The sequence below is a fragment of the Vanessa atalanta genome, chromosome 1 (genome assembly GCF_905147765.1).
Source record: "Vanessa atalanta chromosome 1, ilVanAtal1.2, whole genome shotgun sequence".
Classification (NCBI taxonomy): domain Eukaryota; kingdom Metazoa; phylum Arthropoda; class Insecta; order Lepidoptera; family Nymphalidae; genus Vanessa; species Vanessa atalanta.
In genome coordinates this window covers 11,491,487-11,779,844 of record NC_061871.1, presented here as the reverse complement: position 1 = coordinate 11,779,844, position 288,358 = coordinate 11,491,487, and the positions used below count along the sequence as shown (strand labels likewise).

The window sequence follows — 288,358 nt, the reverse complement described above, 5'->3', positions numbered from 1 at the left end:
TCATAAAACGCAATCTGTAACCAATATCTTGACTTTCAATTGTATTAGTTTTAGAAGTATAATAACGTTTTTCTGTATAAAAGGTTTTAGAGAAACATATTACATTGGATAAATCTATGAAGGGAACGGATCATGTTTGCTCGCTCACACCCGCAGAATTCAAGCAATTAGTAAGAGACGTACGTGTAATCGAAGCATCTCTTGGCACTCCTATCAAGAAAGTTGTAACTTCAGGTAATACTTTTATTGGTGGTAAAGGTTTATGCAAACCCGTTTGGGTAGGTACCACCCACTCATCAGATATTGTACCGCCAAACAGCAGTACTCAGTATTGTTGTGTTTCGATGTGAAGGGTGAGTGAGCCAGTGTTACTACAGGCACAAGGGATGTAACATCTTGGTTCCCGAGGTTGGTGGCGCATTGGTGATGTAAGGAATGGTTAATATTTCTTATTACGCCATTATCTATGGGCGGTGGTGACCACTTACCATCAGGTGGCCCATTTGCTCGTCCACCTACCGATATCATAAAAAAAATACTTACATTGAGAACATTTCGTTATTAATTTCTGTCATAATAAACTATAGCCCAAAAGACATACCATACCCTGAAAATAGCTAAATCTATTAATGAGTAAAATAATGGCAGCCGTTTTTCAAACATGTTTATAGTAAAGACAGCTAGTTTTCAAATATTTGTATTTCATTGTAACATACAAGTACCGAGTATTTATATTTTTGCTTATGGAACAAACACGTGCCTGAAAAGCTTAGTCGGGGAAATTGTAGCAGACTACAGAACTGAAGCTGTTTTGAAACCTCGTTTCACTTATTAAAAGTAAATATTGTGTTTAAAAAAAATAGTCGACTGTCAGATTCGGTCGCATCCTAATTACGATATATTACTTGTGACTCCGATGCTACCCAAGGAAAAATATATTATAATAATGAAGTGTTTACGCAATCACAGTTGATTTCTGCCCCTTAATTGACCAACGGAACGGCATTTAGGCAGAACTGGTTTTCAGGTGCAGAACAAATTTCTAATTTCCTCAACTCTTTTTAGGCTGACCCAGTATTGGAACCTTAAGAATAGCAGTCATAAAAGCACCTAACTGTTCATTATGTTTCCTATCTGGGGTGTATAGCCGGGCTATAACTCGCAATGTTCATTTAATACCCACGTCTTGTAAACTGGGCTATCTCAATTCTAATTTACAGCATAAACAATGTTAAATTTAAACATAATTAAATTTGTTACAGAAATTCCATGCATTGATAAATTACAAAAGTCTCTTGTGATGGGTTGCACAAAAAATAAAGGTGAAATTTTATATCCTGGTGACGTCAAAATTAAGGTTGCAGAACCCAAAGGGCTAAATGCGTTACATTTCGAGGAAGTTATCTATAAAACACTCGTTTATGATAAAAAGGAAGATGAGCCGCTCAATGAAGGGGATTTCTGTTGATGTTATCGAAAGATAAATCAAATTAATTATTTTTATAATACAATTACAGTTCTCGTTAGAAGTTTGAAGTTTCAAATCTGACATCAATATATAAAATAATGCGTTTTCTACTGAGAGCTAATTTCTTATAAAGTATCATTGTTATTGAAGAGATTGAGAAGAGCATACATGTACATTATTTATATATCCTTGGAAATAACACAACAGATAGTGACCGAATTTGAACTTTGTACGTCAGAAACGTTTCACAGTAACGTGACATATAGAACGTAGCTCTCAATTCGATGTTTACGTTTTAAATTAAATGCGTTTAAAGAAGTTTCGAAGATTTTTATATGATGGAAGTGTACTTTGCATATTTGCAGAAGGTGCGCGCCGTTTTTAATGATTCTGATAAATACTTTTTGTCTCATATTCAGCAAGGCATTATTAAAACGTATAACGCAACAAATAAATGTAATTATTATTATGAGCCATAGATATAGTGAACTGTTAATTAAATATAAAGATATATATGCATGACTAGTTTTACGAAGATAAGGACAAAATAAATATTGGAATTTAATATTAATTATGAAAATAAAAAAGCAACCAATACTAAGTTACTATTTTTATAAAATAATTGTTAAATATTAATAAAAAAAATTATAATACTCTTATGTTAAAAAGGAGTTTTATTCGATACCGATTTATGAGTTTATTTATTTCCTCTTCGAATTTACCAACTAATATCAAAAATACACGAATGCATGTATTGTATAAATAAATCAAATGAATGATAATCAATGTAGGTGTATTCTTGGCAACGATCGAATGTAAATATTATCACAAGAAGTCCCAGAAAATATGTTTGTAGGCGCTAGTACGAGTAAGTATTTAATAACGAAACTTTCCATGTCTCCCCTGTTCTTTTTAACGTCCACCAGTCATTCATGAAAGCGTGACGTCACTGTTGCATACTTAAAATATTTTCCTTCTGACGATAAATGAATATTTTTGGAAACGATATGTTTCTATTTTGGCGTAGGTAGTGCGTCGAAAGAACAGCTTAATTATTACAAGAAGTCGAATCTGGCTCTGGGATGCCGAGAGGGGTACTCCCTGACGTGTGCTACCGGTGAATTCGTTTTGTTAGGGTTCCGTCGTTTAAAGTTTTGTTGTATTCGGTTTTATCTCATGATTTTGAATTAAAATTAAATTAAAACCCAATTCGGTAATATTGGTTTTAAATTGCCGCTTCCTATGTTTTTTACGGATGAATTTATTGTTTTATTGATTGTATGTGTGGTAATGTTGTAGAGCAAAATACAGGCTTGAAATACTACCATTATAAAAATAAACAAGTTTGACGTATATGTTGCAACCGAAAAATTTTGTCTTTTATTATTCTCCCGCCTACGGGACCCTATCAAACGCGTAGCCCGGCACGATCATGTCGGAATTATTTTTATGTAGAGTGCGAGCGGGAGCGGCGCGGGCGCGCGTATGAGCGTGTGGTGTAATAGAGCGCAAGTGGCGCAGCGGGCGAGCATTGGCAAGGTGCCCGCGCCGCCGCCAGTCCCCGGAGTGCCGGCTCGACTGCCGCCTGCGCCGCGCCGCGCCCTAAACGTTCCCACCCCCAGTGAACCCACGAACCATAATCCCATTACGATTTTACGCATGCGACGCTCACGACTATATATCGCTTTTGCACCATAAAACCACTCCATTGAGATAACTAATTTTCCGCGCTACGAGACGTTTTCTGACGCCTAGTTCAGAGCTGCCGATTTAGGTCGCCCGGTTCGAACAGAGCAGCAAGATATTTTTATGGCCGATGTGCGGTGCAGACTTACGAGCGTCTTGATCACGTTGCTAGTTACATGAATTATTATTAATAGCGTAGAACCGTTAAACTCATTCCATAAACAATATCGAGTGATGTGCTTAACGCACACTATACGGCCTTCCTGGACTATATTTTGGATAGGAAGTTACTTGGCGAGAAACAGATAGGTTTAGATGTAATGATATTGGCATTTAGGGTTGAATCGTTGACATTTTTGAATTGCATTTGCTAGTAGTTTGATTGTGGTATTCCAAAAATGCATCATTTATATCCGTTGGCGAAGGGTGACCCGCTGTGTCCACTGGGTTTTCACCCGCAAGTGCGTTGGCCGACGCGTTGCAAGCGTTGCTTTCGCGACTACAAGGAGCACGGTGGTCGGAAAAAAGAGGAAGATTTTACTGCATCTACGCCGAGTCTCTCCAGTTGGAACTCACCATCATCACGGTACGTCACAAAATTTAGGTCACACAAATTGTCTCCTATTGTCATTATCCTTAAGACTATTCAATCAATTGAATAATTCTATTTCTGGAACAGCGACTACGACCGACAGTTGTGGTAGTTTTTCATATCGAAACAAACGCAACTCAAAATACATATTTAAAAGAGATGTAATGAGAGGGAAAATCACGATAAAAACGTCGTCACAAACATTTCAGTTAAAATCCTACCATTAACTCAATAAAAATCTTTTACCTAAATAAGCAAACTATGAATTCACTGTATGAATATAAAGTCATTCGTAGCTTAAAAACCTTTATCAGGGTAACTACCCGTTATATAAATGTTATAAATTAACTTATGGTAACTCCTCGTCCTTCCTACTCCTCATCTAGGGCTGGCCAAGGATTATTAACTCATTTTTTACTTCGTCTTGAATAATTTCGATATTAATAATTGTGAACATAATTTTTAGACTTTCCTTTGATATGATTTCAATCGACCTATATGTATTCATTGATTTATTAAAAATAGCATTCGATTTAAGCCATTTCAACTCGATTATAAGTCAATAATAATCTAATTTTATGATTATAAATGTAGATATACATATAAAGTAAATTAAAGGTTTATTTTATAGAAAACACATTAAGAAATGTATTATTAGATTGAGGTAACATTTCACAAGATCAACAAAAAAACCTACCTACCTATTACAATACAATTAACACATAATGAAATTCCAATAATGCACCTGAAAAAACAATAATTTCACGTGGAAACTACTGAACTTATCAGAATCGTCGAGAGGGTATTATATTTTTTAAATGCCATTGATCCTTCCCTATTTTTTATTTAGTGTCCTTTATATATTGTATAAATGTAATATACAGTAACAACCAGGAGTACTATTCTGTAAGAATTCTCTTCGTATCTCACTCGTAAAATGTTGAATGTTTTCAACAAAGATACGCTATTTTGATGCGTTTATCCTTTTGATGTTATTCTTACTATTGCACATACCTTTCACTCATTCTTCTCCTTAGTTCATACAGAATACATTCATTTGGGTTAAATCGCCTTTTATCGATCGATTTTCTTACATAAATCGTTGATCATCTGTTATTAAATGGTTTGTTACCTTTTTTCAGAAGTGACTTTTATACCTACAAGAAAAATACAAAAAAAAATCGACCTCAATACAGTTTCAAGTAGGTGTAATACGTGAAAACTCAAAACTATTAGGGAAAAATTGCGAAAAGCTAATTAAAAATTCGTAAAAGAGTCTAGAGGTCGATTTGATTAACTAAAACTGTGTGTATCGATAATATTTTTTATTAATATTTAATTATCCACGCAAGCCAGTGAATTCATGTATAAAGTAGGACTCAAAATAAATAGTAAGTATTCCAAAAATGACAATGTATAGACTACAAATTTATTTTAAAGATAACAAATCGTACATTAGTGCAACTTTTACCTTTAGTAGGTACCCCTTCATTAACATACGAACCTTACGAATTATTTACAAGACTCAGGTACAATGAACTTAAATGTCTTAATAATACATTAAATAAATGGTTAGTTAGGAGGGTCGACTAATCAAAGACAATGAGATATACCTAAACATTGACAGTTTCACTACTTTTTATTCCTAACGGACACCACGAGCAATGAAATGAAAAAAAGGAATACGAATCCAACTTCTAGTAAAGCCTGATTAAAAAACGATTATTTTCAAGACGAATGAAAATATGATTGATCACTTTTTAATATTAATTAATGTAAATAATTCACTAATTGTTATATCAATTTAAAATCTATCTGTACAATTCGGGGAATATTTTATGCTCAGTAGGTACTCATTTAATAAATAATTTCTAAATAATACTATTCTAATATTTGTTTTTACACGAGATGAAATATGAAGGATAATAAATATGCCAATATATTCGGCGGGAAAAATTACAGATAAAATATAAATGAATATTACAATAACACAGACTTTTAGGTAAATATTAGATTTAGTGTAAATTGTAGTTTAATTGATATATTTGAGGTGTAAATTCATAGAAGTAACTCAGTAATTTTTCATTACTGATAAAGCAATGCAAATAAAGTAATTATTTGTTTTTTTACTACAAAACACTCGCAGTTTTATGAACAAATTGATAACAAAGAAAATGTGACCGTGGTGTCTGGAACCATAAATGTTAAATCATGGCACTATTCCAAATCACTAAACATTTTCTCGGATTGTTTGCATTCCTCTAAGAAACGCTCACCGATTGACGTAATAATCTAACAAACAACGTTAATATTTCAGCACCTGAACATTTTTACAATGTGCTTAATTAGGTTAAAATTAACATTACTTGTAATTTAAATAATCTTTTGGTACCTGATTGTGAAACTTTGTACCGCCTAGATTGTCATCAGTTATTCCACCGGAAAACAGTTTTTTTTTAGTATTATCTGTTGCTGCTATCCGATTTTCGAGCGATTATGTGTTACAGGGACATTTCACAACTTTGGTTCCAAGGTTGGCGGGACTTGGATGTTATTATTTTTTATAGTATAAGTAGGCGGACGGACTTTTACAGGATTTCGTTGGCAAATGGGCCACCTAATGGTACGTGGTCGTAGTAAGTAGTTTAAGTAAGCAGTACTAGTCTACTGGTGACCACTTATCATATAGTAGCATGGAATATCCTTGACTATAAAATGAAAGGTTGATCATTCTGATTTAAAACAATAATGATTTTTGTTTATTGCTGAATACCATATCCAGGTACAAAAAAATCAAACCAAATGTACTAAAAGAGCAATGTTGTATCGTAGATTGAATATCATAAAAATAATTCAAGACGGGATATTTGATATTAATAATAAGATAATTACTCAATACATATGTGTATTATATTTAATTGTTACTGATAAGCACATGTGTTTAGATTTTCATAATAAGAATTGCATCTATTGTATAATTTGACAATATTTCTGGTACTATATCAACACATCGATTACTACTTACTACTTTAGTAATATATATATTTGAAAAATAATCCCCATCACTACACACGTTACTGGCTTGTATTACTATTAAATAATTGTATTAATAATTAAAAATTACATCATTCTATTTTACAAATGCGATATTATCTGTATTCAGCACCGAGATTTTCGAACTGGTGATAATAAATAAATAAATATTGGACAACGTCACATACATTACTCTGATCCCAATGTAAGTAGCTAAAGCACTTGTGTTATGGAAATCAGAAGTAACGACGGTACCACAAACACCCAGACCCAAGACAACATAGAAAACTAATGAACTTTTTCTACATCGACTCGGCCGGGAATCGGACCCGGGACCTCGGAGTGGCGTACCCATGAAAACCGGTGTACACACTACTTGACCACGGAGGTCGTCAGGAGTTTCAAAATAGTGAAAGTAATTTCTTTTAAATTTCCCACCACTGAAAATGGTTCACCTTACTTCTAAAAGGTACTGGTACTTATTCCCAATACTACTCCAGTGCGAGTATATAAACATGTAGCAGAATATCATTCGACACATGTTATTACGTCGTTTCCCTTGACCGCTGAGCACGAGATGAATTATAAACACAAAATACGCACATAAAACTCAGCGGTGCTTGCCCGGTTTTAGAACTCCGACGTTCTGTTAAAATAAACGAGTTCTATCCAAAGGGAGATGTAAGCTTTACTTGATGGTAGGTAGAGCATTGTGGAAACTATTCTGGGTAGGTACCACCCCGTCATCAATAATTCTACTGTAAAACTTAAACAACACTACTACTTAATTTCAAAGGTGGTGGCGCATTGTCGGTGTAAGAAATGTTTTTTTTTTGTGCAGCGTCACACTTTTCTCCAAATGGAGTTTTTGCCAGTCTGTCTATCTTTTAAATATAAAAAATCTGGTAGGTATATGTGAAATACAAAAATGTGAGGAGTTACAATATTACTCCAGTTCTAATTTATTATAGATGATTAATATATTCTGCCGTGCACGAATACATTAACTGGACTATTAGGTACTTACTTACGTAAACATTTAATCTACCACTTACATTAAGTATCAACATTAATTTTATTTATTAGACAAGGTTATATTATAATTAGAGTAGGAACTGCTTTTCAAGAAATTGCCTTATAATATTCAATTATATCCATTAAATTAATCGTAAAGCTTGTTAAAGCACGAGTAGTAAGTAGTAAGTAACTAAGTCGTACCAACTCCTCGAATGGGATCAGAAACGAACCTGTAAATTTCCGATCGTTAGACCGTCAAAAGACTTCTAAAAAGGTCAATAATACCAATGACTTAAAAAAGTTCGCGGCATTGGATGCGGTGATTTAAAAAGAGAACCGGAGGAGCTTTGAAGCAACTTATCTCTTATTTGATAGTCGTTATAATTAATGAATGCTAATATTATATGCTTCAAATACTATCGGAATTAAAGTCACACAATGACAAACGGATAGACATAAAGACATGCAAGCCCAGATTTAAACAACCACACAAAAAAACCTAGAAAATTGAATCCGAGCCTGTATTCAACACGTCGATGTCGATACAGCAGACGGTCCGAAATGCAGTTCATTTCGGACCGTCGAATCTTCCTGTAAAACTACGTCCAAGTAATAAATTAATATTATATTAGTATCTCAATTATTATAATAATCTAAATGATTATTCAAAACAGGAGCCGTGAAGATGAAAATGGTGCAGTAGGTGAGAAGGTGACACGTGGTTGGGCTTCCAGCTCGAACCTCAGTACTATTGATCCATCCAAGAAAGATGCCTTCTCCACTGGTAATTATAACAATATCTGCATTCTTTTAAAAGGTAATTTAAAATATTCCTAGTCCGTTTTATAATGGATTAATTAGTAACGGGTTAAAAAATCAAAACAGACTTTTGACTGTACATACATATAGTCATATAAACAGTATGTACCTATGTTAGGTCATTAATTATACGGAGACATTAATTATTAAATATAAGAAACGCTCCGGTACTTTATAAAAATCGGAATTAATCGAAAAAAAACGTTATCGTTCTACAGAACATCTTCTGTATAAAAATATTATTGAATATAAACAACTACCTATAATATAAAAAATTAACAGCTTATAACATATTCGTAATATAGATATACTACTATACAAAACTAAGAATTCAGGTGTATAATTAAAAATCTTTTTAGGGTTCAGTAAAACGAGCTCATCGTGGACGTCGACGCCAGACTTGGGGGCCAACGAAACTGAAACCAGTACTGCAGTTACAATCAGTCTTAAATTACCTAAACGAAGAAACACAGGTCCCTTACCTTCCATAGATACGGGTCAGAATAATACAGGTAAAAAAATACATGGTGTATAAATTTGCAAAAAAATATAGTCCTTGTTAAATTAAAGGCGGTATCATGAGTGTGAACAAAACAATTGACAGATAGATTTAAAAACAAATAGTAAAGATTAACCGATTCTAGTTTAAACAATTTTATGTACCTAATAGTAAATAATAATCACTAAGTTTGAGCTAGAACCATAACTTTACAATAATATTAAGGAAAAACCGCAATAAATATAAACAGAGATAATATATGCAGTACCTGATGTGTAACCATATTCACAGAAACAGTGACAGTGCGTCGACCGTCTCCATCTCCTCCTCCATCAACCACGGCTCAGTTCACTATAAACAAAAATGACTCACTCGCTGAACGAGTGCGAAAGGTATCAACGCCAATTTTTATTTATGTCAAATAAATTACACAATCAAACTATAAGTAAAAAATCTTTACACTATCTTATCACTAAACTATTTATCCCAACTAATGTGTCTAAGTAAGGCTCTTAATGGATATTTACCGAGACGATTTGTGACATTGTACTAATCGAAAGAATAACTGTGCTTGGATGTTACGCGTTTGTTACAAATACGTATATAAGACGATCAATTAAATTGATGAAAATAAATTGATTCAGTTAATCTGACTATGTCAGACGAAACGACTGAGAATTGAAACGAAACATTACAAATTCTACATTACCTACTACTAAAGTTGTAACATTATCGATGTGAGCACTCTAATATAGATGGACCTACTCGAGACATCATACTTCATAGTTATACTTTCAAAACAAGGTAAAATGTTTTCGCGACAGTCATCCCATGACTGTTCGGTATTTTTATCAAATTAACGAAAACTAATCGTTAATAAATGTATGGTACCAAACAGTTTTATTATTAAGATTTTATATTATGTGTAATATAAAAATACTAAAATAAAAAAAAAACGAATTGTCTAGCCATTAAGCATGCGGTTAACGCGTGTCCGACTTTAAAAACAGATATTTTAAAGAACAATGGGTAAAATTACACAATCTTCCAAATAATTATCATACTATGTACAAAAAATAAGAATATCTTACAGAAATTTTTTTTATCTTATAATGGCTTCTTAGAATTCAATACAAAATGTTCTGAAGTGAACCTAAGTGGGTCATCTCGATAGAAATGCTTGAACCGCTTTCAACTCAATCTGTTTCGTTGTGATGCCCAAAATAACTAAAAGGTCATCGTCAAAGTTTGTGCTTGGCAAAGAAGAAGGCAGTTAAATTTATTAAGGAAGTATTCCATTTATTAATTAAATTATGTAACGTATAATAAAATAAATTTATTATCATTATATATTCAGTATCTATTATTTAAATATTTTATAATTCTCTTTGAAGAAATTTTAGATTATAAAAGCATAGATTTTACTTGCATATAAGTAGGCTAAAGCCTTCCCGCGTACTGTCAAATATATAGACCTTATTATATATTATATATATAAAACCCACAGATAATTAATTTGTTTATTAACAATTTGGGATAATCCTTATAGTTTATTTTTAAAACCCTAATATAAACAAAGATATGAGTTAACATTTCATAAGTCCGAATCAGTATTATATTATGATTTTTGCAAATACTTTAGATGAACCTTATGAAAGCTCAAAGTAGTTTTGATAAAGAATCGAGCATTGAGAAAGAAAAGGAAAAACGAAGTACATCGCGAAGCAAAGAAGAAGAAAAGACGAGTCGACATAAAGAAGAACGAGTTGTAAAAGAAGACGTCAATTTCTTGATGCAGGTAACTAGCATCGTTGTACGACTTACATCAATTAATTTTATTTGTTACACTTATTACTTAATAGTCTCTTTGTTGTTGCAGGTAAAAAGTAGTCGTAACAGTACCAATTCCAAACCACCGATGCGTGGCGGTCCGTCGCGTGAAAAGGAAGACACATCTGATGATGAAGCAAGCACAGGTGGCACCGTCACCACTGACACAGAAACGACGCTTATTGATCCAAACATTAAGGATTATCAAGTAAATATTTCAGCTTTAAATACGTATTCAATATTTATTAAGTATATTGAACAGTAAAAGTTTTATAAAAATAATTATTTCATTTAGGACCAAATAGAAAGTCTCAATAAAGAAGTCGATCTTCTAAGAAAACGTTGCGAGCGAGTCGAAAAAGAAAAAAGTGATATTCTACTTCGAAGGTTGGCAAATATTGACACAACAAATAAATATTCCACTGGTCGTTCTTCGGAAGTCCTCAAACTACAACAGAAAGTTAATGAACTTACTACTCAAAATGAGGACTTGAGAGACGAAAAGAAACATCTTTCTTTAAGGATAAAAGAGATGGAAGCTGATATTGAAGTAAGTGTTACTGTTTCTATATGAAATTATTATTACTCTGACTTTAGTCATTACATATACATATTTTTTGCAGTCTCGACCATCTGTAGAAGCTCAAACTCGCCAAATAGAACAATTAAGATCAAAATTATTAGCAGCAGAAACTCTCTGCGAAGAATTAATGGATGAAAATGAAGATATGAAAAAAGAGTTAAGAGACCTCGAAGAAGAAATAGAAGAAATGCAAGACAATTTCAGGTATATATAATAGGTACACCAATTACGAATGTGGATTTGTAAAATGACGGTTTTTATATACAAAATAATACAATGCTTTATTTTAGAGAAGACCAAGCAGACGAATACTCCTCTTTAAGAAGAGAATTGGAGCAGACGATAAAAAACTGTAGAGTTTTATCATTCAAATTAAAAAAGACTGAACGCAGGGCCGAGCAGCTGGAACAGGAGAAAGCTGATCAAGAAAAAAAGTTATTAGAAGTAAGTATTGTATTGAAGTTAAAATGTTATATGACCACCAATCTATTTATTTACGTAGGGCAACGAAATTTCTCGGGCCAGTGTTGATTTTAGCTAAAGATTATTGACTATTAATGCCTTTTAAAATTTAAACCTGCTCTACGAAGATTGTGTTTAGATTTTTACACCCAAAACACTAAAAACAAATAATTTATGATTTGTCTCTTAAAAACTTTAACATATAGTAATTTATACTTTATTGTATAATATTCGAAATATTGTAGATAGTAGGAGGTGCAGAAGGTCTTCAGCGAGAGAATCGTATCAAGGAACTGGAAAAAGAGGTTGCGCGCTCCAATGAAGTGGCGTTGCGGCTACAACGAGATTTGGCCGACGCTAACGCAAAGCTGGCTGCCGCTTCCGGTGCACCACCAGCCAATGTTAAGAAACAGACTCTCCTTACAGATGGTGTAAGAATCATATTCATATTTGTCTATACATATTAGTATCTTATTTACGTATTTCTTCAGGTAAATGTATGTGATAGAATTTAATTTGTAACGAAAATAATTTTCGCAGTAATCGTGCCATTATTTCATGTGTTTACATCCTTTGTGTTCTTTAAATAACAATCAATCAATGTATCGAACGCGTGTGATTATTTTAGGAACTATTATAATATGTTAAAAATAAAGTTACTTAAAAATAATGGCAATTATTTTAACAAATTATTCTGTAGATTACATACAAATTTTTATTAAATTTACGGCAGAAAGTATCTCGTTCATCACTTACGCGAGGTGGCAGTCAAGAAGATCCTGCGCAGTTACTGCGTGATTTGCAAGATTCACTGGAACGTGAGGCCGACTTAAGGGAACAATTACGCAATGCTGAAGAAGAGGTACTGAAATTTATACTTAAAGACTTATTGCCAATGCTTACGAACCTTATGCCTAACGCCTTTAAAGATATAGTTTCTAACTAATGAGTGTATAAAAGCATTGCTATATTTTCTTCAGTTCATTTTAATAGATTATTTCTAAAGGAAACAAGGGATCGAAAAAGTTATTTTTTTATTCAAAAAACCTTTTTAATGATATTTAATATTTTATTATTAAAATGACAAACATAATAGAGTATAAACTATTAGCTTTGAAGGTAATCGTATAGTTTATTTATAAATTAAATGAGACTGGTTGATTTTTTCTTTCGATAAGTATACATTGTATAATTATATACATAGCTTAAAATTTGGTTTTTATCTTAATTAAAGAAAGCTAATGGACTACTTTGTTAATAGTAGTAGAAATGATTTGATTGCATTTAATAGAACTCAGCCAACTGGCCCTTTTCCAAGTTCTATCTGACTCAACAAGTTCGGCACAAATATACCATCCCTAAATAAGTCTTTCTACTTATTATTATCTTTGAGACGCAATATTTTTTTGATACCTTAAACAATTTGCAAGCTTAAATATTATCTTCAAACAGGCTAGTCGATATCGACAACGCTTCGGAGGCAAACAAATACCTCCACCACCGAAACTTCCATCGCCATCAACGCCTCATCTTACTTCTAACCTTGCTGCCAATGATAGTAGAAATAAATCTCTTCAACGAATCCTAGATATGCAATATACCCTAGAAAATAAATTATCTTCATTAGATATAAGCGACTTATCTATAGGCGTTAATCAAATTACTCAGTCACCTCAAGATGTTGCTACTTGCTATTCCGAAGGCTGTCAAACGGACCCTGTAATCTATCATGACGTGGCTAATGATACTAAAAAAATTACACTAGACTCGTGCTTACAAATACATATTCTGACGTCAGATATGTACAGTCAAACGAATAACGCATTTTTAAAACACAAACTTATTCAAACTGATTGTTTTAATATAAATGGTTATTCTCAAACAGATAAGACAAAAATCAAAGATACTTGTACTCAAACAATTGGAACATTATTAAATGATAAATGCTTTCAAATAAGCCACACAAAATTGGAACAAACACAAAGTGAAAATAAAACATATGATGATAAAAATACATTAACCGATATATTCGGTTTAACTGATTGTAATAAACAAGATGTTGACGATAAGTTAAATAAAAACATTAAAGATTTCAGAAAACGAAAAGACAAATCCGATAGTCCTCCACTTTCTTCTGATAAAGCTGAAACATCTTCCAAAAATAATATACAATTTCCTTTTGCATTGTTCAATCCGTTGGCAGCAAGGGTACCTATTGTAGGTATATATCTGAATTTTAATCAAAATTATGTATGTATAAATAACAGTATCCCTTCATGTTAGCATAGAATTGATATTTTCACCATTAGTTAATAATCAACTAACGAATATTTTCAGGCAAATAACTTGCGTAAAACTGCATCAAGAGTTGAGGACGACAATGAGTCCTTACTTCTACAGCTGAAGAAAATGGCTACCAAAGCCAGAAGTACGTCCAATTCTAATTGCCAATTCTCAGTTTGTGTATTCCCAAATCCCAATGAACCCACTTTATATCACCCTGCCTAACATTAAATCATCTCCATTATTTTGTTCCGTAACGTGCCTAAAGGTTGCCTACCTACCTGTTACCTTTTCTTTTGGACCTGCAACCCTTCAACGTTGTTGCTAACATGCTTTGCCTTTAGGGACTTTCTTAAAGTCTACGTAGAAAATTCAATCAATACCGCGTATCTTTCGGAGGTAGCCATTTTCTCCAGTTCAGCTTGAGACCTGACTATCAATAAAATGGAGTTTTGAGTGACTTACAACTATTAGTATGTAATAAACTAAAATTTCTAATGTATATGCTTACTTAACAGTAACATCGCCATCGCACTGTACTAAAATATGGTTTTTGTTATATTAGTTAGCGTCTTTGCAACTTTTTTATGTAATAATTATTTAATTTTACAGCAACTGGCCGCAAGCTTTCACCATCACCCCCTACAAATAGACTTGCTATTGAAGCCCCTAATGAAAAAGATGAAGGTATATCAGATGAAGAGGATCCAGCAGAATTAAGAATATTACTAGAACTTAACGAACAGGTATTATCAGTTGTCATTTACAACTCGAAATTAAAGTTTTGTATTAATGTACTTTTAAAAATTTTAATTAACGGTTTAATAAGTACGTGTGATGTGGTTTAACAGGAAGCTGCTGTTTTGCGAAAAAAAGTGGAAGATTTGGAACAGGACAGAGAATCTTTAAAAAAACAAGTGAAAGATCTCACTGACAAAATTTCTAAAACTAAACCAAATACTATTTCGTCTGTTACGTTACGCAGAACTACGCCAAAGAGTAATTTAGCCGAAGAAAAAGTGAAGGTAAATAAATCAATTACATATAAATTATTTTGCCTTTGACATGCATTTTAAGTTTTGTAAGTTCTATATAATATAGGTGATTTAAAAATGTGACATTTGTAAATCGGCATTTGAACCGATGATCAAACTTTAACAACAATAACCACTAATTAGAGTAATGGCGTATTATTATCCTAAATATAGGATCTTAAAAAGATCATTAATCAATGTTTTCAAATTTAAGCACTAAATAATCAATCAGTTTGGATGATTTTTATACAAAAAAAGAGATCGTCGTTCACTTGCAGGTGCTTGAAGACGAAATAGCTGAATTGAGAAAAAAACTTATAGGCAAGGAAAGAGATTGTGAGAGGTTGCACGCAGAACTTAGCCTCACTCAAAAGAAACCTAAAGCATCACTAATAAAGAGCAAGTAAGTAAGCTTACGAATCGATATTACCCAATAATCATATCGTTTACTCTATTAATTATATATCTACTCTACATATCTATATCTATACTTATGATACAGGCGTTTAATACTTCATAACTACAATTACTTATATAATTTTAGGTCTTTAGATGGACCCAGTGATCAACAAAATGTAGATTTAAAACGACAACTTCAAGTCATAGAGCAAGAAGCAAATGTTTTAAGAACTAAAACACAAACTCTAGAAGCTGACAATGAGAAATTGCAAGCTGAAAATAAGAAGCTACAAGTGATATATTTTTTTATTTTATATTTAATAGCTTTATTGTTAAATCTAAGAAGTTAATATTCGTAACTATTCACTGTTGTACCTATGTTATTTATATATTTAAATACGATATGAAAATTACCTTAAGCAAAATAAAACCTAACATACATTTCGTACAAAGTAAATTAGTGTGTTAGCATAATTGAAGAAATATTTTATAGAAGATAAAAAATCACTAAACTAATATTTGCATATTTTCAATATTATATTAATATTTGATTGTTTATGAAAACATTGCTTAACTAATATTTCAGTTACTAAAAAATACAAAAACGCTGAAGACAGACAAATCTCTTGATCAAAGTACAACCAAACTAAGTCAATTAGAAAATGAACTTAAGGAGGCCCTGGCGAAAATAAAAGAATTTGAAAGTAATAAAGAAGAAAAAACGGAAAAGAAAGTTCGTTTTGGCGAATCTAAAAAAGAAGCAGATGCTCTGAAAGTCAAACAAGACGAACTTGATAAATTAAAACTCAGCTTTAACAAGGTTTGTAATTGTAAAAGTAGAAGTTAATGCCTTTCAATGTGAACTGACTGACTGAAAATTAAACTAGAATAAACTATTTTTCATCATCAATGTTAAGAAAAGTTATCATTACTATATTTTTTCACAATAATTTTGTTTGAAACTCAAAGCCCTCTATTAAATAGTGATTATTGTTAAAATCCCATGGTCGTATTAAATTCACTATAATTCTTGAATCAATTATATACATTTGGTGGTTGATAATTATTTCAAACATTTAGGTTGAAAAAGAAAAAGCTAAGTTACAAGCTACATTAAAGGAATTAAGAGAAGACGCCCTAAAATCATTCAAACCAAGAACACCGAAAAAGATAACAGACATCACAACAAAATTACAAATGAAAAGAATGGTGGAAGATCTAGAAAATGAAATTGGTAAATATTACTGAATTCAATGGAGTGTAAAGTTTATTTAATAATAATTACGTTTCGATTTAATAAAATTTACATTTTTTAGGAGAAATGTACGTCATTATGAAAAATGCCGGACTCTCATCTAAAGATGTAGCCGTTAAAAGCCAAATAGAAAAAGATATAGAAAATGTGAAGACAAAATTTAATAAAAGTGAAACTGAATTTACAAACGAAAAAAATCGTTTGCAAACTGAAATTTCAAAACTTAAAGAGTTAAATACTAAATTAGAGTCTGAAAATAAATCCACGGCAAGCAAGTTTAAAGCTCTAGAAACAGAAAATAATAAAGCAGTTGCTGAATGTAATGCACTCAAGGAAGAGAAAAAAAATCTAGAAGCTCAAATTAGTAAACTTAATGCTGATATAAGTAAGTTAATCAATGAATATAATGTCACTTGAATTTTATATAAAAAATTAATGCGTCACATTGTTAACGACTAGAATAGTCATTTTATTATTGCATGTTACTTTTATACGTTTCAGAACACAATAGTTCACAACAGACGGCTATGTCAGACTGTATGAAAAAAATCGAAGAACTCAAAAAGGAAATGGATACAAAAGACAAGGAAATGGATAAATTGAAAAAACAAGTGGAAATTATCAACAAATTAGAACAAGACAAAAGTAAACTACTGAAGGAAGTATGTTTCTTAACTGATGACAAGTTACGAAATATTATTATAATATTAATAATATTATTATTTTTATTATATCTTACTTACAGGTTGGCGATAAAACTAAAAAGTTAAATGATCTAGAGAAAAAACTAAAAGAAGCTGAAGATAAATGTAAGAGAACGGAAAAACTGTTAGCTACACGAAAAGATCGCGTCACAAAATTAGAAAAAGAGGTAATTGGAGAGATTTTTGTTTTTCTGTAAAAAAAAATATTTTAATGTTAGTACTGTACTGGTATAAATACAAACAACGTTGCTTTTACATGTAGTTCACAAATATATTTTTATATTAGCTATCTGAAGAAAAAGAACAAACGGAAGCACTAACGAATTCAAAGAGACGTATTTCCATTGATCTTACAACTGAAAAGGATGAAATTCAAACTAAACTGTTTAAAACAGAGGGCAAACTAATAAATTTAGAAACAGATATGAAAGAAATGAAATCTGAATATGAAAACAAAATAACTAACTTGGAGTCTACCGTAGCTGCAAAAGATAACCATATAAAGCAACTGGTATTTAAACTTACCGTTTGGAGTCCATGGCATGAAAATATTCCCATACCCAAAGTCATGCATAATAGTTTTTTCTTATATTCTGAAAATTAAAATTTACGACTACCAATACCTATGCATGACCCCTTAGATCTTACGATACAGTGAAAATGTGACTTTAAAAGTGTTTCTTTTTTCTAGTTTTGTTTTTGTATAGAGCAGATACTAAATTAACATCATGATTGCCATATGTATGTTATCTTACACAATTGTGTTGCAGGAGGATGCATTACGGGAGACATCTACTCAAAAGTATGACGAGGCAATTTCATCTGTTGAAATGGCTCAACTGAAAGAGAAATATGAAAAGGTAAACAATGAAATTAAGGAAAAAGAAGAAGATTTGAAGAATTCTAAGAACAAACTACGTAATACTGAAGAGGAACTTTCGACATTGCAAACAGAAGTTACTTTACTTAAATCTAACCTCAATAAATTTGAAACTGAGAAGAACGATTTCGAAACTAAATTAAAAGCAGAGAAAAAAGAATCAACTTATTGGGAACATAAAGCGTCTGAACTTGATACAGATTTACAGGTGAGATTGCTTTTGTTTATTAATTTACATCAATTTATTTTGAGTATCGTTAACAATGAATATATATAATTTTCAGGCTGAAAGAAAAAAACTCGATCGTATGCGTAATAATCATGACAAAGATATTAAAAATAAAGAAGCTGAATTGGCAACACTTAAAGGAAAATTAAAAGTTTTAGAGCAATCTTCTGGAGCTGGTGCTAAAAGAATATCAGAATTAAAACAAGATTACGAGGAAAAACTTAAAAGTACGTAGCTACCACCACTACATACCACTACACAAAACGAAAGATTCGATTATTTAAAATTATTATTGATTTAAATTAACAATACTTTCAGAATTAGAACATTCACTAGCTGTTGAAAAAGCAGAATACGAAGAGTTAACGGGTAAATACGAATTATTAGAGGAAGAGCATGTTGTAACAAAAGCTCGGCTTACTGTTGACAAGGAAAAGGCGCAAAGGTATTATTAAATTTATTGAATGAAATAATTACATCCACCTCATCCAGCATCCAAATAAAAAAAATGTATTTTTATCAACAAAATTTTATAAATAATCGCTTCCTAATCCGTCATTATATTTTCTTCCAGTGAACTTATATTAGCACAAAAAGAATTAAATTCCACGATGGCTGAAATAAAATCATTACAAGATAACTACGACAGCCAGTTATCAAACTGGAATAAAGAAAAGTCCGAGATGCAGGTATAGTACAAAATATGAAAAACAAACATTTCTTTAAAATTTGTACTTAACTAAATTTTAAAGGTAAATATTTGCAGAAAGAAATATCATCACTTCAAGATCGGTTGTGTGGTGGAGGTTGGGAAGTGGAACGTGCAAGGCTCACAGCTCGCCTCGAGCAACATGAAAGAGATCTTCGCTCCGCCAAAGACTCACACGATGTGCTTACGCATCATCACGATTTAATCAAGAAAGAAGTAAGTCTAAAAAAATATTTTTATAACAATACATGTTATGTTTACTAGTTATGTTATATACAATCAGTGGCGTAGTTATCGTAGGGCCAGGTGCTGCAGTGCACCAGGGCCCCGGAGCTTAGAGGGCCCTCTAACCTAATCCTGTTAATAAAAATACTTTTTTTTCTATCTATATTTTTAAGGGCAATATTAAAGAGAAAGAAGGGGTGAGGGCCCGATACTTGTACTATGCACCGGGGCCCTTGCCCATCTAGATACGCTACTATATAAAATATAAACTATATCTTGGTTTTTATATTTGCAAATTGTGATACTAAAAGTACTTATAAATTAATGTTTTATAGTTGGAAGAAGCTCGGAAGAAACTTGAAGATTACGAGAGGGTTTCAAAGGTTCAGAGAACTTTGAAATCCGACAACGCTGAACTAGAAAGGGAATTATCATCGCTGAACACCCGTCTCGAACAAGCTGATAAGGCGCGGAAAAATGAAATTGCAGAAATCAAGACACGTTACGAAGCACAAATGAATACGATGAGAGATGAACTCAAATCATTACATAATCAAGTATCAAGATTTAGACGTGAACGCGACAACTACAAACAAATGTTAGAAACAGCCCAAAAATCAGTTAGTGAAATGAAAAATGGTGATAAAAGAGCCAAACGCAATTCAATTTCGAGCACCGATGAGGTAAATATTAATATAACAATTGTAAGTAGAATTTTATTAAGAATACCAACCAATGATCACCCATCAATTTCCCTTACAGGAAGAATACCGAAACAAGGTTGCGGTGTTGGAACAACAACTGACGTGCACAGAAGACGAGTTGTGCGAGGCGCGTTTATTAGCCTCAAAGCTCAACACCGAACTCATAAGCGAGCGCTCCTCCGCGGAAGTGCGTCTCTCTGAGATGCAATCTCGATTAAATGAAGTTAGTAAATTTTAAAAACCGTAACTGATAAAATATTTTTACTAAGCATCATCGCTCGTTCTTATGCAGATAAATTATGACAATTTTTTTTTATATTAAACAAGTCGAATATTTTTTTAGTATGAAGAAGAAAGACTGCTATCATCTGGGCGAGCACGTGTGGCGGGACTGGCGACGCGCATGGAGCTGGCGTGGCATAAGGAACGCGACGAGCAGCAACGGTTGCTGCACGAAACGTCCACATTGGCAAGGGACCTACGACAGACGCTATTCGAGGTACAATTCCACTCCGAACAAAAAATAGTAGTTGTTTTTTGTTAAATAAAGTTTTTACTTTTTTAAATTCAAATCATTGATTTTATTGATATTTAAAGCTGGAACGTGAAAGAGACAAAGAACGATTGGATATGAAGAGAAGAATAGAACAATTGAAGAGAACTACAGAGGAAGAGACAGAAGAAGCGAAGAAAAAGGTAGAACATACCACTGATTTATTAAATAATATGGAAATTTATATTTTTTTTAAAACGAAGCGCAAAAGTGTAAAATCATTAAGTAAATTTAAATTTATGGTTAAAATCAATTACATTATAACTATAAAAATTAGAATTGTGTCATGATTAGCACCAACAGCGTAATTATTGCAATGCGTATAAGAAGAAATATTTAAGTGCAATGAGAAAAAAACTCAGGATGGCATGGGTGGTCAGGAAGTTTCCGCCCAAATAAAATACATAATATCTCCATTGGTTTAACAATAAAAGCAGAAATTCAATCGATTAATTTAGTTTAATTCCTTAGAAACTGTAACGGTGTGGAAGTCATGGACCATAAGAAAAGATCGATTTCGATCGAAATAGTATTTTAACGCATGATCTTCTGTTCAGGTTACAGAGTTGCAATGCGACTTACTGGAGCTGCGGGACGCGCACGCAAAGTTGCGAACGGCCAACGAGAAACTTCGGCGCGATAAGGAGCGCCACGACCGCGATCGCGACCAGAACAAGCTACTAGTCGCTTCGCTTAAACGGACGCAGCAGGTAAACATATGCAGTAGGATAATTAATGGAAGAAATCGGATCATTACGAAAATCTTAGGAAGATTGCAAAGAACCGGACAATTGGAACCAAACGAAGGTTTATTAGAATCCTTCGAGCTATTTTTGGGTTTATTGATTTAAAAATATTTATGTAGCCCCATCATAAAAATCCGCGATATTAAATCTGAGTAGTCAATATCTTTCATTTATCTACTTTCATTAAAAATAAGTTATATTAAAATTTGCGAATAATGTGATGGAGATCGATTGTTAACATAAGATACATCTTGTAAAGATATCCAACAACAGCATAAGAACTGTTGTTTTACAAAACACCGGATTACGTCATGTCCACATGTTGATAATATAACTATTTTTTTAAAGATAAATCCATTTTATAGGAAGACGATCGAGTTATTACTCAACTACTGGAAACGATCGAAGACCTGATGAAGCAAAGCCCAGACTTATTCCGAAGTGAGCCTGCTGTTAAACCCGAGAAGAGCTTAATGACGCCAACGCCTCCGAGAAGAAACAGAGTGAGTAATATTTTTGACGATTATCTGTTTTTGTCAGATGGTAGGATATTTTAATAGTAGTATAAAAAAATAACGCTTTGTGTCAAATGTTGCAAGGTAGTCATGAGGTACCAAATATCAACAAGTATCTACCACATTTAGACTAATTGATTGTCTTTTAAATTTTGTATTACTATTACTAAAAACACAGTTTATGAACTTGTTTTACTATTCAAAACATGCTTATACGATAAGTTTTAAAAGAATAACGTGCATCTAAATAGACATCGTCACGAAAAGACCTGAGACGTTCATATGGCGACGAATATATTCACCTTTCTTTAGGTTTGTACAACTTTTTGTAACAAAAATGTTGAAATACGTAGGTTTGTACTTGCGGTTTAAGTTCTGTCTGTCCGTAGATAATGTTTCATTAAAAATTAAAAGACAAGTTTTAAAATACTAATTCATTATTTGTTATATTCAATATTAAAACGGTATATGGTAACGACTTTTATCAGGTAATCCATACTAATATTATAAATGCGAAAGTAACTCTGTCTGTCTGTCTGTCTCGCTTTCACGCTAAAACTACTGAACTGATTTAAATGAAATTTGGTACACAGATAGTCTAGAGCCTGAGAAAGGACATAGGCTACTTTTTAATTAGAAAAAAGGGTTGAAAAGGGAGATGAAATTCTGTATGAAAGTATTATCATTTTTTTATGTAAAATTCAAACGCGTACGAAGTCTCGGGCACAGCTAGTATTTTATAAAAATAAAATTAGCTAATTAAATCAATTGAAGGGATAAAATGTCGCATCTTTCAGTCTTCTAAGTCACGATCTCGATCCGGGACGCCGGAGAGCAGCGAGGCGCGCGCCGCGCACGAGGCCGCCTCCACGGCCGCGCGACTGCGCCGCCTCACGGACGAGCTGCGCGCCTCGCGCATCGCGGAGCGGCAACGCCGCCAGCAAGCTAGCGCTAGACGGTACGGTAGACGGCCTTACAAGTTCTTTTTTTTCCAACTATTAATATCGGACTCGGTCTATGCCTGCAACAGCTCAAATATTGTGCAGATAGTTTATGATATTCCGCGGGAATTCTTTTATTTCCCGAGATAAAATGTATTTTGTGTCCACCTCATCCTTTTCTGTTACTGCGACCATTCTCAAGGGCTAATGCAAATGCACTGTAAATATTATAGTGCACAAGTGTAAGCTCAAACGCCTAAGGCCTAGGAATACTAGTACTGCAAACTTCAAAACTCTAAGAATCTGTTGCTGGGAAATCCTTGATAGATTTGAGTCCAGGATTGCGGTCGTATAAGTTAGTCCAATATTAATATAATATATATATATATATATATATATATATATATATATATATATTAGCTCTATTTCTTATCCATGTTAATATTCTTCATTGTATGTTAAAACCCTCTTTTACGGAAATTTTAATTGCAAAAATTATAACAATAACTATAATGACTTTTCAAATATAACATTCTTATTATATATTATCTAAATTGATAATTATTATTTAAAAATGGATCAATCAGTGCGATGTCGACGGAACCACGTGACACACTATCGGTTACACCGGCCTCTCGGACGCCTTCCCGCGCACCTTCGCTGAAGAAACGATCCATATCGCTAGAACAAACTACTAAGGAACAGGTAACGAAATATTTATAAATGAAAAGCCAGCTGCCTCTTACATTTATTAACTTGATATTTTTCGTAAATCTATGAAGCAATATTGCCGTACGCAAAGTTACGGACTTTTTTCAGCCTAGCAACTTACGGCAAACTTTGTTTTAATTTATAGTTTATATTTATATCAAATTGTACAAGATAAACAGCTACAACAAACTGGATACTTAAGATGATCAAATTATACAATCACGTTATGATTTCAGAGTGCTATTTGGAAAACTGTAGACGACAACAGCGTATCGTCGTTGCAGTCTCTGGATGGTGATTCCGACATGCGAATGTTCACTATGCAACGTGATGCTAGTCTCGACAGGTAAGTTTTTTCTCCGAACAAACTGTGGTGATCGCACAATGGTGCACAAGAGAGTGAGCAAATTGGTGCAGTGTCTGTTCTACCAGTCATAATTTATAAATCACGTACAGGACCAATTGTTTTATGAGTGCAATATAAAACAAATTGTCGTTTTATACACAGCCGGTTATCAGGAGGATCGGTCCAAAGTGAAGTGTTGCCATCCGATAAAAAGAAGAAAAAGAAAGGCTTATTTGGTAAACTGAAAGAGTTCACTAAATCACGTTCCATCGATGACCACGTCGGCGGTGATGACTTCCGACCCATAGGAACTGTATCACAGGTATCAAATTAATCACTCTATCCCATAAATCGAAATGCTATCTTTTTTCTCTTAATTTTCAAACGCCTCTATCTAATGAGAAATTAGTAGAAGAAGTAGAGCGACATGGCTCTATAATTATTTTAATCTTTACATTATTATATAAAAAATCGAAAATTGTTCATTTATTTCTTTAGTAATTATAATAGAAGAATAAAACTCACATCTTTAGTACAGTCACAGTTGTAGTATGAAACAGACGTTCGCAAAAAAAACCATCGAAAACAATCTTTTCACAAACAATAATAGCAGAATCAATTCAAAGATATAATTGAATGTGAAAGTAATTTAACTGATTGTAGATCTCTGAGACCCATATGGGTTACAACCCACTTGCAAGTTATTATGCCGCTAATCATCTTAAAACTCAGGAATTGATGAGTTATAGAATTTATAAGATGACTTATAGTATAATTACAGACGAGAAACATTACACCTTCGACCCCTTTCTTGCCAACAAATTGACAATGCCAGTTAGTGACCAAACATCGGGTTACCCTTTTTCCTCTGCCTTCCTTATAATTAATAAAAAAAATACCTTAAAAAAAGCAAAACTACTAACACGAATAGGTAGTGTTATCAAGGAATATTATTTCAAACTCTTTAACGTCATCAGGGTTCAGACTCTGACATGAGCGCAACTGGCAGTAGACGAGATCTACGAGGAAGACTTTCTGATATGTTCAGTAGAAAAGGACAGCTAACCAAAGGAAACAGGTAATAAGTAATAACCAAATAGTTCAAGCTGTAAAACGTCTTATTATTTAAGCCTCAATATGTACAAAAAAAAGAAATACAATAGTTAAACATTTATGACTAAAATTATGTAATTTTAATGAAGCTTTACCTAACTAAACCACAGAGAGAAATGTTCGAGTGAAAGATGAATCCAAATAAATTTTATAAATATTATACTAAGGCCCGGTTTCTGGCGCACAATTATTAGCAGTTTACTTATTCATAATAAAACTGTTGAAGATACATTTCCGAGCAACGCAATGTCATATTCACCGTTTAAACTTCGACTTAACCGACGTTTGATTTTGCCTAAAATTACTAATGGGTTATTACGCGTTAAATTATTTACTTTAATTACAGAAAATAAACTGAATATTAATATAACTCAAAAGACAATACTAGTATGATTAGCATAATGAAACCGAGCAAACTAATTAGAGTCTAATTCGATGGTAGCAGAATTTAATTTACACATAAGCGCCCTAAGCTTGTAAAAGCAACCCAATCGAAATTTGTACGGATGATGAATTCAAATTGAAATATCGCATTGATTTCAATATTCTGATATTAATTATAAGTCAAAGTACCATCTGCAAAACAATAAAAGTTTTGCAGATGGTACTGTGATTGTCTTTAGTATTTTGACTTTTGTTTTTTAAATATTTCAATAGAAGAGAAATATTCATGCGACCACTAATAATTTACAAATCGTCGCAATTTATAGCTATTCTTAATTTTGATCAAATATTTACATTCGAAAAAATAGTAATATTTTAAAGCTATTTTAATTTAAAAATGTTGAAACCAATTTCTGAAGTGGCACATTAAGGAACTGGTTTCATTTATTGTTTAACTATTAGAATTCTTTATTGAACCAATGGCTACTGACAATTTAACTTTAAGCGTCGTCGTAAAAAACCGGGCATAAGTGACATTGTAATTATTCTACAGTAAAGACCAGAGTCCAGACCGACCAGGGAGCGCAACCGGTAGCACTACCGGCAGCACCACTGGCAGCACGACCGGTATCTCGACTGCTACGAAGCCAATTCTTCGCAACGCCAGCGCTAACACTTTGTCGCGTACCACTGTCAAGCCGGTACGTAGATAAGCTTTTTGTTTTATACCGATATTCATTATACCGAATTTTTGTTTCATTTTTATATAATATCGATATATTTAAATTTCATTTTTGTTCTATTTTTATTACAGAGTGAATCTCTCGCCGCTAGAGCTTCGAGTGCCACCCCCGGGGTGAAGAGGAAAGGAAAATAATTGAAGAATTAATTAATCGCTGTTTTATTGTATTTATCCAATCTCCTACGAATATTCCACGTAGCTTGTAATAATATCACAATACATATCAGATAGAACTATCGAAGAAAAACATCTAATAAAGACTATGTTCCTTCTAGTTTCCCCCTTAAATGCCTTCGTCCCCGTTCCTACCGATGCACGGACATGCGCCTAGCTTTACGTGCTAGTTAGCGATACTTATATTTGTAATTTTTATAATTATAACTGTTGAATAAAACCGCAATGTCTTATTCCATATCGGCTATAATTTTTACAATGTAGAGGGGTGTAGGTATAAAACTTAAGTTAAACGAAAAGAAAGACCTCGTGAGGTACCGCGGACGAGACGCAGGACTGCGAGGCGCACCGGCTAGCTCTGGTCCATGAGGTTGGAGTCCACGCCGCCGCCCGACGAGTCCTTCAGGATGGACTCGAAGATGGGCTGGAGGTCGGGGAACGACTTGATTTGTGTGACAAAGTCCATTAAATGAGGATTCTTATCTGTAAAAAAGTTTAATCGATGAAAATATATGATTAAGAACGAAGATCATTTATCTTAAGTATTATTTACTAATAATGTCTCATGACATGTATTTAAAATACTTATACGGCGAACAAAATCTTTGACTTAGCAAACTTGGAATGTTAGTCAACCTTTAACCGAAACAGTAATTGAAATAGGTGGTAAATAAGAAAAGATAAGATATTCGATGAATTTTGAATGGATGGTGGATTTTATATATTTTTTATTATTATTAGTAATATATTAATAATAAAATAAGGGACAGAACTCTTTAAATCTAATAGATATCATCAAGTATTTTTTTTTAGATCTCCTTATTCGTTTAAAGAACATCCTTGGCTTGAGATCTAATTAAAATGATTATTAAAAGGGTGTTCATAGATGTTTCGTTAATAGATGGCGTTTATCACCCTTGTTGTTAAAAGATCTTTGGATGTAAACTTAAAAGTGGATAGAACGCAGGTCAGGTTAGCAATTGATCCAACACCCGACGGTAATTTATAAAATAATTTTGTTGATTTCATATTATCATTTTACTGATTCGGGAATACGGTAAAAATGGCTACACTAGTGCCGAAAAGTCTGTACCCTACACGTCAATCTCTACCAAGGACTAAAGACGTACCGGCGTCGGGGATCTGCAGCAGCGCGGCGGCGGCCCGCAGCGCCGAGCGCTTGAGCTCGTCCTGCTTCTCGTACTCCTGCTTCACGGAGTTCGCCTTCACCTTCATCGTGCACGTCGCACGCAGCGGCTCCACCAGGCTCTCTAGTCCTACACATAGCATGCTATCGAGTAAACTTTCCGAATGCAATGGGAGCGCCGTTTGACGTCACTTGACGTCACCTGACGTCTACGAAGCACTATTAGCACCGGTATATAGAAGTTGATATTTTCATTGTATACTTTTAAACACGCTCTGCTTATGAGAGTAAAAAAGCGAACTGTTTGAAAAAAGGTACATTAATGGTAATGCATCGACTCACTCTGCAGGACGACGGTGGGACACAGTTGCGCGAGTCGGGCGCACATGAGGTAGGTGAGCATCTTAATGTCGTAGTGGTCGCGCAGGCCGTCCTCCACGTGCCGCAGGAACTCGAACACGTCGAGGCGGTCGAGACACGTGCCCAGCAGCGTGTACATGCATTCGAAGGCCGCCTTGCGCAGGTCGAGGCCGTCGTCCACCGAGTGCTTGAAGGGGCCCATCTCTACCTCCCTGATCAACTCTTTCTGTTAAAAAGGACGTGCTCTCTTTAGTCAGTCGAAGCGACGAAGGAACCGCGGAGCACGAGCCGACGCCCTCACCTTGACCTTGGTCTCGGCGTATATGGTGGGCAGCACCTCGGGCAGCAGGTCGCGCACGAGCGAGGGCTTGTTGTGCGCGGCCGAGTTGAAGGCCACGAGCGCCACGCGCCGCACGCCCAGCTCGGCGTCGCGCAGCGGCAGCAGCAGCTCCGACATGCAGGCGCGCAGCAGCCCGTCGATCGCCTGCGGCTGCGCACGACTCGCGGTTACTACTTACTACTACACATTTGCTAATGTCTACAGATTAAATTATTCTGACAATTGTAGACGTAGACGCCGTTTTGACAATAATATTCTCAACAGAACGACTAAAATTACCAAACACATTATGAGGTTCTGTTATAAAAGAAGGGAATGAAACTAAGATATTACATAGAAATGGTACCTTTACACAGATTGGATACAAAAAAATTGATCCACATTTATAAGTAAGAAAATATTTATTTGACCATGAAGATAGTAAGTGAAACATTCTTAACAAACCTGATCCGATATAGTAAATTTGACTGCAGTAACAGCGGTTGTTCTTGTTAGTGGTTCAGGAGATTTCAAAAATTCTTTTAAATGCGGTAATAAATCTTGAGGTTCCAGCAAGCACAATTTTCCTAAACATTCCGCTACCTAAAGAAACAAAACATTTGTTATTATAGACAGTAAATTTAAATACAACAAAAATTAAAATGATAAAACAACAATAGAGTACCTCTTCCAAAAAAGCCACACCAACCATTCTTTAAAACTGCATGAGATATTGCACAACTGTGCCTAAACACTAATACACTTTCTTAATCCGATGGGACGGAAAATCATACACTACCACTAGTTTTACACCAATAGGTGATCGTAAATAATCGCTTTATATGCACAGTACAATGTAATTTTCCAGGTTTTCTTGACAGAAAGTAATGTTTCATTGACTCAACCTGCGACTTAAGCCTATGACATCGTTATTTGATTATATTATATATAATTACTGGATAAACAAGGTAGTCAAACAGCAATGTATCGATGAAATAATAATTACTATACGAATAACTATCAATTTATTAATCAATATAATTTATACCCTATAGCACTCAAGAGTTATGTACCAATCTAACAGCGGATAAAAAATTAGAATTGGATCATTCTTTCCGATGATTACCTCTCTAAATACAAACAAACAAATGATATCTCTTCGTAATTAGTCAATACTAATTACGAAGTGATATCAATATATCACATAGAATAAGCAAAGGGTAACTTACTACATTCCGAGATCCTTCCTCAGCGCACTGGCAGTGCTTTGACAGCTGCACCCAAATTTCTGGTATGAACGGCCTCAATGCTTCCACTCCTTCTGGCGTACACGATTCGCAGGCTATTATCTAGGATACGAGACATAAATAACTTAGTTCGACAATAAAACTCACGTTGTTAAATTTAACAAAATCAGAAGTGCATATGCTGTTTATAACATATTCAGATAATTTCGTATAAAGGTACATCGATTACATTATATGAGATAGATTAAAAATACTTTTAAGATATGGCGTCAAAAACAAGATATAGAAAGGGTAAGAATGTCCAAACCTCTCTCAGTGAATGTAAGAGCAGGTACTGTCTTTTAGGCTGCGCCTCGATTTCGTTGAGTATGAAAGGCAGGAACTCCGGCAGGTTGCCGACCGCCACCGAGCCCAGCGCGTAGCTCGCCGCCGACTTCACCTCCTCCGACGAAGGCGCGAACGAACTCAACAGCACCTCTTTCAGATTCGGGATTGAGCTGAGGTCCCTGTTTAATATAAATCCTGTCGTAAGATATACATATTCGTGCAAGGTGTTTATTTATGTCTCATGTATGCGGGTACCATAAGTCACGTAAATTTACGTTGAAAATATTAAGATGATTCTGTAGAAATAATACAAGATCTATAGTGTTGAAATTTTGTATAGTCAGTAAAAACAATCGCTGGCATTTTAATACTTTATATTGTAATTTAAATTGACTTTAAATACAAATTTTCTTATCTTCAAAATAAAATAAAAATCATATTATGGACCACCTGTCCTTAAAATCAAGACTGCCCAAAATTCTTAGTTTATATAGATGGCTCAGCCATTTTACTAAACGGCGCGATTAGTTTATGTAAATTAGGTAATTACTTAGTTTGCTTACCCTAAAAGAGAATGTTTGGAAAATAAGTGAGATTTACAGATCTATTTTTTATGCGTAATAGAATGACGTGGGTCTTTTTTACAAGTCGGCAGTAATGTGATACACTTAAGACAAAATAATAAAATCCCTCATACAGATGCCTCCCGATCTCCGCGAGCGCCAGCAGGGCGAACATGTGCTGCGTGTCGGCGTGCGGGTGCGACGCGTCGCTCAGGAAGCCGCGCGTGATGTCCAGCGCGTCCGAGCCGCCCGACACCACCACCGCCGCCACGCACTTGGCCAGCGAGTGGTAGGCCTGGCGAGGAAGCGTCCGCTGTACTCCAGACTGATAATAATCTTCGCTTTTAATATGTCACCGGTCAAAGTTCACTTTGCTCACATTTTCTATTGATTTATGAATTCTTTTAACGATTAAAATATATCAAGATTTAGAGCCGATATCAAAGTCCGAAGATCAAAACATCGATCTATAGATAATATATGATAAAATTAAAGAGGAGTGAAGTATATTTCTGAAGCACGACACTCGTGCTTCCAATTAGGGTTCGGGTACCTGTTTGATGTGGTGCGGGGTCGCAGCATGATCCGCGTTGGCGTGCACGGGGGCCACCAGCAGCGCCAGCAGCTCCCGACGCGAACAGCCCGCCACGTCCGCCGCCACGAGCGCCGACAGCACCCCGACCATCGCCTTCAGCGCGCCACCTGAACGAACTCCGATATCAAGTACGAACGACATCTCGGCATCGAATGCGATGCCTCGCGAACGCAATCGTTAACTCTCGACGCAGAGGACGGAGGCGTACCCTGCAGCAGCGGCGAGCGCGCCAGCGCCAGGATGTTGGGCGTGAGCGCGGCGCGCGCGTCGGGCGTGAGCGCGGCGGGGCAGCGCACGCACGCGCCGCGCACCAGCGCCAGCGCCGTCTGCGCGCAGTGCAGGTCCGCCTCGCACACCAGCGCCGGCACCTCCATCAGCACCTGCCGCGAGACCAGACGGTCGGTCGTGTGAGGCTGCGCGTCGGGCGAGCGCTTCCGCGTCGCCGCTTACCTTGCTCAGCAGCTCTATGCTGATGGCGTTGCTGTAGTTCTGAACGAGGGTGTCGAGCAGGACCAGAGTCGATAGCTTCAGGGCCCGCTGGTTCTTTCTCAGGAAGGATCCGAGTATCGGCACGGCGTCCGGCTGAAAATGTGATTACTTCGTGTAGAAAATGACTCGATTCGGTTCCGGTTGTATGTTTATGAAAAAATGAAATTACCAGGATCGGTCGCAAGTCGATGCGCAGGGGAGAGGAAGCTATTTTAGTGAGAGCTTTCACAGTTGTCAAACGAGTGATTTCGTTTCGCAATCTTTCCAAAAATATCGGCAAACAAACGGGAAGCTCATTCTGTAAAAATAATAATAATAATCATACATTCAACTAGATATTGTGTTTTAATTGTTGTTAATGTGTTTTATGAATTCCTAATAGAACAAATCTATTAAAATAATATAAAACTATTAAGACATTAAAACTGTTCCAAAATATCTTTTAAATACAAATAAAAATATAAAAGTTTAACATCAAATACTTTTGAACAGGTATCATTTCTGCTGATCAAAACTGCCACCCCATTACTACTTTGACCTGAACGACCTTCGGATGTACCTCTAAGTAATCTCCGAAGTGACAGATGAGCTGCCCGCAGGCGGCGATGGCGCGCTCCTTGACCTCCTGGTCCATGTCGGTGGCGCGCAGGCGCACCAGCGTGCACTCGTACATGGCGGGCACGAAGCGCTGCAGCTCCTCCGCCGGCGCCGCGTCCGCGCCGCCCGCCTCCAGAGACTCTGCGGGGCAAGGAACAGCTTTAGCTAACCATCAACATAGCTTGCATATATTACACTGTGTAGTGAAAAAACTCGGCCCGTATTACCGTAAACTTCTAGACTGTGGGTGTGCGGATGAGTTTACTAGTTTCCAATTTTATATGTTTTTAAATATTCTCTTTTTATCTCAAATAACGTGTGATGTGATATAAAATAAATCCGTATTTTAGCTTATCGTTCATTTTACGAATGTCATGACAATATATTCTGATTAATAAAATAAAAAATATACATATTGTTATATGTACAAATGTATCAAAATTTTCAAGAGAATTTAAAGTTGATTTATTTTGTTAACACAAATTATAATAAGGGAATCGCAGCTAGACGGACTAGGAACAGAACGAGAGCACTAACCAAGTGGACGCATGACTTTGACGAGCGTCTGCAGAACACGCAGCGCCTCAGCGGTGACTTTGTAGAAGGGGTCGTGCACGCAAGCCAGCACAGCGGGCAGCAACGCCGCCACGTGCGGCCGCATCGCGGGAGCGTCATGCCCGCGCACCAGCCATACCACGAACACCAGCGTCTCTATCTTCATGGACGACGCCGTGCCCTTGTCACTGAGCAACGAGGTTTTGTGATCAATTTTAAAGTTCATTACTCATTTAGGTGAAATTCAATCATTTAAAAAGACTAATAGTTCAATCTAAAAGTAACAATGAAAGTGTTTCGATATGTAACGAGACATTCGACATACGTGAGTGGCGGCGTAAGGGCGCGGATGACACGTGAGGCGTGGTCGGAGAGGCAGCCCGGCGCCGCGGTCAGCAGCTCGCGCAGCAGCGCCAGCGCACACGAGCGCGCGCGCACGCTGCGCCCGCGGATCACGCGCAGCGCGCCGCGCACCACGCCCGGTACCTGCGGGAACAATTTATTTTTTTAGCATACCTTGGCGGCCTCTCAAGTGGGACGTGCAAGTGGGCCAATTTTAACCATCCCTTACATAGCTAATGCGTCACCAACCTTGGGAACTGAGATGTTATGACCCTTGTGCCTAGGCTAGACTGACTGACGCTCATCCTTCGAACCGAAATAAAACAACACAAGTATATTTATTGCCGCGTGGCGGAAGAATATATGTTTAGTGGGACTTACCCAAACCGGCTTACACAAAGACTTCCCACCAAGCATGGACGCTCGAGTATCAATTTAGATAAAAGATTCATTGTGTCGAAGCCTTCAGAGTAAATACCGTCCAGATAATTGCATACAGGCACAAAATCATAGCATGCAGTACGTCACGCACCCTGTGCAGCAGCAGCGCCTGCGGCGAGTCGTGCGCGTGCGCGAGGGCGTGCTGCAGCGCGGGCGGCGGGCGCGTGGCGCGCAGCAGCGCCGTGTACGCGCTCAGGATGTCGCACTTCACGTTCTCCTCGCGCTCTGCGACACGAAGACAAGCACGCTCACGACAATTCTATTCTCTCATAATTATACTATTATTAATTTATTCGTTAGAATACGAATTTCGTAAATGAAATAACTGACGCATATTAACAAAAAAATCGACCCTGATCCTAACCCATTACTGATCTAAAAAATATTATATAAAATTAAAAACTTACTAAAACACTACTTATCAGCATATTTACAAATTTCGAATTCATTACAATTAATTTTATTTCCATTCCATTTCAAGAAAAAATATTACCTTTGAATCTTGCTATTAAAGCTGGAGATACATTTTGATACATTTCAGCTAATAGTTCATGGCGCGTTGCTATAACTGACTCGAGACATTTAGCAGCCGCACGTCTGACCTAAGAACAACATAATATACAATTTATTAAAATATTACTCAACATAAGATAATATACCATTTTATCCTAAATCTTTTATAATCAAATGTATATAGATATTCCATTCCATAAGTTACATAATAATATTGCTGATACTACACAATATTTATAAAAAATTTGCTCAAAAGATTTGTTATCTTATTAAACCTCAATTATAAGAAATTAGTATCAATATTGTTAATGTCATTATTTATTACAAAAAAAACTTTCAAACTTATTAAAAATTTAAGAGAGTGTAAGTACCTTCCAGGACATATCGTCATCATCAGAGTATTCCTCAGAGTCCGACTCCGGTTCCGCATCAGGCTCGAAAGATTCATCCTCCATCTCCTCGTCTTCTCCTCCCCCGCCCTCTTCATCATCCTCATAGTTATAATTAGGATCATATGTAATCATCTTTAAGCACAGGTCAATAATCTATAAAAAGAAATGGATATGTTTAAATGTCAGTCTAATGACAAAAATGAAAAAATAACTTGTGCAAAGACATTGGGCAAAAACTTGATTGGCTTGTTGATTTAGTGTCTAGCTATAAGGGTGCAAATCCCGATCGCAAGTCGGGTCAAACTACTAAAAAGTTATAGTTTTTCAGGTGATAGATTTTCAATAACAACACCAAGTCCAAATGACTTACCTACTCATGCATCGGAAAGCAAATAAAGCCATTGTTATTGTGCCTGAACTCTCTAATATTGTGTCAGATTACTGTGCCAACCGTTTATAACAGAGAGGGAATAAAGCGCAATAAAGCGTAACAAGTGTGTGTGTGTGATTGAGCACATTAAAAGCGGACTTGACTATACTTAATAAATTAAGTAACAAAATTGAACATAAAATTAAAAGCTTTAACAAAAATCCTTTAGTCAGCTCGTGTGACAAGGACAAGTATAAATTCTAATGTGCCAGAATAACATCATACAGTTAATGTAATAATTGTGTTCCAGAGTTGTACAAGACATCTTCATGACCAACTCTTCAAAATTGATTTGTTGACATTAATAATTGCATTAACTTAGGCTTTTAGATACAATTGTACCTACATAATGCAATTATTTATACAAATATTTTTTTATGTCATTATAATATTAGTAATGTCTTGTAATAGAACAGCCTAGATTTATAATACATACTTAGGATTACGACATAAATACTTTAGATCACTATAATCTATATAAAATAAAAAAAAGTTAAGCACTAAATGGTAAAAAATACTAAAGTTACCTTAATAAGGCAAGACTTACTGTTGGAATATGAGGCTGGACTTCTTTTGGGCACTTAAGTACAAATGCCTCCAATGCCTGTAAACAGTGCTCACGTAATTCTTCATCTGTGTCTGTTGAATGGTTAAGGACTTGAGGTGCCACTCTCCACAACTGTTCACCGAATCTATGACCAGCTTGACGACTAAAACACAAAGAATTAATAGTATGACATTATTAAGGTAACTTTATAAAGGAAATAATGATAATATTTATGCCTTACCAAATAGATGCAATACATTGTATATGGGTACGACTAACACTGGAAGATGTTGATGAACTTAAACCTTCCAACAAATGATCTATGAGTTTGTTGTAGAGTGATGCATTGCATGACATGACCAAATGTGACAATGCCACAATTGTACGTTTGCGTACAGCCTAGAAAGAGATAGTACTTTAGTGTTCATCGATAAATGGTTTAAAAACATTACAACACACTTATTCAATTTTTACCAATATAGATCAATATGTTTTTATGATATTTACACATTGTTATTTAATAATATATTTCTTATTATGTATTTGGTTAACCTGACGTGGAGAGGCAAGCTGAGGAAGCAGAGAATTCAACAGCATTGGATGAAATGAAATCAACAACCCTCCGAATCTGCTAAGTAAATCCGCTAAAATATCCAAAGCCTCTAATTGCACAGACACATCTTCTTGCTGAAATTATTCATTACACATTATTATTGTTTTCAATCCAATAAAAATACATTACAAGCATTATTAGTAATGTGACTATATATTAATGCAAACGGTAGGTGCGAATTTACAAATATAACACAGAATTTTTGAATAAAGAAGAACTAAAAGTCTACAAAGATATTTAGTTTAAAACTGTTGTGTAATGGAACTATAAAATAATAACTAAGAAGTTTTACACACCTTCTCAATAGCACTGCTTAGCCTTCCAGTTATTTTTTTACACACATTCGCAGCCAGAGTATTCGAACCTAGGGGTAGTTCTGATATAACTGTTTTTAAACCAATGCTACTTATATCCCTCAATTGCTCTGTGTCTGAAAGCATGTTTGCACAAAGAGTTTCTACTATTCCTTCCACTTGATATTCTTTGACTTTATTTACCAAGGGACCAAGACTGAAAGTAACAGGATTATTGTGAATTGTAACATCAACACAAATTAATTAAATAAAGCAACTGATTAAAAAGAATACCATTTCACTGCTAGATTTTGAACCTCCCCATTTTTATCTTCAAGTAAACGTAGAAGCATTTTAACAACTTTTCTTTCTGAATCATCATCAAGTTTTATGCTATCTTTTTGTAATTCAGTCATCAGATCATTTGTAGCCATAAATCTGAAGTCTTTGTCGTTAGATGTCATCTACAAATAAAATTTTATTTTGTTCAAAATATAAGTCTTCCGTGTATTGTACAACTCAATTTGTATATATATATATATGTAATAAAATTGAATAATAGGTGCCGGGTACCTTTTCGAGAAGATTTGCGATTTGATAGGATACACTAGCCATTTTGATATAATTCAAGTTTTTACTACGATGACACTTGAACCCCAAAAAGTAAAAAACATGTGAAAAACTATTTTCTATAAATTAGAAAACAAATTAAAGACATTTGAGTATATCCAAAAAACAACCTATTCCTATTGCCAGCGAAATAATCGAAAAATAATGCTCCCAAATCTGTCCATAAGTTTTTTTTTTACATTAACTGGCTTTGGTATGCATTTCTACAGCCAAGACAAAAGCTATCAAAAAGTGTCAACAAATGAGCAACATTAAGCCTAATCATATAAAAAATTAAAGAAAGAAAGTTAAACATTCAACTTCATGTTATTCCGTTAGTCATATTTATAATTACCAATGATTTGAAATTATATTAAAGTAATACTATGCTTATCTCCTCCCACCGCTATACGCGTCACCAGGAATAGGATAGGAATAGGAAGCCTACGTCATAGGAATTCGCAGTACCCCGAGAACTCCTCTAGCTTGGAGGCCTGCAAAGGTGGGCCAACCATCAAGGAGTCACGGTAGAATGCGCTAGCGATCCCATTATGCCCCCTGAAAAGACGGAGTGGGTACCGCTGGTATTTTTAGTGGGTATTCCGGCGCCATTAGTGCCGGCGAGCTCCCCATACCCTCCCTGCCCCAGTTCACGCGGGAGGAGTTCAGTTAATTTATGGAACCCTTTTCATTCTTATTTCCTAAATCCTTCCATGTCGGTAATTTTTTTCCCCATTTTGTCCCATGATATATTTCTCCGTATTTATTTCCATAAAATATAAAAATTATGTCTCAGACTACGTGTTCTACCTCAAGTAACTCACACAATCTCAGATTACCAATTTGGATTTCAGAATTCAGATTTACTTTTACATTTTAGAAGAACGTAGATCTGGCAACTTTATGAACTTTAACAAGTGTTTTTTTTTAGGTTATAGAAGTATTTTGATTTGCCTTCATTTCAAAATTACAAAATCGAGTTATTTTTAATTTACTTTTCTGTAAATAATATTTTGAGTAAACGCTAAATGCTGGAATAAAAATGGATTTATTTATTATTAACAGGTGATAGATATTATATTAATTAGTTAATTTTTTAAAAAGGTTAAGCTCCGTTTAGTGTATTGGTTATGGGACATTAAAAAATCTTAAAGGTATATTAAACATTGATATTTGTTGTAATAAAAATCATTTCATTACATAGATATACAGGTGCTAATGAAGAATCGGATGTCTTGGATCAGGAAACATTACATTTAAAAAGGTTAAAGCAGAAAATTGAAGAAAGAAAAAAAAAACACATATTAAACAAAAAAATACCAGATATTATAACTTTAAAAGAACAAGATGTGTCAGTGAAATCAGAAAGTACTGAAATAATTAGCAGTCATAACGAAAAAGATGATCTAGAAACCATAAATGAAAATAAAGAAACATTGCCCACCCATGTACCATCAAAAATTAGCAAAACAGATAAGCAAAAAAATGAATTTCAAATTTTAGGAAATACTGACTTTGAAAAAAAAGCTAAGGTAAGATTAATTCTATAGTAAATTTTCCAGTTTATATAAGTCACATAATTTTAATAACATATATATTTATTTTGCAGATTGAAAGAGTTCTCCCATTCTGGCTCTCACATGCATATAGTGTATCTAAAGATTTACAAACCTTAACATGTTCTATAGAAACACAGAAGTGGCTTGATAGTACTCTTAAGACTACATTAATGAAAGAAGGTTTAAAGCATTTGTTTCCTGTTCAAGAACAAGTCATTCCTTTTATAATAAATGAACATAAATTACCAGAACCTTTCAGACCTCACGATATTTGTGTCTCTGCTCCAACGGGTAGTGGAAAAACCCTATCATTTGTTTTACCTATAATACAAGTAAGTTTTTAAAGAATTGTGTATATTATAATTATATTTTATAATGTTTAACAGGCAATAACATTTGAAAACGCTTAAATCAATAATCCATCATAAATGTACCTGATATAGTATAATTCCTTCATATTAGTTATAAAAAATACCTTACTGTATTTAACTTTTTATAATTATAGGTTTTAATGAATCAACTTGGTCATCATATAAGAGCTTTAGTTGTCTTACCTGTGCAAGAACTTGCAGCCCAAGTAGCGAAAGTCTTTAAAAAATATTGCACTAACACTGGACTGAGAGTGGCATTATTAAGTGGATCTACTCCTTTACATAAAGAGCAACAACAAATAATGAGATACAGTAAGAAATATTTTATTTTACAAATTATCTATTGTCTGAGTAATACAACAAAACTAATGATGTCCTGATTTTTGCAGCTGAAACATTAGGATGGATTAGTGAAACTGATATTATAGTATGCACAGCTGGCAGATTAGTTGAACATTTACAAAATACTGAAGGATTTTCATTAAAACATTTAAAGTTTCTTGTTATTGATGAAGCAGACAGAATAATGGATAATGTACAAAATGACTGGCTTTATCACATGGATAAACATATTAAAATAGAAAGTGATATTTCCAATAAAATCCCTCATTTAAATTGGAACAATATAACTTCTCCTAAATCATCAATACATAAACTTTTATTTTCTGCAACACTATCTCCAGATCCTGAATTATTAGAACAGTGGGGATTGTATCAGCCAAAACTTTTTTCATCTGCTCCAATAAATGATTTTACAGATGAAAATACCATTAAAAAATATACAACACCAGATGAATTGGAAGAACAGTATATCATCTGTACAGCTGAAGAGAAACCTCTAATTTTATATCATTTTCTTTCAAACCAAAAGTGGGACAAAACATTATGTTTTACAAATTCTTCTCAGTCAGCACATAGACTAGCTGTCCTTTTAGATATTTGGGGAAAAGGTAATCTAAAAGTGGCAGAGTTATCAGCAGCATTAGACAGGACGCATAGAGAACAAGTTTTAAAAAAATTTAAGCAATCTGAAATTGATGTGTATGTACCAAAATCTTGTATATTCTTGAGACATATTAATTGCATTTTATGTAAAAATTTCACAATGTATTTTTATTTTACAGGATTATCAGTACAGATGCTTTAGCCAGAGGGATAGACATTCCAGATTGCAATTATGTTATATCATATGACCCACCAAGAAATATTAAGACATATGTGCATAGAATAGGTCGTACAGGTCGAGCTGGACGTAAAGGGAATGCTTGTACTATTTTACTTCACAATCAGTTGCATATGTTCAAGGTAAATTGACTATTAAAAAGTCTATATATTATTATAGCAAAATGTGTAGTATGAAAATCGCACTTTAAACTAGGTAATGTGATTACAATACAAATAACAGCCTGCAAGACTAGACAATGCTAGACAAAGGTCTACTCTCCTCTTAAGGAGAATGTTTTAACTTTCTACCGTGCTATGTATCTCCTGTAGGTTTGAAGATGACAATGATATTCTTATTATTTTTCAGGAAATTTTACAATCTGGAGGTAAAACTGAAATCCCCAAATTGGAGGTAAATAAAGAAATTTTAAATCAACTTTTCGAAGGCTACGAAAATGCTATACAAGACACGAAAAATACAATTAACAATGAAATTTCAACTAAAGTAAAGAAATCCATTGAATTAAAAAGAGCAGCTAAAACTAAATCACGCAAAAGGAAACATAATGACAGTAAAATGACAAATGCTTAATTGGATATTTCTATAAATGTATTGATTCGTATAAAATTGTATTTTTTTTTACTTATAAATTGAATAAAAAAAGATTTATACGCGTTTTCAACGCATTTTTAATATTGAGAATTTAGGCCGTTTTGCTTTTACTCTAAAAAAAAAATATTTTTATCAATATATTCCAAAGAAGGCAATCTGTTAATCCAGAAATAACGTACAATTAATTTTATGAGTAAAACAATTCAAAGTTTAATTTACAATGAAATGTAGAATTTTTTAAAAGCATGTATTTTAAACAAATAAATTGTCAGATCTCAGTAAGGTTTATTGAGGATTTTTCCAATAGATTATATTTAAAGGAGACTAGACTTGTACAATTTTTTTCATTAAGTAACTGATATTTGGCTCAAAATCCCTTTAAAAGTCTCTAGTGCTTTAAAAGCTCTATTAAGGTGGATTTAAATAGAATAGGGTTGAGTTATAAATAAAGGTATATTAATCGAGTAATGTTTGTTATCGCATGAAACGTGATAACCTACGTTTTTGGATTACCTTTATTCTTCCTGCCATTGCCAATATAGTTTAGATAACAGACTCCATGAAAATGCAAAACTAATTTAATTGTTATCATTATAATGTAGGAATTTTAGAAATTTAAATCTTTTAGATACCCAAATAAGTTTTAATACTTTAAAATTGAGAGGAGCCTGGTAAAGAAAAAAATATTTGCAACATATAATATAAATCACAATAGTAATTTATAATATACAAGCAAACAAAAATAATAATATATATTTTACACGAAATTAGCAGATAATCAAATATTTAATTTAAAAAAATAAAGATTTAAAATAAAATATTTTACCAAAAACTACCACAATAATAAACCTATAATTATAAATGATATATTGTAGAAAATTGTTATGAGTTATTTTTAGTAATTATATTGAAATAAATAGGCTCATAGTATCAAAATAAAATTTTAAAAACACATTTTCCAATTCTGGTTTATATTTTTAATTTATACATAAATTGCAAATAGTTTTTATAGTATATACAGTGTAAATGGACGTCAAGATTTTGCGACCGAATTATTAACTTATTCTATATAGTTTCGAGTATACATACATAGGTACTCGAAACTGCGACGGCTTTAATACTCTAGTGATTTTTTTTTCCTAACAATATAAAGTTGATGAGTATTTTTAAATGTTCATGGGTTACAAGTGGAGTTTCCAGTGGAGAATATTACAGCTAGTCCATTTGAAGCTGTATATAGTACTTTTCATGAATTATTTTTGTGGAAATAAATGGAATAAGCATATTACGATGATAAATACGAGCTAAACAACTTAAACCAGTACCTATATTAAAAGCATTAACAATAAAACTATTGTTGACTAGATTAGGAAAAACCTGTCTAAGCAACTAAGTTTTTGCTTCAAGATAACCAGCACCACTGCTGGAAACTGTCTACAATATACATAAGCTATTTTTTTTGCTGATCCTACCGAACTATAATTCTGTGATCGCGATATAATATTATTAAAGTTACATCAATAATATTTTCATTTGCCAAATTAATTATTTTATTTTTTTGACAAGAGTTGGCGAGTGTTCTCATAGAACTAAATTGAACCAATTTAACATGTACCTACATAATAACCATTGGGAAGTGTAAAATAATTTTAAAACAAATAATTGTCTTGGTTAACAATTATTATAAATATTCCCTATATGATTTTTTTTATGGCCAGAACCATGTGCTGTAAACCTTTTTTATACATATATTGACATGTCAATGACTATAATTAAAACTGAATCATATTGAATGCAAGCACAATTTAAATAAAAATTTCACAGTCCTCACGGACATATAGTTCAGGACAGACAATTATACTAATACTGGTAAATGTACAATAATGGTGTTACCATCTTTTTACATACAATTATTTATGTATTAGGATGCTTAGGTCATTATTGTATTTCTACAAAAAATGTAAAATTCATCGCCAGTCTGTTGCCGCACATGCAAAACTTCAAATTGAACTGTAATAAACACACAACAGAACATATCTAAACATACCTGCTCTGTACATGACTTAAAATGTAATGTCTAAAATGTTGATCCACACTTTGCTAATTATTTTTAATTATAAAAATATAGTAGATATATTTCTTAATACAAGACACTACACAATAATTTTTCATATCACAATGTAAAAACATGAAATTCATTTATATAAAAATATAGAAATACTATGTATCTATCTCTTGTAGGAGGCAAGAGATTTCTAAAAAATACTTGGTGGGATTAATACAACTATTCCAGATACAGAAACAATTAAAATTTAATAAGGTCTTCACTAGCTTTATCTTGTAAAATATCTGTACTAGGATAAACATTGTTCTTATCTGCACTATTATTATCTACAGGTTTTGGTGACATTTTTCTTTTGGGTGGAACTGGTACATCCAAAATTCCTATTTGTCCGAAATTTTTACTTTTATCCGTGAACAATCTCACTTCTTTGTTTATTTCAATGTTTTTGCTTCCTGGTGAAATTTTCTTTCGCACTGGGGGACTTGGAGCAGCCCGAGAAAATGCAGGACGATTATCAAAAATTGAAATATCAATAGGATTTAAATTACCAGCTAAGATTGATGATGTTTTACTTTTTTCTAATGAATAACTTTGGTCCACTTTAGTATCTTCCTGTTTAGACTGGTCACTTATATAAAAAGTTGTTTTGTTCATATACTCTGCATGTAAATGTTTATGTGCTTGTACATCAGATTTACTCCGTTCAAGTGTGAAGGCACCATTGGTATGAAGATGACAACTAAATGAAGTAGTATTCAAGGTGCAAGCAGGAACTGTTGAAAATGGTTCAGCCGGAGCCCATAAACAAGCACCATCATTTCTAGGCACCAACAAGAGAGGATCCTGAAAATAATTTTACTTTTGACATTAACATAGCTAATATTTTATTCTTGGATGTAACTTAAAACTCCTACAAATAATTTGACTTTAAATTGAATTCATATGTTTTTTCAATTTAGTTGATGATTTCTTAAACTAGTAAACTGTACTAGTTTAGAAACTATAATCATTTCATTTGGCTTACTTGAACATCGATTAAACATTTATAATCTAGATTTACTGGGAAACTTTAACTGGGATGCATATTAAAATATAAAAAAAGGATACAAATGTAATTTACCTTGCCAGTAATTGAAAATATTTTGGACTGCAGGGTATGAAGTCGATTTCTTAGATACTCATAAGAACTTTGGCGTAGCTTCATAACCCATTGGACCACATTATCTTCACTACGGGCGGCAAATATATGTCTTTTTTCAGGCTCATCTCTGTAAAAGATTTGAATACATGTTTTCTATTATGGGCTAGAGAAATAAGACACCACTGTAACTTTTAATGGTCAATTAAAAAAGGTACTCAAAACACATTTCTGTACTTACATAAATGATATAGAAAACGAAAATGATATACTTTGTCCATGTTCCATTTGTATTGAAGAATTTTCTAAAACAAACATTCCGGCTGGATTTCTCGTGTCAAACTTTCCCATTTCACTTATTTTGAAATAAAACAAATAATTGTTAATAAGTCGAAACCATCTCTCCTTAAAAACTGAAATAAATATTTAACAATTTTCAGTTTTTATAACACATATATTAATCCTTCCTAGTCCACAAAGAATGCAATTGAGTAATAAGAATTGTAATTTATAATATGTATCATGAACATATGTTTATAGATAGCTGTTAATAAGATTAAAAACTGTTAAGAAAAGTATACATATCTCTAAAAAAGGTTTGAATTTACTATATTTTTTAATTTGTTAAAAACAAACGGCCTTAACGATGATCGTAATAACATCAATATTCTACTCAATTCTTTCTGATATTTCTTTGTCCTTACCTGCTTGATTGCGGTAACTTCCATTTGAAACCTTTTTATAGTTTAATCTCCCTTCTAAAACACAAGGTTTGTCGCTCAGAAGAGCAAGTTCACGTATATTGCATTTCATTGGTGCAAGATTCAAAACGCTATATCTCTACAAAAACAAGTTAAATCTTCAATAATATAAAGGGTTTAGGGCATATTTTCCTGACAATTATTTGAAATCGAGCGAGTCTGATGACTAAAAATTATAATTGCCAACATTGATGACACTGCAATATACGCATTTATAAAATTAAATTATAACTAAACTCATAATACAAGCCTCTAAATGTTCTATATATATTTTAACCTTGATTCTTGAATTCTTGATTAAACTTTGGATTTTGGTAGTTGGGCGATGCCAATTGTCAAATACTGTCAATTGTCAAATCAGTAATCACAAGTGAAGAGTAAATGTAGTATGTAGTATAGTAGTAAGTGAAGTATAAACTGAAACATTGAAAGATGCTATCGTAGTCGTACAAGAAACGTCACTTTACCATATACATAATTTAACTTGTCGTACAATTGATTATTGTCAGATTCGGATACTTCTTTTTACAATTATATATAGTTGATTGTATTGTTCTAATATCTTTATATATAACTTTAAACGAAATATTTTTATATATAATTATAATACATAGGTACTTTAGTATTACGCAATCGTACATTGACGTGAAACCATTATGGATATTTTGTTATGATAATTATTGCGATGCGATATGATTGCTAGATCGTAATAATTAACTCGATGGTTCGATTTCATTATTATCAAATCGAGCCTTTGTATTTTTACCGGATTACGGAAGGCATATTATGCTGTAATGCAGTATACAAATAAGTAGTATTCAAATTAGCATGACCTTTTTGACAGACAGATGAAAAACAGAAAATATAACATTTATAACATTCGATGGAACGATGGAATGCGTAATTCAAATTAGAATTCAATTTTTTTTTTAATTATTTTTTTTGATAAGAGTTATACCAGCTAAAGAGACCCTAGCCACTAGCCAAAGAAACCCCAACAAAAAGGACCCTCGCTCGTAACAATATCTTAACAATGATCTTTAATAAGGATTTTTGTAATCGATATTTGTAGTAGTTACTGCCTCTTATTCGGCTCCCTACCGTCCGACCGATATAACATTGTACAGCGTCTATTATTTTCAGTGTTTCTATTTAAATTTTACTTGAAGCAATAATATATAATAGAAAAAGTCTTAAAATTTTCGGATAACGCTCGAATCTTTAGAAATTTTTGTATTATATGTATTTTTTAAAAATATTTTTACAATTTTTAAAATCATTAAATTAAGAAAATATGTCGATCAGAAAAATTTACATCTGTCAAAAAGATCAAGCTATATTTACAGGTTATATAGCCTTAAAATTATATTTGAAACCTTGTTTATGTACTTTTGTATATTTTTCATATAATTGGTACTGTATAGAGATTAAATTAATAAAAAAATGAGATCCCAGCTGCGCTACTTATAATAGAATTCAATTTAATAACGTTTCGGGTGCGTCTCTGAATATTTATAGTATATATGTCTTGCCAATAAAATAAAATGTTAATAAAACGAATCACATATAATTACTCATTTATTTTAACCTTTTAGTACAAAATAAAACTAGTACACAGGGATACATCTCAAACCTAGCATTTGCAATGTTGAAAAGTCCGAGGCTTACGACAATAAGTCTTCTCATTTGTACTATTTTAGACACTAACGTCACACTGATTAGCTCATTTCCCCATTAAAAAAATAAAGGTTAGTCAAAACTGAATAATGTAATCACTCTTGGACTTAATCTCGAAACGCTTAATTGAATGCCAATATACACTACCTTACTACTGGTACTTTAGAACCGATTTAAAAGCTAACTTATTTTACAAATACACAATTTTGAGGTTTGGAGCGGCATTGGTGAATTTTACAGGCACAATCAAACCAGTGCACTCCAATGTTTATAATACACAAAACGACCTGTTATATAATATTATTATTGTTAGATTTTATCGTCTGTATAAAGATAAATTAAATTAGTGCATATTAAAAAGTAATATAATTTAGGCCACTATAGATTATGACAGTTTATAAAAAAAAAGTTTAATAAAATTAGAAGTCGTTTATGTATTATAATCATTATAATATCTTAAAAATCTCATTCACTGAACGCAATTTTTGTCGGTCTTAATTATAACCATTGCTCATGTTTTATATTACTTTACACTATCATATTAATATAATCTTGAAAATTCTTACTTACGTTTTAATAGTGCACCAAACGGATATGGACATTTATTAAAAAAATAATTACAACACGCAAGAAAAGAACGAAATAAAGTTCACTTTCTCATAAAATGTCTCTAGCGTTTAATCTACAAATTTTCAGCGAAAGTGATAACTGATTAAAATACAATAGCAATGCCCATACCCAACTCTTTGAATCCCTTTACACAAATACATGCGTAAAGCTGCCAATTATTAAATATATAAAATCTTATTAGGTCAACCTTTAAAAATAAATTTAAAACTTTAAATGTTGTATTAATACAAAATAATTTTAATAAAACGGGCACTTAAAACGAGTAACTAACAAACATATTCATGAGAAAATCGTCTTCATTATTATAAGTAAGTACATTTTCACAATATTTTTAATAATACAGAAAAAAGTCAATAATTATTACATAAAAACATTTAGTATGAAGATTTTAATTTTAACTTTGTAAAGCCTTATTGCTAAAAGGCGGATAAATCTTCGTGAGCTTTTAATCGTGTAAAAATTACATACAGGAATATCGATATAGCGCCGGTGATTTTATAACTACGAAAACCTCGAAGTACATAGACCCTGTTCTAGCAATAACTACCTATAATTTCTGAATAGTGGCTTGCATGCATGTTATACTAATATCTTTTTACAGTGTTAATAAGGCATTTATTTCTTGGTTTGTTTTGTGGCTATTTATTTTAATACAAGTATGTTCTATATCGATAAATGAACACTTATAGGTAATTAATTATTGTTTTATCGCAATTATTTCACAGTATGTTGACACCAAATATATATTCTAAAATTGAACGATGAACGTTATGCATGCTAACCACGATTTAACACCGATCGTTTATTACCAGTAAAGCCCAAAGTAAGGATATGTATCTTGCTTACATTTTTATATAATAACATACAAATATAAATAATAATCATACACGACGGATATCATATTTGTAAAAAAGGCGTATATGTGGTACATAATATATAAAAACATTAAAAAACATAAAAACTTAAAACACATCTTTCAAAAACCTATTTTCGGGCTTTAGCTAGTTTGATTGCGTCACATGGCTAGTTAACCTTTGCATCAATGTAATGCTCTTTTGATGTTTTTATACCCCATTATGTTTTTTTATGTTTAGAGCAAAGTTGTCATTATTATCTTTCGATAACATATTTAAGCATAATATGCAAATATTAATTTTGGCACAACATAATTGTAAGTTTTATTAATTGTGTTAATTAATATCAAAACATTGGAAGTTTCTTCATGTAATTTTAATGATAGCCATTTCTGATCTGAGAAATGTTTTATAGATATTACAAAAGGCTGTGATTACTTATGTTCGACGGGATACGTCTTGTTATTAAATTTAAATTCCTGGAATCTTCTTTGAAAAGGTAAAATAAAAAATAAAACTTTTTAATATCTGTCTCATGTGTAATTGGTTTGAGAAATTGAAGACTCCCATAATTGAGTTAATTATTTTAGAGAAAAATTAAAAAAATATTATTATTTTTTGAACCAGATGATTCTATGTAAAGCCCTTTAATACAGTGTTATTGTTTATGCTTTTAGTATTTTAGACTTTATATAATAATTATTCTTTTTTACAAATTATAGTTGAAAGTAATGTATAGAAATAGTTTACACGAGAAACTGGTGTGATTTTACATAATGTAAAAGTTTGGCTTTATTTAATCACTAAGTAATAAATTAAGTACCTTCATTCATTCATTTTATACTCATCCAATAGTTACAACGAACGAAAAAAGATATCTAAAAATGTGATTTAATGCATGTAAAAATGCTAAATGACCACTAAACAATTTGTATATATTATAATTGTTTACATATCACATGTTTTACGTAAACTTTTGTATTGCATGTATCTCAGATAATCACCCATCAATTAATTCATGTATTGCTTAAGGCTTATTTTACAACTACAATTCTGTCACGTTAAGAATGTACCATTAAGGCAGCGGTTATGATGTCGATATTAGGAAGATTCTAATATTTATATCATTATTATAATTGAAAATTTTCAAATGTCGACCACAATTTTACTAGCGTTTTATTTAATTATTAATTTATATTTACAATTTATTTATTAACACACGTCATCGAGCTTTAAGATTTCTCAAAGAAATGATTCACATTATTCAGGCTGAGCTCTCCATAAAACATCAAAAACGAAACACAAAAACAATAAACGACCGATGCGAGAACGAATCGCACAGTTACCGAATCATGTATTTCGAACACTAACACCTAAATGAACACATGAAATACAAATCCGTCGCGGCGCGATAGACGTTCGGGCGTGCCGTATGAACGACGACATAAACCTAATATTGAATAATTACAATTCTTAAACATAAAATAAACTCATTAATATACATAATTACATTATATATTCGAAAAAAAAAAAAAAATTAACAAAATTGATAGTCAACATTCGAGAGGAGCACGATCGACAGCAACGTTGCGAACGCGATCGAAGCGCCTCTCGAGTGGCAGTGTTCGATTACGCTAGGCAGCGGCGAGACCCGCTAGGAGCAGCGCTGGTGCGAGAAGTGACACACGTCGCAGCGCTAGATGCGCGGGCGTCACATCGGCGGCCGCTCCCAGTCCACGGCGGCGGGCGGCGGCGCACCGCTCCACGCGCCCCACCGCTCGCGTCGGAAGAAGCGCTTCTTGAAGTGGTGCGGCGGCTGCGGGGAAGGCGAGCGCGCAGCGCTGGGCCCGCCCGCGCCCGTCGCGGCCACGGCGGCCACGCGCGCGTCCGTCGCCGGGCCCGCCGCGCGCGCGTCACCACCGTCGGCGGGCCCGCGGGCGGCCTCGCCGTGCCCTATGCCCGAGTCGGGCGACGTGTTGCACGCTTCGTCCGATCGTCGCCGTTTGTCCTCCATCGCCGTAGAAGCGAAAGATATTATCTGATCGAAGCGAAACGCTATTCGGTCCTGCCACTTGCTCTCTTCGACTTCCTCGCCGCCCTCGCCTTCTGAAACGGTCGAGACATTCATAAGTTCCGGTCGTCCCCCTTTATATGCGCGTGAGTTGTAAGGACCATAATGTCACCTGGAGGCCGCACGGCGTCCGGTAACTCGTCGACGAGAGGGGTGGAGGTGTTGGAGTGCGGGTCGGGCGGCGGGGTGCGACGACGGCCAGCGTCCTCGGGTTCCGGCGCGCCACTGGCTGCTCCTGCATTGGTGCCACGCCCACTCCAATATTCTGATGCTAAAACTCGAGCTTGCAGACAAGCGGCGAGACCTATTTGTAACAAATACGAAATATAATTTATTTTCCATATTATTTTCATGGGGATACAAATACAAGTACTTTAAAGAAGCGTTTCATAATAAATATTGGAAGTTTGTAGAAGTTGAAGAGTCATTTGGACTCTTACCTTCGAGCGGTTGATTTGTAGAGACGGGTTCGTGGTAGCGGGCGCTCATGTTAACGGTAGCGTTAATAATGCTCTGATTTGATATTTCTAGCGTGCGTTCAATCTCTCCGTTAACAAGGTCGCCGATGGTGCGAGCACCGGGCGCTGCAAGCCTTTCTTGTGACAAATGTCGGCGGAGGGCCAGTTTTGCCGGAGAAACCTAGACAGACAACCAACAGAATTATGTACATATAAATATATTCTCAACAATAAGTAACTAATAAATTTTATTTATATTATTATACTCAAATTAAGTAAAATTTTTGCAAGATAAAAAAACCATTTTTAATTTTATGTGTTAAATATGGCTCTTCAGCTGAACGACCGAAAAGCATAAAGCTATAAATAGTGCAATTGTGTTCCTGTTTAAAGAGTGAGTGAGCCAGTGTATAGGCACAAGAGACATAACATCTGAGCTCCCAAGGTTGGTAGCGCTCTGGCAGTGTAAGGAATGGTTTAAATTTTTACAGTGGTGACCACGTCCCACCAGGTGGCCCATTAGATCGTCCGACAACCCATGTAATAAATAAGGAAGATAATTGATGATTTCTTATTAATATAAACCAACCTGCGTATAGTCTGGTTGCGCGGCGTGGTGGTGGCGCAGGTCAGAAACACGCTGCTCGGGATGCACGTGTGGACGCCCGTCCCGCCGCTCGTAGCCGAATCGCTCGCGACGCACGTCGCGCATATCCCGCGAGTCCCGCACGTCGCGTACGTCCCGCAGTGCGCGTGAGTCCCGCACATCCCGCACGTCCCGCACGGCGCGCGCGTAGGGCGAGGTGGCGGGCGGCGCGGCGGTGAGGGCGGGGCGCGCCGCATACTGCGCGCCGCCATGCCCGACGCTCGCCGCCGCCGCCGGCCGCACGTATCCGTTAGCATACGCGTGGTTGGGAACCGGCTGTCGCGGCTGACACAAAAAAATCCGAAATTAAGAATGGGTATAGCCTGGTATAACGCAACAATACTAATTATTGATAACCATATAAGAATTAAAACACATTTAATTATTAATTGTTATTATTTTTTGGACATGCATTTTGTAATTTTAGGCTGAGTACCTTATTTTGGTATTTAGGCAAGTCAGACGTAGAGAAGAACGTCAAGAACATTGCAGAAACTCGAAACGAAATCAAACTGATCCCTCCTATTAATTATGGCCTACTCCTTAATATGAAGGGACATTAACCAAAAATTGTGATTGTCTGTATTTATTTTTTTAAATTAATTTGTATATAACATATTTAAATTAGTTAAAGCTGTTCAAGTTCAGTAGCCTCCCTATACTGGGATATACGCGTACTGAACATTTTTTTAATTATGAATACTAGCAATATGATACATTCTGCATATCAATCATAGTGATCATTAAAATAAAATTAAAATAGAAAAGTATATAAACCTCAAGTCGTGACGCTTTCCGCTGCTCTTGATCTTCATTAAGCACCGATGTAATTATACTTTTGAGCCTGTCCTCGAAATTAATCACTTTCGGTGACTCCTGAACTTTGCCCACAACATTGAGAGGTTTTTGTGATTTGACGGGCGACTGCCTCGCCAGCGGCGGCGGCTGGACGCTGCGTTGCGGTTGCAGTTGCGCGCGATGTACGTGGACCGTCTTTGATTGTCTAAAGATGATTTAGAAATATTTTACATTAAAATAAAATATTATTTCTATATAATCATAATATATATTTTTTTTTATGTCATTGGTTGGCGGACGAGCATATGGGCCACCTGATGGTAAGTGGTCACCACCGTCCATAGACAAAGGCGCTGTAAGAAATATTAACCATTCCTTACATCACCTATGCGCCACCAACCTTGGGAACTAAGATGTTATGTCCCTTGTGCCTGTGATTACACTGGCATAAGGGACATAACATCTTAGTTGGCACAATATACATCTTATTGAACTATTTCAGGGTTTAATTATTATATCAAATATTCAAAACATTTTAAAACACATAAAAACCAAGCAGAGGTAGATTAATATTAAAAACGAATTAAGTAACTCTAAGAATATATGCCTAAAAACAAAATTAAATTAAAGTTATGTAAAAAAACACAATGACAATTGATTATATGTAATTAAAATAAAATAAAACACAACAGTACCTTATTGTGTCTAATATAGTAGATCTAAGGTTTTATGTAAAATATAATAGTGTTTGAGTTACCTGTGATCCATATGTCGGTCTGGTTCCCTTGCATATCCGTTGACTATGACGTTCGGTTTTGATATCTTCGCAGCCTCTATCTGTCGACCAGTTTCTAGAATTTTCTGTGCAAGAATTTCGGGGTTCTGTTCTTCTATTTTACCCACATCTGGCACATCTGGCCAGTCTTGGGAACGTGATCTGTGCTCTCTTGACTTCCTAGGTTTTGAATTGACTGTGTGCGGCTTGACGGTGGCAACTGGAACCGTGGGAGTCATTACTTTTTGCTCGCTGGCCCTTTCCATCTGAATTATCTCATTCTGCAGATGGCCAACTTGTGCGTGAAGTCGTTTTCTATGTGCTAACGTGGCCGATATCTCTTTTAAAATACAATCGTGTGCTATACTTTGTGTTATTTCTACATCTGGAGGTATATGTCCTAGCTGTCTATACTTCTCCGTTATTTCATAAGTTCGTTGTTTCACTAACATAGCCTGTTCAGCCTCTATACTGTTTACCTGAAATATGTCATTTCATTAGAACAATACCCATCGGCGAATAATCATATTTAAATAGTCATAAACAAATTACCTGGGCCTGCAATTTACTAGCTTTACTCTGCAACTCCTTATGGCGCCCCACGATCTCCTTCGCCTTCGCCAGAAGATCGACAGTGTTGTTAGCGTGAATGCCAAGCTCGCTCATACGCGCTTTCAGTAGGGCAACGCTGTCGCTAATCAGCACATTGATCTGTTTATCCAACTGAGAAGCACGGGACTTCAATTTTTGATTTCTCTCCTACATAGCAAAATAAAGTCCAATTACTTTAAACATCGAAACATATGTTCGTTCAATAAACTCGAGACGAACAACGCGAAACGGGACGTACCTTTTCCTTATCGATCTGGTTGCGTATGTCGGCGGCGTACTCCGGCGTGTTCATGCGGCGGATGAAGGCGAGGTACTGGTCGCGGAACATGTCGAGCAGCAGCTGCAGCGAGTACGGCGCGTGCGGCGCCTGCGGGATGTCCAGCTCTGAGTGCAGGCGCTCCGCCGGCTGCAGCTGCACGCCCAGCGCCGACAGCCGCTGCTCCACGCAGCCCGGCGGCGGCGCCGTCACCTGCAACCACAACGTCTTCAATCTCCTCCCTACCACGCCGGGGACGATCGAGTTCAGGAGAGAAACACTAACGGCGCCATTGTGCAGCGTGGAGGCGAGCGTGGTGGAGTGCAGCAGGTCGAGGCCGGCGATGGCGGCGGGCGCGGCGCGGCGGCGCTTGGCGCGCGCCACGCGACGCCGCGCGCCGCCCGCACTCGCGCTGCGCTTGTTCGTCGCGCGCCGGTTGCGGTCTGCGGGCCGAATTATACAATCGTGTGACTTCTGTGAACCTTTAGCGTTGGTAAAATATATTGCCCACTTTCATTTGCATAATCATCCGATTGCCACGTTTTAAAATGAAAGGCAGATTCGTTTTAAAATATTGATAGCGGGAACTCTGATATAAGATTTTGCGATACTGACTGGAGTGCGGCGAGGAGGCCCAGGGCGCGCCCCACTCGCGCGGCGCGGGCTCCGGTCCGGGCGGCTCGTCCGTGCCGCTCGACTCCTCCTCGCTCTCGTCGCTGGAGCGCCGCACCACCCGCCGCTTGGCGGCTGCCGCGGCGCGCGCACGTGTGCGTCCCACCTCGCCCCTGGACACGCTCCCGGTTAATCAAAATATTTGAAAGCTGCTGAGAGAGCGAGATCGGGCGAGTTGCGCGGTGGGCGTACCTGATGGGGCGCGGGCGCGCCAGCTTGCGGCGGCGCTCGGGCAGCGAGCCGGTGCTGTGGTTGCTGTTCCCGTTGAGCAGGTCCGGCGTGGGCTGCCGCGTGGGCGGCGCGCTGGCGTTCCTCTTGTCGTCGTCGCCGGCCTGGCAGCCCTGTGCACAGCGGACATTCACACGTGCCGTAACTCTATATTATCTTTCGTTACGCGTTACACAAAATACCAATTACCTTTGACTCGTCGTCGAACGAAACGTTAGTTCCGATATTTAATGTTAGAATCTACATGAATTCAGTACTTAATTATATTTCGTTTTATAATGCGATAAACGCGAATGTACTATGACCGATATATACCGACCAGTTTTACACAATAGATTATATTGTTTTGTTTTTTACAAAATATATGAATGATAAGTATCTGCGATTATTCTCTACGACAAATAAATATATATTTGTACATAATTAGATTGTGACGAGTATGACCCGAATAAACACATATCTCTGATAAATATATCATAGAGCTACTTATAAATGACCGTGCAATATAATATTATTATACATTAAAGTGAACAATAAGAAAGATTATATGATTGGAAACAGACCCTTTTGCTGACCTTGAGTTTCGGATTTTTCAGTCTTTGAAAGTATCTCTCCAATTTGGTCCTATCTATTATGTGTAAATAGTAAGATACTGGTTTTCCCGTCCACGAGACAGAGCCCTTGAGCGGCGACATTTCGCTCACGTGCATGATGGTCCCTATGTCGCTCAGGTTTCTATCTGTTATCCTAAAGTTCAGCGGGCAGAAACTTTTCGAAGATACAATTTTGGCTCCATCTTTTAAATCTGCGAATCTCTCTTTCAATTGGTGATCGACATGTGGACCAAAAGCGAAATTGTTGACAAATACGATGGTGGCCGAATTTATTTTCTCTCTGTGCTCATCCATCAAAAAGTCTCCCTTTATTAATTTATATTCTCCATATTTTTTGCCATACCATCTCATCCACATTCTAAAGTGTAAATCCATGCTCTGTAAACAATCAGGAATATAATTTTAACAAATCTTAGGAAGTTATAAATAAGTGATATTAAATTTGACATAACATAATGAAGTTAACGTTATCATTGTGATAATCATCGAAGTAACTTCAATAACGAAAGTGTTCATTGACGATATAGTCAAAAAATTATGCTTTTTTTTTAAATAGGTAAACATTTTGTCGATAATTTAATAACTTTTGAATAATAAATTCACTATTAAAATGCCGGGTTAATGGACTAAAAAAGTAAAATTGAGACTTCTTAGAAGCCGACTAAGAGGTAGGTATTCTCCAAGTAAGCAGCCCGCCCAGCCATTCCCACATTGCGTCGCCGGCATATTAAATCGAATAAATTAAAACGTGTGATGATATAATAAACAAATGATACACACCTCAGCATATTTGCTAGGTACTTCCGCCTTCTCGACTCCGAAGCAGATGCGGCAGGGCGTGGCGGCGGCCATCTGCAGCACCACCTGCCCCACGCCCGAGCCGAGGTCCACGAACACATCCTCCGCTGTTATATCGATCTGATCTATCATCTGACACACCAATTCGTAGGATGTTTCACCGTAAACCTGGAATCAAAACACAAATGAAGAGGAACCTGTTCATATTTTACAAGTACATTATATATTCATTAAATTGGATTATATTGTTTTTGTTTTTTTTTTAATTTTTTGTGATGATATAGCTTATGTTTACGATTGTACGATAAGTTTAGTTAAAGGTTATATATTTGTTTATCAATATTTGTAATTTTAGACTCAAAAGCTTGTTATGAAATATTTAATGGGGAAAAGGTGACAAGGTTGTTTCATATTAAATTTGTAATTAGATAATTAGACATCAATTTTTGTTTTCTAAAACACATTATAAAATATACAATTAAAAAAAAATAGTGAAGAATTAGTACCTCGGGTGAAAAAGGTTCATATTGGTTTAGTTTGTCAGGATCCGACACAGCTTGGTTGTATGTCTGTTGAAGAATGTGCTTCAGTAAACCTCTCGAAGGATACTTGTTCAAACGCTGGGCAGGTAAGGAAGTACCCTTTTCCTATAAAAAAAATATTAAATTAAATTAAAAAAAGAATGGAGTTATTCCAGTGGTTCGAAGACGACTATCTTGATCGAAGATTGCGGGTTCGGTTGATGGTGCTTAACATGTAGTAACCAACCCGTATTGGAGCAACGTAGTGACATGAGCTTTGAATCATCTAAGAGAGAGAGGGAGAGAGAGAGAGAGATGCCTTAGCCTGGCAGTGAAATATCAGGCTGTTGCATTTTCACAATGAAGAAAATAAATACGACATAATATATTGTATTATAACGATTTCATATGATTTATTTGAAATTATTTTAAAATACTTCAATTTTGTTACTACCTTCTTTATATCAAACGTAATTCAGTACATTTTGACGAACAGACGTATATTCTTAACGAAAACGAATGTAAACAAATAAAGCTATATTTATAATTTAAAGTTTATCAATGAATAAAGAATTTCAATAAAAATATACTTTTCAGCCTTGACATTGACAACGTCAAAATGCTCGAACGATAAAAGCACTTGATCGCATATAGGAACAATGTAGTTAGCCTTGTGTTCGATTACGATTCGTGATTGATATACCTACACAACTATTTTAATGGACACGGTAACCTTTATATTTTTCGAGCATACTAATATATTTACGGATATAATTTTATTATTCATAAGTGCATTTATCATTTTAAACAAATAAAATGCGTGCACCTTTCTACCCAATTAAAATTCAACTATACAAAAGTTTACTCAATCAAATGGATGATATAGAAATGCATTATCTTTGTCACGACAATTTCATTTTTATTCATACTCGTATAATATTCGAGTTAATAAGTAACCGCTACTGCTGTTTTATTGCATCTGCGGTATTCATCACAATTGTCTATTGAGTCGAGTGCATTAACTCATGGAATATAGTACAATTATAAGTAAACATTTTTTTAATAAATGCAATGACCATTAACTTAAGGACAAAAACAAACAACTAAACACAAATCAGACTCATTCAGTGTGTGCACGAACTATTTTAACACTCAACTGTATTAAATATTGTTTTGAACGTTTGATTAATATCTGAACCCAGTGAAATGTAATGCAAGCGAATAAAAGCTCAACATAAACTATAACTAGGTCAAATACTTTCAGTTTTCTGGGGCACTCTTTTTACTTTCCACGTTATGACTTTTGTATTTTATATTTATAACATTTTACTATTATTTAGGACGATAAAAATAATGTCATGAAGTGTCATGAAGTCTACAAGTTTACGTTCCGCGGCTTTGTTCATGTGTATTTTGATTAAGAAGATTAATTGTATATCAGCTAAAATACCATCCGCCATAATTATTAGTTTATTTATTAATAACATTACTGTCGGATATATAAGTTCGGTAAAAATCGGCCCTTATTCTAAGTAACAATAATCAATTTTTCGTCACAAACACTGTTCACTCGAATCACGTAACATATCTTCAGGCCTAGACCTTATGCCATAAACTATTTTCTTAGAAGCAAAAAAAATAGACGAGAAAATATTGTATTTACAAAAATGACCTTTATACTTTTATTAATTACCTATCGAATTCCCGTGATTTCATGTTTACTAAATACTTTTTTGACGTATAAAACAAACAAGTTTATTTTTAAACTTTATCTATTAAAAATCAATACAATTACAGTGACTTATACAGTAAATATTTAGTAGCCATTATTGTCATACTCTGTAGGTCCACCATTCTTATTTTTGCATAACTCTACGGAATAGTTTTCATCCCAACGTTGACTATAAAATATAAAATATTACTAGATTTTTAGATATCTACTTAAATAAACACGAATCAATGTCCCATACTATTAGAGTCCGAATACTAAGCACTTATCATTTGTTATCAGTCATTAGCGCTATCAGAGTGAGAAACTGACTGGTTGTTTTGGCGGACTTTCTTTTAACGTAAGAATCGAAAGTGGTTTAAGCCATAAAAATACACTTCATGCAAAAACAAAATTTATATTGGTCTCGCAAATATGCCAATTGTTTAGTATTCTGCGTGTCTATTAAATTTACTGAAAGTAATAATTTAAAAAAAAATACATCATTATTATAAGTCTAATTTATGATATGATCGAATCGCTCATCAATAGTATTTCAATATTGAAATTGCAATATACTCTTACTTTTTAAAATGATTATTTAAATATGCAAAATAAAGCTATTAATATTGGTAAATGAATTAAATGCAGCTTTTCAATAGTTGGAGGTGTATATTTTAACGAAATGGAGCCAGTTCGCGGCAACTGCGGCGGTGGGCGCGTGGCCTCGCGCGTTCCTTGTTTACGTTCTGCAGGCATTTCATTCATGCATCCATCGTTTTAATATTAAATTGTACCTACACTTGTTTTAATGTCAGTAGCACACGCCACATTTAATCTTAAATATGTATCGGTTTAAAAATATATAATTACACATATAAAATGAGATTGACTGACTCCATTTATGAAACATAATTTGCTCCCTATTTTTATACTTGTTGATAAAAAAAAAATTAAAGGTATTACTTACCACTAAAATAAATTCGTATTATTATTTTTATTGAATACTGAGGTAATAATTAAAGCAATATAACAGTAAACGGTATCAATACAATAATACCAGAGGTCAAAAGTTAAATTTGAAAAAAAATATTTAAAATTTCTGGCAGATATGTAATATTTTTGGAATTTAATAATTGTTGTATATGAAAAATATTTTTAGTTAATATATATGTAAGTAGATATTTTTTTTTAATTAGTAATTTAACGTAACAATTTATTAAAAGAATAGAGAGATTTAAAATATACAGAATAATTTACTTATACGTAATAACCTAAGATTTATCTCTCGATATGTAAGTATTAAAATTCAATTTAATCAAATTCCAAGAGCACAGCGACGCTAGCGCAACCAAAAAAAGGTCATTAACACTACGTGAGACATTCGCGCTGGCTCAATATTGCGGTCAACGCCCCCAAATACGACCCGTCCTAACATCTATTAAATTATAATTCGCAGTTAAATCATAATTAATAAATTGTATTTTTCAAGGTATAAATCAAAAACAATTTTACGGCGAACTATGTTTGTTTTTTGATCATAATATCAAAACGAAAACGCGAATAATGCCTAATTCTCAAACAATGAACGAAGGCAATCAACTTTTAGTAGATGCCTGTCCGCCGCTAAGGTCACTCAACTCGAAGATCGACACTAATGTCGATGACTGAGAGTTTGTAATTCAAAGACTTTCACGGGCGATAAATACACGTACATTGCGCACTTTCTTGTTGAATATGATAACGCTATGATAAATTTCACAGAGTTTCCAACTTTTTTTCTATTTGCTCACCTTAGCCTTTGATGAAAACTATTCGGAGGAACATAAAAACAATTGGTTTTCGCTTGGTATACTCAAAATATCGTTCAACAAGAATTGGTCCGATTTCAAACTTGTGTTCCTGTATTTATTTATATATTGCATTTTATGCCAATTGATAAAATCTTAAAGTAGGGGCAAAGTAAAATAAGCTAAACATGAGGTGATCCGTATAATATTATGAAGCAGAAAAATATCTTGTTTTAATTCACTACTCGCGTTACAAAGGTCTATTAATTTTAAAATTGAACATGTATTAAATTAACCATGAGAACGGTTTTAATATTTTTTAATTCTGAGGTAATAATATATAGAAAAAAATTGTAGTTACAACATCTACGTTATATCTTGGTTTTATTTTTAATAAAAATAATATTGAATTTCCCTTAAACTTAAACATATTAAAGGTGCTTAAGACTATTTTATTTTAATCATTGCTTTTTTATTATCCCTAGTTGATGTTGAACATTTTAAATTTTATTTAAAAAATAATAATAGATATATATATATATTTATGTAACGTAATCCATGAAATATAGCAAACATATAGTGCACATACATATAGATCGTTGCAAAACATCTGCATTGTGAAAGGGCCGAGGTCAGGGCTAAGAGTGTATTCAAAAATAGTGGGGAGTGCAAGATATTTGCAAAGGGGCATTAAATTGTATAGTACCGAATGAATACGTACATACATGATACCATTTCATTGAACAGTAATGACAGCGATTTAAAAAAATCTTGGCAACACATTATACCTACTTCTTTAAATGGAAGTTTATATTAATATAGGTTATTTTCTATAATAACTAGCTAATCCCCGGCATCGCACCGGTATAACGGTCTACATAAAAAAATATTGATGGATACACCGAAAATGTTCTTTTTTTTGGCCAGGAAACATCGCAGGTGCACTCTGACAACTCACCTGACATAGTTTCATCACAATCGGAAGGATGGTTTAGAAACGCATAGAGGACAAACATATGAAAATACATTATCATTTATTAAACATATATACGATTACGATGTAATTATAAAATAGCACGTACGACTACCGCGTAAGGCACTTCCTAGATCGTAAGCACAAGGTTGCGGACAGTTTAAGTATGCGCATAGTAGTCATCGATCACTTGGTGACATCATGACCGAATCTTGTTTTGCAGTCAGCTAATATCGTTGTATTGGGTTTAGATTTGTTATCAATCATATTCTAATTTTTAACACAATACACTAAAGATAAATCAACGAGTACTTTAAACTCAACTATATAGTAATCTATTATGGTAAAATAGTATCTATTTATAAAAATATAATTGTATTTAAATACCAATTTAATATATTTTGTTCATGTATTCTACGTTTCTATTTCTATCGTCCATTGGCACTGCCCGGTAACAATTATTTTGAGCCGTCGTATGTATAAATAACCTAAAAGCATATCGCGGTAACAGGATAGCTTAGTTTGGTACCAGCTAAAGATCCACCTAGTCAACATAAGTATAAATTACTAAATATGTAACTGTAATCATTTCAGGAATTTTGTCAATAACAAAATATTTCGTCAATAAAAGCAATATTTAAAAATGGAAAAAAATACTAATTCAGTTAAATTTATTGCAATTAGTAATATATTGAAAACATCCTAAAAATAATTTGGAGGCATCCGAGTCGCGGTTAGAAATTGTATGCGAGTATAAATAGAGGTAGCCTCGTGCTATGTCTGCTTCGACCATCGATCGTTGCGTCCTCGCCGCCATCTTGGCCCTCGTATCTCCCTCCTGCAGTCCGCGCTCCACTCCCCTCTAATGCCCCTCACTGCCCCACATTCATGTTACGTTTTGCACATGCTACACCATATGATTTTTGTCTTAGAAACATTAAATCTGTATAAGTATATTAAAACTTTTTGACGTCAGTGAACAGAAGACTTCTGTAGTATATTTTATATGTCTAGTATTTTAAATTAAAAAATATATAAAAGAATGACACTCATAAAATCTTTTTAATAAATTATTGATAAAAAGTTACAATGTTGTTTAATTTCTATGTTAATGTAGGAAGTGTATAAATAAACGAAGGTGACATTGAAATATTTTTCCGCGGCCTGGAAACTATGCCAGTGTAGTGTTTGAATGTGAGAGAGGGAAGCAAATGTAAAATGAATCATGTTCACTCTCGAATGCATAATCTCTTAAAAATAGGACGCACAAAGTTTTTTTTTTTTATAATTATACTGTCATGGTATTTCAAATTATTCATAGTAAGTACCTTATACAGTTATATGCCCATTGTATATAATTGTTCAAAAATAGGACAAGTTCGTGTCAGACAGTCAGGTGTAGCCGGTGTAGGGTTCCGCAGTTATGCAAAGCATGAAACTATTTGTGTGGTGTTTCTCACGTTTTAGTCGCACGTAATATACGTATTGTATAACACGTGTATTAATTTTCGTTATAATTTACGTTGAAATAATCAAAGGATGCTTTATGTTAGTGAACCACAAAATATATTGTTATAATTATAGATATAGCTCTTGCTCTCTTTTCCTCCGTCTGCGACTCTGCGTAACTGTTCTTCTGTGTCACGAGTGATTACCTCAATAATTGTAATGTCTCTATATATAAATTAATTATTAAACATCATCATGTAGTACATCGTTAGGTGTTATATAACTTAAACGTGTATGCCGCTTCGGTTCATTCGACCGACACGTACTCAGTCGCTTTTGTTACTTCACTTCTTTTAATATTTGTTTCTTGTACCATATTAAGGGTATCATTTTAATGTTCACATGAGCTAAGCATCGGTGGTTTCATTAAAAATTTCAACATACAAATATTTTCTTCACATTTTGCATTTAGATATAACTTTTATAGTTTGACCTAGATGATTTTCGTTTCGAAGACGAAAATAATTCAAGGAAGCGCAATAAAACCGGGAATTAAGGAAGTTAGAGAATGCTTTTGAATTTGAAGGTTTCAAAATATAGGACATGTTGAAGTAAAACTGTGCTTGTTCAGACTTACGTAGCAATTATTGTGAAGGTGAACATCACTATACAATGACCTTCTCAGATAACAACGCTAATAGTCTAAGATAACAGGCCCTTTGAAAAGACAATTTTAATAAAAAAACGTGTCGTGTGTTAATCACTGTAAATCAAATAGATATATATTTTAAGGTTTGTGATATATATGTCGAAATTGATTACACAGTTATACTATAGCTTTACATAACGTGTTTATTGTTGCATTTTTGTGTATCATTGAAGACTCAACGAAGCCAAAAAGAAAAAATTGTATTTAATAAATTGTTATATATAAATCTCTGGTTAATTATTGATTTCTGAAAAGCCGAAATGCTGTGTTAATGAATCCTAAACGAAGATTGCGGATTAAAGCCTGTGCAAGCACAAGTGTGAGCTTTAGCATAGTCTGTGGCTATAATTCATACCGTGCGTGACCTTCTCCTCAAAACGAGATGACATCTTTGCCCAGCATTAAGATATTTACTTAATATTACTTATAAAAAATTCACCAGAAAAAAGTTATTTTATAAGATCAGATTTTTCATAAAATAAGAGATGTTATTCATTCAGTAGAATATTGATATATATTTTTGTTATAAAAAATTACTTACCAACCTTAACTTACCTTACTAACAAACTACTATAAATTGTAACTTTTAAGGCATAATTGCGCATACAAATTTATGTATAATTAAAAAGATTATAATGTATGAGGTATTGCTCTTGTTTATTATAATAAAGTGGAAAATCATCGGTCGACGATTATATAAATTGCAATGATAATGTGACGAGTACTGTTATTATTAATTAGATTACGTAAAGTGTCAATCAATAATAATCAAATTATATTATAAAACGTGCTATCAGTTAGTTATTAATATAATAATCAGGAAATTTAAGCATTATATAATACTGGATTATATAAAAAACGTGTGACTATATGCAGACAAAAACAACGGTCGGTGTTGTCGTCTAGTGTGGTTGCACCGGCCGTTAGCAACTATCCGGCTTGCTTTTAATAGTGCAGGATATCGATCGTACGAGGACGTAGAACCCTACAATATCAACTTTTAATACTCTCATGTGTATATCGACTTACAACTTTTGTAACAACAAACTTTCTATTCATGTAATTGTAATAGAAGTTTCGAATTATTTTACTATCTTTGTACTGATATCAAAATAATAAGTAAAGTTATTCAATGTTGTTGATTTATCGGTTTTTCATGAAAAACACGTGCCGATGTCTGTTTATGAGAGCGTAACCGGACTGCGCAAATTATAGTTATTCCACAGATATATTTTTTTATTCCGATCCAATACGTGGACAACGAGATTACAAATAAGCAATCATACAACATATTTATCGAAGAAACTACAGTTACTTTACCAAATCAAAGTGATTTTAAACGAGTTTTAAATAGTAATTTTAATATAAAAATATTCAATGTATAATTACCAAAGCGACAACAGAGTCTATGGCGCGGTTGAAGCGATCGCAGAGTGCTCTCATACTTTCGTATGAGTGGGTGTCGTAATCGCTTAGGATATTCTTTTCCAATGCACCTTTCATCTCTGGTAAGTCGTCGCAGACCCACCTAAACAAAAAAAATATGTATAAAAAATTAATCTATTATTTAAAGATACACTGCATGTTTTGACTTTTAAGCGAGTAGTTAGAAGTCTAAAATTAAAATGCACCAGCTGTTTTTATCACCTTACACAAATTACATATGTTTAACCTTTATGCAGTTCAATAGCATGGTGGACAGGTGTTTCCATGATAGCAAAACGTCAATCTACTTGCGTCCTGTTCCGACTACGTGTGAGTCAAGAACAGGCTTTTATCGACATTCATTTATTTACAATATATAAAACAAATATTTTAATCATTCGTATAAAACGCTATAAATTATCTCCTACCTATAAACCACTCATCTCATTCCATCTTTTAAATATGATGTTTTACTACGTTGATCTAAATTAGAAAGTTCAAGAAATGTAGTTCACATACTTAAAATAATTATGGTATATTGTCTATTAATTTTTTTAATTACGTGGACATTATACCAATTATCTCAAATTTTGTGAACGAAATATTAACATAACATAAGGGATATTAGTTGCTAAGCTAAAACATATAGTTAAACTACTACTAAAAGATTAGAATGAAGACACGATAATACATTTTTACGTCTATCTACTGCTATAAAGTGGTGTATAGTCTAGCCATATGTACATCCAACAATGTAAATAAACCAATTATATTCGACTTTGTCATTTTTTACTTCTAATAGACATTCCAAAATACTTTGCGTTGTCGTGGACGAGTAAACTTGCTAGAGGGCAAATGATCATTACCGACAATATAAGGTGTTGCTGTTGGCGTTAGATTAGAGTAACTATTTGATGAATGAGTCATATCTAACCTGGCACAATATTATATAAAATATACCAGGTGCACAAACATACACACTAATAATACTAATTAAATATTATGTAATAGTTTAGCTTCGAGATTATTTAATGTGCAGCTGTCAATATTTTTTACTCGTCGTAATCTTGCCCTTGAAAATTCAACGATTTGTGTTTAGTAACTCGACATTTTTTTAAATATCTAACTTTTACTATATTACAATTAATTGAACAAATTCGAAAATGAAAATAAAGACGGCATGAACTTAGAAGACTGCGTGGAATAAGAGAATATTCTAGATCCAACAAAGAAATATAAAAAATACACCTATCCTAATGTAATTATTTAATTGGGGTATACAAGCGTTTACTGATTTTATAATCAGTCGTCATTAAATTAAATTTTAAATCAATCAATCACTGATAACTTCAATCGATTCAAAGATCGTTAATTAAAATACATACTTTAAAGAAGTATATGGGTAAAGTAAATTAACACCTTTCTATTCCCGTAAAAAATATGAACTGACGAACGGCATCCCGCAATCGCATAAGGGATTTTTTTATTAACCCTGTTGTATGTATTGTTCCAGTGTTTATAATTTTCGTTTAAAATATAATTAAATCTTACAAATTGAAATATACAGAATCTTGACTAACTCTTTTCAAAATTGTTTAATAGATTTCATAAAAGCTTGTCGATTTCTGTCCAAAATTTTCATGTTATGAAATCTGATTGCGGTAAATAGTGCGGGTTTGATAGGCTGATTAGAATGTATTGTACTGTAATGGACTGACCGAACTGAGTACTGCAGTACTTTGTCTAAATTTATTGTTTAGGCATATATTTCTTTCCGATACCGATAGTTTTCTTGTACTTTATTTCTGCGTATAATTCATCTCGCGCTAGTGAAAATTGATTGAATATTTGTAGCAAGTATCCCAGCAATGGGACAAATAAAGTTAATTTACTTTATATAATGTTCACGCCACGCCAGGATAAGTAACTGTAAGTTCAGGTATTCAAATGATATTTTTAACTAAATATTAAATGGTCGCAATACTTATATTAGTAATTATAACAAAAAACGTGTTTGTAGCTTTGACTTAGTAGCTACAAAAGGGCATTCCTGATTCGCATTTCAAGGTCACAATGGAAGAGTGAACGCGTCCGGTCGAGAGGAGGTCGCGGTCGCCCTTACCACCCCGACCGCCCGGGACCGAACGGGTCAACTTGCCAAACTAGTTCTTTTATTTCCGACCTGCATAACAGGTGAGCAGTAAGCGTCATGTCTTCATAATTCCAATAACCCGTGTCACATGGTTATATACGAAACATTTAATATTGAACAATGTTAAAATAAATAAGTATGATTAAAATTGATTAACATATTATAATTTGTATTGTTAGCATTTATTGTACATTGTAATTAAAATTGTAAGCGCATTGTTTTTTATTCCAGGTCGGGCAATAGGGCTACGTAGCAAGTAGGTAACTCATCGGTGCACGCGAAATTGTTTCGGGCGGTCATCGCCCTAACGTCCTTCGTGTTATGCGAACACTCACGCAACGTTAATTATTAGAGCACATTGTCATTTCAACTACGAAACTTTGTTTGATTCTTTATAGTACCTACATAGTTACAATTACAATTATTCCTAATACATACTTTATTTGTGCATGAGCTATACCTTACTTGATTAATTATAAGTAATATATTCATTAATTTTCATACCTTATTGTTTCGACTATTTCTAAGGCTCCATCGTGTTTGTCCTGCAACAAAAAAAATATCTATATATTCACACTTTTAACAATTTTCTTTACCACCTACATTTTCTTATTTAATTTCTCAGTTAATGGTTCAAAAGTCTACTGTTATCTAATTTATTTTATTAATAATCTCTTGAAAATTAAAATCATTGTGCAAATTAATCACTAGAAAATCAAGATACCTCTATAACTAATGATAAATTAAGTTCTTTATGAAAATTTCTGATTTTAAGTGAATCAAGAGCATGAAATTCAATGTAATTACCTATTGATACTAAACTATTGGTAAGGTCATATGTGTTATTAACGGCTTTGGTCTTCTACCATAGTGAATGATCACATTCTCTATTCAGTCTAATGACAGCAGTCAATAAATGGATTAATTTAAGAAAAAATAAATACATCTGATGTAATTCTTGTATATTTTATAGGTTTAATAGTATGTAAATATGTATGATGGAAATGGAAATTTAATCAATTGTTAAATATGTTTTCACAAATATTAATGAGACATACTTGATAACAAACATGCAAGTAATTTAAACACTTTGGGGTAAATCTATTTTTGATATTGAGGTTTATGTATCTCTTCGAAGATATTAATACTTGTGAAAATTTAATTAATTTGTATATTGTATATACAAAAATTTAAATTATATATTTTAATATAAATTACCATTCTTTATACAGTAAAAGGTAAGGTATATTTTTCATATCATAGTTACATTTATAATTAATATCAAAAATATCAATTATTAATATTATTGTATGTTATTTTGTATGCATCTTCTCGAGTTGTTTAATAATTTATTTATAACAAATGATGATTTTAAAGGAAAAATTTATAAATTCATATTAATATGATTGTAAATTGTAACACAAGAAAGCTTGAAAAAAATTTTTTATATTAATATAATTTCTTTACAAAATGTAAATTATGCTTATAATGTAAACATATTATTATACTGTTCAATACTTTTCAAATAATATTAGATAAGAATAATAAAAAACTTTGTGAATATGTAACATTAACATTTATGTGGTGTCTGTACAGTTCCAACATATATACTGTCATTGCTCTACTGTTACTATTTACATTTTTAGGTAGTATTGATATTAAACCAAAAAAAATGTATGTCTCACAGCTGTGCAAATACCTCTACTACTCTTGAGAACAATTTTGGAGTTTTATTAACAAGCTATTTGAAATATGTTAATATAATATTATCACATCTAAATAAACAACAGTTCCTATTTAATTATCTAACAGACAGAATTTCACTTTCCAGTGGTCATTTTAGTTTTAAATTGTTTGAATGATATATTAATTATCATAATAACCTACAGGATGTAATCCTAAGCTACAATCTCAGTGTTTAAACCATTTGTTTAATATTTAACTATTTTTGTATTATAATTTATGATCTATTTTCAAATACGTAAATGTAAATAAAAGAGGACGGTTAAAGACTACGCAACAGTGTGTACATATCTAAAAAAAGCCGACACCTTGACAAAACACGAGGTCAATACACTCCACAATACAAGATCCATGTGATTAGACATTACAATAAGATATTTTGTTTTATTTATTCAATATAAAAACTTTAATATAAAGGACTAAATTTCATTATATACTTAGAAATTAGCTGTAATTTGTCTTAACGCAGCGTATCTACATATACGCACCTAGTTGTTTAAACTATTCATTATGACAGCATTTCATACTTTTTCATTTAGGTTTATTTACAGACATGAACATTATTTACTTTAACTTAATTTGTCTGATACGTATATCTACAGAACTATGTTTATGTTTTTCAGTATACAACAATTTTATTTCTTACCGAGCCATGACCCGATGTAAGGGGCCATGTATAAACAACAGGTTCTGCGCCTGCAGGAGAGTGCAAGCGTAAATCCAAAGCCATGATAAGATAACCGCTGCATTAATGCACACTCTTTTCACTTATACACTAAATTTATAACTATAAACAATTGATATTAACATAATTTCACTGCACTTTCACACACACACACTCTGAACTAGGCTGGGCGCCATGTTGAAAATAATATCAATCTAATCATGGCCGACAAATCGGTGTTGTCATCAATGTTTAATTATGGTAAAATAAATTATAGTCATAAATCTAATAAATATAAATTTAACAATAAAAATATTATATAAATTTGTGTATGCAATAGTTATGTATTTCTGTTATTAACAATGATATTGTAATTATTATGCTTCAACTACATACGATGACATACATGTGAAATGTACATATTATTGTACAGCATGTATATATTTGAGTCAAAGTTGCAAGATACTATCAGATTCAAATGATCAGCTCTATATTTGATTCGTTGGATTAAAAAAACTTTGCTTGAATTATAATATATATATTATTAATTTTATAAATATGCGTACTTCTAGACTGATTATTATTCGACAAAATGTTTCTGGCAGATTTGATTTACTATATTAAAATATTATTACTTCCTAAAAAAAATACCAGTACACATGTTTAACTTCGTTACATTAAAAAAAAAGATGTAATAAATTCAAATAATTAAAAAGTATTTCTAGTTAAATATGTAATAGATCTGTTTTTATTGAGATCATATTCAATTATATGTTGTATGTGTTATATGTATTAATCATTATCTGTGCACATCTCTTTGATTTAGAAGAAAAAAATCGATTATCTGGGTTTTCATTCTTAAAAATTGAAATTCACTCTTCGCTGTTTATAATTATTATTTTAAAATATAAAACACTAACATTTAAACCGTAAAATTTAATAATCGTCTGTGAGTATTGTTTGAATTTTAATCGACTAAATATAATAAAAAGTAAAAATAAAAAAATGTTTTAAATACATATTCAATTAATTTTAAAAACAACATCAGTAATACACTTCTAAAGTTTTACTTTTATAATTTGTACATGGAATATTACAGATACCACTAGTTACAATGTCTGATTCGGAAGACGAAGAACGTAAAGTTCGAGATTTCAAAGAAATTTCAGAAGAAATAGAACGATGTAAAAGAAATCCTGAAACTTCTGGAATGTTTGTGTCTGGTTGGGATGACGCAGATCAAGATGTAAATCTTGTAAAAAATCCCAAAGGTTAACTATGTTTTGAACTAAATATTGAATATTAGTCAATATAACATGTTTGAAAGTATAATTACAATCGAAGTGTTTAAATTATTATTTCAGAGAATCCAATCGATCACATTTTGTGGGCTGCTGAAAATGGGGAACTAGAAACCCTTCGAGAACTTGTAATCAAACAACCAGGTTTGGTTCATGCAAGGGATTCTGATGGTTATACACCACTACATAGAGCTGCATACAGCAACCATGTAAATGTGATATCATACCTACTTAGTGTAGGAGCTAATGTTGGGGCTAAAACTGAACTTGGCTGGACTCCATTACATTCTGCTTGTAATTGGAATAATTATGCTTCTGCCGCTAGATTGTTAGCTGCTGGTGCTAATCCAGGGGCTTTATCTGATGGAGGTAAAGAATTTTCACATATTGTTTAAACTTTATGTGTTCACTATAATTAACTAATTTGAATGTTTAAAGTTCCAAATCCAGCAACCAAATTACATTTAAATAATACCTATTAAAATAACACAGGTAAATTTTTTTTGCAGAACAAACACCTTTGCATTTAGCTGCAGCAATAAGTCACTGTAAATCAACATTGCTTGTCTTGTTCATAAGAGAAGATGTGGTAGAAATAGCTCGAAGACCTAACAATTCAAAAGAAACTCCAGAACAACTTGCTCGTGGCCATGGAATTTATGCACCTCTCTTTGAAATGGTTTTACCAGCAGCTTGTTTTATTCGTTCTTTATCCTTTACTTGCAATCCACATATAAGAAGTACTTAAATACTTGAAGCCATGGCACTAAAGACTCAGTCATTGATAAATAATTTTATTAATAATAACATCTATGGCTTAATATAAAATTAATATTTTTTTAGTATTGAATTATTTTACATTATATATATATGTATGGATACAAACATATTTCAATACAAATATAGCAAGTGCATCAATCTGTATAAAAAATCATATACAATGTTATTTATATTTATCAACATCAACATAATAATTATGGTAAAACCTATGTCATTGGAACATTAACATACTCATAATAAAAATAAATAAAAATAAATTCAAAGTACACTGTGACCATAGCTTACACCATTATTTGTTACATTTAACAGTGGAATGATATAATTTATAACACAAATGTAAGATACAAGACACAAAGGTGTTAATTGACAGTGTTACCACAACACAAAATGCTTTTTGTGTTCAGATCAAATTGTAATGAATATGTATCAAGCAGTAATTACAAAATTAAGAAGTAAAAGTGAAAATGTGCTGCTAAAACATAACATTTATTTAAATGAAATAATTTTTAAAACTATACATTTGCATGGCCAACTACAACACTTACTATTCAGAGTGTGTATTGTTAAAAAACAGCTTAGCTCTAGACGAGGGATTTGTTGAATGGTCCAAAGCACAGGCACAAACTATACTGCTTTGTTACAATTTTGTGGATTGAAAAATTTGATACCCTAGGTAAACAAGGTATTTGTTTCATACAAATGTATATCTTTATATATATATATATTCTGTACATGTGTATATAGCTGAACTCTTCCTAGATCATTGGACTGATTTAAATGAAATTATTTGAGTGGATCCCTGGATGGTTGAGTTTGGACCTAGTTCACTACTGGGATCCTATCATTGGGAGATTAATAAAATTATTTTTAACCTAGACCATCAGAGCTAGGGGTTCGAATGGACATATATATATTTCTGTTTTACTAAATTGCATTTCTAAGTAAATATATTTAAAAGTTTATATATGTTGAAGAATAGAAAGAAGCATGAATAACTTAAAAAATAAAGATAAGTTATATACAAAAATTAAAATCATTACAATATCACTGGAAACTGATCTGTACTATAGAGGCCCTCCAAAATAAGTTACTTAAATAATATTTTTCCTCTAACATTTCTTAGGATCTGTATAACTTTTCCATTGTAATCTGACAAATTGTAATATTTAGATACGATAATAAATCGAATCTTAAAAAAAAATATTTGTTTTTTTTAAATACACAATTTTTTTAAAACAAAACCAAGTCAATGTTTTATTTCTTTAAAATGTAAAATAAATTGCTAGAGAATATGTCTTGAGGCTAAAATTTTTATTTTTAATTGTTGGTAATTTTTACTTAGTCTACAATGAATAACCTTCAAAAAGAAGGTAAAATTTATTTAGAAACCTTTGATTTCTATTAAAAATTGTAAGTACTTTTAAGTATGAAGTTTGTATTACTCCACTACGGCGAAGCGATAAGGATGGTGTGATTTCACCCCTATATCTATGTATGTAGGATACTTTTTCTAAGCTGGGGATATTATTCAGTTTATTAGTAAATAAAACACAAAACCTAGATATATATATTTTTAATTATACAATGTTCATGTTTCTTTTAATTACATTTTTGTTTTATCTTTCTAAATAATTTGTCCTTATTTGATAAATATATTTACATGATTTAATATTTAGTTAGGCTTAGACCTTATTATAATAAAATAATACATGATTTCTTATTATCTCAATGAGAGTTCATCTGTATGTCTTTTTAGTTAAATTGTCTAAAACATACATGGCACCAGGCACGAGATAACTCTCAGAGTACAAATTTTTTAAACTTATTATTAGATTTCTTTTATCAATTTTTTGGAGTTCACTTAATGACTGCCTGGTTTTAGGAGTCATATATGGTAGTAATAGGCAGCCTAAGCCTAAACATTTACACCTAACACAGTTTTTCCATATTTCAATTAAATCTTCATCTTTAATTACTGGGCACACTGGTAATAAATTTAAGGATTTAAGGCATTGCGATTTTTGACGATCAGTGATGGGGTAATCTGCTCGTTGAAAAGGAGACAAAATGATAGCTCGCCATGCTGTATATATAATGTTATCGGGTGAATGTTGGATTTTCAACAACAAAGGAATCATATCTTCGATTAGAGAAGCTCGCAACAGCATAGGTATAGCTTGGCGTATAATTTGTACATTTCCAAATCTATGTGCTAATTCACCTACTATTTTTAAACTATCTACACTATTTCCCGAAACTTGCAATAGCTGGTTAAGAGCGAGTGTTTTATTTTGCATAAAAGTCGCAACAACCCAAGGCATATCAATTTTCTCTAGATATACAATATATAAAAGTTCTAATAAATATTTCCAAAGCACACCTCGTTCCCGATTACTGACTTTGATGGCAGTATCCGGTTCAACTACGCTCATCAAACATTGTAGAGCTCTCAATTGTTTGCATTTGTTATAGTCACTATCATCGTCGAATGCGATTCTAGATAAATAAATAGCCCCCATTTTTGAACAAGTTGCTTTCAAAATATATTTTGCCGTGATTAAATCTTTAGTATCTAACCCAGGTGAATTGTCCTTTTCTTTTTGTCTCTTATCAAGAATATTCTCTAATAGCTGGATTCTGATTGAGCTTATGTTAATATTATTTTTGTCAGCTATTTCATTGGCTGCGCGATTTATGTCGTATCGAGTTATTTTATCAATAAAATCAGGATGAAGATACAATGCGTGGATGAGTTGAACAGGCTCGGATGAAAGACGTAAAAGTTCTTCACGGGCCCAATTAATCTTGTACAATACATGTCTCGTAGAAAGTGTAGAATGAAGCCTCTCCATTTGTCTAACAGCACGATTACCAGGCTGAATTGTGGCCCAACGCTGTGAAAACTGGTAGCAAAGTTGAGCAGCTGCAACTTGATCAGCTCCTCTAGTGCATCCTTGAAGAACATAAAATAGACAAGCACCTGCCCATTCCATGTTAGCGATATATCTCACACAACGGTGTGCAGTCCGAAGCAGAGGCTCTTCTCGTGATGTTAATCGCCATGGCTCATTATCTTTGGAGTCAGTATCATTGCTTTCGTATCTTTTACGAGAAGTCATTGTTTGTTTTACTGCATTGCTGCATATCATATCCCTTGCTGTTTGTAAATCACCATCAAGGGAAAGCAAAGCAACAACTGGTAACCAGGCTTCATATGTTTCTAGTGTAATCTCAGATTTTAAATTTGACCACATATCATCTCGCATAAATAGATGAAAAGGTAGACGATAGTGACCGATTTCGGGAAACATGCCTTTAACGGAAAAAAGTTCGTATTCATATTGCTTTGGAGTACTTCTTCTTTTATATTCCTTTAAAAACTGTAGTAAATAATATTCTCTTATTACTTTTGATTCAGCAGGCGTCGAGAAAATTAATTGATATATGCATAGGTATATTTCATAATAATAAGGGTTAATAGATATAAGACATCCATGTATTATAACTTCACCATTTTTCCAAAAATCATTTAAAACATCCTTCAAAAATTCCTTATCTTCAATACTTTGCCAAAGTATAAAACATTTTGATGTTAAATATGATACATCATGTTCCGTGATTATTTCACGATTACCTAGATCATTTTCATATATCTTATACTTCAACTCCCAATTTACCAGTACAGATATTAGTAATAGAGAGAAGCCGTCGTTTTTAGGAATATTTAGTGTATGACATAGGTCAATGAGTCTATCGTATGGTGTCTGTGGATAATGTCTTAATATATAAAATAGTAGAACCTTTGCATCCCATGTTTCCTCAGTGTTTTCCGGTAATGCAATTTCTGATAAATTAATATTAAATTTAGATTTTAGTGTATATTGCGGTGGGTAGGATAAATTACTCCCCGGTAAAATATTTTCAAGCTCAAATGTGCGACGAATAATAGGCGAAGAAAGATAATGCATTGCAGCGGGGGGTATTGATTCTGATTGGCCTCTTAATAACTCTAAGATCCAAATTTTATCTTCAATTACATCAGTGTTTTTTAGGATAAGTAGTAAGCATGTGACTAAAATTTGATCTATATCTTGAGAGGCAACAACTTTTGTAACGAGTTTTTTAACGACCTTCTCTCTTACTTTATTAAACTCATCACATAGTGTTCTTTCTGAATTTAAAGTGTTGTGGATGATATTTGAAAATATTCTAAATGGTATAAAATCGCTCTTCGTTAATATATCAGAGACATCAGATTCTGAAAAGTCATTTGAAGCAATAGTGGTGTAGAAATTGATCAAATCATTCAGGCCGTTGATTGACGACATCGGTAAAAATATGTATTGAAACTTCCATGCCAAAGAAAGATTTTTCAAAATTACACTAGAATTTAATAACGCGTTTAACATTGACAGGCATTTTAACAAATGGTGCAGATATTCTTCATCACAACAAGACACTACCTCCGAAAGTATATTATAAGACTCTATCAAGTCAGCCGAGTTACGTTCATCTTTATATTGAGACAAATTAGTTTTATTAGTTCCAGATCTTGAATCTCCCAATAGTATTAAGCTTTCAACTAAAATTTTTGCGCTACGACTTGAAGAACTTCGACGCAGTAAGGATATAAGTTTCGATTGTTGATAGATTTCTCTGCTCATCAACTGGGATATACATCTTCCTCGCCCAGAACTTGATGTTATTTCTTCTCCATCATTAAACATTTTTAATTCGTTTTTGCGATTTTTATTACTAAATATGGTATTTATACTCAATTTAATATTATATGAATTTTTAAGATAGTATAGATTATCAATGCGATTTATCATTATTTTATCTAATAATAAAGATCCTTTAAGAAAGTCAATATAATTTCTTTCCAATTGCGGATTTGTAGTTACACCAGTAATAATTTGCTCATATTTGTTTTGCATTGTCTTAATTAAAATTTTTTGGCTTCTATTACAAAGACTTTTTAAATATTCCAATGCCAATTTTGTTTCACTATTTCGCAAACATTTATCGATGTATAAACTATTGGCATAAAGAGACAAATTAGTTAAGATGGTTGTAATTACTTTTAAATCATCCAAATCTACTATGGAATTATTGATTAATTTATGAATTACTAATGTGTAATCAGTACAAGTTAAAGGAAAATTGTATTTCTTCAAAATAACTTTGATTTTTGCATAATTTAACTCTTTGTATATTTCATTTGCGAGATTACGATCAGTATCAGTAATAGTAAAATCAGTATGAGTTAAGGCAGCTGCTGTGGTAGCTATGGTCAACACAATTGGATTCCATGGAACATCTAACAATTTTAGCACATTTAAAAGGCATTCAAGTCTGTTGTTAGGGTAATGAAAAGCACTTAACAATATCTTAAAACGCTGTCCATCCACACTGCCTCCACTACTAGCAGCTTCACTCTCTATAAATGAACGTAATGTGTCATCTATTTCTAGAAAATGTCGAGAAGCATATGTTGGTAAGCTTTCTTGCAGAAAAGCTTCAAGATCTTCTGTATAGCATCGCCTTAACATAATGAGTGCAATTTCAGAAGGACTTTGTGAACTAAATTCACTTAGTAACATGTTGATTTTATATTTTTCTTTTAGTTCTAACACATAGTTTATGTGATCCTTTATTACATCGAGATCATCAATGGAAATAGGTCTAATACATATAGTTTTAATCGATGTTTCTAAAACTTCTACTATTGCCGAAATGAATTTGAGACCAATTTTTGGCCAATAAGTCGACTGTTCTAACAAAAATACTCTCTCTGTAGTCCACTTAACAAAGAGATCAATATAAAATGGATTTTGATCTAAAAGAGGGGGAACAAAGTTTCGGAACCAAATTACAAGTGCACCCATTTTGATATTTAACGGTATAGCATTTAAAACAAGAGTTACTTCATCTGCTCTTGGTGTTGGTTTTATTTCAGAATATTTTATCCAACATATGGATGCTAAATCCAAATCAGACTTTGATATAAATGTTACACAAAGTTGAATAAAATCCATTTCAAATATATTTACATCATCATAATAACTCCCTCCTCTAAACTGGACATATTCTAATAAATCTGTCTTAATTATTACATCACAAATGTGTTCAATTAATATCTCATCTTCGGTAGAACAAATCCGTTTTTGTAGTTGATATAAAATTGCTTTGTACATTAGATTTTTGTGACAAAGCTTTGAAGCTGTGATTATGAGATGGCTGAAGTCTTCAATATCATTAAATAATACTTGTAACTGTGGAAGTACCTGGTTGGGTGCAGTATTGTGAATAATTGCATCCTCAACTAATGATTTCAATTGCAACTTGAGTGTTTCTTGAGATGATAAGTTCTTTTTCTGATTATTTGATAAATCATCTTTTTGATTGTCAGTGTACTCAGAAATTGAAGCATGGTATATTCCTATCTGAAATTTACAAATTTGTTTTAAAAGATATGTGAAAAATTATTACCAAATCCATCATTTAGATTCATTTTGTAGAGTATAAATATATTTATAGCATTATAGTAATTGGGTAGTTTATTATTAAAATAAAAATAAGTAAAAGTAAAACAAAAGATTGTAAAGTAATTACTTTGTACAGATTAGAAAAAATATAGTAAATATTGAATTACCTCATCTTTTGTCCATGTAATATAATAAAAAATATCATCATTAGCTGCCAGTGGATAAAAATGATCATTACTCTCGAATTTGTAAACTAAATCAAAATGTTGGTTTAGAATCCACATATTCACATCATCACATATAACATTCATATCATTCCACTGAGCGACATGCTGCAACTCGGCGTTGATATTCATTACATCCAACAGACCTGAAGCATTACATTTGACCACAAGTTTTCCTTCAGCTATGTACGTATTGGTTTCTTTTTCAAAGTTATTGACACAAATATTTGTATTAATCGACAAAGGAGATTTTTCAAAAGAGACAGTGATTTGGTTTGTACCCTTACAAAACTCTTCTTCCAAGGTTTGATCAATTAAAGGGGAACAAAGACGTTCACCGCTTTCACTGACGAAGATTAAATCGGAGTTCTGGATTATGAATCTTTGAATTTTATAGTTAGCTAAGCTGTTGCACTGCACTTCTATTATAGAATTATTTTTAATATTTATAACATAAATTTCGCCAGACAGTAGCACCAACCATAAATGGTGCCCATGTAAAATATAGTTCGTAAGTTCTATTTGAAATGAGTGTACATCATTTATATTTCCAGGTTTTGTAATATCACAAATACGAACAATTGTTTTTTCTTCAAATATCACAACTTTAGGAAAAGCTAATTCCGCTCTAATATTGCTTAATGTCTTTGTAGGTTCAATCTTCTGCAAACATTTTTGTATGATAGTCATAATTAGGACTAATATTAAACGTCTTATTAGTTTTAGTTTTAAAATCACTGCTCTTAATTATTTATTCTACCTAATATGAAACTTAGTTAACGGAAAGTAAAATTTAAATTTTAAACGTTTTGTTTTGACTGTACCAACCAACTGTATTCTTTGATTTATTTGTCAAATGAACATAGCCATTAGCCGAGTTGTGTTTGGTGTTACCACATTCAGTTTCCACCAAGTAAGTTGTTTCCTGTGACTTAAGCAAATATTTAATTTCTCCATATTTAAACTTTAAATATGGTGTAATATAAATTTTCAAAATAATCGAAATTATGAAATTTAATGATTTAATGTCATTTTGTAACTCTTTAGACGATTCTTTTGTCCTATTTTTTTTGTTATATTTTTCTGTTTTGGCCCTTGATTTTATTTACCTGTACCTACTTTTAAAATAATAATAAAGCTGTATTTGCCTTAAACAGTATTTTGCCCAGAATGTGATTTTTATGTTTTAATTTAAATTTTAATAGATACGCTATTAGCTAGTCCTAACAAATAAAAAAAAATACTGTATCTCGTAAAAAAAGAGGAAAAAAGCGATAATTGTCGTGGGACATCGGATTGGAACTAAATTGCATTTGCAATTTCGCGTATAATGTATTACATAACAGACACATATTAAGATTGGCGGACTAAGAGGGGCGTGGAAGGGGCGGCTCACCCCGGGCCTCCAGTCTTGGAGGGCCCCAAAACCTGCGTTTTCCTGATCAAGTCCTAAACAAGTATTTAAAAATAATTCACTCTTGTACGCCTACATTTACATTCACTACATTCTATTAACGTCGAAAAATAAACATTGGCTCATTTAAAATATATTAAAAAGGATTTAGTTTATGTTTAATAGTTTATTAGTGTGTACTTACTGATATTTTCGCAAACGGGTAAGACTCTTTTCAAATTAACATAAATACTCATTTATACACAAATGTAAACTAAATAAAAAAGCTTGTAAAAATACTTTTTTTTTAAAGCCTCATTCAGCTTTGCCCTCCCGGGCTTCTGACGGGCTTAGTCCGAAATTAACAACGCTTGAGCATAATTAAATGACAATGACAAACATCCAGAGTGAATGAAAGCAAAAAAAGTATAAATATTTTTTTTGTAAATACTATAAAAACTGTATACATGACGTCACGTGACGATTTCTACCAGGCTTTTACGCGGCATAAGTAATCCTAAAAAAATGTAAAAGAACTTCGTTCCAAAGTGAAAACGAATCAGTAGGGCCGTTATAAATCTTTAGAACAGCGGAGTAGGGGCGGCTGATAATACTAGAACCACTAGATCTAGATGTTTGCCGAGCGTGCATTGACTTTGATAATTATGTAATTATTTCAGTTATTTCATATGGCAAGCAAATTATAAAAGAAAAAATATATAGCATATTTAAATTGGTATTCTATAATCTTTCTCTATAAATAAATATTTATATATAATAACACGTAACCGTTACTTACAATAATACTAAAATTACAAATAATATTAATATACCTATCTAGTCATCGTCGGGATTTCAGGGCGCCTACTTTTTCAAAGATTTCAAAGCTGTTGTGTGCAGCGTAGGCAACTGCCTACACAGCCTAAAGATAACCTGGCCCTCAGCCCGAATTGGATCAGCGTGGTGGAATAAGGGAGCCTTTGCTCAGTATTTTTATTATTTTAGCCATTACCTGAATTACTGTGTTTCGGCCAATTGCTTTTTTATGTAAAACATATAGTAGCGAGCCTTGGGTGTAATACAACTCGTATGCAGTACGTTTGTGAATACATACCACGAATATTGTTTCTAATAAATAATACTTCGTTAATAATAAAAAATACATATTTATTTTATTGACTAAATTTATGATTAAACTTATGTAGCGTAGCGTTATATTAACAAATTATTTGAATAGTTATCAATTTGAGATTTCGTGACCACCATATTTTTTTAAAATCTTTATAAAAAGCTTTTGGATATGCCTTTTTAACTTGATAGGTATATGGTATGGTACCTACATAATAATAAATTGATATTATGATTCTGTTAAGTGGAGGATACCTTTTAATCGGCCATACATGTGTAATTTATTTCAAAAAGAAGTAAAACAAATAAATATACAAATTGAATAATATAATTTATTTTTTTACACATTTATATATAATGTCGCAGAATACTGCAAAAGCAACGTATGCAACACAACAAAATAATATTTAAGGTTATTGTCTTAATTATAAAATGATTATATCATAGGTGTTTTTGGGTGAGATCACAGTTAATATAACTGTGTCATTACTTATCTGAAACAACAAAACGCAAACAATACACATAATTAATTGTTCATGTACATTAACTACGTATATATTTATAAAAACACATGCCTTTAAATAATAAAGACAATAAATGCTACAGATTACTATTTATACGAGTACATATTCTATTTACCGCTTAGTTACTAACTTTATTATATAAATTGGACTGTAAATTTACCAAAACAGTATAGAATTTTCATATATCTTTGAGATATTATTGTACGATGTAGAAACTTGCCGTTCTTCGTTCAAGTTATATATTAAGATCAACCTTAAGGCACTGATTTCACTTTGATTTCTTTTTGCACATACTAGTTTACTAACAAAAGTTTTTTTTAAAAACAGAGTTGGTATATATTATAATATAGGTACAATGTGATTGTAAATAGCTTAAGAAAATATAAGAATATATATATGTCTATATATATAACTTGCCTTTATGAATGAACAAAAATATTGCGTAAATATTTTACGAACAATAAATATAATTCTTAATGCTAATAATAGTAATAACGTAAGTTCATAACTGAATCTATACTAGCTGCTAACACACTGTTGTGATTGACTATAATTATTTATAAGCAAAATATCATTAACTGTATAACATCTAGATGAAACAAATATTGTTTCAAAAATGTCTTTGCATTCCATAGGCGTACAGAGAATTAATTAAAGATGAAGACGGAATCAATGTAAGATCTGTATCTGTTTGTCTTTTATGATAACACGATATCCCGACCTTATGCAAATCTAACAACGTCTACGGATCTGTCACGGGCACTATGTGAAAGTTTTTACTTTGCGATAGTTAGTTGCCACCGTAATCGCGTAACTCTCGATTGCCGAGGGGGAGAGTGGGCCGATAGTTATGAAGCAGTTCCATTGCTTCAACTCCGCACGACGCTTCGCCACATCTTAATTTTCTCATTAACGCTAACTGAAATTAAAAACAAACCGATGTTAGAAATACAAAAAATATATCAAATTGTTCTTGTTCTCATGGCTTAAGTTCTTGATTAATATTTCATTATTGAAGTGATAACTTCTTTTCTCCTATAAGACCGAAGTAAACCGTTTCGTTACGTAGTACGTTACGGTGCCAATCTGTCTGGCTTTCTTTTCTCTAAGCACTAAGCAGCCGTAAGTAAGCTTGTCCTTTCTCACTCTAGCCCGCAGCGCTAGCCTCATTTCGGTCAGTTAAAGTTATCACCTCGGTCAGGCGTCCCGAGACGCACACGTATTTATTAATATATAACACTATTCCACAAAACGATTTATATCAACTTTTAATTAACCAAAGTTCCGATAGTAGCTTCATCGATGTTCAAATTGTCATTTTTTCGAAAATCCATGCTGAATATTAGAGATTATTATTTAAGCTGTCGACAATATTCCGTCTATATTGCCTCAATTAAATGTCAAATTTTGTTTATTTGGCTTTTGTCCTCTTGTGGTCGAAATAAACTATATATAGATAATACCTATATTAATTCATAGCGTGGTTCTTAGCGTTATATTATGCGGTCTATAATTTTAACTTATAGCTTTCAGGTATATAATTAGCTGGTACTTTATTAGTAAATCATAAGCAAAATATACCTCTTATAAAATCAGAATAGTTTTATTCTGAGATTAGCGCGTTCAAACAAGCACATGATTTCTACAGCGTTATTATAAGTTAGGAATATGATTATTAGTAAATAGTAGTAAAATTGTCTATGCCTAATTATCATTGTCTTTTATTAGTTAATAATAAACATAATAATAACTTTATAGTGATAATAACACAACATACTTTATTAGATAGTATATTTATTAGTCTGGTCTCCCCAGTGGGTTTTGCTCATGTCATTATGTTATTACAATTAATTGTTGAGGTGAAAAAATATTGGCATGTTTGGTTTTATATTTTATAGGATTCATTTATCAGTTTAGTGAAACCAAACGTTAACAAAAATGGGGTTTTGACAATTGACGTCTTTGTTAATATTCAAGAAAAGATTCCTTATTTCTGCAAGAAATCGTAATTTTATTTAATTCACATTTTCTTAGAACCACGATAATTATTCCTCCTAATGATATCGTTAATGACGCGGTAAAATATAATCTAAATTGTTTAAAGCGTAACGAATGAAATTTTAAATTTGTCAAGGTTATAACTTTTTATTTAAAAATGTGCGTTTTACCTATTGACGACGTCAACACTTGCTAACAAAACTGTTTTAATACAGTAAACTATACATGGCTAACTGTTTGAAGAAAAAGGCTAATGTTGTTAATTTATTCTTATCAATTTAATTTTAAAATTACCTGTTCAGCAGAAACTTGTACCGGTTCCTTAAACAGAATCCAAGTGACGGATTCTGTGCATGGCGGTGTCGTCAGCGAGCCGGGGTATGTCCAGTAAGCGACGCGCGGGGGAAGCAGGTTAGCGGGATTCAGGGGTTCAGAGAATGTTACTTTATCGCCTTTGTGTTGGATGTATGGCAGCAACTTCACCACCTTATCTAGCTCGTGATGCTTGGACCCAACCTGAAATTATAAATATTTATTTAAATATACATTTCTTTGTACATTATAATATAAAGATAAATTTTTAAAGTAACTAACTACCTTAATAACGCCTCTTTAACTCTTGTTTTTATTAGTTTATAGCGTTATATACTTTATTGATATGTAATTTTTTATTTGAATGCAGAACGCGTAGCAGTGAAAGTTACTTTAAAAGCAGTTTTTGCTGTTGCATAAAGAAGGTACTAACACTACCATTATTATTGTCAGTACACTCCCACCCTCTCTCTAGGACGGATAACAAATATACTCCTTATTTAATTAAACACATTGCGCTATTTAATTCAACACTTTATAAATGAATGCTACCCAGTTAATATCAATGAAACTAAAAAGTTCTTTACATTTTCATGTTATGCAAACTACAACAAAAGGCACAACTATTATATTAAGATAAAATAAAAGTGCGTTAGGCATACATTGTTGGTGATTAGATACACCTGGTAATCATGAATTAACGTTACTGTCTAAGTAACAGCGGAGGTTTAATCGATAAGTAAAGCAAATAACTGTTATATAATTTCGTTTTAGAAATAGTCTGCATGTCGTTAATGTCTTACTAGCCAGTGTAAAAGACTTAATATGCTTATCTATAATATACATGGTAAGACAAACTGCCTCCTCACAATTACATCTTGTTAGAATGCGTGTTGTGTATGGGTGACTCTACTACAATCCAATATAAACAAATACACAGTTATATCATCTTAAATACTTTTAAAAGGATTGCACCATAAGGCTTCTTAAATATATATTTCCTTTGTCTAACAATATGAGTTGGTATATTTGTTCCATATAATTGGTAATTTATTGCCATAAGACATATGAGTATTTCAAGAAACATTGTCTCATCAATCTTGGAGAAAAGATGTATATATTAAAATATGTACTAAAATAAATAATATTTTACAAAAGGCGGACTTAATTCCAACTATTCGGTATACGGTATACGTTATTCTCCGCTGGTCGACATTTGGGCTAGTCAGATTTCACACGTTGTTAGTATTACTAAACTATCGTTAAGGCAATAAATCGTAGAATATTATTATGTATGTTCGATATTTATGTTTGTAATTAATCCTTAATAATATTCTTGTAATTCTTAATTTCAAATAATCCTTTTGCTTCCTTTTTAAAAATGAATCCAAAAATATGACGCACGGCAACGTGGAGAAAGTAGTTCATGGAACGGAGAGAGCTGTATAAAAGTGGTACGATTATATCCGAACGATATTTATATGAGATGTAAAATGCGATTACATTGAATTGACTGCGTAAGTCGGATGTTCACAATCATCGTGACGATTCAGTAAGTTGGTTCAATGCACTAGTTCAAACGATGGCATTAAATAATCTATATATCGCCTCATATTCGAAACACAAAAAAGTTTTAAATAATTTCTAAAACGTAAAAAATATTTAGAACCATCGAGATTTGAGTAAATACAATTATTAACATTAATAATGAACTGATTTCCAAATGAAGTTTCTACTCGAAGAGCTGTGTTAATCTGTTAATATCATAAAACAAAGTTTTTAGCTCTTAACTCTGGGTTGTTGTAATGGGATGCCGTTTCCATAATTATTTAGAAATATTTACTGGGAAGGGATAAAAATTAATTTAATAATAGCAGAGAGTTCTGAAGTATAAAGTATTTTGCTTTATTCGACTTGTGTCATTATGGTTAAGCTATAAAAGATACACAAAACTAACGTACTACTGAATTTAGGTCTTAAAAACGTCTACACAAAAGACTTTGGCAATACCTATTATAGACATCATATTTTTATTTTAGGCAAACTTTACTATAGTTTAATTAATATCTCACAAATTCATAATGTTAGGTTAACCTTATACGCGTTTATCTTAAGTATAAATTGCCTTTTATAATTTGCAATTTGGACAAGTAGTTTGAGTGATATTACAAGACATTTGAATAAACGGATGAAACAAAGGCGTGGGCGTGACGATGAATGAATTACAGTACGGCGGATAGATTCACTTGGTCCAATACTGATGTATCGTAATATTTGTTTACATCTAATTAAAAAAAACACATTACGTATGCCTATAGTAATAAAGATTAAATTGTATTATAAAGAAATGTAATATAAAAATGTGATATATTTTATGTACCTACCTACTCGAAAAAAGAAAATTAATTTACAGCCGGCGCGTGACGTTCTCTTCACTTAATATACTACGACATGAAAATAAAATATATAGTGCTTAAGCTTAGTTCATTATAGCTCCTTAATAGTATATAAAAAGTTGTTAAGTTGTTCTATAAATATGTCTAAATCGCAAAATATCTTACCTACTCTATAATATAGTAAGTATTAAGTATTACTCGTATATTAATGCAATTGAGTTTTTATTAAAAAAAATATTGATTTATTTCCAGTAGCAGAAAATTGGAATACAATATTATAATTAATTGGATATTTTATTAATTACATTCGATATTTATGTTTGTGGCACTTCGTGATATACTTATTTAGTAATCAGCATATTGTGATTGACTGCTTATTTTTGCCCTTTAGTTTAACCTTTTGTAGCAAAAGCGATCAATACGAATGGTAACGTAGATACTGAGAAGGATAATAATAATTGTGTAAATGACAATCAAGTGTTAAGTTTAATATGAGTTTGTTACTAAATAGGACGAAAACATGAATTTAGAGAATCTAAACTTTTTATCGCTTAGAGAAACCAGAGGCACTTTGATTCACGTATTATAACGTGAATCAAAGTGCTTCGGGTGCACATACCATTAACAATACTCCAAGAACAGCGAGTCCATCCGTTTGTCCTGCCGCCTCAGCAAAACTATTGTATTTGCTAGTATTCCAATGAACAAGGTGTAGCTCGCCGGAGAAGGCACGACCGTCCACGGTGTGCTCCGAACCTTCACCATTGACAGCACCCCAGTGACAATGCCACTGTTGGAGCTTATACACGTCTGATCCGAGTGGACCACCGCGAAGTTCTGCAAAATAGATAAATGAGACATTAGCAAAATTGTAAAAACATATATGTATGATTAAGTTTTTTGGGCTACCCTTACATTTTACACGTTTTATAAATATGTTGACATAATACACGAAAAGAGGGTCGGATCTGAGTCACCGGTAGGGGAAGTCCGTCGCGCGTCGCGCGATAGATGGAATTGCAAATTGGCTTGCACCTATTAGGATGAATTTATATTTCCATTTACACCGCCTTCGTGTTTGATTATTATTTTCATATTAAATACGATACTCAAATTAATTTAAAATTTTTGTTGGACAAGTTCTGTTGAATTTATCACTTCTGAAACCAAATAGGTGCAAATATAACTGTTAGCTAAGTAATAAAACCTATCAACCAATTACCCAAGTGAAAATATTTTGGATATGCCAGATATATTTACGATCGTAACGATGTGTGTTGACGTCACAAATAATACCACGACTTCGTTGCAGTTGTTGCTAAATTTTTAAGAAATGAAATGATCTACTAGCACGTTTCGAGGCAATTTCGTTCAATGTTTACTATTGTTTATTATTCGTTGAAATAATCTCATCTCCATATGATAGAAGCCAGAGTTTCCCTGAAACATATCTAGCATACCTTTATAAATAAGTTATAATAATTAAATAAAATAAATACCTGAGTCATAGCCGTTTTCATCGACCCGCCAGCAGTAGCCCGGGTTAACGACAGATCTTGGGTGATTGACGGAGTAGCGCCATACAAGAGGCGGAGCGCTTCCACCGCTACTGGCACGAGATGTATCTATATCGACAGGACTTTGACGGGCACCTCTGGCTTCAGGAAACTTCTCTACCCAAGTCGCTGGGCCTGAATAGGCAAAGATAAATAATTCATTAATATTGTGTAGTTTGTGACCTCTGTTTGTCAACAGATTTTCTTTTTGGTTTTGTATCAAACTTTAATGTTATCAATATAAGAAAAAAATAATTGAAACATGCAAATTTATATATTCATGTTTTCCTCAACATTTTAATAATGATAACCGACGATTTTTACCACTGATCGCTCAGTGGTAAAAATACATACATTAGTATACAAATACTTACTATTTATTAAAAGAGGTGTAAATATAATTCACCAATAAGCTAATAACAGTAAAAAAAGTAGGAATAAAGAAAACCGGTGATTGATAAATCAATTCTCTAGAATCTTGATATTTATTGCTTATATGGGACCTATTTTTATCTCTGCTTAATTACATCAGAAACCTGAATTTCATTTAGTGTACAAGGCTACACAAACAAGTCTTCTTGGTAAGTGATTTGTGGTTGACAGTACTAATCCTTACCAATAACTTTAAACATCTTGGCGACCAACATGACAAGATATGATAAGAAAGTTTAAACGGCTTACGCGAAACAAATGTAAGAAGGCGTGTCTCAATGTAAACAAGTCGACATTTTTTGCAAATACCTTACCTAATTTTTAAAATGAATGTCAGGGCGGGAGATGAATCGGATAATGACTAACATAAGTGACAGCTTGATTTATTTTATTTTATCAGATAAGACCATCACACTCGTACTAGAACAAGAGCTAATAAATCTTTATGATGATAAATTACCGGAAAATTGGTTTAGTGAAAAATAGTTATAGGGGATATTTGAGAAAAACAGATTTTCTCTCCGGTTGACGATCTGACGACGGATGTCTCGTCGGTTGTGTTGGATTTAGCGTTTCATCAGATTATGAACACGAGGGAAAAGAGTATGAGCCTGCTTAGTGCTACACAAAGCAAATTTTGTTCTCAGTTAGTTGGTTATAGCTTGAGATTGATCGCTATAGCCGAAATTAGGCCAGTAGGAGTTTATGACACACAAGTGCCTGGGCATTATGTCAACGATTCTCTTATAGCTACTGTATTATAACTATATAAATAAATATTAAGGTAATTTTGAAGTGTAGTTGACTTAGTTTAACTTATTTGTACTTCTTATAACTTGATTTTTTGTCTGTAGGTCGCTAAAATAACTCTCAAGGAGTTAATTGACGATCTATTCCAAAATGTTTTTTGGAATAGTGTTCCATGTTTCATTTGACTCAATATTGAATTCTCACGCGATAGCCCTACTTTTCAATATTATTGATATAGAAAATGTTTATAATGCTATCCAAAGCAACATACCTTCATTTAAGCTTAGACTTCATTAAGGTTTTTCTAATTAAAAGTATTCATTTTATTTCACTTTTGCATGGAATATACAAAACACACGTCTTCATAATATTATAACGAATTTAGTTACGCGTAAAATTATTAAAATCTTTCAATTGCAATGTAATAAAAATTTGTTAAAACACAAAGTGTTTAAGCCATTTTTTTGTGGGGGTGACATTGCATTAGACAGGGTCACTCAACCTTGTCGCATGATACAAACAATTATTATTATGTATGAATAGAAGGTTACCGGAGAAAAAATACGTTTTTTTTTTCATAATTACTCAGGAAATAAACAATTTAACTTTTAATTGAAAATAGAAAATTTATTTTTGGATAAATCGAATTGTAGAGTTTTTAAATACTTTTATAATTAGAATATCTTTTGATTTAAGTTTGTTTTAATAGTATTTCAGTTTGATGAACGTTTGATGAATGATTTATTCAGTATAGTACAGATACAATATTTGCAATTTCTTTTATTCATAAGTATATCTCACGCAAGCGCCTATATGACTGTATTTATACCTTTATTTTTCAAGAATATTGCTAATTTATTAATTCAACTGAATTACGCCTATCAATTTATTATAAGTAATTCTGAATGGATCGTTTTCAAATAACAACGCATTCCTCACATTTACGATGCTAACAATAATAATATACATTTACCAAAATAAGTCCTTCATTATTGGGTGTGGTGAGTAATTCAACAAATTGGGATTCGGTTTCCGATATGTTTTAGCTAGAAACATTACCTCCTTATACTTTAGTTACAAATAGACTCCAATAGTATAATTATACGTATGAATTGTATTCAATTGATACGATTTGCTGCATCGTGCACAATAAGAACACGTATCTATGCATAAGAACGTATTATATTAAGCCGTTGCAACGAAGAGTTATTTCTATTCAAAATTTATTTTCTTCATGTTGCTAATTTACATAATATGAATTAAATTGAAAAACATTTATTGTTTTTCAAATCGTAAACTTATTCATTTAGGTATATCATTTTTTAAATTAACGTGTACGAATTATTCGAGTAATTTAATATTCGAATTTTTAAGTTCTAGTCTTACTAGAAACACCAATTATTGTATATTTTATGCTCTTTATATATTTTTTGTATGTATTAGTTACCGCGATAGTGATAAAACTAATTTGTATCTTAAGACTTGAAACATTTATTATATTAGTACAATTTTTATAACTTTTAAGGGTTTATTTGACTCAAATAAATATCAAAAATAAAGTAAATACTTAAAACAATTTATTATTTATAATATATCTATACAATTAAAGGAAAAAGTAATTATTATTATTGTATATACCATTTCAGGAGTTAATGTTAATAATTTTTATGTAAATAAAGATTTTGTTATTTTTTTTATATAACGTACAAAATATATACCGAATAAAGAGTTACTTTCTTGATACATTATTTTAATTGAATTCTATTATAACGAGTTAGTTTATATAAGTAATTACTTTTTATTATTTTATCGTAAGTTTAATTTCACATGTGGCCGACGACGTACCAATAATAGCACAATGTTTTTGATATTTATTCGCGAGCTTAGACACGGCCGATAGACAATTTTGTATGATAAACGTATTTTTTTTTTCATTTAAATCATGAACCGCTACTCGCTGCGATCAGATTCGACCTCGGCCTTGTTTGTCGTTTTTTTTATCTAATTTAAAGTACTTTTGCCGTCTCTATTCCCTTTTGCGACCACTATTGTAAACATATAATGAAGATTAATATATTATGTACGAAATACAATAGTTAATTATATATATTAATAGAACGATTTATCCTGTCATTTATATAGGTATGGCTGTCTTGGATAATATTAAGTATGTAAATTAAAAGAGCATTGTTGAATAATAACTTATGATTGAACTTCAAAAGATAGTACATTTCGCTTCAATATTATTTTACAATATATTGTGAAACTAAGACTAAAACCTTGATATATATGTTACGATTAAGTACATGTACACCTTCTAATATTAACTTATAAGAGTTTTTTTATTCCGTTCAAAATTAAATATGCATTTACAAACGAAAACCGATTACTGTCGATTTCCGCGTTGGAAGTTGAACGTTTACGTCGTCGAGGTCACTACGACTTAAACTCTTTCGATTAAAGATGCATGCGCTCCCACTCAACTATACAATCAGTTTTCATTTAAGAGATCCAGTGTTTTTAAAAGTTTTACGTAAATAATAATTAAATAATTTGTGAAAGTATTCATTCAATAATAAATGAGATTGGATATTTATGTATAAACTAGTTGTCGCCCGCGGCATCGCTCGCGTTTTAAGCGGTTTGTTGGTTGTTGAAAAAAAGTAGTCCTTCCTTGGAGTTCAAGTTTGTTTCATACCAAATTTCATAAAATTCGGTTCATTGGTTTGGTAGTGAAAGAGCGACAGACAGACAGACAGAGTTACTTTCACATTTATAATATTAGTATAGAAGTATAGATTTATCAAAATTTGTTGTATTCGATTTACATAACATTGTAATTGCAATAGTGGAAAACAGTAACTACTTAGTTCCTGCTGGTTCTATTTAGTAGCATCTACATTTCGAACCGATACTAGCTTAACATTTAATATAATGCTGTATAGAGGATGATTCAAAGTAACGTATACCTATACCTACCATTTTTGATTTTGGGTCAATGATTTATTATAAATTGCGTAAGCCGATAAAACTCTACATTTAAATTTTAAATTTGAATAACTGAATGTTGAGATATGGATATTCATGTACAAAAAATTATAAATTCGTAACAAGAAATGGTTGTCTCTTTTATAGAAAATATAGTATGATAAGATTGATAACACAAGAGTATATTAATTTTATATACAGTTTTAAGAATTAAATAAGTTATATACATACAAAAAAGATCATTAGGTGTTTATGTATGTTGTAACAATATGAGGTAGTTTTACAAAATTCTAAATATAAATGCCGTTTAGTGGAAAAATATCTTATTTTAATGTTTACATTTTGTCACATAAATATATGTCTTAATGTGAGTGAGTACATGTCTACGTAGTCTACAAATTATTAGTCACGGTTGATATTTAACATACAGATAAGAGTGGATGACTTCTCTGAATACTTAGAGCACTTTATGAAAAGGATAACCGCAAAGATTTCAAAGAATAAATTACTTTTGCTTAGTATCAATAAATATAAAATATATTGCCTAGATAAATTATCTCAGTCTGCAATAGCCGAGTAGGTACCTAAAACGAGCTGAATGAAAGGCATTGTTTATTTATATAAGTTTTCCTATTCATGTTCAATCACGAATGCAATGGCAAAATAGTTTATAAAATGTAGAAGTCTTTAATATAAACAGTCTAAATATGAAGCTGCTGGGTAAAAGTCTCCTCTACTCGTTAGGCTTGGAACTTTTTCAAGCATGGTTCTACAGTGCCTATATCAACCCGGTGAACCCGGTACACATCTGATGGAATATGACTCGAGATAAGCAGGTTTCCCTACGACGCGGCGTCTACAACGAGTCAAAAATCTAAAAACCCAAATTTCATGTGTGAAAATTCAGTGTTGTTTGTGATTTGGATTCGCAAACTTGATGTTAGATGTGCGCAATCTACGCTTAGCCCAATCAACGAGCTTTAAAAAAATTAAAAATAGGGACGCACTTTGAAACTTTAAATTAATGTCAACAAAATATCGCCAAACTTAAATTGATCATGTCTTGGAATCATAACATATTTTATTGCATCATTTTTAAACAAATAAAAAGTAAAATGTTTTATGTGCCAATAGTTATGTCTTTTTTTTAAATTAGCGTCATTTTATTTTTCATGTTCAAGAAATTTGTTAAAAAGGTTATGCAATATTAAAGATGATATTACTGTTTGTTTTTATTAATACGAGCCAGACATCATAGTTAGTGGTTAGTCTAGTAATACTAGATTCGAGGTAATCACTCAGATCGAAGACATCCATATATTAGAACTAGTTATAGTGTAGCTACTTATTTTCAAATAACAAGTTATTACCAACATGCAACGCAGAGTACAAGAACTAAGTTTCTTTTGTATCCATATAGGCGTATACCCTTATGGTAGAGCGATTAGTATACATTACAGTACAGCCTTCACGGTTGTTAACTCGTAAACAAAATGTTTTTGTCAACACTTCCAATAAATTAGAGGAAAATGTTCATCAATTTATTACGTGTCTAAATTGGTAGCTTAGATACAAAAAAAAAAAAAAACGATTATCATAATAACGAAAAATACTGAATATACGAATGTTTTATTCATAGTTTGTCAATCCATTACAAACACTCTGAGAGACATTCGTGAAAATAATCACGACATTATATGAATGGAGTTTAATTATTTTTAGTAACTGTTTATAAATTACGAGCAAATATTATTTGATAATTTATATTATAAAAACGTCAATTTCAATATGGCAAACACTAGTTCTTGCTTTTTTAATTTAGTTCATCGGAGAATATGAATAAACTTCAGAGATATTTCATATTGATGTTTATTGCACAAAAACGACTATAACCATTGTCACGAAAGCGTCTTATCTTTACTGATTGTATTACCCATTCATTTAATTCAGTTAACTGTTGTGACATAGTCATCAATTCTTTGGACAGCAAGGTCAGAAATAAAAAAAATGTATACTTGCGTTTGTAAATATGACGAATGAATGTTGGTTTTATTAAAAAGGCGTTAAAAAAATACACACTGTAAATGCAAGTACACCTGGTCAAAAGCCTCTTTTGCCTTGAGGCTAAGAATTTGGAACTAATTCCACTAAGCTATTCCTTTGTAATAAATTTGTCAGAATTTCAAGAGATTGATGCAGGGCGATAATTTTTCTAACAAACTATCATTTTATCGCAATCGAATCGAAACGTAAACACTGTCGTTCAGGCGTTTTCCTATTCTACTAGCACAACGATCCAGTTGCGATTCGATCGAATTCGATCAGAATCTAATCGTATCACAACCAATATAAATAAGTAGAATTAGCCATCACTTACGATTAAATTGAGCTTTATTTTTGTGAGGAATAGTCGAAAATGGATAGGAATAGAATAGAGAACGTATCATACGTAGCCTTTATATGATAGTAGAATTGTCCCCAGATTTTGTCACGATATTTTTTTAATAAGCAGGAGTTAATAAAATTTAATTCACAAATTGAAAGCGAATGAAAACTATGAATGAAATTTCCAATATTTGAACTCGAGGCTCGATTAAGATCCCTTACATTATCAGTTTTAAAGAAGAAGATGAACATTGCAGCCATCATAAAATGTGAGTATTATTATATTCAGTATCTTAATTTATTTTGAAAATACAACATTTTCAAGATGTTAAGTATAAGAATTGGAACTAACTTACATTTTTTTTCTTCATTTTATTGCTTTTATTAAAACCAATCAAAACTGTAGGTCTAAGTTTTGTCGGTTACCGACACAGTTACTCAACAATTTAAATAGGCCATTGCTCGCTGCACGCAACTGATATTTTCGGCACTACTTCTAGTATGAAGAAAACACTTGAAATTACTGTTGTAAATTCCTTTAAAACAGCCATGCAGGTATTTTAATATTTTTGTTTATATAATGCTAAAATTACCATACGTGTTTAATTTTCGTGGGAATTTAATATTTATCATTAGCCTACACACAATCGTAGTTGAATTGCGATTCAAATTAACATCTAAACTAATACATAAGCTCATTTTTATCTATTGAGGTAAAGGATCATTTACCTTGTCTCAAATAATTCAAAATTGCATAACTTAATAGGTATCAAGAATATTTTGATGTTAGTACCTAATTACAAAGTATTTTATATATTATATTGATCTTAAAATAAATTCTAATTATCTAATGGGTAATTATTAATTTAATGTGCGTCATTATTATGTTATGATATTTTTGTTAATGAAATGAATATTTATGTAAACAAACCCGTATTATAATGCAAAGCAACAGGTGCTCTGTAAATGATACAAATTTCGACATTCATGTAAAACCCTGACAATACGTCACAGTACATGTTTTATTGTTTCTGAGTCATTATAATAAAACTTAATTACGTTGTTGCATTTTCAACTTAAATTATTTATAGCCACTTTATCACTGTGAACTAGTTATTTATCTGGGAAGTTTAAAAAATCATCTTAATGTATTTACTATTTTATTGACATTTTTTATAAAAGTAGGTGCCGTCACGTGCTTCACTGTAAACAAACCGGTTTTACAAATGCACTACAGTTTATCTTCTTTCTACAAACGATTGGAACGGGTAAACTCACCGTTTTCAATTGAGTACCCCCATTCCTGAGTCGCCATCACCGAAACTGTTTAGTATCACTGATTATTTAGTAACTGATATCGTTTATCGCGAAAAAGCCGGGTGAATGTATAAGATCGTGGTTGGGTCGTGACTGCGTGCGAGTTCGCGCAGGTCTTCGCTTTATATGAGGGTCAAGCTCAGTGCTCGAGGCGGAGGCGAGTGCGGGCGCGGACGCTTACGATGACGCGGGTTGACGAACGAGCAGTGCTGTACGAGCGCGCTCCTCTCAGCCACTGCTGACTGCGTGGCGCGTGCGCCTGCGCCGGACGTCAGTCCGCCTCATCGTCGACGACACAGCGCACTCCGCCCATCTAACTACACTTTCTAATCGTCGTAATTGCTAATTATACATATATTTATACATTATTTACTGATTAAATAATTAATGCTGTGCCAATACCATAATAATAGTAATAGTATTTATTCAATTATAATTCGGTCGGGTTGTGTTTAAATATGCAAACTGAAATGAAGGTAAGTAAACCTTATTTTAGTCTTCCTAAGTTAATTTGATAAGAAATACGGTCATACAGTATAGGTAAACTGAGCGTTAGTATAAAATTAATTTCAATATTAAATACGCTACGCTTGTGTCAAGTGTTGAACCTCATCTAAAGCAACGCTTACATGAGCGTTTAAAATTTTACGGGTCGTCCTAAACTATTGGCACATTTGAATTAAGGCAATATAGGAGTAAAAGTCTACGTAGGTTTTGAAAACAAGAGAACAAGGACCTTTTTTAGGGATATTTTTCAGGTTCGGTATGTAAATAATAAGGCACATAGTTAGGTAATCGCACATACATTTAAATAATACTTTGTCCTACTCTATTTTTGTATGAAATAAATAGTATCTATTTATAGTCGTATATATTGTCCTCATGTGAACATGGCCCATATCGGCGTTTTATGTGCAACAGAAGCCCTATTTTCTTGTTATCTCTTCATTTTTATTGGATTAAATTACCTATATATACCTAACTCTTTATTCTTTTAAATTACTTTTGTTATATAAGTATTTTTACGATTGAGTACAACAATGATAGCACAAAAAATTTGTAACTAAAATTTAAGTAATGAGAAAATTTATAACAAAAGTCATTTTTATTTAAATACATAACTGTTTTCAAAAATAACATTTTAATGTCGAATAATTACTAATTACGAATGTCTTTGTTCTTATAATTAAATATATGATTTTATTAAAGTTTTCGAGATAATATGTAGTATCAAGTATTTATGAACTAGAACTAGCTTAATAATTGTTTTTATTTAAACCATTTATAACTGTAGCTATGTTTTGTTACCGTAATGATATAATTAAAGTCAATGACGTCACACTGACCCCTACTCATGTTGGAGAAACAGCGTTAAAGGGTTAAACTGCAGCGGAAAATGCTGAGCCGAGAAATTGGCAGCACTATATAATACAGCCCTAGTTTCACATTATATTATATACTTAAGTATTGTATATTTGTGCCGTTTGTAATTTAAAAACATAAATTAAAGAAAAAAAAAATGTATTTTTTGATTATTATTTTATAATATATAATTGATGATGTAAATTTTTTATTTCATTTTTATCCATTTAATTAAGTGACGCATTTAATTATTTTTTATGAATTCAAATAATTTAGTGATAGGGTTTTGCAATTTGTGTGTGTAACTCATTAGTTAATTTTCCGCTAAACAAAACATTGCTTTGATCGGGTCCGGTTTGTCACTGAATGATATAGAATAATCACAGGCAAAAAGAACGCAACATCTTAGAGTCTACGGTTGGCGTCGCATAGACTATGTAAGGAGTGGCTTGTATTTCTTGTAGTACCAGTATCTACTACTAATCTAACACTAACTAACAGTACTATCAACGAAGGTAACCATTTACAAAAAGCAGGCCATTTAATTGTCTTCATTCCTAAAATTGATACTAAAAAAAACGAAATCAAATATCTTCTACATACGTATATATTTACATTTATTCTTAAGTAACGATCAAATACCAAACGCAATATGAACATTATTAACGCAAAATATTCTAATTTTAATTACCTTAAAAATAATATAGTTGTCGATAAGGCAGATTAAGAGGCAACTAAAGGTCTTTGAATACGGAAGGTATAAGAATTAAGACGGAGGTTGCACTTTGTGGCTTACCTTGCTTGAGGGCAATGAGCTGTTGCAAATATGTGATTTATACGTACTTCTACATATCGTAAATCCTATACAGCCTTATTGTTCTAATTATTAAAAGTCTCCAAGATAAATATAGGTACTAACTAATTCAAAATATTATTCACTTTAAATATTCATTGCCTGCTTAATAATTTGATGGCATAATACTCCTTGAATTAAGTATGTGTTACATTATATTAGACCACAACGTATAGTGTTTATGTTATAAATGTCCATCGGTATTTAGATAATATACTTAGTGAATGAAAAAAAAAATGAACGAGAAAATTACTGACGATATGCAGCAATAAAAAAATTTAATTTATGTATCTATAACTATCGTCAGAATATTCTGCGCAGTAGGTACCTTTTATATTTATACAAATCACATTACACATTATAGCATTTCATCGGTGACAGCCTTTGTAATTGATCCTTCGTTTGCTTCATTATTAAATTATATGCAAACTTTTTTGATGAGTAAATTCTTAAACAAATACGTAGGTAATATTTATAAATACATAATATTTGTATGTACATTGTACCCTATAAATTTAACTAATTTAGCGATTATTTTATCTAATTTTAGTATTTTTTAAACTTAAATTTCAACAAATCTAACAGAATACAAAACTCGTGTAAATATTTTGGCAGTGTGAGTAATTTTTATGTTTCAGTTTAAGATAAAAACAGATCTATCGATAGAGAAAAGGAAATAATCATGTTCTGGTAAAAAGAACATAAAATATTTAATTCATTCGTATTTATTAATTTGTTTACCAAACAGTATATAAAACAGTTTAGTTTAAGCAACAGCGTTGCACGGCTTTATATAAATAAGTATACGATGTAGTACTTAGCTACCTCAAACCATAGAAACAACTAGACGATAGAGCTAAGTTGGTTATCAACACGAATTCGCTAACAATTACTAAAAATATAAATAAATAAAACAAACATTATAACCAAATAATCATGTTGTTCTTTTTGTTATATATTCTTACAAATATTTTCTTCCTATGCCATTGAAAATGTTAAAAGAGATTGAGACTTGCTGAAAAACATTTTAGTATCTGTAGGTCCTTTTTTGTAGTTACTGTAGGTACAATATTTATTGCAGTTTTACGCAACGTTCGTCATAAAATCGTTTGATAGGCGATAACTCTTCGATAGATTTTTAAATACGTTAAATATAATTAATGTAACCTAAACATTTCATATGTATATGATTTAACATCAATTGGATGAAATCGAAATAATAGTTATGGTTAATGTATTTTATTTTAACTTGTAAAATGATATGATTATGTAAATAATAACATATTTTTTTTAACCTATAAGACCAATGATATTCAGAACATCATTGTATGAGACCATCCATCCATCTTAAAAAAATATTTAGATTTTACTTTTCATATAAAACTGATTATTTTATACATGATATATAACTCTCGTTTGTATAATTTATACATGTTGTAAAATCATAAAAGAGAAATGGCACGCAGTACCTACTAATAAAATATAACAATATTTAATGGTGTTTTGATTAATGACTCCAATCCTTTTCCTATTCCTACTTTCTCCGTGAGATCTTTCAGTACAAACTGTTTTATTATTTTACATACCTATATATATGTAGTGTTATGACCTTTTCGATAACTCACATCTTTATCTTACTAAAGAGATTAATGAAAAAGACATCTAATTTAATATTGATGTGAAATATATTTCATATAATTTATAAACAGATGTTACGAATTACTGAAAAATTATCAAAATTAACAAAATTTTGATAGGTATGAGTTCTGTGAAATTTGTAAAATTGGCATTCGATTTTGCATTATTGGAAGTTGCTCAGGAATAAGTTAATTGTACTGATAGATTATGTAGATAGTTTCTTTTATAAATAACAAGAACATTAACTTTACGCTTGTTTCTTCAATAATCTAAAAAAGCGATTAAAGACCATATTACATACCTCGTCCAAAACGCGCTGCATTTTCTGGCATAAGTTTAGTGTATATTAGTTAAGTAGTTTTATTAGTTACGAATTACAATAAAACATTTATTTATTTATTAATACAGATATTTAAATACTACCCAGCTTTAAGATGTTAATACCTTTATGTTAGTCTTCATGTAATAAATATTCACTTTAACTAGAAGTAAATAATAGACTGCACTGAAAATATTAGTGATAAGCCACACATTGAGTAATAATAAAAGATTTAAAAGGAAAATGTAGTTATATCGCCTGATAACAAAAGACGAGAGTTTTTGAAAAAAAGTGACAGTGAATATGAAAATGAAAAACAAACTTATAAAAAAGCTAAGAAGATTCAAGGAGCAAGTAAAGAAAAGTTGTGTGAAATGTTTCTTTTCTTTAGTTCTTTATCTCCTAAATTCGTTACGAATTTTATTTGAGTTTCTTTTATTTCGTTTTTAAAACGAATAAAGTAAAGACGTAAGTAAAGACGATGAAAAGAAATACACCAAAAGGTAAGGGAAAGAAAACATTGAAGGCCAAACAAGATTCAAAGTAAAAAGGAAAATGGTGTAAAAATATGAACAATGACATAAAACCGAATAGATATTTCGTACACTGATAGTTCCATTGCTGATAATTTTAAAGAAAATTTTGTCGTCAATAATCATCAGTACCGCTTTGTTTGCCAAAATAAAGAAATTATGACCATGAAATTTGTCACGAATGCGATCATAATTCGTTTTTAGGCTGCCTTGTTCACTGAAGGTAACTTTTGAGATTGATTTATAATACCTACTTATTTAAATAAGTTATTAGTTTTTAACGCCACTAGCTCTTAATTATTAAAACATTTAGATTTATTAAGGGTAATTGTTTTCATATTTTATTTTATTTATCTAATGAATTGAAAAAAAATCGGATTGGTTGATGTTTTTGTAATACGTTACTTCTTTGAACTACACATTTGAAAAACATGAGAAAAATGATAAATGTTTATGTTTTCTAAATGCTTTGCGCTCGAAATTAGCGGGAAGTTGTAAGGATGGGCTGATTGTTTTTTTCATGATGTGCTCGAAATGAAAAAAAAACAAGCAGTTGATTGCATTAATTATCACATAAAATTATTCTTTACATTGTTTTGTATGAAATTACGATATGCGAAAAAGCTGTTGTAGTCTCCCGGAATTCCTCAACCCTACTAAAAGGCATAAAAAGTTTTATAAAAAAACTTAAACATCAAATAACTGACGCAAAGGTACTAACTGTCGTGCTAAATGGATACATGACTGAGAAGACAAATAAATTAACATAGACTAAACATTTCACTTAAAGGAGTTTTACACTTAGCGTTTACTTCATAATTACTTCACTGTAAGACGTCTTATGCCTATCTGTAATGTAAGCAAGTCTATACAAAGATTTTTATAAAACAATTTTTCTTTTTTTTTTTATATAGCACAGATTTTATAAAACTATATTATGCTTTTTGAGCAACTCCATTTAACCACAATTAATGTTTGAAACTAAATAAAATTTAAATCTTTTATGGTATTTATTTGGTTATTCTGAATCTGCAAAAGCAACTCTATTTAACATTTACAATTCAAAATGCATGTGAACCAAGGAGGCTGAATTTTGAATTTTTATAGAGACTTGGAAAAGAAACTCGAATTGTTGATCTGTGAACCTTCCCCCTCATCTTTAAAAGAGCGGTAAATTATTTTTTTTGGCTTGCAGTAAGACTACTTTGTCTTAATATGAAAACTGCGAATAAAGTCTTTTTCGTCATTTATATCACTTAATACTCTACAATTAACGTCATATGATATTTTTACCTACTGTTGATCGGCACTATATACCATTTTGCGACGTAATAACTGAACTATATATACGTTGCCTTTACAATATAATAGAATATTAGAGTAAATCAAATTAAAATAAAAGCTAAATGTAAAACTATTCCCCTACAAAAACAAAAACTATCACTATTTCTAAACCCAAAATTATTAACAACAACAGCCAGTAAAACTCGTACTGTCGGGCAAATCCTCCTCCTCTATTGAGAAAGAACCTTTTCTACCACGCTGCTCCAATGTAAATTTTTAAATGCAATTCAACATCTGAATATATAATAATTATTAGAAGGAAACAAAGGAATTATAGAATATGTTTCACCTAGGAACAATTTATTTCTGACATTTTCCTTATTACACAATAAGAAAACAATGACTTGGTTTTAGTAAGGATAAATATTTTCTACACATACAAATTTACCAATTTATTTTGTTATTTATCAAAATGATAACGAGACATTTATTAAACCATCCAAAGTTTTGACACAACGGAATAGTAATTAAATAAATAATTTATTTAAAATAGGCTTCAAAGATTTTTATGGGCAAATAATAACGTCAGATTTTTCTTTGTTTTATGAATGAAAACTCTTGTTTTTAATATCGCGTGTTTTAAATATAATATTAAAATTATTAGAATTATAAATATGCAATAAGCTATTGATTCTGATCCTATAATAGGAAACTCAATTGCAAATGTAGTAGAAGTAGGTGATTTGTCCGTCAGCTAAGAAGCCTCATTTTGATAGTTTTTGATTAGTTTCAAATAGCGTTAACACGCCACGGATATCGGGTGGAATTCAAATTATTGGATTTTTAAGCCTCAGAGTACATTAACTCGTTCGTTGTCTCTGTAAAAATAAATAATATATAATTGTTAAATCAAATTTAGCGGAAAGTTAATATAAATAATAGTTAGTATAAATAGTTAATAAAACTAGTTTTTAACGGATTTAATCGCGTATATTAATTATTTTAACATCCCGACGTTTCGAGCACTTTGCAGTGTTCGTGGTCACGGGCAGACTAAGGTGACATTTGTCTGTTTTTATCTATCAATGAAAATTTGTCTATATTAATGTAAAAATAATTACATAACAATTATTAATTTTAAAAATAATAAATAATTTTAATTCCAATTTCCACCCGATGGCGTATCCGTGGCGTGTTAACGCTATTTGAAACTAAACAAAAACTATCCAAATGAGGCTTTTTAGCTAAATGCAAAATAAAAATAAAAATAGTTACAGTACAAATTATGACCGCGTGTAATGCAAAAATGCCAGCAGCATTTCCCCGTTCAATCGCAAGAGCAAAAAAATTAACTAGCTCTCCTGTCAACAGTGGAAGCAAAAGCCGATATACTCTAAATGAAGATTTTTACAAACTCCACGTGTTTCAACTGCAAATGGGACAAAGACATCATTTAGAATAAGAGACGAATATTTGGATCGTTTGTTCGCTTCAGCTATTTTTGCGGCGGTTCCGGCTCTTAACTTTGTAATGCATAATTGTATGTAAGAATCAATACGATCCCAATCGATAACTAAGAAATATTACAACAATCTACTTTTCATATATCAGGTTGGGGAAAAAATAATTTAGTTTGTTTTCATGTTATTCAATAGTAATGTATACATTTTTAATTTTGTATGCCGATTTGATCGATGAAATTTTATCACTTTCCTGGTGAAAACTATCATTCTAGAATTTCTTTGATTTTTCTGCGAAAAACTGTTTTTCTTTTCAATCCAGCTTTATATCGTTGAGAGAGTTCTGCAGTGATTGGAACAAATTGTAATCAGATGGGGCAACGTCCGAGCCGTATGCTGGATGCATCAACACTTCCCAAACTCTCTCTATTATTCGCTCGTTACTAAAGATACGTGTGGTCTAGCGTTGTCTTGATCATTGATAATGTTGTTAGATTGTCTGTTAATCAGTTCCGACCGTTTTTAATGAAGCGCTTGTGCTTGCTTCTATAGAACTAGTGCTGTAGAGGTTAGAATTAATTTGACCAGGTTCGAGCAGCTCATGATGGACAATTAACCATTTCAGTCCCACCAAACATTCAGCATCAAATTTTTTGTCATCAATGTGGGTTTTGCACATTGTTATCGTGTATGTAATATGATGCACTTTTTGTCACTCGATTTCGTTTCTCTTTTTAAGAGCGATTCACAAATGGAAATTCGTTTGGAATTTATCAATTTTATGTAAATGGTTTAAAGCTATTTTGTGGTCAATGTCACGGCATAAAATACATGCATATATCGATCTATCTCGACTTTTGATTCAAATCGAGATTTGAGATTGGCCAACCAGAGCGAAGTTCATCTTTGAGATTAAAATTTTTGGAATATATAATAGCAAACCAATTCTGACACTGGCGTTGACTTCGTCAAGCATTCGTCACTATAAACAGCCCACAGTTTTTGAGGAGCCGGTGCATTTTTTCCTAACGGAAGTAAAATGTACCGAAAATTACCTTTTTGAATCTCCATTTACAAAGTACAGTAACTTTTAAGTAAGAGAATGAGGCTCAATTTATATTAAAATATAACCTTTCAACTACGCATATAGCATTGATTCGTTCGAACCTGTTACTTTATGTTAATTTATTAGGAAAAAACAATATTACTTTTTCCCTAATTTATTATTAACATAACTTTGTAATAAATAATCATCATTGATGATTTGTAATCAGTACCCGCAACTAACATACCTTATAATACAAATACTTGTAACATACTCGTAATACAATGGACTTTATAACGCAGAGAGAATAATAAAACCTTTACCACATTTGTTTTTAAATTTGAAGTAGATAGATAGATTTATTGCCAGCTATAAAAACGGCTAAGTCAGACTCGTACATTGATTATTGTTTATATTGTAATAATTTAAAAGTTATCAGTATCAGTTATGACAATTATTAATATTTATAGTCATAAATTAAATGCACAGGCTGTAAATATCCATAAAGATATTATCCTTACCTTCTCTTAGGTCCTTGCTCAATTGAGTGTTACCGATAAATACGCAGTGCGGATACCTCATACACCCTGTGTCCTGTAAGTCCGCATAAAAGTGACACAGGTTTATCTAGTACACCGTCTCGTCCCGAACTGATTTATAAGGCAAAAAAGAGGTAGCCCGCAGTTTTTCCGTATTGATTAATTACGTGAAAAATATAAAAAAAACATTCCGCAAAAATTAAGCCAATGAAAGTTCTCTTGGTAATGTGTTCCTAAATATTTCAATGTTAATAAAAAAATATTTTGCAAGAAATAAAAGCTAACAAATATGTAATTATTTTCGATATCCACGCCATAATATCTGCTTTACTGCAATCTGATGGATCATGGTAGAATTTAGAATTCATACGATATAATCAGTTTTCTCGCGATATATCCCTATACCATCGAGCACGAGACGAATTACAAACACATAAATACCCGTGATCTGCGATTAACATCCACGTGACCACTAAGCTATTACTTTTTACCTACAAATAAATTAATATATAACGTACGTATTAAATTTATAAGGAAAAAGTTGTATCACGAGGTGATAAATGAGTATAACGAGTTCTACAACTTTCATAAGCTAAGTTTGTATTACGCAGTCGCCTGATTAATATGTTCAAATAATATTTTAAACAATAACATGTATTGTAATATTTTTTGTAGCGGAAGTAAAATGTGTTTATATTTAATGATACAAAAGTTCCGGAACTAAAAACACCTTCATAAATTACTTCATAAATTCATTATATTTACAATAGACTGTTCCGAGTTCGCACGAGTAATAATAAGGTTTTACCACACGATATGTTTTTAATAAATAATAATACTACACGAATATAAACATTATTGAGTTGGGCGATATATAAATATATATATATCCACTGGTAGTGTATATATATTACCGGAGTTTTAATTTATTATTCTTATGATTTTTTCAAATATACAAATAAAATCTACTACTACTTATTAAAATAAAAGTTATATTTTGAAAAAAATAAAAAAATATATTGTGTAGATAATATAGTGAAATAAATAAGGTAAATAGTTTATATTCATAATATATGAAAACTCTCACGAGGCGGATCTATGGAGGATATATTATTGGGAATAAGAAAATTCTGCTGATGGTGCCTATACGAATTGCACGTGATGGTACTCTGTTTCAATGTATCATAGACTAGCGTCCCGCGCAGCTTCGCACGGGTGCAGTTTATTAATAAAGAAAATGATGATGCTATACCTACAATTCATATCCATAGCGCTTACGAATAATGTTAAGCTACCAGTGAAAAAACTAGAATAGGATCATCAGCTCCGAAGATTACATATACATAGATTAAATTAATTGCATGTTGGGAACACACAACAAACAAATTTTACATCTCTTTAAAATTATTACAGATTACAGTTTGTCTTGTCTCGGAAAATAAAATAATGAAGATTAATTAAAATATATCAATATCCGACGCTCAGCAACATTCAGTTATTATTTATCTTTTATTATGTAAATTTTCATGTCACCAACTTATATTGCGATCTCACGTTTTCTAAGTATAATAAATTTGCAAACTCAGTAAAATATTCTATTCCATATAATAATTTAATTCACAAAGAGTGACGTCAGAGCGCGCTAGGAATCAATTTGAGTGATGTTAGCACTAAGCTACAGTTACAGCTTTATACTTTAACATAATATTCTTTCGAAATGATCCAGAAAACAAAATAATATAATTTATTATTTATTTCTTGAGCTTTGTTTGGTTCAAGCAATAGGGTACTCAAATCCTGTATTAAGTGGACATTACATACGTTACTTCGCCGTTTTACTACACGGGCATAGCATATATTATTCCCAAGGACAATACAAAGCATTGTGTGTAAATATATGTATCCTGTAATTGGAAAGGTAACCTGACAGAAATATATTTTTCATTTTGTACATCATGAAGCGCCTTGTAGACTGTAGACGACTATTGAATGATTTGAAATTTCAAATCACTACTAAATAATGCTAGAGTAATTCACTTTATAACATTTGTTCTTAAAAAAAAAACATGGTAAAAGTATTAAAAATATTGACATAAATAAAAAAATGTTTCCAGTTAATATAAATGCTATAATTAGGTACTTTATATTTAGTAATTACACTAGTATCGTCGGTTTTCGAAATGTTTTTGTAATATTTCGACTTTTTTTTATAAAAAATTTATAGCACATTTACAAATGATGTTATATTGTTACTTGTGAGATGACGTCCGGCAGAGAAGTATGGAAGAAGAAGACATGCTGCGCCGACCCCAAGTAAAATTGGGATAAGGGCAGGAGGATGACGATGATGATGATTACAAATTATATGATTTCCATATTTATTCGTTTAAATACCAAATAATATACGAACGTTTGTATGTAGATATCAAAAGGTATGTGAGGCTATAAATTTGAAGAGACGCAGTATTTTTTAAGCATTTACTTTTCAACCCGAATACCTGCTATCGCTACCATATACAGTATACAAAAGTATTCGTTAACTAAATATGGAAACATAAATGTTTATCACAATTCGCAATAATACGGGGTCATTAGCATTAATATAAACGTCTCTTTGAGTTTAATAAGGTACGTAAAATGCATTTGAAATAAGGCTATAGTATAATACGTGTACCTTTACAATTAATTCATCATTCATTGACGTATATGTGTTAGAACGATAGTTAATAAGACCAATGATATCGACTTGATTCATTTGTCACTTAGTGCTATGTGTAGGTACATCGTTAAATATACAGACGTAAGCGTTTCTCTGTTTGACTACGAACGCTACAGCGGTTTTGATATTTATCTTGTATTGTAACTTAGAAGCAGAAAATCGAGCAAAAAAAATTAAAGTATATTCTAAGATCGATGTCCAACATTCGTAATAGTTTAGAATTCGGCGAACGATGCCAAATTCATAAGATTATTATCTATAAAAATATTGAAGTTACGAGAATGTTTTTAGAAAGTTCGCGATGAGTATTTATTTTCTATGGTAAGGTCACATAACTGATCTTGAGTATTGCAAGCTCAAATCCTCATAATATTTTTAACAGCATTATTTTTTAGTTAGATTAATAGGTTACTTATGGAGTAAAGAATTAAATTTAATTAAGTTATAATACACGATTGATAAAATTAGCAAATTTTATCACATTAGTTTTGTGAATTATATGTGAGTACACTCATAATCGTATATGGCGTTCAACGAAAAGCTTGCATATATTAGTATGGAATACGCAAATCTAAGGTTAGTTCTTCCTTCCTTCCTTCGAATAAAATAGGATATAGTTCCTATGAGTCCAAATAACCTTCGACAGCTAGACGAGTCCAATACATTTATTTGGTGGTAGGGCTTTGTGCAAGCCCGTCTGGGTAGATACCAACCACTCATCAGATATTCTACCGCCAAATAACAGTACTATGTATTGTTGTGTTCCGGTTGAAAGGGTAAGTGAGCCAGTGTAATCACAGGCACAAGGGACAAAACATCTTAGTTCCCAAGGTTAGTGGCGCATAGTCACCTATGCGCCACTAACCTTGGGAACTATAAGATATGGTTAATATTTCTTACAGCGCCTTTGTCTATGGGCGGCGGTGACCACTTACCATCAGGCCCATATGCTCGTCCGCCAACCAATGCCAAAAAAAAACCTTCATAAAAAACATGAACATTTAAAAAAAACGCTTTGATTTGGTTTCGGTACTACTGTGTTATTTCCCTAAAAAAAAGTTGTTCAGTCTATTTATAATCTTGGAGCTCGAGACTCTCTTTGGGATGTTTTCAATGAAGTGGGTATACTTACAGTTGCTTCATAATATGTTTACAAAAATGATATACACAAACATCTTAAAAAGATTTATATTTTTGTGCATAATCACAATAATATAAATCTTTTTAAGAGAAACGGTGACAATCATTGCATAGATACGACGGGGAAAGATTAGTTAGAACAAATAACACCTAGTTTCCGACTTCGCAAAGTTAATACATCCTTCTTTGGCGCGGTATTCGTCTCTAAATAACAAGATTCTGTTATTATTAATTTGGCCTTTTAAAAAAATTCAAGCTCATGACAAAAAAACTTTAATAAATAATGATATAACATATTACTCAATACAAGATTACATTAAAAATAAAAAAGCGTGGACTTAGTATTTGTTGATTTCTAGGCAGGATATTCCTATGTACCTATATAAATTTAATAGTACTTTATTGACATACTTTGTAATTAGAATGGTTGGAAAGAGTAACTACTGAGTTTCTTGCCGGTTCTTCTAGGTAGAGTCTACTTTCCGAACCGGTGGTAGCTTTATAGATATTTAATTAGACACTAACATGACGATTCAAAATATAGATTTATGAGCTTACTTGGATATAGAATATTTTGAGTTTGATTCATATCTATATCTTGGCCAACATACACAATCGACGTAATCTATAATTTTTCAATCTTCCTTTTGCCTTTCAGCTATTCAAATTCACATATAACTCACCGTTAAAATGATTCATCCGTCCGAATCAGTCATCACATTTCCATTTTCCTTTCAGCTCGTCACTCCACACATCCATTTCAGTTAAAGGCTAAAGTTATTGCCTTTCAACAATCTACTCACTGACTCAACACTTCGATCCACATGTGAAAACAGGTTTGACGACGGTTTTGTATACCTATGTACTTAATTTAAGTCGATCTGGAATTCTCAAGAGAATTGCCACCACTCTGTCCAAATTTTGCTAACTGTACGCGATGAAAGTTTTGTACATAATACAGCATCAGATCCAAAATCTCGGATTGGGGCAAATATGAGTAAATGGTTTTTTTTTTTAATTTTTAGTGGTGGTAGAGTCGTGGGCAACATATTATTATTATTATTTTAAATACTGCTACTATTCTTGTAATTACTTTGGTCATGATTTTTAATTGCTATTATTAAGCTATTTAGCTAAATCATCGATATAACAAATCCACGCCATTCTATTTGAATGTTGACCTTTTAAAAAGCAACAAAAGTCAGTATGAAGTAAATATAAATAATAAAGTTTGAAATGTTATATGCGTTTTAATAACAACGCTAAATTATATTCCAGAATTTCTTTAATATTGCGTATTTTATAACAAAACATCCTACAAATTTTCAAATTTAAATAATCCTAAAATTTGTAAATATCTATTTACACTTTAAAAGCCAATTCATATGATAATTTAAAAAAAAACACATCAATTATCAGTTACACAAGACATGTCGATCATTAAATTAAATTTGGCCGAAGTTGTTTTAAATGTCTTCGGCGTTCATGTGTAAATCACTTGAAATGCAAATCTATTAACAAAACACTCGAACAAAAAAAGGCTGTCAGAGTATGAAACTACTGTGCAGATTTACAAGTGACATGTGCTCTGAATGTATAATTAGATTTGTGTTACCATGAGGATCACGTTTGTAATGCCTTCTGTAAATTCATTTAAGGTATAAAATTACATAATTTATTACCGCTTCTTTCAAAGTTACAATTATTGTGTACCGCGACCTTTATAGATTCATAAACATTACCTCAAGTAACAAAAAACGTTCTTACAATAACCATTCGTAATTTAACCTTTTTTAGCCTTGAATATACGTATTTACACAATTTTATAAATCCTAATATAAATACAATGAAACACACGTTTTATTAAAACTGTGTAGGAATTAAAAACTGTAATCAAACTCAAGTGAAGCATTCATAAAAAAAAACAAACATTGTCATAATTAGAGCAGATATGTGGACGCTAATCAAAGAATATGTCAACAGACTGTAAATGAAAAGAAAATATAGCTTATGATAGTAATCTACTCCTGGCAATTGAGTAATTAATAAAAATACGTGATATTAAATCACTTACCGTCAGGTGACCCAGTTGCTCGTCCACCAAGCTATATCATAAAAAATGAAACAATCGATTAATAATAACTTGTGAAAATATGAAAGCATTTAAAATTGGACATGTCTAAGTATGAGATTGCAAAGATTTGAAAATTCAACCAATTTCAGTAGATTAAACACCTGAAGTTTTAAGCAAGGAACATTGAACAATTGTTTTTTTATAAATAATAAGTATATACTAAAACAAAATAAATTTATTTTTTTAGATTTTTAATGAAATTATTTCAAAAGTATTTCAAAATAAAATTTTATGAGACGCATCATTTGTTTAAAAAAAGTAATGGATGGAAAATAAGAAATAAGGTATAAAGAAATATTGTCTTAAATTCATTGATTAATTATAATGTTTTCTTATGAAAAATATGATATCATATGAAAAAATAAATAATAAAACTTGTCAGACATTGTACAAATTATTGAAATAACGCACATATTTTTAGGTCTACTATTATTGTGGCATTATTTCTAGATGGACCAATTTCTTCGAAAGGTCCTTTGGTAGTGTTAATAAATGTAGAAAGGAATAATGATTTTATGTATGATAATAATAAAATAAATTTATTCACTAAACATAAAGTAAGGAATAGACAACGCTTGAATAAGATAAGATAAATTTAAGATATATCAGCGAAGTTAAAAGACTTTTAGATATTTTTCAGTTCAAAAATTATAAATATTTTATAAATAAAAAAGACAAAACTATATATAGTTTGATGATTAATAATATTATAAAAGTTTTAAGAAACAAGCGATGACACAATACGAGACCTGCCTCAGGTAATCGTCAAGCTAGTACTTATAAAAGCAGGAAGTACTTATGTACTTTATGATTATAGATTATGTATAATTATTTATCTTAACTACTACTTCATGATAAGATTAACTTTAATAAACACTTACATTTTAATTGTTTACCATTTTCGTCTGCGACGTTACTGCACTAAGTGTATTAAGTAGACATTATTTAAATAGATATAAGATCTACTCTAATTACTCTGTTTTATTCTATCCGTTCATAAAATTATAATAGTCTTCCTAGGTTGTTCAACCATAGTGATAATTAATTATGTAATGTCTGAAATATTACTCATTGTTGTCTTTGTTGTTCTGCTCTGACATGGTTTTTATCCTTCGTCCTTATCTACTAGCTAACGACCGGCATACGTTGAAATATCTCTTTAAATTATTTTTGAAGCAATTGTGAGATTTTTTTTCTTCTTTCAGAAGAGGTATGAGAATGGAAACAGGGCAAATAATAAAACATTCATCACTACTACCGATTTCGGCAACAAGGAGGTCTCAAGGAGGTCTCATCACACGCAGGGCAGGGCGCAAACACAGATCGAGACGCCGGACTGTTACTGAAATGTTTTCGACAGAAAAACCCAATGACTTTGTATCCGCCCGATTTGGGGTTGTTCCTCGGGATCTTATGTTTGGCCTACCGGTCACTAGACCAGCAAAGCAGTACAGTATATTACAATTATATCCATCTGTAACAGATAACAGCACATAACGCGTAAAATGACAAATAAAATGTCATCTATCTCCGTTCTACAGCACAAATCATGGAGAAAATCTGAGAGTACTCAGCGTTCGCAGCACGTCATATTTTTTATAGAATATCCAAGTTTAGAAAGAAATTTTTATTTGAAAATTGTACAGTTTTATATCTGAAGCTTTACTCCAAAGAAATATACCGTAATACACGATACTAAGAAAATTACGAAACTATACCACATAAATACGGCTAACCGTATAAGCTTCTGAGCTGAGTCTACCTGTACCTAATCTTTTAAGCTTTGGCTGAGCAAGTCACAAAGGGTGCTGTCTAATTGCCCTGATGCAGCGTAGAAACGCTCACTATCTCTCTTCTGTATATACGCGCGTCGCCGTACGTATAGATTTCGACCAAATCCTATCTTGATCTTCCTGCATACTATCTTGATTAAGCCATCGTCAAAGGATTTATAATCTCGGATGTAATTGATATCTATGATTGCCAGTGATGATGCGCAGCTCAATAATAACCATAATTATGATACTTTGTAAATCGTTTATTTAAGATATCAATGAACTAAAGAGGTTATATATAAATTACAATAACTACACAATTTTTAACTTAACATATTACTCACTAAAAATACTATTTTGACGACTAGCACATTTGTAGTTTGGATAGAAGGTTATTAATTCCTACACCTTGAGTGAAAAACTATATTTTTTAAAAAATAATTTTTCAATATCATCGTAAAAGTTCCATGAGACAGGAACAATGGACTATTTCCATGACCTGACATGAACTTTACAATTATTCCTTCCATTCTAATTTGAATATAAAGTATTCCTATATACTTAAATATCTAGCGAACTATTCTAATAAATGCAATGATTTTAGTTTCAACAATCTTCAGGCATAAAAATATACATAACTTTATATTTTATGGATACTTACATTTTATCGTTTTGTTGCTATAACCCACTTAAGGTAACTTTTTTTATTCTTATATATTAATTTATATTTATTAAATTTAATTTACTTAAAAATAAATTTGGCAAGAAACATTTTTTCATCAAAATACAATTAACTGAATACAATTTTAGTTGGTTTTGTTTCTTGCGGGTATTTCCACGTAGTCGAGAACTTCCCAGTCGGTTTCAGGTTCTTCGGGAATATGTGGTGGTAGCACAGCTCGGGCCAATGGTGTACCAGCTTTATCCAGAGACAAGTAGGCCCGGAGAGCAGCCGACGCTGCGTCTTCGGGTGCCGCCCGCGCTCTTGCGTTGAACGCACCACTAATGTCTTCACTCGGCAACTCCCAGATATGAAATTGGGTAGTCATCTTGAAATTCTGTTACGTAAGAAAATCCACATTAAAACACTTTCAGGATGCTGCATAAGTTATATAACTTTAATACTAAAATATGATGAAAACCGACCCCTAAAGAAAAAAAAGCAGTGAGTGTCGTGTTTTTATATATATGTGGCGATAAACTGCTGATATAGAATTACGAATAATAATTTTAAAAACTGTCAATTTGCCTGTTTTTCATGATAACTATAATATTGGTTCAATGAAGTAAATATTTAATATAAATTAGGTATCGTTATCAATACTCAAATTTTAAAAGCTATCGGAAAGTATTTCTTACGTAAGATTAATAAAATTATGTGATTGTGACGTAAACTATTTATCCAAAATCTTAAGTTTTCCATGCTCGTTGCTGTTTAGCTACTAGTTGCTAATAAAATAAATTACTGTATCACTAGGATTTGTCGTGGCTTTTAAATTAAATTAAATTTATAATAATACTTATTGTAGCCACACTTTTTAAATATTGTTGATTTTGACAATTTCGTGATTTATTTATTATTTAAACATCGCGTATTGACCAAAGATGGTGAAAACCTGTTATACAATTTCGGTTTGAAAGTCGTCTTAACGTTTGAAACATATTTCTTATTTATATAGGGATTGAGTGTGCTATGAAATATAATTAGATTAAAATAAAAACGACTAACATTAAAAGAAGCTCCAGACGAACAGAAAAGTTGAAAGAAATGGAAATATTTCTTATATTTATCCTCTTACTGCAAGTTTGTCTGGGAAGGTTACGTTAGAATACGTAGAATATTTTACTTGGTTGCGCATTGCCGATGTTAGTGATGGTTATTTTTTCTTACAATAACAATTTATATGAGCGGTCGTGACCACTAATTATCAGCGGACCCATTTCCCAGATTGCCTATCTTTTATACGTACATATATTCTAACAGCGACTTATTAATTTGCTCAACTTTTCGACAGTGTAACGCCCAGACCATAAAATATTAAATGTATGATGTTTCATGTAAATCGTAAAAATGTCGTAAGTTACAAATATGTAATTATACACATAAGGTATTAACAACACACCAGTAAACTGATATGCGTCACAGATAAATTGTGAATATTCTGAATCATATACAGCCTTATTGAACGTGAAAAGCCATGGAAGTAGAAACAGAACTGAACACGGCTCTGCTACGGAAAGCCAGTGTCCTATCCACTTTTATCGATCAATTTTATTATTTTTTTTTGCTAAAATAAGTTAAATATCCTACTCATAATTTTATTTTGATTAACACCGATGAATTAAAAGATGATAAGTTACTCATTGAAGTATGATAAGTCATTAGTTATTTGACATAAGAAACAATACGATAATACTCTAAACAAATGCTACAATATTTATTAAAAAGGGGACATAAATTATGATATTATATACCTATTACATGTACTTTAAATCGATAAGGTACCTATTCGAACAATTCATACAATACAATGCGCAATTACATAGTACTTATGTTTTAAGTAGGTACATGGAAATGCATTTATCCCACAAGCTAATAAAGCAACAATACAAAAAAACATTACATTACATTTTACATCACATTAACAGCCTGTAAATTTCAGCGTGGTGAAATATGCTCCATACCTTCTCCTCTCCCTTCGAGGAGAAGGTATGGAGCATATTCCACCACGCTGCTGCAATACGGGTTGGTGGATTACACATGTGGCAGAATTTCCTTGCAATTAGACACATGCAGGTTTCCTCACGGTGTTTTCCTTCATCGCCAAGTACGAGATAAATTATAAGCAGAAATTAAGCACATGAAAATTCAGTGGTGCTTGCCTGGGTTTGAGCCCGAAATAATAATCGGTTAAGATGCACGTGTTCTAAACACTGGGCTCATTGTTTTCAAGGAATTTATATATATAGATACTATGAATTTTATGCAAATTATTTAGTGTTCAAAAATAAATCAGTTATTCATGTAGGTATATTTTGCCTTTGTATTAGGGGTTTTAATCAATGTCCGAACGTGCTCCGTATGTTAATATAATATTTAACGTCCAAATGTTGGAACTTGCTGAAAATAGCTTATACGATTCGATATTATCTTATTTATCAAGCCCATTAGAGAGGCATCGAGTGTTAGGTACTTGATTTAAGTGAGGCGTGACTGTCATTATAAGTGTTTCGTACAGATAAATGTCTCCACCTTATAATATATGATATCCGTTTATCCGTGGGCACCATAAATCAGTCGTAACGTTTTTCTTATATTTAACGACACATTGAATTTTTTACGAGCACATTATTTTAAATCCATAATATTAATATGGACGAATCTTTTTTTATGTATTAGATAGGCGGACCAGAAAATGGACCAACTGATGATAAGTGGTCACCACCGCCCATAGATTTAGCATTAGCATTAGCAGCCTGTAAATTTTCCCACTGCTGGGCTAAAGGCCTCCTCTCCCTTTGAGGAGAAGGTTTGGAGCATATTCCACCACGCTGCTCCAATGCGGGTTGGCGGAATACACACGTGGCAGAATTTCGTTGAAATTAGACACATGCAGGTTTGTTCACGATGTTTTCCTTCACCGCCGAGCACGAGATGAATTATAAACACAAATTAAGCACATGAAAATTCAGTGGTGCCTGCCTGGGTTTGAACACGAAATCATCGGTTAAGATGCACGCGTTCTAACCACTGGGCCATCTCGGCCCATAGATATTGGCCCATAAATATTAACCATCCCTTACGTCGCCAATGCGCCAACAAACTTGGGAACTAAGATGTTATGTCCATTGTGCCTGTAGTTACACTGGCTCACTCACCCTTCAAACCGGAACAGAACAATACCAAGTTTTGCTGCTTGGCAGAATATCTGATGACTGGGTGGTACCTATCCGGGCTTGCAGAAAGTCCTACCACCAAGAAAATTATTATTAAGAGTTAATATTTAGAGCACACGAACGACTCGAATTACGCCGATCTATATTTTTCTCTTTATTAATTTTATTATAAATGTTTGATATGAATCTTACATATAGCACTGATTGTCTCTGTCTGTCATGATTGTTTTAACATTCGAAAGAAAAAGACAACATTCTTAAATGTATCACTCACTAAACATTATTTATTTATAGATATTAGGTTTGTACACATATGATATGTATTTAAAAATATTATATTTTAACGGTTATCTATATAACCGTTAAAAATATAATGATTCATTACGGTTGAAATTAAGCATCTTGACAAAATTTAACTAATTAGCTAATTAAGTCGTATATTGGCAAATATCCCATAGACTCTGACGCACGAAGAAAGTCATAAAGTGTTGTTTGTTATCGAAACAACTTAAGCTAATATGCTCTATATGTATCGTGCGTCTCTCGTCTCAGTAAAGACTCGTTTAAATGAAAATTATTTTTAAATTTTAAAATGCAATAAATTCGACCAGTAATAAAATATGTTTATTTTAAAATTATGATGAGGTATTTTCTATTATTATATATTGTCTGTTTGTATCCCTTTTTGGAGATAAGTTGCATTACAATGATTCACTTATTTGATTTGAATGTTGAAAAAAGTTGGATACTTAACTTAACTTCAATCTGTTAACAAAGACGTTTTAAAGTATTAATAATTAGTTTACGTAGACTTGTTAAAAATGTTGTGACTTATAATTTCTTGTAAGCCATATTAAAAGTTCATCTACTCGTAATGTCAGTAACGAATCTATGTTTTTTGTCTTGTTACTCAAATCTTGTCACGTGTAAGTCTAGCAATTCTGTCACATGTGTATCCCGCATTGGAGCAGCGTGGTGGAATAAACTCCAAAACTTTATTTTCAAAGGGAGAGGAAAAAGTTTTGGACCATAGTTCAATGACTTTACAGGCTATTAAAAGTAACAGCCTGTAAGTCAGTAGGTAAAGTAAAGTACTTTACTTTATGTAAAACTTGACACGAAATATTCGTTTATATATCTTTATCAACATATATCATTAAGTACCTATACAATTTTATTATCTTCGTTACATAGGTATAAGAATGAAATCATATTTCAGGATAAGTTAGGCTAAAGTTAATTTAAATAATATGATGTTCACAAAATAATGTGCATGCAGTTTATAAAATCGCTTGATGTCATTGTATGTCGTTAGTTTTTTTCTGATTTAACCGTCAGAAACATAATAATTATCTATCAATGCGCGCTGACTATGGACGGATACAATTAATATTTTATATTGAATTTTTATATACATTGATACAATACGTACTCACAATATTATGTCACCGCGCCAGTTTTATAAATTCTTTCGACATCATGTTTTAACTGATGGATCTGATGGTACCAAATGTTTGGTTTGACGTACTATTATATATTTATGATGTTTTGTATTTTTTCGCGAACAATTTTGATATCTACCTAATTTCCTAATGTAGTTTATAAACAGTCTTGACAACTTCATAAAATAATCAAAACCGAATTAATATATCTCAATAATACACACGAAGTAAAATTATGATTTATAGTATATAAGTAACAAAATTAGCTATATCAAACAAAACAAATGATATGCACCTTTAAACTATAAAACGAGCATAATGCAATTCACACTTAATATATGTTTACAATATTAATATGATTATAACTTTAAACCAACATGACAATATCTTTCAATTTGTATTTAAATCAAAAATAAATAAAGTAACTAAAGTAAAACTAAACATAATTTAATTTTACACAAAGGTACTCTTATGTAAAGTCAAAGGAATTATCTTTAATATTGTTTTATGGCGCTATTTTGATTGAGCGGAGCACGTGAGATGACGCACCGTGTTGACAAACAATAAGATTAGGAGTATTAGACAGCGCTATGGAGACTTCTCACTTATCAGCTACAAATAAACCAACGTAGCCTTTAAACAAGCCTTAAGAATGTCTTTATGGCGAGTTATGAATTAACAACACATGGCTGGAACGTGCATTTGATAAAGATTATTTTTAGCTCGACAAGAGGAAAATGCTGGTTACTTAAAATGTTATGAAAACTCGTGAATAAAAATGTACCAGCGGCACGTTTTCCTGTGTAACCGTAAAGTGAACTATAACGTACATCCGGCGATGGGTAATAGTATTTATATTGTTAAAGTACTTATAAAATGTTATAATAAACATTGTAAAGGTTTATTTTAGTTAAATAATGTCTGTATATACGATTAAAGAAACTTAAATAAATATTCGTATTGATTGATGCTACTTTTAAATGTTTTATATCTAAACATTTATAAATGGAAATTAGAAATATGTATGAGTACTTAGGGCCTGTAGATATAATTTGTCCTACCGATAGAAAAAGATCTTGTTCCTTGTTAAGGTGGTTTGAATTGAATTTTTTTTCAAAGTGAATTGATTTTATTGGAGAAAATTATCCGAAAAACTGAAGTCACCACACTACTCTATGACTTTTTTTTATGAAGCATTTTTTTAATTATATGCAAATATACGAATAAAGAACAGTCCGTAAAAAATAAAGCAGTTTTAAACAATTTTGGAAAAAAAATTTAACTTACTAAAGTAGAAATATTAATTTTTAATTTATAAAAACTCTTACCTCCGGTAAACAGTGGTGCTGTAAGCAATAGTAATTATGAGAACCATCGTGATGACACCACGTGCCATCAGGAAAGTAAGGATCCAGGCCCGCATCGTTGAGCTCCACCCGCGGTGCGTAGAACCCTCCACCCTCCGCACGCCGACAGAATATTGCGCAGCCCATCCACATCCGAGCTAAAATGTTTTTGAAAATTTCAGCTCATTATTAACTTATGATTTTAGTCCGCCATATTAGGAGTACTGTATGTATTACTGTATACTATATGTATAGTTAATTTGAAGACCTTGAGTTAATTTAAAGAAACGTCACTTATTTCTTTTATAATTGCCATATGAATAATTATGTATGTATGTTAATTATATGATATTGGAGGCTTAGTGAAGGTATGTAATTAGAATAAAATTTATAGTAGAGCTCTAGAATTCATATATGTTCAATATCTTTGAAAACTCCCACCAAACTAACTCTTAATATAAGACTTATATAAATTGTAATAACTCATTACAAAGTAAGATTTCAAAACATCTAAGTTTTATAGCTGATTATTCTGTTAACAAAGACATTTTTAAGTGTCAATAATTAATTTACGAAGACATCTAAGATCATATACTTTTATACAAAATTGTTAACAATTTAGTGACTCATCATTTCTTGTAAGCCACATTAAAAGTACATGTCCTCGTAATGTTAGAAACGAATTTATATTTTTTGTCGTGTTATTCATATCTTTTTTAGCCACGTGTAAGTCTAGTTTGACTTGAAATACAACTAACCTTTACCCTTTTCATGGAAGAAAAAATTGAAATATGTAGGTATTGGATAATACAGACGGGCAAGCTCTTCGAGAATATTCTTGTTGCTCGTCTTAATAACCACCTCGAGAAATTGGAGTCGAGTCTCACAAAGGTTGGAATATTGGACTTGAAGGTCTCCATCTCAAAAACAGTTCTGTTTTTGAGATGGGGATCACTTCACATTCTTATTCCACGGACCACGTCAACGCCTCTCGTGGAGGGTTTATCACCTTTATTATTATTGCTGTATGGTGCACCTATTTGGGTTGACGATCTCACTGTTCAGAACAAGGCCCTTCTGCGGAGACAGCAGAGGATCATAGTGGTGAGAGTGTTACGTGATTACCCTGCGAAGTCATGGATGGTGACGATAGTGAGAGAACATCGGTGACGATCCATTTGAATCACCATTTAAGTCTGGGCAGCGAGAAGAGAGGCACACTCAAGTACAATTGCTTAATGCAGCTGGCCGAACGTGGCAGTTTCAAGGTGGGAAGCATAACGTTTACGCAACGATTGTGTTTTATCATGACGCACCATACCCTATTGTATTGTGCCAAGTGGAGCTCACAAGGCATCCCTCGACATCCACAGTCAGTGGTGATCCGTCACTGCCAAGCATGGCGTTAATCACGTTTCGCACCGACGTGCTAGTTGGGAATGTACTCTTTCTGCAAAAACTCCATATCTCAGAAAGAGGCCATGGAGTGAATGGATGAGGAAACCGCCTCCACGGAGACGCTCCAGTAAAGAAGACTTCTTCTTCACCAGTACCGGGAGTAAGATGGTTACCCGGGATTCGCATAAGTGGATTATCGTCGGAATGTCATGGTAGCATATGCCCGTGAAGCCCCCGAAGAGGAGACATAGGATACGCTAGATTTTTAGTAGATATTTCGCCGAACTCAAAGCTGGCGCGTCCAACATACTCCTCCATTTCATGTGAGGGAAACACGTTACTGCGTATTATATATAATAAAAAAAGTATAAGATACTTTGTTTTTTAAGTAAATTAATAAATTATATCTTTGCAGAATAATTTATCGCCCGATTCCACAAATCAGAAAGGAAACGAATGGAAAAGCTATTGAAGCCAATGAAAATAAATATCTTCTAATAATAGGTCTCGCTCAACTCAAGAACACAAATCATCAAAGAGCAATTCTGACTAAATTACGCATTAGCGTAAACATTGATATGATTAAATGGTGTTAAAACTAAGACTCTTGTCGCATGCGGTTTAACGCGTCTCGGAATGTATTTCTTACTAAAGAGGCGTGTTTCTTCGTTGCTTCATTGCACTTTTCAAAACTTATTTGTTATACTATGTTTTCTGTCGCCACATAACGATACACATAAGAATTATTTGCCTGTGTTTATTAATGGTATGTGTGATTATATGTAGTTACACGTGTGTGGATTAGCTAGTCAATTTTAAAAATAATCGCTGCCATAAAATGCTAAATCCATGACATCACACAATACTTTTTCATAGGGTAAAACCCTATGACAAATTTAACTGAGAGATAGTAGCCGAGTCGATATTAACTAAATAACAATATTTGGAACCAGTCTCTCACCGCTATATTTCTATTTTTAATATCATCACAACATATTTCATATGCAATCATAAATTTATGAAGTTTACTTACTAAAATAATTGTTTCTTCTTTTTCTATTTTATGAAAGTTTTTAACATTTTCAACGTACAACAGGTTCTCTATATACATTTTTTTTATCTCGTACGACATTGTTTATAAGAATCGTACAACATACTTTTGTTATCATTTTTCTGTTAATATTTTTGTACAGTAAGACATAATTAGTAATGAATTATTGTTTTGCTTTTGTTGTAACACTTAATTACTAATGTAAAGTGTTATTGTTACGATAAAAAAATAAGAAAAATAAAGATGAAAAAAATATATTACAAATTCATTTAGCCAGTAAATAAATTATGTAGTAATTTAATTTATCTTTTTTTCATTTTTGATAGTATATTCTTCATTTAATTGATTGGGTTAGCATAGAATTATATTTTTTTAGAATATGATACAATAGATATTTTTTTGAATTTAGCACTCGCGACACAAGATTAAAATGAAATCTTATTATCATGGTTTGGGATGATGGGAAATGTGATATGTCCAAGAAAGGAGACACAGAGAATAATGACTTATAAAACTACGTATTAGATACTCAACAATTGTATCGATTATGTAAGTCAATTACATACAGTACTAAATATTATATTATTAAGAATAAATAAATATTGTATTTATTTAATACCTGTTAAAGAAACTAGTAGAGCGGCTATTTAAAAGTGTAACAACTAGGTAACAATAGATTACTTGACATGAATATGCTTTTATTTAATTTATGAACTAATTACTATTCTCCTATTTCGTAGGTTAAGGTCAATAGTTCAGACTGTATGCAGATTTCACAAACGAAAATATTTCCGAAACATTCCGTTTTGAATGGCACCATCGCGCTTTCCGAGTTCCCGCAGCTATATGTCACACTATCAAAAGCCAAGCGTAAATCAAAACAGCATTTGCTTTTCTAAAAATTTTAGAAACACAGTGCATTATAGTGTCGGAAGAACATTGCGAACTTAATTACTTATTCAAATAAAATTGTACAATTTTTTTTTCTTTTTAAAACTTTTCCAACGGAAACAAAATGAATGATCAGGTTATAGAAGAATACGAAGTAGAGGCTCGCTAGCCACAGAGTATTAAAACGTCCATGCCCTCGGGATACGTGCGTGCAGTATTTCGCTTATCGATAAATATACTATACTATATGTTCTCCGAAAGATGATTTTTCGGGTAATTTCTTTTCTAAGGACGTTCTCATTTTAAAATTTGAAAATCGTAAAAGTACGTCATATACTGCATCCTGCTCCTAGTTTTTACTACGCGGGCGTGGAGTCTGTAAAACTACTGATACAATATTTATCATAATTTCTAATGAGTAAGGTATAGGCAGGGCTCTCACTGGGATCGTGCGGCGCCTGCAGCCCGCCGCCGCGCGGGTCGAGGTCGGCAAGGCGCGCCGCGTACTCGCCGCACTTGCGCGCCGCCAGCTCGCTCGCACTCACGCGCTTCTTCTTGCCGCAAACCTTTGTCGACGATAAACATTGCCTTTATTTTATTATCAGGCGTAACTATTTTTTTTTGGATGATGCTATATGTTGGTGAATGGGCAAATGGGCCATCAGGTGGACACTTCATCATCATGGTTACCACTACCCATAGACATTAGTGCTGTAAGACATATTAGCCATTCCTTACATCATCAATGCGCCAACAACCTTGGTACCTAAGATTTTATAAGTTACACTGGCTCACTCACCCTTCAAACCGGAACACAGCAATACTAAGTACTGCTGCTTGGCGGTAGAATATATGATAAATGGGTGGTACCTGCCCAGACGAAACGGTGGTAGTCTTTAAATATTGACGATTCAAAAACGCTTCATTATAAAGTTAACTTGAATTATTTGATTTGAAGGGCTTGCACAAAACCCTACCCTACCACCAAGAAAATGATAGAGTAAAATTTTATCTTGCTAATAACTACTTATTAGATCAATATCTACGAGCAGAGATTGGCATTGAGCCAGGCGAGTGTTTTAACATCAATAAAGAACTACTCAACACTAGGTCGGTCTTTATACGTTACATTTGAATATCTTATTTCATTTCACAAAAAAAACTTCTGTGCATATTGTTTACGTTTTTTGCTATTATTAACATTGTAGGAAAAGGTTCATGTTTAATGACGAGGCATTCAAATGTTGCCAATAAGTTAATTAGCTACCTTAGAATCATCGCAAAGCGCTACATCATACGAGGAGCCCTCGCAGACGGCATTGTCCGGACACGAGCGGCGCCGCTCGCGAGCGCCGCGGCCGCGCAGCGTGCAGCCCGAGCGGCACGCGCCCGCGCGCCACTCGCCCCACGTGTCGCCCGCCCCCCCGCGCGGCGGAGCCACGCTCGACACGACCACGGGGTCCGCAGCTACGCATTCCCCACCTTGGCACCACTACGAGTATTGTTTTTGATTCATTAATTCGGTTCCCATGTGTTTCTTAATGATATTAATAATAAAACATTTCAAATTCGAATAAAACACACGTCGCATTAGTTGCAAAGGTGTGACTTGCCCTTCAATTAATTTTTTTTATAATTGATTGTTCTCAGTCAGTCAATATGAAACATTTTCAAGTGAAACGATTTAATGGACGACTAAATCGAATCAAATTTCAATCCTCCAATCGATAACAATGAATCGAGCCGAAATTTAGATGAATTTATTACTTATATTCCCTGCCGGCAATCGAATCCAATAAAAAAACACAGATGGCAATCTATCAGCAAATCATTCATGTACGTGAGGATTGTTAAGGTACCTTTCCAGGTCCACAGGCCGTGCCGGGCAGGGCCGGGCCCGCGTAGTAGTAGCCGGCTCGGTGCGGGGAGCGACACGCGAGCTGCGCGCACAGCGAGCCCGCGCCGCCCGCGCCCGCGCCCGCCTCCGCCGCCGCCGCGTCCTTGTCGCGGAGCAGCACCTGGCGGACCGCACCCACATATAGCCGTGTAGTAGCAATATATCTCAACAATTATGTTACAATATATTTTATACTATTTATTTCGAATCCATACAACTCTTTATATTTTATAAAACTGCAAGAAAAATATAAGCTTTTTTTTGCCACCACGTTTCTTGTTACATGGTTACGTTGTTGACATGCTAAATTCTCTATTCTATTTCTAATCTGCGTGGTGGAATATGCTCCAAACCTTCTCCTCAAAGGGAGAGGAGGCCTTTAGCCAAGCAGTGGGAAAATTTACAGGCTGCTAATGCTAAAAAATGCTAATGCTAAAAACTTGTATTATACAATAAACACAATTGGATAAAGCTCTGATTTTATTTGTGCGACGCTTACAAAAATGTGAACGTGTAAATCTCAATCTATTCCTGTTCAACGGATAATAGGATTTATAAACTGTCGTTTACATTTAAATAAAAATATATTTTGAATCCGATTTTTTATTTTAAATTCGGCAATATTTTTTTCAAAATAAATATCGGTAAACTAATAATTAGGCACCCAGATCACGTTGTGACCCATTTTATCTCTAAACTTGTGTTCACATATTTTAGGAATCGGTCTATTGAAACTCCAAATTAGATAACACGTGTGAAAAAGAAAAATTTGCGCAACTTTCGTTTACGTAAAGAACCGCCAAGGTGACAGTTACATATAATATAAAAATTTTGTTAAAGCTCTAAATTTATCTGATTTATTAACAGTTAAAAGTAAATAATTATTATAATATATATGTAAGTAAGCAGTAAAGTAAGTAAATGAGCCACTACTGAGTAAAAGTTTTCTCTCTACTTAAGGAGAAGGCTTACAGCACATGTCATCACGCTCATGCTGTACTAATATTTCCTATACGCGGCCAACCGACGCACCTTTTTAATTCTATATGAAAAATGCAAATACAGATAGACAGACAAAATCTTCAAAAACTAACTGAAATTCTACAGATTATTAATTAGTTATATTTTTATGTATAGAAACGCCAATTTATTAATTTTATTTAATGTATAGATTTACCTCGCACTGTTTCTTGGCTCCCCACATAACTCCCGGAGCGTCTCCGAATCTTTCATGTTGAAGTTCCTGCGGCACATCCAATTCATCTCCTCCGTCAAAAAGACATGTAGCCCATCTGGAAGTGAAATTAGTTCCTTATTTGGGATAAAGTAGAATTAATTTGTCATATTTGCGAAGTGATTTTCGACAATACGCCAATTTTAAAATAAGTAGAAAATATTTCATAGTCTGCCATCTTAATGTTCTTTGCGCTTGTAAATATAAACAGTGCGATGTGAGATCAAGAAAATCTCTAGAATTTCTTCCTCGGAAATATGTTCAAAAACATCAGTCATTAATAAAATTTTGTAATAGCGTCTGCATTTTGCATTCTACATTAGTAATAAAATTGCATTCTCCAAGACAATTTCACGTCTTATTTGTAAACCTCTTAGCTGGAGGTGCGCCGTCTTTAAGATTTATGCTCTCCTTCTGAACATTTTTCTTTTTTGCTTGTCGATAGAATTTTGAGCCCACAGTCACTAAAGACCAAGAGCGACTGCTTTTTTCTCTCTATGTCATTCCAGGGTTGTTCAGTTTCACTTACTGTAGATCAGCGACGACTCGAGCGCTACAGTGCGACCACGTCGCCTCGCCGTTGGTTCCGCGCGAAGGCGACATAATGTAGCCGTCGCGAGCGCATGAGTTGCCCGTACCGTCGTGGTGCATGCCCAAACTGGAACACAGAAATATTTTCAACTCGTTCTTAAAAACTTAAAATTCTAAGTCAAGTCAGTATTAGATGATAACTTATCTAAAATAAATATAAATTTTACTGAGAATGGATAATTTTGCCATAAAACATGCAGAGTGTTATGAATAAGTAACTTATGCGTTGTACTAGGCAAAGATTTATCTCTGTGTTAAATTTCATTCTGACGTGATCGATCCATGTATTCAAACATTTGCATTTATAATATTATTGAAATTTGTTCGCGGTCATCGTGGAGCAGTGAACTAAGAAGCTGAGTCGACGGACTTGTGACCGATCTCGTGTGCGAGGATGTAGACGGAGGTGAAGCCGGCGGAGGGGTAGGGGCGGCCGAGCGCGTCCGCGGCGCCGAACTCCGACACGACGCACGCGTGCGCGGGCAGGCACACGCCGCCCACGGGCGCCAGGCCCATCGTCACGCCGTTCCGGTGCCCACCTTCTTCTGAGTAGAAGTCCAGCCTGAAACATAACGCGAATCATTCATCATTCGCTTGCCTTTATTCCATTCATTTGGTGTTGGTAAAGTATTTTTAAAAGCAGATTATTTCTCCGCTACCAATTGATGGTTGAGGTTCTTAAGTGTAAAACTATAATGTACGCGCTTAACAAATGTAGTCGCTCTAATTAATATATTTTGCTGTCTTTATTCTTGTCATCTCACGCTGAGACAAGCACGTAAGTAACGTAAGCACGAGCGTGACACACTCATACAAATCCGCAAATAATTTTACGTGAAGGTAGACTCATGATTAAATAGATTAAAAACGAATTTGATTAAAGAAACAACAAATATTATGAATTATCAAATTACGAAAATCCAGCGCGGGATCCACGCAGGATATCTTTTATTTTGTTTGATAAAATTATCTAAAAAGTCTTTTCTAGAGTAATTTCTCTCTAAAATTTCCCAAAAACACGTATTTTGTTGAAATTACCAGATATATGTACTTCAGATATCAGATATAACATTTTTTTTCAGAATAACGACGTATAAGTTATTTAATATTTTTAATAAAACGAACCCAGAAAGTAACAAAGCCATATCCCAATGTTGAGGATCGTCGTCGTCATCAACATTAAGGGAGCGCTGGTAGTCACAGAAGGAGTCGAGCAAGCGTCCGCGCTCGGCGTGCGCGGTCAGGGAGGACGGCTGCGTGCGCAATAGAGTCAGTCGCACGAGCGACAGTTGTACACTAGTTCCGAGCGAAGAGTGGTGGTACAATGCTTGCACCTGAAAAATATTTATAATCGAATCAATGGTAGCTTTTCGTTATATAGTTTTGTAAAATTACGATGCAAAAGTGCTTCTAAAAGCCTACTTGAATAAAGCGAAATAGATTTTGATATAAGTAGTATAAAATTCTGGATTTGATTAATTTATTAATTAAATATTTGAATCTCACGCCATTGATATAAGCGAGTAGCATATCTCGCAAGTCCGCTTCATTGTAATTGAGATGAGGATAGAAGAGCTTGTACGCCGCCTCATCCAGAAACAGAGCTATTTCAATAGTATACGATGACGGTGCGGGTTTGTTTGGACGGTATCGTGGTCTTCGGGCGGTATGACGCAGCGGTCTGGCGTCGTCTAGAGGGGACGGTGGTGGAGGAGCTCGTCGAATAACATGCGCCATACGTTCCCGTCTACCGCCACTTGATTTAGCGCGTCCAGAAGGAAGTGGGCGAACCTCATACGTTGAATTTTCAGTCATAATTAGACCATGCTGTAATAAATTATGTCTCGTCATAACACCATTACTTCGCAATAATATACCCCATTACAAACTATTTATACGCTAAACATAAACAAATGCATTAAAAGAATTTTTAACTTATCTAATCGAGAAGGTTACTATGTATCATGACATTGAAAGATGGCCTAGGGCCAGTTACATTTCATTAGTATAATTTCAAACTCATATTTCATTATCTGTTTTATTATTAACTTACAAGAGTGTGGTCTTTACAAGCCGAAAAAGCGGCGACAGCTCCTGGACCAGAGTGCAAGAAGTGACAGGAGGAGTCCACGCTGGATAGCGGTTCATCCGGTCCATCTTCCGACCAAACTCGAAATTGAGGCGATACAAGCCTCCTATTTGGTAAAAGTTGTAAGTCGAAATTTCTGAAATGTTTTTAAAGGTGCTATTTAAAATAACCTTCTAGATAAAAAAATAAACATAACTTTATTACATTTAAATATGGTATAGTTTTTTTTATTCTTACATAATAGTTTATTATAAGCCAGTAATTTATAATTAGGAATAAAATTATAGCTGAGTAATCTCAATTTGGACTCAATACGGACTATACATTATTACAAAATACTATACTTACATTCAGAATTACCATAAAACTTTATTTCTGACGCATTGTAACACTATTTATAAAAATATATAATAAGGTAAATTCATCAAACCTACCTGCCGAAGGCATCAAAACTGTAGGGCAGTGGGACGTCACTTTTCGGCGAGAACTCAGTCGACTGTGCTTCACGTGGAACCAATGCGGGTAAATAAACAACTTGCACATCTTTACTTGATTCATCTGGCGTCTCGTCTGAGTTAAGTCCGGTCGACCACCACCCATAGGATGGCAGTATATCCTATAGTCATAGCCAGATCATGACCATAAGCAATAAAACAAATTAACAATAAATAAATGTTTAAAAATACGTTTTTATAAAATACAAACAGTGAATTTTATGATAAGCTCCTAGGAACTACCGTAACTCGATGGCCTTGTACAAATTTGAAACCTCATTGTTTTTTTTTATATTTTTTAAAATTCTAAGAAATCGTGTCAATATTTACTTTCAAACAAAACACATATTATATATATTAAAAATCTACGAAAAAACATAGTTTTTTTTGTCCAATAATTTATAATAAAGTATAAAAACCTTTAGATTTTGTATAAACAAATATATTTTCGTAGTTTTACGTAAATAAACTAAATTTACGAGTACCTAAATAAAACAATCGACGTTAGTGTCAAGAACATGTCGAGTGAACTCGACAAGACCGTGATAAATACTGCTCATATGAATTGAACGGGGTCGCCTGTCGACGACGAGACGGATAGCGAGGCACGGATGCGTGTTTTGGAATTAATCATACAAACCCGCTGACTTATTTAAGTTTAACGCTTACGCCTTTGTTGATAATACTTCCAATGAAATAATTAGCGCCTCAAATAAAATGATCGCCAAATCCATTACATTAATTGGCCTAAATTAAAAATTCTCAGACGATGATGAATTTAATATGACAATAGGTTTCTCTCAACAAACAAATTTAAAATCCTTTCTTCTTTTCATATATTAAACTTAAATGGAGACCTCAATTTTAGTTTAATATATTAAAGTTAAATTAAAACGAATGGTATAGTGTGTCTAATCTTTATTGTGTATAAGAACATAATGTTCATTAATACTTTCACATTTATGCTTTCGGCACATATAACAATGTATATTATCGCGGATTTATAAATAATAATTCATCATCGATATTCTCGTAGATAAGTGTTACGGTGCTATTAAATTGACAAACTTTAGAGGTTAGTGAAACCGAAATGAACGTATGTGAGTCAACCAAGTATAGACTTGACATTAGCGGCCACAAGTAAATTAAGTAAAGGGGAAAGTCAAATTTTATTTGTTTTCCATTACAACTTCACCACTAGACAATATGATTCTATTATAATATCGATTCACAAGAACCTAGGATTGTGTTAACTTGAAAAGTCATTAAGTTTGGAATTCAATTGTCCGTGTTACGTTACGTTCCGGATGATGAAAGTTATTCACATCGATCTCAATTACGTAGAGTTCGCCATCACGTTGCAACACCGGGGACAATAGAGCCCGCGCCGTGAATCACCGGAATACGATCGAAAAAAATCTACTACGTGAGGTTTATGCTTGTGTAACTCTACTACGTGATCCAGTGCGGGAAAGACCTAAGACTCGATTATGTTATGCAATATAATTGCCAAAATAAAATTATACAATTTAGAACGCAAAGAAATAAGTAGGTAGTGAAAGTTATCGTAACCGAACGCTCCGATTAGACAACACATTTTTTCTAAAGGATTGTTGAATTAATTTGTCTCATCTCGCTATTAGCATGATTGATCGAGGTTACCGAGCCTCAAAGCTACACTAAGAATAGATTATGGTATTGATTAAATCAGCTTAGGCGAACTGGCTAAGGACATTATCCAGTAGTAGTTGTTCCCCGTGAATATTTTTTATTCTTATATTCAAATCCAGGTCTCAAAATACCATTATGTCAAATTTAACTACGATCGATTCAATTTCGCATTTACTTGACTAAAACAAGGAAAACACAGTAACGTTATTATTTTAAAAATCAATAAGTTAAACAACCTCGACCTTAATACCGTCATAATAACAAGACGGTGAAAGAGAAGTCAAGAAATCTTTGTCTTATTTTCTTACATCCCGAACAAATGATGTATTTATGTAGTCATCAGAAAGTGCCCGTTAGGAATATGAATGACACATGTATTGACATTTCACTTGCGGTATGAATGTTTAAGTAAGAAAACACTAAAGCATTCAATTAGTTTTATTCCTATATTAGGCAGTTCCATGTCAACCGCGATCTTCTATATTAAATATAGAAATAAATGGGACACTAAAGTTTACATGTTAACTTTAAGGTTGAGGTTTTATATGATAAAATGTAACATAATTAAAATAAATTTAGATTTTTGTTTAAAATTACTCCTCGATAAGTGAAAAAAAAAACAATTTATCACTAAAATGTAAAATATTCTGGAATAGGTATATACTTGATTGGTATTATAATATTTATGCTGTATAATATTCCAATGGTGAAAAATTAATAAGTTACAGCGCCTTCGTGTCGGAATCCATCAGTTACGATCGAAGAAATATTTTTTTCGTTAAGGCTATTTGCATCACAACTTTACGGTACGACCCTATGAATCTAGCAGAATTGAGTCCAAGCTAATTGTAGTGGGTATTTAGTTTTAGACAAGTGGATATAAAATGTATAAAAAACGCCCATATAAATCAAATTGTTATAATCAATACCAGTAAAACCGCGCTGCACATCTAATCACATATAAAACAGATGAATATTAAAGATAATATTTCAAATCAAATTATATAAATAGTCATATAAAATAATAAGATTATTAGTAAAAATTATAACTTTAATATCGAAAATGAATTATATTTCAATAACCAAGTATCTGAAATTCTTTATATGTCTAAATTAACTTTACTAAAGACCCAATTTATATTTATTAATATAAAATTAAATTATTTTTACCTACATGTCATATTATTTTTGAGTACATTTTGTAGTTTATACACTGCTAAAATCCCCAAAAAGTAGGATAAGTTCTATTTATTTGTTAGGGAATTTTAGATAAACTAGATAACCCTGCATAAATATTATGTGTGACTCTTAAAAACACGTGCAAAACAATAGTACGATAGTATTATTAACGACGATCGTAAAGTTTACAAGAAAAACAATTTTATATTAAAAATATAATTAATCTTATCCTGAAAACTATATGGCTTTTAAGTAATTATAAAAGTATCGATATTTCGGTATCCCCTACTTTTTTTTACGTTGTTACTTGTATGTTACATTTCGGTTACCTTATCATCATTTAAACTTAAAATATTTTATATTACATTTTAAATTAAATTACAAGCCCATGTCGCACAAATATTGAATCAAACAGAATTAAACACTCATAATTATAAGAATAATAACATAGCAAATGTATTAAAATAAAATGGGAATACATGAACGAGCCGCCGCCCGCCCATGCATACATGCTACTTACGGGAAAACGCGCAGGCGTGCTGCCTCGTAGCGCGAAAAACAGAGCTACAAACACTATTTGAACTGTGCGCGCCATAACCTACGTCAGTATCTCATCTCACTTCACGACTTTTGAAACTACCTTTAACTGAGCTGATCTTTATAAATACGCGAATATCATGCAGGTGTTTTGAATATCGATAAAGAGAGCGATGCACCATGTGTTAACAAGCGCGTCGACTGATTTGCGATTAGAGCGCGTACACTTATGCTGTGCCGGCTACCGAATAACCATTGCGTGCCCTCGGTGAACACCTTTCGCACCTCCGAGAGAAAGTCAAAGGAAAGTGCAGATTTTGGCTGTCAAGACGCCGCCCACACTCGTCCCCGTAGGAGCATTGTCGCGAGTCATCCATCATTCAAGGCAGCCGCTTACTGGCGCTTCCGCTAATTAATACAAATGAATAATATCAACTAATCAAGTTGGTCTACTTACAGAAAAAACAATATTTGTTTTTTTTTTATGATATTATTGCATAGAAATCGAAATAATTAACGTCTAAGTGTTAAATTCCTTGTCCTAATAATAAGGGATGAACGACGAGAAACTCAAAGTGTGTTACATATGTGCTATAAGCATTACAATAAAAATAAACAACAGTGTATGTGTACTGTAGGGTTAATGTTATTTTAATGTCTTCTTACAGATAACTAAGACACCCGCACAGTCATTAAGTAATCAATTTTATTTGAAAGCGGGCCGAATGAGTCACTTTAATGTGAATACTTAAAATTATTATAATATTAAGCATACTAAATATTTCTAAAAGAAAGATCTTATTTATTACGTCAAGTTTTAATAACAATGGTCACAATAAGTACGTTTATTATTTATTTGCACACACGCGACTTTGGCAGTGTCTTTGAAAGCTCTTTTACATAACCCGAGAAAACTTTAAATATCTATGGAAATAGATTATATAGCTAATAAAAAAAAACAAACTTTATTTTAAAAATATACCTAAAGATTGAGTCACACTCTGTTTAACTATAAAATATGAAGTTTAAGTCTAAACGTACGAATATAGATTTACAGTACGTAACGAATAACTTAATTAATCAGTTAGAGTCAATGGACATCCTAAGTTGTAACACAACATCCTCTTCTTTTTGAAGATCTTGATAATGTTTATTTCCTTAATTTATTAAGTATCTAAATTAATCGACAAGGATTTTTACTTATTATTTACTATTGTAATCGTGTAACGAATTACAGTAAAATATATTTAGGACAACAAATTACTTAAAGTTTTTAGATTCAAATGGGTTTTTAATTCAATAAAACGAATTTACGGCGTCTTCCCTGCACATAGGTACCTACTTTTATTAGAATTATCACTATCACCCGTCTAGACACGCTGGAAATTATTTTACCCCTTTGTATTTTGGGATAGCGTTTCACGGGTTTTCTCAGTTCACAAAAGTTAAGTAGGGGTAAGTTTATTGATTTTATACTTCTTTTAAGTAAGGTTACTACTTTGAATACGACTTTTTGTATCGGGTTCATAAGTTTAATATAATTAAACTTAAGATGAGCGAGAATAATTTAAAAAAATGTTCTACTGTCATACGAAATATCACAAAACAGTCTACAGGTTTTTTTTCAGGACTGCCACCTGATGGTAAGGCACTATTGCTCTCACCTTGTCTTTTACAAATACAAAACAAGAGATATTTAACATCATCCTTGTCACGTGTCTTGTGTTATAAAATTGTTAGTAAACACCAAGTTATGGTGGTAGGGCTTTTTGCCAGCCCGTCTGGGAAGTTACGTTATACCGCCGAACAGCAATGCTTAGTAAGTGAACCGTTGTAACTACAGGCACAGATATACATATTTAATAATAAAAATATAAAAAAAAATTGGTTATCTACCTGTCATAAATTAATACATTCACCGTCCCCGTATAAGAATTTAGAACAAGTTTTCCGGACTCGTGTAAAATTTCTATATTTATTTTTCTGATCTAAAAACTAATAAAAACTGCGAATATTTGTTTGACTCTATAATAACTTCTGAGTCAACTCAGAATATATATAAGTACATTCAAATGTATGACGTACGTTTATTGCCTAGATACGTATTCAATTATTTACGTACAAGTCCACTCTTCTAATAATTTGAACCCGTAGACTAAATCCGAATAAATAATTGAAATGATGTATCGGTAATATATACGTAGTTAATTCACTATACGGAATCTCGTCCGAGTGCTCGCTCAGGATGAGTAAAGATCAATAATAATTTGACATTGAATTTACGCGATATTATTGGTCGAGATCTTGAATACTCTATTGCAATCATTATGGTAATAAATTGAGTTTTAATGTCGGCTAAATTTTTATAAGAATTTTGGAAGATAGGTATAATAAAGTGGATTGGTACTTACAAGTTGTTAATTGAAATTGTATTGAATAAAGAAACATATAAAAGTCAAATCAAATCATATATAATATGTAAATTTAAGGCTCTTCGATTGGAATAAGATTACATTAATAAGTACATTCATGTCGTTAATGTGGTTAATGTGAACTTAAAACTAAGTTACGGTAAATTTATTTCATATTGCAATCAAATAAATAATAAACCAAAGAAACCATTCTACAATACGTAAGTGATTGCTGAATGAAAAGAAGCGTCGCAGAAAGTCTGGCACGACAATGGAATTCCTAAACTCCTTTTTTATTGATTATTTCACCAGTTCTAACAAAACATTTAATTGTATCGCCAACCATATTAATGTTATAGCCAACGCTTTAATACAACTTCTACCACAAGTTGTATTAAAAACCGGCTATGCAGAATCGGGTTTCACAACAAGTACAAACATCTACGAGAATTATTCTTTTTATTTCTTTCCCCTGCCCAAGCCCAAATCTATCTGGAGTCGGTACAGCATGTCTATTCCTTCCATCTTCTCTAACATTCGTCATTGATCGTTAACATCCCTCATCTCTCTCATATCCCTCCTCACACACTCCATCCATGTCTTCTTAGGTCATCTTCTTCCCCTGCCTTCCTCTACGCTCATGCATCACATCTACGAGTACAGAACATAAACGTAGTGAGACTAATAAAGACAGATTAGTTGTTTAATATTTTATTTATATGAAGATTGCTAATTCACTAATTATTACTACTTTTACATATTTAGTACAAGGAATCTGAAAAAATATATATTATTTTACTTATCATTATGTGAACGTGATAAATGTATAAGAATTATAAATTTACTTGGCCGAACTTATAACACCTAGTTTGCGACTTCGCAAAGTTAATATGTACATCCTTCCTAGGCTACGCTATTCGTTTCTTTAATCTGATTTCAGTTATTTTAAATTGGGTTATTAAAAAATTTAAAGCCCGTGTCAATAAAACATTGAAAAAAAAGGGACTATACTAAATACCAGATTATATTAAAGACTAAAAAAAGTGTGACGTGGTAGTATTCATTGATTTCTAGGCGAATATATTACACTTACTTATATAAATGTATTAATTATGTTATGTATAATAATAATATTAATATTATGAATATTTACATTTTGTTCGTTTAAAATTTGTTATGAATATAGCCTCATAAAACGAATCCTAAGGGCAAAGGTGTCTGTTACACGTTAGTAAATTTGAATATATTTTATAACATCGATTCCGAATTTTAAATTGATGTTACCTTATCATTAGCATCTAACGTTTTAATATTGACAACAAAAAAGTTAATTTTAATTATTTTTGTATTAATTTAATTGTTTTGTATAGACTTTACAACAACTTCAAGTATAGTCTCTAACAAGAAGCATAGCGGACCAGCCTCATACATTGTGTCTTGTGTGTCACCGACAGGAAGAACTTAACGACTACTGAATAATAATTACTATTAGTTTCAAAGCCCTAGTCAATATTCGCTTACACTCTTGTCAACATTACTAACTCATCTACGTATGTGATCGAACAAATAGATTATTTAATTAATATTATAACTTAAACCAGCGAAATTAGTATGAATATTTGATATCCACACACTAACTTTACTATAGTAAGAAGAAAATAAGGATTCCGCTGTGGCCGATATAGTGAACCGTGCACATGTTCTTGGTGATTCACTGGCAAAAAAAACAGTGAGGGACGGCGGAGAACGCAAGTGACGCAGCGTAAAGTCATTGATCCCGGTGCGTTCCCCGACTGCCGACGCCATGTCGGAGCTCGCACCCGCGACCGAACCGCTATTCCCGCCACTTGTCCTCGCGATTTATATTGCATGCGTCGCCGGCGCCGGAGCCCTCGCCAACTGTGCTGTCTTAGCTGCACTTCTCAAACGGTCAAGAAACGGTAAATTTTAACATAAATATTGCATGTAATAATATCGGCTGTACGCTGAATATGTCTTATTTATTTTTTTCGTTGTAGCTTGGATGACAAGGACAAATTCATAATTAATAATGTTAACTACTACAAACCGGTATTAGAGCTGTGAATTATTATTAATCTACTAAAATATTCTACATCAAAAAATATTTCATACAATAATCTAATTATTAAACGAACACCGACAATATGAGCCTTAACTTTGTTCCCTTAGCCATGTTCGTTATTATATTTAAAAATTAAATGAATATGAACTAAAATAATATTTCTTAAACAATTAGTATAAATAATACAATAAACACTACTAATTAATTCGTTATTAAAAATAAATACAAATAACATCCTTCGTGGATGCAACTGTATGAATATATTGTGTTATATTTTTTTCTTTAACTTCAAATTCCTTTAACTATTGTTTTTTTTTCATTTCAGGCTTGTTTTCAATCATCATTCAATTGGCAGTAACTGATTTTATGTTACTAGGATTTTCTATTGGTCCCGAATTATGGTCCTACAATATTAGAACATGGGTCTTTGGAAGAAGCAGTTGCATAGCGTATCGAGGGCTCAGTATATTTGCAACAACAGCATCTTTGTACTTAACTGTTACAATGGCTTTGCATACTTTATCAACAGCAAATATAGAAAAAAATGCAATGATACTTAAAAATAAACGAAGTGGAGGCGACGAAGATGAAGAAATAAGGTCTTCGCGTCACAGTCTTGTTGCTTGCAGTGATACTTCTACCCCACCTCGAACTATGAATCTTGATTATCGTCTCACTGACGCTAGAGTACCAGTTGCACCACCATCGATTTTCGTATGGATTCTGGCAGCATCACTTAGTATTCCAGAATTTGCTTTAGCTACAACTGTTCGTCATGATAACGATGTCATCGCATGTACTTTAATAGACAACAGTCATAGGATAAACATGCATTCTTTGGTTGCGCTGTTTACTTTATTTTTACCATCACTGATATTAACCAGTGCAGGAATTCTTATTATATGTCAATTAAAATCAAATAAATTATCTAAAATAGAGGGAACTGATATAATACCAGCACTTAAATTATCAATATGTTTAATATTTTTATATATTATTTTCTGTGCACCGCGATCTGTTTTTTATATTTATAGATTATATACGATTTCTGAGGAAAATAAAATAAATGTAGGATATGAAAATGATACGACTTTACTTATAAATTTAATACTAAGTGCAATGTATCTTGCTGCAACATTGGTACGTCCTTTATTATGCATAACTTTATTGCCCAGGATAAGGATTTTCTTGTCATTTGGTTTTAGGAATATAGATGATGTTTAATATTTAATCATGATGAAAAATTTATCTTAAAGACTTTATAAAGATCTCGATGTCAATTTAATGATAATATTGCATAAAGTATTTTTGTACATGTATACCCCACTACTTAAAATATTATATTGATATAATAACAAAAGTATTTGATTTAAAGCATAATTGTGTTTATAAGTTGCAAGAAGAAACAGAGAATTATTAGCTTTCACTATTTTGTGTAGGTAGGATCTGATGTTCCAAGTTACATAAATATTTAACAAAACCCAGGTCTACTCATTTCTATTTAGAAAACTTTGTCCAGACTTAATTGTTTTTATTACTTAAGTACCTACTCGTAGTGCTATGCAATAACAAGCTAATTTAAATCAATTTATATAACTATTACAATTACTAAACTTGACATTTTGGACATGGGAGGTGTTTTTAGTGATTTTAGTAACATAACTATTGTTTTTGCAGATGAACGTAGGGTTTAGCAAGCTAAAACGCAAGGCTTATTTTAATTTTTATTGAAAATGTGATGATTTTTTTCACAATTTTTTTTATTTGTTTTGTGTTAAGTTAAACATTTATATAAGGGTAAATGCCATATTGAAAATGTCTTATTACATAGAACCATAGATAATATACGCATGTAGTAACAGGATGAGATATTAAAGCAGCTTTAAACTTATCCGCAAGCTTTTGCTCAATTTTTTGTAGTGTGAACAGGTATTTTTTTTGATAATTCCTACTTATTTTTGCACACAAACTGCGAAAATCGTTTACATTTAGAAATTGAAATTTACCATAAAAGAGGTTTTGTATGACATATTATGCCTTTAAGATTTATAGCTATGGTAAAGACAAACTTCATAGATACAATTTACTCTTTTTTAAGCTGGTATTTCGTATATTCTGGCAAAAATATTCATTGATATTATAGATTATAAAAATAAATAACTACTTAAAGTGCTACAATAACAAGAAAATATCTGTAATTTCAAAATATTGATCACGCATACCTCTTAAATATACTGTATGTGCATTCAGTATTAGGAAACCACTGAACGAACTAAATTTGATAATGCAAGCAGTTACGATTCGAATACCCAGAAATGGATTCTGACGTCTTTTATACGACGTCCACGCGAACGAAGTCATCGGCACAGCAGCTCGTTACTGATGTTTTATTACTTACGATTTTATTAATTACAATCGATAACCTTGCCATATATTACTTTTTATAATTTAGTTTACTTTCAGAAGAACTAAACTACATACCAAATAATAAAAATATATAATGAAAGTGAATGTATGAAAAGTTTCAAGTTATCTTTATATAAACAGGGTGACGCCCTCGTTTGTACACATTTTCAAATTTGAAGATAATGCGTATCAGCAGTTTAATATTCAAATTTTTAAAGATTAAAGATTAGTCTGTCAACCGTACTCGGATAAGGAAAAAACTACGTCGAATATTACATAGTTTAGACAAACATCTTTTTGGGGTTAATAGGTGGCGGTTTATTTAAATATTGGTTCTAAAACTAAAAATTGTATTTAATACAAAAGTTTATTGGTGAAAACATGAAAAATATAATAGATTAATGGCTGATAAAATGCAGCAGAAATGTTACAATATTTGTCCATCACAAAACTATTTTGCTAATAAATGCCTGAAAAAATCCAAAATGCTATATGTTAAAATCAGTGATGGGCACAACAAAATGGTTAATGTCAAAGATAAGATTTGCTTTGGTAATAAGTATTTATATGTTGAGGACATCACAAAACCACATAAAGACACTAACAAGTTTTTTGTGCCCTAATTTAATACAGCCATTACATTTATTTGCAAATTTATTAAATATGAAAGTCGAAGTCCATTGGGTTATTGGGCGAAAATTTAACAATTTTAATGACTAATTTCATTATTTTCAAAAAATTCACCATCATGATCTCCATTTCACTGCGGACATGCGGCGAAAGGAATGTTAATTGGGGGCCGACCGGGCTGTAGTCGTATCTAATCAATAAAGGAAAACACTTTTAACTTAAGAAACCGTAATTTTAATAACTTAAGTTATAAATATTTATATTCATCAGGTCAGCTCGATATCTGTAATCCAGTGTAAATACAGAAATACAAAACCGTCAAAGATGACACATAACATTTAATTTTAGACGGAACGTGAAGGTCCGCTGCGAACGACATTTTTAACATTTTTTTTACAAGCGACGGCTCGCAACGGCCGCGGAGACCCGCGCCGCGCGACGTTCTCGAATGTTACTCGTTTTCTTATAAAACACCGATGAGAACAAATGCGTGTGGGCGCGGCGCCGCATTAGTTGTCGCCGCCCTCGGCCGGCTCGTCGCCGTCGCCCTGCGTGTCCGACGTCCACAGCGTCAGGTTGTCCCGCAGAAGCTGCATGATCAGCGTCGAGTCTTTGTACGAGTCTTCATTCAGGGTGTCTAATTCCGCGATCGCATCATCGAATGCCTGGAATATTGTCTTTCATTATTTTACCGCTATTCGAATTTAAATTCGACTAATATTTATGAGCAAATTGATTATTCATCAACAACAATTAAGATTGTGTTGTTGTTTCTTAACAAAGTTAAAACACTCCGATGCTGGCTGGGTCGAGGATTAAGAGGTTAATTGCATTGCAACATTGCCATGCAGAGTCAATATTAGTCCATTTGTTCTTTGAGAAATAAAATAATGACAAAAAATGTAATCATGCAATGTAGAAACTAAGAGACTATGGATGTCAAAGTTTAGTTAGTAAGGAGTTACACTATCGAAAATTCACACTGCAGATTTCTAGGCAATTCAATAAACCTGTTTGGCTAAGTGACACGCCCTCGCAGGGGAGTTGATAATCTCGTAATAAAATACAGAAAAGTTGAGCGCGAGACCGAGCCTGATGGGATGGGTGGGTTGCATTTTGGCCTTAGCAATGTCAAACGCCTCCTGGTAGGCCTTCTGTGAGTCCTCCACGACGGCTGGGGACAAGCAAGTACTTTAGAACACCGAACCTACATTGGACTCTCATACCTCGTGCCAGCCAGCACAGAACCTATGCATAACTGACACAAATATTGACCTGTTTGGCGAGCTGACACGCCTTATCTGGTGAATTTAATATCTCATAATAAAAGACGGAGAAATTTAACGCCAGCCCAAGCCTTATTGGGTGTGTAGGCTGCATTTTCGCCTTGCTGATTTCAAAAGCATCCTGGTATGCTTTCTGTGAATCCTCTACAACAGCTGCAATATAAATGTAAATTAAAGGACATCATTTTTACATTGTTTCCTTACAATATCCTTGAAATATTGAATTATGGGAAATCTCTAAAGAATTATACAAACATTAATTATACATACAATATAGTTCTCTTTATAATTGATAATAATAAAAACTTACAATTTCTGGTTTCTCCTGTGGCCACTTCTGCAAGGTACCTGTAGTAATCACCCTTCATTTTGAGGTAAAATACTTTACTTTCTGGATTACTAGCTTTAGGGATTAGGTGTTTGTCGAGTAAACCCTGAAACAATAGAAAAAAAGTTTAAAATATATAAAATAATTTCTATAATATAAGCAGTCAAAAAATTGTATATTGTAAATAAATTCTAGAATTTAATTAATCGCTATTCAGAAATTTCAATTCAGGCACTTCGTGATCACGGCAACTCTGTTGAAAGGTCGGGGAAATTTATGGAAAATGATACGATGGCCGTCGAAACGCGAACATACAAAAGGGGTATTGATTGCTATGAAAAAGCTAAAAAGGCAGTTTAAAAAAAAATTGATATTGATGATTCATCATATTAGACCTTAATATAAAAAGAGAATTTGTTAAAATTTTCTATACTCAAAATTTAATTACGAAATAAGTAGAGTTAGGGCAACGAACGAAGATGGATAGCAGCGCGCGCAGTGACGCGGCGCAATACGTCACCCCGCCCGCCCCCTCCGCGGAAAAGCCGCACCGCGCCCTGCATGCTCTCGCATGGCTACCTCGTATTATTGAGCCAATGATTAATAAGAACTACTGGATACGTATGAAACGATCGTGACAACTAAACGCTTGCATCATCCCTCAAATTGGCAATGTGCAAATAAAATGTTGTTATATGCGTAGGAAGTTATCCCTCGTATCGCTGTAATTTATTTGGAAATAATTACATAAAAAAATAAAATATTACGGAGCTTAAAAATATATTTTAAAAGATATAGAAAAAAAAATACTAATAATATTTTTTACTTACCAGGACGTCGTAACAGATTTCTCTGAGCTCTTTTTCTACTTTAACCCTATATTCTTTTGCCATCTGTTGTTTTCTTTCCGAACCTTCGGTTTTCTGTTCGATGGAGGATATGACTCGCCATGATGACCGTCGAGCGCCGACAACATTCTTGTAGGCGACGGAAAGAAGGTTCCTTTCCTCATTGCTGAGCTCGACTCCGGTTTCGGTGACTTCCTTCATCGCGGCCGCCATGTCGTCGTATCGCTCAGCCTGCTCCGCAAGCTTGGCGCGTTGCACCAATTCCTCCTTGTCGACGGACATTTTTGATGATTTGAGATGACTATATTACTGATGCCCCTGCAATAAATATTAAAAGAGGTCAACTAAATGAAAAAAAAAGAATAGCTGAACCGAATGAGAATATTTTCTCAGAAAGACTAATCGTTTGGGCGTCACTTTCACCAAAGTGAATCCAATTGGGTATGAGTCATCATGAATGAGGCGCACCTTGGCTAGAGGCTCACGAGCGCACAAGCGCAATGTAAAAACTCGATGTAGCTCAGAGAGCGACCCTCACGCCAAACGCGACATCGACGCGGCGTCCGTTCGGTTTGACAGCATCTCACAGACTCGACTGACTAACAAGGTACGCGCCGTCGCCTAGCCGCTGTCGAGCCACCGACACTGCGCCAACAGTATTGATCCAGCGACACGGGATAAACACTCCAGACGAAATACGACTAGCGCGACGCTTGCACACACCCCTCTCCCACCGCCCACCACCCACCCCCATGTGCACCGCACCGCCCTCGCACCCTACCCTCACCCCTACTCGCGCCAACGATCACCAACCCGGCGCCCACCTCGTTTTACCCACCCTTATCTAGCTATCTATTAATCTATCTTCAATTATTTTCTGTTGCTAGGCTTTTCTTTACCCGATATTTAGAATTATCTAGGATCTAATGCAATAAATTATGACATTTTACAAATTATAAAACAAGTAATATAACAATTTTCAAAGAAACATAAAATATATAATTATGTATGTTATGCAGTTTAAGGGTGTGGTTGATAGTCTGTTGTGTGAAAAAGAGAAATTCTTTTATTAGTTTAGTATCCTTAGTACTGTATAACAATGTCGACATTTCTTTTAAAGAAAATGAATATTATATCAAATACACATTGTTTAGCAGTATTTTCCTATTGATTTTTAGTATTCTGTTTAAGTAACAACTATAAAATTGCTGCCATGATCAAATCAGATTTTTTTTTTAAAACACATTTAAAGCCTTGTTTCTAAATTTAGTAGGTATGCCAAAACTATACTCAGAAAATATAATTCATATATTACATCAAAAATAAATAACATAAGGAATTATCACCTCATTACTTTCTTTCCTCAACCGAACTTGATTATTAAATGAATATGTATTATTTAGGATCTAAAAATATGAGCATAAGATGAAAGGTTTTCCTTCTTAAAAAAAAATATCTACTCATTCGTATAAGTTTGCAACATTATAATTCCTTGCACAATTATTTCATTTTCTAAAATCCAATATAGCCTTTAAATAGATGCTAAATTTTCTTGATTTAGAGATCTCAAGAAGTTCATCAATTATAATTGAAAAAATAAAGAATAATTCAGTGCAATGTAGAGATATTTATATTTTTTCTCGGCTTGACTAGCTTTTTAAATCTTATTTAAATACATAAGTTTTGTTTAACTAATTACTGAATTTTATATGTAGAGTTACTTTATTTGATCAGGTTTTATGTTATCAGTAAAATTTTAAAAATCATATAATAATTAGAAATAACGATAATTGTGTAGAAGTATTGTTCCTGTTTGTACTTTTTATATTTGTTTTTCATTACTAGCATTTGTAATTACAAATGCTAAGACTAAAAATGACTCATGAAAAACAAGAGTTTAATTGCATCAGTGAATATAGTAAGACACCTACAATGAAAATTAATAAATGTGGGCAATACTGTATCCCATTAGCGACCTGTGCCTGCAATAGAGCAATCTAGTTTTAGCCTAAGTTATGCACGTGCCCGTATCGTGGAGGAGTTAAGTCTACGCCATGAGATAAAATTTATGCAATGTGTTCAAGATATAATTATTACACGTTTATGACTATTTAAATGTAAAATTAAGAAAATAATACCTTATTGTAACCCTCAAAACGGAGAGGAACTTCAATGACATAAATCGTTATCGACAAAGATAACGGCGTGACTGAATACGCACGACAAAATTAAGACGCACTATGTGATAGGCCGTTCTTAGAAAGTCAAAAGTAGCGAACATATTATTTCATAGAAATAGAATGAGATTAATATTTCACTAGAGTGAATTAAATCCTAAAATCTCATAAAATTAAAAACTTACTCAAATCCGAACTCTAATTACACAAAGTGTTACGAGCAAAAAAAGTACTTACTGTAAAAATTTAACGTCAGGTTGCGAAGTAATATTTATGATATTAACCGGTCAAAATTAGAAATAGATAATCATTGAAACTAGCAACCGAATTCTATAGCAAAGTTAAGAAAATCTCTAACCACACCGCAATACCGTGTCGCCGGTTCGGGCAAAATGGCTGCTGCAAGGGACACTCCTTTTATGCGTCACAGTCACAAATATATGTTGGTACAATATTTGAACGAAAACACTCAAATATATCACAATTTTTTTCGCACTCAATATTATCTTAATACACTTACTTGTTTGAAGGGATATAAAGTAATTAAGCCAGCAAATTGCAACACAATATCAATTTTTCTCTTGCGGTGAACGATACACTACACTGACGGCAGCGGGGCCAGAGGGGAAACAAAAAACGGAACAGGGTTCTCATAAAAGGTCGGCCATCTTAAAATGCTCAAAGAGGAAGTAAAACGATTCAACGTAGATTGAAGTTACCTCTTGTATATCTGTCTCTCATTTATGTATTAAAAAGAAAAGAGATAAAAGATTAACGTAAAAATTTTCACCGCTCTATTACAACAAGTACAGGAAGTCAAACGAAACGCGCGCTTTTTCAAATAAATGATTAATTGTAATTTTAGCTTTTAAAATTAAATTTATTACTATAATTTTTATTTTTTATTTTAATACAGATTAAAACTAAAATGTAAATTGATATTGCTTATAAATGTAGTAATCGCAAACACCGGTTGATAACTATACCTATATCTACCAGGCTACCAATGTATGGTATAGATAATAAATAAACTAATAAAAATATTATTACCTATATAACTTTAAAACACAATGACATGTTTCCCTTTTATGTTTAAAATATTAAAATTAAACATGTACATTTATTTAAAATTTAATTTATTGAGCTTTATGTATTGTCATGTCTTACGATAGAAAACTGTCGTTAACAACGACTACTATAGTTCTATTGTGCAAGGGCTTATAATTACATGTTTGATATGGTTCATCGAAATCTATTAAATAAGGTTTCTAAAAATGGCCAGAAAACGATACTATAGGCACTATAGTATTAACTAAAATTTATGCCATTATTAATTTGATTAACAAAATAATTTTGAAATTATGCTATTTTAAAGTCAATGCCTCACTTTGACTCCTACGTTAAATAAATATTACGACACATTACAAAGCACTTTTTAATCTTCAATATTTCAACTCGCTAAATCTATTTTATTCTACAACGTATTAATTTTAAATTAATTTATTCCTAACTCCAGTTCCTAAGTTCCAGCAGCGTCATTTAAATTTTATATATTTTGAGGGACACATTTTATAAATAAAGATATTTCTCCTACCTCTACACTGTTTAATTTTTTTTTTTTCTGGAACTTATATTTAAGGCTTGAGGGGTCGTAGCGGTCAGATAGCTGTCAGCTCCAGGACTGCCAGGTTAGATAATTGGATAAAAATGTGATTAATTTAATCATTTTTTGCACTGTTTTAGTTTGTATAATAAGTTTCATTCTATATAATTTCAATGACTCAGGCGTATAAAAATACTTAGCTGTACTGGCAACCCAGGTCTGATTGTCAAATCACAAATGTCACTTGATTTTGACACATGCACCAGCGCATTTATTTTGGATTTGGTCAATATTGTAAACACGTGAGGCGTGAATATTTAATGTTTTAATTGTAAAGATTTGTAAGTTAATTACACATTCTTGTTTGTTAAAAACCGATTTTTTTTAATCTAATATTGATAATTAAATATTAAAAATGCCTAAATCAAAACGAGACAAGAAAGGTAAGTTTATCGACATAACCTGTATATTTAACCGCACTTACTAACGAATAGTCAGTAGATCTTTTATTCTAAAATCATGCACCGTAAAAAATATAAATGTAAAAGTGAATATTGATAATTACGTACAAAGCGCATTTAACTAATGTTTAGGTAATTTTGAACGTTTAAATTTCTCTATTCTTATTTCCTTATTCGTGTTAAATTAAGTCCTATGTTAGTAAGGTCTAAAATACCTCGATTTAGTATTTGGAACACGAGAACAATTACCGAAAATTGCGAGTTTTAACTGGGCACCAGAAAGTTTTCATATGCATTATTTGTGTTTATAATACATCAATAATTTCATTCCTTCATCACTGCTTAGGAGAACAGCGTGGGGAAACCTTCATCTTTTAGATAAAATTCTGTCATGTCATATTTACCAACCCACCAACCTTTAAATAAGTTTTGCTAGTATGTAATAGAAATCATCAATAACATTCTTTTTAGTTTATATGACGATAGGATGTCTTTTGTCATATCAACTGTTGTAAATAAATACACTTTAAATAATTTTTTTATTACAGTATCATTAACCAAAACCAACAAAAAAGGACTTCTTCTCAAACAGAAAACTATTGAAGAAATAAGAAATACACTTTCCAAATATGAACACATATTTCTCTTTACTGTCGACAATATGCGTAATACAACATTGAAAGACTTGCGTAATGATTGGAAAGATTCTAGATTTTTCTTTGGCAAAAACAAAGTCATGGCCGTAGCTCTTGGAAGAACAAAAAGCGATGAAGTGGAAGATCAGCTCAATTTGGTAAGTCATTTTTTTTTTATATATTACTAATCTAAAGCTTTTTATTTGAGTTATATTTCATGCTCTATGAATATACTGTTGATGTTTCTATAAATAGTGGTATTGTAAATTAGGTTTTTATTCATTATTTTCTTTTACCAGCTCTCAAAAAAGTTAAAAGGTCAATGTGGTTTATTAATGACAAATAGAGATGTTAGTGAGGTGTTGGAATGGTTTAAAACATTTCGTGAAACAGAATATGCAAGGGCTGGATTTATTGCAAATCGTGATGTAATCTTACCACAAGGGCCACTAGAAGATTTTTCACATACTATAGAACCTCATCTGAGAAGACTTGGACTACCCACAACTCTAGAAAGGGGTGTTATTAATTTAATTAAAGAATATCAGGTAAAAATAAACAATTATTATAATTATTGAAAGAATACAAAAAAAACATATCAAAAATATACTTTGACTTAACATAAGAATGAATTAGTTCCAATTTGGGAACATTTTCCCATAGACAATGGGTAATATAAGAACATATAGGGCATTGTAGGAATTTCCACCATAAACAGTCCACAAATTATGGAACAAAAGATGTCCTATGTGTATGTGTACTTACGCAGCTCTCAACCTTCAAATCAGAACATAGAAATATTGTTAGGATGAATAGTTCATTTTACTTACTCCCCACTGAGGGTACACCCACCTAAGCAGATATGCAAGCATATACATTCATCTACCCATATTTATTAGTGAATAATCAGTGACTTAAATTTCTGTAGCATTATTTTTTTATTGGTATTTAAATTTTAAATTTTTTGTTATTTAGGTTTGTAAAAAAGATGCACCATTAACACCAGAACAAGCAAGTATACTGAAACTCCTTGGTATTCAGATGGCTAAATTTAAAGTGGTTATTAAATGTCATTGGACTAAAGGGAAAGGATTTCACAAAGACCTTGATATGCCTAGTGATGATGAAGCCAGTGATGACGAAAAAGTTGTTGAAGATGAAAAAATGGAAGATGATGAAACATAGTTTTTAATACTTGAATTATACTGTTCAATTACCATATTATATAATAATATAAAAATATTTACTGTTTTTCATTTCCCGAAAAATACTTAACGTCATAGGTTTTTAATTTACCAAGAACCTGGTCTACATAAAATATTTATACCGCCTTACATTTGACTATTGATTTATGCAGCGCACGTCAGTAAAACTCTCAATCGGCACGATTTTTTGCTGACACATTCAATATATACAAATCTACTTCTACTAATATTATAAATGTGAAAGTAACTCTGTCTGTCGCTCTTTCACAGCCAACCCAATGAACTAAATTTAACGAAATTTGGTATGAAGCAAACTTAAACTTTAAGGAAGGACATAGACTACTTTTTTGCCTAACACATGACAACTAACCCCTAAAACGCGAGCGAAACCGCGGGCAATAACTAGTTTAAATTAAGCCTTGGTGAATTAAACACGTAAACTTTCCTCGTAAATAACTTCGTCTATTGATAAAAACCATATAACAATCCGTTTAGTAATGTTTGGGTTTATTGCGTTTATACATAGAACCGAGACGTAGGTGCTCTGATTTTTATTTAATTATATAGTTATAGTGATTTTACCTGAAATAATATTTTTATTTTATATTATACGCGAATCAGTTGAGCTTACGGATTGTAGCGGTATACCTATGATCATGAATACGACTAGATTTAAAGCAAAAATGGAGTCTTATCATTAGAACGCCTCACTAAATCCAAGACTTTTAAATGGAAGTGTGATGTTAATCTTCGAAATACTAAGAAGAAAATTAAGTGGCGAGTACTAGGTGGTAGGTAGGGAATGCAAAACTCGGGAGATTGGGGCTCAAACGAGATCCCGCGAGTTTATTGAATAACAATACTGCGAGATCTCGCCTTTTGTTGTTGAGGTGTGTTTTTTTTGCTATATTATAATTTTTTCAATAGACTTATGCATCAAACATTGTTTGACGTATCTGTGTATAATTTTTTAACAAACTTATAAGTATGTAGTAAACTTTGACGATCTATTAAATAATAAATGAAAGAAAAAGTCTTCTCTTTTAAAATCACATTTTTTTATGAAACTTATCATATAAGTTAAGTTGACTATTAATCTGAGATATTATTACTTATCAATTAAATGAAACTATATCTACTTAGTAGAACCATTAGAAAATACAGATCAATTAACAAAATATACCAATAAAATGAAAGATATGTTCAGTTTCAAATATAAATCATAAGTCATTATTACAAATTATTTTGAAAGTAGTAGAGTTAAGTACTTAAGAAGCACAAAATGTCCAGAGACGTTTGCTAAACGGCTTTCTTCTATTTTGTTGGCCAGATAACCAGCCGCTGAAAAGGCCCTTTCGGGTTCAATGCTAGTTGGTTAGTTATACAAGAAATGTATCGTTAAACTCGCGAGATCTCCTCGTTTTTTTGTCTGAGAGCAATCCTGTTGTTCCGGTTTGATGGGAATGTGAGCCAGTGGAACTACAGGTACAAGGGACATAACATCTTAGATACCAAGGTTGGTGGCGCATTGGCAATGTCAGGGATGGTTAATATTTCTTATTGTCAATGTCAATGGGCGGCGGTAGAGAAAAATAAAGTGACAAGTTAGCATCAAGGAACTGGGAAACTAAATAAAAAATATATGTCATTTTCAAACAAATATGTTTAATAATCACAGTGGTAATAAATTATTTTCATAAAATTACATTCTAAATTATTCAGATTACACCTGCGATCCTGTTGTGTGATCAATAATTAATAACTAATTTAAATAATACATTACAAAGCAAATATAATAAGCATTCTAATAATATTTATACAAAAATAAACTACTCATATTTTAATAAAAGGCTTTGCCTTAATGGGAAAGTTATAATTATGTTTGTGTTTATCATAACACAAAGTAACTTACATACAAACATATAATCACAGTACAAAAGTAAAGCATTGCTCCTTCAATCAGCATCACAGACTATAACTATATTTAGCAAAATAATCTTTTAACGTCTTGCCTTTAATAAAATAAGAATGCAATTCATATGATCAATATTAACCATTTAAAATTTTGTAATAAATATGCTGATAACAAAGTAATTATAGCTATTTCCATGTTCGAGAGTAATTCAGTAAAAGTAACGTAGTTAACTGGTAAGGAACTCAGGGTAAGATTACAATTTCACTAGTGTAGTAAAAAAAAATATTAATATTATCATAGCGCAAAGTGACGAAACCTCTTTAGTGATATAGGTGTGAGCTTGAGATCACTGTATATCACAGCAAGTTTAATGTGTGTCCCATAGGTATAATAATTGAATAAAATGTAATAATAAATTGTCATGCCCAACTTATGTATACCATACATATTTAAATACAACGGTAACTAATTATTCAACATAATATTGCAAATTATTTGCGGTAAGGATGCTGTTTTCAGTGACCTTAATATAAATATGGAATAACTACCAAACTTATCTCTAATGAGCCGTGCATTACACATTCCTTTAAAGCATATCTTGTCCACTACGGAATTACCTAATCTACCTTTTAACGTGCACACCGACAATGCTACAGAATGAAGCCAACAAACACCCATACACCTATCGTAAGCTAGTCCTCGTCTTGAATTGGCGCTCATCGATCACCAGAATCAATAAAATGCAATCGTATTCAAAAGTTTTAAATCCATCTCCTTCAATTAGGAAATAGCATATCTGACAATCTACAATGCACAGTTATGTAGAACAGTCCCCGACCGAAGCTGGCTGGCAGCTGGCGGGCAGCTGGCGGGCGGCTGGCGGGCGGCTAGTGCTTGGCGGGCGGCGGCGCGGCGGGCGGCAGCGCCAGCGTCGGCAGCGGCTCGCGCCAGTACACGCTCTGCGAGAACTCGTCGCTGGGCTCGCACAGGGCCGGCGGGAACACCTGGTCCACCAGCACCGACATGTGGGAGTACCTGCGATAGCAACGGCGTCTTTACTGTATCTATTTATACCACGCGAATATTGTTAAAAGATTTTTAGAAATATAGAAAGAAATATCTCGCTCTATTAGACAGTTGCAAGTAAAATCGGGATTTTTTTTTTTCTTAAAATAGTTTATTACTATATTTTTGTTACTATTAAGTCGTGTAATATAGAATATTTCTATGGCAATTTCCAAATCGTGTTAGTCGTATTAATTTAATAATAATTAGAAGCCCGAATGTGACCAACACCAAAATTACAATATAGTATTAAGATATGACACGGTTGCACCGTAAACGAAAACTTAAGTTATTTACTCTCACACCTAGAATAAGCTGTTTGAAATCATTAAATTTAAGAAAAACAGAAAAAAGAATAAGCTTTTAATATGACATGTCGATGATTACTGTGTTACTTGTCAGTTTTGATAGGGAGCGTGAAGTTATCGCAGAGAGATGTAACTGAGAGATGATAGCGCGTCAAACCCAATGTCATGCCGTACGGCTTACCGGAAACGATGTACGCTTCATAAATCCTTTCAATTCAATACTACATTAAAGATCTACAAATCGCGCTAGCTAATAATTTTATCACGTTTCATTGGCGGGAAGAAATCATCGACCATGTCACTTTGCACGTGGTAACTGAAATAAAAAAACATAAGACTTAGTGCATTTCCACGAGAGGCTAATTTACTGAACGATATTCGTTTAATGGAATCAACAATGCACAGTACTAACCCTGTCTATTCTAATATAATGTTACTTAGAAATAAATCGATAAAAAATAGTGACTTGTCATAAAGTGTATTGTTGATGGATGTTTTAAAAGCTGATAACAAAACGATTCAGTACAAGTATCCTCTCCCCTCCACCTTTGGCCAAGAGTATGTACAAACACACGGTGTTAGTTGACAATGACAATGATACAGATGGCGCTGAACGCTGTGGACGTGTAACACAGTAAGCCGATCCGTTACTCACGTCGATTGGAATGTCTGAGTCAGTTCGTGCTTGAGTTCACCCTTGTAGTTGATAGTGAATATTCTCACTATTGGGATGCCGACAGCTTGATATGCGCAAACATCCTGTGAAAATGACGTCATTGAAAATATTAAATTATATTATATTTACCAGTTAACAAAATAATATAGAATAATAGAAAAATATTTGTTGTAAATCAATAACATAAAAAGTGTATCCTTTGATTATTATGTCCTCTTGACCGATTTTGGTCCGGGAGGCAATTCTCAACGAAGAATAGGCAACGGCACAGAACATATTATAGTACGAGTGTGTAAAACACAAGTGCAGTCCCTGTTCCCTCGGTATCATGAGCTGATGGGACGAAAATCCGACTGACTGAAAACGACTAGTGCGAGTTTAGGCGAAGGATAACTTTTAAATAATCTATTGTCAAACAGCTATATACTTTGTTTAATAGCCGTTGTTTGCTTGAAAGTAAGCTACTGCAAACTACAACTGCAAGGATAACATTTTAGTTATCATGTGGGTAGTTCCATTATTGAAATAAAGGAATACGTACGTTGACCCTGTTGCCATAACCGGCATAGAAGGGATTTGAGCCAGACGGGAACAACGCTTTAATGTCAGCTAAACATTGTATCTTAAACTCTTCCGGCTTTTTCTCAATGACCTCTCTGTGGAATGCGCGTAGTAGCGACGTGGGGTTCAACAACAGTGGTCCGTCCGGTAGACAAAGCTCACCTTGCCTGATAGACCTTAGATATTCTCTGGTTACCTTTAAGTAAAAAATAAATAATCATATAACATATATTATTTAACCTTAAAAAAACAAGTGGTTATTCTTTGAAAAAAAAATACTCATACATTGAGGTTAAAAAAAAATCGTTTTTATTTGTCACACCGAATACGAAGTACAAATTTACCTCTTGTGGTCTGTGAATTGTTTTGATAAATATTTCCAGAAACATAAATATGACCTTGCATGCTGATAAAGAGGTCAATTGAATGCAACGTAAACAAGTTTCATTAGTAATTAAAAAGGTTAATATTAGAATCTAACGATTATCTAAGACCTCACTAACCCTGGCTTGGCCGATAGCTCGCGCGGACAGGTAGAGCAGCTGGTAACCGTTGTTCTTGATCTTGGTAAAGAGCTGCGCCACGCCCGATTGCGCCCAGTCTTTGCCCACCAGTGGGAATATATGACCCAGCACGTCTGATCTGTGAACCACATCTGATATAAGCCTTTGGTGATGGTACATTTTCAGTGGAATCGTAGCAAAGAGATTTTATTAAGTAGAATTTACAAGGTTGAAGGTTATTATAGGGTCAAATACATGAGAACATTCAAAATTAAGACATTTTTAACTTTGCCGTTGCATAGATTCAAGACAATTCAATAAAAAATACCTTGGTAAAGAAGGCATATTATTCGATACAAGATTACATTGATGATAAAAAAGCGTGGAGTTAATGATTGTTGACTTCCAGGCAGGAGACATAACTGACATATATAAATGTATTTAACTAACATGACTGTATTTTTGTATGTTGAAAAAGAGTAACTACTGAGTTTCTTGGCGGTTCTTCTCGGTAGAATCTACATTCCGAACCGGTGGTAGCTTTACTTTAAATAGTGTTAAATGACGATTCAAAAGTGCTTGTAAAAACCTACTTGAATAAAGTATATTTTGATTTGATTTGATTTGATTTGTTGTATATAGACCTGATTAGGTTTCTTAGCCTTAAGTAAATTAGAATGAAGTTCATGTAAATTATATAAACGACAAAAATATATTATGCAGTAAAAATTGTTTTATATTTGATGATTATATAAACACCATAAATTGAGTGTTATACACTCGGAAACATCTTATTAACTTAATGCCTATAATCTTTCCTAACAAACTGTCTACCTAATGTATAAGTTTGATTCAAGTCAATAGAAAGTTTTAAGATTAGCTCGCTCAAACATAAAAAGTCAAAAACAATTATAGAGCTTATAATATAAACCGTACAAACAAACATTACATTACATACATTTACATTTACTTTAATTTTACTTCCGTTCCAACATAGCGTCACCGTCATTAAAAAACGCCATTAATTCAAGGCTAAAGATTAATGATTGCGAAGACATATCTACTACGTCGTTACCCCTCCTTCGATTCGAATGGGTTATAACCCCGCGGCTGCTGCGGGCCGACATACTTGGTAATGGTGCCGTCGATGTCGGAGATGACGATCTTGTCGTCGTACCGCCAGCGGAACACGTTGCACTTGCAGCGCGTGGTGCCCTGGTACGCCGTCGTCACGCTGAACACCATCTCGTTCATGCCCTCCCGCAGGTTCAGCTCCTTCTGCGACACGAGGTTACCGCGTGCGTTTAGAGCCATCGCGGGACATTACATTCACGTTGTCGTAAAAGGTGCTCAGTACATACTTCATTGAAATAGTACATAACAAAGGTACCCTGAGTGCGCGCTAATGACTTTAAATGCTAAGCCGGTTGATTTCGCGGCTGCACGTTGCTGTCAGTGATTTTAAAGTATTTGTTGAGATGTCGAACTTATTACGCTGACTGGCGAAAGTAGTTACATGATAAAAGTTAGGATAATAACTTACAATTTGTTCAGACGACAGACGTAGAGTCTTGCGGAAGGTGGACGTCCGGCGTGAACCATTCTGATGGCTCTCCTGATCCGACTCAGACGAGCTGTGGTCGTGTTGGCTGCCTGATATTTGAGCTGGACATTTCACACAAAACATATTAGTCCGAATTTAAAATATTACTGACACCAATTAATTTATTTTCATTGATTATAAATTAAGTATTTTGTATCTATAATTATAAAAAAAAATAACAACAATAAATACGATACTCAAGAATTTAATCTTAATATCTATGAAAATACTATTGAATATATACATTTAAAACGATAAAATTTATTAACACAATAGTTTATCATTGTCTACTATTTAAATTTGAGATAGTTGAATCATAGTCGTCACGATGAAATTATTTAATTAACTGATGCCTTAAGATGTATTTTTGTTTCACTTTAACTTACTTTTAGGCATAATCGGAGTAGATTCTCGAGGTTCAATAGTGACTTCAGGCTTCGGTACTTCTTCCATCACAGGAACCTCTTTTGGCTTTTCAATTTTCTCTTCGACCCAATGATCCAACTGATCCTCGTCCGTCGATTCGGCTTTAGCTATTATCGTTTTGGTCGAAGCTTCAATTTGTAATGCTGTTGAATCCTTTATATCTTCATCTTTAGGTTGTGATGATTCAGATCTAAAATACATATAACCGTTTTTTTAAATGGATAACAAAACTATAAATAGACGTTCCTCATACGACTGTTACGGTACTTTTATTAAACCTCTAAAGACGTGATGTCTCGATTACTTATCGAGTTTCCATGTTAAGTCTATTGTATCACTCGTCTAATAAAATTAGTGAGAACAATAGATTGATGAGCCGAGATGGCCTAGTGGTTAGAACGCGTGCATATTAACCGATGATTTCGGGTTCAAACCCCTGGGTTCCTGCCTGAGGAACCACTGAATTTTCATGTGCTTATAATTCATTTTGTGCCCGGCGGTGAAGAAAAACATCACGAGGAAACCTGCATGTGTCTAATTTCAACGAAATTTTGCCACATGTGTAATCCACCAACCCGCATTGGAGCAGCAAAGAGGAGAGGAGGCCTTAGCCCAGCAGTGGGAAATTTACTGGCTGCTAATGTAATGTAATAGATTGATACGGAATTCGGGCATAGCTTCTCCACTTACATAATTATGTGAAAATCCAAATTAGGAAATTGTCTCTGTTCCAACATTACATCTGTGAAATTTTGGATCGCGTTTCTATCATATAAAGTGTTGGCACGATTCCCTGAGTGGCGTGCACGAGTCATCGCGGATATAATCTGTCTCTTTGAAGTACGAGTACGTACATTTACTTATAAATAGTTTTAAATAACTAAAATACACTGACTTATAAGACATATAATCGTGATTTAAGTTTGTTTATTTGTTACCATTTCATGTATTTACTACTCAAACGAATTTTAATGAAATTCTGAATAGACGTTGCAAGGGGTACATAAAGTACTCCTTGGAACTTTTTTATTATGTGAATCCTTCAGTCCCCAGGCAAACGGGGACGAAGCCGAGGACGGAAACTAATAGTTATATAATATCTACGAATATTACAATTAATAGCAGTATTATCGTTATAAAGTGTTTCTAAAATCGTCAAATCACCCAGCTGTATTCACTGTGAGCGTGAGAAAAATATTATTTGTTTTTGCTCCCGATAATAATGTTGAAAAAAAAATAATACAGACGAATCGATAACCTCCTCCTTATTGAAGTCGGATAAAAAGGAATAACATCATGATGAAATATTTCATGAAAATATACAATTCGTTACGTTTGATTGTGAATGTAGTGTAGACTGTACTGTTGGTCCGTCACGATGACGACTCGTGTCGCTCGGTTTACTTTACAAATATACATATGTTATATGAATTGATGTTAACGAACTCGTCAGTTGTCTTATGGAGATTTTAAAGAATTCGGATGTTTTTTTTTTCTTTTTAATATTTAGTTAAGTACCCTAACGAGTTAATTGTAGTGTTTCTGCAAATAAACTTAGGTATTATTTCATTTGACAGATTTTTGGCACCAAAATAAAGAAAATATTTATGTAAAATAATGGTGTAATGACTAGTCCAAGTTTAGATAGCAGGTCTGTTGTTAAATTTTATTTGGCTAAATGTTGCCAAGTCCGTGGTACTTTTGCCCTATACGTTTTAAGTGTAATGCCACGGATAAGACGTATGACGTAGTATTCAAATCGATAGTCTATTCCAATCGAAGAAATAATAAATATAAACACAACTTACTTAAATAAATCCAAACACTTACGTATTCCATGCAATTTGCTAATAACTCAGCTATATTGTATACAACCAACAGTTCTCTATTAATATATCTTTATTATTATTTTTTTATGACATTGATTGGCGGACGAATATGGGCCACCTGATGGTAAGTGGTCCCCACCGCCCATAGACAAAGGCGCTGTCAGAAGTATTAACCATTCCTTACATCAGCTATGTACCACCAACCTTGGGAACTAAGATGTTATGTGCCTTGTGCCTGTTATTACATTGGCTCACTCACCCTTCTAACCGGAACACAACAATACAGAGTACTGTTATTTGGCGGTAGAATATCTGACGAGTGGGTGGTACCTACCCAGACGGGCTTTATATATAATGCACCACTATTCCATTTAACTACTTATATTCAATTTAATTTTACTTCCGCAGTTCCGATAACAGCTTTGTCGACATTTACGACGCCATTTTTTCCCAAATCCATAATAATCAATATCATATATACCCATTTAAACCTGCGACCAATGGTATCGCATAATTTCGATATTATATGTTTGGATAGTTCAATTGGAACAGACTATACGTATCATCAAAAGCAAGACGTTTCCATCAACAATAGGTTTAGGCTTTAGTTAATAACAATAATATATATAATAATAGTAACACTCTGTTAATGTTCCACTGCTAGGTTAGGTCCTCTTTCACGTCAAAATACGATTTAATGTTCATTTAGAGCAGAAAAGTCTCACGCTTCTACTTTGAGAAACTAGCATTTCCTATTTTAAGCAGTGGTATTAAACCACTACGTATGATAATGATCAAATGAATTATGATAAATGTATTTGACTTTGAGTTCATCATTAAAGTGTCAACATACCTTTTATCCTGGTTGGATCTCCGCCAGCTCCACCACGAGTACCGCGGTTTCGCCTCGTCCACTCCGCGATTGATCTGCGTGTCCTCCTTCTCGCCTTTCTCCAGCTCCTCCATCACTCTCTGCGAAAATATAACAATAGTCACGCTACCGTTCACTCATCACACGATCTGTTATCGAGCTTTAGCGATAATATTTCGGAGTGTAGCGATTACATTAACGAGGTTTGAATGAATATCGTCAAAGGACGGAGGTGGGGGACTCACGGTGGGCAGCGGGCGGCGGTAGGCCAGCAGCGACAGCAGCAGCGGGCCGGCGCTGCGCCACGGCAGGCGGCGCGCGCCCAGCCGCACCTCCAGTCGCTCCGCGCCCGCCAGCGACGCGCCGCGCTCGCAGAACTCCTCGAAGCTCAGCGCGCGCGACACCGGGCCCTCGCGCGCCATCACCGTCACCTGCCCCCTGCAGCCGAGACGCCCGGTCACTCGCATGAACACACGCGCCCGTACACGTGAACGAGCCCCACGATGCGGGCCGGCGTACTCACTTGGCGAGGAGCTTCTCGTCGTCGTCGGAGTCCAGCGCGGGCGCGTCGAGCGAGGCGGGCGAGTTGGGCGACTGCGGGAGCGACGGGCCGTTGCCCGACTCGTACTCCTCCTCGGTCGGTCCGCCCGTGACGCCGCTCCCGCCGACTATTAGAAGGTAACCGACGGGTCGAATTAGATTCGAGTTTCGGTTCGAATTTTGAAATGATTACATCGAATCTAACGTTTATTACCTGAGCGATATCGTTCCGCGTGATGTTTCGGGAAGTACAGGTCGGGATCGACTTGGCCGCGATCGAGGTCGTCGAGATAGACGCCCTCCGGCGCGTTGTCGGTCGCTTCCCGGTTCGACATGAAACGGAACATGCCGCTCAGCACTCCGCCGCGCTCGGTGCGCTCCTCGTCCGAGCTGAGCGGCTCCGTGGGGGAGGCCGGCTCGGCGGGGGAGGCGGGGGAATCTGGCGTCTCGGGAGATTCAGTAGACTGCGCGCCTCGAACTGGCGGTTCGGGGAGTTCCCCCCATCGCCACGACTGCGAGGACTTGTCCCCGGTGCCGGCGGCCCGCGCCAGCTCCATTTCCGTGTCTGATTGGACCGGCGTTCCGGAACACTCCTTGCTGAATAGAAACGGATACTAATGAAAATATGCAAATATGGATAGGAGCGTAAGTAGCCATTTAACACATAGCAATACGTTTTATTATAGTTTCTCTCATGTTAATATCAAAAAGGCGAATGGAATATAATATTCCATTTAAAATTCCATCATAAGCCATATAAGTGGCGACTTCAAGCCGAACCTAATGCTGACTTCAAACATCCATAATAGTCGTTTTATTGTTACCGTTTGACATTAATAATTATATTACACAATAAAAATAATTGTGAATCGATCAAAGCATAGAAGCAAATACACTCAATTGTTTGTAAGTAACAAAACTTTAATAATATAAAATAAAAATAAATTACATACATTATTAAAAATCATAAATAATATAAATATTACTATTTTTGTAAGATGACGGATGTCGTTTTTTTAACTATTAAAGCGTAAGAAGATAATCATAAAACTAGAAATAGTTATAAATAACAAACTTATTACGACTATTTAATTCTGTATTTTTTTTTTAATTTAACTTAGATATCATGTGACACGTGAAACTCATTAATTAATTTAATAATAAAGATTGATAAAAACAAATTTTTACATACGCAAAATATTCACACTAATCATTGTATAAAGCGAAATTGAACACTATACTGCGATCAAACGTGACCCACATACGTCATCTACGATTACATTAATATCAATAAGAGGAAGACCGGACTAAATTGTTTTAGCACAAATTATTTTGCACGATCATAAATCTGTTTGTTAATAACAGACAGTTAATAATTAAACTCCTAACGAATTCAAAAGCTCTACAGCCTATTCCAACAAGACGAGTAAATAACCTTGACATTGAGTGGACGCAATATCATTGGTCGAGATCTTGAATAAATAAAATCTATGATATTAATGAAGGATTTGCAAAAAAATAGTTTTGTATTGTAAGTAAAGTTATATTTATCAAGAACCGGGGGCCAATTCTATTAACACAATGTAATTTTATTGTAAGTAATTGAATCGAAACGTAATCGTTGCCCTCTAGGCGTTCCTACTAACACAACGAACCAGTTTGGTCCAAGTTGGGTCGGAATAGTATCGGGAATGTATCGTAACCTTTATAAACTAATAGAATTGTTGTTGTTTACATGATACAGCAGAGCTATTAGCAAATGGCATGGAATATGTTAATCTTGCGTTTATTTATCTTTACTCCTTCCTCAATTGGAATAGGGTAGGCGGGGAATATGTTGAAAGTATCTAATTGATATGTAAAAATTCATAGACTATTTTGAAAACTTGTTCCTTATTACCTTGCTTGACCATAATTTAACAAATTCTCCTTTACTATAAATTCGGCCTGCGGCCTTGGACACCGATAATGTCATTGTAAATACATGACGCTATTTTAATATTATTTATCGAAAAAGGCGGTTTTTTTAATTTGCAACGTTAAACACATCTTTATCTTGACTATGACCTTCATCTAAGTGAATAAATATTCATAACTTAAGCTCGATAACAATTTAAAAAAAAAATTAAACATGATGACGATGACGATCAAATTGAAATGAAAAACTACTGAGACACTAAGTACAAAATACCAGTAGTTTTTGTATTGAAGTAACGAATACATTATTCAACGCTGTATGAAAGTTCTACAAAGCGAACACATATGGCTACGTGGGATAAAATATAAAAAGCAAATAGAAATTACGATACGTTATACTAAATAGATACTTCAAACTTCGATAATTCTATTTTCGTAAGTAGAATGAACTACATATTAGAATAGAGTTTAAGAGTAACAGTAAGCGAGGCGTTTTGAGATAATTCAATGAGTTTACGAGTGTCTGGAGGCAGCGTGCACCTCGAACGCTGTGTCGGACAGCGCCAGTGGAATGCGATTGTCACCACTCAGCTTCATGTTGGATAACTCTTCACTGCAACCAGGCAACACCTTTGTCAAAAACTAGCACGTAGTAATACTTACGGAGTTACATTTTTTTCTACCTTCGTAAAGGTCATCCCTTCAAAATATTTGGTAGTTCAGAGTATTTAACTTAAGTGTTCATAAACTTACCTAAGAGTTCCCGAGGCGATTTCAGAGTCACTAAAAAAGTTAATATCGGTGACGTTGGGTATGGCAGCCGGCTGCGAACCGCGCTGTTCGGAGCCGGTGAGATCAGATTGACTAGAAACTGAACTAGTCGAAGATTTTCTTTGGTGCTTCTTCTTTGAGCTGGCTTTCCTCGTCTTCTTTTTCTTCTTGCCGTTGCCGTTTGATTTGAATTCATCTGGGTTTGGCACCAGATCGATGGGTCGGAAATCGTTGTGTTCACTTATTTTCTGAACAGTCTGATTGGCTTCGCTGCCCGCGGCGCCGAGCTGCGTGGCTGCGAATGTCTTTGGTTTCGAGTCAGTCCAGTCCGACGATCCTTCGTTTAAACCGTCCATTTCGAACAGAGCATCGTTTTCATGATCGATTATTCTGCTCTTGTCGTCTTTCAAGTTATTTTTTGTTATTTTACTCAAGTCGGGTTTTTGCATCGACTTGCCATCAGCGGTGTATCTATGAATTGATACAAAAAATAATATGTAATAATCTATGCAATACTTAATATATGATTGATTACCAAAGAGGTTTCTCAAGGAAATATAGTAATGCATTGTTGCGAATGGCTGTTGCTGTTTACAATGCGTAAATGTATACAACACGTATATGCTAACTTGTACATTCACGTGAACCGTGGAATAGCGTGTTACTCACTTTCTAATTAATTTTCAAAACATTAAGGCGTGAATATAGTTAACATAGAAATATATTTTAATATTGACATGTTATGGGTTGTCTCACGTTTCTTGTATTTATTCAAGTATTTTATTACCAGAGCGAGAAACGAGCAGAAATTATAGTGTTTTATATGTATTGCTTGTACGAAGAATTAATTATTTCAAAAAAAAGTTATGCGGACGTAGATCGTCAGTGCATACATAATTGATTGCTTATAAAGTATAGTGTATTTAAAAGATAACATATATGAGTATAATGAGTCATGTATGTGGTGTCATTTACGGTACTATCGCCCTTTGTACTGTAATTGTATTTCTTTATAAATAGGGTTTTATATTTATAGGCAAAGCTATTCAATACAAGTTAATATATCGTATAGTCGTTGTTTCTTATATCAAATAAATAGCTCCATTGTTTACCTCCTTTTCGTGTAGTCAGATGCCTGCCCGTGGTCGGGCTCGACAGCGGACAGCGAGTTACGACGCCGTGGTTCATATAATTCGTCAAACCGCGAGGCGGGGATAGGTGAGGTAGCGAGATGGGCCGCACATTCAGCCTCGTCCTCGCCTACTTCTTCTACAAAAAACGCCTCGCCAGACTCACCTAGCTTCATGTGAATGTTCAGTGGTTCCCCGTTTAATTCCAAGTCGACCTGTGAAAAGTTATATCTTTCAGTTTTGGCTAAAATTGTATGAACTTTTACAATAAACTCATATATCGTCCTGTACGGCAACAACTTTTTGTTCAGTCATTGTTACGTACGCAAATCACGTTTACATTTTCCTTATTGCTCTTATATTTATTTTCTTAGGTAGGTTACTTGCTTACGGATGGGATTTTCATATTATTCATGGTTTAGAGGTTTTATATTTAAAAATTCCATTAGTCTTAAGTGATAATCTCTTTAATAGTCTTTTATAAAAATAACAAGTGGCCTCATGAAGACAAAATATTTGTGCCAAATTTTTCATACAATTCTCGTATTGAGAATTGTAGTCTACTTTGGCAGCAATCCAGTTTTCACAGTGAATCAGTCGTACGTTTCCTATCTTGTTTTGGCAATACATGCTAACCAGAACAGACAACACAATATCCTTATCGTCAAATAACAATCAAAATTAGAAGCCACACAATCTGTAATAACCTGATCGACTTTCTTTTTATTAAGTTTCGTTTAATGAACTCTATGATTATAAATACGCCAGACTCGTTTTACCGGAACAAGCGTAAACAAATTCTTAGTCAGAACATTCTAGATGCAGTCGAGTTATAACCTCTCCCACGGAGGATGGATCTAGCTGTAGACTTATTAACTGGACACATTTCTACACACGTGTCCGAGGCAAATATTGCATGCACGCAATTCAGTACGTACACTGTTTCGTGTCTTCTTTACGAAATGCGTGAAATCATGTGACGACAATTGCATTCGTCATTTCCTTAGCAATGTTACATTGGGATTTATACATTATTTATAAATATGTAATAATTTTGCCTTAATTTACGTACAATAAAAAAAGACAATTATAATCGTAACAAAAATAAAATGGAAGGAAATGCGTCATTATTATTTAGTAACGCCATTAAATAGGAAATTCTTTAATAGCTGATACTAATCAATTCTTAATCTTTTAAGAATCGTTCTCAATATCTTTTCGACTTTTGCCGTAATATTATTTATTTCCTTGTACTGCCTGATACCGATGTGAGTCGGTTTTAATCAGAATAATTAAATCTGATAAACTTTCTGAACTTAATTAATCATCGTATGTAATTATGTGATCTTATCACGAAAACTCATTTTCTTTTTTAAAAAATTCAGTGTGTGATAAAATAAAATTGTAATAACAGAAAAAAGACCAACTCGAATATAACTTAAATTCGCACAAAAGCCTTGAAGCGATTAGAATACTAATAAGTTTATTGTAAAAATTGAAGCCACAGAATAGTTTGTACGTCTTCCGCAACAAGATGCTATAGTTAGTCTTTGTTTTACAATCGGTTGGGACTTTAATCTGTTAAGGCAAAGTCAAAACGATTCGCTACAATTGTTTTTCATTTTTTATTTGGTGGCAATTGACAATAATGTTAAGAAAATTCAAATAAGAATAGGAAAAATAAATGTTCGAAACGAAATCATGTGTCTGTGTTTGTACTAAAAAATATGTAAACTACGACACTCTAATACACAGACTATATAGGAGGACTAGCGAAAAGGCATTCGAAAATTTTCGTCACAATTTCTATAGACGATTTCGTCTAAATTAATTCGTCCAAAGTCAAAGTCTAAGATTGAACGCTTAAAAATAAGCAAATAAGCAACGTCACTTTCAAATCGACTATTTTTGGTCCCGCGACAAATTAAATACATACGTAGATATGTCAATTCCGTTTTGCCTAGGCCAACTGTTTTTTTTTTTATATATTGTAAAGCTGTTGCCTCGCTTATTATGCGCTGCGAAGTTGCTTAAAGCCAGACAGACCAGGTTTGTAAATATTTGGCAAGTGACGATACTATAAAACCAAACATATCCGACTTTAGTCGAATAAACATGGCGCTTTAATTTAAATATATGAACTACCTATATGTATTCTGTTATATATTTAAGAATTGTAAATAAATAAAAAAAATATATCACAATACGTAACAACTTCGAGTGTTCGTAATATGTCTGATTAGATTTATTAAAACTGTTATCTGATTATGTAACATATCGAATGTGTTAATAAATAATATGTCGATTGACCTTGATTTTTAAAACAATCTGCGCACTGGAAATTATGCACATTTTAATTTATGGCAATACAAACATAATTATCATTACATATTCAACAAAAATTTAAACCGAATTTGAAATAAATCATCGAAACAATGAAAAATATACTTATGTACAATGAATTAAATGTCGACTTAAATTATTGCAAACATCGCAGGCGATTATTTTCATATCAATATGTTTTTTAAACCTATTTTATTTAAATAGTAATGTATGATATATTAGTATAATTGAATTTTAATAATATATATTATTTAATTATAATTTAGATAAGGACTCGAAATGGGTTACAATAAGCTCTGAACAATCATTACAAAGGCACTTTGTTTATTTCATTAGTGTCTGTCTAGAAAAATAAATAATACTACGTTAGTCACGTTAAGAACGTAGTTTATATAAATACACCGAGAAAAACAACAATTTAATAAAATAATAAGAAATACGAAAGATACATCACGTTCGATCACGAAATATTAAAAAAATAACATTGAATTTTTGAGATTAGAACAAATCAAAATATAGCTAAGGTTAAATATTTATAAAAAAAAAAAGATGTTTAAAGCTAGCTTAGCATTGTCAACGAGTAAAGCTGCGTTGACCCACATTATTATCATAACGTAATACATATCCAATGTTGTAACATGATGTCAAAATTGTATTTAGTTGTTATGTGAAAACCATTCATTACATAAGTATTTCATAGGTTATGGAATTAAAACTAATCAATAGATGATTTTGATTTATTTAAAATTAATAATTGTTTTATAATCGTATGACGTTAAAGTAAGGTCATGTTTATTTTAAATAACGCAACTACGCATATTTCTTCATATTATCGCAAGTCGCGACTCATTTAGATAATAGCTGAACAAGACCTGTAATTAGCGACAAATACGAATATAAGGACCTACATAGATATTAACAAACGGTCAGAGAGAGTAACTTCCGCGTCTATACTATCAGTACTAAATAAATAAATATTGGACAACATAACATACATTACGCTGATCTCAATCTAAGTAGCTAAAGCACTTGTGTTATGGAAAATCAGAAGTGACGACGGTACCACAGACCCTTTTCCCAGTTCCCTTGGGGAACATAGAAAACTAATGAACGTTTTTTCTACATCGACTCCGCCGGGTATCGAGCCCGGGACCTCGGAGTGCGTACCCATGAAAATCGGTGTACACACTACTCGACCACGGAGTTAGTCGAAATATTCTACGTACTAAATAATATTATTCTTTCACGGCCAAACCGCTGAACCAAATTTGATAAAATTCGGTATGAAGCAAACTTGACGAGAAATCCCAAAAATGTGAGAGAAGCCGCCGGCGACAACCAGTTAGGTTATTTATAATAATAGCTATTTTTCTTTATGCGTCAGCCAGGTGAAAATAACTGAACGTATCGGTATGACACTATAACTAATCGAAACGGATTCATCCGTAGGTTATAAGATTATTTTTTTTTTAAGTTTCGTTGATCGTCTCCTTTTTTATTTAATCTCCAGAGACGAGGTAACAGCTACTTAGTCCATATAGCCTATTGTAGGCTATATGGACTAAGTAGACGTGTACAGGACAACGCAAACCTGATTTTATAATTTTATATTATAGATTAGATTCATATATCCATATTCCATGCGACATGCTTATATATCTGTTATAGTAAAAACTACAAACAGATGTAATAATATACATTTATTTATAATACATCACTATTCCTCCTCATTAATTAAATCTATTAAAATTTTATTCAAAATTTCTATAGACGATTCGATACGATTCGACAAAATTGTTTTTATGTCTTTATTCTTCTGGTGACTGGAATAGCCTTTAAATAGTGTAGCTTATACATATGTTTAATTTATTGCGGAAAAAAAATATAATTGGTGAACAACATAATTTAATTTATTTACAATTAAATCTAGACTAGGTTTAATTGTAAAGAAATTATACTAACAGAAATACTTTATTTGTTCAGAATTGTTCCACTTATGGTTCATGTTATTTTTACGTAAAGGCTTAAACAAATTATATGAATAAGTAATTCGACCTCAATGTTAAATAAACTTCATGAATTAACATCAGTTCTTTTGTCTAGTTATTAACGAAATTCAATCAATCGAAATTGGCAAATTATCAAGAAGTATTCAAGAATTATTAACAAAATATATTTACCACTTTAAACCTGGAGCGTAACACGCCGAGTTTACCGAAGCGGACGTGGAACGGAGAGCAGGTGTAGCTCCCATCGGGCTGCTCTACCACAACGACATCAATAGCTCCCGTCAGTGTTGCACTATTTATCTCGTTGTAAAATTCGTAGAAATTCGCGAAGAATTTACCAATATAGTTCATAGAAGACATGGCTACCACTTTTTTTTACACTTTCACAATACACAAAAAAATTGTCAATAACGTTTGAATAATGTCAAATTGCAGTCCAGCTTCAAATTATTTTAAGATTCGATTTTTACAAGTTACCCCATTTTTAATTCGACGTTAAAGTAGTGAGAGTACCTGAAACAAGCACATTTACATATATTAATAAAGTAAGACACAGCTGGAAAACACCCCTTAAGACGGTTTAGAGATTATACCATCACGCTCCTCCAATGCGGATACAAATGAGTCAAAACTTAATTCTACGCACGCTTCCTCTGGATATTTTCCTTCACTTCCGAGCACGAGATGAATTACAAACGAAAGTTAAGCACGGGAATAGTCACTGGTGTTAAATTTTCTGTTAAGCTTCACGTGTTCTAAGAGCTAGGTCTCGGCTAATAATTAAACTTATATTGTACAATATTACAAACAAAACAAAAAAATACTTTCACACACGTATATATTTTTATTATACCTTCAAATGTATACCATAGTAAGAGTTCAATATTTTCCTCCTCCAGTTCCTATTCAATTCTTAAAACACTATTACATTAAGAATGAAATAAAAAGTTTAATATCTACATCAGTCATCAGTACGAATGGCTTTTTATCCTTCCTTTTTTTGCATATTTTAACTTACGAATGATGAATAATAGCCGTGACATTGTAAGCTTGTATAATCTGTATTAATGTATTTTTTTACTACAGCATTTGGTTGAGGTGTGGTTAAGGTGAGCGATAGTGGTTTTCCATTTTTAAATTAAGTAATAATTATTTTGATTTAAGAAAAAAAACAATTATAATATTTATATTGTCAGTCAAGTATAATCTTGTAATCTAATCGTACGATTGGAAAAATATTGAAATATTTGCGTACGATGTCAATGATAATTGATATTATTTTTTTCATCACCACTGAATGACCTTCGATGAAGAGCATAATTACTTATTATAAAAAACGTGTACTAAAGATCATTATAAGTGATATAATGTCGTATGTACTTACTGACATATAAGTATTTCTCACTACCGGCGATTAACGATCTATGTAATACTAGAATACGCCGGCTTGAATTTTCCACGAACAAATGACACACAGTTAATTTATAGAGTGTATCAAATAATGCCTTCGATTGCAAAATATAATATGAGTTGCTGAAATGACGATAAATATTTATACAGACATCATTATAATATATCGATCACGAAATAAATTTAAATTGAACCAAAGTATGAGAAAAAACCAAAAGCAAATCAGCTCAACAATCTAAACGCAATTCGTATTATCTTTATGGATATTATGAAATATGTATAGAATATCTTTGAAAAGAATTACACTATCGATCTTTTAACTCACAAATGTCTTATCTTTATTGAATACACAAATTATCTAGCACGTTATTTGTAAAAAAAAATACGAGAAAATATTATTTATTATATACAGACAAAACGTCTTAAAAAGAAAATGATAAATCTTTTGTTTTTGTGAAATACCAGATAGCAACAATAACAACATCAGACGACAATAATTATATATTGTTACATTAAAAGGCCACGATATCCGGGAACTCAGAACAAAGCATGTCACCACTATCAGTATAGATAAATTAAATAATTAACGGGGCGAAGCAACACACGTACTATAATATGATAATTTAATATTTACTCTAATTATTAGAATAGAGAAAAAACTATTGTTTGTATTTTATGAATTCTTGTTAAAAGTAAAACGCACTTTGATGTTTATCTGCAATAATAGACGATCTCCTTGGTCATGCCTTTGTTTTCCAAGCACCAAATGGCTTGTCGAAGCGCATAATACATGATAGATGCGCTTATCAGGTTACACAGCGTTAAGATTGAATCGCTAGACATGAGCATAACATAGGTATAGTTAATACTTAAATATTATATTTTATTATTTAGTAGTAGTATATATTTTATATCGACTTTGTTCGCTCTGGAAGAAATCCATCTTAATCTTTACTTAAGAATTAGACCGGTATTCTGCATATTCAATAAAAAAAAAAATCATATTATTTAAAATATCATCTTACTAAAGAATACAATGTACGTATTCAATATTTGGTTATTGTTTGGCAAGCGGTTATGTTCGGTGGTCGTGATGACGACCGAAGAGAGACTCTGCCCCCAACAGCATGATAATGTAGTACGTCATACAACTGTTAGTATAGAGAATTTTACTGTCTTACACTGACATCAATAATAATAAAAATAATGACTAAAATGACATTTTTATATTATTTCTGGAAATTAAACGAATCCGTGCAACGTGTTTCGATCGTGACTTCTTTATTTTACACTTCCTATCTCAAAAAGAATCTAAAACATTTCAGAAAATAAAGATGAAAAAAAAACGCAAGAATGTGTAATAAATAAAAAAAAGCGGCGGTTAAATATCCAGATAAATGTTCAGTATTGTCCTTGGAACTTGTCAGTTTTCTAAAGTAAACCCATTATTGGAAGACAGCCAATAATACTACGACTAGTAACCAACAGTTGTTAGGTGTTATGCGAAACTTAAAACCGTACATTTCCAGGTAGCATAAAATTATTTCATTAATAAAATCATTCATATACGAATGCAAGTGATTATGTTGAAACTAAAACTATCTTACACATACAATTAATGTTTTAACGAGCACAAATTTAAATAAACATTAATAACATATTTATTTTTTTCAAATAGATTTCAATAAATTCAATATAATATTATTCAATTACTTTAAAAGATTTTTAGGAAAAGTTTATTCTAATAAGATTTTAACAGAAATATAAAGCAATAAGGAAACTATACATGAAGTATAAGAACCACGAGTAACAAGTGTGTGCCAAATTTGAAATAAATAAATGAAGTAATTTAATCACTGAGAAAATTTATCGTAACTCCCAATAACCGTAAATGTCCGTCACATTGACCTCTATGGTAGAGTCCTAGCAGGGATTATTTTAATTTGATACTGAATTACAAAATATTAATTAAAATTTAAAGGCTACCTATATTTTAGATCCGGAAAGTATTTACGTAGACTGATAAATAACAAGATAAAGACTACACATGATTCATGTGTTTGTTTTTAAGTGCATTAATTAATATATTTAATTAAGCTGCATTTTAATTAAGCTGGAGGACAATTCTAGTAATTTTAACGATTATAAATGTATGAACGTTTTGTTGAAATCTTCGACTAGTCTATAGAGACGTCGTCGCTACCACATGGCAAGATCCTGCAGTGATCCAGGGCCCCACAGCTGAGGGCAAAAAGGAGCCCAGGAGCAAATATAACTAAAGAAAACGGTATTTTTATCTGGCGGAAATTAGTGGAATTTGGACGAAATTTACTACGTTCCTATTCAATTGTGTTGAATTGACAATTTGTTAGTAGAATTGTTCTCTGAATTACAGGAAGTTTGTCAATGCATTTTACCTACTCCTATCTAGGATTACATTACATATATCATTTAAAATTTGACTAAAATAGAATATACTTTCCTTCGCCTTATAATTAAAATGTTGTTTTTTTAAGTACCTATAAAATAAGCATAAATAAATTTCCATGAAAATCCTATTAACGTTGGAATTAGTAAAACAAAAGCGATTTCGTTAAAATAAATGAAAAGGCGTTATATTAAGAAAAACACACTTAATATTATGATACAAAAACTATTATTACATGAATGAGATAAATCATGTAATATTCTTAAAATTAAATCAGCAACAATGTAAAATATCTGCTTGTAATAATTACAATTATGTAAATTAATGCTAATATAAAAATAAAATATAATTTTAAAGGTAATTAATTAGTTTATTTAATTTATTAACAAAACATACCTGTATCTAATAACCTAACCATATAAAAAGTCACTAACACTTGTTAAAATATTTATTTTATTTGTCACAAATAAAAATGTGCGAATTCGCATACGATTAAACACGGCGAGACTATCAATAAATTAATCAAACGCGTCCTATGAGTACCGAGTATACTTTTACACTGCTGGTAGTCGGTAGGTACTGAATGAAAATGGTGGGTGCGTCAGTAACCGATAGCTTCAAAACGATTACTTCATGACGTCGACATCGTCTTACGATGAACCCACACATTGAAAAATTACACACACAAATTAAAAGTATCAACTGTTCGTTATAGGAAACCCAGTGAGGTGGTACGCCTATCCACGCAACGTGTTGATCGCGTGTTGTGGCGTGATATCGCACCATTTTATTACGAAAGTATCTTCTGCTGTTTAACCAAAAATTGCTTCCAAATGTCAAAGGCATACTTTTCGATGAATATAAAATACTTTAAAATACGTCATATTTATGATATTAAATATAACGTATTCAAAAGGTTTTATGTATTACTAGTTTAAACCAACATTTTACGGGTTCAATTATGATTAATATTATGTAATAATATTTAGAGTTATTTTATATACATATATATACACTTTATGATTGCGTTTTAAAGTCCGTCTAATTTCTATTTTACTTAAGCAACCTTTAAAACATATTTTGAAATTAGCAAAACTACTGGAGCAAATTACAAAATAATTTAATATTTAGTAAATTCTATTTACCTAATATTAGATTTTTGTGAAACGACACGAACGAACGGACGAAAACATCTTATATTTTGTGTTAAAAAATTAAGTATCTTTAGTGTTCTATTTATTCCATAAAGTATCTGTAAACCTCAAAGTTCTTACGTTGATCTCATTATACCAGATACATAATTATCTACCGTGGCGGATTTTTATTTAGACATTTGATTTTATATATTGTACATAAAAATGTATAAGTAAATCCCTATCTCTGTTAATAGTACTACCAGCGTTTGTCACGAATACGATATACAATTTTCGACAAACTTCTCTCCCAATGCGTTGACATAACAAACTTTATCTCATTAAATATGTACCAAAAGAGATAATACATTTATGGCATTTACCATGTAAACAATAACCTAATTCGATGGTTACACGTTAGTGTTAAAAAATGACCCCAAGTCGATTAAAACTCCGTAATATGTTTGTTGAATAATAAACTATACAATAGATTTTACTGAGAATATACTATTATAGGGTTTTGCTACTAAGTTGTATAATTCAAGCCAACGAAATGACTTTACTTTTAATTTAATTTGAAAAGTTTTCATGGTTAAAATTAACTCATTCTAAGAATTCATTGATAGTATAAGATTCTAAATAAAGTAGTGATTTTGGGGCAGCTGATCAAGCATAATAAAAAGACTCACAAGGACAAAACCCAGACTGAAAGAAACATCCGTACATGGCTTAATATAAATATCCGTTATGAGACGAATTTATTTAACCCACAAGCGTTGGCACTGAAAACTGGTATCGCTGCCACTGCACCAAAAATCCGAAGTAGTAGATAGTCAAAATTATTTATGTTGAAATTGAATTGGCCGTAAAGAACTAGAGCAATTACTATGTTTTTCTCGTACAATATTATACAAATGAAATGTTTTAAATCAATCTAATGATGACTTAAATGCATAATCAGTTTTTTCAAGGAGCTACTATGATCATGACTGACATGAATTTAAATCAAACGTGATGAGAAAATAAATTTGATGAAATGTGGAGATAATTGGATAAAAAAAATCTATGTCGGTCACATCTTGTTAATTATTTCACTTCCTAGTTGGATAGAGATAACGTCGTCAGCTATGATGCACAGTCGTTAAGTTTACTATAAACAACTTAATAGATTTTTAAAAATGAAAATCTCACACACTTGTATCCAATCTGTATGTGAGCAGCGGATTTAACACCTAACCTTCTCAAACAGAAGGAGACCTTAGCCCAGTAGTGGGACATTTACTTTTCATTATACTTTATTTGAAATTTAATTTAACAAAGATGTGATGTGACACTAGATGGTATTTGTCCTCGAAATGGTCCAGTTATTTTCGCGAACACGAGTACAAGGTTAAGCGTACACAAACATAAAATATTACGTATAAAATTTGGTTAGGTAGGCTATCGGAATTTATATTATAGATAAAGAATATTATATAAAAAAAGTGTGATACACACAAATTCGTATCTGGAATATTTAAATAAGAAATCAATTCAACGAAAACGTTATTTCATTTTAAAAACTTGCAATTGTAATAGTTTCAAATTATTTAGGGATATTAATACTTCATTAATGTGATATATGCATTGATAACATGAAGTTAGTCAAAAGTAAAATATGTGTCATAATCAAAACAAGTACCGTTAAAAAAGTTAAATACATATAATGTATTTATTTTGAATGGTGCACCGAGCAGAACGGTTTATTAGGCACTACTGTCTACTACCTTATTTGTTTAAAAATGGGTGTGTCATGACGTATTGTTTACTACAAAGATCTGGCGTCTAATACACTAACATGCCTGTTGCGTATTATTAAAATCATACAAGGCCATTTCTAGATGGCCAATATCTTACGCTGACCTACTTTCAACCTTATGCTGTTTCACTTAAAGTCATAAAATTGTACTACGATGACATTTAGTTTACACGCGCAAAATCTTATGCGATTATTTTTACGAGTATTTGAATGCTTATTGAAAACAAAAACATGTTTACGCAACTACGTGCATCCGCATTAAATTGTTATCTAATACGTAATATCTTTATCTATCTAATTCAATACTGACGACGCATACATTTAAAATTGGTACTATGTTATTCTCCATAACAAGACTAGGCTTCTAAGTTGATAACTGATAATTTTAAAATATGTAAAATATAAAACTATAAGCTCCTGTACGTTCTACGAACCACCCATAGCATAGCCTATATACTAGGTATAGACAAAAGGCATAAACTTCCTTTTAGCCCATATCTCCGATTGATCCGAGTTTTGGTCTATAAGGATTTTAATGCTCTGATGACGAATATTCCATTAAGAATGCAAATATTTTTTTCAAGGTCAATTCTTAGAAAAATTATTACGACAAATACTGCTCAGAGAAAAATGTACCCCATTAATGTTCCCATAAAAGGATGTCATTTTCTGTTAAATAGGTTAATCCGGTTTCTATTAGTGTCTATATTTTATTATTAAAAAAAATGACGTATGCAATTAATCACGTGATCAACAAGTGATTAAGTAAAACGAAAGTTCGAAATTACTTCGGCAATAATTACTTATTGTCGAATGCATAGTGCATTCGTCTACCCTCCCTAAGATAACGCGAGTTCACCAACTTTGCGTGACATCATCTAGTGCAGTACACAATTTCATACAATCTCTGACTGATTTAACAATCATAATAAACTCGTCAGGTCATCAAAAAAGCTCTTGGATAAATTTTTTTATTATTAATATACTAGCAAAATGGCATTATATTTTTAACTTATAATGATCATGTAATAACTCTACTGCAGTACTTAATTACATAAAAAAGTGATTCTCTCTAATGTTGGATTATTGTCCACCGCAGCTTTGACACAATGTAAATGTCTGGTACGATTGGAGAAACAGAAAAGTAATAATTTACTGGTGGCTTAAAATCATCTTTAAATAACGTATATATATGTGCAAAATAGATTCCTATTTAATAACTTATCATTTAATAAAAGTGAATTCATACAAACTATTTTAAAGAATTAAAGATTAACTTGAATGGAATGATGGAAACTGTATGGACACAGTATCAATCTCTATATATATATTTTATCATTTCATTCATCACTAAATATGAGATAAATATCTTGAAAAATAATTAATTTAAGTTAGTTACATAACAGAATAATTATTATTTAAGCAAATTTTTAATTTGTTCTCTTTCAAAAAAATAAACCTAAAAGATATTATCACTTATTTAATTAATTACATTAGAGACAGAATGAAACATTCAAAAGTGAAAGTAAGCATAATAAGTTTAGATATAAGTAGAGAATAATACTTTTACAAGTAACTAAATTTACACTTATCAAATGTTTACTACTTGATTTAATCAAATTTAAGTATCTGTTTCCAATTTAATTTATTTACAGGTTACCAAAACCAAAACAACCTTTATTTAAGTTTTGTCTGTCTGACTGCTGTGGTAGTCTTCAAAATTAGTACAATTAACATATGCAAATAAATTAACAGTATCTCAAATATGTAAATACTGCATTAAAAATAATATAACCACAATACAATTAAATAACTAATGACATATAAAACTTATTTAAAACATATTAGTTAATAGAAATTTGAAATATGATAATATCATCGGGTTTGCTTGTCAGAATAAAACAGAGTATATTTATTTAGATTGTGCATATAAGTACAGGTAAAACTAATTTAATTTTATATGTATTTAAGTAAATATTGTTTATATAACATTTTATATATGATGTTTTTGAAACTTACAGGTAAACTGTAGATAATAGGTGAGATAATAGATAATATGTGATTTAATAAATAAATTATTATGGTGCTATTATATGTTAGAAAAAAGTCTAGTTTATTCAAGTACCTAGGTTACATGAACTTTAAAATAATTATATATCAACATAAATTTGATATAACATTTTGGTTCAAAAAATATTGGATAATATTATAGGAAGATTCTGAGCACTGTCTATGTTTTACAAGGTATTGAAAATATAATAATAAAAGATGTAACATCATTTTAATCCTACATTCTATGTGTAAAATATACATTTTATTATGTGTAAAACAAGATTTGTTAATGATGTACCACTGTTTATATTAAAAATATAACAATTGTTGTAATTAATAGTATTTAATATTTTGTTACATTTTCCTGTGGAATTAACCAATTTTCAGATAAATAGATATTAATCATCTTGCCTGTTTTAGAATCTAATCAAAATGTTAAACTACTCTGGTCCAAACACCTTTCACAAAAGAGCAAAACACCAATCTAAAAGTTGCTTCAGTAGTAAAAAATATGTGAAGCCATTCATTACATACATAATAAGCATAAGTATGAAAATTCATTGTTAGGTCAAAGTATTTTATTTGTAGTTTTCTAACAGTTTTAGGTAGTGTTCATCAAGAAATCTTAATCGTATTACATTTTAATTGTAGTAGATAAAAAATTTAACAAACATTTATCGGCTATTTTTAAAACTATATTACATACCATAATCTAGAATTATATTGACTTAATAGGTTCACTTAATTTAATTTATTTCTATAAATATTAAATACATTGAGATTCTAATTTTCGCAGAAATCAGATAATTAATTTAGTACTCACTTTCAGGGCTCAACGATGACGTATTTTCTTTCACAAAAATGTATACACCGTATTTAATAGATTTATTATACTGATTATTTTTAATGTAATTTCAAATAACAATATAACAAAGAGTCGTGTTGAGTTCGATCTATGACAAATGACAATTATCAAGGGGGACGAAGAACTTTGTTTGGCTTTGGTAATGACAAAGACATTTATCGCTTCGTTTTTGTTATGGATTAAGCTATTTTTTAAGCTGGCAATAAATACATCGTTTAGGTTGATAGTACCGTACTTAATAAAGACACTTCTTTCTTTAGGCATTCAAAGAACTTTAAATATGAAGATTTAATAAGCATATGACATATCGATTTATAAAACATAAAGGTACCAGGTAAAATTTTTGCCTGCTAAATGTACTACTACTGCCATCTAAAATTAAATACTATTGCACATTCAAACCATAAAGATTAATGATATATAAAATAATAATAGTAGTGGTAGTCCGGTTAAGTTAGTAAAAAATGGGTGAAACGTTATCATCATTTGCATAAAGCTAAAAATTGGTGTCGATATTGGAAGCACCATTGTAAATTACTTAAAATTCCCTATTGGACTCATATTGAATAATAAAATATTAAAGGACAAAGTTTATAAAAAATGGCTTTTATGGATTTTTCAGCAAGTTTTATTATAAAAAAAGATTTGACAAAAATTGTAGATCAAGCAATTATCTATGAAAATTATTTCACATTTTACTAAAAATCACCATCTCTGAGATTCTAACGATTCAAAATTTTGAAAAAGTTGTGTACTTTCATATAAAATAATTTTAAGTCGTTTAAATTAATAAAAATCTCGCTACACGTGTTTTATATTTGTCAGGTGATTGTCTTTGATTTTGTTATCATAATATTTAAAAATAATAAAGACATCTTCTGACTAATGTTTCTTGGAAATTACGTTTTTTTTTATATTAATTCCAAGAGATTTGCGTTAAACAATATACATATATACAGTAATACATCAATAAAAAAACATGTACAATAAAAATAATGTTCCTTTTATTTAAATATTCTTTACAATAATTGTAGAACTATGGATATATCTGGAATAAGCTGTAGTACAAACGAATTATTTATATTACAAAGATAATTTTTCTACAGTTTATACAATAAAAATAACAATAATGTATATTGTGCTATGGTATTTGGACTTGCAGATTATCTGTAGTAGTCTCAGTTGAATCTCCAGCACCATTGGCCAGGAGCTCAATATCAGATCGATTCTTTGCTGCGTTTTGAGATTTACTACGCAACTCAAAGACTTGAGTAATCGCATCCCGGAAGCACAGAAAATTATAATCAATCACACCTGTAATAACGAAACAATATCTGTTATTGGTCTTAATATTTTTTTTAGTTTCTCATAAAGTTATATATACAATCAATAAATTATTTTTGTTGCTTTGATTGATATTCACAAATTGAGTCAATAAATGACATTTAAGGTACAAACTTTATACCTTGTTTTTGAAAGTTTTCTTCTCGGAGAATGCAGACAAGTGCAAGAAATTTATTAACTTCTCTCAAATACAGCACAGTTCCATTATTCAACTTTATAAGGCTAGAACTCTGACTGTTAAATGTGTTTACTTCAGTTTCATCTACCATCCTAAAATATTAAAACAAATTAAATTAATATATCAATTAATAATTTTCAAAAAAAAAACTGTTGTTTTAAAACAGGTCAATGAATAATTAATTTTAATTATAATTTATTTAAAGTTTTATTAAATACTATTCATATTTTATAATTAAATAACATACCCATATATACATGAAATATCAATAACAACATCAATCATATCACAGCATAATTCATAACTTTGCATATCTACTGGAGAACTGTCAGTTGCTATATAGATCTTGGATACTACATCGAAGAGGAATGCTTTTTCAATACCCGAATTCTAAAAAAAATTTTAAAATCTTATTATTAGTTTATTGCACGTCATTATATTTATATATATTAAAAATCAAAAAAATATGACCATCAACATATTAATCTAAGTACACTATAATATATATTTCACATTTAGAATTGACCTTTGATTTTTAAAGTAGTTGTGACCTAAGAAAGAAGATTGCACAGTATTTTTTTGGCCAAACTTATCACAAGTGGACTCATGACTGAAATAACTAGTAACATTTTTGTCCTGTTTAGTTTTCAGAAGAGTGTCATCAAATTCATTTCATCACATTTATGCAATACAATACATTTTCTTAAGCTTTATGAGGTAAAAGTAGGCAATATAGTAAAATCACATTTAATAACTACAAAGAGAATTTTGAAACCAAAGATACCATTGTTTTGTATTAATTAAACATAGTATTGCTTCATTGTTTATGAAATTGATATAAACAAATACTAATTATATTTAAATGAATTTATTGCTATAAATTTGTTAAAATGAGTGTCCTAACAATCCTATAAATATCCTGTATCACTATATTACATTGTTTTATATAAAATTAATATTCAATAATGATAAAACATTGATAAATTCATTTTAACTGGGTCATTATTTATTTAGAACTTACTGATATGAGTATATTTAGAAGATTTTCTAATGTAGGCAATTGCGGTATCAGCTTTTGGACAACTTTACTGAATGCTTCGAATATAGAATGATCATAGATAGAAGTCAGGTGAAATGATAGATGAACATGCTCCAGGCCTGCTTCTGCCAGATCTTCTGTTGCACGGTGGTGGATATCTCTTTGTGATTCCATTTTGTAATCATCATTAAGGCCATCCACCTGTATGTCAAATATTTTATATTTATTACAATATTTTTATGAAATGTAAGGGTTAATTATTTTTTTAATATAATTATTTAGAAATATTAATGGAAACAATAACTTACTTTATGAATAAACACCTCAAATTTTATATTACTATTAACTCTATATGCCTTGGTAACGGTGAGCTGCAGCTTATCCAATGCATCTTGATAATCATCCTGTAACATTATGTACAACATAATATGGATTATTTTATCATATGAAAGAGACAGAAATATATATTTAGACCAATGTCAATGATTAAATGATTAATATTGACTATATCCATACACAATCAGCAGCTATAGAAATGTATTATAAAAAAAAAAATTAAAACAGCTTACCTGGGCATCTATAACAAACACTAGAGCACCACATCCACCAAAAATGGTATCAGAATCAAAAGTTGGATCAAAAAAGTCAATTTGACCAGGAAAGTCCCATATTTGAAACTGCACAAAACTGCTATTATTTATATCATCTTTCACTATTTTGTTGGTAGATTCCAAAAACAATGTTTCGTTAGGTGACATTTTGTGAAAGACAACTTTTTGAATAGATGATTTCCCTGACCTGTAAACATTAAATGCAATCATTATACTTTCAGTACCATGCTCATAAGAAATAACCAGTCCGAATTATTTAACAAATGTTCTACCTGCGAAGTCCCATAAGTAGAATTCGAGGTTTATGATCTTCCTGTAGAGATGCATTATCACTATCACCATTTTGTTCAAAGGGACCATAACTGAAATCCTTAGGAAACGAACCAACGTATTCGTCCTGATAACTCTGCGGGAAATGGGAATAAGCGATAAGTTTGTGATTCATTGTAACAAATACAACATTAGCAGATACCAATGTATGTATTGTATTTGTTACACCAATAGAATTAAAATACATACCATATTAATTGATATATTTTCTTTAAAATATTTGCTTTTTAAAAAAATATCATATCAATTTTACATTGCGCTCTATGAAAAAAGTGAATTAAAGACATAAAATGATCTCACAATTACGTATGAAAATAAGTTTAAAACGAAACATTTTACTCAGTCTCAAGGTGACAGACAGTAAAAACAAGCTGTCAGTTCGAAGTAGATTTTATTTGACATTTAGTTTAGTCATTTAAATTCAGGTTGCACGATGCGTTCAAACAATATAATCTCAACCATCTTTCGAACAATTTTATTATATTTGTGATACATGTATTTATGTTTGATATTTGAAGCAACTATATATAAAATTTACTTGGTGGTAGGGCTTTGTTCAAGTCCGTCTGAGTAGGTACCACCTACTCATCAGATATTCTACCGCTAAATAACAGTACTCAGTATTGTTATGTTCCGGCTTAAAGAGTGAGTGAGCCAGAATAACTACCGGCACAAGGAACATAACATCTTAGGTCCCAATGTTGATGGATGTAAGGAATGGTTAATAATTCTTACAGCGCCATTGTCTGTGAGCAGTGGTGACCACTTACCATCAGGTTATTTATATATATATAAATAACTTGGGTGTGGACCAGACAAATATCGTCAAATTAAGAAAAGAGGTATTATGAATATAACTGTTTTTATTCCAAAGGTTTAACCTATATTAATATAATATCTGATCCTAAGCTTACTACACTATCTTGTATGGCAAAACATAAAACTACAGGTAGCTGTAGGTATGTGAAATCCAATTGCGAGTGGCACTGGCGTGGACGTGGGCAATGTCAGCTTCGCAAGGTCCAGTTCATTTAAAAGGGAAATATCATCATCATCATCATGTCAGCCGAAGGACGTCCACTACTGGACATAGGCCTCCCCCAAAGATCGCCACAATGACCGGTCTTGTGCAGCACGCAACCAGCGGCTTCCCGCGACCTTCACCAGGTCGTCGGACCACCTTGTGGGGGGCCTACCCACGCTGCGTCTTCCGGTCCATGGTCGCCATTCGTCGGTTGTGGTAGCCGGATGTCTGCCGGGGATTCTTAGCACCTGATACCTTGGTGCAACAACCATTGGGGGGTTTTGCCATAATCGCCACGCTTGGCATGCGGGTTGGCGATCGCAGTATGATGTTAAAGTACTCAGATGGATGCTGCTGCCCATCCTCTGGTATAAAGTCCCTTAGTCGCTTTTTACGACACCCGCGGGAAGAGATGGGGTGGTGCTATTCGTAGCCGGCACCACACGGCAAAAAAGGGAAATAGTTAACGTTAAATTGAATAAGCTGAATTAAATACGACTGTATGAGAATATGAGACTATTGATAGTCTGGGAGTTTTATGATAGATGAATAAAATAGAAAGTAATTGACACAACGGGGATTCCTCGAGATTCCAATTCTTTTAAGCCAGGAATCGCCCAAACAACAAAAACAAGGAAATATTTACTTCAACCACACCACTCGGTGTGTATTTTTCATTGTAATTGTTTTGTTTTTGAATACGTCTACTCCCCTAATAATACGAATCATAAATTAAGTAATATTGCAATTGTATTGAATATTGTTATCACAAATTAACTAAGAATAAAATCACCGAAAACTTTCTTTCGCCGCTTCTCGGGTCAATGTATTTTCTTTTCTGAAGGGCTGATAGGATTTAATTAATCAATCAATAAATAAGTGTAATGCAATCTACATTTAATAATGGAACTTAATTTGATTTTATTTCATTTTATCGCAAGGTGATACTTACCACTCGTAAATGGGTTAATCTTATACCTTAATACAAACCTTATATTTAAAATAAACAAAACAAGATTTCAACAACAGAGGATATATACTTTGATAAAACCAATAGTTATAATATATTTTGTAAAATTTAATTATTAAGTAAGGCGTGTGTCATAATACAAATGACAAGACGAGGATTTCCTGCATCTACAATTGTACGCTGGAGTTGTAACAGTGGCTGTTGAACTAGAAGGCACTCTGTCTAATGGAGTGCGTAGAGGCCGTGAAACTATGGCATTCACTTTATCCGTATAAGATACCGTTGGTCGGAGCCGACGTTCTCGTTCTACTCGAGCTCGCTCGACTCGTTGAGCATATGCAACACTTTTTTGTAAGCCAGCTAAGCTATCTGTCCGAGCTGGAAATCTTTCTAAACTATTAGAAACTTCACCCACTTCAGCGGTATCAGTATCCACGATTTCTTTATGGTCTAAAATCATTCCAATATTTATTTTAAGATTAATAGAGCTGTCTCTAAAAATCAAATAAACAGTGGCTTGATCTAGTACTTTCAAAGAAAAATGTTCATTTATTTTTAAAGCTTTCATTTTAATCTGAAATGGTTTGAACTTTTGAGATAGCTTTTTACTCTTCTCTTTTATAAAGTTATCGAATTCAATTGCGAGCATCTCTTCATTATCGGGCCGTACTTTATCGTCTCCAGGTCCCCCGAGCTTGAATATTTCAGGATCTTTATGTGCCATTTGAGTATCTATCATTACTTGTTGTAATACTGGTGGATCATTTAACGTGTGCCATTTCCAATGAGACACAGGACCAATGCTTCGATCTAAAACAACTCCTTCAGTTTGATTATATTTTAGCCTTAAAAAAAGGATATTTACTTCGATTTTGTTTTAAAAAACCAGATACCAGTGATTACTATTATATTACTTATTGAAAACTTTACCTTATTTTACCAGCATGATCGAAAACAATACCATTTCCGAGATAGTCAAATGTTGCAAGTATAGCTAAAGGTCGGGAACGGCCTCGTTCATCGGGTTCGCCGCTACTATAGATTACAAATCTTTGCTGTGCATTTATTTCTAAAAATCAACATTAACCTTCAAATAATACTAAACATAAAAATATGTTAAATATATATAAGTAGGAAAATAATAAGTTTAGTAAGAAAATAATCTCGATACTTAATTATTTTTCATATATACATTAATCGATTTACCTTTTGCGTCGTAATAATCTAATGCAAGCTTTCCATTTCTATAAAACCACCTGCCCCGACCATCATCATCAAATTCGGCTAATTTTTCACCTGTATCGTAGTGCATTATTTTTTTGTTCTTATTATGTTCAAACCAATCAAATTCGGGATGAGCTGGTCGCATACGATATACATTCATCTGTGCGGGAGTAAATTTATCATGAAATAATCTATATTTTATTATTATTCTACAGTTTAACTTGATTATCTCTTCCTTGCCGTTTTAGATCACGATTAACACTCTTACAGAATAATAGCTAACTACGAATTGACTAAGTAAACATATTGCGCAAGTCTGTGTACACAAAACATATGAACAATCTGTATTTCCTCACTTAGGAAATCCTTATATCCTCGGTATCTAAACCCTTGAAAACTAGTCTCCAGACCTAGGAGTCAAGAAAATATATGTATAACAAAAAATATATATGTATATCAAGAAAATATATATAAAAAGTGTTACTTTTCGCACAACTTTTTCAGTGGGTAGCATTGTCCAGCCCTTATCAATAAATGTGCGGTCCGATAAGGCATACCTTATAATACCTTTTGGAACTTCTTGTTCAACCTGTAAATTTAAATAGTTGTTCACAGTAATATGATTTATTTTTCAAGATATATTTATCTCTTTTATTCATTTATTCTTTTTATTTATAAATAGGTTCAAATTAGTTACCTCTGTTTTTTTACTCTTTGACATATTTTTAAACCAATTTAAAAGTATACAATAATGGCTACGAAATAAATTATTAAAAAATCAGTTCAAGTAAAAACAACAACTTAAATGTCCATGTCAAACCGTCAAAAATATTTTATTTTTCACAAGGTTACAAAAACTGTGAAGAAACATCGTGTTTGAGGTTTCATTAAATTCGAAATTCAAAAAATAATACTTTATAACCTCTTAATTATTCTGAAATTAAGTTCATAACAATTTTTAATCAATTGGTAAGAATTTAATTTGAAAAATTACATAAATATCCACAATACACATTTTCGGAAATTATTTCAAATTTGGAATTTTAAATTATTAGCCCAACTGGATTATTGTATTAGTTCCTAAAAACACACTTTGTTTCGAAGTAAATTTAATTTAAGATTATCAACGACATTCATAATATATAATAAGGAACTATTACAGTTCCTTATTATATGCATTTGTTTCGGTACTTTCTTAGTCAACATATATTCACATATAAATACAAAAGGATAGAATTCGCCTCAATGCGTCTTAGAACAAAAACTTACGATTTTAGCGGAAAAAGGTTTTCTTTCCATATCTCCTGCAGGACTGTTGGTAATTAAATCTTGATTTGGTATTTTCACAACATCATCATTAAATTGTGATGTAAAAAGTATAGGACCTATTGAGGTTTTATTAATATTTTCTTCTATATGTGGTTTATATTTGAATATTTGTTGTCCTATAATAATATCAGCCATTTCCTTACTTTCATATTTGCTTCTATCAATATTCTCAATATCAAGCTCTAATTCAGAGTCGTTACAAATTATACAACTGGATTGTTTGTTACTTAGATGACCTTTGTGAGTTTTGATAACGGTAGGATCAATATTAAGTTCTGATAATCGTTTCGGTTGTACTCTTTGTTTTCGTGTATGTTGAGATTGTTTTAATTTCACTAATTGCAAAATTAAATCGTCAGTGGACGGATTTCTGACCTTTATTTGATTAGCTTTTAATTCACTTGTTTCATCTTTTATCTTTGTTTCAGTTTTTGTTTTAAGATCAGATTTTTTATCCGATTTAGGTTCCTTTTCGACCTGACGTTTGATGACAGTTTCTTTTATTTGCTTTTCTTCTTCTTTCTTTTTCATTTTATCTTCTTCTTCTTGTCTCCTCTTTTTCTCTTCTTCTTCTTTTCTTTTCAATTTTTCTTCTTCTTCGTTTTGTTTCTTTTGCTCAGCTAATAGTTTTTTAAATTCTTCAATAGTATCTTTCGTACTGGATCCTTTATTTGCATCATGTTTAGGTTGCTTTTTTTCGCTGGTTAAATCTTCTTTCTTGTTTAGATCGATAGGTGGTTCTTTCTTTGTCTTTTTTTCACTATCTTTCACTTTTTGGTCTTTTTCAATTACAATTTTTTCGACTTTTTCTTGTTTCTCACTTACTTTTTTAACTTTTGTTGAAATTTTTTCAACATTTATTAGATCCTTGTCATCAATTTTTTTTTTCTGTTCTGTTTTCATTTTGTCTTTCTCGCTTTTAGGCAATTTATGTGAAAGTCTATTCATATTTTCTTTCATCTTTTTATCAGATGCAGGTTCTTCTGTCGTCTGTTTTTTTGTATCAATATCAAGTTTCTTCTGGTCGTCGCCAAGAGGTACTTTTTCTTTTGTTTCTTCAAGTGTTTGTTTCTTTTTCTTATGTTTACTATTATCTACTTTCAAAAACTTTATATTTTTCTCTTTCAATTTGATTTCTGGTAATTGTTTTGTTTTTTCTTTTTCTGCTCTTTCACGGATCATATCTTTAGTATCCTTTATTAATTCTGATGAGCTTTTATATTTGCTAGGAGTCTTGGGTTGCTTATTATTCGGTTTAATAAAAAAAAAACTGAAATCTTTTTGAAGGGACCCTTGAGATATGCCTTTACCAAATTTTACAAATTCTTCCTGTGAATTTAAATCTATTGAGCTTATGTTCGTTCTTTTTTTCTCCATATTTCCCCTTAGTTCTGTATGAGATCGAGATAAATTTGATTTTTCGGTATAGTCGTATTTAAATGGAATGTTGTCAGATAATCTATCATCTAAATTATTAAATGAGTGATAATTAATATCTTTTCTGTGTAGTAAATTTATTAAGTCTAAATCATGCACGTTTACATTAATACCATCTTGAGAAATGTGCGTGTATTTTGAAGGAAATTTCAACTCCTTTCGTTTTGGTAATCTAAAGCCCAAATCTGAATGCTCTATCAGGTTACTATCTGTATCAAAGAAATACCTTTTCATTTTTTCAGTATCGTGTTTGGTTTTATCGCCAGTAACCGGTGTACCGTTTAAGCTACTGGTCGTTGATATATGTTGCCGGCTTTCTGTTTGAGCTGTATTACGCGATGTTTCTGTATCTGAGAGCTGACCTTTTCGAAGCTCATGGATTATTTTAGGATCCAAAGTAAAATTACGTTGCTTGGTTAAATTTAAATTGGAAAGAGAGCGTGATTGTAGTTTATTATTTTTGAGACAATATTTAATACTATTTAACCAGTGAATAAAGTCTTTTATTTTTTTCGTTTCCTTATTTTTACTTGCAATAAACTTTTTAAGAACTTCATAACAATGTTCACAAGGTATTCGATCTTTACAGTAATTGCAAAGCCCAATTATTCCAAATTTATCAATGTGAGGTACCTTTTTTATTAATTTCTCTGCATGTTCATATAAGTATTTGCAGCGTGCACATTTTATATATTGCCCTGTAAATTACGGCTGACTTAGCAATATATATAATTACCTAAATAAATAATAACTATCCCTACCGTTTAAAATTACCAAGTTCAGAAATATATTCATTTGTAGCGATATCAATGTTTGAGGTATTATGAACGATATACACATCGCCAGTAGGCATATCCATATAATCTGATTTTCCGTCGACCTATAACAATTTAAACAACATTAAAAACAAAAATATTAATTGTTGTAGATTCAAGTTATAGTTAACTTTAGGTAATCAAGTAACACACGAATCAAAATAATTTGAAAATTAAGCTTTGTTATACTTTGATTGGTACATAATTACCCTTTAGGAATTATTCTTAAACGGTACTGTATTGTAACCTGAGGATTGTTTGCAATATATGTACTTTAATATTCTTACATGACGTTCGAATACTATATAAGAAAGGGATTTTTTATTTTTAACTACTTAGTAATATATAATCATGGTCCATGGACCAAGTAATAAAACAAGGTAAATTGCTCTGAGAACACTATCGCTTAAATTTTGTTCATTTATCGATCCCATATTTCAACGGTCCGCTCTTTGCTATAGGTTTCAGTATACGCTAAAAGAAAAGCTTCCAGACAATTTCTTCATCAGTAACATTAGTCACAAAAATATGATATATTTTGTACTGCAATGTTTTATATGAACCTACCAAATCAAAACGAGTGGAAGCAAGGTACGGCGGCTAAATCACGAGCATCTTCTATCTGTTTTGGATTTAATGATAACTTATAGACCGAGAAGAATATACTAATTAACAATTACTATTTAACAAAGAGCAAAATATTATTTCGCAACCACATACGTATGCATCCGTGTCTTCAAAGGCTACTATGCTTATTATAATATTTAGGCAACCAAGTACTGGTGATATATTCGCAATCGGTAAAGTAACTCTATTTTTTTTTTGTTTTATGATTTATTATTTTTAAATTACCAAATTTAAAAAGAAAAATGGTTACCCGATCTTCCGAAATATGCAGTAAAAGTCCTAAATAGTGCAGTTTACCTTATTTCTGGTTCGGGAAAATTTCCATATTCAGGAAATTAGAAATACAGATTTGACTTTCCAAAAATAAGGTTACATTTCAAGCAAGTTTTAAGAAACGAGACATATTAACGATTTAATTTAAAAAAAAAAGACACAATTTGAAAGTACTAAGTCGACGTCTTATTCATGATTTCATGACATTACGCTTGCACATTATCATCCGGATGACGAGAGGTATTAGAAATACTTGGATTTAGTTTTTTACTTAAAGTAAATGGTAAATTATAGGGCTGCGAATCAAATATCACTACATCGCATAAAAAAAGCTTCCCGCTACCTATCTGTCCCTATGTATGCTTAGATCTTTAAAACTACGCAACGGATATTGATGCGATTTTTTTTAATAGAGCTAGGTTTATATGAATAATATATGCATTATATAGCAGAGAAATACTGATAATTTTAGAGGTTATTAATGTGATGAGTAAATAAACACATTTTTTGCGCTTACATTGACTACGCTGGCTGAACCCTACGAGATAAATCAAAATTATGTAAGTAGTACAGTATTGTACACCTTAAAATGTCTACAAACAAGTCCGCGATGGTATACGTCTATCTCTGTGGGATAACCCACATTAACCATTTTTTATCTTTTACTTTTTATGAGATACAATGGCTTATTTACGAAGCGATTTTAAGCAAAAGTATTAATGCTTGTCCAATTAAGTACCTTATATACATTGTGCATTTAGTATAGATGAATATGGCCCCGAACTGACTGAAAAAGCTGTGAACGTTGTGTATAAAGACATTTTGTAGTACGTATTTTTACTATCAGCATAGCACCCGCGCGAAGCCGGTGCGGGTCGCTAGTTTATTAATAATTATTATATATATAAACAAACTTTACCAAGGGTTAGGCAATCCTTTATTTCTTTTATTTTACAGATTAAATACTTATACTTTTAAATTTTGTTGTAACAATTTTAGAGGAACATACGGTTATGAGTTAGCAAAACTAGTTTGAATAAGGCAATTCCATGGCAGCCAATTTTTATAATTTTCAATTCGTTTTTGTATTCGAATTTATCATTTATCATCAAAACTCTGTGCTCAAGAACTTTTAACATTTTCGGAGATAAACCTCGTATCCAGGTACGTAAATTTCAGATATAATGTTTTATGCTATGGAATTGATTGATTACATTCATAATGCCGTACCGACACAATTTTGTGACAACCCTGACCGTATTCACCGACTTTCAATGAAATTTTCATAAAAGGATGGTCGACTTTGCCAATTCGTAGGTGGTGTACTAAATAATAAATATATCAGGTTAATCTTATTCCTAAAGTATTGTATCTTAACTTTTGAAGATTATTTACTAATATTGTAAATACAACTTACATTTTGTATACGGTAAAAATTTAGGTGGCCAAGTTGCCAGATAGTATATAATTTTTTTGGTGTTCGGCATAATATTATTGATTTTATTTTAAATAAATTTATTTTATGCACTTTTTGATAAATACACGGTCGTCTAAACACACTTCAATGGTTGATTCGCCCCTTGAATTTTGAGCAAAAATGGACTAAAACTTTTTAACGGGTGTGTTAAGTGGCAAAGTTGCCAGATTTGACGGTACGTATATTTCTTGTACGTAATATTTTGTGTATCTTTAATATCATCATTAGGTACATGGTATAATCTAATATTTTAGCACCAAGATTGTATTACATGCAACAATGTCATCATAATAAGTTTATTCTATGCATATAAAATAATCAAATGAGGTTTAGTAAATAGTAATAACCTACAAAATATTGCACACCGAACAAATAATACGTTATTTGAAATCGAGAATATGTCGAAGAGCATATTTCCAATTGAAAATTAATGTCTTGTTTTAACGTAGTGTGCGTAGCAATAGAACTCACATTCTACAGCTTAAATGTAAGCTTAATTAGTGTGGCACACTTGACACTTGCACTTGAAGAAGAGTATGGAGCGTTTGAGAAGTTTCACATTGACTTCTGCAGACCATACATATAATTGGCGTTTCATTGTAGATTATAACTATTTCTATTTGACAGTACACATGTTTTATTCAATTATAATATTATAAGGCCATGTTGTTCTACTTATGTCGGAGGGTTCGTTGGAAATTGAAATAGTTGCTTCGGGATCACTACTTGTACATTTTTATTAAAAACCTGACTCAATTCCTTTTTATATTATAACATTTAAAGAAAGGAGAAGATAATTATATTCCAGATAAATACTAACCTCTTTAACGGCAGAAGAATAGTGATATATAACAAGACCAACATTTTGTAGTTTAATAATTTGTTTGAAATCTGAACAATCCTTACAACATCGACAGTTTGATCTGAATGTAGTAAAGATAATATCATTTATAAACATTTTAAATAAAATTATGATAAAACGTGTTTCAGATTTATAAAACTTACTCCTCTTTAGGTCGCATATCAAACATTTACTATAAATCTAATAAGAAATAAAATACTTAATAACAAAAATACTACACAATCCAAAATAACGTACAACGTCAATTTGATCATTTGACACTGAATAAAAAATAGGTTTTCAATTATTGTTGCTAATCGAAATATAATCGAATAGTCAGAATATTCGATTTATATTTTATATATAATATTATTGAAGTCAATTATTTGTGTTTTATCATTTATCCAATATGTATAATTAATAGTTGTACTAATGTAGTAACTGCAAAAAGCAAGAGCCTGTAAATGACCCACAAATTTATCTCCTCTCCCTTTTTAGATGAGATGAATTATAAAACCAAATTAAGCACATGAAAAGATAAAACTTCAACTTCAAATCTCGCATTTTTCTTCAATAGTAAGTATATTATGTCTAAATTTCATTCGATTTGTTTTTAATAAATAATAATGATTTCTCTCCTCTATACGTATACTTAATTATTCAGTCAAATCTGATGAAACTTTGGTTAGGTATTTTGCGTAAATGCGCACGCCAGAAAAAATGAGTAAGTAAAAAAAACGTATGTAATTCAAAAAGGCATCGTAGGTAAAATTAGATTTGCAACTTATCATTAACTTAAAAAGCGCCGCCTTAAGCGCTCAGAGCAAATCTGGCGATCTCTGCTCCTTCCACAAAATAATTTTAAGAGATCTTTATTTCAACACAAAATTCTTAATCTACTTCAAAGATTCGTATAGAGTCCGCAGTTGGAAAAATATGAAAATCATAGAGATAAAATTAAAACAACTTGATTTTATTTTGGAGACCTCACCAATATGGTCCTAGACTTGACCATCACCGGCGAGGCGACCCTAACGCGCGGCACCCATAATTTTTACACCTGCAAAAATCCTGCCTGAATCCTGATTAGCAAGTGTACAAAAGCCCGTCTAGCCATCAATGTACAATGTACATATCGCTTTTATTGCTTATGAGAGGGTTTTTAAAAATTTTAATATATGTTTTATAAATAATTTTATTTATAGGTATTAACGAAACTGAAAATTAAGTCAATTTAATAATTTTATAATATTTATTTAAAAAATTGAAAAATATCTCTGCAGTCTTGGTCAATTTAAATTTAGAATAAGATTTGGAACATAATTTAGTTCTTTACTACAATTGTTTTATTTCTTTGTCTAAGAAGCAGATATAGATAGAGATAATGCAGTGGTTACATATATCAAAAAAATAAAACTCAAAGTAAAATTAAAAAAATATATAAATGATGATATCTACTATTAGTGAAAGCGAAAGTTGATGTAATTGGGATAATTGGGAAACGCTATTAAGGGCTTACATATAAAATTAAACACCTGATTACATTATTAGTCTTTTTTCTTTTTAAATATATTGAATATCTTTTGACGTAGAGAAAGCGGTGTACCAGCAGCTTTTAAGACTAGTTCTTTTGTACATATATTATTTAAAGGACCAAATGCTAAAGCAACTACTGTACATGCTAAGCATATTACATTATATGGCATACTAAAGTCAGGTGTTGGTAATGACACCATAGCCCCATTTGTTCTAAATATCATTGGATACCCTGGAACAAAAAGATAGTTTTATTTGGATCTAGTGTCTTAGTAATGGTTACTAAGTTAAAAAAATACTTACATGGTTTTGAAGCATTTATAACAGAATCAAATGTATTTCCATGAATTGGTAGACTGGTATAATTTTTTGCGGTTGGAAGATTTGCCGATATTAATGCAGATCCAATGTAGAATCCATGGTTTGCATCAGGCGGATATTCTTGCCATTTGAGAAATACAAATTCGAAATCTATAGTCAAAGTGGTTGTAGATTTAGGAGGAAGCCTCAACAAAAGCTCCAAGTGATATGGTTTCTGCCTACTTTTTCCTGGAGAATAATACTGTGACATTATTAATTTACTCTCTGCTTCCCCATTAATCCTTAATGAACTTAGTTGTATAGGCAGCCACCAAGGTGCATTTTCTAAAAGAACAACATCTATAGGAGCCCAGTAGTTGTTCGTTAGCTCAGTCACAATACCCCCAAATTCTTTACCATAGCCAAGAACATATCGCGTGAATGACAATGGTGGTGGTATATTCACAAATATTTTGTCCTTTGTTTCATATTTTGCTACAATATTCATCATAACAGAATTATTAATATTATAAACAGCTAATTCAGTCTCACTTCCACCCCTTTGTGATAACACAATATTATTGGGCTCTGGGCTGAGCTTGAAGCGGTATGTGCTATTTGAAGTAGTGTCAATATAAATTTTACTAGAAGATGAAAGTGGACAGGCTCCTGGCAATCCTTGCCCGAATAACTTCCTAAATGACCAATCCATACTATTAATAATTTTGAAATCATAAACAAGGGCTACAGTTTGTTTAATTTCTAAGTTTGTCTCTAAGCAATTGTTATCAACACATGTTCTTCTTACGTGAACTCCAATGGAATGATAATTTGTATTATGAATCATACGGGAATTAAGAAGAGAAGAAAAGCCATGGCTTGATTCACATGGAAGTAATTTTTTCCAAGGTGTTAAATTTTCTGTGCAAACAATTTCCCGGGGCAGAGATGCATATCTTAGTTGAGATGTATAATTTTGTTTTAATTTTTGTGCACCTGTTGGCCATAACGACATTTTCGGAGTTATTGTATTGAAGTTTTCTATAAAATTTAATGATGCACAAAAAAGTCCAGATAGGGTAGAACTCAGTTTTTTCCAATGAGCATCAACGTCTATCACTTCTGGACTAAACCACGCATAAAGTTCGGCTCCAGGGGCAGCATCTAAGACTGGGTAGCCCCACTGCTTATGTTTCCATTGCCCTTCTGTTAAAGTCAGATGTAGCTCTTCTACTTGATAGCGAGACATGATTTCGCCCAGAGATCTTGGAGCAAGATGAGAATGTTCAACTGAAGATAAAAATAGGGAAATGTTAGTAATTCGATTGTTTTAAAAGTAATTTAATAATGACGGCACTTCTTTACTTACATGATTCTTCTCCATTTACTAGTGTTATGAAATGGAAATTAACGTAAAGGTGAGATGGGGGTAGCGGTTTAATAAATATTTCTTCTTTAAAGTCATCTCCTTTAATTTGCAATATCAGAATCAATAAGAAAAAGCTAGGAATCCCTAATTTTAACATTTCAGTTTATGTATATATAATATTGTTTTAAGTTTTATTTACATCAGAACCTTGTTATATCTATGTATATCATACAATTTATTAACATAAACATTAAGTAACCTGAAAAACAGAAATGAATGACAATTGTCTATTGACAAGTTTAAGATAGAAGTCAGAAGACAGAAGACAAAATACTCACAAATACAGAATATAAATAGAGTTAAATTTGTGTAAAAAAAAAACTCTCTTAAGTTGGTTTTTAATATTTATTCCTGCTAAACCAATTAATATTTATATTTTAAGTAGCCAAAAATATCACGAGAAATATATTTTTTATAATTAGCGAACAAAAAACATGTAACAAATATACTTTTACATTGGATTGCGTTGCTATACATATAATTAAATAAACCAAACAAAAAAGGTTTCTCCTGACCAACTTATGAGAGTAATAAATAAAAAATGTTCAGTTCATAAAATACAATCTATATATATAATATATAAATTAACAAAATAATAAAAAGGAAAAAACAAAACTGAAAAATAAATATTTTTAATTAGACGTTCAAGCAAAGTTGTCAAACAAATGGCTTAGCTAAAAAAATTTATAACCAACATAAAATAATTTTCACCCGCCAGCTTAAGAATATATATTATATTTTTCACCGCGGCTTTATTATTTGGAGAAGTATATTCTTTAGATTATTTTGTTCCGGTTAGAAGTATGAATGAGCCAGCCTAACTACGGGCAATAGGAGTAGGGTAGGACATAACATCTCAGTTCCCAAGGTTGGTGTCTGGTGACACATTGTTGATGGCAAATGCCAATTTCTATGGGCAGAGACTTTAATATCAGGTCACACACACACAAGCACACATCAGCCCGCATTCGTCCACTGCTGGACATAAGCCTCTCCAAATGCACGCCACTGTGGTCTTTCTTCGGCAACTCGCATCCAGCTCCTGCCAGCCGTCTTGCGCAAATCGTCACTCCACCGTGCCTGAGGACGTCCTACACTACGTTTGCCGAGACGCGGTCTCAGGTAATAATATAATAATAATAATAATATCAGGGCAGCCCTAGGAAATGGGCACAAAGCTAAAGAAATTAAATTACCTTATATCCGTGAGACAAATTAAAGATTTGATTAATTTTGGATGATAGATATCAATGATTTATTTAGTCGAATGAAATCGTTTCCAAAGAGTATATTCCACTTTGCAGACCGTACAGACTACAGACACTTGGTTATAGCTTTAACTGACAGTGACACTTGAGATACGTTTATACTTTTATAACAATCTGTGCTTTTGTGTTCGATGTGAACTTTGAATTAGAATCTGACGCGCGAACATAGTAAGATAAATGACAAAGTCATGACAATAACAATTTCAAATAGTTTTATACTATGAAAAAAAAATAACATTAGCCTAATAACCAAGCATTGTTGTAAAAAATAACAAATAAACTGTCTAATAAAATATATAAATAATAATTAAAAAATAAATTTTGGAAAAATCTCGAAATAGTGACTTGTGTACGTGAAAATTGATTTTTTTTTATATAAAATTAAATTTTTTTGGTAGTGTGTTATGTGATATCTCTATTAATATGATTTAAGGTTTTTAATGATAATCATTGTGAGAAGACAATGATTAATACAAGTGTTTTGAAATAAATTGTGGGAGGTTCTGGCTTAACCAAAAAATGGATAACGAATTTTTAGATATTTCAACTAGCCTAAGGCTACAGCTAGCCTATGGTATTGGACATATATTAAATGATGTATGTGCAAGTTTATGGTTTACATATTTTTTAGTATTTTTCCACCTTGTACTTGAATTCAGTCCTTCCCAGGCTGGATACTTAATGTTAATAGGTCAGATTGTAGATGCCTTATCTACTCCATTTGTAGGCTATCATTCTGACCACACAAACAATTTTATGAGTGCAAGATATGGCAAAAGAAAACTTTGGCATTTGTTCGGTAAGTGATCAAGTTCACTGAGGGTATTCCTATTCACTTCCTAGACTCATACTCTTTACATTTAATTAATGTTTCAGGCTCATTTCTCATAAATCTATTAATATAATTATTATAATATCAAGCTGAGTAGCTTTTTTCTTGTTTGTTAAAATTTCTGTTAAAAATCCTGTGTGACATTGTAGAAATAATCTGTAAATTGGCGCAACTAAAAGCCAATAAGGTTATAATTGACTTGTATATGTATATTGCACTCAAATACCTATATTCACTTTTGTTATCACTTTTTTTATTGATCTCAACTGATCTTTAAAAAATAAACGATACAATACTAGACACAACATACCATTATGTTACATCTAAATATGACTAAAGAGGAACTACTGTTCAATAAAAAAAAAATTTAGACAATAGTAATATTTTGTTTCTGTCGATAGAAATGGCATTTTTGATTATAAAACAATCAAACTATAATTTCCATTTTTTAATATTTAGCTCAAAATTACAGAACTTTGATAAAACTTAAATTCCAGGTACTGTGTGTGTGCTAATATCATTCCCATTCATTTTTATGGAGTGTGTGGGCTGTACATTGACGCATAAATGGGCACAAATGTTTTACTTTGCTGCTTTTATTGTTGTATTTCAAATTGGATGGGCTGCTGTGCAAATATCTCATCTTAGTCTTATTCCTGAATTAGCTGAAGATCCTCATGTTAGAACACATCTCACTGCTATTAGGTAAAACATAAATGTATACCTAACAAATATTTAATTATTTTTTTTTATCCAATATCAAGAATACCAATTTTAATTTGAAGTACATAACATCAAATATATGATTAATAATCTATATTATGATTAAGATTCAAAATAGTAATAAATTGTTGTTTATGAAATAGTTATTCTCTCCTATATAGCTATTCCATATAATAGCAAATCCTCCTTGTTTCAGATATGGTTTTACAGTGTTCTCTAATATATTTGTCTATTTAATGACATGGATAATATTACATGTTACGGGAAATTGTGATAAGGAGGTGGGTATTTATTATGATTAACACATTGTAATAAAAATATATTTTATATTAAAACATCATTATGTTTTTCGTTTTATATATCCGTTACCATTGTAACGAATATATAATATATAACAGGAAATTAATATGAACTTTATATATTAATATGAGACTAGATTAAAATCTAATGTATAAATAAAATATTTAAGGAAGATATAACTGAGTTTATTATTTAATCATATTGTTTTTTTTTAGCAAGTAGGACCATCTGATGCATGGAAGTTTAGACAAATAATGCTCATAGTTTTAAGCGTGGGCACTATAGCATCAGTATTGTTTCACTTTTCAGTGTCTGAAAAGCCATCACGTAATCAAATATCTACCAATGAATATGGAAGTAGTACTCTACATTGTGATGTACTCCGCAAGTTCTTATTATATCAAGTGAGTCAACAAAAATAGTACTATTGATTCTAAAAAGCTTGTTGGTTTGTTGTTATAAAAGTTAAGTAACAAAAAGGATTGACCCAAGGAGATATTTTAGATCTTATTCCATCTTAGTGCTGAAGTGCATGTTGCTGGATAACTATGTCCTAAATCTTATTTGTCAAATGCAGATCTCCTCACAAAGTATTTTGTTTTATCATCAAACACAAGATGCATTATAATATCTACTTAACTATCTATATCTATATCTATATCTACTTACTACAAAATATCTTACTTTTTCTAATTTGAACCTTCACTATTTAGTAAAGATCCAATGGGTTGTCTAAGCTGTTTTAAAATGTATGGATTGTAAAAAATAATATTTATATAAAAAATATTTAAGATATTATGATTATTTTAATATTTTAGGTAGCTGGTATATACATGAGCACAAGGCTCGTTGTTAATGTATCGCAAGTTCTTATTCCGCTGTATCTCCACCATACCCTTGGGTTAGCAGCTAGAGCCCTGGCTGTAGTGCCGCTAGCAATGTATCTCGGAAGCTTGGCTGCAGCTGGTGTTCAGAGGTTGGCCCCAAGATCTTTCACACGAAAACTAAGCTATTTATTGGGTTCTGCATGTGCATTGAGTGGTTTTATATGGGTTTACATCGATTCCAATCATAATTATAAAGTGAATTTTATTTACGTAGTGGCTGTATTAATAGGTTAGTATCACAACAAATGACATTGTTTGCTGTGAAGTCAATATTTGAACTGCACATTTATTTTATATTGTTATTAGTATAATTGGATCAGTACTTATAAATATTTATTTACATACTGATTTGTAATGTATCAATTGCTAATTATGCATAATTATTAAGGTCAACATATCCTTATTATTTAACCATATAGTATATATCTATGATGTAATATAATGTAGCAGTATTAATAATATAATTTCAGGTTTTGGTGGAGCACAAATGCTTGTTACAAGTCTGTCCCTAACAGCGGACCTAGTTGGTGATAGTACAGAAGCATCGGCGTTTGTCTATGGGATAATGAGCTTTAGTGATAAACTGTCTTGTGGAGTAGCCATTGCTTTGATACAGATGTAGTAAGTTATTATTATTATTATACACAATTATACTGCAAGCACAAAGGAAGTAAGATCTCAGTTCCGAAGGTTTTGTGGCATATTAGTTATGCAAGGTTAAAATTTCTAACCGCGCCAATGTCCATGGTCAGGGTTAAAACTACTTACCATCAGGTGGCCAATTTTTCCGTACGCCTACCGATGACATAAAATAAAAAAATGATATTAAGTTAAATTTGACCAAATATCGGCCACATCATCTTAACGACTATCCAATTCCACGGGACATACAGTGCCTAATTTTATCTTTATCCCATTAATTTCATTCCTGTATAGTGTCTTAATTTGAGAAAGGGTATATAGTTATATTTGCCATACGCACATACCAACTGCCTAGTGTGGTTTCCGCTAACGTAACGGCAAATTAAGGATCTTAGATTGTGCATTTAAATAAATACCTTAAATCTTAAAATATTTTTAACGGCGCACGTGGTTAGAAATTGAGTATTTTGAGCAAATACATATGGATCTATTAAATAGGTTTCAATTTAACCAGACAGAATTTAACTAATATTTAATAATTTTAAACATTCTTAAATAATGAAATATATATATATTTTCAATATTATTAGTTTGTGAATATATAGTTTTATTGTTTTCAGACTGAATTTCGTGCCTAAATGGTCGCTCATCTATTTTTAAAGATCATTACGACAATTACTAAAAGAGCTCAGATCGAGACTTTATTTCACTTTGCTGTTATACAAATCTTAAATGAACTTCTGAGCTTGTTGAATCTGTTGTGCAACGCTGAATTGAAATATTTGTTATATTTTTTCTATTGAGTAACATGTATGCTTTCAGTGCTGATAGTGGTGGTCTGTATTACTATCGGGACGCATTATCGTGGGTGTGTGGATCAGCAACGATACTGGGACTTGTACTTACTTTGGTTTTACCAAACCGATCACACAACTCTTTGATTGTAAATGGTAAGTATATATAAAACATACACGACAGTATATTATTTTAAAAATAACAGAAATACTACATAAAAAATTAAAAGTTCTTATTATTCTATGATGTGATTATATGTTTTGATTTAATTAGAAATCTACAATTTTAACAATTAGCTATTATACAGTTAAACTAAAACTTGTAAATGACAATAACGATATAGCAAAAATAATATTAACTATTTGTTTTAGGTCCCTCGCCCATAAATGCAGATGAAGACGAAATAACATCATCTTCAGAATAGAAGATCCGTTATAAAATCTAGAAATGATTTTTTTTTACACTTTTTAATGTAAAAACTAGATATACGTAAATAGTGAGAATTTTATACAACTGTAATAACATAGTAATAATAGAAGACATTCTAACACAACTACCATATAATTTAAATCACGTTTTCAAAGACATAAACACTAAGGACATATCTTTATTATTGTTACAGAAATATTGAAATAATATATATTTTGTTAACTAGTGAATATGTTCAATTTTTAATTTTGTATAAGTTTATTTTTAATTATAAGATATATTAAATATACATATAAGAAAATGAAAAAAATATTCATTCACAGTATCTTATTTTATATTTTAGGCCCCTTATAATTGTGCTTGCGCGGGTAGATATAAAATTGAGACGAGGTTTTTAATTATGGAAAGGTCCTTATTTATTGAATAGAATGGGTGTCTGAGTTACAGAAACAAATATTTTATTGAAATGTAAAGTTAATACATACTGTATATGTAATGTATACATACTATGTGTGACTGTTAGTTGGTAGGTTTCATATCTGATATTATTTTTAATAAATTAAATGTAGATCATTTATAAGTAAATCATTTATTATTAATTCATTGAACACTTATTTTGAAAAAAAAAAACTAAACAAAATTTTGTAATTTCTACAAATTAATATATCAATCAGTACTTTGTAGGGACCAAGTGTTTCTTAAATATGTTCTGCAACTACTATTTTCCAGAGGCTATTTAGATGCCAAAAAGTATTTTATGTACCTAATATTCGATTCTATAAATTTGAAATTGTTTAAACGAATTTAAACTTTATACAGTGGCAACTTTGTTAAAAGCACCACCACCTGTGTAATAAAATGTTTTTCTTTAATAGCATAATGTATTGCATTTCAATAACTAACAATTACTATATATTGTTTCCATTTAAATAAACAATTTTATTGATTGTAAAATGTCTTAATTTCTTTTTTTAATTCTAGCAGTCTTGTATTTGAAAGTAAAAGATTTTCGTGGGATTTGCAAGACTTGATAAAACTGAATATTCTCTTAGTAGAACAAGTTTGTTTCATAAATTTTATTTTTACTAGAATTTCTTAAAATTTATTTTAATTATTAAAATAATCATTGATATCAAGTAATAAAAAACAGACATGAGAAATAAAACATTTATAAATAAATACGTTTTTTATTATCACAAAAGGCTTGCACAGCATACAAATATATGAATTTGATAAAAATACCTAAACATTTTTGTTTAAGTTTGAAGATCATAAAGCACAATGGTAAAAGCATGTATTAACTGTACCATTGCAAGTAAAGGCTCTAAGTAAAGCATCATTTTAAAATTTTACTCAGATGCAGCTAAAGCAACTACAGTAAAACGGACCTCATCGGGATCACGTGACATAAATTCTTTACAAATCTTTGATGCATCCTCTAACATAGAATCCGGTGTTGTTTTTCCATGATTAATTGGAAAAGCTTTCCGCCCATCTAATTCATACAAAACTCCATCTTTATGCACGAAAGTAATAAAATGATGGTTGACAGGATCTTCAGCACTAGGAGTATTAGTTTGACCTTCTAGAGCCAACTCCTTATGAGCATTAATTATACCTTCACTTTTTTCCAATAGCGTCCCTCTAGCAGCAGCATCGAGGTCTTTGGCTTCGTCTAAGAATTTCTTTAAAGGGCCTTCATTTAACTGAATATGATCTGTATTATTAGCAACTCCATGCACAAGTGCTACAGTACCGCATGCATTACTTATGTTTTGTTTCATATAGAAAAGATTGCTAGATACTTCTTGACCTTTAGATAGAATATCATTCTCTTCTTTTTGTTTATGTTGCTCATAAGCATCAGAAACAGGAAAGAGAAGTGTTAGAGCGATTACAGGTTTCGGCACCCAGGAAAGCATTTCAGGTTCCAATCCCATAACGTCTACCATACCCCATTTGTTAGGCACACCAAGTTTTTGAAGAAATTTATTCATAACTTCGGGATTTGATTCCAGAGGAATTAAAGTTTCAGTAGCCATTTCCAACTGCAAAATTTTAATTCTATGACAATTGAATTAAAAAACATTTCCTATAAGCTAATAAACATGTTACTTACCTTTTCTTTTTATGACTAGAAATTTAAGAAAATACTGCTATAAAGCCGCAACACGTTATGCCGGTCGACTAGACAGGTGAGCGACTTTTACAAATTACTAAATCAATAATCACAAATTCCGAATATACAAGTCACATTCTGGGTTGCCAATTGCAATATATATTATATCGATTTAGTAAATAGTATATAAAAGTTAAGATTTAACGATATCAGAATTTCGAAAAGAAAATTAAACATTGTATCTTGATATGGGTATTTTTAGTAGTTAATACGTATTTTTTTATATAAAAAATATTTTTGCTCTTTATGGACAAATCTAATACGTAATACCACGATAGATAAAAAATATCACAAATATAGAAATATATTTATTACATTCATGTAATTATTATTGATTACTTAAAAAACTATTTAACTTATAGATATAAGGTAAAACAAATATTATGCAAAACAATGGCAATTATTGGCATATGACTGTCACTTCACTCATTAAGTCAAAATTTATCATATTAAGTTGCAGCGTTGTTTTCGCATATAATGAAAATTTTATTAAAATCCCAATGGATTTATTATTATTTTCATAAATGAAACTAGTATAAGTTTTGGCAATGGCTGTTTGTGGACTTCGGACATTGTTATTAATTGTTTGCATATTAGAATTGGTTCGTTATTCATATTTTCTAATAAACTTTAAAAAGTTTCGTGCATGAATTTAAAAAACTTTATTTAAATTATGAAGACAATGTTAGCTTTAGAATTCTATTAAATTATTATTTATACTTAAAAAAAAACGTATTTCTAGACACCTTATGTTGTGACCTCAAAAGTCAAAAGAAAAAGTTTTAGGGCATTTGATAAACTTCTTTGTTACTTCGTAAAAGTATTTTGTTTTATATTTGTATTCTTTTTATGTTCCAGATAGTAACAATACAAAGACAAGTGTTTGATTTCCTAGGATACATGTGGTTACCAATAATTGCAAATTTTATAAACATTATTTTAATAATATTTGGATCATTTGGCGCTGTACAGTATATTACAAAGTATCTTCTTGCAGTAAGTTGATTCAAGTTAATAAAGTTGTTACATGTTCTACTATGATTCATAAGTTTAATTTGAAAATTACTATATCTTTCCAGTATGCAATATGGAGTTTCATGTGGTTAACGTGGAATATATTTTTAATTTGTTATTATTTGAATCTCGGAATTCTCAATAGGGTGAGTAATAAAGATATATATATAACGTCAATAACATCATTACTTCATGATAAGGCCATAATTTATAGCATATATATTCTATTAGCATTATCCTTGAGAGTTCTTCTAGTATATTATTTCATTGTGACGAAATAATAATAAGTTTAATTTGGTGATAGTTTCAATGCTAGATTAAAAGCTTTATACTAATACAAAATAAATTACTTATGTGACCAGTGTTATGAAACCATATTACAATTATTAATCTGCTGCATGCAGCTTAATAATAATTGCTTTATCAAGTTTCATTTAATCCTAACATAATATTTTATATTGATATTCTATTTTATCATAGGTGTATGATGAGATTTAGTATACATTAGGGGGGAAGACTGTAAATTAGTAAAAGCTATGTAAACTATATCTGTTTAAAATATTGTTTGTATACATTGTTATTTATATTCATTTGTCTTATTGTAGGAAAGTGGATTGTTATCCTTAGGGACTGGAAGTGTTAGCTGGTGGGAAGGGAACGGCTGGGGATGTCAACCAGTCTGGGGTGAAGCCGATGGGCCCGGTACGTGGAGGCCAGCAAGAGTTGAAGGATGCTTTTTCCAATGGCATTATGTAGAGATGGCACAGTCTGCAGTGGCAGCAACACTCACTGCTACAGCATTGCCACTCACTATTTTATTAACATATAGATCTTTTAAGAAACATAACACAGTTGTAGGTAAGAAAAAGTAATATATCAATAGAAAAGACACATAACTCTTTAAAGATTAAAATAAATATATTTCATGCATGTACTACATTTTATTTTTAAATTTAACTCCTTAATAAAGAGCTATTTTCGAGTAGTTCTCCATAAAGTATGTTTATTCTTATTACAACTTTTTTATCATTACACATTTTTTTTAATTAATTAGACCAATAATATATGCAATCATTAACTTTACTTTTTTTTAAGAGTCATTTTTGTATTGTCTTATATTTATTTCAGATAAAGGAACATTATCTCGCCGCCCAGTTTATACCATAGAATTAAGTCCCACCGAAACAAATGTAAGTGAAAGCTCTCTTAAACCGATGACACCTCGCCGAGTTAAACGTCGCTCAGGTTCTAGGGGAGCCGGCTCATCCGTACGAAGATCACGTAGATCATATCGAAATGCCGGTTACTTATCCTCCAATGCGTCTCTGCCACACGAATCTCGACCGTCGCGACCCACCTCTGCACATTCGTCATACTCCAACTTCCACGGCACTAGACCCTCCTCGTACCACCCCGTGCTAGATCGGGAATCGATCACGCGCTCCCAGGAAGTCTATGACCCACCGCCGCCGATGGAATCTATCCCAACGATCAGTACCAGGAGCGATACAATTAGACGATGCAAAAATACGGGTAGAGATGTCGTTGGGCCGTACAACGAACCGAACGGCAGCACCGGGCGCGTGTACGAAGGCGTGGTGAGCTACGAGGGCGCGGCGGCCTGCGAGTCCCCGTCGTACGAGGCCGGCGGGTACGCGTACGGCGGCGCGTGGGAGCCGCCCCCGCAGGCGCCCGGCCCGCCCGCCTACCAGTCCGTGTACCAGCCCGCCGACGACCCCTACTACTTGCGGCTCAATGTTAACAACAAGTCTTCGTAGCATGTTTTTCTTTTATATTGTTAAGTTTAATGCGTATGTGACTTAAGTAGCTATTATTTTTATATTTACCTATTTTAATGTTAGTTTTACTTTAGAATCTCTTTAAAGTCGTTGCCGTTGTTGTATGAGATACATTCCTTGATGACTATTTAGTATAAGCTTTAATATATTAGTGACATATAGTTATAAATTAAAACAGGAAGTTGTAAGAATAATTTTGGTTGAAGTCAAAAAGGTAGAAGTATCTATTTTTTTCAAATTACAAATCTATGTAATTAGATCTGTTTTCTTGTTATGTAATAATTACATGCATTGTTATTGTATTATTGTAAGACATTGTGTTAAGAGTGGACTATACACTGAGTGACAATATTACAAGAAGCACGCACACAATTGTATAAGACATAATTTTAACCAGTAACTGGAACATCAATTTGTCACGAATTTTTCTTTACTTTCTAGTTAACTTGCCATATCACTTCATACTTACTTTAATATTTAATTATTTTACTGGAGACTTTTTTATATGATTTCCATTTCTTAATTTTCATATTTAATAGAATATGTTTAATATGCATTGAACCAGTTTTATATGATTTCATTATTTCATCAATTCATAAAAATTGTTAAAAAAGTCATTGAAAAATGAAGCCGTCCATTAGTATATCAATTTTAAATAAGTCTGAGATTGTAAGATATATACAAGCAATTTTTGTCTCTAAGAAATTTATACACACACATGCACAAATAATTATACAAACTTTTACACATTTTTAGTCAGACACATAAGTTTTACATTCCTAAATCACATTTGGACCATAATTTATAAGTAAAATACAAAACGAGCTTTATTAGAGTAAGGGTAATTATATTGTTTTTAAAAAAACTTGACGTTTTATACCAAATAAAATAATCCAATCAAATTTATATTTTTTATTTAAATAAAAACAAACATTCGAGCATTGTAATTATATTTTATGATTACAATTTTAATATATATCAAAGAATAAGCAACCAGCAAAGACACATTTTTAAATTAATTGTTAGTAATAAAAAGGATGATTGAGGTGCTATATCTAATATATAAATATTCTACAAGTTATAGTAAATAATTCCTTATTTGATAATATAAATATTTACATAATACGGAATTTATTTAAAATAAATAATAGAACGAGAAATGCATGATCATGATTTACAAATATATAAACGTCAATACAGTATAGATTCAAATATTCGAGAGATTCCACTTTCATCTTATTTCATAAACATTGTTTTATACTAAATAATTATCATCAACATCTTTGATCTCCGTTGCGTTATGACTACAGGCATACATACACATATAACTAATTATAAGAATTAAATTATTACGGATGCAAATATCGAATCTTCACTGTATCGTCAAAAATTATAAAATATCATTCAGTAGACGAATTGTAAATTTTTTAATTATAATTATAGCCCGTTTTTTAAAGATATGTTTGGTACATCAAATTGCGGGGAGTTGCCGCCTCTCTGCAGCGGTTAGATCGGGATGCCACAAGTCGACGATGAGTACGATACGGGTCCCAGTTCCGTTGTGCCAGACTTCGTGTTCGAAACTATCGTCAAATATGAACGTTTTACCGACGCGCCACTGTCTGAAATCAAATATTATTCAAGTTATAATGTTTAGAATGTTAAATTAGTAGAGTGACACAGTAGACATCTTTATAGTATTATTGTATTTGTAACAAAGCCCATGTTTGTTGCATTAAATAGGAAAAATAGTTATTTGAAATTAATAATTTGGAATAATTTAAAAAACATTTTTGATGTATATATCAATGGAAACCATCGTCAACTTATAGTCGTCGACAGTAGACGGACCTGGTCTCGTTGTGCACGCGGATGTAGGTGCCGTCCGTGTTGCTGAGCGCCAGGTGCAGGCGCAGACGGCAGTTGGTGGGCCCCACGTGCGCGCGCACGTGCGTGCCGGCGCGCATGGCGCTGAACTTGACCTGGCCGCGCCGACAGCCCGCGGCGGCCGGTTCGGAGCGCACGAGCGCGCACGTGACGGGCGCGCGCGCGCACCGCCCGCCCACCTCGCGCCCGCGCACGAACAGCTCCAGCTGCGACCACTCGCCACGCTCCATCAGTCCCTCCTTCTCGCGCTCGTACGCCGCGCCGGCCTCCTCGCCCTCCCGAAGCACGTCCCGCCACGACCTCTCCAGCGCCCGCGCGAGGCCCGCGTACGGGGTGTCCTCGACGGGCCACCATGGCCGGCCCCGCAGGCGCGGCACGTTGTAGAGGGAGCGCTGCGCGGCGGACAGGAAGTGTCCGAGCGCGGCGGCACGGGCGTGCACGAGCTGCGCGTCATGCGGGCGGCCGAGCTGCAGCAGCGCGTCTCCCAGGTGGTAGTAGAAGCGCGCCGCGTCGGGCGGGCCGGCGTCGTCCTCTAGCGCTCTCTGGAGGTAGACGACCGCCTCCTCTAGGTTGTTGTAGTGGTTCTTCATTACGAAGCCGTGATGGGCTAGAGCGACGCGGTCGTTGGGCCACAGTCGGAGCGTGTCTTGAAGGACCTCACTTGCCAAGTCGGCTCTGTAGAACCATAATATATGTACAAATATACTATAATTTTATTTTTATATTTATAAATATAAAGCGTTCGTGCTGAATTTACCTGTTAGCCATTAGAAAGGTAACGGTTAAATTGTTCCTGTGGTTGACATCGTGAGGGAATCTTCTTATTAAAAGCCTGTAAATAGGCTCAGCACTCAGGTACGTCCCTGTAAATCAAAATATTGAAACGTGACATGAAATTATTAAGACACTTAAATACCTGAGACAAGAGAATCTTAACAAAAAAAAATTGCATGCAGTCTCACCTCTAAATTGTATTCTATCTATGGCCCGACGGGCAACTTCCAGCAGCTTGGCATCCGAGAGACGCTCGTTCATTTTGAGAAGATGTATGTATGCGGCTATGGCCCTGGAGAGGAGTCGGTTGTCCTTGCCCGCCTCGGCGGCGCCGTCGAGCGCGCGCGCCGCGATCCAGCGCGCGCGGCCGCTGTCGGCCAGCGCGCTCGCCGCCGCGCGCCGCTCGCACGCCGCCCACGCGCCCTCCACATGTTAGTAATTAACACTCACACAAATGTTCACACAACGAAGCGTCTCATGTCAATGCTCAAGATTGGTCAAACTTGGGTACGGGATTGTGGTTACTTTATAATGTCACCAGAAACGAAAGGTTTTTATAAATGTATGTTAATATGTAGGGGACATCTAAGCTATTGAAGTCTCCGATATGTTGTTCGGGGAGCGTCACGCGGGGTGCAGGCGTAAAACTCGACCGAAAAAAATATCGATGAGTTATAGGGGATAAAAATGGCACAACGAGCAAAGAAACTTTAAATTAGTATAGTTAGTCTAGCCAGTCCTGAAATTTGAAAAAAAAAAAACATGGAATCTATTAAAATTTGTTGGATTATAAAAGGTTTCTTTAGTTAAAGTTTGTAAAGTTTCGTGTTCCGATCACAAAATTCATATATTTCGTTGAATAAACCATTGAATTGAATGATATTTTACGATTTAATGCTCAAATATATATTAAAAATCTGCTTTTAAATTATATTGTTGGAGTATTCTGTTATGCACGAAACCTATCGAGGGAGTGAATTTCATGCGAGAAAGCGTGCTCAAGTAATGAAGTCAGAAATATAGTAGAATACCCCAACAATTAAAACTAGAATCGAATCGTAATAATAAAGTACATAAAATGATCTTTTTTCACTTACGTTGTAAATATACTTTTTACTGATTTATTTAAAAAGTTTTTTTGGTTGTTTTTGCCATATACAAACATGTAGGGGTATAATCGAATCGAAGAAGTAAAGATAAACAAATCTTAACTTTACCAATTTCATGAGATTTGCTAGAAGCGCCGCTAATAGCTGTCGATTAATATATATTTGTTTTAATACAAAACTATTACAGTCAACTACTTATATCTATTTTAATTCAACTTCCAAAGTTCCGATAACAACTTCGCTGACATTAAAAAAACAGTTTTCCGAGAATCCATAGTGAAAATCTTTTAAAAACAAGATTATATTCTCGACTAATGTCAAAGTAGATTTGACATTACTTGTCGCGTATTTTAAATCGCCTATAGGAAGTTTTGATTCGTTATTGTGTTCGTTTTGGACTAGGTGATCTAAACAAACACAATGGTTAAAACGATTCGTTAAGGGGCCAAGCAATAATTATTAAAAACTTATCATTATTACTAATATCCTAATAATTACGTTATCATCTATTTAATATGTGATACATACGGAACTACATAGTTGCCGCTCGCGGCTTCGTTTGACGTCAGCTGTTAGGCGTAAAAAGTATTCTATATCCTCTCTTAGAGAAATTAGGTTCGGTGGTTTATCCGTGAAAGAGCAACAGCCATCAGACAAACTTACTTTCGCTAATATATGTTAAATGTTTCGCTAATATATGCTATAAATGTTAAAAATCCAACCATAATTGGAACCCACTGAGATATATAGAGACTATTACCTTTTATTTAAAATAAATAAAAAAGTAAAATACTTTACCTGTATATTTTCATTCGTGACTATCATGACAATCAACGAGAGATTTGCATGACTTTTTAAGGAGTTCTTATATCTCAAAAAAAAATTTAATGGAGGTCATATTTAGTTATTATGGATCATCATGTGCCGTCTTGTCACGGCCTGCAATATCATCTTTGGCTTACCTGGCGTAGTTCTTCTTCAGCGATGTCAAGCTGTTCGCGCCAGTACGACTGGCTGGGTTCACCTGGCCATTCATCTTCTATACTATTTCCACCTTCCTCTGTAATCGAAGGATTAAAAATGTATTCGTAAAAAAGAAATAGTAAATGATAAAACTCTTAACCCTCGAGAACAATAAGAAAATTAATTAAAAATGAACAAGAAATATATATTTTTGGTATGTGGCCTACTTTAGTGAAATTTTTTTGATATTTGTTTTGAAAACGATAAGTAACATCAACTATTTTAGTTGGTTAAACGACGTAAACGTTACTAACGGATTTTCAACATAAAATGATAAAATATTGTTAAGTAAAGTTAATTTCACTCACACTTTGTTAGTCATGCTAATTCAAACATTATTAGGGAAAGTTCGTTCATGCTGGTGCTAGAAACCGCATTTTTTACATAGCAAAGAACACACTTTAACAACGTATGTTTACTGTGTTTTCCGGGTCTCTCCGGTTCGGGGAGGCGACCATATTTAGCTTCTAATCGACTTAACAATTCCGTATCATCAACATCAGAAATTTCTTCTTCATCATCTTGTTCCTCCTCCTCTTCTTCTTCTTCAATTTGTTCGTCGTCTATAATTTCGACATCATCGGGAACTTCTTCAGGTTCTGATTCTTCTTCCTTATGTTCTGTCTTTAGAATCGGAGACTTCTGTTGGGTAGTTATTTTTGTTGGGATAACAATATCTTCTTCTTCCTCCTCTTCTTCTTCTTCGATTTCTTCATCATCACTGTACAGCTCCTTTTCTTCTTCATCCTTTGTTTTGTCTTCTGGAATCTAAAAGAAATTTTGCAGTTTATAAGAAGTCGGTATGATTATAGTTTTCTGAGCATTTATTTTAAGTAGCAAAACTTATATTATATTTGTAAGTTATTTACTTACCTCCTGATCACGTAATGTTTTTTTTTCGTTTACTTCTCGTTCAATATCTTGTTTCGTTATTGGTGCCGACATTACCACAGGAGCCGGTTTTTTGAAAATGTGCTCGTCACTTATTGAACGTGGAGCTGGTTGCGGTTGCCTTTGTGCTACATACGTCGACGGTTCTTCAGAAACAAGAGTCATCCTTCGGTCGGGCATAGGAGCCGTCTCCTGTCTTGTAGGCTCTTCCGGTTCCGGTTCAGGGGCATCTATTATGGGAAGCTTATTGTATAACTACGATTTATGGATTTATTTCGAAAAAAAGGTTTATTTTTTTTGTAAAACAATTAATTGAAACAATCAGTATCAACTGATATCCGCCACTTGTGCAGACGGAGCGGTCATTACTTAGTTTTATGGCTAGAGGTAAGTAGATACGCACCGCGTGCCGTGGCGCGCCGCAGCACGGCGTGCGTGGCCGCGAGCAGCGCGCCGCCCACCGCCAGCTTCAGCCACACTGCAACACACGCGCCACACGCTTTAACCATAACGCTAAGTAATACCTCTGTCGTGTATGCTCGACCTCAGCCGAGGTGTTCAGAGCACTTGTTTTATTTAACATAGAAAGGCATACGGATACATAAGCCACCGGATAATTTCCTTCCACCTTCGCCCATTGAGCAACAAGTCAACCACTCCTTCCACCGTCAACACTATGTTCAACACTATGTATTGTGCTCGTATTTTTCGATTTTATATGTACTTCTGCTGGAGTTCCTTATTAATAAATAAATGTGTAAATAAATACGCCACTACCCATGGACCTAAGATGTATGACCCTTGTCATAGCAATTGACTGGCTAACTCGCAATTCTAACAGCAAATTATACAAATTATTGATGTTTGGAGAAAAAAAAAATAATGTATTACATTATTTTTGTATACATGTATCACATATAATACAGCGAAAAATGAAATAAGATGAAAAATAAAAAAAAAAGGTATGAAGTAAAATAATAGTCGTTGTATAATTTATTATTAAAAGAGTTCAACTTTTTAGTACATATTTTATGAAAAAAAGTTGGAAATACCGAATGCTATTTATTATCAAATTCAGAAGCATTTTTTTTATAAATTTAACCGAGTCAGGTTACGGTATTTAAGCTATTTGTGTTATATAAAATAAACGAATGAATTTTTATACAACCAAGCACATAAAATCGTATAAAATTCTTGGAAAGCAATGCTGTAATTACTTCGATCTAGTAAGAAATAAACCGCCCGACGACTAAGTCTCAAGAATTTACATTGTCTTATGAATGCAGCGTATTACGTAAAGCGTCATTCAAGATTACCTTCCATTCGAGCGAAGCCACGGAATAAGTCTAAACCAAGCGTGATTATAGAATTCATATTTGCGTATTCGAATGTAAATATATGAAATAATTCATACGTGCACCGCTGAAGCTGCAGTGGCCACAAATAAGCGTGTGTAATGTATCTGTAACGCGTGGGCGTTGGGAGAAATAACTACAATGAACGATATGATATTTTCGTGTTCGATACGCATCTAGTTAAAACGTTTTTCACGTATAATACGACTACTTTTATCGTTGACGATGTTCTTTTTATTTCGAAAGCGATTTTTTTTTAAATATTACTTAAAAATGTTTAATTTATACCTATGGAAAGTTTGATGATTTATATAATACAATTTTAGTTTAAAATTCTGGTAATGTTTAATAAAAAACTATCCTCTTTATAATAAACACAGCTGATAGAATTATAGATGATGTAACCGAATCCTCTTTAACAATTTAGATTTATATTAATTATACGAATTTTGTAAGGTTTGAAATGAAAGAAAGCTCTTTTTATCATATATATATTTTTATTGAATATTTATGACAGTTAAATTTTAAATATTTTATATCGACTTAAAACGTAGGTAACTATTTTTTATATATATTGAAAGATATAAACACATCATTAAATAATTGAAGGCCACAACCCATGCAGTGACATTTAACAAAGTACACAATAATTTATTGCTAAAATTCTACATGCATTTAATTGTTAATAGTAAAAATTCTACAATGCTGGTAACATAAAATGTTAGTGTTGTGTAAGATTTATATGAAAAATTAAAAATTAATGCACTATTTAAAGTAAATTAATTAATTTTATTAGTTGGTAAAAAAAGGGACTGGAAAAGTTTCTAGATTTTTCTGTCTATATTTTTTTAATATTAGATAGATTTGTACGTTTCTCAAGTGAAGGCTATACAATTTTTACCTCTACAGTTATTCTAGTTTGTTTTATTATTCAGTAAATATTGTTATAGCATTTTTGGCCCACAGCTTTGGCCGCGTTTTAGGGGAAGGCGGTCGTAAATTTTAGGAATAAAAAATAACCTATTTTCTTTCATGATGGTTTAAGCTTCATATCAAATTTCATCAAATTCAGTTCAGGGAAAAAGCCGTGAAAGCGTAACAGACAGACAAATTACATTCGTATTTATAAGTGGAGATATCTCGAATGCAGTTCAAATCAAAATCGAATCTAAGATTGTTACATTACAGTCGAATGCTGCCGGCGAGAGGCAGCTATTAGGCTCAAGCCTAATCAGCTTACTGGTAAATCCAAAACTGGGTATTACTTCCCCCTTACTTTGGACATAATGCCATTGATCCGACGCCCGATCTCTCTTCGGTCGTGTTACATTACCGTCCATAGAACTTTCAAAGTGAAGGATCAGAGTACACCTTCATTTGCGCACATACTTAAACTAAATAATGCATACTGTGCATCTTACTAGGCTATGAATGTGGCCACTCTAGTCGAAATCATAAGAAGCATAATATTTTTTATAGGGCCAAGAAAGAAAGATCCAGAATTTTTCGAAAGTATAAAAGCATCAACGTATTACTTTTTTTAAATAGATTACTTTATTTTAATGTTCTAGAACACTACTCGTAGTGGAGAATAATATACAAGCATATAATTTTAATAAATCAATTTTAGTAGGAAACTATTCCAAGGAATTAAGTTTAATGTCCGGTCGCTGAGAGAATACATTCCTGACTGTCCCGCAAATGGACGATGTAACTTTGAAGCGGCGTGGAAATTAACGATAAAAATATTAGTAGTCCTACCAAAACAATACGATCATTAAAAACGATATCATTCCATAAGCATATATGTGTTAATATATAAATCGAATTTTTAATTAATCTAGTAGACTATATTTTTAAATCCATAATGCGCTGTTACAAGGTTATGTATCGTGTTTTTTTTTAAAGTGATTCAAATGTCACTACCGAGTGACAGACGTCAGGAGCGTATTATTCCAACGACTGCACTATTAGTGGTTTCAAAGTAAAGCTGAAAGCAATAGTATTGAAATTTACTCACTGTGGGATGCTTCAGCCTCCTCTCTACGCAATTCTTCTTGCTTCCTTTCATACTCTTCTTCTTCGGCTAATGTGTCGATAGGTTTTACTATTGTTTCTTCTTCTATCTGTTGAATTATAGATTATATTATAATATGTTGATAGACGGTCAAAGCTGAGAACGTACACTAGGAAGTAAGTAGTATGACGTTACGTACGTCACGTCACGTCACGTTGTACGTGTACAACAAAATAATAATGTATTAAATTGTGAATGTCCAATTGAGTATTATATTTTATTACATATAGTTTAGAGAGTACTAACAATTATTTTTAATTTACCTCATTATTAACTCTTAATGTTTGTGTTGTTCTATTTTAAGGATAAACAAGGAAATTGCTACTACTATAAATAAATTAAATAAATAAATAGTGGACAACACACACATTACTCTGATCCCAATGTAAGTAGCTAAAGCACTTGTGTTATGGAAAATCAAAAGTAACGACGGTACCGCAAACAGCCAGACCCAAGACAACATAGAAAACTAATGAACTTTTTCTACATCAACTCGACCGGGAATCGAACCCGAGACCTCGGAGTGGCGTACCCATGAAAACCGGTGTATACACTACTCGACGACGGAGGTCGTCAAATACCATTATATTAGTCTTCAACATTGAATAAAGTTTGTTAGCTCAACCGTACCGATCAATGTCATTCGTAGACACGAATGACATAGAGGTAATTATTTCGCCAATGTCACGATGGAGAGTCATTGGCGAAATAATATGTGCTTTGTTATAACTAAAAGCTATAAAAGTGAATTGAATTGAAGATAATAATGTTGTCCCGTTTGTTTTACTTACGAATATAGAAATTGAATAAAGTTAGGATAGAGTTTTAATGTCGAAATAGGACCTAAAGCTTAAAAGCAGCAATGGAAAGCGAAAGCAAAAAGTTGTTTCCAAAATATATAGAATAGTTTTTTTTTTCACGCATTCAATCCAGCACTACGAGCTTTAATGTAAATATGTTGGCGGGAAATCATTCTACGAGCTTCAGCATTCGTAAATAAATTTTACGCCTTTCCATGCATTTTACATACTGTGCAAAAAACAATTGTCAAATCTACCTCAACAAAAGGTTTCCCAGCCGGTGGCGTTGTGATTCGCTCCACGGGTGGTTCATCATCGTCCGCCTCTAAGAAATCTTCGTCCTCTTCATCTTCCTCTTGTGTAGCATCTTCTTTTGATACATCTAAAGACAAAACGTAAAAGAACATTAACCCAATATATATTACATTGTTTTCTTAAGTTACGTTCAGATTTTTATCGATGAGCATCATCTTAGGCACATCGTAAGTGTGCTAAAGACAAACCGTCTCACGGTGAGAAGCGTAACGTTTTATATGGAAGTAATTCCGTAAATTTAGCTACCCCGGGCAGAAACTTGCTTAAGGGAAAAAATAGTTTATTGCATGACATCAAATAAAACAAATACATGCCGACGGAAAATTGAATAATTCAACTAAATATTGCATCAGATTTAAAAGCATTATATGCTATATGGGTTTGGTAGCATGTAACGCCACAGCTGCATTTGTGTCCTAAAGCATAAATTATCATGTGAATTATATTACTGAGCACATATTTCAGCCCACTTCTAAGGTACTAACAACATTACTAATATATAGTTCGTATTGTGTGCAGCAGCATTGCAGAACTATCGATAGTTTGACTATCGATAGTTGACCTCTAAAACTATTCAGGATATCGATAGTACTATAGATAGTATCGTTTTTATCAATACTATCGATACTATTGATAGTATCGCTGGCTCTCTGTTAGCAATACTATTGGTAGCAGCGATACTATTGATACTATCGATATGCAAAAAAATGTGTAATCCACTCATTATCATTAGCCATTAGATAATTATAATAATGTTAACATAGATGTAGCGGTTTCATAAAGATTAATGCATAATTAATGCAAGATGCAATTAATTTACCTTCATCTTCTTTGTCATGATGAGACGATTTGAGTGGAACTTCTTCCGAACCCTCGTCGTCATCATTGAATTCCCTTTCGATTTTCTCTATCTCGTCTTCATCCTCTGGCTCATCATCGTCGTGTTCTAGATTTTCCTATACAGAAAGATTGTTTGTATTAGCTTATATATTTTTTAAATAAACTCTTATTGTTGAGTTAATTTTGTTTAATTAATATTAATTAATCAAATAAGTGCTTAATGTTCACATTTGTTAATTAACTAAAAACTCTATTAGAATAAACAATGACATATAATATATAGACCATTCGTCACGAATCTAATAAATATAACAGTGTCTCTGTCAGTAATTCTATCTGCCAATATATTATAGCTGTAATAAAAACTAGTTAAATTACTTTCAAACATGCTGACAACTTTACGAAACACATTGAAATGTGTACAAATAATAAAGTTGCTAGTAAAAATTGTTATTATTGCCATACCTAAAAATAAAAACAAAATAAAATTTGTTATGAATAAAAATTAACAAAAAACATATACTTCTATATAAATATATAAAACGAAATACAAATATTATTAACTGTAACAGTATTTAGTTCTTTATTACGAATAAAAGGATTTTTTACCAGAATTGGTAACAATCAAAGCTTTATAATCGTTAGTAGCCAATCAAATCAAAAGATTTTGTTAACAATTTTCAATATCACGCAGTTTCATTCAGTATTTATTGATTTGCACCTCATCAAGTTCCGCAGATTCATCTTGTTTATTTCTTCCATATATATAGTTTTCATCATTATCCTGTCCGTCTTCATCATCTTGTTCATCCTGATTATCTTCATCATCAGAGTCATCCTGATTATCTTCATCATCAGAGCCATCCTCATTTTGGTCATCATCGTTTTCTTTACTTAATTTATCGTCTTCTTCTTCAATTTCTTGACTTTCACGACTAATTTGTTCGTCATCATCATCGTTATCATCAATATTATATTTCTGCTCGTCATAACTATATCGACTGTAAGCTATTTTCTCATCAACCTCCTGTTTAATGTATATTTGTTTAAATATGTGTATTAAAACTTAATTAGTCTGGTTAAGGTAAAAACATTGCAATACTTTACTAGGGAAAAACATTGACATTCTAATAAATTATTAAAAGCCTTTTCATATGTCTTTAATATGAATTGATAGGCTAGGAGGCATGAAATATAAAACTGTACAAATTAAAATAATATTAAATAAATCTAATTGGTAAATAAATCCACTTTCACACCTCATCATCCGTTTCATCTAAATTTTCTACACTTTCATCATTATCATCTTCGTTTTCGTCTTTTTCGTCTTGATGCTCTTCATCGTCACCATCAACTTCGTTACTGTCAATAATTTCATCCTCTTCTTCGTCCTCCTCGTGCTCTTCATCATCTTCATGATCCTCATGTTCTTCATCTAAATCGTGCCCTTCTTCATCTTCAAGATCAGATTCATCATGTTCTTCAATTTCATCATCCTAAATTATTAGTGATACAAACAAAACAAAAATAGTGTTCAGATGTTTGTTGACCAAGAAAGAATTTCTCACTACATACTCAGATCAAGAACAAATGTAGCTGGTGAATCCTATAATTTTCAAATATTAATTAATGGTAATAATGATGATGAATCTTGATAAAAAATTGAAATGAAAATTATCTAGCAGTCTCTTAAGCATCAGAATAAATTAAAGTCTAATGAAATAAACAATATTTGTTGTTCTGATATAGGGTATCTCACTATATATATTGCATTTAAATTTACAAAAAAAGGAATAATGACTATGCTATACTATAAATTTAATGATTATTATTTATGGCTCTGTTAATGTTAAGATGAATACTTACAGGGTGTTTTAACTCTAAAGTGTGTTCGTCATGATGATCATCATCAGGAGTATCTTCTAACCAACCTTCCAGAACACCAGAATATCGTGACTCAACAGAGTTGGCTTCCACTGCAAAACAAAAACAGTTTTTTTTAAGTTACAATTCATTATGACTTTACAGAACATAAAGTAATATACATACATACATACATACATAAGTGAAGGATACTATAAAATTATACTTCAATTTAAATTAATAAAATATATATGGGAGTTCATTATTATTTTAAATGTCTAATTTTTCAAATAACTGTATTAAAAAATTATAATAATTTAATAGGAAATATCAAAATATGATGAATATACTTACATTCAGTGAGACCTCTATTTTCTAGTATAATCAATCCAACAAGTGTAATCAGTACCGCCAAAAGAGAAAAAAATATTATTTTCGCACACCAATGTCCACCAGTGCCATGATCATGTTGAGAGTGCATAAAGACATCACCCTCGCCAAGAGTCGCTGCCGTGCCACGAGGCTCCTCTACGCCCAAATCATCTGAAATTATAGGATGAAATAAGTACTTCTATGAGTATATTTTTTAAAGTAAATAGTGGTTAGTAATATTTTTATTTCATACCTTTTTTTTTCTTTTTATCTTTCCTCCTTCTTGGCTGTACATCTCCTGACATGATTTACTTGAACTGACGCTCTTTAGGCGGCAGAAGATAGCTCCTTACTGTTTCATAACCCTGAGTAAACAATGGAAGTACAGTGAACTTGCAAATAAGGAGCGAAACGTAAAAGATTACAAATGCGCAATTTTCATGAAGATATAGATGTATATTGGCGCACGTTGAAATATTAAAATAACCTACATAACAAAGTCTCACTGGTCGTTTCTTGAATTTATTTTAGAATTTAACCTAAAAATAACCGAGAAAGACAGCTGGGAAAAGAGAAAATCGACAGGTGAACTGAAACTAAAGAAGTTTGAAAACTGTCAGTAATGTTTATCATATATAGGTATTCAAATGATAATTAAATAATACTTATTCTAAAAACAAGTAGTTTAATTTTGTAATATTAGAAACAAATTGGATAGAACATTTAATTTGTACATTATTTAGAATTACGAATGCATCGCAATTTATTTTGTTATTCTGTCAGTTGTCATTAACTCTTGTCTCTTTCTGACAGGTACCTTACTTCAAATGTCATAATGATAAAGTTATCTAGTTATAAACAAAATACAAAACAACTTAATGTTACTAAAACAGTATAAATTATGTTTACCATTGTAGTCTTGTATGATGGATATTCAGATCTCAAAAATGAACTTGAAATGTGTGCAAATTGTAGTTGTACACTTATAAAAGGTTGTAATAATATAATAGTGGATACTATGACTCCATGGGACTCAGATAAAATAGTTTCTGGTGAGTAAGTATAATTTTTGATAGTCCAAGCCTTATTTAAAACTGTAGGACTAGAAGTTCCTAGTCCCTAGAACCAGTGGCGTAGATATCGTAGGGCCGGGTGGTGCAGTGTACTCTGGCCCCGGAGGTCAGGGGGTAACCTAAGAGTTGAAAAGAGCGGATCAGACAATTCGCCAGCTCCTGAAGCTTGAACACCTCGACCCTACTCACAACTGCTTTTTTTCCTATCTATAATTTTAAAGGGCAATATAAGTAAAAGAGGTGGTGGAAAGGTTTTCTATGCACCCTTGCCCACTTAACTACGCCACTACCTAGAACCCCTTATCTCTAGAATTTATTTTCATATTATTATTTTTTCTAGCTCTTAAAAAAGAAGATCTCACTGTTGAAGATATTAATTATGTCATATCAACACATGGGCATTCAGATCATACAGGCAATAATAATCTTTTCCTCAAAGCAAAACATATTGTTGGTTTTAGTGTTTCCTATAAAGACAATTACTACTTACATCCTTTTCAAGAAGGTAATATTTTGTTATTATTATAATTCTACAATTGTATAATATAATAAGCAGACTTTAAATGTAAGTAAATTGATTGGAAGTATTATTTTCCTTTGTTTTACAGGTAAAGAGTTTATTATAAATGATGGTGTGAAAGTAGTACCAACTCCAGGACATACACTCACCGATGTCACAGTTCTGGTAATGAATGGTGCAAAAGAAACTGTTGCTATTACAGGTGAAATACTCTTATAATTCTTTTAATGTATATTGATTGATTAAAAATATCTAATACGTTTCTTTTTAAAATATTTTAATATATGTAAAAAAATACAACACTAACATTGCAAATCTGTTTAAGGTGATTTATTTGAAAAATTTGAGGATATAGAAAATCCAACGATTTGGCTTGATGCAGGTAGTGAAGATCACATTCAGCAAAGAAAAAATAGATCGAAAATAGCTCAATTGGCAGATTGGATTGTACCAGGACACGGACCAAAGTTTAAAGTTACAGATCAAATCAGAGAGTCCTTACTACAACAAGTTGTTAAGGATCAATCTTGATATTATATTTATAATTAACATATTAAATATTTTACTAAATTTCACTGAAATTTTCTATTACTCACCAAAAACATTCATAATTTTGTTTGTTTTTAAGTTACTTTTAAATCACATTACCAATTATTGCAATACAAGTTTTGATTTATTCGTAGGTATGTCGGAAAAGTTAAAGATTGTGTATGTGTATTATAAGGATTTTTCTCCACTGATGGGGCATAATGAAAACACTTATTTAGAATCAAATTTTATTACATGTAGTATATAAGAATCACTTTGTTCCATTTAAAATTCGGTGTCATACATTTTGTCTTCATATCTCTAAAGGATATAAAAGAATCATAAGCAATTAGCTAAATAACACAATTATTGTGTTTTTACAAAGTCTTATATCTAAGAGAAAATACATATAAAATGTTGCATTCAAAATGAAAAATGTTTAAAGTCTTCCTAATAGGTTTATAGACCAATTATAAATATAAGATATTATTTACAAAATAGTTTAAAATTAACAAAATAAATTCGAATACTATTGTACAACCATTTACTAATAACCTTTAAAGACCCATTCTATGGAGAGCCAATTTAATAAAGTTATTGAATGTTTATAAAACTCACTCAAAATTTTTAAAAGACTAGACTACAAATTATAGAATTTTGAAGAGACAATGGCTAAATATATATAATGTATATTTGAGACATATATTTTATACATTCATGTTTATGATGGAAATTATACATTTGCATTTTTTGTTACAAATATTGCGGAAGTTTAAAGTAAAAAAATATATATTTATTTTTATATATACTTATACAAGTTATTTCAATAGTACATTATGTTGTTACCACCATATCTAAGTAAGAAAGGATATTTATATATTTCATAATTTTTTTTTAATAAAACTATATATTATGTAATACTTTATATCAATATAAATAATTGGTTTTTGCTATGAAATGCAAAAGCTAAATTTTGTGAATCAAATTAGCACATTGTATGTATTATAATTAGACATTTAATGTATAAATCACAAACAAGCGCATATACTATAGATGAAGAATTACATATGCTTTAATTAGGTACATGAAAAGCGAAATACTAATTAAGAAATATTTAATTGTTACACTACTTTTGGTTTGATTTAAAACACCACAAACATATAAAGTGAAAAGGTTTTGCACAACTGCCGTTTGGTGGGGTATATATGGGCATATATTTTTATAATATATATTAGATTTGGTGCAAAGTCAGGATCGTAACTTGTACGTATGACCAACTATGACTACAAAAAAACAAAATAAAATACAAAAGCTTTAAATACAATACTAAGGGTAGGCGTGGCCGCTAATTACACTAGTCTTATCGCGGCACCCTAAACATTGTAGCTACATCAATCTGAAAATAGCAAAATACATTTTACAATCTGACAAGGGCGTCATTCGTTACTTAAGACGTTTTATCAAGAGATCGTGGCACGAAGAGTGTTAGAATTTTGTTACTACTTAACATTATATGTTACTGCCGGTGATACCTTCTACTGAGATTCTTGTATCCACAAGTCCGGGCCAAAGTTGCTGCGTGCAATAATAAAAAATAATAATTTTCCTATTAAAAAATCAAAATACGATGTAAAGTCTATGTACATCTAGAATTCTAGACCTTAAATCACAGCCGACGATCACTAATGCTACAATGCTTATACATTTCCATATCCATTCCGTATGTTATAAGATAGCTGCAACCAAAGAAAAAAATCACACAGTGTAACTAAAACATTAAAATTAGCTAAACAGTTGGGTTTTGCTAGAAATACATAAAACATAACACGTTTTGCTGTCTTTAAAAAATACGCAAATTTATATAAATATGCTCGTTTATACATTGTTATAAATATGTTTAGTTAGAAGTAATATGTATAATTCATAGGTATACCTGCGGGTCAATAGTTGTAGGAACAGGCTGAGGTTCATCAATACACAGGTCAGAATCTGAGTCGGTTCTTCTGAGGCCGTTATCCTAAATAATAAAATATACTGGATTAAATGTCGTCACAAGAAAATTAACTATTCAATTGTTTTTAAATATTACATGGTTTAAAAATTAAGTTAGTTACATCCAAACTTACCCCTTGCGTGTATTGTCTCGTGGTGGTCAAGAGCCTAGCGAGTGGTCTCAGAAAAGCTGGTAGTGTCTCTGTTAGGGGTGGTCGCGCGTGTGTCAACAAAGGCTTCAGTAATTTCGAGTCAATCGCACCCCAGAGACGTGCGAGCCTAGCTTTCTCGCCTCCTCCGTCTCCGCTACCACGTGGAGTATCCTGGTGCAAAATGAAGGCAGAATATACAATATCGTCCTAGATAAGGTAAATAAAAAAATTGATAATATTTTATAAATGTGAATTGTAGTTTGTCCAAGAGGTGATCCAAAATTAATGATAATTTTAATCTCCAAGTATGGTTTAAAATATTAAGCACTATCTTGTTTCAAGAACCAGAAACGAGATGCTTTTAACATTTTTCCATAGCAATCAATGCTTCACTATTTTAAAATTCAGTCGAGGCTAAAAGAAGCCAGTGGGGTAATGATCTGGAGAACACACTCAACATTCAGCCATCTTTGAATTGCTGTTTTTCAAATAGCATCGTAAGTTTGAGTTTATAGGCAGGCAAAACAGGAATTTTTCTGGCGGTTTTCTTTCTTGTTTTTTTTTTAAACAAAAAAAATACAAAAGCTAAAAAAGCAGCTTTTTGTATAGCACACATGTTTTGATTATCTTTTAACATTTTCAAATACAGTTTACTGGAAAATCAGTTCAATTAAATTTTGCCACATGAGAGTAAGTACTGCGGCATCAGCTAAAATTTACATGGTTATTTTTCGGTGGACAGAGAAAAGATTTTGACTTTTATCGTTATTTTCGATAAGAGATATATCAATAGATGAACTTCATGATTACCATAGCTAAATGTTTATCAAAGGTGAAAGGAGGTTTATCATCGCCAAGTTCCTTTGGAATAACGAGAAAATTTGATATATAAATAAGATTATCATTTGTTTTGGACCCCCTCGTATAATTGTTTACATATCATTTATATCATATACAGTCATTATTCCACGAATCTTCACAAATGAAATAATTAAATTATTTAATTTATTTAGATATATAAATTGCGAAAAACCCTTTGTCATCAGAAGTACCCAATTGAGAATTCGCAGAATGCTATATATAACAACATTACCCGTGTATATATTAAGAATATTAAGAGTTAGTAATTTTGAGAAAATTAGTTTTGCATCTTATTACCTTTTACCTTAATTTTTACGAGTTATGTTGTTAGTTATAGTAAGCATAAGCATGCACTGTGTGTTCCGTCACATGTCATGCCATTTGCTTAATCTTGAAGAAATTGAAGAAACAAGAATTTACATACTTCGTAAGAGTTTAGTTGCCAAGGCATAATCACTCCATTTTCGTCTTTGCCCCACTTAACTACCATGCGGCCATTCTAGACATTGAAACCAAATAAAAAAAAAATAAAGTAACATGCAAACTGCGGGAAATTAGATGTGAGATTGTGAGTTGTGATTCAAGTGTCTTTTTTGATCTTCAATATCTGTCAATTTTTAATTTTGGTAAAATGACGAAATATACCGTATCAGGAACTTTATAGAAAATCGTCGACCAAAAGAGACAAGATTTGTATGTTTTTAAGTAGGCTACAGATATTTTTTAAGAGATTGCTTACAATAAAGACATGCATAAGAAATTATTTTAAAAAACAATCTGTGACCAAGAGTTAGTAAGTGATATTGTTGTCATGCCATTGTTAGTAATTTGCAGGAGAGTTAAGTCATGACAGTTGGTATAATTGACATGCAGATAAGGATTTTCCTTACAGATGCCCTGTCGCTACTGGGCGAATGAGTGGAGTCCATATTTTGGAGGCCGAAACTTATTTCAGCAGGCTGAACAACAAATATTTTGATCTATAAGTCTTAATAACTCAAAGGTATCAGGGAAAACCTAACACATATTTAATGTTTATCTTTGAAAATATGACACAGGACTGGAAAGCATCGGTTAAAAATATCGTATTATAATATATAAATATCTTTTGTCAGTAAAACCACCATACAATAAAATGAGAAATTTGTAATTAAAACAAAAGTTCCCAGAACTCGTTGGTAGAAAAATATATGTAGGTAGTATGCGTATTAATGATTGATTGCGTCCTCAGATAAGTTATTAATACATTTGAGGTTTTGTTACATGGGTAATGAAAGCGGTCGGATGGGACACGTAAAGCCATGATACGTGTATATCTATGTACATACCGGTCTGCCTGTGTCCGTGGCCTGGTAGAGCTGCCACAATAATATATGATTAATCACATGCGCGATACCTGTATTTAGCTCGCTTTATATTAAAACCTGTACTTATAAACAGCAAAAAAAAATTACATATATTTTTACTTGGGAATTTTTTTTGAAAATATTTATTGATTTAAGAATATAATAAACAGGTTTTAATAAGAAAGCATAGATATACTAAACACTCCCAAATGCTTAAATATAATGAATAAAGTTAATATAAATGTCATTCACGAATCAATTCGTTTAGAAACCCCGCTTTATCAAACATTTGATTATTTTATTAAATTAAATTTAATATAAATATATACGTGTATTATTATTATTAATTGCGTCGCTGTATTTAAACAATAATATATCGAAAAATAAGTTCCATGTTTAAAATGTACATTTGGAGGTGCATAATATTTCATCGTTACTATTAATGATTTAAAAACACACTACATGACTGAGAGCGTAATTATTAAGTTTTAATATCATAGATGTTTACTTATACAAGTGACGTAACGTTATTACAAACAAAAAACGCAATGAAGAGTGATTATTCGAAAGCGACAAACAAAACAAGCAGAGGAAGTCAGCACTTCACTAGTAGTTATGTATTGTGTACATCGTATGTAAATTTTCAATGCAAGCTGAGATAAAATATACAATGTTATATATATGACTTATAAGATCTAAATTAAAAGCAATAGTTATTTAAATATTTTGTTTAGATAAATTCTAAAATAAGTAAGTAGTATTACTCTAAGACACCATCCAGACGGACGTACAGATAATAAAACTTTAGATAAACATATTTCTTGCGTTTGGTTAATGGTCTGCTATTTATATGACCGATTCAATATTAAAATTGTTAATGTCATCATCAATCCTTCTGTGGCTAGAAATATGTAACATTGTTTCAAAGGTTGTTAAGTATAATTTTAGATAACAAATACGTAATAGAATGTTTTTTTTATAACCATTGTATAATAATTTAATTATTTTCAACAAATATATTGAATTATTAAAAACAAAAAAAATAATTATATTTTCAGTACAAAATTACCATTGCATTGAATAAGTTATCTCAACTTGGTTCTTATGAAAGAATAATGAGGTCGATATTAAAAAAAAAAAATACAATATTTTATTTCAAGAATAACATTAGCTTTTAAATAATCTCTTTCGACAAATTAACTATTCCCAAAAGCCATATGTGCTGATAATAATTATTAACGAGTTAATAAGAATACCGATTTAAAAGCTGAAATATATGGTATTACAATTACCCATAGTACATTTAAAAAACCACTACTTTTTATAAACAAATACGTTTCAAGAACTACAAATATAAAAATGTATATACTGGTGTGAGATAATATTAATTAATACAGCGTCTGTGCATTTTAACTACTCATATATTTAATAACAATAAAGCGCTTCGAAGTGCATATAAATTTACTAGACAATATAGAGTTACTCACACTTCTCACGTCGCGGTACGGCAGAGCTTCGCTTTCGTCGTTTTGACCCTGTCTGCAAAATATATTTACAATTTACAACAAATATATTGGCAACAGTAAAATCATAACACCACTACTATATTCAATTGGAGCAGGAGTTGGAGTAGAATATCTTAATTTTTTTTTATGGCATGGTTTGGTGGACGAGCATATGGGCCAGCACATGGGTTAAGTGGTCACCACCGCCCATAGACAAAGGCGCTGTAAGAAATATTAACCATTCCTTACATCACCTATGCGCCACCAACCTCGGGAACTAAGATGTTATGTCCCTTGTGCCTGTGATTACACTGGCTCACTCACCCTTCTACCGGAACACAACAATACAGAGTACTGTTATTTGGCGGTAGAATATCTGATGAGTGGGTGGTACCTACCCAGACGGGCTTGCACAAAGCCCTACCACCGAGTGGTTCACACCTTCGCTCTGCACGCGAAACAATTCTCGTTTAGTATATCTTCATATACATAATTAAATAGCAACACTCTCAACCACTCGTATCCCAGTTCTCCACAAACAGAGCTCACCCGGTGGGGATGCGCAGGTAGGCGAGCGCGTGCGAGGCGGCGCCGCCCTGCAGCACCACGGTGGCGATGACGATGAGCGACGTGGTGGTGAGCATGGCCTGCCGCGCCTCCGACACCGTGTTGCGGATGGCCAGCGCGAACGACATGGCGCCGCGCAGCCCTGCGGGAGATCTCGCACTATTGTATTCAATTTGTCTATAGAAATTATTATAGGGCAGTATTGATATTGTCCTCTGCCTCAATGTATGCTTTATTCTATTAAAAAATTGCACTTTTTTTAGAAATGCTACAATAATTTATGGTCAGGCTGAAGCTAAATGCTTTTAAGCGCTTTTGGGTACTTATCGACTCAAAATTACACCCAAGGCGATAGTTGTAACGTTTAACGTTTAAATGTCCAGGGACGAGTCAATTTTTTAAATATTGTTTACATATGTTGTCCATCAGGGCCACTCACCCGAAAAGAAAAGCATATGCTGGAAGTTCATGGGGATCGGTGGTTTTCGACCTAGATTCAGTAGAAACGACAACGGGTAGATGTTTATCGCACGACCGAGAGTCGAAGTGAGCTGTTCTTATGTTAAGAAAATATATTTTATATAACACCAGTCATTTTACAATAATGTATAGATTTTCTTATTAAATGGAAATCATAAGAAAGTATTTGGAAGAAATGAATATCTCTTTTTTGTAATTATATTTTATAGTCGCGTGTAATTAAACATAAAAGGATACGAAGCCAGCGATGATGAACCACGGGTCGAAGTGGTGTTTCGGAAAGGTGAACATCGACACACCGATGTAGGTGAATATAAAGTTTTCGGCGAGGAAATTGAGTAGCTCGAACAGTTGCTTGGTTCTGTTCCGAGAGTCCGACGAGAGATTATTGTATGTGTAATGCGCTTGACATATACCGCAGAACAAAACTGCAACGACACCTGAAAATATGGAAGATACCATAGCAATAAAATAAATACATAATATTTGATATGGGTAAAACAGTACTTATTATATTGTACTTTGTATTATATGTATGTAGTGGGTTGAATCGTTTGTAATATGTTTACTTGGTGGTAGGGCTTTGTGCAGGCCCGTCTGGGTAGGTACCGTTCCATTACCAGACCCAAATGGTTTTCTGCCAAACAGCAATACTTAGTACTGATGTGCTCCGGTTTAAGGGGGAGCCAGTGCAACTACAGGCACAAGGGACGTATCATGTTTGTTTCCATTGTTGGTAACAATTACTAATTTTATAATTTAATTAAATTTTATGCTTGATTGTGACGTTAAATAATTAAATTATAATCTCGGAACTAAGTACGTATTGAGCGTTCATATAATCCACATTTGATTAAAATGAGTAATTATTATAAACAATTCTTCAAGGTTTTTTTTTTTTAATATAATTAATTTATTTTTTGGTGGGAGTACAAGAAGTAGGATACCAATTAGCTATGGTGGGATGGCTTAATATTATTATTGTTTTACTCTGTGGGAACTATATGCCATAATAAAGATGATTTGTAATGTTTACCTGTTAATTCGCAAACTTCTGCGATGAGGAAAGCGGCGTACGACATTAGCACGAACAGTGCGGACTCCAGAAGCGGCCAATCACGGACGTGCGTGAACTTAGTCATGTGTTTATAAGTTAAGGAATTATTTCAATTGGCAATTAATTGAAAATATATTTATACAAATAATGCAATATGCATATTATTTATAATAATAGCAATTAATATCAGATAATAGTATAATTTTTATTTAACTATGGCAACATAATTAAACATTTTGTAGGCTTGAGTTCATTGCCCTGACATACTTGTACTTGTATTTAAAAGTGCTTATAGCAGAATCCTACGTGAGTAAGTAAATAAGTACAGCAGCTGGATAAATTCCAGTTCTGGGTTAAGGTCGCATCTTTTCAATTGAAGAAGGTTTGGAGCTTATTTTACCACGATTCTCCAATGAAATTCTGTCTAAATATACGTGTGACAGCATTTCGATGTTTTCCTTTTCCGCCGAGCACAAGATTATTTATAAAAATCAATCAATGGTGCTAGTTGAGTTTGAGCCCATGAACTTCGGTTAACATTCACGGGTTCTAGTCACTGTACCATATTGGCTCTTTAAAGAAAGTGTTATGTTTATATTGACGATTAAACAAGAAAATATTTGAGAACATCAAATTCAAAATAATGTCTAAAAAAACGACGCCTTTTAATATGTTAAATGATATTTAAACTAAGACATATATGAGTATTTAAAAAGGATATCAATGCGGTCAGACAGCCTATAAAAGCACCGACGAGAAGGGACAGACTGAATATTCCAATAAAGTCTCCGATTGCTGCTAGGAATGCTGTTATTTCAAATCCACCGTCAGTCGAGTACCTTTTTTCGTAGTTCTGTATGGCACTAAAAGATAAAAAGAGACAGCAAATAAAACACACAGTAAAAGTGAGTTATGTATAAAAGTCATTATATAAAGGCCTTTATGTGAAAATTCCCAAGATTGATCGTGACTCTTTGGACTATTGTCGTCCCTATTCCTATCAAGCTTCAAGCTTATAAGAGGGGTGAAAAGGAATATTAGTAATTCCTTATAATATGACCTTGCTACTATTCTTTAAAAAATATTACATGTGGAATCGAATGAACTACTTGAATGCATCATTATTATAGTTAAATTAGCTAAGATATAAATGTTAATATTTTGTATACTGTGAAAATTTGGTAAAAACCTTTTTGCTTATTTTTTTTTCGATTTTCGAACAAAATTCAACCACTAATAAATACACGGCTTTTTACACTATTTATAAATCTAGTATCAGATTTAAATGAATTGTACTCAAAATCGTACCGTAATTAACTCTTAATAGTTTGATTAAAATCCAAGAAATTCAGATTTTATTCGATAATGCAGCTGATATATTTTAATTCATGAATATTATTTCAATGATACCCATTTAATGCGATTAACATGTAAAAACTTAACATTAAGTATTAAGATAAATGTATGTGCATTAAGACATTTTGTATTTACATAATAATAGTTCAACTTTATTTAAATAGTCAACTAGCCATAATTTTCATTTTAATAGCTTTTTAATGTATTAAAATATATAATTATTATCAGATGGAAAACCACATGTATATAATATAGTACTATCATAGATTGTTGTAAAACTATCCTCTTTATTCTCGCTGGAAAAACGCATTACGTGTTTCCCTCAGCGGAGGGAGGGGGGATTATGGGACTCGCCGATGCCCAGGACGACACTTTTGCGCCCTAGTACACCAGAATACCTACTAAAAAACAAGCGGTACCCTCTCCGTCTTTTCAGCGGGCGCCACAGGATCGTTTTCGAATGCTACCGTGACGATTGTAAAACCATCCTCATCTATATATATATATATATATATATAATTTATCCGATTATACTGAGACTATATTCATATATTAATGTTTTAATGCTCTGGTGCTGAACTAACGGCTTTAACGATCTTACGATTAACTTTTAAAGTATGTAAGTTAGGGAAATATTCCATATACAGAGCTGTTGTATATGGAATATTTAAAAACTAGAGAACTAAATCGTAATACAAATAATTCATCTTTATTCTTTATTTCAATAACTTAAACTTTGTAAACTACTTTCTTCTAATTTTGTTCGATTATAATATCTTTTAAAAACGATATAGTATATTTTAAAAATGTATGTCCGTTACAATTAATATTTACCCGCTGAGTACAAGTGCGACTGCATCATTGAGGACACTTTCGCCAAATATCATTGCATACAAATTGACATCCACCTGAAAAAAAAAAAAAATTTTACAAAATACGAATTTTGCCTCAAAGGTGTCTATTATGAAAACTTATACAATACAATACATTTCTGAATTATAATCAAATTTTATCGCATTCTGTAGTTGCCACCAATATCAATGTCACATATTAGAGCAAGGGTTCCTAAGCTTTTACAGAAAGTGTGGCTAAAGTTAAGGTAGGTTTTTAGGCAACTTCAGGTTATTTATACTAACACCAACTTAAAACTCACAACTGGAGACACAGAGTTAGCATCGCAGGTTGTTTTTGATAATAAATTGATTTTGTACCCATTTTATAATTTTCGGTGGTTTTTCCATGGAAACGCATAGGTTCCGCGATTCAACAGTGTTACACTACAGTGTTAGAATATATTCAATTTTAGTTACGAAATCTCTTAATTTATGAATGATAATAATATAAAAAAAACCTTTATTCGCTGACCAAAATATTTATAAATCATTTATAACACTATAATAATTTTAAATTAGTTAATTTAAGTAGTGTCTAAAATTCTTCAGCAAAGTTTGTTGGTGAGGTTGTCTTTCAACAAAAGCCTCAAGTCAAGTCAAGCCTAGTTTCTGCAATTCATTTCTGTCACGAGCTTTAAAAGAAGAGAGAGAGAGAAGTTTAATTGGATCACCCTGCTTGACGACCCTCTGAATACTAAATTCTTCCAGCTGTTCAAGTTGGACTTTTCCCGTAAAGTTTTTGTATAATTTTTTTAAGATTTTTAGGTATTTTTTTGTATAAATTGCTCAATTAATGTCCATATGGGTCTGTAGTTATTTATTTCATTTTTGTCTCCCCTTTTATATAGCAAGACATAGTGAACTTCGTCCATTGAGTTTGTTCAGTTATTATTTTGTTGGATACATGTTTTTTTCTTGCCCTTGTCTAAATATTCTATCTCTTTTCGAACATTTCTATTTTGTTTTTCATAATTTAACTGTCCTCGATCAGTGTAGTATTTGGTAAGTAAAAATACAGAACAGAGTTAAGTTTGTGTTCTTTTATAAATTGTAAATTTTGATTATTTTTATTTTAAGTCTTAGTATCTGTTTTACTATTAGACAAAGGAACAAACGAAAACGATAGTTTAAAATTTTTATTTTCGCACGTTGCGCAAAAATATTGGAAATATCTGGTCGTTGTTGAATACATTTTCATAATTACTATTATATTAATTACTTTCAAAACCGTACTTATTATTTGTGGAATTAAATATAACGAAACCTCCAATGAAAGTCTTTTATCTTTATAGCAAAGTTAGATAACATTCACAGGTAATCATTATTGTTCTTATCACAATTGACAGATAATATGTTTTAGATGTATTTTGTTTGACAATTTTAGATAAATCTATGCATATTAAAATGCCCTTTTTACATTATTTATTTCATACGCATTCTGGTATTTTTCAATTCATTTTCGGCTAAACATTAAAAAAAGTTCTCTCCCTCTAGTTTTGTCTGAGTCTATTGCAAGGTTCAGTTCATTGGTGCACAGCTTACATCCACGATCTCGAAGTTTTTGTAATATTACTAAATATACTGATTACGTTGTTTTATATCTTAGTTCTAGTTTAGTCGTAACTTGAACTTTTGGTTACTCGCGGCTTTATCTACCTGTATATATGTAGTTCACCAAGGAAAGTCTGGTGCCATCATTAACTTGTTTTGTGGTGATCAATCTATGCTCGGTATAAAGGTACAGAAAGAAGTACTTGTTCTGAGATCGTATTAACCTTATTAGAGCAGTTGCAGGTTGTGGGGAGCTCATCTCTATTTTAACTACTAAAGAAACTATTATAGGTTCTAGCTAATTCGATAATTAATTATAAATTGTCTTAGAACATTTTAATAAAGTTATACTCTCGGAATTGAGTACAATTTAATGCAAATAAGGTTACTAAGACTATATGTAATTTTAATAGCTATGATAGTCCAGTCATTATACATATAAGTTGTTCTTTTACGTGATTTCTAGATATTGTGCGGGGCTTAGTAAAAAGTCAACGTTAAATTGTCGACCAAGATTTTTTTTTAATTTACTCCGTTATTTTGTAAAAATCGCCCGATATTCGATATTTCTTTTGTGATAACTCTCACACATGACAAGAAAATTTCGATTACATATAAGTTAAAACATTTTTAACTACCGTTAATAGTTTTTGAAAATCGAACAAGTTAAAATTAAGATAATTTTTTTTCTCGGGACACATCGGAAAAATGTCTTGTATCAAAAGAAAACGTTTATATTACAAGAAAATATTCGGTATCTATTTTAATAGATTAGTTCAAACGGGTTGAAAAGTAATTTTAAGTGGGGTCCGAATACTATTGAAAAATTTTATCCAGGTTCCGATAAACTTACCATCTTTTTTTTTGTCTATTTCGACGAGACTATATTGTTAAGTGTATGTACAAATATTCGTCATCATCAAAGCGTGCGTTTGTATTATTACATAACTAAACAAGTCACACTAGTGATTGGTACTTATTTGTAAAACAAGGTACTAGAATAAGTACTAGAAGTAAACGTGGCTTTAGAATATAAAGCTAGTTATATGAATATACTGTCCCAACATCGTAAGTCTATAATTCATATGAAGTTCCCCTTCCACTTTCCACTTGCTTTTCGCGGTCCGTGGTCAACCCCCACACATTTAAAACTATTTAATTTTTATTAAACTTAAATATGATTTGGGAATTTTGAAAAAAGAGTTGAGTAGGATACTCAACAAACATTTTTATGTTTTTATTTATAGATATTGTTTTAAGTTTCTATAAATTATCTTGTATGCTTTTAACAATAAGCAATTAAATTATTAATTTATGACTATATTACTTGAAATTAATATATATTAAAACTCTTAACTTACCTTGAGTTGTGAGAATATAGCAAGAACTGTAAGCGGATCGGTGGGTGAAATTAATGCACCAAAATAAAGTGTATCCAGGAATGTGAAGCTGGCTGCAAGAGACGCCGGCATCAATTGCACGCAGCCATACATCAAGGAACCGATGACTAGAGCCGAGAGAGCTGTGCCTACCATGGCAAAGGTCAAAATTGCACCTAAGTTCCGGAAAAAGTATTTCTGTAATAAATAATCATACTATTAAGTTTTTAATATTATAGATAGGCTAATGAGTTAGCAGAGATATGCACTGTGAGAATTACAAATCTTTGTGCTTCAAATCAGGGGATCAAAGTTAATAAGGGAATCTTTGAGGTATAAATTTAAAGAAATTAAGATATTGACTGTTGCTTCTCAATATATATTCTGTAATGTTTTGTATGTACGGAAAAATATTAATGTTTTTATGAGAAAATGTGATTCTCATAACGTTGGTACAAGGAACAAACAAAATCTTGTTACTCCTGTTACTCGACTGCATAGAGTCAGTAACTCTTTTGTGGGGCAATGTATACGCTTCTACAACAGGATCCCAGAAAGCGTTCAAAATGCTTCTGTTGCGAAATTTAAAAGAATTGTTAAGGAACGCTTGTGTGCGAAAGGTTACTTAGGTTTAACTTGACAATCAATAAGAAAGTGTAATACTTCTATATTGAATAAAGGAATTTGAGTTTGAGTTTGAGTTTGAGTTTGAGTTTGAATATCTTTGATTTGTCTCTTATGATTTATATTACGCTAACAATTATTAGCGGAGTGTGCGCACACTCTTGAGTTAGAGTAGTATAAATTATTGGTGTCGAAATTATGAAAAGGGATTTGAAGGACAAGTTTATTTCATAACATTTGTTTAGCACATTGTACAAGGAAATCGTTAAACAAAAATATATTATACCAATTAATATAGGTAACTGATAAGAGACCCACATGTTTTAATACTTTGTATGAATTTTTATTGCTCTTTAAAAATTTTTTTATAATATTGTAGTTGAATTAAGTGAAAATTATCTCTGTGTTCCCAAATAAACAATGAATCATTCATTATCTAGACTAGATTTAGAATCTTTAATTTCATTGTTAATCATCGTTCTGATTATATGTTATTTGAAAAAATAATATGATTTTAATAATATCAATTATCAACAAAGAAATTTTATGTATATCTTATTTATGAACAATTAATTGTAAAATTGAATGAAATTTATAACTATAAAACTTACCCTTTTGAGACAATAACCAGCGTGGAATATTATGGGTGGTAGAATGATATTGAAAAATATCTCTGGATCAAATGTTGCCTTTAGGTCAATTTCATTTTGCTCCAAATTCACTATCTCACCCCGGAAACTGTATGCGTATGTCTTATTTGGTACAGGTATTTCTAAAATGACATTGAAATAATATGATGTTAATAATAAGTAAAAGGTATGACTAGATTATTATATAATTGTTTTAATATATGTTATTTTAATATAACATGCTTTAATATATTTACCTCCTGATGATATTTGGATTTTGTCAGGGAAGTGGAAACGCACAATGTCTGGTGGTACAGACAAGTTATACTTTGCATTGGGCTCCGGATGAGCATCAAGGTATGTGACTTGATTTGTACTTCCTGCATATCTAATGATTGCTCCTACTATTAGACCTAAGAAGAAAAAAAACAGACCAATAAATAAACCCTCATTTACTTGATAAAGAATAGTTGAATACATGCACTTTTGTAAAGTAGGATAAATATTTTTAGACTGGAGAGAAAGATAAAAATAATTTTGAGTATAACTGCGAACTTGCACAAGGATGAGTCTTAATGGTCAAGGCCACTTTAAACATCACATGATTATTTAATTACAACCTTAAACATTGATATTATCGAAATTAACTTACCATATATTACAGCCAGGCCAGTTTCGTGGAGCCAACTTACACGACGATGCTTAAATACCCATATAGTTAAAACTGTTAACGTTAAAAGGCAGGTGTAAATTAGCAAGTTTAGACTGTCTATACGATGTAGAAGAGTAGCCTTTGCATCGAGTGCAATATCTGCTCCTGATGCACGACATGATTTAACGAAATACAATAAAAGAGACACAGAACCGATTACGGGTTTCATTCTTGCACAATGAACAATAATATCACACCTAGAGGAAAATCGATTTTATAACTTTCATTATTAGAAATTCTCTCAGCACAATACTTATTCCTTTGATGCTGTAACTGATAGGTAAAATAAATTGAGCAGATAGTAGTACTTTAAATAGTGTTTACGTATTTAAAATGTAATAACTAGAAATACTGTTAGATTAAATTTTGTCAGATTGACAAGTTATGAAGATAGCAAAAATTGAAAAACAAACAACGACATCTGTTTCAAATTTACATCAACACAAAATGTAGCGTTCAGAATAAAATAAGTTACGCAATGGTAAAACGGAAATATGAATATATATTTATTATAACTAACAAAATAATTTTATTTTAATTTTTTATATAGTAAATTTTTTTTAGGCGAAAATACTCATTTACTCTCTTAAGGGTTATCTCAATTAAAGTACCAACGAATTTATTTTTATACAAAATAAGCAATGGCTTTATAAGATTAAAATCCAGTATAATTGACTGCAACCTTTGAAGAAAATTCAATGTAAAGTTAAACTTAGTTTTGAAATAAATCTATTACTGGGCTTATGGCTTCTATACTTTAATATTAATAATAGATAGAAAACTTATTAGTAAGGTTCCTAAAAATACTAATATATTTAAGTTTCCAATTAAAATCGTTTTTGAAATTTCAAAACCTCAACAATAGGCTATTTGATTGGTTTAGAAAATCCATTTTATATTATTAAGTAGAGATTAAGGAACCCAGTAAAAGTTGATTTGTTAATTCTAGTACATATTTGCTAAAATATATCAAATTAAAATTTACATATTTAAATAGCGCGAGAAAACGCTACTTTGACAATATGGCGCCGCAATGGGGTCGGTGACGTCACTTACCTCTATTGTAATCTGTGGCATATATAATCCATATACAGTAGGCAAACGAGGTTAACAAGCAAGTGACGTCAGCACAAGCCCGACCAATCAGGAGCGCTTTGATACGTTAAAAAAAAGCATTTTATTTAAGAACTTTTGAATAAATTAATTATATTTTCAACTTTCGTTAACAAACAACTATTTTTAAACTCATAATATACTGATTACAATAACTGACACTTTATTTTTCGCATAGTCAAATAGCTTATTCTTACGATGTGGGTCTCAGAGATTTTTTCGTAACATTTTTTTGTAACATACAGAATATTTTAATCAACTAATCCTTACTCCATATCACGTCAGTAATAACAAATGAGCACTCAAAAACGACGCAAACCATTAGTATGTAGATAATATTATGTAGTGTAGGGGTAAGGAGAAGTATTCTAGTGTAAGTGTATAAAAAGTAGCCCCAAAATTAAGATGGCGCACGCGCACCTGAGGTTAGGAGGTGAAATTTGAAGGAAAGTGCTAATATTCAGTACAGATAAAAGAAAATTATAAGAAATTCATGTCATAACAAGCATGATTCTTTAAAGAAATTTTGCATTTTACATATCAGTCTACTGTACTACTCTGTTCATGTTAATAAACAATTATTGTTTATTAACATGAACAGAGTAAACGTATCAACGATTATTGGTAGCCGTGTAATAAAACGCAATTCATTTAAAAATAATTCCTAGTTTACAAGGTTAACTTTATCTTACGACAGTAGTACAAAATACTAGCTACCGTCGCAATTTTGCACGACACAATAAGAGTTCTACTTCACTATATGCTTTGTAAAATAACAAGATATCAGTCATTTTTTAAAACTTAAATTAAATTGCTAAGTTTGTTCCGAAATACTGAATATATATTATGTTGATAAGAGTTTTAAATTGTAATAATCCTGGAATAATCTGCTCGTATCGTAATGTTTGGCTCAATCTTATTAAAAATGTCAACAAAAAACATCTTTTTAAAATAAGTACGGTACATAAGTACAATATGTTAAATTAAATTTGCTATTATATACTTATAGAATGTGGAATTGTGTAATTCTTAGTAGTTATGTAAATAATTTATAGTATTTCAGTAAGAAATAAGGATTGAATGTAGAGTGAAGGGCGGAAATTGACATCGGTGAAGGTTACAAAGGATATAAAAGTCGTAAAATTTGAAGTCGCAATATTTAAAATACTTTCTTTTACTTATTTAAAAAAAGATATTGACTAAAATAAAATATGAATCTGATTTAAATAGGTATTAATTTAAGAATTATGTTCCGTCACGATGTTCGATGTTCGAATGAAGTTGATTAGGATATAATATATAATTATACAGACATGTAGGTAGTTACATTACACTTAAATTAAATATTTTATTTTAAGTACTTTAGAGCCGAAATGGCTTAACTAAGATTGCGAGTTAAAACTGAGCAAGCACCACTGAGTTTTCATGTGGTTAATTGGTGTTTATAATTTATCTTCTTCTCGGCGGTGACGGAGATTTTCGAGAGGAAACTGCCGATGAAAATTTGCCACATGTCACTAGCACAAGACCAAAACCCATTGGAACCTGGAACAATAAGCTCGTAGCCGTCTTCTCAAGAGGAAAGGAAGTCTCTGGGTTGTACTGCAATTAGTCAGTTACTGGCTGTTATTTAAATATTTATTTAACACAATATATTATATTATTATTCGGGATAAATTGAATATCTCTTATATATATTGTAGAGGGTCATTTTGACAAGTATTAATTTGGATCCAATTTCATGTAGGGTTCTTAGCGCTCATCAGCTTGACAGCTTCTGACAATCTCTTTGTGATTTTTGTATTATTATCATAGTAAGTTATTATTTATACATTTTTATTATTATATATCTGTATTTTAAGAAAGACATTAAGATGATTGTGTTAATACCGTTGCTTTTAATTAGGTAATTAGACGTTTCAAGCAATTTCATGTCATAGTGACTTCTTTGCAATTTTTTGTTATCGTGAAACGATTTAAAACATCGCAATAAACTACTGGCTTTAAACGTACATATATTAAAAGTATTAAGTTCAATACCATATTGACAGCACAGAGGTTATGATTATGACCTCAAAAATATTTCGAATATGAAGGTCAAAATCAGTTCGAAAAAACTTACACTGTATATAAGCTGTAATTAAAATATCATAACAAATACAAATTATCTTAACAATCTTCATAGAAAATGTTGTTTCATTAGCCACTAAAACTGACTTTTCATTGATAGATAACATTTAAATATAATTTGACTTTCATTTTTTTAAAAGAAAATATTATAAATTAATATTATAAAATCAATACTACCTCCTAAATACATAATAATATATTATTAATAGGATTACATTACAACAATTTAAACTTTCTAATTTTTGCAACATTTAATGGCTTATTATATTTACGACGGAATACTGATCACGAAGTACTTGTAAATTGAACGTTAAAAGACATTGCTTGTAATAATCGCAAATGAATGATATTTACTTATCTATGTAGTTTAATTATACTTCTAGTACCCTGTATCATTAACATCCGGAACTCACGATGGAATAGTTAAAACTCGGCGGACATGTTTATCTAATATATCCGTGCCATTGAAAAATACAGGTAAAGGTCGTACTAACTTGTCACATAAAAAAATGCTGAAGTAAATACTTTGGCATTAATATTATACTAATTGTTAATAGTTTTAAAAACTTTGTTTATTGTAAACTTAGAATTGTTTATATGAATGTTTATTGGGGTTTTATATTCGTTTTATATTTGTACCTACAAGTTGTCTTGAATACGAAACGTGACTATAAAATTTGGTATTTAAGTAAACTATGTAATTAAATAGGGCCTAAATACCATCAACATTGACTATTATAGAGAAGGTCGAATTAGTAACACATTCGACCAAAGCAAAGAGCAAAGTATTGATCAGATTCTCACTTGCTTCGCTTAAACCCTCTTCAAGAAATCGTGAGCACTTTTCGTCGAACTAAGACTGTCTGATGCCTGCCCAAGCAGATTTTGCTCATCATTCTCTCTATTCTGTTGGGGGATTAATCTTTAGTCTACACATCTAAAAGGCAGCGTCTTTCGGTTAATTTCACATCAGTTTAAATGTAGTCAAATGTCTCTTAGAAATAAGTAGACGGTATACCTACAATGCCTACGTACATCCTATGCTCACTAACATGTCTAATATTCGTGCACTCTATTTCTAAAGAGTTCGTAGAATATATTTCTTAGTCATAGCCTCATGTTATTGATGGAAAGTGCGTAATACAATTTCTTAAAAACCTTTAAATTGATTCAAACTCCGAAGAGCTAAAATAAATGTCATTGCAGTACTTTGAGCTTAAGGAGAGATCTCGCGAAAGACACTCTAACAACCTAATTATAACCAGCTGATGATGATGATGACGCTGATAGGGCCAGTAAGCCCAATAGAAATATAGTAAAACCAATAGAAATATTTAAAGCAGGCCAAGTTAAAAAAACAAATTCGAACTGGCTGACATTTCTAAGTCCTAATGAAATAGAAACTTATTCCATAAATAGAGTTGTTTTAAAACATATATGTAAAATAAGTTTAGAAAAGTTAAAAAGTAAAAAAAGTTAAAAAGTTTAGTTAAGTTAAAGTTTAGTTTAGTTTTATTATAATAAAATGAAACGTAATTTAAAACCGCAGTAGTACCGATGATTAAAATAACCGATTACTGCTTTAAGTGTATAAATTCGGTTTGAAGGTAATATTTTTATAGATAATATTTCAATTTAATTATTTTTATGTTTAATAAAAAAAATGTACGCAATAGAAATATACTTTAAGTGAGATAAGTAAAAGGTGACTGCTAGATCAGACAGCATCATAGTTTCGAAATGAATTATTTTTCAAATGACATATCCATTTTCAAATTATTGTATTTTATGTATGAGAATTTGAATTTAAATCAATTATCCCAGCGTATTAAAGTAAAACTAGTGGCACCAGTTAGTACTATTTAAAATTTACAGCTAACTATAAAAAGGTATTTTATTTCACTAAGCTGATCCAATGTTGATAGTCGTATAGGATGACGTTTTTTTCTAACACATGCAGTCTCCCCACTATGTTTTCCTTCACAGTCGGGCATAAACACAAATTAAGCAATTGCAATTTTAGGGAACTGAACCTGCAATCTCCGGCTTAGATTCTGGACAACCTCACCACGTCATTTTCCAGCCCACAGCGTATTTTATTATTTACATAAAAAAAAACATATAATAAAAATACATTACATCATAAATACTAATGGGACATTAATACTGATTTTTTCAAGGACTTTTCTAAATGATACATGCTTATTGCTCAAATATATTACATTAATAATAATTTAACTGCTAGCTAACGCTCGCTCAGGTAACACCAATTAGGAAATCCAATATTTTCCTTATACAAATTGCAACGACCCACTATGGTATAGTTCTTTGTTAAATGTATTTTATTTTTACTTTTTACATGCAGTTTATTTTTTTTTAAATTTAATTGTAACGAACGCTTATTTTCTGTGTAGCGCACTTTTAATTCTCGTTAATTAATGAAGGAGTTTTAAAATTTTCCTTCACTTAAATTGACTCATATTATTTTATTTCCGTCAGTGATTTCGGAGAAAAAAGGGGGGAAGTGTCTGACGGATGGAGAACTGACAGACACTGGGTTAATAATTTGATTATTAGTTTGTTGCTTATACAATTTCATTTACTTTTTCCTTAAGTGAAACTTATTTTTCTTGATAAGAGTATATTTTCAAATTTGTATTTGAGTGCAACGTTTGACGCAATCATGTTATGATTTCGTCACGTGTCCTGAATTGCGTTTTATTTATTTGTCAAATGGCGCGTGCTTTGATACTCTTAAGAAATACGCTTAAATGTAGTCAATTAATAAAAAATAAAAGTAGATGAACAACAATTATAAAAAAGCAATACATGTGCTTACACTCGTTGTTAGTTATTATCTATGTAACTTATATATATATATATATGTACATATGAACCGTCATAAAAAAAATCCCACATGCGACGATTAAATATGCAACTATTATTTTCCTGTTAAATGTTATATCTATACAAAAGATAAATATATCTATATACGGTTATTGATTAAGTTGTAAATGAAAAAAAAAATATATAAAAAGATTTCTATAACGTTAATTTTACGTATCTGTAATTTATATAAACGGAACTCATAATAACAGCAATTAATCAAGATCTGTACTAATACATACCATAAATGCGAAAGTGTTTTTGATGGTGTCACGTGTCACGTCGCCTTGATTATATATTTAAGGACTTAATGTTAATAATTCTTATGTAAATACAAATAATCATAATAGATGCTATGTTTAATCATTTGTTTAGGTCATATTTTGCGAGCTGAATTAACTTATCTTAAACTTTTATTGTGTCTTCAACTTCTTCTTATCTTATGTTCTTATATTTATGTTCAGTTCTGATGACAAAAGAATGTTTTTATGGAAAACATGACTTGATTGTATATCCAGGATAGTAGACTGATCGCATAAATTTCACACCGGTCAACAGGATAGATCGAAGTATAAAAGTACAAAAAAATATGTATTCAATTTTTATTTTATTTATTAATTTGCTGTAAGAACTAGTCGTGAATTATGTAAGTAGCTTGATCGACTGCCACTAATTTTATTAATACATAGCAAGACAAAAATAAACAATATTTAAAAAATATATTAATTAAATAGTAACTTATGTCGTGCGTAGTAAATAACTGCAATTGATTTAGCTTGAGTAGTTTTTTTACTAACTTTGACAACTGAGAATTCACCTTGTTCTGAATGTCAGCTAGTTGTCGCGTTTTAGGGGTTTTATATTTGGTACAGTGCTTGGACCGTAAAAGAGCAACAGACGGACTGACAAACAGAGTTACTTTCGCATTTATAATATTAGTATATATATAGATTTTTATAAATAACTAGCTATTTCTTAGTTGCAGCCACGTTGTTACTGCTCTGCCCTTTGCCGTATAGCCTTTTTAAATCTCAAGAGGAGTAAAGATACAGAGGAGTTACAACCTTGACATTGAATTGACGTGATATCCTTGAGAGATCTTAAACAAATATAGGATTTAAAGAAAATGGGATGTACGTTGATAAAATTGTTATACGCGTGACGTTAAATAGCCAATCCAATAAATTGGGTGTCTTACGCAAACAGTATATTTTCAAATCGGATTGGTAGCGTCTGAAATTCGGCTTCACGTGAATATATCACAATTCAATATTCATAAGACCTACATATGTAGTTTATAAATATGAAAGTAATATAAATAATTAACGAATATACTTTAGCAAAATATATTCAAATATACTTGTAAAATAATATGACACAGTAGTTAACACAGTTTTAAACTTGGACTTACATTTAATAATAATAAATTGCTACATAATTAAAAAAAATATGCTACCGTTGTGGGTTTTTTCTTTTGTCGCAAACATTTATTAACCGCTAAGTTATTATGAACTTTAATATCTAGCAAAAAAAATTAAAACACGTTTTTTAAATAACAAACGAGTTGCTTACTGTACACGTATTGATTTGTTTTAATTTGTTTGGACCCGTGACCGGTTCACCTTAAGCGATTGCAAAACCAATACCTATTCTTACTGTCAGGTAGTATGTACCTACCGTTTTCATAGAAAAAACTGCAATTTTAACATACGCTTACTAAAAATAGCTACAGATTCATTTTTTAGTTAGAAGAATAAACTTTTTTAATTTATTTATAAAATCGGTCCATAGACACAGGAAATGACAGAAGTGTAAAGCACTCTTTTTACATTGCCATTTTGCAGTCATTCTTGGGTTTTAAGATGTTATGAAATTACTTCGGCTCATAGTTTCTTCAATCCGGAGCTCAAAAAGACAAAGTACGTGTTAATTGGCGGTAAAATTATTATTGATAAGTAGTTGGTACCCATCTAGACATCCTGGATCTATCGCCGGTATTTTGTCGTGATAATAATCATAAAATATGATCATGTTAATAAATGCGAAGTTTAGTTTATATGTATTTCAAATATAATAAAGTGTATAAATACGTTATTGTTTTATAAATCTTCACGTATTATTTTTTTAAATTCACATCGAATGGGGTAAGTACTTGCTTGAAAATTATATTTCTTATGAAAGTATGAAGTATAACTGAAGAATATTTTAACATTTGAATTAGGGTTAAGATATGGATCGATTGTAGATTTTTTTTGATCTACAGTGAAACGTGTATTCATACTCATAGTGTAAAATTTTCCTTATTCGAAGTTTACCTTGTTTCCTAATATAATGACACGTTCATGTAATGGTTATAAACCCTATAGATTTTGCTAATATATTGTTATTTATTATATAATCGCCTGTAATTATCCTAGTTATGCAAAGGCCGCCTCTGTTCGTAAATTCTTCATAATGCTTTAAAAGGTTTGGTTTAATTTAAATAGTAAAATCTTTATAGTTGTTTAATCTAAATAATTTTTTTTTCTTAAATTAAGACTATCTTTGGTTTTAACTTTGGCTACATAAATAGTCTAAAATAGTGAAAGACACTAAAGAAAATTACTATCTGGTTTACTTCGTAGAGCTTAAATTAGCTGACCGAAATATAACCAGAGATGAAGTCTTATAATTTTTTTATTTAAAAAAATTGTTGACATTAAAAACTTTTTTTATCAAAAATATTAGCTACATAAATTCGAAATACCAAATATCGCAACATTCATTCTTAGGGATAGGTTTGGTAGCACATGGAATATGTCTGCTTAATTTCAAGTTTATAAATCTTACTTTTTCGGAGAAGTGGCCAGAGAAACTTTTTTGTTTGTAAATAAATAACTTTAGATTTAAAATGCAGCACCTGAACTTGCTAATGTAATATTTTACTGCCCTTGGTGTCTTGTAGAGGTCGGGTGACAATCGCTTTATGTATTAATGATTATCTTTTCAATTCTAGGTTACGATTATGATTATTTAGTAAAATAAATATTATTTATTAGAAAATAAAGTATAAGCCATTTATTTATCCGTCTTATTTCTTGTTTCTTTCTTGGGATAATGAACATAATTATTTGGGATAAGCGTGCTTAAAATAGTTATGTATTGGCATATTTTTGTTTAACTTATTTCTCAAACGGATAAAAAGGCAAATGCAATTGGTAGCAGGGCTTTGTGCAAGCCTGTCCGGGTAGGTTCACACTTATCGTATATCCTACCGCTAAACAGCAATATTTAGTATCGTTCCGGTTTGAAGGCTGAGTAAGTCAGTGTTACTACAGGCACAAGAAATATAACATCTTAGTTCCAAGGTTGGTAGCAATATAAGGAATTAGTAATAATTCTTAAAGCGCCATTGTGGTGGTGTCCATTTACCATCAGGTAGCCCATTGCCAGACCCCTACTTAATAACATAAAAAAGTAAACGTAGAAAATATGATTAAATATAAACAATTAATACTAATGAAACAAGAATAGGTTTGCATGTCTGGTATAAAGTATAAACTCGAATAGTGTGAGTACATATTAATGGTATTGAAATGAACGAATCTATACTCATTTTACTATTATTATTAATTTGAAAGTAACTCTGTCTGTTTGTTCTGTTCTGTCTTCTTCACGACCAAACGACTGAACAAAATTTGATGAAATTTGTAATGAATCAAGCTTGAATCCCTCGGAAGCACATATACTTTTTTATCAGCCGTAAAACGCGAGCGAAGCTGCGGACAAAATCTAGCTGATAATATTTACTAATTAAATATTTTTCGGAAAATAATAACCTGATGTTGATAAATATTGTAAAAAAATCATAATAATTATTTTTAAGCATTAATTATTTAAAAGCAGTCTCCTGAAGTGTTTATCTTAATATTATATTAAATAATTGTCTAGGCGTAGTAATATGTTCGATATGCAACGGGTTTTATAATGATTGTACTCAGCTAGTTGGGGTATTGCAAACATTGGCCTAAAAGGTCACAAAGATCGTTTTAATTTCTAGGTTTATACGTGACAGATATATTTTGCTAACAAAGGAATTGCACTTTTCATACTAAAGTTGACAAATGTCATTGACATAAATGATTATTAGGCGTATTCAAGGTTTTATTGACCGCATAAGGTCGGAAAAGTAATATCTCTGGTACTGCAGTATCCTTAACATTTCGTATAAGTTGCATCAAAAAGCGCAGTAGTTCGATATTGCTTCGATTACTTATTTATAACGAGGGTTAGTCATTGAATCTTAAAGGAGGAGGAGAAAAAGTAGGATAAGGGATAACCCTATGTTTTAAACTATAAAAAAAACGGACCCGCATTTGTTAATTTTTAAAAGATATAATTTTTTTTTTAATTTAAAGTAGGCTTAGACTTAAATTGTATCCAGATTGAGTTCCTCTACTCTATGTAATATTAAAAATAAATACATAATGTTGCTAATGTTTACAAAGAGTACCTTGAGAAAATAATAATGATTATCAGGTTATTAATACACAACACGTTTAACCTACGTTTTGTAAGCTGGAAATTATATCACATAAACGAAATATATGGATACTTTGAAACGCTATTTAAACATAAGTGTTTTGTTGTTTTACTATAAAACGTTTTTTTAATTTATTCATAATTGAAATCCGTCATTGATAACTGGAGTAACTTCATTAATAAACGGGAAATTCTAAGTTGAAGTAAATTATGAATAAGATTTAATTCTAAAGTTTCCCACAGGAAATTGATATGGTATTCCCTGTTTCCATAGTATAGTATGTTATTTAATTATTTTAAACTCAGTCCAAAGTCGGTCAAAATGTCACATAGTCATTTCGTGATTAACTGGAAATGATTACTATTTAAATTAAACGTTTTATGTATAATTAAATATAATGTGCATCGTATTTTTGCATGTACGTCAACATTACTGAAATATTAGTGTAATCTTTCATCAGCTGTTTTGCGTTTGTTTCTTAAATAGCACTCAATATATATTTTACCTCCAAGCAGCAACAATTAGTATTGTCTTGTTCCGATTTGATGAGCCGATTGATTGGGTGACCCAATGTAACTAAGGCGTAAGGCGTGAAGTCTCAGTTTCTAAAATTGTAGGCGCATTGGCGATGGAAGGAATGCTTACGAGTTACGGCGCCAATATCTTATAATAATATAAGTATTTATACTATCCAATATAAGATATCGATATAATATCTTATATTGGTTAGAGGTGACAACTTACGAGGTGGAACGTTTGCCCGACCGCGTAAGTTATTAAAAAAAAAAAAGACGAATATCGATTCATCAAAAAATTAATCCATATAGTTCTATTGAACACCGCATAATATATCATCCGAAATAATCATATCACTTCACAATCATCATAAGCACATCCGAAATAATAAAATTAGCCCCTAGAAAATTACTACTACTACTTAATTGGGCAATGCCTTTAGAAAATAATTAGTTAATTCGTAATAAGATTTCTTATAGCCTTAGTTTAAGGTATAGAGATTTTAAACCTACCGTTTGCTTAAAAGGTTATCACCTAGTTCTCTCGCATCAAGTACCGTATTACTTAACGGAACAATATGTCGTTATTTGTCACAATCAGTAACATGTCGATAAAAGATAAAGAGACTGAGCTTATATGCTCTAAACAAGATTTGACCGTTTTTTTATCGTTATATAAATAAATTGTGACAAGAATTCAACAAATACAAGAAGCCAAGATAAATTTGTAACATTCATTTCAAACGTGACACATATTTATTTAATAAAACTTTAAAATTTTAATGATCAAGTTTTCACATTTATTTATTATAAACTATATCATTATTGCTATTGGCAAATTACCAAAACCAATAAAATCTTAATTAACATAAGAATTATTAACATTAAGTCCTTAAATATATACAAATATGAATTAAAAATAATGTATAAATCTTGACCGTGTGGCATGGTGGCGAGAATGCTAGCAGCATTTCCCCGTTGAATCGCAATTCCGATTCTTTGCGCAAAAAACTAGCCCCTCTGTCACAATGGAGGCAATAAGGCGAGGTGTTATACTTTTAATGAAACTTTTTGCACTACTACTACATGGGCCAAGTGTTTCGACAGCAATTGGGACAAAAAAGTAATTTGACATAAGACACGAATATTTAGATCGTTTTTTTGCTTCAGCTTTTTAAACATATAACACTTTTTCCACTTTTTTTTGTCATCGGGTTGCATTATAAGTAACTCCCGTACTTACAACATGTCTTAGTGTGCGTGAGACAATTAAGAGTAAAGACAGCAAAAAAATAGAAATTAGATTATATCGGTAAAGTTTATTTTATTTGAAATTAATTGGCTTAACGTCGATGAGCGCGCTTTTGGTAGTGAATAGACCCAGACAAATAATTATCCTTTTATTTAACGGATCAACATGAAAATTTGTGAACACCAATCTAACCTAAAACCTGCCCTCCCCGTTATACGCGGGAAAAGTCGCGGGTGGAAAGTATTGGTAGTCAATAAAAGTTGAATTTTCTCTCAAATTTTTTTCTGTGCATTTGCCGTCCCATTGAATAATGAGAGCGCAGTGATTGTTTGCGCAAACACTTGTACACTACAATATTTTCTGCGCAGTTGTCTCTAGTTACCTTGAGAATGACAACCGTTGTTGAAATCGTTTTGGACGATATTATATACCTTTTTAAAGAAGAATGTATGTACAATAATTATATAAGTAATTATTATATTAGTCAATAGCATGGTTTCATTTTCATTTTTACTTCTTATATTTCATATTATAGACACAACTCATAAGATGAATTGAAAATAAATGAAGTTAAGTCATAATACAAAGGGGAGATCCCCTTTTCTATAAATGTATTAATAATATTTTAGTATTTTTTTTACATTACGTTACTAAAAATAATAGTAAGTTTCTTTTATATTCATCATGTTATTATTATTATATAAGTTAAAGTAATGGGATACTATATTGATATAATTATTCAAGTTATACATACATAAATATTTTAAGGCAACTTGGTGAATGGAAATTAAAATATAAACCTTGCGAGTTATTAATGTGAATTTTTACCACTAAGCTGTTTAAATGTTACCAATATTAAATTAGATCAAAGTGCGAAAATTACAAAGAGTAGAGTAGAGTCAAATGTAATATATATGACTGGTTTTATTAGCACAGAGGCTGTTTCCAATGGCTGTGACGAGACGGCTTAAGACGCGATAATGTCTTTAATAAATTACCTGCATACGAACTTCATATGATTCTGTATATCATACATATAGAAAATATATTTTTCGTCTGGACAGCGTATCAGTACAGTGCGCGTTCGACTGGCGCGCACGTTGCACGTCGACTTTATTCAACCTTCGCGCCAAAAATCAAACTAACAATTACTTATAAAGCCAAGACTGTAGCCATGATTAAAACATAGAGCAATTAAATTTATAATTTTTGAAGTGATATTTTAAAGTGATATTTTTATATAGTAATAGATAGTGTAGAAGTCAAACAAGATGTACAAATTTTTATTTTATTTTGCTGTGTTAATTTCCTATGGGTAAGTGGTATTTATTGAATTCAATATATTTATTTTAATTTTTATATAATAACTCTTGGAAATGTGATGCATGCTTGCTTATTATTTTTTAATTAAAAATAAATAAATAAGGAAAATAAAGGACTCTCCGATCAATGATATATCATTTTCATCATATTTAATGTGCTATGCTTTTATTTACCAATCAATTTTATATTTCGATTAAAACATCTCAAATTCTTTTACTCGCTTAAAATATAATTAAATTTTGATGTTTAAAATTTTCATAGCGATTGTAGTTCGCTTCCTAAAACATTTGTTGAAGTATAATTATTTTGTACAACCTTTCTATTTGAAGGTTGAAATTATCCTTCAAAATGCATAAACTCTTTGGTACGACAGGTATATTAATAATATTGTATTATTTTGAATTAGTGCAATTTTATCTTAATCTTTAGATTAGATTCTCTACCATTGTACTAGATTACGTCAATTTTTAAACTTAACTAACATTATTTATTAATTAAAATTGCATTGAAGATGATATCGTGTTAAAGGACAATAGGATAATTTGTCCTCTTTGTTATCGTGGGAAATAAAAAGTGAGATAAATTTAAATCGGTATTTGAAATTAAATCAAAGAGTGTAACTCTATATACTTACAAATCTAATCTCTCTATCTCATCTAATTTATAATTTTTACTATAATTTATTGTTTATAAATGTAGGGAAAAGAATTTCCCTTAACTTCGAAATTGTATAAATATAACATCGGAAACTTATATTAATATTTCTTCATTTTATCCATTTTGACTCTACAATGATTTCCCATCTCAACTGTAACAAAAAATACAATTATATTCAACTGTACCAAGTAAAAACCTTGTTTATCAGCTTAATCTTTATTATTCTCTTTATTATTAATCTATGTATTCTGAATGACTTGAAGAAAAAAAAACCATTGTTTCTTTTATCTTAAAATCCCCGTTAATTTCAGATTTATAAGTTAATAATTTTAAATGAATTAAATACCTTAACTATTTTTAATATATTGATCTACTTATATCGTGATATGATTCATAAATGATCTATATATAATAAAACGGTTAAACTAGTTTTTATAACTTAAGAAAACTGGATCTATAATAATATCTAGGATGAAATATCTTACGACTGTTCTCCACGAGAAGTATTTTGACAAATGTTTCATGTAAGGATTAGCATAAGCTATTAAAGCATGTCTATGGTTAACAAATAAAAACCTATATAGTTTTAATGTAAATAAAATTTATATAAGGCAAATTATAAAACTTAATATAACTTAACTTAAAGTTACTCTTTTACTATTCTTATATAAACTTATACCAGAATAATGTTTAGTTGCATTATTGTTTTACCAATTTGCCACATAAGATTATCGCCGGACCCTACACTAGGAAACCTGTGTCGTGGGTTACACATTATTTAGCATTAGCAGCCAGCAGCAGCAGTAAATGTCCCACTGCTGGGATAAAGGCCTCCTCTCCCTTTGAGGAGAAGGTTACACACGTTGTTATTTTTTAGACTAGACCATTTTATTCGCCTGGTCTGATGAATCAAATTAAAAAAAAAATAAAAATGTTTAAGTCTTGGATCTACATAAACAACATTCTAGAGCTTCCAGAACTTGAAACATGATTTTTAATTACCATAATAATTTAAAATTCAATATTGCTCAGTAATACGCACAAATTTTATATTGTAAAGCTAGAACATATTTGAAAGTTACATTCTTCAAATATTTAAACAGAATCTAGACGTTGAGAGCGAAAGGCATTATATAGTTTTATATATACTGTAGTATACAATTATTAATTTATAGGTTTATTCTTGGATTTAAAACGAAGCTGTCTTATGTTTTATTAATAACCAGTTGGTTTTATTTGCGCATAAATAAAATTAGTGTCTTAACATATGATGTTTTTTCTCCGTTTGTATTTTAATACACCTTACGGCACGAACCGAGTCGTTTTTTTTCAAGTGTCATTCATATATATTATGTAAGGTCTTATATCCTACACTTTTTCTTATATTGTATGGTATTTTTCTATAGACTTGTATGGATAAGTTGATAATAAAATACCGTCAAAAAAACAAAAAGCAAAGTTAAAGAACTTGTTTTCTCTAAAATATCGTATTAAATACAAAATTTTCTAAGACCTATCTGCTTCAGTTATAATAATGCTCTTTTGGGAAGCGTCGGTTTTTTTTTTAAATGTCCTTTCCGATTTCTTCGACACACTGCACTTTATAATTTTATATATGAAAAAATATATATATAACTCCGTATTAGATATTCTCATTATTCGTAAAGTGAGTTTTTATAGTTTAAACACGAATCAAAATCTAAAAAATCAAATATTCAAACAAGGACACAATTTTCAATTTATTTTTGACAATTTTATTTTATCGAAGATGGCTCTGCTATAAATAGAATTTATTTCAATTCTTGTTCTTGTAATAAATTATCGTACGTATAAAAATTGAATCGAATCGGAAAACTATTAATTATACAACATATTATATTTAAGTCTGTCTAGTTTAAGAACAAAAAAAAAAAAACGTTGAAAAAGTCATAAAAAGTTTTACATGAATTATTTATTTGACAAGTATGTAATACATTATATGATCAACGTATCTAAAAAGATTTTTTAAGTAAGTTAGTACTGAGTTTTTAGTTTTCGATCGGTTACTATAAACGGTATAACTACTATGCGCTAATAGACGATTGTGACATTCATAGGAAATAAAAAACAAGCAGGCACATAAAAAAGTAAATCAAAATAACAAAAAAGATACGCAAAAGGAACGAACAAAACGTCATAAGACTTCTGTTTATTTAGGAAAAAAAAAACTATTTTAACATGCGATGCAATGGCTTTCTGAAGTCTTAAAACAAAGACTTCCAAATTATTTCAGTTATATTGTCTACAGCAGATTGCATGCCGCATCTATGTACATATTTTGTGACGCGATGTTTTCTTAACTAACTGTGAGATCATAAATGTTAAGCAAATATAATTACTATACTGCCTAATCGCAGAACTGAACAGAATGTTATGCACAACTTTAAAGCCATATCTCAAATTGCAAGATAAATTATAAAACTTTCCTCTTTGTAATACATTTCTCATTATATATATTATTCATACAAGTATTGTGACAATTTAGTTGTCTGTTATATAATAAATTACATTATTGTCTCAATTACTTATTGATAACATAATATGTCTTATTATAACTTTTTTTAATTACATAATAATGACAGAAACAGGATTAACTTTTATTTTGATTAGCCTGAAGCATTTTTCATTTTATATTCAACATTCGCTATCACAATTTTATTTCCTTGAGCATAAATATTAAAATATAAATATTACATTCGCCAATATACTTTAATGAATACTTGCGTAATAATCGCTTTTTTTTTTCAATTTTGAATGTTCTACTATTAAAAGTGACAGTTTTTATTTTATTTTAAAAAGGATAAGAAATAGGCGGATGCTTGTGCAATGTCTTAATTAGTTACATAAATTTTACATTCATTTGTGCGTATAGGTTTTATATAACAAATAATATTTATAACATAGAGACAAGTGAGTGAGAGAAAGTGGTACGATTGTTACAAAAATAAAGTCGATATTAAAAACAAGTGTAAACGTTACCTAATAATCGAAAGAGATATTGATAGTTCATAATAAATGTTGCCAGATTGTAAGCTGTGAATAAAATTATGAAAGGCGTATATTTAAATTAAATTATAATGTGACCTAAGCTAACCTAACTTAAAAAATTATAAGCTATCGTAATTTTATATGTTTTAAAATCGAATGTTCCGTTTCCAAGTTTGCGACAGTTTATAATATACCTAGATTTGTTATAAACTAACGGCCCTCATAATTTTGTAGTGACAGATTAATTTATCTATAACAATGAGCAAAAAAATATAATTGTCATATATTTTTTTAATCCTGTCTAGCTAAGTGACTACATGAATAATTACTTAAATTTATCGTAGAGTTTTTTTTTAACGTTTGTGTGGCAATCACTTAATGTGTCAAAATGTTCGCGCTATATTTTTTGTGTATTATTACGAGTGTTGTTTGATTTAGAAATAAGTTTTTGTACACGGAAGATGGATGATTGCGTTTATTTTATTTCTCGTATAGAACTAAAATAAAATATCATCTAAACATCCACTTTGGAATAAGTGGTTATAAATTTTCATGTAATAAAATTATTTAATATAGATATTAAATTAATTTTTAGCTTTCAATAGCTCAACGTTTCACTCTTTATGTTGTTAACTTTCATAAGCTAATAAACTTTTACTCCTTAATGTCTGTACACTCGAAACTACAATCAAAGGTCAATAAACTCTTGGATAATAAATTTCGTAGACACTTTATTTTGTATAATTACTTTCTAGTTATCTTTGTTTCGTCTTTGACATACAAAGCCTTATTTTTTTATTTATTTTATTATAATATATGAAACATATATTTTTAATTAATATAAATTAAAGTTTTTGTTTAATTTGTAACTAAAATAAAGTCGATATTGGCTCGATGACTCAACCTTTGTAGTTCTATATTTTTCCGCAAGTGTATGTAAAGGTGACAGTAGAAGGTTTTCCTTACGGAAATAACTTCGCCCTACAAATTCTTGCCTTTTTGTGTCAATGTCAACTCCGTTTAGTTAATAGTGACCAAATAACTATGTTAAGTTATAAATTAATAGAAATTAATATAAATGGGTCGTTGTAAATTTAGATCTGTGGTAATGTGAAGTTAATGTTAATGTTAAGAGATAAAGAAAATTTGAAGTGATATAATAATTATTGCGACAATACTTATTTTATAAATAAATACTGAAATAACAATCTATATCAAACTCATTTCATTGTTATTAATTCAATATTAATTCAGTTTGAAGTAACGTCGTTATAAGTTGGAAACTACGTGTACTTATTTTCCTATGTCAAATCATTATTCTATGGCCTATATCTGTATATATATAGATATATTATTCTATAATAATAATATAGATTGTATATGGAGTGGAAAGCCACAATTTCACGTACGCACCACGGAGATTGAATGCTCTTAATCCGCCTTTCATATTCATCTTATACTCAGCAGTGAATAACCATGAGGAAAATGAATGTGTAGGATGAAATTCTACCACATGTATATTTAATTAGCCCCGGGTTGAGCTTGTCCAGGTGTTAGCCATCAATGGGTTGTTACTTTATTGGATTGGCGAATGGGCTATCTGATGGTACATGAACAATATCGCCCATAGACAATGGCTTTGTAAGAATTATTTCTTATTGATATCGCCACTAACCTTGGAGACTAAGATGTTATGATCACTGCACCTGTTGGTCCACTATCTCACTCACCCTTCAATTTGGAACACAACAAACGTCACTAGCTTTACCTGCTCAGACAGGCTTGTACAACGATCTATCAAGTAAAATGCCTTCGTCCTACTTATTCGGTCGCCAAAATTGTACGCCTCTTTTATTCGGGCTGGATCCATGTTGTACTTCTTTATTTTCTCCGTGTGGTGTCCAATAATGTATAAAGTAAAGTAACGAGTCGGCTCTTACGACACCTACGGTTTGAGATTGGGTGTCTTAATTCTACTGTGCCGGAACTAAGCGGCTTAACCAGGTTCATTACGTATATTGTTGTATATTTAATTTATTGCTATAATAACAATAATTAGCTATTTGAATATTATATTGTGTGGAATATCATAATATTTTCTGTATATATTTAATTTTTGCATTTGATAATATTTCGTATTTTATCAAAATAAGATATCTTTGTAGCATACATTGATAATAAATGATAACGTCGATCAGTCTTATAGTTTTGTTGCACAATAATAAATAAAGCTTTATTTTTATAATTGTATAATTATCAATAACAACACACGTAAGTATATGAATTTTTGAAAGAAGTCCATGAATTTTTTCGTGTCTTTTTATTTGTCTTGTTTCGCTCCGTTTTACGCTTTTTGTTTTCATTCTAAATAGACGATATATGCTTTCTACAAAAATAAATACATCTTATACAGATAACATCTATTACTTATTATATTATAATAAAATTGGAGTGTCTGTTTGTAATATTAAAATTTTACTAAATGCATATACATTTACTAAGGTATATATACCAGAATAATATTTTTTTTAATTTTTGCCTGTCTGACAGTCTGTTTGTTCCGTCTAATCTCTGGAACGGCTAAACCGATTTCGACGGGACTTTCACTGGCAGATAGCTGATGTAATACGGAGTAACTTGGGCTACAACAATAACTTTTTTGTTAAATTCAACGCGCACGAAGTCGCTGGCAGTACTAAGATTTCTATTTAATTTTGCGTTTTTTTTTACGTCGTGACATTATAATATATGCCTTGGTTAAGAATTCGGTTGCATAACTTTGCTTGCATATAACTTTCGATTTGCAATAAAAAGTCGGCTAGACCGCAGACTTAAATTAGTATTTGCAAATCTTGATAGGTCATTACATATTTAACAAGTTCGTGTTACATTGAAATGATAATGACATAAGTAGCCGTGGTCACAGATAAAAGAAAACCGAGAGTCATTTGTTATTAACAGCATTCAACAATCAAGAACAAAAATACTATATTCGCATTTTTCTAGACACCTAAGGCATTTCTAAAGTTTAAGAATATACTTTGTTTTTTGAAAATAAATAATTTCTTAAGAATCATTGCCTGTTACATAATAATATAATTAATTAGAAATATACGTAGAATAAATGAAAAACGAAAAAAGTCAACTATTTAATTAATATTGTGTGCAGATAATTTAGAACGGGTCGTTGAACAAAATTATTGAATAAGCAGAATAAAAACGACGTTCGTATACCTTTACTTAACTAAATTATATAAAATATGTTCTATACATATATACAAGCATGTTTTATTGTCTGTTAATGATTTGAAGCAAACCATAGAATTTTTTTTTTATGTTCAATTGTATTGAATATCATCAGTTATTAGTGACGATCATTTTATTATTACATATTAATTTATTAACCGTTTTATTATACGAGCTGTTCAATCGTCTTGGATATCGTGATGTTTATATATAACCTTTTTCAAAAAAAAGTCAAATTTTTTTTTTTTCAAATCGTCTTGTTGTATCTTTGCTTAATGCGTTCAAATTAACAGTTCAGGGTTTAAGCTTTTATATGGTTTAGAATTTATAATCTTGTGTATAATATTTTGAGGTCACTTTTTTGTCTAATTTGCTGTCTAGACAGACGTTACAACAGAGATTGTTGGAGAAGGAAATCCATAATTAAGAGACAGTAATTGTCGATATTATAAGAATGCTGTAGCAATTACCTAGTTTATATGTAAGTGACTGTATATATAGGGCCAATATATTCCTTTCGTTTTTATATACATCAATAATAGTGCAGGGATACAAAAAATTTAGTCGTGTATTAATATATATGTATTTTAAGAAACTAGAAAACACGCTTGAGAGTATTTAATTGCTCAGTGTAACGAAATGGACTCGTGGCAGATCAAATGAGTCAAAATTAAAGGAGTCTGTTGTAGGATGTAGGTGTTATATGTAATATAAGAGTTGTTTGTAAAATTACAATATCATTTTAATAGTGTAACAATGAAGTTCGGTTAATAACAACTATAAAAATGTTAATAAATGAATGGATCAAGTCATAAGTTTAAGCGTTTAATGATATTGATAGATTTTCTGGAAACAATATTCTAGAAAGAAATTCCAAGCGTAGATACCGACCGACCGACCGACCTACTGTTATATGTTAGGTTACATATATTACATTATTATGTAAACTAAATATAAAATTAATTTTCATTGAAAATAAATGTAATTAGTTTTAGAGATTTCAGATTAATAACTAATCGGCGAACCGTTTTATTAAATAAATATTTATTCCAAATGAATGAATGAATACCTACCGCACAATTTGTATATCTCGGTGAAAATTGACTCTAAAGCTAAAATAAAAACAATTTACGTAAACTATTCTATGGCGACTTATCTCAGAGTGTTTGAGTATAATTGTTTTTATCCAACATTGTATTCTTTTGAGACGATTCTTCCTTTCCCATTGTTATCTATTTGGAGTAAATGGTCTATTCATACATCATGACGGACGTGCTTATTGACGTTAATCGTCGCGAAATGGACCTAGTTCAACGTTCTGTCACGACGACCTTGCTTGGACGACACGTTATTTTGTAATTATTAACACTTGAAACCGAATTATATGTCAAATTAGATATTGTTTCAAAAATCTGGAAAGATAATTGAAGTGTGCATTTTCGATTGTTTCGATTTTACGTTTTTATAGAGTCCAGCAATAACAGTCTATTTATCTGATGGGTTGTGATTCTACAAGTATTCATTTGGTATCACATTCGTGACAACCGACTTACGGTGATAAGTGTATTGTTATAAGTTAATGTCGCATATTACTTTCTGACATGTAAATGTCAGAAAGTAATATGCGTTGAGGTAACTCAACTCTAAGAGATGTTCCATGCCAATATTTGAGAATAATAATGTTAAGAATATTTTTAATATAAAATACTGTTCTGGGTACAATTCACTAAACAAACAAAGCATCAGTACTTTGTATTGCTATTTAAATGATGTGTGTTATTACACACACAAGATTATTTTTTTAATTTTGATTTTGATCCCGTGTTTGACGTAGTATGCATTTTATAGGAAGTAGTTACCAGTAGTTATGTGTGAAAGCAACTACGAACTAGCTATTTACCTCAGGGTAAATTCGTCTGCCTTTATTTATATTTTTGTATTGATGTATGTGTTACTTTTTAAAATTTTTGTATAGAATTTTATGTACATTCGCACTACAAACTCTGACGGTTTCTTTTAATGTGAAAAGGTAATAATTATTTGAAATTCTTAAAAGTCAATAGGATGATTCGTATAGTGGACCCTGAATGTAAGGTGCTTAGTTAAACAAGTTCTTGTTCAAATTTAAAGCAAGTACCTCAGTTCCCTCGTAGACTTAGTGCTGATTGAGAGATTAAAATCAAAAACATGAAATTGTATGCAAACATTTTATTTATATAAAAATGCATAAATACTTTATTTTAACTACTATGTTACTTGTCTGTTTTTTAAGTCATAATTATATAGTGTGAAGTTGTTTTATATACATACAGTACTATAATATCATTAACAAAAAAATATATTTTTTTATTTATAATTAATTATAAAAATTGCCAAATATATAATGTGCATCTATTAAAATAGGCTGTTGGGAACGTTTTTATGGAAGTGATTTTATTGAGAATTTTAGAAGTGTATTTTATTCATTGTTTTTATATAAGTACTTAAAATTTAAATACTTATATATGCTTTAGACACGACTATTGTAGCAAATTAAAACAAAAATACAATTGAAATTTAATCATTCAACCGGTCTTGATATATTTATAATGCAGAACAAAATATATTTGCACAACGAAGAGTCATAACTTATTAACATAACGTTAAAAAAAAAAGCGTAAATTATTACATGTATTAAATATACAAGTTTATTTTTAACAATAAATTAATAAAATCATAGGAAAAATTCCAAATTAATGATTTAATAAAATTCATACAATTAATAACGACCATTTAACAAGAAATAATGCTCGTACATCATGTATAAAATATTTATAAAATAAAAACTCGTATTAAAAAAAAATCCGTGTTCAATTATTAATAATTTAAATAATAAACATATGTTCATTTACACGATCATTTGTATCTAGTATTTAATCATTATGATGATTCATGATGGTGATTATAATTTAGTAACCATATATATATGAAATAATAAGTTTTAATAATCAGTTTTAGTTAACCCTATCGACTTCACACTGACAAAATTAAGTTTTTTAATAACTTTTTTAATTTAAACGAATGAATATATCTCTAAATAGTTCGAAACATTGCGTTTTTGCGCTCGTTCTTTTGCTCTCTAACTAATTACAAATTTAACAAGATTTATTAAGATATAAGTCATTTTTAGCATTAGCAGCCCGTAAATGTCCCACTGCTGGGATAAAGGCCTCCTCTCCTTTGAGGAGAAGGTTTGGAGCATATTCCACCACGCTGCTCCAATGCGGGTTGGCGGAATACACATGTGGCAGAATTTCATAATTATATTTTATATAGCTTAATGTTTAGTTAGCGTATGCAATTATAGCCTAAAAGTATATTTTTAATATTAGAAAACATCTGTAATGTTATATCGTTAAATGTCGTGGATGAAGTGATCTACGTTATGATGAAATCTCTATAAACATCTATCGGATAGTTTAGGTGTAATAATTAGCTTTAGTATGTAGATTTGTTAATAATACAGAGTAAGAAAAGTTTGAAGCACTTAATCATCTATTATATTTTTGTTACCAGATCATGTTAGCATATTAGTTTATTTAAGCTTAATTTTTTTTTCTTATTATCAGATTTAGGTGTCTTTTTAATAATCGTTAAAATTTGTTTCAGGTATGCCGAAATATTAAATTTAGCTGGAGGCCCGAAGACTAATTATACATTCCCGAAAGGCTTCCTATTTGGCGTCTCTACTGCTTCTATTCAAATCGAGGGAGGATGGAATGAAGATGGTAATATTTACTTTTTACTACAATATACATATACATATATATATATTTCTTTTTCACTTGTAATGACGACGATGACAATTAAATGTTTCTCTGATATTTCTCTTTATCTATTTTTAAACAGCTTCGATCCATCAAAAAAATTATTTTTAGGTTAGGTATAGTTCTCGCTTTTGGAAATTGATATGATTTTGAAGTTCACAAGAAAATGAACAACGACTACTGCATTAGCTAATCTGTTGTTATACAAAATTAAGAACATAATTGATTGAATATTTCTTTACGCCTTTTCAGGTAAGACGGAGAGTATATGGGACCACTTAGTGCATAACAATCCAACATTCACCAAAGATGGTTCCAACGCCGACGTGGCTGCTGACTCGTATCACTTATACAAAAGAGACGCTGAAATGATACACGAACTAGGTGTAGACATTTACAGATTCTCTATATCCTGGCCTAGGATATTACCTACCGGCTTGGCTAACCAAGTCAATCCTCTTGGCATTCAGTATTATAAAAATCTATTAAATGAACTCGAGAAGTACAATATTACGCCCATGGTAACGATATACCACTGGGATCTTCCTCAAAAATTGCAAGACATCGGTGGATGGACCAACGCTCACATAATCGACTATTATGCAGAATACGCAAATGTCTTGTTCGAAAACTTTGCCAGCCAAGTGAAATATTGGGTGACCTTCAATGAGCCAATGCAGACTTGCTTGGAAGGTTACGGTAATACCTACAGAGCGCCGGCTCTTAATCGCCATGGTATTGCTGAATATCTTTGCACTCACAATCTACTGAAAGCACACGCCAGCGTCTACCATTTATTCGACCAACAATATCGTCCATTATATGGAGGTAATTTAATTTTTTATCTGTGATATAAAATCTCAATTTATTCAATCCTTAATTTAGGAAATATGTTTCGAATTATAGTTTACCCACGTACATTATTTTATATACGGATATAATTCGTTTCAATGCTAGTTTTATATCGCACAAGCTGCTTCGAGCAAATGCAAAAATATTTTTTTTTAATTCTACTGTTAATACTAGATAAACGTAAAAAAACAAACAAACTATTCAACTTTATTATATTGGTACAGCTTAATATCTTAGTTATCTCCTACAAATGACATTTATGATATCTGTTCTTCGGTCGCGTATCCAGCAAAGCACGGAATGCTAGTATAATTGGCACGCATGATCGCTGTATTAAATTGTTAAGTATGTTAAAATAGTTGATTGGTATGTTCAACAATTAAAATTACTTGTTTGTGGTTTTTTGTTCTTAATCATGTTTTCATTTAATACTGTCTACCTTGACCGCCGTTTGTCCTTGGACATACAAAGACAGAACGTTCTTTAAGCCCTCTAATAAAATATTTTCATATTTGATAATTAATATTTATTTTATATTAAATAGAAAAATTTAGTTACATGATGTCCCACTGTTGGACTTAGGCCTACTTTCCTCTTGATATAAAGATTTTTGAGCTTATTCAACCACGCTGTTCCGATGCATGCGAATTCCTCACGATGGTTTTCATAATTTATGCCCGCATATTTGAACCCGTTACCTTTGGTACAGAATCACATGTTCTAACCACTGGACAGTATCGGCTTTTTTCTATTTACTTATTTATCACGAGTAGAACAATGTTATCTTTGACAGCAATAAACTGAACTTATACTTACATTTATACATATGTATGTAAGTTAATGTTATTTTTATTGTAGGTTATTAACAGTGCGATGTATTCTTGGCATTGCAAATATACTATTATAAAATATTTTATTCAATCAGCTATACTCATTTTTTTAATAATCTATTATAGGTAATATATATAAATAATATGTGTATAATAAGCTGGTGGTTGCATGGTTGAATCTCGTTAATCTAAGAATTACACATCCGATATCTATAATTATTTTTGCGTTAGATGCTCCGTTAATTGAGGAAGGTTGTAGGCTATATAATTTAAAGCTACGACCACACTGAACGAAGCAGCAACGATAAACATAAACCAGTCTCGCAGTCCTTTTTTAATTGAATACAATTTTCTGACAATCAAGTATGACTTTGACATTACTCTCTTATTGCAATATTCTTTTTAGTCTGACAAAAGTTTTATATAAGGTTTAATTTTATAAAATTAGTGTTGTACTATAAACACGAGAAATATGCAAATTTAAATTTCATTTATATATTTCCAGGAAAAATCGGAATGTCATTAGATTCAAATTGGGCGGAACCAAAAACGAATTCTTCGAGGGACAAAGAAGCTGCAGAACTCTATCTAAAAACTCATGTTAGTACCTAATCATTTCATTTATTTATAGTTTTATTGAACTTGTTAAAATAAGTATAATAACACCATTCAAGTTTATTATAGATAAAATTCTGGGTCAATAGCTGAACGGTTCGGCTCGCTAAGCGATAGAAGTTTCAGGTTCAGGTCGAAGTTGAAGAATCCATGGGCTAGTATCGTCCCCATGCCTAACAGTTTCATTGCGTTTAACTAGAGGGCAACATAAATATATTTGTAATTTCTCAAAAACAGGCTCAGTAATACTAATAAAAAACAAAATCAATTAGACTTCAATAATACGTTCCTTAGGATTCTTGGCATAATATAATTAAAAAAAAAAGAACATTCAAATGTCAATACCCAATCTACTAATTCTTTAATTAAAACTATTTAAATTAATGGAAGCAAGCAAATATTGATAAATTTGTATTGACGTAGTACGAACGTTTTATTAAAAACTAATTAAATATGTTTTTAATGTCACTCCTAGCACTATCGTTGCTTTACAATATGAATTAAAAAAAAAACCGGATTACACGATCCAGTGTAAGAGCAACCTCTCAAATATTTAATTTAGATCGATTTATTTAAAGTGACACGCATATTAGTAATTGCCTTTTAAGAATATTTTTGCCTTGACATCTATAAAAATGGGGTCGTTTCGATACTTCTTTTTGCGATTCAGAATTTATCTGCGGCACTGGCCTTTACTATCTCATTATAATAAGGATTTTTATCTTCTAATGCCCTAATTTTCTCGTCACGCAAACTGCTTACGTGCGCGACCTTATTTAAAGCTTTTATCATTAATAACTTAATAAAATTGCATGACAGTGATAGCGAACTGTTTTTGTATTCTTATATTCTTAATTTAAATTATTTCCTTTTTAAATATTTGTTGTAAATAAGTAAGCGATACTTACTTGAGTGCCGTTTAAAAAAAAAGAATAAGTTAGTTGTTCTAATATTTTTTTTTTTATTTGTACATATGTATTATATTAAATGGCGATGATGGTTAGCGAACGGAGTATCATGAGATATAAATTTAAATATACACCAAAATAGATACCGAATTGACAGAATTAATAATCTTTTTATTTTACTAAAATCACATTTTTTGAAAAATCTGTTATTATTTCATCTGTCTTGCCAGTGTTTTATATTTATTTATATTTGTTTATAGCTTGGTTGGTATGCGCATCCAGTGTATTCAGCAGAAGGAAACTATCCACCTGAATTAATTCAGCTGGTAGACGAAAAAAGTCGTCAGCAAAATTACAGCCGATCCCGTTTGCCCAAATTCACACCCGAAGAAGTCGAATATATCCGTGGCACGGCAGACTTCTTTGGTTTAAATCATTATACAACATACTTATTAAGTATGGCTGATGGGGAAGTCGGCGCAATTCCTTCTCACGAAAATGACATTGGCATCGTTCGGGTTCAAGACCCGAAGTGGCCTTCGAAATCATCGTCGTCGTGGCTTAAGGTAATTTTAAAATGATTACATACACAAACGCTACATTCTTAATTATACCTACACACTACAGAGCCTTTGTAAATTGTATGGGATTAGATAACGAGAAAAGATACATTTAAGGTGACTTTGTAATGTGTACTAACTTAATAGGTACTTAATATATTATTTGTTCGGAATTTACGTCACAGTACAATTGTAAATCATCCGTCATTATAATATAAATATATATGTAAAAGCGAAATTCCATTCACTGATTATCCCAAAAACGATAAATTTTATTGCCAATTTGGTAAAAACCTTTGTTAACCATATAGCACCCCGTCTCATGGACTCCAGTGGTGACGGGAGGCCTAGTTCATTTTTCGTCCAGAGGATAGGAATTGCGATTCCACAGGAAAGTACTAGCGTTCTTGTCGAAATTTCGCGCAATCATGATTAGTAAAGTAGCTTTAGTATCTTTTAGTTTGTGAATACTTATTAGCTTATAATATTGAGTTTTTAATGGAAATGAATAAAGTCTTTATTTATTAAGATCACGAAAAAAATAGGTATTATACTGAAATAATGATGTCATCATTTCGAAATATTTATACCTATTCATTTTAAAGTTTACTCAAGTGATGTATATGTTTTTAATATTAATATTTGTTCTTATTGTATTTTCATTGTATGATTGGTGGAAACAGTGTTACAGATTGTAACAATATTTGTGAATAATTTCAATTTAATTTCCTTAAACCATTATACGCCATACTTATTAAGTATGGATGATACCTTCATTATATATAGTCTATATAATAGAACTTAGGAGAAAATCAAAATATTAACAAGAACTGTCAATAACTTGTAGAAACCGTCTTCAGTCTCGTGAACAAGACATTCGTAGATAATGTCGAAATATCGAGCTTCACCAAATAAAAATAAAAAAACATGGTAAATATCCCGTTTTAACAATTATGTTGCAACACTAGAGGCAACCTTTTCAGTACGCATAGTTTTCAAGACAATCTTGCAATTAAATTCATAATAATAATAACACTTATAATTTATATGTACATGTACTCGTTATGCAGATAAAATATACACACATACATACAAATACTATTCATTAAACTAGAAAATGATTTGAACGCATTGGCTGATATTAACGCGAGTTAGCGCCATTTCTACTACAATCAGGGTTATTGAGTCCCACCGAGTCGATTGTATAATATTACAAAAAACATAACATTTATATTATTTATTTAAGTATTTTATAGCGTCACATTGTTCAACGTAATTAATTAATATTATGTATTTAGGTGGTGCCGTTTGGTTTCCGTCGACTCCTCGCGTGGATCACCAAAACGTACAAAGATATGCCCATAATCGTGACGGAGAATGGTTACGCCGACTTCAGCGGTGTCGAGGACGATGCCCGCGTGTCGTATTACTGCCATTACTTGAATTCTTTACTGCATTCCATACACGATGATCATAGTAACGTTCAGGGCTACTTCGCTTGGAGTCTGATGGACAACTGGGAGTGGGATGATGGCTATGGGTAAGTGAATTTTTATTTATTACAAATTATTTAATATAAATGAACACGTGAACTTAAACCGAAATTGTTATGTGCTTGACTAAGTCAGTCTTGTTTTTCAAAAGAGATAAGGCCAGCTAAAAATTAAAAAATTAGGTTAGCAACAGCTTGTAAATTTCCCAATGCTAGGTGAAGGCCTCTTGCCTTTTTTGAGGGAAAGTTTTGGAGCTTATTTCAGCACATGACTAACAAATTAGTTTAAATATAATTAATCAGTTACTTTATAATTAAACGAGTAACTGTTTATCTTTCATATCAGATATTCTTGGAGATTGTTCTTCTTGAATTTTTCATCCTGGTTATGTACTGGCCAATAATACAATATCTTATGGATAGCGAGTACAACATTTCAAGCAATAAGTTCTCTGGGTCATTATCGATCCAACGTTCAACGTTTTATCGGTTAACGTTAAGTCAGCTGGTTAAAATAAATACTCACAAAAATATTCGTAATCAAAATTTTCAACATGTATACTCTTTATCTTCTAAGGTGTGAATGTATCGTGATGCAAGAAAATTGCATTAAAATGTAAACAGATGCTACACATACGTGCCTTTGGATTATGTGTTCTGCATGTGAAATGCTATTTTCAGTGTAGAAAGAGTGCCAAGGATGTTTTGGTACTTTGAGGTTGCATAAATTAAATTTGAGTTTTGAATAAATTGTCGATTTTTTAAAATCATTTGGATAGCTTCGAAAATTTTTAATAAATTTTTATAATGTTCTTCGAAAATAGAACAGCTAAATTTACATATTAGATCGGATTAGATCCGTAATTAGATGTCGAGGTTACTACAAACTTACGATTAACGTACCGGGTTTGCACGAGAACGCAGTGTTAGAGGTAATGCGCGGGGGACGGGGGTCACACAGAAATACATCCTGGACCCTGGCTAGCAGTGAAACAAAACAAGTTTGTACGCGTATTTAATAAAATTATCTAATCAATGTAGCTCAGATAGCAAAGTTCTTAAGACGGCGAAGTGTCCCGTAGCGAACTTCACATTGTGATCTAATTTTTGAAAAAATTCGTGATCCAATGGGAAAAGATTGTTGTTGGTAAAGCACTGATTACCATAGTTAGCGTATTATTACTTCCATTTATAATTATCACATTTAAAAAAAAAATGTGCATTTAATTGACTAGAAAGAGCTTAAAAATCACTTATTGTGATTGTTATTCTACTTTTTAACAATATAAGTATGTTATTATAAATATTTTATTCGTTATTATTTTTGACAGTTATTTGCAATCACAATAAACTTAAAAAAAAATAAACATAAATCTCATTAGGTACTTATAGTCAAACTGCAACTTAATTTCCTTCGGCTTCTGTGTCGGACCGAAATCGACCTTAGGACGGACACTACCCATTTTGAATAAAAAAAAAAACAAATTTTCGTACGTCATTTGCAAGTTAGTTGCAATATAAATTTAAATACAATAGCATATCTAGTGAGATCGTATCGGACTTGTTTATGTTTTGATACAATGATAAGTAATCAAACATATATATTGTATAAACAATATAATTATTTAAATAACAATGCAGTGAGATAAAAATTGAAATATCTTGCTATAATCGAAATCAATTAATCATAAGATATAAAGTGATGTAAATTGTAAACTATAGACAGCGACATCTCTTGATGATTTTTTGAATTTATATAAAGAATAGTTCTAGAACATTCGTTCGAAGTTCCGTCAGTCAACCACTTAGGGGTTCAATAAGTGTTTATTTTTAATAGATGTCACTATTCAAAAATGTAGCTGATAGCCTAATGTGTTACATAACATGATTGTGAATATAATAAACATTTCAACACCACAATTATAATTGCGCAATTAAAGTATTTTATAATTTCCTGTTGACAATTTAAAATACTATAAAAGCGGGTAAATTTAAAAAATGTTGAGTAATTATTTATGGTACGAATAACAACATTAAAAACCACTTCACACAGAAAATAAGGAAACGACTCTATGATTAAGTTTAATAATGATTGAAAACAACAAAATGTTTTATATATTATTTTATATTCAATAGGAATTTGAAATGAAACACATCTTGTCTCAAATCTTGATATATTTTCACTCATCATGTTTGTAAATGCAATTGCAGGTCCCGCTTCGGTCTTTACTTGGTCGATTTCAACAGTCCCAATAGGACGAGGACGCCGAAGGACTCGGCGCGGCTCTACGCGAAGGTCGTGTCATCACGCGCCTTGCCCGCCAACTACGACCCCGAAGACTTCACCGCCTTCTCCGGGACTTCGCACCTCATCCCCACAATACTTTCCATGTTACCCCTTTATAGGCTAGTCGTATGACGTAGTATATTTACACCACTAAGTACGTATGTAAAACTATCATTACATTAATTACTCGATAACTTAAGTTTCATTTCGACTCGATCCCTAATTTAAGCCTATGCTAAGCTAGCTGTATTAATACTCGACGGTCATGAGTTTGCTAGCGTTGTCTCGTGCGACGTCTCTTCGCAGCTGGGCCTGGATGCACGCGAACGACTTCCCCTTGGTCTCGGGCAGCACCGCAAGTATGAATAATAGCCCCAGAAAGGAGAACACCGAGAAGCCCCAGAATACTGTGTATATACCCCAAGCATCCGATACTACCTGAAATGGGAAAAATAATACAATTAATGAATAATATACTTTTGCGATTGTTTATAATGCACAAATAAATACAAAACATACCGAACGTTTTTAAAAAAAACAACTAAAGGATAAATATATAAAAAAACCGTTTTATATCTAACCAAACCTATCAAACATAATATGTTTTGATGAGATAAAAAAATCCGCTGATAGTACACTGATGATAAATAATTAATTAGTTGAGATATAATTATACTACACAGATATCATGTACTAAAAACCTTGCGACCTATACAATTGACAATTGTACTTTAATATATGTATGTATCGGTAGATAGGTAGGTTTCAAGAGATGCATAATTTAAAGATAACAATGCTACTGCAATCGCATGGCATTGTTCTTCTGAAAGATAAATCAATATCTAAGTATAGAGCGATTCATTATTAGTAATAGATGATATCAAGATTTATGTGCGGAAACTTATTGTTCATTTACGTGAATATTTTATGTAAAGCAATTTTTACAGTTTTATGGTTGTTATAGTAATACAGATTCTATTAGAGCTACTTCTTTCTAATAAAAGTTAAAAAACGTTGTTGAGTTTTTTTCGTCGGTTCTTATCAGGTCTGGATATTTAAGCAGTGGTAGTTTTATTTTAAATAATAAGAACTTTTTAATTCATTAAAGAAAGTAAGTTTGGATTTAATGAAATAAAAAGATCGATGTTATTAAATAAAACTCATAATTACCTGGAAAAGTTTTTGGACCGCAAACATTGAAATTCCAGTGTAGATATGAGCTACGCACGACGCATACAATTTGACGTTAGTTGGGAACATTTCTCCGATAATCACATAAGGGACCGTCGACAGTCCAATAGCGTAGCAAACTATGTAAATTAAAATAGCCGTTATAGGCAGCCAATGAAGATGGTCCATATTAGCCTTGTTTGAAAAGTAGAAATATGTTCCAATGGTCCCGTTCATTAATCCAACGCCAAGAGCCGACAATAGCAACAAAGGTTTCCTTCCAAGCCGATCTACTAGGATCACTGATAAACAACAGGTCGCCACTTGCACGCATCCCAGGATTATCGACTCCTGGTAGGGCTTAATGTGGCTTTTAGTGACTGCGAATATAACTTGAGCATATGCAACTACAGCAGCGCTGCCGCAGAATTGCTGAACGGTGAAAATTCCAAGGCTGATCCAGAGAGCCTTTCTATTAGTGGCCTCTGATATAAGATCACACCACGTGGCCCTGTTCTTCATATCCTCCTGTACGCTGATTTCTATGTTCTTAAGTTCTAATCTTATATCACCACTTCGTAATTTCCTGAGAGATCTCTCCGCTCTTTCACTTCGTTCGAATTTTAAGTAGTAGTAAGGCGATTCAGGTAGAAAGATGAAAGTAATTACGAACGAAATGGGTAGAATCATGTTGATGGCTGCTAGAGTTCGCATCGATACGAAGGGACCGATGCAGTATTGGGCAAGAATACCGACCTGAAATTTAAAGATAAACATTCTTTAATGACTCGCATTTCAAGATTAAGGGATTTCAGTGAGCACTTTATTTCTTTATGCGCATAGCCAATTAAATTTTATACGACGTAATGATACTAAAATATAATGAGAGAGATTATGTTTTAAATAATAAATGTCAACGGTTGACTAAACCTTATGTGATTTCTAGTCGACGGTGAATATTTATTAGACTAAAAAAATCGTAAACGTAACGTAAATTCCTAAGTAAAGAAATATAGGTATCAGACATTGGGGCCGTCAGAAATATTGACTATTCATATTAAAAAAAAATCGTAAACGTAACGTAAATTTCTAAGTAAAGAACTATAGGTATCAGACATTGGGGCCGTCAGAAATATTAACCATTCATATTACAACAACAATGAGAATTAAGATGTTATGTCCCTTGTGCCTCTAATTACTGGCTCACTCACTCTTCAAGCTGGTATACAACAATACAGAGTATTATTGTTCGACAGTGATGGATGGCGAAATAGGTGCTGTGGGTTGTACCTACTAGACGGGTTTGTGGGTATAAAACCCTACCACCAAGTAATGCACTAATGACAAATAGTTTCAGATAGCAGACGATAAGGCAAATATTAAAAATATATACTCATTATGTGAATAAAGTATAAATTATTGATAATTACTTCTTACGTACGATGTTGTTATTATACAGGGTGACTGGTGAATAACTATCGATACTTGAGGACGTGATATTTGACGTTCATATATGACAAAATAAAAATTTATATAACATAAATATTAATAAACTTCTAAGTAAAGTTAACCAAAAGTTATGTAATTAATTACGCATCGTGTGAACACCCTAGCTGCGTTATCGACACAAAACAGTTATGTAGGTAGGTACATTTAGTTATCGCGCGGTAGTTTACCTACATCCAAACGCCGCGCGCCGCTGCGTGTTAACAGGGTAGCAGGCTACCTTAGATAAACAAAAATGATCCAATTCCCTTCATACTTTAATCCTGGCTTAGGACAGGCAAAAATACCAAGATATTTCATTCGTTTAAGCAACCAATTTATTGACTAGGTAAATCGTGTGAACTTGACATAAAAAATAATATGAACTGTTTACCTATCTTGGTATTTCCGGCGTATTTAAAAATGGAATCATACTTATTTACAACAATTGTCAATCATTAAACTACCTATTTACCTACATAACTACACTAACCTTAACAAATGTTCAAAGTGAGCTCCTTCTCGTGTGATACACAGTTCGGCACGTTTACGCATATTGTCTTTCACACGATTTAATACGAATGGGTCACTTTTAATAGTTTCGAAAGCACTAGTGATTTTTAATTTCAACTCCTCTCTATTGACATACTCTGTAACTGTCCAAGTATTCTGCATTTGTGTATTGATAAGCCATACTTAATTACTAATAAGTAATAACGGGTCACACGCACACACGACAGATTAGGTATACGCGACTAATTAGCCACGGGGCGGGGGTTGGGGGTAGCGACACACGCGTGCGGCGGCGTGGTGTTGTATCAGCACGCCGCCGCACGCGCCGCCGGCAAGGCTGGGAACGTGTCCACACTTTATTTATTTATACGGAAATTTGGTCAAAAATTAAGTACCTATTTTTTTTACATAATTCGAATGAGAATCATGTACCGAGTATTCTCCTTAAATATTGATAGTAATTCACCAGTCACCCTGTATATATAGATTGGACAAGTGATACAATTTTTGCTGCTTCGCTCGTCTACTGTCTAGTTAAAGAGCCAATATCAGTTCAATCTTTCAGAGTTTATTCGCCAATAAAAACTCAGCCTGGAGCCTGAAGATGACTGTGTTTACATTTGCCTCAACAAACACGTAATGTCCGTATTATTAAGCTTTAACTCGTGTCGAATTCGCTATCGGATAATGAAATCAGTCAGGAGGACATCATGATTTATTTTAAACATGGAAGGGTCTTTTGGTTCAACCCACTCATCAGATAATAAACCGCAATACATCATCATTGTTGTTCCGATTGGAAGGCTGATAGCAATTACATGCTCAAGGGACATAACACTGATTGATTGTTATTTTTTAATTATAATCTGTTTAATACTCGTTCATTACGTATACGTTAGCGATTAACATCTAATAGCGATAAACATTATAGAGTCATTGTTTTCACGTCTCAAATTTCAATATATCAACATTAATCGCATATTTGTAGTTTAACCAGGATATACATAATTGTGAAGGTGTGGAATATCACAACTTCCTCGTGATGAATAGAAACGCCATTTATAAAGTTTACTTATTTGAGTAGTTATTATTAACCTATCGTGATAACTCATAAATTTGCATAAAAACTTTTCAATAGCTCCGACCTTGAATGCTCGATTGGGGGAAAGGTGAACGATTATATATTAAGAAAATAAAGATCCGTTTACAGAAACATGTACAACTCGATAACGTGTTCATAAATACTATTCATACAATGCTCATTATTTCATCAATTTGATCGATAGACAAGAATAGATATAGATTTTATAACACTATATATTATGATAAAATTATTATTTTTTTGTTTTTTTTTTTTTTGTGATGATTGTGTGAAAAAATATAAAGTAATTATTATAATAAATATGGCCATGGCGTAAATGCTTATAAAGAAATGGTCTAACTGGAATTGTTGTAAAAAATGCTTCGAAAAAAAAGGCTAATTCGACCACAAACAAATCTATTTACATACGTAATTCTCGTAATACTGGTTTATTTAAGTATATAATTTACGTGATACTTGTTTATTCGTGTATGTAATTCACATTATATTAGTTTATTTATGAATGTAATTTCATCACCACAAAAGTTGAAATGTATGCTCTTCGTACTTTATATTTATATATATTCGTAAATTAAACATCCAAAATAACTTTTTAATCTTTAACATCGTAACATTTAAAATTCTTCTTTTTGAATTAACTTGTAGATATTTCATTATTTTTGTATTTATTCATTCATATGGATGTATTAAAATAGCGAATATATCGAAGGAACAATATTAACTTCAATAAAACTTGGCATACGATAAGTTAACATATACCATTATTTTCATTTTATGAATTAAAGGGAAAGGGAAAAGTAAAAAATATTCATTCTCATACCAAATAACCCCAAATAAAATCCAAAACTACTTACAGTTTTACTTATAAATATAGTTTAGCGTTTTAAGTAAAAACTGATTTGTTGATTCCTATTATTGATTTCATGTACGGAAACAGACACGGAATTGTTTAACTAATAACAACTAAACATTTATAAGCAGACCCGTCAACTAGTAGTGTAACTATAGGTACAGGGGATTTAACATCATAGCTTCCAATGTTGTTGGGACATTGGCGATGCAAGGGACGGTTAATATTTCTTTTACTGCCAATGTCTATAGTTGGTGACCAATCGACCATTTACCAATCTGACTACCAACTGAAAAAAGCTTTCGTTAAATACAAAAACAAATCTCACCTTGTTCATTAATGTAATAAGAGTAGAGAGTGCACCTCTGACTTCGTTAGTGGCTATTTCACCCGTGTACATTGGGGCAACGGTGTACACTATTCCGTAACCAAGACCAGAAAACATTCTGGCCACGTAAAGAATGGCTACTGATTTGGCTACGATGACCAGCACCCAGCCGAGTATGAAAGGTATCGCTCCGAGGAGTAGCGTCGTCTTCCTTCCGAAGCGATCGGCGAAATAAGCGGAGGGAATGGGCGTTAGTGCTGAACATAAGATCATTATAGAAACCATCCATGATCCCTCATCTTTTGATGTTGGTATTGAACTGTTCGCCGAGTATAGGTAAGGCAGCGTTGGTGAAGGCCAGCCGAAGCAGGTTCCTGCGGTTGCAGTAATGAGTGTCGCTGAAAAAGAGAAAATATAAAAATTATTTTAAAATTCAAATCGATTTATCGATTTATTTATCGAATGTAGGTATTAAGAAGATAGGTGATTATTTGATGCCAAGGGCATATCTGTATCTAAGTGACCTTAAATTAGTCAATAACATCGCGTTTATTTATATTTGGAAAAAATAAACCATGAAAATATTTACTCTGATAAAAGCAGTACTAATATGGAAAAGTTAATAAAGGATGAAACGGAGTTTGCAGATTACGATAGTAAATATAATTGTATCGATATTTCAAAGGTTTACAAGAGTTATCGGTTAATGTTGAGAAACAACTCCAAACATGAGATACGCGCATGTGGACGTACCTACAGTAAACTTACATTTTGAACTTATTTAATATTCCTGATTAACAAATATCAGTTAATATGTTATATAACTATGTGTGATCGTATATATTTGGTATACGAGTACAGATAAACTTGTAACATCAAGTTTTCGATTTTACTAAGTTTACACACTACATATTACCTCGGGCAAGCTATTCGATACTATAATAAAATTCTCAGACCATTTTACATTTTTACCAATAAATATATTTAAAACTTATGTTATTAAAAAAAATAAGTAAGTAAAATAACGCTAGTTATACTGTATGGATGACAATGATGTATAACTGATAAATCAGCTAGGTGTTAGTATTCGTTGATGTTAAAACAGAATACATAAATGTAATTGTATATGAATATTAAAATCTCAGATTATAAAACAAAGGGCATGTGGAGTGTGCAAAATATTATACTTGAGCAATAAAAGTGAATACAGATTCAAAAGCAATTACAACTGCCCGTTAGTATCTGTAGTAATTAACTATTTGTTAGTACGTCAATAATAATTACGTAAAAAAAGACGTCGTTCTGGCAATTTTTGAATTTGGAATTTCAATATAATTTGAGATTAAAAATATATTTTTTGTTTTATAAAAACAAGTAACTACTGAGTTGAAAAAAGTACTCTAAAGAACCAACTTGAATAAAGAATTGGATTAAGATTTCTTAAAAATTGTTTTTTTTTTTATATAATGATAGATTAGACGAGAGTGCCCAGTTATTATATTCTATTTATCTCTTGTTCGGTGAAAAAAAGAAAACAACTTGGGTAGTGTAAAATTTATTTTGCAACAAATTACATAGCTAGTTTTCATCAAATTCGGTTCAATGGTTTGGCTGTGAAAGAGTAACAGACAGACAGACGGATAAAAAATCTGGCTGAGTGACTTTCATATTTATAGTCTTAGTATTGATTTATGTATTTAAGCAGCACGTGGAGAAGAGGAAAACCTTTACCGAGCCGTGTGTCATTTAAGGTTTTACTGAGTTCAACTGCGATATTTGTTAAGAATAACGAATGAATATGCGTATTTCTTTTTGTTTGGGTGTGGAACTACTCTTACGCATTTAAGTCGATCGGTTATCGTTTCGGCCTCTTATCATTTTATTTATGGAAACTTCTGACCGGCTTTAACTATCCACGATGTTTCCCGAACCTGCTTATCGCTAACAATACGCGGAAACATTTGTAAAAGCGACCGTTTTTATTATTTTATAATTAAAATTTAATTTCAAACGAGGTTTTTACGATTTTTCTTATCAAATTATTATCTATAGTTTTTAATTTAAAATTTACGACGCTATTCTATTTAATTCATTGTCAAAACTACCACTTAACAAATCATTGTGATCATAGCCGATGCAATTTATGTAATTGCACAGAGATCAAATACGCGTAATACGACAATTTAAAATGAAGGCAGAATGAGGATGAAAGCTATTGAACGAAATTAAATTACCCGATCCGCAGACAAGAGCGGAAACCGAATAAATAGGTAAAGAAAAGGGGCTAAAACGACGTCGTGTGTTAATCTTGATTCTCAACGACCGATTTAAAAAAAGAGTGTTTCATTTTATTATATTACCATCAACATAAATTATATTCAGCTTAGGGATAGTACATCGCAAAAATGTGTCTACATCGACCTACACAAATTTGAATATAACGTGTTCAGAATGTTGATATTGAAGAGTGCTATAATTTTGGGGACATATACCGATTGCCAGTTGGCACAACATTTTGAATGGTCACAAATGTATAAATGGACGAATCTCACGATTATACGTTCGTGTATAGTCGTATATTTTAACGCGTACAATCACTCGGTTCGTTTGCAACGTTCATTATCGCCGTTTAAACTTCTTATGAAGTTATTTTCTAGAAAATTCTACTCTTATCTATAAACACTTTAATTTATCATTTAGATAGATAGTTAAAAAGATTATACATCTCTTGTATTATCCCTTTAATCATTGGTTTTTTTTAATCTTTTTAAATAAGACTATAACCTAACTTTCTGCAATGTTGATCGTAATTTGACTTCTCATAGCCGGTTGACGTGATATGTGATTAATTACTTATTCAATTTTTAGTAAGATCACTTAACCTAAGTTTAATTTAAACTGGCGGTTGGAGTTAATTAAACAAATATATTCATGATTAAATAATATAAAATGTGATCGTAAAATTTTTATTGAGAAGAGACATATTTTGTAATGGCTAACTGAAAGAACTACTAAGTCAATATACAAAAACCTTATACGAGAAGATGCAGAGCGTGTCGGAAAAGGTTTTAATGTATAATATTATAATTTAAGCTACTGCGCTTTGTACTTTCACTCGTTAAATTTAGACGTGACAACAGTTTTAAGAACTTGTCAAAAATGAAATGAATTAAATATGTCAAGAAACGCATATAAACATATGATTAAAGTCAGAAAAAATCGGCCGAGCACTGTACTTTGTACTCTATATTGTATTTCATTTGGAATTACTTGGGATTTGTCGATTAGATTATTTACGTAAAAACTCGGGCAGTTTCCATTCCCACTTGACGTTCACTTCAATGAATAGTACACTTATGTTTTTATTTATATAAACGTATAATGTGATAATAAGTATTCATTAAGCGTTCATATTTTTAATTGGTCATTAAACATAATTATCATATTATGTACTGTCGAATACACTGGAGTCATAATTTTACAAATAATACAAAAACTCACGTCATTGGTTATCTGACTAAAAAAATAGCATTACTAAAAACAAATTGTTTAATTTTATTTTGGATATTTTGATTGTAAATGTTATGTAATTAATTGTTTATTTAGCGGTTATTTAGGTACATATATCTATTTTAAAATATTTTCGGATTATGGTCGTGAACGGTAACTTATTCATTTGATAAGTTAATAAAACAAACCGCTATAAAAATAGGTATACAAAGATATGTTATTATTAATAGCCGAGTTGATATAAAAAGAAATTCAATTTGGAAGTAAAACGTTTTAATACATTTTCATAACATGCTAGACATCATTTGTTATCATTTCTTGTTATGATTACTATAGAAAGGTTAATAGGTATAATAAATCTTACGAATTATCTATAAAACCTAAGTATAATAAAATGCTTGAAATGTTATGACATCATTATTAGTAATTTGATGACTACATTGTAGAGCTAATTGAATTTAAATATGAACGCCGAATTTATAAGTTTATTTGTGTTAATCTGTTGATTTGAAACGAATGATTTTACCGACATGAGACACACAGCAACAATGTATAGCTCTGTTGGCATACGATAGTAGGAGGTATACCAAATAATAAAAAAAAGGAAATTATTTACGAACATTTATTTAAAGAGACGCCGTGTACTTTAAATTTGGCATCATAATACTTGTTTATTTATAATCAGCTTTTTAATAAGATAAATAATTTCTTTAAAATTAGTACTATAGTTACAAATAGCGGATACAAATTTTCAATCAAATATTTGTAAAGCAAAAAACATTATGTTATTTTTATTAAATTCTATTTATTATCCTTTATTTTATATTTTTGAAAACAACACTGCAGAAGAGAGATATTCGATTCATTGGGCGAGACAATTTTCGAGTGCGTACATGTGTCCAGACTGTAAGTCTGTAACGTCACATCTCGTGTCGACTGAACTTCAGTGCAAAGAATAATTCAATTTAGAACTCGTTGCAGGAACTGTCATGTAATTTAGTCATGTTGTTCACCCTTTAGTAGGTATAAATAACATTTGTAATAAATGTTTTTACGTGACCTGTGTACGAGGTCGTTGGGCGGAACGACGCGGGGCGCGACGGGTGACGCAAGCGACATTTGTATCTCAGAACAATGTAGCACAGAAATGATATCAACATAATTATATTTAATCTAGTCATCTACAACTTTACTTATACGTTTCGGTTAGAGTATAAGTTAATAGTTGTGTCTTCTTCTTTCAAATGTAATTTAACTGATGAATGAAAGTAATAAAATAGTGCTAAATAATGTTTATTAGTAAGGTCGTTTTAAATTATATCTATTAAAATTATGAATCTGTCCTGTTTTTGAAAATCATCAATTGCATGTCTTAGATTATTTCATAATAAAAATAAATACGACAGAATTGAACGCTTCCATAATAATTTACGTCTTGTTCTGAGAAACTGACTAAATTGGCGTCTATAATTCCGGTGTTATTAATTTCCTCATGTTTATTATTTTACGTCGTATCTTGTATGGAATAATAATAAATACAATTATGCAACTTTTTGCTTTATGTTCACTTTTTAAAGAATATAAGTTAAATAAATTGTATTCACGTAAATTTATATAGTTGAGCAGTATGGAAAGTTATTAATCAATTATCGCTGAAACAATAAAAGATACGTTCATTCAGTACTCTATTATTGCTCTAGTTATGTCTCCGCGAAAGGCGTTTGACGTTGAAATCTGTTAACTTGTACATTCTATCCTAAAGAAATGTAATAGGTATCTTAATATTTTATTTCAAATTTAAAAGAAATGCATTTGTCTCATCATACGCACTTCTTTCCTATTTAATAGTGACATTAGTAAATAAATGACTGGAAGCACGTCCCAAGCGCATGTGTTGGACCAAATCTCGTGTAACGTAATTGTAGCGTGTTTATGTCGAAGCAGACAATTTGAGATTAACGTAAATATTATCATATAAAAGTGGTTAGGAAATTTCAATTTTAATTGAAGACTTAAACGGGTTCAAAGTTAAGTTTTCATCTGTTAATATTGTTTCTTTTTTTTTTTATTTAATCTGCGTGAAGCAAACGTCGCGTGGAAAAGGAGCGATTATACGTATCGGATGAGATTCTAAATCTGTATCCAAAAACAATGTGTGGTGCAATAAGGTAAAGTCTTCTACTCAAGAGTAAAGAGGCCAAAAGGTGGGTTACGGGACATTAATAGGCTGTTAATTGCCTGTTATCTTACTTTAATTTTTATCAATGTATATGTTTTACATAATCATTGGTTACACGCAATTTAACATGACAGACGACTAAAATATATTCTCAAAGATAGAGCAAAATATAAGTTAACCAAAATACAATAAATAATTATATTTTTAGGAATACTTTAGACTATTTGATATGGCGTTATAAACGACTTTCAGACCTGCATTGCTATTCAATATAAACTCATTTCGTACATCACTCGTGAAATGTTGAAGATCGAACATTTCAAGATAGATTTCCGAGTGAGTTTCAATTTTTTCTCACAGAATAGATTTACTGTCATTGAAAAGCAAAAACTTCCTACGTCTTGTATTCATTCCTATAAATGTTTGCTTTGTTTAGCGACGATTTCATTCTTTCATTCGAACTAATTTAAAAAAAATAATGATATCAACTATGTATTAAATAGTCTCATTCTTTGATATCGAGTTAGGCTTGGCGTTTATCGTTCGTTTTTAATTAATTTAAAACAAATACAGTGCCATATTGTATAATTTATGACTAAGTTACTTTCAAGTTGTATAAATATAATAATTGAAATCAATATAAAATGAATAACGTAACGATTTACAACAATGAATAATTTACCAAAATATAGGTAATAGTTTTCGTGTTTTAAATGGTAATGTTAAATAAATAATTAAATAATGGAAATTTGTAATAATTGTATGGAGGTCAAATCGACAGGTGAAACATTTAAAAAACCAGCTGCCTTTTTTGGCATCTGTTGCTGATAAGTAAGAGACCTGAACGACATGTGAACCGCGCCATTGGTTATTATTCATCATCAATGATCGGTTTGAATTATAACGAACAGGTTTTTGTGACAATATATTTAATTAGTAGTAACACAAGTCTATATTTAATGTATTTCTTGGTGTTAAAGCTTTGTGCCAGCCCACGTATTCTACCGCCAAGCATTAATAACAAGCATTGATTCGTTCCGGTTTGGGTGGCGAGCGAGTGTGACAGGTGACAGTGACAGTGACAGCATTGGCGATGTAAAATATGGTTAATTTTTTTAACGGCACCATGTTTATGGGCATTTGTAAACACTTACCATCAGGTAGCCTATTTGCCACCTAACAAAGCCATTAAATAGAAAGAAATACAATTTGGTCATTAATTAGTATACATATAAAGTTACAGTTTGTAAATATTATCCTGGTGACGAATAGCATTATATCCTCTTAAGACAAAAGCTTATTCCATCACAGTTTTGGTGCGGTCAGGTGAATGTACACATGTGACAGGAATTGATCCAACACATGCAGGTTTTCTTTTACTGCTGAGCACAAGTCGAATTAAAATTAATTAATACCGAAAAACTTTAGTAATGGTCTTTCTATTCGATCAGCTTACTTCCTTGTTCGTTTTTTAAATCTAAGCTATGTGAAAGACTTTTAAAGAGTTTCACCGTAATTTCCACTCGGTTCGCGAAATAATAGATAATGTTTTTGATTCGTATCGAAGCGAGGAAATGGTTTAAGAGCTGACTTAATCATAAGGCATATCAACTTAATGATTTGCTGAATCTAAATTATTGATAAATTCTCGGATTAGTGTGGCAGCAAATATCTTTCCTTGATTTTAGTAATCATTTTCATCTTTAAGTAAATAAATGCGAAAAAATAAACAATAAGTCCAATTTATGTGACACAATTTTAATGCTTATCAATATATTAATTTTAAGTCATGATAACTAATTGCTTTTTTTTTGTGCAGTAATTTTTAGTAGTAAAATGAATCGAACAATATTCGACACAGCGTGCGTCAGTCCTGAGGATAAATTGTGAATTTGCATCATTTTATTATATTAATACATAAAATCCATTTTGGCAATAACATCCTCACTAATGTTATGATTTTTATTTAATAAATAATAATATGGTAACTAAATATTGAAAATGATTAGTTTACCGTCTGCTTGGGAACTGCTCACCAATTAAATGAACCACCGAACAGTAAAATTAATAATGATGTTCCTGTGCGTGCTGTGCTGTGTACAATCACAAAAAAAATCTTAGACTTCATGATAGAAGTGGTATATTTATAATATTTTTTATTGTCTAACGCAGACCTAACAAGATTTGACCCATTTACTCGTTTGTCTACATAAAACAAATAAAAAATAAAAAAGAAATCAGTGCGAATTCTAGTACACGATTTTAGAATTCTTTATGTCTTTATAATAAATACAGAACTTTCGTTCTAATGTATGTTGTGTTTCTTGTGCTAGATAAAGATATGTGTATGTTTACTTGCAGTTGCTCGTATCTTAATGGCAATATTATATTTGAATCATCCGTGGCAAACTCAACTGTTCACACATATGTTGACGTCAACATACACATACACGTTTATTATGTACATAGATTATGAGCATACAATTTAAATCATTCATTTTAATCTTATTCGCTTATAAATTATTTCTGTAATTTATAGATCAGCTTAAGTATTTTATTATTGAGTTTATTGAATTACTCCGATAATATATGTCCAAACACGTTAAATGATAAACGTATTTTATCAAATAATAATTATACATAGTAACATATGACAAGAAAAAAAACAGTACACTGTTTAAAAAATGTCTTGGCAATGATCATTATTTTATATATCCGTCCCGGTTAATGCCATTCTCACGTTTGCGAATCGCAAAGCAAATATTTCTAAGAACAGAACAGTTGAAGCATAAAATATATAGAGGCATTGTTTATAAACAGCGAGACACTGAAGCCACTCTCTCCGAGTGGAGGAAATTGCGAGCCAACTGAATATGTGACGTCACTCACATGTACCGTTAACTTTAAAACGTTTTATGTCTACGTATTATTGTATAGGATAATAGATTTGAAATCGTTCTTTATTGAGATCAGAGCAATTGTTTTTCCTTAGCACTTGTTACCATTTAGCAAAGTCAAGTACATCGAAGTTGTTTTTATTCGAGAAAATTTTATCGCTTCCATTTAAAAAAACTGTTGTGATTTAAGTATAAGTTTTTAATCTTTGTTACTTATAAAGCGCCTTGCAGACGATTAATATTAATTCTTACAAAATTGTTGATAAAAATGGTTGTATGATAGACAATATATATTTGATATATAATAAATGAAGTTAGTAGTATAAAATTTATTGAACTACCTACGTATAGTTTTTGAAAGCTGTAATCCCACGTAGAGGAATAAGGTACTCGTAAGTTTTTGGACAGAGACCATTAAATAGGTTACGCTATGTGGTTTTTTTTTAAAAGCAAGCGATACAATTGTTTTTATTTCCTTTCTATACAAGATTATAATTTATATGGTCTTTGCGAGGATCAATGATAAGGTTTCGGATGCTTCTAGGGCGTCATTATATGCAGGAAGATACCTAAATTGATCAAAAGCAAAGTCTTCATTTCAGTAAAAATAAATTTAAGTGTGTTCGATATTTTATATTAGAAATTGCATAAATGCATTTTCTTAAAATCACTGTTCAAATAACTAATATGAATAAAAACACAGATTAAATAGAAAAATAATAATGATGAGTTCATGTTAACGGACTAATAGTTTCGATCAACACCTAAAGACACTCACGCTTGATTGTTTGAACAAGGCCCGAATACGAAAGGCTTATTACGTTGTATTTTTTTAAATCTAATAAGGAGGATATTAGAATGATTCAATTTATTATGTTTTTTATTTATATATTATAATTCGAAGAATAATGTGTAAGAAGATAAATGCAGATTAATTTTATGACATACAATTGTTAAGATTGGTAGTTTTGTCGATAAATAACATTATCTGAGTTTATAACGCACAATTTTTGATCTTAGTTGATTATATATTATTGCACTAATAAATATTTTATGATTCGGGCTTCGCATATGTTATGGCACGTGCCTTGTTAGATAAAGGAAATGTTACAAAAAAAAAAAAAACAAATGTTAACGATTATTGTAATAAAATAAATAATTTGACAATTGCATAGAATTAAAAACCTAGTGAGTATCATATTAATACTTCTTCGATACAATCCTATTAAACAAACAATAGAATCATTATAATAAATTTAATGAGATAATTTCTTAATTAACTTAATGAGACATTATCAAAGAATATTGACGAATGACAATAAAAATATAAAGATTACATTCATTCAGTAAGAAATTTTGATATCGTTATACTAAACAAAAGATCTCTTTAACACGAGAAATCGATTTAGTTATGCATAATTGGAGAATAAAGAGCTGTTCATAATTTTAATTTGTAAAGATCTTTATTAAATAATTAAAATTTTAAGATTTCAGATTATTCAACATTACGAGATATTCAAGAATGATTGTCGTTTTTTTTTTTAATTACCATATGAGATTCTTACATCAAACGTTTCGAAATAAATGTAAAGTTATTCAAATAAATAATTACCAGATAAAAAATACACCTTTTTTGTAAATCTACTAGCTACCCGTCCCGGCTAGACACGGACGAAGGGTCTACATTTTTATGTAAATTACGAAATATGTAAAATTGTTGGTTTACACCGCACTTTTTTCTTCTTGCCGACTCCGCATCCGACGTCAGTCTGGACATAATCAATAAATAATCATCGTAATATTTCATATTCCAGTCGAATAACACAAAACTTTAAAGAATTATGCACCTATGTTCCTTATGAGTTCCGATCATTGGTGAGAACCATTTGAAAATAAATGAATTTATCGCGTTCAGACAGACAGACGAGAAGGAGCGATTTTGTTTTATAATATTTAGTGTTATTTTGTGACGATTGATGTTTGAATGCAGATACTATAAGACAAGAAATAAATAAATGGTACGAAATATGACAAGTACCAAGCACATGTCATGTATCCTACCTTGCGGAAACCATATTTGCACAAACCTTATTGTGTCTGGGGATCGGTGCTTTTAGAATACTTGACCAAAGTGACATTTATGAGGTTTTTCTTATTTGGGTCATTATTTTAATGCTTATATTGTGTTATCTGCGCAAGCAGTAAGTTACTTTTATTTGAATCAATATTTTATTAGTTGCAATTTTTGCAGTACTCAATGGTTAATTGAAAACTGTGCAGTCAAATATTTATTAGGTAATGAATTGCACAAACGCACTTACCTGCGCAAACTGGTTTGCTTGCAGGAGTGTGTGGACGGAGCATTATGGTAAGCTAAAAGATTGCCTTTGCCACTAAATTTGCCTGTATCATTGGTAAATAACAAAAAATTATAAGATTATTATTTATCATAACTGTGTGTTTATTATTAACATCATAATAATCGCCTTTCGTAGATACCCTATGCTGAAGTTCCTTTCATGCAAACTTCTGCTTATACATATATAAAAAGTTAAAAATCTTTTTACGGGTCATATTAATCACTATGCCGAAATAATTTTATACTACTCGTTTTATAATTTAATGACATTTTAATATAATAGTATAAATATGTCTATAAAATTATTAGCTTCATACTGTTTAGTTTGTGTTATAATTTGTTGTTTATAGCAGCCAGTCATTTAGTAAAGATGTATATGGCATAATGGACGATGAATCTAAGTCGCAGATTTTAAATTAAGATTGTTCGAGTATTATATTGATTTATATTAAAGTTATTATGCATATTATATACGCAGCACGTATTCAAACCTGTTTTAGCACGTCAATACTGTGTAACCGACATTGTGTTACGTTTATCGTTAGAAATATGATTTGTGACAATACTTCTGTTTTTTTTTATACAATGTTATATGGAGGCATAGGTGTAGACTTAGTATTCTTTGATTTCTATTCATGATGATTTAACTACATGTATATGATTGATGAAATGGATGAGTTTGTAGTCCGTTATTCTAAGTAGAAACGATATTCTGAACCGACGCGATGGGAGCTTGAGATTTAATTTATTTTATAAAATGAGGGTTAACAGTTTGCTTTTAAAATAATATTCTGATATGATTTGACTAAAGGCCATTGTAGTTTTTGTGCTAAATAAAATATTAAAACGTGAAATTCCATTGAAACTTATTCTGTCATTTCCATCTAGGTCATTAAAAGTCTATGAAAGCAAATTTGTTTGCAAATATAGGCTGTCTGTCTCAATACTAACCCATTGTGAACAAGTTTTTATATCTACAAAGACGTCGACGACTTCTTGTTGAATAATATTTTTGCAGTTACATTTTATTTATTCTTCTTGTACGAAATAATAAAACGGTTTTACGAATATTGATAAAAAAAAAATTAAGAATATTTTGAATTTCGAATATAATTGAGACACTGCTAAAAATTGTGATGAAGTCATTAAAATTATGACGCATACATTTTTGGTTACCGTTTCCAATGTTACAGCAAAAAGTCCACAAAGGAATTTGTATAATGACTTTGTACAGTAAGCACACCTAATTCATATAATATATTTTTCTATTTCCAAGATATATTTTTATGTCGAAAATTACTATTATAATTTACAAATGTCAAATAACATAATTAAACACGTAAAACCGGATTTGATATTAAATAAAGTCTAATATATAAAATAAGAACAATATTTTTTAAAGCATTGAATAATAAGAACAGTATATGGTTTCTGGCAACCCTATGAATACCTGCGCATGGCGCTTCTTAGAAAATGGGATTGCCTTTTCAATAACTCTCTATAGGTGGCCCTTCAAGTGGGGCTTCCTACCCTTCAATACTCGTTCACGATATTGTTACAGTAGCTATAAATAAATAATATTTTTTTCATTTGGAAATATTAGGCAAATATTGCAATTTAGATATTTTGCAAGTTAGCTGATCAAATTATGTATAATTTGCGCTCTTTCAGATTAAAGTCTCAAAACTATTTTGACAGAGAACCCGCTACATAGTTGTTTTAACTCTTATTATGTAAGTTATTTTGACCATTTAAAGAATGTTAATATTTTAAAATAATGGCCGAGATCTATTAAGACTTGTATTGTTTGAAATGGATCCTTTGTTTATGTCGGCGTTAGTGAATGAAATACAAAATTTAAACACAATAATACGGATAATATTATCTAAACGACTTGCACGATTAACAAAAGGAATGAAGTGAGATGATTTTTTTATTCATACAAACACTATATGTAAATATGTTAGAATAACCATGTCAATATGGAAAATTTTATACAAGATTTCAAATTAGTTTTTTAGTAATTAAAACTAGTCGTTAAAGCGAAAGCGTACATTTGTTAAACTCTATTCGTTTAGAAAGTCTATACAAATTTTAATGTACGAAAAATTATGAAATGATCTTTATATTTACAGTATTTTTTTGATTAAAAAACTAAAATATCGATATTAGTTAGTATTATACATAAATAACTCAGATAAAAAAATGTGTTTTGCAACAATCAATTATTTTTTTACATGGTCATACTTGCGTTCAAATATATAAATGTCATGATTATTAACTAAACGGTAATTATAATTAATATAACATCTTATCAGAATATAATTCTGTAACACTTATCGTTAATTGGATTAAAATATATAAAAATAGTTTTTTTTTTAAATTAATTGTACCAAAACAATGATACTACAATTTTTGACAGTGACATTTTATCAACAGATTTGATTATGATTCACAGAGCAGTGGGATGATAAATGGGATGGGTATTTGCGTAGCTACGAACAATCTCAACGTACAAAACTTAACACGTTTCATTAAAATGTCGAGTGAACCGCTCGAGGATTTATGTTTGCGATAAACCTGACCGCAACTAATGTAACAGTATGTTACCTTAGTTCTATAGAAACATTTAGAATTAAGGATATGTTTTAATGATGTTTGAATAAATATACTGCATGATTCAATATAAACAAGAAGTGCAACAGAACACATGGATAATAGCGAGGTACATTTAAAGATAGGTTAGAAAATAAACTTACCACACAGTGCTGTTCCATATTCCTTCCAATGTGAACGAGTTTTTGCGGTCATTGCAAATTATATTATTTACTATCAGACTATATATTATTAACTGGGCGATTTGGAATGAGATTTTCTTGAGCACTATTTTCTTAAGTAATAAAAATCTAAATAGAATATTAAGAACCCATGGTTGTGAATATAAATAATAACAAGATAAATAACTAAATATCACAAAAATAAAATATTCGATCTAAATATAATGGGTTTAAAAAAACGTTATAACCGATTTGGCTTCATTTTGGAAGGTTTATGTGTTGTTGGTTTGCTGGAACATGTTGCGAGGAGTTACGCAGAGTATGTTAACGCGACGAGGGCGAGTGAACAACTGAACGAAAAAGCGAGACGAACGAACTGATCCAATCGCAAGGAGTGGAATGGAATGAGGCGAATCGGCGCGGGCGCACGCTTTTGCTTCTTGTTTATCGGTCGAGTTAGTTGAGCGGCGTGTCGAGCAGCTCTTATATTGATAAGGAGAAGGTCGATATCGCAGGCCAAACAGCAAACACGCTAGAGTCGTGCGTGTGCACCGCGTCCACGCGCTCCGCTTTACTGCTGGCCGATTTGCTTACGAATATTTGTAGAGACAAGTTATTTTTAATCAATAGTGTTCTATAATAAAACCGTACATTCGTTCCTTTGACGCGCATTACGAGACAATGCTTTATTGGCACGCTATCAGAATTATAACAACGAAACTTGCCCTATTGTATATATGTGTACAAACAAAAATTATCGTTACTGATTGTATTGACTGATTATGTTATATAATACCGTAAAATGTACATAATTGGGTTATAATTGTATATAATACGTGCAATTTGAAATGTATCATTATTTTATTAAACATAACCATGGATTTGATAGAGTATGCGTATGATTGTACACTTATAATAGTGTTTAATTTGCAGGAGTTCTTAAATTCTCACCTATTTTAAGTTTCAACTAGGAATTGCAATTCGGTGTCATTCTCAATCCTGCCAGATTTCCATTGATCAACGGAATTGACCGAATTGCTTAACTGTTTATGAGATAATCGAGTGAATGATTGAAGCTCATTGCATATAGGTATATTATGTATACTGGATCTGGATGAAATCGACTTCGTTTCCGACATTTTTTAGTATTTCATCAAAATTTACATTTAGAATTAATTAAAGAAATTATAGAAAAATACTATTAGGTATTTTTCTGATAAGGTCAAATATTTTTCGAGTAACGGTCCGTCTAAATTTTTCTCTACTATTATATCCACGTTTTCAATAGAGTCTCCAGTTATCATATCTAGTCTGTCTGTTTTTATATTGGTGGTTGTATATTTTTTTTCTTTCACATAGTAAATGCATCTACACTTACTTCTTCTTTACTTCGTTTTCATTATATTAGTATTCGTGTTTCTACAGTGCGGCGTTATTTAATCCTCACACGCAGTACTTCAGATAATTCAATACTTATCACTGTGTCTTGAATAATCAACTGCCCTACGGCAAATTTTAATGTTATAACAGAAGTTAACAGGGTCGAATCTCTACACCTAATTCAATTAGCTGGAAATTATCAATCGAGTTTTCTTTTATAAAATCGGTAGTCAGACGACTATCTGCGCCACCTGATTGATCACCACCCATAGACACTGGAAAAGTATGAAATTTTAAGCATTGCTTAAAATACCACCAACCTTAGGAACGGTTCCTCTTAAGATGTAATATTTCTTGCGTCTTTAGTTACAATGGCTCACTAACCCTTTAAGCCGGAACACAATAATACTGAGTATTGCGGTATAGCGGTAGAATATGTGACTGGGGTGGGCTTGCACAAAGCCGTACCACCAAAATTTATTATTGATTAGTCATGATTAATATCTTTTTTAGGTTCCTTTATCGATAAGGCTTGTAAATCTTTAAGCTTATAAAATCTTTCTATCATTATATTTATGCCAGAAGACTTTCGACAGCGCATAAAATCTTTGCTTCTAATTTTATCAGATACTTTTGGAGAAACATATGGTATTTGTTAGGCTATCTTTTGGACAGTTTCACAACGCATGCACACGCATTATACATTTATAGTATCTTCTCGTGCAATTGTTGATGATAGTGAGGATTACCGTGCCCGGTTTTCCGGATTGCATTCTCTACATTCAATATCGGTTGTCGTGAGTACCATTTCCAGAATTCAGATTCAGAATAGGCAAATCTATTGATCACGAGAGATTTTCGTTGATGAGTTTTTTATCATTTGCCCTTAAATATTCTGGGCCGGGTAGTTAATCGATTTCGTTGGAACATCATTAGAAAAAATATACTAAAGGTTAATGATTGCAACGAAACATATGCGTTTTTCATCGCTCTAAAATTAGATTAAAGTAATAATAGAAATGATCCTTAGAAGAAGGAACTGCCAAACGTTATACAAAATCAAAATAATCTCGTATTATTTAAATGGGGTTGAACGTAGGCTATGTTTCATGAAAACAGGTGTAATAGCTAATTGAAATGACGCTATGTTTACAACATCTTCATTATGTGTCACAAACCGTGCCAAGAATCGATTGACGCCTTGATCTCCAGAATATGTAACTGTCATTGTGGTCTGGTAATATAATACGATTGCAGAGAAGGGTTTCCTGGGATATTCGGAACGAGATCAGCTATATTTGGTTACATTCGAAATTCAAAGTCGTTTTTTCTTTGAAATTGCTGACCACGGTTAGCTAGAAATTTGTAAGGAAATTTATTTTATTTATAGCAATAGTACTTACCGCTTTATAACATAGTATGGGGGTTAAAGTTGCCCAGTCATCATTTATAAATAAAGGAAACATTGTCAAGAAATCTGCTTTGTTAAAAATTCTGAACGGTTGGAAAGCGGTTGAGATGTCTCTATAACTGCATCTGCATCTGTTGCTAAACCAATTTCTTTATCTTTCATTAACAGCACTATAAGCTAACTGATAAGCCAGCATTATTGTGATAAAGACGTCTCGTAGATCATTTTTACACAACTGCACAAATTGTCTACCTTATATCGGATACCCTTATTTGGTAAAACAAAAAGTGAGATATTTCCCAATGACGAATTTCGTAATGATAGAACCCTTTAAAAGTTATTGTTTAAGAAAAAGTAAGAAAAAGGAGTTTTGACATTTCAGTGAAAATTTAAATAATTCGAATTATTTCTTGCAGTGTATAGTCCGTTTATTGAGGAAGGTAACTTAAGTAAGCTTTAGTTCACGCTACGACCCTGAGGAGCGGACCATTAGCTATGGACGTCAATATAACAAAATTTATGAAACAGGCAATTACATTCCCAATTTAACGCCGACGACATCGTAGAT

The 288,358-nt window shown here is 32.0% G+C and overlaps 25 protein-coding genes across 46 annotated transcripts in view; 10 read left to right on the top strand and 15 right to left on the bottom strand.

Moving 5' to 3' along the window:
- Positions 1–2,052, top strand: part of LOC125068236 (sialic acid synthase) — a 5,593-nt gene extending 3,541 nt beyond the window's left edge. Inside the window, exons 4-5 of the mRNA XM_047677317.1 lie at positions 84–234; positions 1,263–2,052. Coding sequence (XP_047533273.1) covers positions 84–234; positions 1,263–1,468 — 357 coding nt within the window. The 3' untranslated portion in view covers positions 1,469–2,052. The remainder of the gene's footprint in view (positions 1–83; positions 235–1,262) is intronic.
- Positions 2,053–2,987: 935 nt separating this feature from the next.
- Positions 2,988–26,736, top strand: LOC125068198 (COP1-interactive protein 1). 3 transcript variants are annotated; one of them, XM_047677253.1, is made up of 40 exons: positions 2,988–3,740; positions 8,471–8,580; positions 8,975–9,127; positions 9,406–9,506; positions 10,757–10,912; positions 10,994–11,152; positions 11,240–11,494; positions 11,568–11,731; positions 11,818–11,971; positions 12,235–12,420; positions 12,723–12,851; positions 13,442–14,210; positions 14,885–15,018; positions 15,124–15,297; positions 15,585–15,709; positions 15,851–15,998; positions 16,292–16,525; positions 16,786–16,939; positions 17,022–17,345; positions 17,462–17,622; positions 17,706–17,831; positions 17,951–18,175; positions 18,435–18,752; positions 18,829–19,000; positions 19,092–19,218; positions 19,348–19,462; positions 19,540–19,698; positions 20,043–20,390; positions 20,470–20,634; positions 20,755–20,910; positions 21,009–21,107; positions 21,522–21,674; positions 22,076–22,213; positions 23,023–23,183; positions 23,754–23,871; positions 24,114–24,223; positions 24,386–24,545; positions 25,201–25,301; positions 26,274–26,421; positions 26,535–26,736. In XM_047677253.1, the coding sequence occupies exons 1-40, from the start codon at positions 3,553–3,555 to the stop codon at positions 26,595–26,597; spliced, it is 7,140 nt and encodes a 2,379-aa protein (XP_047533209.1). In that variant the 5' UTR covers positions 2,988–3,552; the 3' UTR covers positions 26,598–26,736. The 3 variants fall into 3 exon arrangements, with proteins under 3 accessions (XP_047533209.1, XP_047533218.1, XP_047533226.1); XM_047677270.1 differs by lacking the exon at positions 13,442–14,210 and adding an exon at positions 14,327–14,417 and having other exon boundaries at positions 2,989–3,740; XM_047677262.1 differs by lacking the exon at positions 17,951–18,175.
- Positions 26,606–37,176, bottom strand: LOC125068216 (cullin-associated NEDD8-dissociated protein 1). Of its 2 annotated transcripts, none has more exons than XM_047677282.1 (24): positions 36,980–37,176; positions 36,701–36,870; positions 36,410–36,623; positions 36,053–36,187; positions 35,742–35,899; positions 35,501–35,663; positions 34,503–34,676; positions 34,112–34,220; positions 33,710–33,843; positions 33,161–33,321; positions 32,818–33,023; positions 32,243–32,421; positions 31,853–31,981; positions 31,645–31,776; positions 31,403–31,574; positions 31,153–31,301; positions 30,734–30,924; positions 30,017–30,215; positions 29,692–29,811; positions 28,928–29,065; positions 28,445–28,633; positions 28,126–28,369; positions 27,767–27,913; positions 26,606–27,119 (listed from the first exon to the last, which is right to left on the bottom strand). In XM_047677282.1, exons 1-24 carry the CDS (start codon positions 37,019–37,021, stop codon positions 26,989–26,991), a joined length of 3,786 nt encoding a protein of 1,261 aa, XP_047533238.1. In that variant the 5' UTR covers positions 37,022–37,176; the 3' UTR covers positions 26,606–26,988. The 2 variants fall into 2 exon arrangements, with proteins under 2 accessions (XP_047533238.1, XP_047533247.1); XM_047677291.1 differs by having other exon boundaries at positions 30,734–30,894.
- Positions 37,177–38,003: 827 nt separating this feature from the next.
- LOC125066827 (probable ATP-dependent RNA helicase Dbp73D) lies at positions 38,004–40,890 on the top strand. Its single transcript, XM_047675113.1, has 7 exons — positions 38,004–38,080; positions 38,220–38,547; positions 38,625–38,906; positions 39,080–39,257; positions 39,335–39,986; positions 40,070–40,250; positions 40,477–40,890. Exons 1-7 carry the CDS (start codon positions 38,058–38,060, stop codon positions 40,699–40,701), a joined length of 1,869 nt encoding a protein of 622 aa, XP_047531069.1. The 5' UTR covers positions 38,004–38,057; the 3' UTR covers positions 40,702–40,890.
- An 801-nt stretch (positions 40,891–41,691) lies between these two features.
- On the bottom strand, positions 41,692–45,072 carry LOC125066750. Its single transcript, XM_047675002.1, has 5 exons — positions 44,964–45,072; positions 44,630–44,765; positions 44,167–44,338; positions 43,908–44,055; positions 41,692–43,630 (listed from the first exon to the last, which is right to left on the bottom strand). The coding sequence occupies exons 2-5, from the start codon at positions 44,736–44,738 to the stop codon at positions 43,028–43,030; spliced, it is 1,032 nt and encodes a 343-aa protein (XP_047530958.1). The 5' UTR covers positions 44,739–44,765; positions 44,964–45,072; the 3' UTR covers positions 41,692–43,027.
- A 1,179-nt stretch (positions 45,073–46,251) lies between these two features.
- On the bottom strand, positions 46,252–69,107 carry LOC125067616 (histone-lysine N-methyltransferase, H3 lysine-79 specific). Of its 3 annotated transcripts, none has more exons than XM_047676334.1 (17): positions 68,892–69,107; positions 67,007–67,047; positions 64,315–64,453; positions 56,282–56,422; positions 55,758–55,943; positions 54,927–55,355; positions 54,328–54,476; positions 54,079–54,248; positions 53,749–53,906; positions 53,446–53,676; positions 53,148–53,354; positions 52,578–53,074; positions 51,800–52,025; positions 50,966–51,307; positions 50,359–50,557; positions 50,031–50,222; positions 46,252–49,953 (listed from the first exon to the last, which is right to left on the bottom strand). In XM_047676334.1, the coding sequence occupies exons 1-17, from the start codon at positions 68,973–68,975 to the stop codon at positions 49,559–49,561; spliced, it is 3,786 nt and encodes a 1,261-aa protein (XP_047532290.1). In that variant the 5' UTR covers positions 68,976–69,107; the 3' UTR covers positions 46,252–49,558. The 3 variants fall into 3 exon arrangements, with proteins under 3 accessions (XP_047532290.1, XP_047532371.1, XP_047532450.1); XM_047676415.1 differs by having other exon boundaries at positions 46,252–49,950; XM_047676494.1 differs by having other exon boundaries at positions 54,939–55,355.
- A 695-nt stretch (positions 69,108–69,802) lies between these two features.
- LOC125077173 (ankyrin repeat domain-containing protein 49) lies at positions 69,803–72,191 on the top strand. Its single transcript, XM_047689013.1, has 4 exons — positions 69,803–69,858; positions 70,009–70,180; positions 70,274–70,579; positions 70,720–72,191. The coding sequence occupies exons 2-4, from the start codon at positions 70,024–70,026 to the stop codon at positions 70,956–70,958; spliced, it is 702 nt and encodes a 233-aa protein (XP_047544969.1). The 5' UTR covers positions 69,803–69,858; positions 70,009–70,023; the 3' UTR covers positions 70,959–72,191.
- A 414-nt stretch (positions 72,192–72,605) lies between these two features.
- On the bottom strand, positions 72,606–78,538 carry LOC125067245. Its single transcript, XM_047675726.1, has 2 exons — positions 77,646–78,538; positions 72,606–77,436 (listed from the first exon to the last, which is right to left on the bottom strand). The coding sequence occupies exons 1-2, from the start codon at positions 78,390–78,392 to the stop codon at positions 72,727–72,729; spliced, it is 5,457 nt and encodes a 1,818-aa protein (XP_047531682.1). The 5' UTR covers positions 78,393–78,538; the 3' UTR covers positions 72,606–72,726.
- Positions 78,539–80,541: 2,003 nt separating this feature from the next.
- LOC125070827 (carbonic anhydrase 1) lies at positions 80,542–95,069 on the bottom strand. Its single transcript, XM_047680852.1, has 6 exons — positions 94,843–95,069; positions 86,953–87,144; positions 86,073–86,290; positions 83,040–83,261; positions 81,511–81,666; positions 80,542–81,457 (listed from the first exon to the last, which is right to left on the bottom strand). The coding sequence occupies exons 1-5, from the start codon at positions 94,877–94,879 to the stop codon at positions 81,538–81,540; spliced, it is 798 nt and encodes a 265-aa protein (XP_047536808.1). The 5' UTR covers positions 94,880–95,069; the 3' UTR covers positions 80,542–81,457; positions 81,511–81,537.
- Positions 95,070–112,212: 17,143 nt separating this feature from the next.
- LOC125077741 (A disintegrin and metalloproteinase with thrombospondin motifs adt-2-like) lies at positions 112,213–131,457 on the bottom strand. The gene is made up of 13 exons (XM_047689777.1): positions 131,383–131,457; positions 127,953–128,134; positions 127,483–127,654; positions 126,936–127,256; positions 126,555–126,763; positions 125,800–125,991; positions 125,368–125,496; positions 124,782–124,896; positions 123,567–123,725; positions 122,975–123,199; positions 122,150–122,273; positions 118,350–118,525; positions 112,213–112,740 (listed from the first exon to the last, which is right to left on the bottom strand). The coding sequence occupies exons 1-13, from the start codon at positions 131,455–131,457 to the stop codon at positions 112,489–112,491; spliced, it is 2,331 nt and encodes a 776-aa protein (XP_047545733.1). The 3' UTR covers positions 112,213–112,488.
- A 4,127-nt stretch (positions 131,458–135,584) lies between these two features.
- LOC125068064 lies at positions 135,585–137,341 on the top strand. Its single transcript, XM_047677056.1, has 2 exons — positions 135,585–135,750; positions 136,219–137,341. Exons 1-2 carry the CDS (start codon positions 135,615–135,617, stop codon positions 137,115–137,117), a joined length of 1,035 nt encoding a protein of 344 aa, XP_047533012.1. The 5' UTR covers positions 135,585–135,614; the 3' UTR covers positions 137,118–137,341.
- Positions 137,342–138,982: 1,641 nt separating this feature from the next.
- On the bottom strand, positions 138,983–144,230 carry LOC125068073 (14-3-3 protein zeta). Of its 5 annotated transcripts, none has more exons than XM_047677068.1 (5): positions 144,089–144,230; positions 141,374–141,709; positions 140,526–140,649; positions 140,205–140,368; positions 138,983–139,594 (listed from the first exon to the last, which is right to left on the bottom strand). In XM_047677068.1, the coding sequence occupies exons 2-5, from the start codon at positions 141,671–141,673 to the stop codon at positions 139,439–139,441; spliced, it is 744 nt and encodes a 247-aa protein (XP_047533024.1). In that variant the 5' UTR covers positions 141,674–141,709; positions 144,089–144,230; the 3' UTR covers positions 138,983–139,438. The 5 variants fall into 5 exon arrangements, with proteins under 5 accessions (XP_047533024.1, XP_047533033.1, XP_047533051.1 ...); XM_047677077.1 differs by lacking the exon at positions 140,205–140,368 and adding an exon at positions 139,940–140,103; XM_047677095.1 differs by lacking the exon at positions 144,089–144,230 and adding an exon at positions 143,927–144,067.
- A 1,191-nt stretch (positions 144,231–145,421) lies between these two features.
- On the top strand, positions 145,422–147,509 carry LOC125064574 (mRNA turnover protein 4 homolog). Its single transcript, XM_047671688.1, has 4 exons — positions 145,422–145,614; positions 146,181–146,425; positions 146,567–146,815; positions 147,243–147,509. The coding sequence occupies exons 1-4, from the start codon at positions 145,587–145,589 to the stop codon at positions 147,450–147,452; spliced, it is 732 nt and encodes a 243-aa protein (XP_047527644.1). The 5' UTR covers positions 145,422–145,586; the 3' UTR covers positions 147,453–147,509.
- A 1,643-nt stretch (positions 147,510–149,152) lies between these two features.
- On the bottom strand, positions 149,153–175,734 carry LOC125067274 (phosphatidate phosphatase LPIN3). Of its 4 annotated transcripts, XR_007119715.1 has the most exons (17): positions 170,174–170,362; positions 166,111–166,452; positions 161,570–161,802; positions 160,440–160,928; positions 160,204–160,299; positions 157,984–158,366; positions 157,753–157,897; positions 157,475–157,667; positions 157,212–157,330; positions 154,490–154,719; positions 154,044–154,165; positions 153,630–153,778; positions 152,501–152,639; positions 151,978–152,193; positions 151,416–151,519; positions 150,942–151,076; positions 150,284–150,422 (listed from the first exon to the last, which is right to left on the bottom strand). XR_007119715.1 is itself a non-coding variant. In XM_047675777.1 (16 exons), exons 2-16 carry the CDS (start codon positions 166,297–166,299, stop codon positions 150,275–150,277), a joined length of 2,955 nt encoding a protein of 984 aa, XP_047531733.1. In that variant the 5' UTR covers positions 166,300–166,452; positions 175,584–175,734; the 3' UTR covers positions 149,153–150,274. The 4 variants fall into 4 exon arrangements, 3 of the variants coding, with proteins under 3 accessions (XP_047531733.1, XP_047531723.1, XP_047531745.1); XM_047675777.1 differs by lacking the exons at positions 150,942–151,076; positions 170,174–170,362 and adding an exon at positions 175,584–175,734 and having other exon boundaries at positions 149,153–150,422; XM_047675767.1 differs by lacking the exon at positions 150,942–151,076 and having other exon boundaries at positions 149,153–150,422.
- Positions 175,735–176,607: 873 nt separating this feature from the next.
- LOC125077164 (ras-related GTP-binding protein C) lies at positions 176,608–179,494 on the bottom strand. Its single transcript, XM_047689000.1, has 8 exons — positions 179,317–179,494; positions 179,070–179,203; positions 178,756–178,984; positions 178,495–178,590; positions 178,169–178,387; positions 177,395–177,537; positions 177,091–177,239; positions 176,608–176,939 (listed from the first exon to the last, which is right to left on the bottom strand). The coding sequence occupies exons 1-8, from the start codon at positions 179,317–179,319 to the stop codon at positions 176,767–176,769; spliced, it is 1,146 nt and encodes a 381-aa protein (XP_047544956.1). The 5' UTR covers positions 179,320–179,494; the 3' UTR covers positions 176,608–176,766.
- A 1,680-nt stretch (positions 179,495–181,174) lies between these two features.
- On the bottom strand, positions 181,175–189,326 carry LOC125066217. The gene is made up of 6 exons (XM_047674209.1): positions 189,309–189,326; positions 189,124–189,226; positions 182,830–182,934; positions 182,328–182,505; positions 182,052–182,190; positions 181,175–181,966 (listed from the first exon to the last, which is right to left on the bottom strand). Exons 1-6 carry the CDS (start codon positions 189,323–189,325, stop codon positions 181,237–181,239), a joined length of 1,272 nt encoding a protein of 423 aa, XP_047530165.1. The 5' UTR covers position 189,326; the 3' UTR covers positions 181,175–181,236.
- Positions 189,327–190,629: 1,303 nt separating this feature from the next.
- Positions 190,630–192,626, bottom strand: LOC125066212 (GPI transamidase component PIG-T). The gene is made up of 3 exons (XM_047674196.1): positions 192,350–192,626; positions 190,984–192,270; positions 190,630–190,912 (listed from the first exon to the last, which is right to left on the bottom strand). The coding sequence occupies exons 1-3, from the start codon at positions 192,504–192,506 to the stop codon at positions 190,692–190,694; spliced, it is 1,665 nt and encodes a 554-aa protein (XP_047530152.1). The 5' UTR covers positions 192,507–192,626; the 3' UTR covers positions 190,630–190,691.
- A 1,185-nt stretch (positions 192,627–193,811) lies between these two features.
- LOC125067039 (major facilitator superfamily domain-containing protein 12-like) lies at positions 193,812–199,342 on the top strand. 2 transcript variants are annotated; one of them, XM_047675425.1, is made up of 9 exons: positions 193,812–194,026; positions 194,111–194,476; positions 195,007–195,214; positions 195,429–195,513; positions 195,748–195,936; positions 196,351–196,648; positions 196,890–197,040; positions 197,884–198,011; positions 198,228–199,342. In XM_047675425.1, the coding sequence occupies exons 2-9, from the start codon at positions 194,197–194,199 to the stop codon at positions 198,278–198,280; spliced, it is 1,392 nt and encodes a 463-aa protein (XP_047531381.1). In that variant the 5' UTR covers positions 193,812–194,026; positions 194,111–194,196; the 3' UTR covers positions 198,281–199,342. The 2 variants fall into 2 exon arrangements, with proteins under 2 accessions (XP_047531381.1, XP_047531375.1); XM_047675419.1 differs by having other exon boundaries at positions 193,812–194,476; positions 198,228–199,341.
- A 116-nt stretch (positions 199,343–199,458) lies between these two features.
- On the bottom strand, positions 199,459–200,546 carry LOC125063908 (ubiquitin carboxyl-terminal hydrolase isozyme L3-like). Of its 2 annotated transcripts, none has more exons than XM_047670616.1 (2): positions 200,405–200,546; positions 199,459–200,349 (listed from the first exon to the last, which is right to left on the bottom strand). In XM_047670616.1, exon 2 carries the CDS (start codon positions 200,325–200,327, stop codon positions 199,635–199,637), a length of 693 nt encoding a protein of 230 aa, XP_047526572.1. In that variant the 5' UTR covers positions 200,328–200,349; positions 200,405–200,546; the 3' UTR covers positions 199,459–199,634. The 2 variants fall into 2 exon arrangements, with proteins under 2 accessions (XP_047526572.1, XP_047526563.1); XM_047670607.1 differs by having other exon boundaries at positions 199,459–200,333.
- Positions 200,547–200,917: 371 nt separating this feature from the next.
- LOC125077962 (sodium/potassium-transporting ATPase subunit beta-1-interacting protein 4) lies at positions 200,918–204,140 on the top strand. Its single transcript, XM_047690100.1, has 5 exons — positions 200,918–201,066; positions 201,323–201,460; positions 201,544–201,624; positions 202,084–202,336; positions 202,607–204,140. The coding sequence occupies exons 1-5, from the start codon at positions 201,013–201,015 to the stop codon at positions 203,254–203,256; spliced, it is 1,176 nt and encodes a 391-aa protein (XP_047546056.1). The 5' UTR covers positions 200,918–201,012; the 3' UTR covers positions 203,257–204,140.
- Positions 204,141–204,392: 252 nt separating this feature from the next.
- Positions 204,393–217,068, bottom strand: LOC125065642 (aspartyl/asparaginyl beta-hydroxylase). Its single transcript, XM_047673382.1, has 16 exons — positions 216,837–217,068; positions 216,566–216,754; positions 216,215–216,324; positions 215,608–215,844; positions 215,070–215,375; positions 214,329–214,464; positions 213,451–213,575; positions 212,337–212,442; positions 209,365–209,439; positions 208,944–209,191; positions 208,490–208,838; positions 208,010–208,107; positions 206,127–206,361; positions 205,922–206,027; positions 205,129–205,839; positions 204,393–204,899 (listed from the first exon to the last, which is right to left on the bottom strand). Exons 1-16 carry the CDS (start codon positions 216,886–216,888, stop codon positions 204,749–204,751), a joined length of 3,234 nt encoding a protein of 1,077 aa, XP_047529338.1. The 5' UTR covers positions 216,889–217,068; the 3' UTR covers positions 204,393–204,748.
- An 81-nt stretch (positions 217,069–217,149) lies between these two features.
- LOC125065634 (metallo-beta-lactamase domain-containing protein 1) lies at positions 217,150–218,751 on the top strand. Its single transcript, XM_047673370.1, has 5 exons — positions 217,150–217,222; positions 217,397–217,635; positions 217,997–218,161; positions 218,265–218,378; positions 218,502–218,751. Exons 2-5 carry the CDS (start codon positions 217,485–217,487, stop codon positions 218,705–218,707), a joined length of 636 nt encoding a protein of 211 aa, XP_047529326.1. The 5' UTR covers positions 217,150–217,222; positions 217,397–217,484; the 3' UTR covers positions 218,708–218,751.
- Positions 218,752–218,938: 187 nt separating this feature from the next.
- Positions 218,939–234,184, bottom strand: LOC125065590 (sodium/hydrogen exchanger 7). 8 transcript variants are annotated; one of them, XM_047673323.1, is made up of 17 exons: positions 233,749–234,184; positions 233,354–233,509; positions 233,079–233,239; positions 231,826–232,041; positions 228,855–228,928; positions 227,386–227,527; positions 226,644–226,749; positions 225,845–226,047; positions 225,567–225,678; positions 225,110–225,269; positions 224,543–224,594; positions 223,038–223,067; positions 222,134–222,208; positions 220,831–221,019; positions 220,638–220,721; positions 220,365–220,440; positions 218,939–220,279 (listed from the first exon to the last, which is right to left on the bottom strand). In XM_047673323.1, the coding sequence occupies exons 1-16, from the start codon at positions 233,975–233,977 to the stop codon at positions 220,402–220,404; spliced, it is 2,028 nt and encodes a 675-aa protein (XP_047529279.1). In that variant the 5' UTR covers positions 233,978–234,184; the 3' UTR covers positions 218,939–220,279; positions 220,365–220,401. The 8 variants fall into 8 exon arrangements, with proteins under 8 accessions (XP_047529279.1, XP_047529261.1, XP_047529271.1 ...); XM_047673305.1 differs by lacking the exons at positions 220,365–220,440; positions 222,134–222,208 and adding an exon at positions 222,600–222,668; XM_047673315.1 differs by having other exon boundaries at positions 218,939–220,440.
- A 13,093-nt stretch (positions 234,185–247,277) lies between these two features.
- LOC125067502 (myrosinase 1-like) lies at positions 247,278–266,023 on the top strand. The gene is made up of 7 exons (XM_047676164.1): positions 247,278–247,541; positions 258,128–258,246; positions 258,538–259,113; positions 260,473–260,567; positions 261,751–262,056; positions 263,349–263,590; positions 265,754–266,023. Exons 1-7 carry the CDS (start codon positions 247,498–247,500, stop codon positions 265,959–265,961), a joined length of 1,590 nt encoding a protein of 529 aa, XP_047532120.1. The 5' UTR covers positions 247,278–247,497; the 3' UTR covers positions 265,962–266,023.
- Positions 265,700–285,442, bottom strand: LOC125067512 (facilitated trehalose transporter Tret1-2 homolog). Its single transcript, XM_047676174.1, has 4 exons — positions 284,982–285,442; positions 271,278–271,675; positions 267,000–267,755; positions 265,700–266,267 (listed from the first exon to the last, which is right to left on the bottom strand). The coding sequence occupies exons 1-4, from the start codon at positions 285,031–285,033 to the stop codon at positions 266,079–266,081; spliced, it is 1,395 nt and encodes a 464-aa protein (XP_047532130.1). The 5' UTR covers positions 285,034–285,442; the 3' UTR covers positions 265,700–266,078.
- Positions 285,443–288,358: the final 2,916 nt, after the last annotated feature.

Bases quoted from the DNA above. Each gene is read 5' to 3' on its own strand.
- LOC125067039 (XM_047675425.1), top strand. From the start codon at position 194,197: ATGGATAACGAATTTTTAGATATTTCAACTAGCCTAAGGCTACAGCTA. The intron at 195,514-195,747 runs GTGGGTATTTAT...GTTTTTTTTTAG, and splicing joins CGGGAAATTGTGATAAGGAG to CAAGTAGGACCATCTGATGC. The intron at 196,649-196,889 runs GTTAGTATCACA...ATATAATTTCAG, and splicing joins CGTAGTGGCTGTATTAATAG to GTTTTGGTGGAGCACAAATG.
- LOC125067245 (XM_047675726.1), bottom strand. From the start codon at position 78,392: ATGACTATCATACAAAAATGTTTGCAGAAGATTGAACCTACAAAGACA. The intron at 77,437-77,645 runs GTAATTCAATAT...TGTAAATTTCAG, and splicing joins TTACATGGACAAAAGATGAG to ATAGGAATATACCATGCTTC.
- LOC125067512 (XM_047676174.1), bottom strand. From the start codon at position 285,033: ATGACCGCAAAAACTCGTTCACATTGGAAGGAATATGGAACAGCACTG. The intron at 271,676-284,981 runs GTAAGTTTATTT...TCTCTTTTTCAG, and splicing joins ATATGGAACAGCACTGTGTG to CGACACTCATTACTGCAACC. The intron at 267,756-271,277 runs GTGAGATTTGTT...TTTAAATTTCAG, and splicing joins TTATTACATTAATGAACAAG to GTCGGTATTCTTGCCCAATA.
- LOC125077962 (XM_047690100.1), top strand. From the start codon at position 201,013: ATGGCTGTTTGTGGACTTCGGACATTGTTATTAATTGTTTGCATATTA. The intron at 201,461-201,543 runs GTAAGTTGATTC...ATATCTTTCCAG, and splicing joins TTACAAAGTATCTTCTTGCA to TATGCAATATGGAGTTTCAT. The intron at 202,337-202,606 runs GTAAGAAAAAGT...TATTTATTTCAG, and splicing joins GAAACATAACACAGTTGTAG to ATAAAGGAACATTATCTCGC.
- LOC125068216 (XM_047677282.1), bottom strand. From the start codon at position 37,021: ATGGCTAGTGTATCCTATCAAATCGCAAATCTTCTCGAAAAG. The intron at 34,677-35,500 runs GTAAGTCTTGCC...TTCTTTTTATAG, and splicing joins TCCAGCCTCATATTCCAACA to ATTATTGACCTGTGCTTAAA. The intron at 27,914-28,125 runs GTGAGTCGATGC...TGCTATGTGTAG, and splicing joins TCCCACCGTCGTCCTGCAGA to GACTAGAGAGCCTGGTGGAG.
- LOC125066750 (XM_047675002.1), bottom strand. From the start codon at position 44,738: ATGAAATGCAATATACGTGAACTTGCTCTTCTGAGCGACAAACCTTGT. The intron at 44,056-44,166 runs GTAAGTACAGAA...AATCTTTTACAG, and splicing joins TCGTTTTCTATATCATTTAT to AGATGAGCCTGAAAAAAGAC. The intron at 43,631-43,907 runs GTAAATTACATT...AATTATTTTCAG, and splicing joins TATTTTCAATTACTGGCAAG to GATCCTCTCTTGTTGGTGCC.
- LOC125066212 (XM_047674196.1), bottom strand. From the start codon at position 192,506: ATGTTAAAATTAGGGATTCCTAGCTTTTTCTTATTGATTCTGATATTG. The intron at 192,271-192,349 runs GTAAGTAAAGAA...TTTTATCTTCAG, and splicing joins AGTAAATGGAGAAGAATCAT to TTGAACATTCTCATCTTGCT. The intron at 190,913-190,983 runs GTAAGTATTTTT...TTTTTGTTCCAG, and splicing joins TATAAATGCTTCAAAACCAT to GGTATCCAATGATATTTAGA.
- LOC125067274 (XM_047675777.1), bottom strand. From the start codon at position 166,299: ATGTCTTCTATGAACTATATTGGTAAATTCTTCGCGAATTTCTACGAA. The intron at 161,803-166,110 runs GTAAATATATTT...AACTTTTCACAG, and splicing joins TACGCTCCAGGTTTAAAGTG to GTCGACTTGGAATTAAACGG. The intron at 151,520-151,977 runs GTACGTATTCCT...TCATTTTCACAG, and splicing joins GTTATGGCAACAGGGTCAAC to GATGTTTGCGCATATCAAGC.
- LOC125068073 (XM_047677068.1), bottom strand. From the start codon at position 141,673: ATGTCCGTCGACAAGGAGGAATTGGTGCAACGCGCCAAGCTTGCGGAG. The intron at 140,369-140,525 runs GTAAGTTTTTAT...TTTATATTGCAG, and splicing joins CACAGGAGAAACCAGAAATT to CTGTTGTAGAGGATTCACAG. The intron at 139,595-140,204 runs GTCAATATTTGT...ACAATATTCCAG, and splicing joins CGTGTCAGCTCGCCAAACAG to GCATTCGATGATGCGATCGC.
- LOC125077741 (XM_047689777.1), bottom strand. From the start codon at position 131,457: ATGGCGCGCACAGTTCAAATAGTGTTTGTAGCTCTGTTTTTCGCGCTA. The intron at 127,257-127,482 runs GTAAGTTAATAA...AATTTATTACAG, and splicing joins CTTGTAAAGACCACACTCTT to CATGGTCTAATTATGACTGA. The intron at 122,274-122,974 runs GTAGCTAATTAA...TCGTCGACAAAG, and splicing joins CGCTTTGCGATGATTCTAAG to GTTTGCGGCAAGAAGAAGCG.
- LOC125066827 (XM_047675113.1), top strand. From the start codon at position 38,058: ATGGATTTATTTATTATTAACAG. The intron at 38,548-38,624 runs GTAAGATTAATT...TTTATTTTGCAG, and splicing joins ACTTTGAAAAAAAAGCTAAG to ATTGAAAGAGTTCTCCCATT. The intron at 39,987-40,069 runs GTATGTACCAAA...TTTATTTTACAG, and splicing joins AAGCAATCTGAAATTGATGT to GATTATCAGTACAGATGCTT.
- LOC125070827 (XM_047680852.1), bottom strand. From the start codon at position 94,879: ATGGCGACTCAGGAATGGGGGTACTCAATTGAAAACG. The intron at 87,145-94,842 runs GTGAGTTTACCC...TTGCCTATTCAG, and splicing joins GGGGTACTCAATTGAAAACG to GCCCAGCGACTTGGGTAGAG. The intron at 86,291-86,952 runs GTATTTATTTTA...TCTATTTTGCAG, and splicing joins TGAAAACGGCTATGACTCAG to AACTTCGCGGTGGTCCACTC.
- LOC125063908 (XM_047670616.1), bottom strand. From the start codon at position 200,327: ATGGCTACTGAAACTTTAATTCCTCTGGAATCAAATCCCGAAGTTATG.
- LOC125068064 (XM_047677056.1), top strand. From the start codon at position 135,615: ATGTCGGAGCTCGCACCCGCGACCGAACCGCTATTCCCGCCACTTGTC. The intron at 135,751-136,218 runs GTAAATTTTAAC...TTTTCATTTCAG, and splicing joins TCTCAAACGGTCAAGAAACG to GCTTGTTTTCAATCATCATT.
- LOC125065634 (XM_047673370.1), top strand. From the start codon at position 217,485: ATGTTTACCATTGTAGTCTTGTATGATGGATATTCAGATCTCAAAAAT. The intron at 218,162-218,264 runs GTAATATTTTGT...TTTGTTTTACAG, and splicing joins CTTACATCCTTTTCAAGAAG to GTAAAGAGTTTATTATAAAT. The intron at 218,379-218,501 runs GTGAAATACTCT...AATCTGTTTAAG, and splicing joins AGAAACTGTTGCTATTACAG to GTGATTTATTTGAAAAATTT.
- LOC125067616 (XM_047676334.1), bottom strand. From the start codon at position 68,975: ATGGCTTTGGATTTACGCTTGCACTCTCCTGCAGGCGCAGAACCTGTT. The intron at 67,048-68,891 runs GTAAGAAATAAA...TTTTTGTTGCAG, and splicing joins TTACATCGGGTCATGGCTCG to GACAAACACGATGGAGCCTT. The intron at 51,308-51,799 runs GTTTATATACTT...TTTTTGTGTCAG, and splicing joins GGAAAGCGTCACGACTTGAG to CCGCGACAGCCGGTTCCCAA.
- LOC125068198 (XM_047677253.1), top strand. From the start codon at position 3,553: ATGCATCATTTATATCCGTTGGCGAAGGGTGACCCGCTGTGTCCACTG. The intron at 12,852-13,441 runs GTACTGAAATTT...ATCTTCAAACAG, and splicing joins TACGCAATGCTGAAGAAGAG to GCTAGTCGATATCGACAACG. The intron at 19,463-19,539 runs GTATAGTACAAA...AAATATTTGCAG, and splicing joins AAGAAAAGTCCGAGATGCAG to AAAGAAATATCATCACTTCA.
- LOC125077173 (XM_047689013.1), top strand. From the start codon at position 70,024: ATGTCTGATTCGGAAGACGAAGAACGTAAAGTTCGAGATTTCAAAGAA. The intron at 70,181-70,273 runs GTTAACTATGTT...TTATTATTTCAG, and splicing joins TCTTGTAAAAAATCCCAAAG to AGAATCCAATCGATCACATT. The intron at 70,580-70,719 runs GTAAAGAATTTT...TTTTTTTTGCAG, and splicing joins AGGGGCTTTATCTGATGGAG to AACAAACACCTTTGCATTTA.
- LOC125065590 (XM_047673297.1), bottom strand. From the start codon at position 233,977: ATGAAACCCGTAATCGGTTCTGTGTCTCTTTTATTGTATTTCGTTAAA. The intron at 226,750-227,385 runs ATATCCTTTTTA...ACTTATAAACAC, and splicing joins TAGGCTGTCTGACCGCATTG to ATGACTAAGTTCACGCACGT. The intron at 220,280-220,637 runs GTATACCTATGA...TATTGCACGCAG, and splicing joins CTACAACTATTGACCCGCAG to CAACTTTGGCCCGGACTTGT.
- LOC125065642 (XM_047673382.1), bottom strand. From the start codon at position 216,888: ATGTCAGGAGATGTACAGCCAAGAAGGAGGAAAGATAAAAAGAAAAAA. The intron at 206,028-206,126 runs GTGAGACTGCAT...TTTGATTTACAG, and splicing joins AGATAGAATACAATTTAGAG to GGACGTACCTGAGTGCTGAG. The intron at 205,840-205,921 runs GTAAATTCAGCA...ATGGTTCTACAG, and splicing joins ACCTTTCTAATGGCTAACAG to AGCCGACTTGGCAAGTGAGG.
- LOC125067502 (XM_047676164.1), top strand. From the start codon at position 247,498: ATGTACAAATTTTTATTTTATTTTGCTGTGTTAATTTCCTATGG. The intron at 258,247-258,537 runs GTAATATTTACT...ACGCCTTTTCAG, and splicing joins GGGAGGATGGAATGAAGATG to GTAAGACGGAGAGTATATGG. The intron at 260,568-261,750 runs GTTAGTACCTAA...ATTTGTTTATAG, and splicing joins AACTCTATCTAAAAACTCAT to CTTGGTTGGTATGCGCATCC.
- LOC125064574 (XM_047671688.1), top strand. From the start codon at position 145,587: ATGCCTAAATCAAAACGAGACAAGAAAG. The intron at 145,615-146,180 runs GTAAGTTTATCG...TTTTTATTACAG, and splicing joins ATCAAAACGAGACAAGAAAG to TATCATTAACCAAAACCAAC. The intron at 146,426-146,566 runs GTAAGTCATTTT...TTCTTTTACCAG, and splicing joins TGGAAGATCAGCTCAATTTG to CTCTCAAAAAAGTTAAAAGG.
- LOC125066217 (XM_047674209.1), bottom strand. The intron at 182,935-189,123 runs GTTAGTATTTAT...TTAAATTTACAG, and splicing joins ATTCTTCTGCCGTTAAAGAG to GTTGAACAAGAAGTTCCAAA. The intron at 181,967-182,051 runs GTAAAGTTTTCA...CCTTTTTTTAAG, and splicing joins GATCATGCTGGTAAAATAAG to GCTAAAATATAATCAAACTG.
- LOC125077164 (XM_047689000.1), bottom strand. The intron at 178,985-179,069 runs GTAGAACATTTG...TAATGTTTACAG, and splicing joins CTACTTATGGGACTTCGCAG to GTCAGGGAAATCATCTATTC. The intron at 176,940-177,090 runs GTATAAAGTTTG...TCGTTATTACAG, and splicing joins AGAAAACTTTCAAAAACAAG to GTGTGATTGATTATAATTTT.